The following is a 221,268-nucleotide window of genomic DNA, read 5'->3' as shown; positions in this document are numbered from 1 at the left end:
TTCTCCAGAGTGGTCTTCAGAGCCCTCGGGAGGGAAGGGGAGCTGTATGAGGGGAGGGGAGCAGTGCCTGGTTTGGGAGGCTGCGGGTGGGCTCTGCAGGAGACTGAGAAAGTCTCAGAGATGACCCTGTGCTAAACTCATAGGAGATAACTTCCTGCTCAGGCAGGCTGTAGATATTCCAGATATTTCTCAGGAAATAGAGCTTGGGTAGCTTCACCACAGTCTTAACTATTGGGAAGCACAAATAAATCATTTGAGCCAGGAAGAGGTGCTGAGCCCCATCCAGGAACGCCAGCAGGAGCTGTCACTGCACTGTGACATCCCCTAAGCCGGCGGGATTCAGGGGGCTTGGCTGCCCACTGGGAGGGACCCGCTGCCAGAACGGCCACTGCTCATGGCTCTTTCCGAGATGGAACCTCCCGGCAGCGAGCCCAGGAAAGGGCAGAGCAGGACCGCTGACAGCCGGGGTCTGCTCAGTCCGATAGCGCAGGTCTGCGCCGCTCCGCTGGCTTCCCGGGGGAGGAGATGAGCAGCAGGAGAACGAGACACAGCCGTGAATGCCAGAGGTCTGCTCTTGCATAACACCCCAGGAAGCTTCCAGCTGCGGTGGGAATGCCCGGATCACTGCCCAGAGATCCTTAAATGTGATTGAAAGGGAAGAAGGGGTAAGGGGCCGAGACACGCACGGAGCTTTAGTGAGTCTGGGGGATGCTACAAACCTACATGCTGCGGGCTCCCAGCACTGCCTTGTGTTTCCCAGTGTTTGCAGTGAGGAATGGAAATCCTCTTCCCCCCTGCCGCTGCCGTCCTGCCAGGGGCTGCCGTAAGCCTGGGCATCCCACTCAGTGCCCGGGTATCCCACCCAGTGTCCAGGTGGATGCACAGTGATGGAATCGGTGTCCCTGATCCGGCTTGTCCAGGGGGCTTTGCTCCTCACCAGTCGCGGGGCCGCAGTGCCCGGTGCTGCTGAGGACAGGGAGGGATTGCGAGAATCCCCCGGGGCAGCCCGCTCCGTGCCGGCGCCGCTGCTGGAGGCTCATTTTTGGGGGAGAAACAGACAAAACCCGGCTCTTTTGGTGGAGCAGCGGCGGGAGCGTGTGCGGAGCGGCCGCCGGGCACGGTGCGGGGGGGCCGAGGGTCCCGACCCCCCCCATCGCGCTCGGGTCTCCCCGCAGAGGGAGGGGACCCCGGGCGGGGGGCGGCAGCCGCGGGGCGGGGCCGGGGGCGGGCGCGCGCGCTCGGTGGCTCCGGTGGCGCGGGCGCAGCCGCGTGCGAGGCGGCCCGGTGAGCGCAGCCCGGAGAGCCCGACCCAGCCCGGAGAGCCCGACCCGCCGCCGGGCTGCCCCGGTCGCCGCTGCTCGGGAGATGCCGCTCGGCGGGCGGGGACCCGCGGCCGCCCTGCGCCGCCGCGGCGGGGACGTCTGAGCGCGTGAGTTACCGGGGGCGGCGGCACCGTCGCACCCCCGCCCGGCGGCACCGGCGAGGGGAGCGGGGGGGCGGGGGCGGTGAAGTTCCGCCGGGGCGGCTCTGGGGAGGGATGTCCACCGAGAGCCGCCCCGGGAGTCACAGCGGCAGCCCCGGGGCGGCGCTGCCGGAGCGCATCCCGGGGGAAGGCTGGCGGCTCCGGGCGGAGCGGGGGAGGCCGGGCTGGCAGCGTCCACCCCGGCACCAGGCGGTCCCCGCGGCGCTCCGGGACCGGCTTCTGTGGCGGCGGTGTGCTGGAGCCCGTGAGGGTTCGGTGGCTAAGCCGATTCGATCAAGGGGCAACGCGCGATGTGTGAGGGGCCCCATTAAGTTTGTGTTAAGGATTCGTCCTGCCCCTTAATTAGGGGCAGCTGCTAACAGAAACCTGGTGCTAATTGTCATTACAGCCTCCAGATGAAGGTAAATTGTAGGAAAAAGTTGGGTGAGGTGAGGTGGAGTCCAGATAAAGGATGAGAAAGAGAGGGTCCCGCTTGGGCTGGGTGAGCTGTGGGGCAGTCAGGCAAGCGAGGCAGCTTTCCCTGGGCTTTTCTTCTCCTGAATCCTTGCCTGTCTCCAGGAATTTCATTGCAAGACGGGCTTCCAGTGCAGGTATGTGCAGGGCTTGTGCGTGGGGAGGGGCAGATGGATGGCCAAGGCCCCTCGGGGGTCACCTGGGTTATGTGTGTGCTGTGTGTAAATGCCCAGTGCCGTTTTCCATGTGGAAATGCCCAGTGCCATTCTCCAGCCGTTATCCTGGTCCCCAGAGGTGTGCGTGCCAGGAGCTGCACAGCGCTTGCAGCGTCACCTCCGAGGGCATCAGGGCAGAGCTGAAGTAAACAGCCGTGGCGTGGGGGTCGGGGCGGGGGTGTGGGTCTGGCCCTACACGGGCAGTGAGTGCCCGGAGTTGGGGGCACAGACCCATCCATTCAGTGGGAGCCTGGCAAGGCGTTGGCAGTGCTCGTGTGTGCAGGCGGAGGGATGGGGGGAGCAGGGATTTCTCGGCTTCTCACTCCAGTGAGCGTGACATTAACAATCCTGGCTATTTTCGGCTGCCTTTGGTGAAGATTTGGCGCTCACTCAGTGCCTCCAGAGATGCCTGGCACTGGGGCAGGGCAGCTCTGGCTGCTGCGTTCTGTCCTGGGGGACACAGCCCGCTGGGGAATGCCTTGTTCTTTTTCCCTTCTAATGTGCCCATCGTTCTCTGGGATGTCCAGGGCTTGTGGTTCAGCTCCCAGTGTTCTGGGGCTGCATCCTGCTGCCCAGTGGTGTTTGCAATCTGGTGATATCCAGAGCTGGAGGCCTGGCCATGCTGGGTACAGTGCAGAGATGAAGGCATTCTGCTTCCCAAACAGCTTCCTGTTTTCAGGCTAAAATGGTTGAGGCATGATAAAGCCTCACAAAGCAAGAAATTAAGGCTGTTTTTCTGGATAACAGATGGAGAAAGAGCCTGGAGTTGATAATTTTCGGGGGGGGGGGGGGGGCTGATTGCAGTGGCTGGGGCTGGCAGGGCTGCCTGGACCTGGCTGTTGGTTGTAGCTCATTCCTGGCTGCAGGGAGAGGTGCCAAGGCTCTGTTTGCTGTTTCACAGAAAATACTGAAGAATTTTTATTTCTCCCCCTCCTTTGGAGTGATGTGTGTGATTGTTTGGCACCACAGAGAGCCCTGGCTGTGGCCACAGCAGCGTGTGAACCTCTGCTGAATGCTTTTGGGGACAGAGGCTGGGAAGCCCCAGCCTGGCAGTGGCAGCTCTTGCTCCTCCCTGGCAGTTTGGGCACCGTGTGGGGACAGGCACTGCAGAGCTGAGGTGCTGAGGGAGTCGTCGTTGACAGACGTCTGCTTGGCCACAGGGCTGTGGCAGTGCCTTTCCTGTCCTTTCCTGCTGCTCCTGGGCAGCCTGGGAGGTTTTAGGATGTTTTAGGATACCGACCCTTGCTCTCTCTGATGCCCCCTTTGGCAAACCACCTCTTCTAGCTTTCCTCAGCCAGAGGTGCACGCTCCATACGCTCTGCACTCATGCAGTCCCTCTGTGACAGGGGCTGGGATTTTTCTCTTTCCCACTTGCACTGTTTCTCCATCTCCCATCACCAGAACATGTCGTCCTGAATTACCAGGATGACATCCCAGCACTGGGATGGCTGGGCAGCCTCTGCTGGTGGCAGAGCCTGTCTCTCTGTGCAGCTGCTGCTCTGCCACCCTGCCCTGCACAGCAGGATTTCTCCTTCCCACCCAGGATGGGACAGTTTAGTTCTTTTGCCACCGTGGCTGAGGGGAATCTCCCCAGCTGGAGGGGAGTGCGTTAGTGGGGCTTGAGCCAGCTGGCTTCAGGCACTGGGGGGGTGAGGGTCTCCCTAGTGCTGCTCTCCAGCAGCTTGGGCCAAATTGCTCCTTTGGTGCATAAAGGTTTTCAGCTGTGCATTTCTTGAATTAGTTTGTCGGCACAGCTCTCAGCTGCTCAGCTGACGGTGGATAAATCCCTCTGAAGGTTATTGAGATAATAAAAGGCATGAGGGAAGTTCCGTAATTTATTTGAGTTCTCTTTTAATTTACAGCCTTACAGGGTGAGAGCTCAGTGGATAATGAGTCCTTATGGCTGATCTGCTCCTTTCCAAGGGCCGTGGCAGAGAAAGGGGAGCTGGGGGGGAGGTTTGAGCTGGGGGAAGGTGGAGGGGGTTGTGCTGGAGGTGCTGCAGTCATGGAGCTGCGGCTGAAGCCTTGTGGTGCTGGGAGCCTGGAGCCAGTGGTGCTGGGAGCCTGGAGCTCCTTGGGCATCACCACGGAGCTGCCGCCAGTCGAGAGCTCTTCCATTGGGATGCTCCATCCCTGGCTGGGCTGGGATGCTTGGTGCTGCTGGCAGCAGCTTCTCCTTCCTCCCTCCTCTCGCTGTACAGGCAGCGGCTGCTGTTGGTGCTGTTCCAGTGCTTTCTGCTGGAATTGTTTGAGGTATTTTGGGATGTACGTTCCTGCAAATTAATTGACAGGCTGGGATACCAGATGAGGAAGCAAAATCACCTTCTCTGTCATTTCATTAGTTATTGAGATTACAGTTGTTTTGAACCTCTAATAAACCAGTCTGAAGGCAGTTCTCCCCTTCGCTCTGCTCGCACGCAGATGCTCCAGGCATCCCTGTCTCTTCCTGACTGGACTAGATTGAATTTCTAATGGGTAGAAATGCGCACAGGAGCGCAGGATCCCTTTTCCTGTTCCATTATCCACTGTGGATGTGTCTTCTCCTCCTGCTACCCTCATCACCTGGGAGGTTCAGGGGCTGAGAGGGTGGACCCTGAGTGGGAGGAAGGGGATCCAGAGGGTTTCCTTGATGGGAAGAGCTGGTTTCTCCCGGTGTTTTGCTGTTGGTTTTCCCGAAGGTGGAAGAAGCGCATGCTCCCGTGGGCCCTGCCAGACTGCTCACATTTCCCCTCTGGGATGCTTTTCTACCTGGGGGAAGAAAAAAAACCAAACCAAAAACCAGGTCTGTGCTGGTGCTGGTGTGAGGGTGTGTGGGATGCTGTGCCAGGGGTGGGGATGGGGACTTCCAAGCCCCAGCAGGGTCCCTCCTCTCCTGCCTGTGCCACAGTGCCTGCTGTGCCCCTCTGGTGCTCAGCGCTGCCCAGGCAGGAGGTGGGGGTAAAATGGGATTTACGTATATAAGAGGACCGGGACTAGTGGATTTTGAATGGAGCCACTGCTGCTCCCTCTGGGCAGTCTGATGGATTTGGGGGTTCCTGAAAGTGGGAATCTGGGCAGCGGCCTGAGAGCTGTAATCTGCCAAAGTTATCGGAGGGACCTGTGAGCATGTCTGGAGAAACGGGGCGATTGAGGCTGAGGAAGTCACCGCAGCTGGAATTTATGGAAGTGATAAAACAACTTTTGACAACAGGCTCAGCTCCCGGCAGCTCCTCTGCAGCAAGAGAGAATATTTTCCTCCTGTTGGATCGATAAACAATTAATTCTAAAGCAGGAGCTGGAGCAAAAGGGAGAGTTTTCCAGGCTTCTAAACTCTTAATCAAGCTCTGGGTGAAACACAGATGTGAGAATCTGAGACCTGCTGATAAAATCTTGACCTTGATAACGGGTTCCTCAGTTCCTGGGCCATGGATGATACTTCCTTGGCTGAATAAATCCTCTTGTAAATATAGAGCTTGTTCCCAGATATTTATACTTCCAACATGTTTAATGTAGCTTTACTTAATAATCTGCTTCAAAATGCTGACTTTCCCCCCCACATTTTAATTGAATTCTAATTTCCATTCAGAATCAGCTTAAATTAAATGAGTTTAAAAATATAGTAAATAATACTTGTAATTCACTTACTTGTACCATAAGCTGTGAAAATAAAGACTCAAATAACCCTTTAAAGCTGCTCATGGTGCAGCCCTCTCCTTAGCAGAAAACCCGGCATCCTTTGGCTAAATGTGATAGTTTTGGGATTTGTGCCCAGCCGGGCTCAGGGAGCTCTCGGTGCTGTCTTCTCTGGGGCTCAGACTGTGTGGGGGCAGGAGGGGAGAGCTGGGGGTGCTGGCACTGCTGTCCTGTGTCTGCGGGTTTGGGAGGTCCCTGGTCACTGCTGACAAACCTTTGGCTCTGGCAGATCCTCCAGCAGCCTTTGCTGCCGTGGCTGATGGAAATGGGGGTTTCAGTGGAACTTCCCCAAACAGTGCTGGGGTGCAGCCACTGGTGGGTGTGTGCTGTTGGGTTGTGGGTGTGCTCCAGCACGGTCTGTTTGTGGGCTGGGAGGGTCTGTTCACTCTCCAGAGATTACTGGGGTCGTCCAAGAGTCTGTTTTGCAGGAAAAAGGGTTTAAGGACCTCTCAGAACCCATGCTTTGGGTTGTGGGCAGTGATGGCAGCTCTGCACCGGATGGGGCGGCGAGGGGTGTGAGCTGCTGAGGATGGACACTGGTTTGGCTGCCTTCTGGGCCTGGGATGGTGATCCTTGAGGTCGGGGTGTCACTGCCCTGGTGCCTGAGTCCCTCTCTGGCAGGATCAGGACTGCAGGGCTCTGTGTGCAGGTGTTTAGCATGCAGGGGTGGTGGATGATGCTGGAGAACATCCCCCTGCGCCGAGGGGGCCATGGCCAGCCCAGGGCACCTGCTGCAGCCACCCAGATCCAGGATACAGCCTCAGCCGGGTGCACAGGACGCTCCTGTGGGCAGTGCTGCGGTGGGAGGCAGCGTGCTGGCATGGCATGGCGTGGCAGCAGCACTGGTGGGGCTCTCCCTGTGCCCCCTCCACAAGAACAGGGCTTGGGGTGCAGCCACCAGAGCCCCCCGAGCCATGAGCAGGTGAGGGCTGCCTGGGAGGGCTCTCACCAGCAGATCCATCTGGGAAGGTGCTTCACGGACTGTGCAAATCCCGGTGTGGAGAGAGGCCGAAATTGTTCCATGCATAGCCAGTTTTTTTTTTTTAAATAAAGCTCTCTCCAGTATATTCAAGGAGTAATTAGGAATCCTGAGCTGGCTGGATCTCGATCTTTATAGCAACACAGCTGATAAAGCATGATTCAGGGACCTCGTTAGCTTTTTTTAAAGAAGTTTTTATTTAACTTCCGTGAAGTTGCCATGGTTACCCCTGTGCATGGCTTCCCTGCCTCTCCTGCCTTGAGTGCAGCTGCCAGTGTTGAGAATTAAACATCTACATTTGGAGCAGCCGTGGCCTCCCCCCACCGCCCTCCTGGGGTTTGGGAACCTTGTCCCTTTGCCCACCCTGGAAAAGGCTCCTGTTGGAGCTGTTTGATGTGGTAAAGCTCAGCCTGGGTTGTCCAAGAGCTTTTTTTTCTGGAGCAGGCTGGGAAGGGGGCTGCTCTGTTGGTGTCATTGGTGACATGCAATGTGCCACGGTCACACACTGCTGTGCACCAGCACAGCCTGGGATGCTCCCACTGAGTGACACAAAACTGCCGTGGGGCACGGGAGGCACTGGGGCTGCTGGGAGGATGGTGGGAGGCACTGGGAGCAGGGGCCAGTGCCCTGAGTCCCATCTCACTGTGGTTTGGCTGACAGGGCCTCGCTGTCCAGGAGCCAGTGCAGGCGGGGGGTTTAATGAGTCCCAACTGAGTTGCCCCCGGTCCAGCGCTGGGAGGTCACGGATGCGGGCACAGGGAGCCCAGGTGGGGCACAAGATCAGCCCATTTCTGTCACAGTGGCCATGATGTAAGATACTGGCAGAGTGGGTTGTGACTGTGTGCCTTGAGCCAGGCAAACCCCAGGGGCTGGGGAACCAGGGAGGCAGCAGCTGCCCCCCTAGCCCAGTTCTGGGTGCTGGGGGGATGCTGGAGACTCCAGAAGGGACACTGGATGCTTGAGCAGTTGTTGGATGGCAAGGTGAAGCTGTGCTGCGTCCTGCCAGTGCAGGGCTGTGAGCTCTGCTGGCAGCGGTACCGGCGCTGGCGGTGCCTGGTGCTGCTGCGCCGCTTCCCGTCCCCGCGGCTCCAGCCAGGTAACAGGGACCTTGTGCTGGGCCAGCCGTGGTGGCCATCTGTCCGGGCAGGGCTGGACTCTGTCCTCATTCTGTCAAAGTTTTGTCAAGCTTCCCCCCCCCCCCCCGCTCCTCTCGGCGTTTTCAGCAGTGGAGGGTGGGAGGGTGCGTGGGAAGTGAAGCCGCACCAGAAATAATCCTGCGCGTCCGGGGTGCGAGCAGCACCGTGGGGAGGCTCTGCTCCCCCTGCCCGCCGGCTCCTCACTGGGGTCACAAAGTCCCCAGGCTGAGGGGAGCAGCTTTTATTTGTTTGTCTCCCTGTCTTCCTCGTCCTCCCTTCCTTCATTTCTCTTTTCCCTTCTCCATTTTCTTTCCCGATGAAAGATTTTCTTGCAGTGTCAAGGCAATGTGACCTGGTTCCGTAATAAAGAGGAGGCTTATTAGAATTAAAGCCCAACAGTGTTAAAAAAGCAATCTTTGCAAGATTGAGGCCATGAGGGAATTGTAAATTCTCAGCAAAGACCTCATTTAAAGACTGGGATGAAAACACATGCGCATGCATGCACCGAGGCCTGGCACTGTGAGGGCACATCTGGTTCAAGAAGAATTTTGGGGAGGATGAGGGATTGGAGCAGTGCTTGGGTCCTCATGGCTTTGCTCGGGATCCTCCTGCTGGTTGGGCACGGTGGTGGCTGTGCTGGCTCCGTGAATATCGCTTGAGTTTGGATTTGTTTTCCTTGTTCTCCGGGGATACCCTCCCCGTAGCCCCCCCTCTCCTGCATCCCCGCTCAGCCCCTCCTGGCGCAGCCGCCCACCTGCCGCGGGGTGGGAGCGATGGCAGCCGGTGAGTCAGGCTGCCCGGGCTCTCCCCGGCTCAGCGCAGCCCTCTTCCAGCTGCTCGCCACAGAAATTTCCCTCGGGGTGAGATGGGTGCTGGGTTAGTGCCGGAGTCGGTGGGGAATGCCGGGATGGGGTGGCCCTCCCTGGGGCGAGGTGTGCCGGCTTCGTGCCCCCGTGCCCTGGTGCTGGCTGTGGGTGCTGTGTGCCGGGGGTGCCCCTGCACAGGCAGGTAAGGGCTCCCAGGGGCTCCCGGTGCCCCCCAGGGCAGATGGTGCCACGGCTTTGGCCTCATCTTGCACAGGGCACTTTTTCCTCCCGCCCATCTCTTTGGACGGGACCTCTCGTCAGTGCCCAGGGAGCAGCCGAGTGCGCCGGGGGGAAGGGCTGCAGTGGGCAGCAGGTGAAGAGACCCCACTCCCCTCCCTCCCTCCCTCCTTCTCCTGTTTTTTTTCTCCGCGGCTGCATCCCCGTGGCTGCGGGGAGCGAGTGCGGAGCGACAGAGCTGTCGGAAGGCGCGGGGCCCCCGCTGTCGGAGCGGCTGCGGTCCCCGCTGGTCCCCGCGGTGGTCTGTTGTCATGATTTGCTGTTATCTGTGTAATTAGAGAGCCGGCTCTCCTGGCGGGGCTCGGCGGCCGCGCTGGCTCCGAGTGCCGCGCACACCTGCGGTGCAGCAGAGTGAGGAGATCGGAGCAGCGAAGGGTGGGCTGACACGTGTGTCCAGCGGCTCACGGCCTGAGGCCGGGCTGCGGGAGCCCTCAGTGCCCGGCCGAGGGGAGGGGCCAGCTGGGGGCCTCGGGGCTCCTGTTCAGTGATGCCCAAGGTCAGCGGAGGCTCTCGGTGACGTGGATCCTTAGAGACGGTGGAGCCAAGTGGCCTGAGCGTGGTGCTCCAGGGACAGAGCTGCCATCTCCTCGGATTCGTGTCCTGGGGCCCGTGGCTGAGGCTCCCTCACTGCCTGGCCTGCCGGGTCCCTAGCGAGCCCTGCTGTGGGCACCTGCAGAAGCGGCTGTGCCAGAGGGACAAACGCACACGTGCCAGGATCGGGACATCAAAGATTCTTTCCCCCAGGTCCCCCTCAGGTGTGGGGGGCAGACAGGGCGGGTCCCTGGGTGGCTGTGCTGTGCTGCCGGGGTGGATGGTGGTGGCTCAGCTGTTGTCTTTGTTGTCAGTCCTGCTCCAGGATATTTACAGGGAGCCCAAGCTGTGCCCAGCCCCGCGCTGCCCTGCGCCGCTGCTCCTCGGCACCTCCACACCTTGCAGAGGGGTCTCTTACAGGGGTTCCTTCCTGAGGGGGTTGGAGCAGGTCCCTCCCCTGCTGCCTGTGGCCTGGAGAAAGGCAGGGCTGGCACTGCTACCTCTCCCTAACGTGCCATTAATGTAATGTCGTGTCCAGGAGCCTTTCCTGCAGGATAAATGGCCTTTCCATCCAGAGCCTGCGTGAATTACGCTGACGTTTTGCTCCTGAGTAGATGTGTGTAGGGGAGCTGGGTATTGGATTGGTGAGAGGCAAGAGAAGCAATCTCTGGGAGGCCATCAATTTGGATTAGGCTTTGTGGACTGGGATGGAGGGTAATCACCATCCTTCATTTCAGAGCGGTAAGAAACAAGTCAGCTTCTTTATGGATCATTATAGCTGCAGCAGGAATTGCTTCCACCTCGGCCATGGCACGGATCCCTGCTGGGCACAGTGGGTGGAAGAGGGTGTAAAACCAAAGGGGGGAGCTGGCTGTGGCTTCGGAAGGATGAGCCGGACTCCGGCCTGGCTGGGTGCTGCTGCCACGTTCCTTCCTGGATGAGATGGCCCTGCTACAGGTGCTTATCTCTGCCTCCCGCAGCTGGAGTCGGTTGAGGTGAGGTGAATGGTGGGAGCCTGGGTGGGAGTCAGTGAGGGAGCAAACGCTCCCCAGAAAATGGGTCTGGGTCTGTCTGGAGGTGGGATCGCATCCATCCCCCTTGCTGTGCCTCTGGCCTCAGCTGAGCTTCCACCAGCAGCGTCTGCCAGTGCAGACTCTGATGGGTGTTGGAGTTGCTTGTGGGCCTCAGCGTTGTCCCCTGGCACGGCAGCGTGATGGGGACCGGCCGCTGCCCGGCTCCACAGGCACCGTGTCCCCCCATGCCGGCTGTGGCACGGGGAGTGTTGGCGCAGCATCCCGCAATCCTAGCCTGGGGAGGGTCCCAGCCAGTGCCCGGCTCTGTTGGTGCCGTGTCCCTCGTCCCAGCCTGCCGTGGCAGGAGTTGCAGCGTGTTCCCGGCCCGCTGACAGCAGCGCTCCCAGGCATCCTCCTCCCGCCGCCCGCGCACGCCCACGCGCAGCGGCGATGAAAGGCTCAGCCCGTAAACAGGGGAGAGGAGGAGGGATGGGATGGGATGGAAATGGGGCAGCGGCCGAGGTGGGGGAGCACGTGTGTGGAGCTGAACCAGCCGAGCCGAGTTGGTGGGGTCGGTGCTCTGCTGCCGCCTGGGGTGGGAGCTGCTCGGGGCCAGCGGGGAGTAGAGATCTGCTTTGGCCTCGCCGAGCGAAGGCCTCCCCTCCCTCCCTTTTGTTTGTATTTTTCTTTTCTTCTTTTTTTTTTTTTTTTTTTTTATATCTGAGTGCTTCATTTTCCAGAAGCTGTCATTTTACATAAACCTCTCAGCGAGGTACATCCATTCCCACTGCCAAAATCTCCATATCAAACACTTGTACCACGCCGCTGAACTGACAGCCCTGCCTGTACGCGCTCCGTGCCTTTACAAAGGGATGCTGCGTCGGGGAAGGATATAAATACACGCATTGGAATGACATGCAGCGTGCTCGCTCGCCAGCTCGTGCTGCCCTGCTCTCTTGCTGCCCAGCTAAAATTTATCTGAAGCCTCGGCACAGGTACCTACAGGCCCCTGGTGGCACCCACAGCCCCCGGCAGCACTGGCACTGGGGTGGGTGGCAGGATGCCGGTGGGCAGCTGCCACGCCGGCGCCGTGCTGCTGCTGTGGCGGGCGCAGGGCTGGGGTGTCGCATGCACTGAGCTGTGGGTTTGGGGGACAGGAGCCCCCCGGCAGTGATTCCTGCAGCCCCTGTGCGTGGGAAGCCTTTGCTGGTGCGGAGTCTCGGAGCTGTGTGGGGTTCCTGCTGCCCAGGTGCCCGCAGGATGCTCCGTCCCATCAGGCTGAGGGACTGGTGGGGCACAGGGAGCTGGTGGGCCCCAGGGTAACCCACGTGCTGTGGTGCAGCAGGAGTGCGGCTGCTTGGCTTGAAACGCTCTCTGTGCTTCAAATCCTGTTTCAATGGGAGTAGGGACAGAGCGTGTTAAGCAATCCAACTGCTTCCTTTTCAAACGAAATTATTTTCTTCTGGATGAAATTCAAATCCAACCCCAAATCCCTGTTTCTTTGCAAAGGAGAAGGAAGGAAATGCAAAACATGCTCCCCACCCCCCAAGTCTATCAGTCTTGCAGCTGATGAGCAGAACCATTCCTGTTTGTCCTGGGATTCCCTCCCTCGTCGTCGCAAGGACGTCGCTGTTGTCAGCGATGGCGCTGTAGCCGTGTGCTGTCACACTGGCTGCAGGCATCGGCTGTTCCCCAGGATGGCACGTGGTTGTCCGGGGAGGCAGTGGAATGCTGGAGTGGTTATCGGGGAGGCAGTGGAATGCTGGAGCAAGTCCCAGGGGAGTACTGAGAGCTCCCGTGGTCCCTTGCTCCCCTGGGGCCACCACAGTCCATGGGCACCTGGCCCTGCCGGGGTGCGTTGGTCAGTGACGTGGCTGTCACTGGCAGGGCTGTACCCATCACCTGTAACGCTGTGCTGGTGGTTTCTGCTGCTCTTCCAGATGGGGACCTTGATGTGGGAAAGATGAGTTTTTTTTTTTTTTTTTTTTTTTTTTTATGTAATACCATTAAAGTGGTTTTTAATTGAGTTCATTTTGGCAAGTTTGATGATAAATTTTTCAGCACCTCAACTGGGAGAGACAGGTCTGTGCTCAGCTCTCCTGCTTTCCACACCAGGGAAGGTCCAGGACGTGAGATGTTTCTGGGCTGAGCTGTTTCCATCCTCAGGAATCCTCTGAGATCTCTGGCCCCAGCTAAGGCCGTGCTGGCACAGGTATGGGGGAGTGTGTTGTGTGTCCCCAAAGCTCCTGTCCCCCAGCTCTGCTGCTGGGGGTGTGGTGATGCTCTAAGTCAGGTCTCTGGAGACCCCAGCCTGGCTGGAGCAGAGGGTTTGCTATGCTCCAGCTGGGGAAGGTGCATGGGGGCTGATGTGATGCAGTTGTGTTGCCCCAGCGGTGCGTGGGGAGGGCACAACTGCAGCCAGACATATCACAATGCCCAGGGAAGGGGTGGGTGGGTGGGTGAGCTGCCTCTGCTCTGCCTTGTGCCACGGCTCCTTCCAGCCAGGATGAATCAGCCTTTCCCAAGGACCTGTGAGCAATCTGCCACCACTGTGGCCTTGGGTCCCCAAGGAGTCACAGCCCTCCCTGGGCAGGGAGCCATGAGGTGAGGGCAGCGACAGTGCCAGCTGCGGTGGCATCTGCTGCTCTCGCTGGCAGAAGGCACAGACCTCAAGGTTTGTGTCCCCAAACTGCTCTTAGCAGAAAGAAGTGCACCGTGCTGGTGATGCTCCTGGCACCGACGTGCAGCTGGCAGCTGCTGGGGGCTGTGCCATCCCTGAGGGGCTGCTGCACCCTCGGGGACCCACTGTAGGCTTGGGCAGTCCCCACAGCCAGGGGCTGGGATTCCCTTTTCCCAGGATGGAGGGAACTATCCAGGCTGGGCCCCTGGCTCCAGTGCATGGCTCAGCCCAAAGCCCCGTGGTTGCCCTGAGGGGAGGTGAAGGTCCAGCCCTTGGCTCTGTCCGTGCGGGACGTGCGGGCAGGGCCTGCCAGGATCTGCTCCTGGGTCTCTGCCCGCTCCCCTGCTGCCAGTGGCAGCTGCTGAGCCCAGCCGGAGCAGCCCCTGGTGCCAGCTGCCTCTGGGCCACCTTCCCTCTTCCCTGCTTAGTCCGGAGGCTTTTCCCTTCCACCTGCGCGTGCTCCTGCGGGAGCGCTGGCGTGGGAGGGCAGGAGGGCGCAGGGATGGGGATTTGGCTGGAGCTGGGTAGGGGCTCAGTTGGGCTGTGGGCGATGGAGGGAAGTTGGGCTCTGCTGGCAAAGTTTCTGCCCGTTCATCATGGGCGAAGGGATGTTTTGGTACGTGCTGATTAACTGCCTCCTCCCAATGTGCAAGATAAAATATGAACGACTGCATTCTTTGACTTAAAATTTAATTAAAACTATATATCAAAAACGTGAGACCCCAGGCTTAATAAAACCTGATAAAATTATACTAATACACTTCAATTTCAATCCAAGGCTTCCTGATGGAAGAGCGTGAGAGGCTGAGCCTGTAACTAGATTAGAAACACCTCCTATGCAATATTTATGGTGCTGTCCTGCTTGAGATGCATGGCCGCCGAGGAAGGCTCTGACACCGTGATGAAGAGGAGTTGTCAGCTTGGCTTATGCGTAAATAGGAGAGAGGGTGAGATCGTACGGGCTGTTCCCTGTGGGGGGAGAGTGACTTGGGCAGAGGATGAGCTCGTGGAGGGAGGGAGACATGGAGGGAAGGAGGGATGCTGCTCCCCCCAAGCTGCTGTGCCCTGGGGATGATCCCTGTCTGTGACACCAGCGGCCCAGCAGCTGTGGGCTGGGGCGAATTGAGGGGTGGCCTCTGCCCCTGTGGCTCCTGACAGCTGCCAGTGGCTGTGACCACTTCACCTTTACAGGTGATTTATTGGGTGAGGATTAGCGGCTCAGAGCCATTGCCCAAACAAGCTGGTTTGTTCCATGTGTGGGAGTGTGGCTGTGCCAGCAGGAACAGTGGCCACCAAGCTGCTGGGGAGCAGCCCATGGTGGGCTGCTTCTGCTCCAGGCAGGAATCAACAGGAGCACCCAGTTCCCCACATGGTCCTCTCAAGCAGGGTCCCTCTGGTACAACCCAGAGCATCATTGCTGTTGGAGCCTTTCCCTGCTGGCCCGTATCCCCAAAATTTCACTTTTGGGTGGAAATGCCCTGGATTTGCGTCTGCAGAGATGTTGGTGACAGGGGGGTGTCACCCTAAGCTGTTCAGAGGGGTCTGGGGTCATCAGCAGGGCTCAGTGTGGCACAGGCGGCTGCGGTGCCACCTCACCCCAGCGGGAAGCGGCTCGGGCAGACTGTTAATGTGGAGCATAAATCCTGGTGGCGACAGGGGAGGTCAGAGCAGGGAGGCAGGAGCAGTAAAGCATTGCAGGCAGAGAGGCTCCGTCCTTAGAGGAGAACCCAGGGCTCATTACTGAGCACAGGGAAAATGGGTTGCGACGTTACAGGGCTGGGCGGTTTTGGGGGCCAGGAGCTCAGTTTGTGGCGATACAGTCGGTGGGGCAGGGGCCTTTCTCCCACCTTCACTGCCTTGGGTCATGCCTGAACCCCTTGTTGACTTGGATGAGGTCAGTATGCAGCCTGGGCTTGGACAGGATGCTGAACACGGGGTGCCAGAGTCATCTGTTGGGGCTGGGGGTGCAGCCCAGGGCTGGGGGTTGCCGGGACCCGGCGCTGCCCCAGCGATCTGTGCCCATCTACCGCAGCTGCCTCCACTGTTCCCCCCTCTTCTCTCCCTTCCAGGTGAGCGGGCACGCGTCCCCCTGGAGCGCTGACGTGCTCTGGTGCTTCTCCAAGGCTGTGGCAGCAGTTCCAGCAGCCAGTGGCCTGGCATGACCCCGGGAGCTGGAAGAAGGGGGGTGAGGTGGGCACTGAGCTGGCGTGGAGCCCCTTCCCAGGCAGGAGGGGACCCAACAGGCAGCATTATCAGCTCTGCCAGCTACAAGCTCCCTGCCCCCTTGCCCGCTCTCCAGATCCCTGGGGAACTGGAAGTAAGGCCAGAGCAAAAGGTGAAGGGATGGGATTTGGGTGCTGGTGCCCATCCATGCCACCTCCCCGCATCCCTCCTTGCCCAGGCTGTGCTGGGGTTCGTCCCTCACGCTGCCCCTCTCCCAGCCCTGCAGGGCCGCTGCTCCCTGCTCTGTGGAGCTGTATTTTCAGAGACTGTGGGGGATGTCGTGTGTGTAAAATTAGCGCTGCCTTGTTAGTGCTTCTCAGGCTAATTCGGAGTGAAATGCTTTAGCAGCGGTGGGCTGATTCTATCAGGAGAACAAGAACTAATTAAATTCACTCTGACCATCAAGCAGTAAATTATTTATACCCAGACAGATGCAATCTAATCTGTAGCGTCCAGCCCCACTGAACCTGCAGCCTCCTTGGTTCGGGATGAGGAGCAGATTAGGCAACAGAGGGGGAGCTGGGAAGGGCAGAGTAAGGGTTGCCAGAGAAGGCAATTTTTTTTTCCCTTTTGGGGCCAGTGCTGCAGCAGGACCCCTCCACTGGCACTGTGGCCCCTGGGCCTGCCTGGGGAACTCCCGAGCATGGGGGCCTTTGGGGCTGGGAGCAGGAAGGAGATGGGGTGTCCTCCAGCAGCTGCCCATGCTCCTCCATCCTGGGGAGCTGGCACAGACCCACACTGTCGCCTGGGGAGGTGGTTTACCAATGTCAGCAGGGAGATGTGGGAGTCCTCCTCCTCCTTCACCTCCTCCTCCTCCCAGGAGGAAGGCCAGGCACAGTACAGAGGTCCTCACCTCTGATTTTGCACCACTGTACTGTGGTTCCTGTGCTGCTGTGTGATTTCCATCACCCCCCTCCCTGTGCCTCCCCAGGCCCAGTGCTCACAGCCGGCTCAGCTCGGGGCAAGTATGAGCCGTTATCATCTCTGCAGGGGTTTGTTTTTTGGTGATCTGACCCGGTGCCTGATTAGATCATTCCTGCCGCACAGTGGAACCGCAGCTTCCTCTGCCTACGAGCCGCAGTTCACTCTAATTGCGATTGAGCCGAGATCCCTCTTCTCTCCAATCGAAAGGGAAGAGTGAAAAATCATTTGCTAATCCTCTTGGGGGTTGTAAAGGATTCCAGCAGCCTGGGAAACAGCTCTGCTTGGGGCTGAGAAAATGGTGTGGTAAAAATGATCTGGTTGTTATTTATGTTAGAGGGACAGAAAGAAGGAATTCCAGAGCAGCCGGAACAGAGCATCACGGGGATGGTCCTTGTCCCCTTGGGAACGGAGATTTCCATTCTGTCCTCGGGCAGGCATGGTGTTGGGAGGGCTGGTTTGACTGGGAAGAGCTTGGCTCTGTTCAGGGTAGGAGCCTGTGGAAACGTCAGGGTCACTGGTGGGTGCCCATGGGGCCAGGCAGGGAGGGCAGTGCTGGCTGGGCTCGGGTGTTCTCCAGCTGCAGCTTCCCAGCGGGCAGGAGCACCTCTGGTGCGATGCCTGGGAGCTGCCCCACAGAGAGAGGGATGGATCCCTGGTGCAGGGATTGGGCTCTCGCTGCGTTTATCGAGGTGTTTAAGGATAAATCGACTGTAACCAGTCTGTGCCCATAGGGGCTGAGCTCCTCCGGGCCGGAGCAGAGCTTGTGCTGCCCAGTAATTCCTGCCGGGAGGAGGCAGCGCAGGCAGGCTCCAGGGCTTGTGCCGTGTTCGCATGGAGCACGCAGGCACTCGGAACCACAATGCGTTCATTTTTCCATCATGCTGGAGGTGCAGGCTCCGACGTCAGGCGTGGCCGAGCCCCGGCAGCAGCGCAGGGGAGCCGGCAGCGTGCTCGGCTCCGCTCCGCTCCAGCTGTGCCGCGGTCTGGGGACGGGCGAGCCCAACCGGTGTTTGCATTTGCACCGGTGATTAATCTCTGTAGCAGGGGAGGGAACTCCTGTTATGAATCAGGCTCATAACTCCCGGCGCACACATTTCCAAAGCCCCGCTGAACTATTAATCCACCCGGCTCCCTGGGGTAGGGAGGATGGAGGGGGAAATGTCACCTTGTGGCAGGAGAGCTGTGATAGGCAGCCAAGTCAGCAGCTCCGTCTTGGAGATGGCTCCTGGTCTCCAGATCCCACCGATGGACCATGTGGCCTCGCGATTGATTTAAAAAGGAGAGAGAGAAAAAAAAAAAAAAGGCAACTGCTTCACTCTGGCTTTGCTGATGCTGAGAGGACAGATTTGCCTGCTGGCAGCTCTGCCATTAACTGGATGAGCTATTCAAGTGTGGGTTATGGATTTGGGATCAGCTTGACTGTGCTGGAGAAGAGACACGGTGCTGAGCCCAGATGGATGCGTGGCCCAGGATGGGGCTGGGGGGAGCTGACGTGCTCTTTTCAGGAGCGGCAGAAGGCGGGATGGAGGAGCCTTCCCTGGGAGCAGATAACCTTGGAAGGGTGAGAAGGTCTCCCAACTCTGGCCAGATCCCTCCTGGCTGCATGAGAGAGATTCATGGATGCGGGGAACACGTGCTGCAGCCCCCAGCAGCAGAAGGGCTGGAAGTGGGGAAGGGAGATGGGAATTGGGTAACAGGAGGTTCCTTCCACTGGGAAGGAGGGAGGAATTGGGAATTTCCCAGCAGCACTGGGAGAGGAGCCATGTTTTCAGAGTCTGGAAACTACTTCCAGGATGCAAATATCCCTTTCCAGCCCCAAAGCTGCCACAAGAATCCTCACTGCTCCTGCAGGCAGCTGGCACTCATAGCCCTGGCATCCCTGAGCTGCTGTGGCAGTGCGAGAGTGAGCTGGACCCTCTGGCAGCCAGCGAGGAGAGGGACTGGGATTTTGGTTTTGGCTCATGAGGATCACTTGGACATTGAGCAGCAGAAGATGAAGCAGTCAGAAGTTGCTCCCAACTGCTTCATTTGGGCAGGATACGAGTGCTCACAGCCTGGGATGCGCCCACAGTCCCAGCGTTGCTGTCTCCTTCCTCCTGGGTGGATCTGGCTCGGCAGTGCCAGTGCAGTGCAGGAAACACAAGCATTTTGATATTTTTTATTTTTATTTTCCATTTTTGCCACAGTTCCACAGCCCCTCTGTCGCACTCCTTGTTAAGCTGTTAAATCACTCCATTTATTTAGCACGAGCATTGCTGAGAGCTCATTTTTATCTTGGTGAAAACCAGACTTGCTCATGGGCACATAATGAAATTGTATAAATATACCCTTAGCTGGGAATCTAATTTATTTTTCCTGTTCATTATGGGGTAGAAGGCCATTATGAGATGTAGAACTTTTTTTTTTCCCAGTGCTGGAATTGAAGGGCTGGTGTGGGCACTTTTTATACTGATGATTTTGCCCTGATTCAATTTGAAGCTGGTTAGAGCTCAAATACTGAAGCATAATTGACAGAGATCGGTGTGGGTTGCCATGCTAATGTCCTGGCTGTGGCTCTGTGGCAATGCCGGACCAAGGCCGGGTGGAATCTGCGGCCGGTGGAGCACGGCTGGGCACCGCGTGTCCGAGATGGGAGTGGAGATTCCCCTGAGATGGGATTGTGGGGAGCAGTGGTGGCCCAGCCCCAGGGCAGCAGGAAATGAGCCCGTCCCTTTGTCCATCAGCGGGATTGATTTTCGACAGTATTGATACTGCTATAAAGTCCTGTTTATGGAGCTATAATTAAGCGGGGCCATTTAGCCGGCAGTGTTAAGTGCTGAGCAGATTTATGGCACAGCTCAGCCTTCGGCAGGGTTATATTTCAGCACGAAGCACACCAGGTTTTTATGTGTTCTGCGATTGTGTTCGTGTCACAGTGATTAGTATAATGGGGGCTTCCGGGGTCGTGTTGCCAAGCTGAGGAAACAGCAATTATGGGCCGCTGCAGTATCAACTTAATTGCATCCATTTGCAAGCGACATGGGCCCGGGTGTACAGGAGCAGCTGGCGGGGCGAGCCCTGGCACCCCACATCCACTGGCCCTGGCCAGCCCCCGGCACCCGGGGGTGGGATCTGCTGGGGCTCTGAGGTTCTGTCACCGGGCAGAGCGGAGAGCGTCTCCTGTCCAGGCACTGGGACACGCTCAGCTGAACCGAAACCAGCGCTGCTGGGATGCTGCTGGGTTCAGGGTCCCTGGTGCTGGGGCAATGCTTGGGAGAGCCGGGGGGAATGTGCTTCTCCAGGAGCTGGCGGTGCTTCAGTGGCATCGCCCAGGGCTGTGTGATCTCCCTGTGTTTCAGCCTCAGTCCATCGTCCATTTGGCACGGGCAAGCAGCGGTGTGGCCACACAGCTGCAGCACCCTGGGTGCTCCCATGGCTTGTCCCCGTGTCTGGGGGATGGGCAGGCCCAGCTCTGCAGCAGAGGGCAGCGTGGGACAAAGCGATCCAAGGGCGAAAGGGCCAGCAGTGGATTTGCAGTGGTGCAATTAGAGCTCACCTTGGTGTGCACTTGGCAGCCTTTCCTTTGAACTCTCTCCCCTGATGGCTTTCCCGAGATCTGGAGATTTCCCAGGTCAGCCCTTTGCCATAGGCAGGTTCTGCAGAGCAGTTATAGATACCCAGGGAAGGCTGGGAGTGAGCCTCTCCTGAGCATCAGGAATTCCTGTGCCCCTGGGCAGGCTCCATCCGTTAGCAGGACTTGGGGATGCTGGGGCTGGCACAGGCAGGGCCTGGGGGTGCCAGGGCTGGCCAGCACCTTGTGCAGTTGTGCCACCAGCAGCGTGCCATGAGCATGCTGCAGCGGCTGGAGAGAGGCAGCTCCGTGGGAGCTGGGCAGGCTGTGCGGGAGTGTCCTGCTGGGAACAGCGGTCCCTGGGCTGCTGGCCTGGAGGCAGTGGAGCATCATGTGGGGCTCATGGATGCACTGCCACAAGTGCATCAAGGATCACAAGATCTCTTTTCCAGGTGGAACCAGGGCTGAGAGGGCACCTTCCTTGCTCTTGCCCTTGCTTTTTTCCAATTCATTGCAGGAATTAGATGGACTTTTGCCGACTAAGAGGTGTTAAATGGCTCTAAATACTCTTCACACTGCAATATCTCCACCACAGTGTTTAATCGAGTGCCACAGAAAGGCCTATAAATAAACGTAATGCGCCTGTGCCAGTTCCCTCCCACGGCATCTCGGAGCTTGCAAGAAAGTCGGCAAGTGGCTTGTGCTTGGACTGCAGCTCCTGCCTTCCCCTCCCATTCCTGTCCTCCTCTCCCCTCTCCACCCCTGCCCTTCATTCCCCATTCCTACCCTTTCCTTTTTACCCTTTTTCCCCCATCTGAGAGTGAGGGGATCGAGCCCTGGAGCCTGGGCATGTTGAACCACTCGCCACCCCACTGGAATGCAGCTGCAGGAGTGAGGATGGGAGGTCTGGAAGCAGAAGCCCAGTCCTGGCCCACAGGGCCCATGGAGACAGGACTGGGAAGCTCCTTGCAGTTGTCCCCCCGTTGTCCCTGGGGGCCACATCCTGCAGCGCTGGGCTTGGCGGGTGCTTGGGCTGGGCACTGCACCCGTGGGCACCCCAGCATCAGCCAGCACAGCCAGGAGCAAGTGCAGGTGTAGAGAATGAGCAGCGGGGAGGATACGGAGTGTTTCAAGGCTGTTTATGCTGCTCTTGCATCTGTACACGAGTCCTTTGTGGTTGGAGATCCGCATACACCAAACCAGATGGATTTCCCACCAGGCTGCCTTAAATCTCCGGCATCTCAGCCCTTGAGTCCAAGCAGACAAAATGGGGGGGGCTTTAGCTGTTGCAAAAGACACTGTATCTGTTGCTTTGGGGCTGCTGCTGCACAGCAGTGCCTCCTGAGAAACACTGTGAAATTCCTTCCACGTTCACTTCCCAGAGCCTTTATTACAGAAAATAAACAATCTTAAGGAAAGGGAGGAGTGGGCAGAGGGCACTCCTTGGCAGTTCTGTGTGCTCCTTGGCGTCCCTGTGGCAGCAGGGCAGGGGACAGAGCTGGCTACGTGCACAGGGCCGTCCCTTTTGGCACCCCCTGACTGGGCTGCTCTGTGTCCCCAGGTGGGCACTGGGGGGGTGGGGGGGTTGTGGGGTGCCTGGGGCACCCCTGTGCCGGCACCCTCTCTCCAAGGGAGCCCTGGGGCCTCACTGAGGATCCTCAGCCAAACAGGATCCCTAAATAGGCTCCTCAGCCTGTCAGTTGACTGCCTCTTCAGTGCTGATGAGCCACTCTGGTGTTACTATTTAAAATCCTAATTGCTTTAATCAGCTCGCCTTTAGCCACCGCAGCCAGGGAGTCCAGGGGCTGAGAGCGCTCCCCGCTCGCCTTCCGCCCGCAGCCGCCCACACTCGCCAGCACAGCTGCGGCCGGGCACTGCGCGAGCGCCCAGCGTCCGTGTGGGCACCCAGCACCAGCCCCGCAGGTGCCCGGCATCCCTGTGGGCACCCAGCATCCCTGTGGCTCTGTGCTGGCACATGCTGGTGGCACAGCTGGTAGGACAGCAGTGGGACAGCGGTGAGACAGTGGTGGGGCGACTGCAGAGCTGAGCACAAGTCCCCTGGGCAGGGGGAGGACAAGAACTTTAATGGATGAGGAGAAGAGGAGCTGCTGTTACCATGGGCTGACAGATGCCAGCACTTTAATGAGCTGGGAATTCCCATGTCCTCTCCCTGCGCTCGCCTTCATCACCATGAATTCTCTTCCAGGGTAAAAGCAGCTTCCTCCTTGGGTTTCAGTGCCCACCAGCCCACTCCTGCCTCCCTGGCTCCTCCAAGCACAGCCTCGGGGTGTTCCTTGCATCCGGAACAGGTGCGGGGCGCGGGGGCGCGGGGCAGAACTCTCCTGGGGCTGCACTCGCAGCCAACCTCGCTGGGATGGTGGGAGATGCCGGATTAAAATAGCGCGGCGCTTCCCTGGCGAGGGAGCCTTGCGGCAAAGACACCCACGCGGCTGCGCCGGGGAGGGCGAGGAGGAGGAGGATGCTGCTGATCGGCGCCTGACACCGGCTGCGCTGGGCAGGGGCAGGAGACGCAGAGACCCAAATCTGTGGGTGCAGTGCTGCCGCTGAGGAACTCCTCCTGGCCGTCCTTGCCCCTCTCTGGTTCCCCTCGCAGGCGTGTGGCACAAGGGCATCCCCAGGGCTGGTTCCTTTCCTCGGCACGAGGCTTTGCACTGGCAGGAAGCTCGGCTGGGCCGGAGGGACCTGGCAGAGGAGGGGCAGGGATGCCGGGGTGCTGAGCACTGGCAGGGGCTGCAGGCCGGGAGGAAATGAGCAGGAAGCTGCCCGCTGTGGCCGGTGGTGCCGAGCTCCCTGCCGGGGCTGGCGGGCTCTCCACTGCGGCTCCTCCACTCCTGCCAAGCCTGGCACCAGGGAAGGCGTTTGCCAGGGGCCAGTGCTGGCGCCCCGGGTGTGAGTGCCAGCTCTCAGGGACCGGCTGCCCCATGCCTTCTGTTGTGCCGTAACTTGGCTTCTCTGGGGCACCATGTCCCGCCTGCAGCCCCTCTGCCTGTGCCAGGTGAGCCCTGGTCCCCACCCCACTGGGTGCATGGCTGCTCCACCTCCTGCCCCCCACCTCCCCCTGTGCTGGGTCTGGGGGCAGAGTGGTGTCCCCAGCCCTGGGAGCACCTCTCCCTCAGGGCTTGGGGCCCCCGCACCCATCCCTGTGCCACGGCAGCCTGCCCACCACCGGCATTCCCAGTGATGGATGGGTGACATACGGCAGCGGCCCCGGGGCTGTGTTGTCCCAGAATATTCCTGGATGAGCAGAAAACCTCATACAGGGGATTGTTCAACTCGCAGCAGCCTTCCTGGGGAGTGAGGACATCTCTGCATTTATTCAAGGACATCCCTTCTCAATTAAATCCCTGCATGGGCTAAACAAGCGGGCTGCTGAGATCAAAGGGGGGTTTTTTTCCACTCTTTTTTTTTTTTTCCCAAATCGTTTAAATGATGCAGTGGAGGGAGTGTGGTGTGTTTGCCTTCCACACGCCTGGTGGGGAGGAGAAACTGCCATTAAATTCCCATAAAGGTGTTTCCCTGTGCTAATGTGGAACGGGAGGCGTTTGGAAGTGGTAGCCGTGGGGTGATGGCACCGGGTGGCTGCAGTGGCCGTGGGCGAGTCCAGAGATGCGGGATTGTTGGGGTGGGATTGCCCACCTGGAGCCGTGTGGCCAGTCACCAGTTCTGCGCAGCCCCGGTCGCAGGGTGCAGCACCCGCCGACAGCGGAGGCTCTGGGGGGCTCAGCCCTGCGTGGCCGCGGGCCGGGGCTGCAGCCCGGGTGTCCCCCCGCTCCGCCTCGGGCTCCTCAGGGATTGATGGCGTCGTTAAAGCGTCAGGCTGGCCCGGGGCCGGCCCGGCTGCCGGCTGGGATTTATGGTGGAATCTGCCTCGGTGAAGGTTTTATCACCGCTGTTAAAGAGCCGAGCGTGTGCCGGGGGCCGAGCAGGGCGGGTCTGCTCTGCCGATCATTGCTACTGATGGGGTCACTTTCCTGGGCACCCTCAGGTGGGGCAGTGCCACCAAGGATGTGGTGGGACGCTGCGGCTGCCTGGGGCGGCCGTCCCTGCGCCTGTGCGGCAGCGCTGTGGGACTGTGCTCGGTGGGAGCCCTGACCCCGCGGGGTCAGCTCTCCCTGCAGCGGCGTGTGGGACGCTGGACAAGGTTTTTGGGTGTGCAGCGCTGTTCGGCCGTGCACAGCCCTGGGGTCTGGCTGCGCCCCTCGGAGCCGTCCGGGTCTGACCGCTGCCCACCCGCGGTCTGACCTCCTCCCGCTTCCTCTGCCGTGGATCCGTCAGTTAAGGAATCGATCCTTTGCCATGAGCCCGGTCTCCTTTTTTCTTTTAAATGGTGTCACTCTGCTATTTCCTGGCCTCTCTAATAGATTTTTATATAATCACTACAGTGCACTTTTAAAGAGCGATAGATCACGTTCATTGCTTTTCCCCGTGATTAATTTCCCATAATAGTCCTCTGTAACACCAAGGCAAAGAGAGGAGAGCAAAGAAAACCCCCACATTATCCACTTTGTGCTCCAAGTATAAATGAATTAGATTTAATTTTTGTTTAATTGTTTCCATAGCTCAGCCTCTGCTAACTTTGCAGGATAATTTATTTTGCAGTCTTGGGGAAAAGAAGGAAAGAAGGTCCCTGTGCCGCGCTTTGCCCGCAGCAGCCGTTAATTACAGCTGATTGCCTCCGCTGCCTGATGGAGCCATGGATTGGAGGGTCCTGTCACACCCCAGGGCCGTGGCGGGTGGGCTGAGAAGAGCTGGGCTGGGCATGTGGGATGTTCCCATGTGTCTTCACATCCAGGGAGTGTGATGTCTGAGTGGTGCGTTCCTCTCCCTGCAAGGGACCTTGGCTTCTGGGAATCATATCCTATATCCCCTGCCTGGTGTCTGGACAGCAGGGAGAGGAGGCTCTGGGAATCACTTCCCAGCATCCAGCATCCTCCACTCTTGCCAGCCCATGGCCGCTGAAACCGGGCCTGTCCTGCCCCAGCAGAGCATGGGAAGAGCAGTGGGACGGAGCCGCCGCGTCCCCCTCCCGCACGCCCATTAATCACTGACTGCGGGGGCATCGGGCCCTGCTTAAAATGCGCCGGCAGTGCCGAGGTGAGAGCAGGAGCTCGAGAGAGCCGCGGCTAATCTGCTCCCCCGGAGACGGGCTACCTTCGGCCTGTTAATCAGTTGCAGTAATTACAATCCCAACTTTACATGTGGAATGTTAATTAAAGGACGGGACATGGGGATCTGCAGCCTGGCAGCGAGTGGTGTGCCTGGTGGTGAGGGGTTGGGGGGGCTGGGGGTCGTGGGGCACCCCCCACACCTCAGGCTGCTCCCTTCACTGAGCATGGAGATGGGGACAGGTGCTGGGGCGATGCCAGGTGGGGGGCAGGCAGGCTGTGGTTGCTGGTGTTTGGCACAGCCTCTGCTTTGCGGTTCCTTGGCGGCTGCTGCTTGCCTCTAAAATTGCTTTGCTGATGTGGATGGGTGGATGGATGGATGGATGGATGGATGGATGGATGGATGGATGGATGGATGGATGGATTTGTTGGGAAACAGGATAATGCAGCTGGAGCTCCACTGCCCTCCCCCCTTCCTGCCCTGGCCCTGATTTCCCCATAACCTTCCTGAGCCTCTCCTTCTCTGGGCTGAGAGCCCGCCTCCCTCCCACTGTGTCTCTGACCTGTGCTCCAGCCTCTGAGCATCGCCATGGGCTTCTGCAAGATTCGCTCCTGCGTATTCATCCCATCTGCACTGGGGAGCCCAAAGCTGGACACGGGATCCAGACACGGCCTTGTGGGGGACAATGACAGGGCTGGCCGGGGTCACACTGCTGGCCTGTCCCTTGGTCCCAGAAGCTGCCTGCGCACCCGTGGGCAGCTCAGCTCTGGGAATGGGGCTCGGCAATTTACTTCCTGAGCTTCACGGGGTCCCCCTGAGCAGCAGCTCCACTCCCTGTCATACCCATCCTCCTCACTGGGGAGGAGACCCTCGCAGGTCCTGCACTGGCTCATGCCCTCGTGGGGTGCTGGTGCCTGTGCCAGGAGTTGGCAGGTGCTGCATGGGGCAGCAGGAGCCTGGGGTGCTGTGTGGATCCTGCAGGCAGAGCCCCAATTCCTGGTCTCTGCCTGGTCCCTGTCCTGTCCCTGCCTCTGCAGAGCCCCGTGCCGTGAGGCTTTGAGCAGCATCTTCTGACCGACACTGAGCCGCTGTTGTCCCTTCGCTGTCCCCAAGGAATATGCGCTGTGCTGTCAGCCTGAGGCCCCTCCAGCTGCTGCATTGGTGCCCTTGGCTGCACTTGCCTGGCCCAGGGGGCCGGGGAGCCCTGGGGGTCGGGACTGCCAAGAGGATCCTGTGGGTGCTTGGAATGGCTGAGAGCCTGGGTGCAAGACAAGAGCGGATCCCAGCTGAGCCCCCACTGAGCTGGAGGTGGTGGGTGTTCCTCACCCATCCCTGCGGATGGTGCAGGTGTTTTTTGGAGGAGGGATGGTGGGGAGAACCTGGCTGGCAGCCGGTGGAGGTGGAGACCAGCCCCAGCATGGCCGGGGGAGTCATTAAAACCCCGGTCAGCAGCGGGGAGCGGCGCTGAGCAATCTGCTGGGGCGTCAGTGCCCTGGATTATTGCTGTGAGCAGCTGAAGGAGAGCAGAGAAGAGGCGTGAGCTGAGAGGAATGACAAAGAGGGGAAGGAGAGGAAGAGGCCCTGGAGGAGGAGGAGGAGGAGGAGGAGGAGGAGGGGGAGGCTGGATCAGTGCCGCAGGCAGTGAAGGGTGCTCCAGCAGTGATGTTCTGCTGTCCCAGCAACTGCCTGGTCCCTGCTCCCTGGGCAGGGTGTGGTGTCCTGATGTGTGTCCTGTTGGCCCCAGGTGCCCTGTCCCTTGGCAGCCCCCTCCCCGCAGTTCCTGGGGCTGCCAGGCTCCTTTCTTGTGTTGCTTTTGTTTTCTCGACAGAGAGGTGGAGTTCTCAGGTCACTCAGATCCTGCTGTCACTTTCCCATGGGGTCTTAACCAGGTTCACTAAAGCTCCTCTGTCTCTTCAGCTGTGCTGGCCATAAATCTGGGGAGGTCTCACTGGGCTGGTGCCAGTCTTTAGATGATCTGGCTTTTTGAAATAAGAAATGCTCTTCCTGGCATTTCTAACTCCCTCCCATCAGCGGCGGTGTTGGAAAGGGCAGGGGGGAGGACGCGTGCGCTGCAGCGGCGGCAGCTCCAAGACAGTGCCGGGAGCTGCGGCCATGCGGTGGCCGGGAGGGCTGGCAGGTGCAGAACCCTGCACGGGGCTGGCTCAGGTGCTTGGGTGAGTCCTGGGGGTGCCATCCCAGATCCTTCGCCGTGAGGAGCCTCAGCAGCATGGGTGCTGCACCCAGGTAAGGGGACGAGGGACTGGCTCTTCCCAGAGTGGAGCGCCGTGCCAGGCAGGCACTGCCATGGCAGAGCTGGGCACTACAGCTGGTGATGGCCTGTTTTGCCAGCGCACCTGGCCAGTGCTGCACTGAGGAGGAGCTGTGCTGGTCGGTGTTTCTCCAAGAGGAGCCACGTTGTGTATTTGTTCTCCAGGCTTGGGATGAAGGACGATTCCTCAGGACCTTGCTGGCCTGGAGTGGGACAGGGTGTGAGTGTGGCTGGAGCTGCTGGCATGCTGGGCTGAGCATGGCAGCTGTCGTGGGGCAGTCAGGGCACAGGAGTCCACCTCAAGCCAGGAGGAGGAATTCCCGTTCCCTGGCACCTGGCCCTGCATGGTTTCCAGTCAGTGGCTGATGGTGAGGGATAGGGTTTGAGATCCTGAATGAGAGGAGGAGCAGGATGGATCTGATGGACCCATCCCCAGGGAGTCCAGTGTCACCCCGAGAGCCCAGAGTGTGTGTGCAGGCAGGGCTCTGTGGCAGGAAGGCTGCTGGAATTGGGAGCAGGGACCGTGTGTGGCTATGGTTGTTTTGGCCTCTCCCTGCCATACCATGGCAGCAGCAGCTGCTTGTGGGGAGACCTGGAAGAGCCCAGTCTGGATCCACTGCTGTCCTCTTAAACTGTGTGAATCTGCTGTTGCCTCTGGTTGACCCCCCAGGCCCTTTCCTCCCATCTTGGAGCTCCTTGGATCTGCTCTGTGGTCTTTCTCTCTGCCCCTTGGTCCTCAGGTACTGTTCGCAGCCACATTTTGGTCCCTCAGGAGGTGGCCCCTGGAGGCCGGAGCGCTGGTCCCAGAGCTTCTGCCAAGACAGATCCCACCTTGGGATCTTCATCCATGCTTCTGTGCTAGAAAGTGCTGGCATTTCTCCATGCAGCAACTTCCTCCTGGCAAAGCCCCAGCTGGATCACTGTGAGAGACACACTGAGGATCTCTGTGTTTCCCCCGTGTGCTCCCTGACTGGTGGCAGGGTCCCTGCTGCGGGAGGTGAAGCCTCCTGCCACCTCCCCTGGTGCCCATCCCCTGTGGGGACAGGCTGCTCGTGGGGATCCTGTGGATGCTCCTCCTCCTGGCTGGGGACGGAGCCGGGAGCCTGCAGCAGCAGCAGCTCACAAGGGGCGAGCCAGTGGGATGTTCCCAGCTCTCAGCTCTGGCACATGGGACTGGCACCACTGCAGGCTGCCCTCCCTGGGTGCTGTGGACGTGGCGTGGCTCTCCCCGCAGGGGGCTGGTGCCATGGGGGGCCGGTGTGGGAGCCGATGGCTCTGGTGTCACACGGCAGAACCCAGCCCCACGTTCTGGGCAGCCCCTTCCTGCAGCAGCACCAGATGCTTTCCCTGCAGTTTGAGTTTTCCCATCTCATTCATTTTAGAGATTAATTAAAGTGTTTCCCCTCCCTCTCTCCCAACCAACCTTCCTCCCTCTCTTTTCCCTGTTCCATACAGCTGCACATGGATTTTAGGGTCATGCTTGTTTACATCAGTTATATTTACATTAATGGATGTTTGTTTTAGGAAAAACAGCAGAAATCCTATAAGAACAAATGTTCTTTGTGTCCCACAAGTGGTCCTGCAGGCCCACTGGGGTGGGGACGCCCTGGGCAGCCTGTCTTGCACCCCCCCAGCAGGTCTGCGTGAAGAGCTCTGCCATGGGCACACAGCATCTTTTGGGTACTGCTGTGAAGTGACCTCCAGTGCTTACAAGGTGGTTGGGTGGGTTTTCCATGTGCCCCTGGGTCCCATGCCTGGAGGTGGCAGCCAGGTCAGCTGCCTGTGTTTGCCAGGGATAATCCCCCATCCTGGTGCAGGGATGCTGCTAAACCGCCTTTGATGGGGCAGGCAGTGGGCTCGTTCTTTCATCAGGAGGTTGGATGAGGGAGAGCGTTAAGAAGAAGAAAGAGAAAGGGGAGGAGGAACGATAATTATTTTTTCCAATGGCTCTGAGCTGCTGGATGTCTTTAAAGTTCCCTTTGTGTTCCCGTGGGTCAGGCCGGGCAGAGCTGGCCCGGAGCTGTGTGGCGCGGCCGCCTTTGTCGGTGGGGCTGCGGTCTCGGCTATTAACCAGGATACGGAGACCCAGAGCCTCAGATCTTCCGTGTGGCTGGTGGGAGGAATGTGCAGGGCTGCCTTATCACGCTCATTTAACTGGTTAATACATCTTCAGAGCAAATAATGCGGGCTGGGGGTGAACTGCTTAACCAACCTCATTACTATTGTGCATTTAGCAGCTTGGAGAAAGATAATACCTTTCAGGTTTGACCCAATTTTAGTTTTTGTTGTCATAACCATGGAAAATCGACCTTCAGAGACCCTCAGCAGTGAGCCTGAATAGGAAGTGATTTACAGCAAAAGTGCTGTGTGGAATGCTTAATGCACTTGTGCAAGAAAACAGACTGTGACCAGCTCCTGGCATGCCTCTGCCACAGCGAGGGCTGCCCCGGCTCCTGGCACCCCTGTCCCTGCTGCAGGCGCTGCTGGCACTGCCCTGGCTGTGGGCACACCCTCCGTGTGGGATGGGGCCCGTGCTGGCGCAGCTGTCCTGGGGCTGTGCTCGCCTGCACAGCGCTGTGTTTCCCTCGCTGCGCTGCCGGGTGCTCCTCGGGTCAGCCGGGCCGGGGCTGGCCGGGCACCTGCTTCCCTGGGCACCACTGCGGCCAGGGCCGGAGCTGCTCGCCGTGGTGGTGAGGGGCCCTGTGGTCAGTGTGCACCCCGTGGTCAGTGTGTACCCCCTGGTCAGTGTGTACCCTGTGGTCAGTGTGTACCCTGTGGTCAGTGTGCACCCCACAACCCCCATGCACCCCTGAGCACCTCTTGGCCCGGGTGTGCTCAGCCTGGCCAAGCGTGCCAGGGCCCGGCTGTGCAATGCTGATCTTGGCCTTGGCCAGACTCTCCCACCACCGCCAGCCCATGGCTTTTCGGCTGGTGCCCCTCATCACCCGGTTTGTGCCGTGGGAGCAGTGACAGCCCTGACGCCACAGTGACAGCCCTGACGCCGCGCCGGCAGCGTTCCCACGGGTGAGATGTCACCCGCACCCGGCGGGGGTGGTTCCCATCGCCTTGGTTTTGTCTGTGGCAGGCAGAGACTTTCCCAGCTCCAGCAGTGGGGGTGCGTGGGACCTTCCTCTCGCTCATATGGGGAGGAGGGTGGCAGGGAGGTGACAAGCCTTCCTCCCCTTTCCCTGAGGCAGCTGCAAGTGTGGCTCTGCCACCCAAGCCTGTCTCTGTGCTGCTGCTGCTGCTGCTGTGGTGTGTGGGTGGTCCCTGTGGCACGGGATGCAGCTGACAGCAGCGCCTGGGGCTGGGGGAGTGCTGGGAGCGGGTGATGCCCACGGGGAGTGGGTGATACCCGTGGGCTGCAGGTGATGCCTGTGGGTTTCAGGCTCCCCCAGCACATCCCTGGGGCTCGAGGAGCGCTGGGAGCAGATGGTGCCCACAGCATGCAAGCTTCCCCAGCCCCCAGCTCAGCCCCAGCACCAAGGAGCTCTGCTCACTCCCATGGGAGCTGTGGGCAGGAGCGGGGTCCTGCCAGCCAGGGGGGCAGTGGGGCTGCAGCAGTGGGGGCATGCTTTCCTCCCTCTCCTCCCCAGGGCCGCGTCGGGGTTGGGGCACGACGAGGGCAGGCAATGCTAGATCACTGTAATTCTGCTGTTTAGCAGCTGAAGGAGAAGCTGCTCCCTCAGCGCAAGAGTTGAAACTCTTTAGCCTTCCTCTGTGTCACCTCCATGGCCATGGATACCTCCGGGTGTGACGTAAGTGAGACCCAGGGAAAAAAACATCTTCTGTTTAGCATCAAAATCCTATTACCGAGCGCCGTGTTCTGCTGCACAGATATCAGCCGTGGCGCAGATAAGTGGGAAATAGCTCCTGGTTGGGCTGGAGCAGGAGCTGTATCTTGGGCTGCACAGGTGCCGAGTGCTGCTTCAGAGAGTTTGCTGCTGAAAGAAAATTGCTCTCCCCACTCCTCTGCAATCCAGGGAGAAGCGCTGTGGGCACCTGCCTCCCGAGCTGCTGCTGCCCCCCAGCCCTGCCCTGCTGAGGGGCATTTCTGTGACACCCCACTGCCACGGTGGGGTCTGACAGAAGGCACTGGGCTGGGATCAGGACCGGCGTCCTTCTGGGAGCATGGAGGCAGCGGCAGAGGCTCAGCCTCCCGAAAATGAGCCGGTACAGCCCTGGTCCTGCCCTTCTGCAGCAGCCGCCAGGCTGGCCCAGGGATTGCGGATGCTGTGGGCAGCTGCATCATCTTTCCATCGCCTCCCTGAGGTGCTGCTGGCTTTGATAAAACCTCTCAGCCTTCCAGGGGTTGGCTTGTTGATCTAATCGCTGTGGTTTAGTGTGCAGTAAAAGCCTGGTGGCTCCTGAGGGAGATGCCCCGTAGGGATCTGCAATCCACTTTCCCATCCCTCCTGGGGATGGAGCAATTTCCCAGTGGCAGGGTGCTGCAGGGATGCTGCCGACGGTGAGGGATGCTGCTGCTGCTGAGGGATGCTGCTGGGCCCCCAACACCAGTGGGGAACATGCCAACCCCTGTCCTGCACTCACATGGGTTTCCTTTCAAAAATAGAAGGTGCTGAAAAATTCCTGCTGTGTTCAGTTTGTTTCAGCAATGCAATTGGGTTTTTCCAGTGTTTGTCTTATCCTCCACTTGCTGCACATGACTGGAGGGGTTCGGTCTGGGGCAAACCCCAGAGTGTGAGTCCCTGCTGAGCCCCCAGCTCCACCGTGGTTCCTGGTCACACACGAACCATAGCGGGGAGGGAGGAGGGACTGGTAGCAGAGCCTGCAGAAGGGGACAGCCAGGGGGGTTTAGGGGACCGGCTGTGACGGACCAGCATTAAAGAGGCTGGGATGGAAGGGCTGGGGAGTGACACTGCTGAGCTCTAGCTGTGCCTGCTGATCAGGAGCAGAGCTTAATGAGCAGGACTAATGAAGCAGGAGGGGAATTCCAGCAAGTCTGGAGTGTGCCTGTGATATTCACTGCATCTCTGTCCCCAAATCTGTGGTCTGTCCCCAAACCAGTGACAGGGCCCATCGCAAGGATGGCACCCACTCCCAGCAGCATGCTTGGTGTGCTGGGTGGCTGCAGCCTACTCCTGGGGCCAGCATCCCAGCGCCTCTGTAGGCTGCCTGTTGGATTTTTAGTGGCTCTGCACTGCTGGGAAGCCCATCCCTGTCTGGGTACTGCACTGCTGGGGTTATTGGAATGTGCTGGGATGTCCTGGCCAGCAGCCTGCCCCAGGGATTGCTGCAGAGCCAGCCTGGGGGGCCTGGCTCCATTCCTGCCTCCCTCTTGGCCATGGCTGGTTCAGCATCAGGAGGGGGATTCGCAACCACACCACGGCAGGCAGGTCTTGTCTTCCTCTTCTCCTTGGTTTTTAATGAGCCAACCTTGGAGGACCTTGAGCACCACTCCTGCAGCTCTGCTGTGACTTATCTGCTGGCTTCTGCCCCCGTTCCGCCGAGGGGATAAATCTCGGCTCCTGGTGTGGAGCCGGTGCTCTGAGCCCATCCCACCGCACGGTGCAGGCGTCGTAACTCACAGCAGGCAGGGGGGCTGCCTGGCCAAGGTGCCAGGGGGACGTCACTGCTCTGTGCTGTGATGGATGGGCTGCCCGGGGGAACAGGGAAAAAGTCCCATTACAATGGGGGACAAGCTGTTAACTTATCTCCTGTTCAGCCTGGGTCGGGGAAAAGCAAACGTGGAGCTTCTGGTGGCCTCCAGAGAGCCTTCGGGGGAACAAGTGGGTTGGGGACTTCTTTCCTTTAGGAAGAAGTCTTTGCCTTTCCTTGTCTCCATCCCATGCACTCACCTGAGGCTGGCGCCGGTGCTCTCAGGGAGGCAGGACCAGCCCCAGCATTTTCTGTGTCAGTGCAGAGACTGGGACGTGTCCCACTGGGGACCATGAGCTGGGGACCTGCCATGTGCCCCGTGCAGCCAAACCTTGCTCCCCGGCCGAGCACGCTTCCCTCTCTTTAGGGGCTTTACCACTGGGCAGGGTCCTGCCTCTGCATGTCAGGGGCTGCTCCAGAGCTGCTCCCCAGCCGTGAGATAATTGTGCTGTTAAAGGAGTGGGCCAAGCGCGTGTGAGCCCCCAGAGCTGTGGCGTTCTGAGGCGCCGAGCTCTGCCACATCCTCCTCCGTTATTAGCGGCGGTGCCTACACAGGGACGGGACTGGAGCCTCTCCCTCTCTCTTTCAGGCTGAGAAACTGCTGCTGTGAGACCCCGACGGCTCTTCCTGACGGCTTGGAGGGGTGAACACGAGTGTGAGCTCCCACCTGCCACCACACCTGAGGCACCTGCTCTTGGTCTTCAGGTACGTTGTTCCCACCCAGCAGTCCAGGTAGGGGAGGGTATGGAGATATTTTTTGGTTGAGGATGAAGATGCTGCTTCCCATGGCTGTGCCTGGGGCAGCAGCTCACAATCAGCCCACCGGGGACTTTGCACCAGCACTGGGTACAGGTCCTGTGTCCAGACTCTTGTGTGATGACCTGGCAAAGGGGAACGTTGCTGGGAGAAGCCCCGTCTGCTCTAATCCTCGTGGGATATGGCGTGGGGGGGGCTGGTCCTACCCATTGACCAGTCCCAGTCCTGCTTGCTGGGGGAGTGTGGAGGTCCTGGAGCACAGGGGACGTCGGTGGTGCCCCTGCGTGGGAAGGGGAGTGTGTGCCCATGATGCACGCACAGCCCTGCACGTCGCTCCTGGCACCAACTGTGCTGCAAACTCCCCTCAGGGCTGTGTGTGGCTCCGTGTGGTCTGGGCTGAACCCGTCCCCGTCAGTTCACGTTACACAGACTGGAACCCCCCTCGCGCTGACACCGGTCTGCACTGGGAGCTCGCACCAGCTTGAGGAGGAGCTAAAATTTAAAACTCTCGAAGGCAGTGGGACTCTCTCCTCCAGACGAGGCATTTTCCCTGTTTGTTCCCAGCACTGCAAGCACCCACAGGTTCAGCAGGTGCTCAGAGAGTCACGGCCACGCTGTGGCAGCCACGGTGACCAGGGACTGGGCTCTGTTTGGGGCCATAGAATTTGTCTTCCAGTGCCGTCTCCACCAACTGCTGTGCCGGGGAGACCCCCCCAGAGTTGGGACCACTCTTCTCCCACTGGCATAAGCCGAGGGGAGTGCCTGGGCAGGAAGAGTGCCCATGGGGCCGTGCAGGGCTCCCAGTGTGGGGGGCTGTGTGTACCCCCCTTGCCGTGCTGCACACAGCACGCTGGCTCCTCCGCTCTGCCCCAACCCCAGGTGCCTGCTCTGGAATCACGAAATGGGAGCAAGAGTTTGAGGCTTCTTGTCCCTTGCTGGGGTATAGGTTGTCCAGAATGTGGGATTAGAACGGTGTGCAGATGGATTCCCCAGCTGCATTAATCAGTTCAGAGGCAGCAAAGGCAGCTGAGCTCTGTGCATCACCTTGAAGCTCTTTTTTTTGTCTTTAGAAAACTTTGGGTGGATGTTATTGCTCATGAAAGCAAGGGGCTGATCATGCTGGGAAGGAGCAGGCGTAGTGTGGGCTGGCACTATTATGCAAGCTTCCCACATGCCGCTCTGCCAGTGCACTCCGTTCCAGAACAACAGCACGCGTCCGCGTGCCAGCCCCGAGCCCACCCCCGGGTCTGCCGGAGCACCGTGGTCCCGCTCTGCCCACATTGCCCTTGCCACGGGCCCTGCCTGCACAGTGCTCCTGCCTCCTGCCACCCGCTCTGCCCAGAGCCAGCAGCCCTACGGGTGGGCAGTTTTGGGGTGAAGGGGTGCCCACTCCTACCCAGCCCCACAGCACTGTGGAACCAGCTATTGTGAGCGTCCTGGCCAAAGTGGGAGCACTGGGAGTTTCTCCCAGGACCTTGCACTGCACTGGGGCATGTCTGGCTCCTGGGGCTGGGGCTGTGCTGCTTTTCAGGGGACGGCAGACAGGTTGTCACCCCAGCCATAGTGCACATCGTACCCCTGCATCAGGAGGGCTGTGCCCATCCCAGAGGAGGCACCTTGTCTGCAGGGCCGGTTGCAGCCACTGCTGCCAGCGCCTGCTCTGGGCACCAGGGCAGAAGTGGGCTCACTCGAGCTCAGGCCGCCAAGCCTCTTCCCCATCCAGCTTTTCTCCCTGCTGCTTTCTTCCTGCTCCCCTGGAGCCTGGCTGGACCCTGGGTGTGGCTGGGGCTGCCGGCCGTGGAATGTGTGGGTGCTGGTGCCGAGCTTGGGGCTCACTGGGCTGGTGGGGAGCAGCCTGGAGCAGGGAGGAACGTGCCAATGCAGAGCCCCTGCAGCGACTCTCCCCATCATCCCCAAGCCCGCCGGAGCCCCCCCCGGGAGGAGAGTGCTCCTTGAAGGAAGACTTGGAGATGAGCAATGGAAAACATCTGACAGGGGAGCCCTTGAGGCGCTTTTGTTCCAGTGAGTGGGAGTGTGAGATCCGCTCAGACATGAAAGGCTGCGCAGCTCCGTCCCCAAAGTCACGGCGAAGAGGAGGATGGGGGGTGTGTGGCTGCACCGGGAGGTCATCCCGGGAACGACTGGCACCGGGATCCCCGCTCCCTCCCTCCCTCCCCTTCCAGCAACTAAATTAGGTCACACTTGAAAGTCAGTTTCTTGGCTGTGGATTTAATTTAGCTTTTCCAGGCTAGTTATCATATAATAAATTCCAGGAGATTTATAGAAAACATGCCCAGGGAGGCTTAGCCAGTGTGTAACAAGATTTGTGCCTCTTTCCTGCTGTTGAGCAGCTCTGGCGAGCGTAGTGCCGCCAGCAGCTGTGCAGGCAGGGCTGGCAGCCCCGTGGGAGCTCCCAGGGAGACAGGGCAGCCCCAGAAGTGGGGGGGGCCATCACCCCACGGCTCTCTGGGGCACGGGAGGGTCCCAAATGCAGCTGTCCTCTGCCCTGGCTCCCCAACAGCCATAAATCACCCGGAGCAGGCGCATTCCTGCGGCCGTTCATCACTTGTCTCCTCACCTTGGCTCAACGTGGGCAATGCCAAGCACAAGCCCATCCCAGCGGTGCCGGTACGTGCCCAGAGGCAGCGCGGTGCTGGGCAGTCGGAGGGGAGCGATTGGGGTCACCCGGTGCCTTTCTGCTCGAGGGGTGACGGTGTGTGGGATGTCCCTGCTGGGGGGGTACCTTGTGCCCTCCCTGCCCTGGCTCCCGGGGCACAGGGACCACTAGACAGAGCTAAAATCGGCGTCTCTTGGCTCTCCCCACTGCTGGGGCAGGTTTTCTGCCACGCTGGGAAAGGCTGAGCAGGGAGAGGCGCTGGAGTCCGGAGGGATTTATGGCAATGGCAGCACACGGCAGCGCAGTGCTGGGAGCCGGCGGCTCGGCACGGAGGGCACTGCCAGCGCTCCTGCTCCGCTCCCTGCTAACGCTGCCCAATTAGTGTCTTATTAGTCACTCCGTGTGTTAAAGCATTAGAAACAATTAAGGGTGAGAAGAGTTTCCAGATGTAGCGGCAAGCGCTGGAGCTGGGAGCTGGCAGCTCCGCTGGCTGCTCCCATATGGAAGGGATCTTGCACACAGTGGGACTCGCTGCGGGGCCACAGGGCCAGCGTGGCACAGGGTCCCGGGGCCATTGGGATGCAGGGGACCCCTGCGGGGCAGCCCTAGGGGCAGTGCCCACCTCTGCTGTCAGCAGTGCAGCTGGGGGCACGCAGAGGTGGGACGGAGCCACAGCGGGGGTTGGTGGATGTGGGAGGTAGGTGCTGGGATGCCCGTGGATGAGGGGCACAGCCGGGCGTGCTCCCTGGGACTGGGTTTGCAAATGAGCTGAAGTCACGTATTTATTTACTGCTGGAGCTGGGTGTGAGTCAGCCCCTCCATGCCCCCAGCCGGTGCTGGCAGCCCCGCGCCATCCTGGCAAGAAACCGGGGCTGGGGAAGTGCCTGGATGTGAGCAGCAACACAGGAGCATCTGGGACATAGCATGTGGGGGACAACTGCCTCGACAGAGATAGCACCGTGTTGTGACACTTTTAGGTGCGGGAGAAGTAGAACAAGCAGAGACGAATGTGACTTCAGAGCCCGAATGCAAGTGACTTCAGTTCCCCAGAAATAATCCCTGGGCGGTGCAGGGGGAGGGGACCTGGAGCTGTGGTTCCTGGGGGTGTCGGGGTGCTCCTGTGACTCGTTCCCCACGTCAAGGTAGGCTACACTCACCATTGCCCCACCCCATGGTACTGGAGAGGCCACCAGCCAGGGGTCACAGAGGTGGCGGTGGCTCTGGCCAGCACAAGGCAGTCTCTCTCCAGCACCAAACATCTCACCCTGTGATGAGCAGTCTGGGAGGGTTCCCTGTCAACTCTTGGAGCCTTTGGGTGCCCTCGTGGTGTGGAGAGTGTGGGGGGCATCAGTGGACACTGATGCTGTGGTCCCCCCTCGCTGAGCCAAGGCTGAATGAGCACTGTGAGATGCTGGTGTGCAGCAGGGCGGTGGAGAGGGGCACAGCGGCCTTCAGTGCATTGAAATAATTTCTCTGCTGCTCTCCCCAGGGCGAGGAGCAGTGCGTGGACAGATGGTGTTTTTGAGTGACCTTGTAGCTCTGAGCGGTTCCCTTGGCTGCTGAGTAACAATGGGAGCCGCGGGAAGCAGCAGCGGTGCCACAACCTGCTCACGTTGGTGGGAGCCTGTTGGGGAGCCAGGGCTGGGAGGGATGTGGGGTGAACCAGGGGATGGAGCCAGAGCCCGGCAGCCCTAACATGATGGCTGCAGGGAAATTCAATGTGCACTGTGATCCCCAGCTCCCCTTGGCCATGGGAGGAGCGTGGTGCACCCAGTGAGGCTGTTCTGGGGCTCCCAGCAGTTCCTCCAGCCTGTGTCCCTGGCCCTTCGCCTCGGCAGCAGGATCACTCCTATGTGCTCCTTGTGCTCTTCCTTGGGAAGGGCCTGAGTTTTCCCCAGGAGCTGAGGCAGCAGTGCCCGCAGCCGGCACGGTGGGGCCACTGCCGTGGTGTGTGGGGACACACTGGGGAGTCCACGTTGTGCCCAGGAGGGCAGCAGGTAGAAAGGCTTTCGCCATGTGAAGTTTCTTTCAGAGCTGTGATCCAGGGCTGTGGTCCTGAGGGAACAGATCCAAGGGAGGGGAAAACTGCGCTGCAAGGTGCAGCTTTGCTGTCGAAGAGTCACCCTGGGCAGGCTCAGCTCCTCTGGCACCCTTGCAGCCTCCTACGAACTCCGTGCGGGCTGCAGCACCGAGAGGTGTCCTAAATTGGGGAAGGAACAAGGAGCTCTTGGCACTCGCCTGGAGCATCATTTGCATTCCGGCGCAGCTCCCCGCTGCGAGGGAGGCGGGGGCCCGGCAGCCGCGGGGTGAGGAGCGGGGCCGCTCGCCAGCTCCGGCTGTCGGAGCATCCCGTGGGACCGCTGCGGAGGGGGCTGTGGCTCGGGGATCACCGTGCACCAGGTTTCTTGTTTTCATTCTTCTCTGACTGAACTTTATGTCCAAGTTCTCTGTCCACGATTTGTGCCTTTGCTTCTTCCAAACGGGAATTGCCATCTCGCTTTGGGGCCGGTGCCCCGTGATGTGGTACCTGATGAACCACAGTGGAGCTGGCTGTGTTCCCATCTCTTTTGTGCTCTCTGGGGATAGAGAAGGCTCATGGACTGTGAGGAGCAGCCGGGGCCAGGCAGTGCCCACAGATGGCCTCAGGCAGCCTGTGGCAGTGTCCCGTGGGGCGGGATGCTGGCCCCTGCCCTGGGGCTTGCGGGAGCAGATCCGGCTGGGATCGTCTCTAAGACAAAATGTGACGAGGGCAGGGCGAGGGGAGCAGCGGAGCGTGTGGGGGTCTCGTGGGCCCCCGAGCGCAGCAGGTCGGGGTGCAGGACCCCAAACTGTTCTGGAGTCACTGGAGGGAATGATTGGACGAAGGGCTCCCGCTGTGTCTGGCGTGGCCGGGTGTGGCGGGAGCGTTGTGCAGAAGAGCAGGACGTGGGTGCCCTGCAGCGACTCGGGGGGACGGGGAGCTGTCCTCCCGGAGTGCCCCGCACCGGCGGCAGCGACCCCGGGCAGGAGATGGGGGCGGCTGCGGCCGGGGAGCTCCGCGCTGGGGATGGGGCAGGGTGGGATGGGGCGGGGTGGGATGGGGCAGGGTGGAATGGGGCAGGGTGGGATGGGGCAGGGTGGGATGGGATGGGGCAGGGTGGGATGAGCTCCGGGGGCTCTGCCCCTTGTGCCGCGGGCGCAGCCGGGCGCTGCCGGTGCTCAGCTGCGGCGCGTCACCCACCGCGCCGGTGCCAGGCTGCCGCGCAGCATCTGAGCAGCTCCGGTTACTTAACATGCAGCAAGTGTTGTACTCAGAGAAATTTAGACGTAATTTTTTTGTGCTTGCATGTAAATGTGGGTAGGTGCTGTCCTGATTGATGGCAATTAGCATTTTCTAACGGTAACAGATGTTCGGATTGCCAGGAGGCTGGTACCTAACGCCCACACTGCCATCTGTTCTGCTGGGCACTGCCTGGGGAAGCGGCACCAGCGCTGCGGACCTGCGGGGCCGTGCTGGGGTGTGTTTAACAGCAGTGTGCAGGGGGGGTTTATTATGTTTTTTTTTTTTCTGGGGGAAAATAATAATAATAAAGACGTTTTCAGGTTTATAAATAGTACACTGTTTATTATGGGATGGAGACTTTCCATCTGATCAGCAGCCTGGTTTGCTGCACCGTTAGCGAAACAGTCTGGACAGCGTGGGGAGCAGGCTTGCAGGGGATGCAGTGGGAAGGGGCTCTAGTGGAGAGGCCAGTGGGTGTTCATGGGCAAACCCCCATCCTCTGCTGGCTCTCCATGGCAGGCGGTCGCTGCTTGTGGGGGCAAGGGCTGCTCTGCTGTGGGCATCACTTGTCAGCTCTGGGACGAAAGCAGTGAACCGTCTGTGTGGTGTTTAAAGGCATTTGAAGATGTGTTTTAGGAAGAGACCCAGAGCCTCGAGCCCAGTCCCACTGTCTGGGCCATCCTACCACAGCCGCTTTCCTCACCCAGTGCCTGTCCCTCCTCATTTCCTCCTGCCTCCCTTTATCTGCGGCCTTTTATACCCATTTTCCTTGTGCCAACCTTGTCCTTTGGCATGACCAGCTCCTCCCAGTGCCCATTCCCTATGTATTTATAGAGAAGCTTTGATTGGGCTCAGACCAGCTCCTCTGTCCTGTTTATTCCATGTGCTCCTGGAGCAGCTCTCCATCCCCTGGCAGCCCTCCGTGCTCCCCCAGCCTGACCCTCCCAGATGGGGTCATCCCGTGGCATGGATCCAGAGCCAGCCAAGCCGGCACAGCCGCCCTCCCCCAGAGCTTCCTGTGCCAGGCAGCCCAGGAGCACACTCACACTCACACACTCACACTCACACACTCACTCTCACACGCTCACACTCACACACACTCACACATTCTCACACGCTCACACTCACACACTCACTCTCACACACACTCACACATTCTCACACGCTCACACTCACACACTCACACACATTCTCACACGCTCACACTCACACACACTCACTCTCACACGCTCACACTCACGCTCACTCTCACATGCTCACACACACTCTCACACGCTCACACTCACACATTCTCACACGCTCACACTCACACACTCACACTCACACGCTCACACTCACACGCTCACTCACACGCTCACTCACACGCTCGCACTCACTCTCCTCCCAGATGCTGGAGCTGGTGACTCAGAGTCAGCCCGTGGCTGAGTAATGCGCCGAGTTGTGTCTCCATGTGGTTCCCAGGTTGGAGCAGATGCTCCCATGTTCAGTGCTTTGGACTTTGTGCTGCTCAGTCTCAGGGCCTGCCAGCCCCCTCCAGGCTGACCCCCTCCTCCTGCCCCCCCCATCCCACTGGGTCACTGCTGCTGGCCCAGGCACTCACATTCCCAACTTACTGTGGCATGAGCTGCATTAGGTACAGGCAGGTCTTGCCTGTTTGTTGTGTGTTTCCACCTTGGTTTTTCCCTGAGCTCCTGTTCTGCATGATGGGGGCTTGGGGATCTTTCCCTGCCCTGACTCCTCTCGTCTCCATTCTGTGCTTTCCAGTGCTGTGGCCCAGCGCAGCTTGACGTGATGTGTTGGGCCAGTTCTGGGGGGGTTTCTGGGATGGAGGGTTCCTTGTTCCTCTGGTTTGAACTCATGGGATATTTTGAGTTTTGATCCTGATGTGGAGCCTGTAGCTTCAGTTCCTGTTCCTCGGCTCTGTCCCACTAACCAGTGAATTATCACACTCATCCCTCCCACCAAAGTGAATTTCTCCACCAGTTTTCAGGCAACACCCAGGTTGGCTTCATCTCCACCTATCCATGCTGTGGAGCAGCCTTGGGAATGCTCGGTGGTGTCACTGGCTGTGGGACCAGCTGCTCCTCCCCTGGTGCTTGCTGCATGTCCCCGGCTGAGGCTGACTGGTGGCGAATGATGCTCTCACCAGGGCCTGGTGGGGCCAGAGGGATCAGCTGCTGGTACCAGGAGCAGTCCCTGGGATCTGCATGTGCCAAACCTGTGCATGGGGCCATTGCTGGACACCAGCAGCAGAGCCCTGGTCCTGCCCTCACTGTGGTCACTGTGTCCCCCGGCTGTGCACGCTGTGGCTGGCACAAAGCTGTTTCCATGACACGCGATCAGCTCTTCCCTGGGCATCGCTAACACGGCTCTGGAAGGACCCTGGCTTTCTGCCAGCTGCTCCGTGAGCTGCTGCACAGGGAACCAGCTCCTTGCAGGTGGGAATTTTCTGACGCAGCTCAGCACCCAGGACAGGACCCGGCTCACAGCGGAGCCAGTGTTCCCTGGTTACACCATGGATTTCTCAGCACTCGGCCATTGCCCGGCTGCAGCAGCAGGAAGGGTGGTGATTGCATGACAAAAGGTGAACTAGATGGAAAGTGCTCTCAGGAGAGCTACCACAAGTTCACTGAGGTTTGCTTTGGAGGCTTTTCTGTGTTTTCTCTTTGCCTCTCCCATTCCCAATTTTCATTTTACAAACAGGAGTCAATTGTGGCATGCACAAAGGGAATACTGGGAGTCTGGGCTGGCTGCCGCACTGCTGAGCCCTGTGGGAACAAATCCTGTCCTTGGCAGCTCCAGCTCAGGGAGGCTGAGCTGGGTTTGAGCCGAGCCCCCACCTGTGCTGAGCCCTAGGACCCCCACCCTGGGCAGCCTTGGTGGGATGGGCAGGTTTGGCCCTGCTGCAGCTCCAGAAGACCTGAGGCACTTCCCTCTGCCCTTTACAGGACATACTGTCCCTGGTACATGACCAGGTAGGGGCATGGGAGTCACCACTCTGGGCAGAGGAGCTTTCAGGCAGATTTGGGGCGAGCCAAAGATTCGTGCTCGTGTGAGAGGTTCAGCCCTCGCTGCAGTGCTGGCACCAGGGCACCTGGTGATGCCTGGGAGGTGCGTGTGGGCTGGGGACAGGGATTTGGGCTGGCGACGGGGTGAGGGGCTCAAGTGCAGACAGGCTTCTCCCCCACACGTTTTTTTTTTTTGTTGGAAAACAAGTCTGCTTCGTCTTTGTTTCTTCCCCTCACTTTTCAAATTCATCTGGGAAAACTTCCCTGGGTGCTCGCAGAGGTGTCACCAGCCCGACAGCTTGTGCTGCTCTAATAAAATGGCTCCGTAGCACAAGGTTTGATCTATTTTTAAAGCGAGCTCAGCGCTGTCTCCTCCCGCCCTCCCACTGGCAGCAAAGCAGAGCCCGAAGGCTCCTGGGATGGAGGGATGGAGCTCTCCTGGGAGCGCGGCAGCGGCGGCCGGAGCCCAGAGCTTGTGCCGCAGCTGTGCCAACAGCAGTGGCCATGCCCGGGCTGCCTGTCCCCATCTCTGCTCCCCGTGGCCGGGAAATGCTCTGGGGAGCAGGACAGGGCTCCCTGCGCTGCTGTGTCAGGGAGAGGAGCTCTCTGCGTGGTTTTTATTCCTCCAAGCGGTGATTGTGCTGTATAAATTAACATACGGAAACTTCGCTCCACTTGGAAGTTTGGTATTTTCTGCTTGTTTGATGCCCTGTTATTAAAACTCAATTTCTACGAATAACATCCTTTAAATAGAATTCGTCTTCCAGCGATGACTCATCGCAGAGCAGCAGCTCCTCACAGGAGAAGGCAGCGCGAGGGCAGGTCTGGCACTTGCAGCCTTGGGAATCCCCAGATCAGTGCCCGGGGCTTTGCTGCGTGCAGGGGAAGCCGCCCCGGTTGTTCTGCTGCCCATCCTGCTGCGTCCGCCCGCTCCAGCTGCCGCCAGTGCCCACGGGCTCGGCACGGGGATCGGATCCTCGGTGCGTTCTGGGGTGTCCCGGGAGCCCGCAGACGCGGAGAGGCGGGAGGGACCGCGCTGTCCCGGCTGCCCACGGCCTGTGCCGCAGTGCCGCTCTCTCCTGCCCGTGCTGTTCCCTGGCACTGGCGGGGACAGGCTGGCGGTGAGGTGAGCTCCCAGAGCAGGAGGCTGCAGGGACCGAGGGCATGATGGATCACTGCACCGTCTGTGTCGCGCCTTGCCGGGCAGTGGCCGGGGGAATCCAGCAGCAGGATGTGCGGCGTGGTGAGATCTGCCCACATGTGTGCCCGTTCTGCTGGCACTGGCTCCGTCTGCGCTGGTTCCCTTGATGAAGCTTCTTAGAGAGGTGACAGGGACAGGAATAGGTGTGGGAATTGTGTCGGGGAGAGGAGGTGGGTTTTAGGCGTTCACTAGGTGAGGAGCCGGTTGAAGTCCGGATGGAGTCTGGATGGCGGCGGGATGGACGCCCCAGGGCTGAGGGGTTCCTCTCCAGAGCTGTTTCACCAGCACAGCAGCATCCCTGTACAGGGCAGGTTTCCCCCAGGGAGGAAGAGGAGAGCACAAGCCAATCTCCCAGCCCTGACAGTGTCAGGCTGGGCAGCTCCAAGTGGTCCTGAGCTCCTGCAAAAATGATTTTTCTCCGTGCTCTTGCCTCCTCCCTGGGACGCCGCTCGCTCCGGTTCAAGGGTTCCTGCCAGGATTATTATTCTTTCAGGTCTGACATCTGTTAAGGTGACAGCAGCCGGGGAGAGGGAAGGGATTGGAACAAATTTCTCATAAAAAGTAGCTAAGTTGATGAAACCATTACGGTGCCTGCATCCGGCACTCCATCATCGTGACACACCGGGGACAGGGACAGGCGCTGCCGTGGGCTGAGCCTTCCCCCGGGAGGCGGGGCCAGCGGTCTGCCCCGCCGCTCCCTGTCCCTGGGTGAGCACCCGCTCCGGTCTGTTCCCTCTCCCGTCCCGCAGCCTGGGCATCCCACATTTGATCATTTATCGATGCTGGTGCTGCTGTTCCATGCGAGGGTCCTAGAGCGGCCCTGGGACCCCCAGCCCTGTGGCAGAGCTGGGGCAGATGGGGCAACCAGTGGAGAGAAAACGCTAAGTGCTGGATTCCCAGAGCAGTACCTGCTGTGGAGGATGCAGGAGTTGCAGGCGGGGCTGGGATTAGCCCAGCGAGGCCGGGGCCTGTTTGCCACCAAGGTGATGGGTGTTGGTGGTCAGGATGGATCACCCGTGGTTCTTGGGCACGGCATCTGCTGAGCTGAACATGGTGAGACTCTGTTTGCTGGCCCTGGCCTGTGTCCAGCCAGGCTCCCTGGGCTTTAAATCCTGCCAGTGCCTTTTCCTGCAGAGGTGCTGCTCCAGAGACCATGAAGACCCAAGAGAACTCAGAAAAGGCAGCTAATCTCCAGTCCATGTCTCAGAAATGGTTTTAATCCCTTTTCCACCCCCACAGCCTCCTTCATTCTCAGCTAGAAGTGGTCACTCCTGTTAAATGCTCGCTCCTGGGCTGAGTACTGAGCTGGTGGAGGAGGCGCTGGGATGTGGAAGGAAAACCCTTTTTCCTGGAGGCATTGAGCTATTCCTTACCGTGACCTAGATGTCAGTTTAATGCTCTGACTAGTCCCAAGACTCACATATGAAGTTGCCCAGGGGAAGAGGATATTTCAGGAACACAGAAGCTGCTCAGCAGTGGTAAAGTGCACGAGCTTTCCCTGGCAGGAGCCGTGCTGAGCCTCCGTCTGCTCGTGCCCGCCATGCCAGCCATGGAGCGGTGCCCCCTCTCCTCGGGGAGCGAGCACAGTGCCCGGGCAGTGGGAGGGTCCGTGGTGCTCTGGCACACGATGGCAGTGCCGTGCAGAGCCCGCGGTGCTCCGGGGCCGGGGCTGGAGTGCAAACGGGAGCTGCTGGTGGTGCCTGCCCGGCGTGCAGCCATTGTGCCCAGAGCAGGAGCAGTCCCAGCTCCATCCCAGGGCTCCTCAGCAGAGGCTGGGTGTGGGCTGCCAGAAGGAACATGGTGCAGGTGGAGGATGTCCAGTGCCGTGCTGGGTAAATCTGGGTTTGCACACTCGCCCGTCACTGTCTCCCTGCCCATACCCGGGTGGTTGTGTTCCCCCTTTCTCCCTCGCTCCCCATGCTCCTTTGTGCCTGCTCGATTTGGGAGCATTCCTGGGGCTCTGCCAGGGGTGGTCCTGCTGGGTCCCCCTGCTCCATCCTGCTGCCACCGCACAAAGTTGATGCTTCCATCTTGTGTTCCCCCGCACCTGTGAGTTCCCCTGTGGATGATTTAGAGCTGAAAGCCTGGGCTCTGGCACTGGGAGAGGGTTCCCGAGATAAAATAATCTCTGCCAGCAGCTGAAGTGACAGAAGCCCCATTAACAGCAGCATATGCCTGGGAACACCCGTGCTGCGCGGGAGGACGATGCGGAGTGGGGGGAGCACGGGAGCAGCAGCCCACAGGAAGGGGGGGATGTGGGAGCTGGTAATTACTCTGCTGCCATTGGGATGCGCCTTGCTAATTTACAGCGTTAGTGGAATCAGGATGTGATGCTTCCTCCTGAGCCTGGGCAGGGCTGTCCCCTGGTGCAGGCAGCCGTAATTATCCACATTTAACTGAGGGCTTCTAAAATGTATTTGTCTTGCAGCATGTGAGTGTAATTGCTGTGAATTAAATACGAATGCAGTTGTGGCTGGAGCAGGACCTCGTCTGACAGGGAGCACATGGAGCTGGGGCTCCCTGGGCTGCTCCCTGGCCCTCCGTGCTGGAAGGGAGGGAGACTGCTGCCAGTTGGAGCTGGGAAGGATTTGGGAGGTTTCTGGGCATCACCATAGCCTGGGCACAGACCTTCCCTCCCTTGCTCTCCTGGCTGGAAGTCTGTGCTGTCTGGATGGATGTGCTGATGGTAGGAGCCCAGCAGCCTGTGAGTATCCCCGGGGATTTGCTGGTTCAGCCCCTCTCCCAGCACTGGGGCTGGGGGCTGCCTGGGTTTGTTTGCCTTGATGTGTGCGTTTGTGTGATGAATGGTTGGCGCTGGGCCATTCCTTGGGTGCAGGGCTCTGTGCTGAGGGGTCTGCCCTGGGATCCTGTTATCCTGCTGCTCTGGGCTGCAGCCCCAACCCCCACTCGCCTCCACACGGGTAGCCCCATGGCCGGGGGGCTCGGGCGCTGCGGAGCTCCGGGGCAGGGTGGGCAGCAGAGCCTGGGCACTGCTTGGTGACCTCTCAGGGCCACCGGATGCCTCTGGGTTTGGGGTGCTCTATGGGACACCTGCTCTGGGGCTCCCCAGTTCTCGCTGCCCCCCCCTCCTGAAGGCAAGCTCCCAGGTGCTTTCAGGCACTTGGATCTTTGCTCTCTGAGGGGCCGTTTCCTTGCTGGAGTGGTGGTGACAAACACGAGACTTGGACCTGCTGAGCCTGAAGGAAGCGGCGCTGGGGTGACAATGGTGTCAGCTGTCCCCTTGGCCCAGGCACGGCTTGCTGGTTGTCACAGGGGTTTGGGGACCATCTTGTTAGGTGGGGAGCTGGCAGGAGGGGAGTGGGGGCAGCTGGGCACTCTCCGTGGCTGTCAGCCCCAGGACAGGACGCTGAGTGTCCCCCTTCCCCGTGGGGCTGACTGTGGCTGTACCCCTCTTATGGTTGGGGTGAAGGGCTGCCCATGGGTGATGAAGGGCAAATGTGTGCTGGCACCACGCTTGGGGCCTGTGCTGGAAAAACACTGGTGGCATGGGAAATGTGCAGGAAAGAGCTACAGAAATGGTCCATGGGCTGGAAAAGCTGCTCTGCTGTGGGAGACAGAGCCTAAGTAGGTTGAACTTTTCATCCAAGAGAAGTTTAAGAGGTGGCTTTGTGATGTGAGTTGTTTTAGTTTGGGGTTAAGAGATGTCTTTGGGTACAGAGCGCTCTAATTTAGCAGGGAAAAGACATAAGATCCAGGCTCTGAAAGCTCCAGTAAGACAAATTCTGACTGGAAACAAAGTGCATATTTTTATCAGGGAAGGTAGTTAACCACTGGAACGGCTTAAGCCTGTGGGGGTTTCTCTGTTGCTTGCTATCTGTGAATCAAACATGGGTATCTCTCTGGGAGGAAGGCAGTGAACGGGATGAACACAGGATTGGAGCCTTTGGTCTGTGTTCCAGGAATGCATTTGCCAGGTGTAAGGGCCCTTCTGGCCCTGGGCTGTATCATTTAGTGTTGGTACATGAGGGTACTTTGAAATCTGGGTTGTACAGGAGAGATGAGCACTGAAGGACTTGAAAAGGGAATTGGGAGAGCTGGTCTCTGTGGAGAAGGGGTCTTGTGTTCTCTGGGGATTTTTAGAAGGAGGTGGCAGGGTGCTAAAGTTGCCCTCAAGTCAGGCACCTTCCCTCTCTCCTCAGTTCTGGCCCTGTCCCAGTTTGGTATCTGCAGAAAACAAAAGAAAACTTTCTCTTCTTAACGGTGAAAATCCTACTCTCCAAAGCCAGTCCTGTTTGGGGTTTTCCAGCCTGTTTTTTGTACCCATGCTGTAATGCCTCTGGCACTGCTCAGCGTTATTTATCCACACTGTGTGACAGGGCAGCAGAAACTTTCCAAAGTTAAAGCGAGCCATGTTCCTCCTGTGCTGGGGACTGGACAGCTTCAGGGGGAATGAAGTGAGGTGTGGGTGTCTGTGACACACCAACGTTGGCTTGTGCAGCTCCTAACCCTGAGCTGGGTCACCACAGGCAGACGGATCCACCTGTCCCGCAGCTCTGGGTGCGCTGGGCTCGGCCGCAGCCCCAGGGCCCCGGCCATGGGCAGCACGGTGTCCGAGCAGGTAGGACATGGGCTCAGCGTGCGCTGGAGGGTTCCCAGGCCCGTCCATCTGCTCCTCTGTGGCAGCGGGAAGTTTGCTGGCCGTGGGCCGGGGCCAGCCTGCTCGGGAACCTTCTGCCTGGTCCGCGGTGCTGGGGCCGTGGGCAGGAGCCGCCTGTGCCGCGCGGCTGCCAGGGCCGCAGCTGGCACCCGGCAGGGCGCCGGGGGCTGACCGCGCGCCCGGGGCAGGAGCATCCTCTCCCGTGGACAAGGGCTGCAAATAGCCACTGAGTCAGACTCTGGAATGGGACCATCTTCCCAGGTACCATCGTTTTCCAAATAATTCTGAACCTTTCCTCTGCTCAGAGACTGGAGCCTGTGTCAGTGCAGTGCCACAGGACAGGGGTGTTGAGTGGGATTTCCGTCACTCCTCAGAGAGATGGGGACTCACCGTGTCCCCTCTCACTGCTCCCAGTGCTCAGCCAGCACCTGTGAGCTCCGTGCCAGGGCTGAGGCAGCACAAGTTGTGCTGGTCTTGGTGTTTCTGAGCCTGGAGAACTCCTGTGAAGGCAGAGGTGGTCCCTGCCACAGAGCAGTTCTGTCACACGGTGTCTGAGGAGAGTGGGCAGCGTGGCAGGGCTGGCAGAGCAGCACTGTGCCTGGCTTGCTGAGGTGTTACCCCCACATATCTGTGCTGATGCCTGTCCCCTTCATCCTGGATGCAGCTGCTGGTGGGACTGGGGGCACTGTCCTTCCTGGCTGGGGGAAAAGGGAGGAAATGGGGGATGTGGCATGGGAAGGGTTAAGGCAGAAAGATTTTTACCCCGTGGCATAAACAGCACCGAATGCATGTTTGCCTTCATTTGCATATTGAAACATATCCTAAAGGCCCTTCGTTTGGAAAGTTCTGTTTTTTACTCCATCTTCCTATAGAAGGGAGGAAATTATTCATAATTAAAAAGTAATAATAATGCGGAATGAAGGAACCCAGCTGTATAATACCCAGCACAAAAGGGGGAGCGTGGGGAATCTATTTTTAATGGTTTCCACAGCAACTGCGATTTTGTTTACAGTGATTTTCCTCCTGTGCTGTGAGGCTGTTCCCAATTTACATTTTTAAGGAGCTCTTGCATGGGAAGCCCATCACTGGAGGGTGCTCTGGCACTCGGGGAGGACGCTGAGACGAGAAGATGTGGCCGTGGGGAGGCTGCTCACGGGATGGGTGTGATGAGCCCGACGCCCAGAGCCAGCACCTGCCCAGGCATCACGCCCCGGCTGCCAACATCCCACTGTGTGTGGGGGCTGTGGGACACAAAGGGCTGGCAAAACACAGCTGGGGACAGTCAGAGCTGCCTCTGGGAGTGGATGGTGGCCCCGGTGGCTGCCCATGGACACCTGCCTGCCTCTGGGCATGACCAGCAGCAGGGTTCCTGTGGGGAGGCTGTGGCTGTGCTGGTGCTGGTGCTGGTGCTGGTGCTGGAGGGGCTGTGCCAGGTCCCTGGTGTCTCTGATCCGATCTGTTCACTCGGAACACCCCGGGGAGGGTTGGTTCTCCTGCTGCAAAGGGATGTGGGTGCTGGGGAGAGGAGAACAGCGTTCCCCGCTCCACTCGTGCCGCCTCCACTTGCCCGGCCAGGCTGTGGAAGAATCCTGTGCGAGGCTCGGAGTGCAGCTGGGGTTTCCTTAGCACTGTGGGCTCTGGAGCCAGCCCAGGCATCACTGCTGTGAGTGATGGAGCAGAGGAGGGGCTGATACTGAGGAGCTTTCTGGCAGACACCGGCACAAGATCCAGGAGCTGGAAATTGAACCTCGCCTGAGAGGTGCTGGTTTTTAATGAGGGCTAATGGAGCAATGGAGAAATTTGCTGGGAGCTCCTTGCATTTCCTGGCCTGCTCTGGGGCTCCCAAAAGAGACACGGAGTTCACTGCAAGTGTTCCAGCTGCTGCGGGAACAGCCCAGCGCTCCCGGGATGGAGGATGAAGGGGGTTTGTCCATGACTCTTCCTGGAGTTTGTGGAGGGTGCTCTTCCTCTGAGAGGATGAAGAGGCTCTCCTGATGATGGTGCTCCTGATTTATTTTAATTTTTTTAGTTTCCCTCCTCTTTTTCCCCCAGGAGTGGGTGTGAACGTTCTCCCCGTTGTGCCAATTTCTGGGTGCGTGTCCCTAGGGGTTGTGGCCCAGCACTGCTTCAGGACAGGGACAGCACACCAGCCCTGAGGACCCTGGGCAGGGACTGGCTTTGGCTCTGCTCTCACCCTGTGCGGGATGGTGTCCTGGTGTCCCTTGGGACCAGAGCTCTCCCCCTTCCCTGGGTCCCTCCCCAGGCAGCCACATGGAGTTGCTTTAACGACAGGCTCGTTCTCAGCGGTAGAACAGGACTCTGAGTACCAGGGCCTGAGGTGTCATCTGGGCTTCAGCACCCAAAGGAAAGTGACCTGGAGTCGATGGTGTTTTAGGGCTCACTGGGAGTTAGGGTGATCCCAGCCAGGTTGCTCAGGGGGTGCTGGCCCCTTCCATCTGCGTGATGGGAAGCTGCTGCCTGGAGATCTGCTCCTTTCATGAACCAATAAGAGAAGGTTTTTATCACCTGTTCCAGCTAATTTTCTGTGGTTTGTAATGGCTTTGGGAAGCAGGCAATTGCAGCGATTGCATTCCATGTGTAGCATTAAAGGGAATTGAGGGGACTGTTTGTTAATTAGCTGTACTTGTGGGGAACCTGAAACATATTAACCTTCACAGAATCCCAAACTATTAGGGATGAAGAAGGGATTTAATGATGGGAGAAGCAGAAAAACAAAAAGCAATTAGGGCTCTTTTTCCCAGCATTGCGGGTGTGTTGGAGGGGGATGACTGGCACAGCCCAGCGGGCTCAGAGTCAGGGGGAGGTGGGAGGGACCCTCAGGTGCTGAGATGGGATGAGTGGGGATGAGAGCTGTGTGCAGGAGCAACCTCCTCAGGCAGCAAGAGGATGATCAGGGAGACGAGGACACCCATTTAACCTCCTGATGCCTCTCATCTCCCCCATTTTCATGTTTGCATCATCTGAGTTAGGACTCAAGTGCTCCTTCCATTTAAAATTCCTGGAGGTGCTCTGGGATGCAGCTGGGGAACAGCCCTGTGGTTCAGCTGCTGGCTCAGCACCCTGAGGCTGTTGCAGAGGGGCTCCAGCCCCCAGAGGCTGCACTTGGAGGGAGGGGGTGATGGTGATCCCAGCCTGAGCACCAGGACTGAGTGGTGGCCGGGCTGGGAGAGCTGGATCTGGAGCTGCTGGAAAGTATAAATAGTGTTTCCGTGGCAACCGTTCAACATAAACTCTTTCTTCCCTGATTGTGGAGCTGACGAAGTTAGGATCAGCCCTGGCTGCTCCCCCCCGTGGCAAAACCCTTCAGGTGTTGGTTATTTTTCATCCCTCGGTGCAGGAGCTGGCGGTGGTGGCACCGTGTGCCGGGGCCGGAGCAGGGCTGGAAGGGCCGCGGTGGCTGCTCGTGCCTGGGAGCCTGGGCTGGAGGTCCGGAGGTGGGCACTGGCTCCTCCAAGGACGTTTAACCTGTCCCTGCTCCGGCTGCACAGGAGTGGCCCAGGCTTCTTGCCCACCCCCCCTGCCCGGTGGGTGCTGGGGGCTCAGTAACTGGGTGTCCTATGGCCCTTGAGGGGCCTTGAGAAGCCTGGAAGCACTTGGGGAGCCCCAGTGCTGCACATCTGATGGGAGCCTCTGGTGCCACCTCCTCTGCTCAGCACCTCCAGATCCCTCTCCCCGAGGATAACCCCAGTTCTCCCTATCCATCAGTGCTTCTCCCTGGGGACAGCCCGGGATTTTCCCATCCAGCGATTCCTCTCCCTGGGGACAGCCCTGGTTTTTCCCATCTGTGTGCAGTAGTAGCACATGCTGTGACCACCATGGCACCTCCTGCCCAAAACTGTCAAAGCCTGTCTGGGCACATGGAGCCCTGGAGACAGCCCCAGTTTCCTGCTGGGAGCCCTGGTGCCTTTCCCAGTGATCGTTAATACCCATCAGCACCGTGCAAACAAAGTCCCTGCTCCATTTATTCTACCCAGCTCCCGATTTAATTAGGTTTTCCAGTTTTCTGCTTGTCCTGGGCCGATCACTCCTTAAAACAGTGGAGAATTAATTTGCACCTGCTGTCAGAAAACGTCTCTCCCCAGTTAGAAAAATAATTAAGCCATCATCACACATCGGGGGTAATGAATCACTGCTCTCAGTTCCCTTCACAGGTCGTTTGTTTCCTTCCACACTGGCAAAGAAGGTGCAAACTAAATGTGAGCAGCTGCCAAGTAATCCCCCTCCCTTACTGTCCAGTTTCATTTGAGCTCCATGGATGTTCCAGCTCAGCTGGGCCGTGGCCTTTTGGAAAGGTCCTGAGCAGGAGGGTGAGTGGTTTCCCAGTAGCCCCAGGGATGAGAAAACCTGGGTTTGCTCCATCACACCGCCTGGGGGGCCCGTGTCAGCTGGTGTGGCATGGAAGGTGGTGCAAGGGACAGGGGTGATGTGGCAGGGGCTGGGCCAGTGTCACCCCCAGCCCATGGGTCCTTGTGGTCCCTGTGTGGGGTCAGCACTGGGGAGCTCAGGTTTGGTAAATATGTTTTAGTGGTTGAGTCTGGACATGCCGTAACACCAGGGAGGAATTGATCCAGTGTGGAACCGCCTTGTGCTTGCATGATGTGACAAAATTAATGGCTTGGGTGTAAATGTGCCCCCAGATTTGGACTCGGGAAGAATTTGCCTCTCGATCAGCTTGGCCAAGAGCTGCTGGAGGCTTTGTCCTTTCACCCAGTGCAGGTGGGTTCTGCCCACGTTGATCAAATGGGGACTTCAGTGACTTATTTCAAGGACCTCTGCCCTGTCTCCCCTCCTGGGTCGTGTCCCCTTTAGTCCCTGGCAGGGGCTCATGTGCCAGGTGTGTGGGGCTGCTGTGGTCGGATGCTTCTGCACATCCTGTACAGCTTGTGAGAGAGGCAACAAGGAGACACCACATGGTTGGAGAGATCCCAGATCTCTGCAGATGTCTGGAGCAGTGGCCAGGCTGCATTTGCCTCCTCTCTTTGACAGACATGGGTTTATTTCTCCTTGGGGGTTCCCGTGGGCACCGGGAACGTCTGAGCCAGGAGCCACTGGGCACGGGAGGCTGCCTCGCCTTGGGGTAAGGCAGAGATTCCAGAGGATGCAGCACAGACGCACCTTTCCTCCTGTCCCCTTTTCACAGAGCCAGGCTGGCGCTTCCCCCTCTTTGCAGTAAATTGATCTGTCACTTCCCATATGGGAAGCATTTGGGGGAGCGAGAGTGGGACGGTGTTGTCCAGGTGGGAAGGGGCGGGGTGAGCTCCACGCAGCCGCTCTGGGTGATGCAGGCCTGGGGATGGCTCCTGCTGCCCTTTCCCTCCTAACAGCCTGGCTGTGGGGCTTCAGGACCCCAGGAACACAGTGGAGACGAACATGCCTGCAGGCAGGGCCAGCAGATTCCTTCCTGGTAACCGATGGCCTGTCTGCTGTGCCGCGAATCTTCCTCCACACCGCGGTTCCCGAATGCTGGGGCTACTCGAGGAGCGTTCCTAAGGGGACACGTCCTCGGTCTGTCGGTCGAGGCTGGTGCACGTCGTGCCTTTGTGCTGCTGCCGAGTGCCAGTGGCCACGCAGCGCCGGGAGCTCCTGTTGTCGGTGTGGTGAGCAGGGCTGGAACTCTCACCTCTGCCTCCGCCGGCCCGGGCTCACACCTGCTCCCATGATCGCCCGGTGCCCACTTCAGTGCCAGCTGATTAAATTAAAGTCCTAGTGAGTTTGAATAATTTTCCCTGTGAAATGTGGCAGATGGCCTCCATTAGGCGTCTGCTCCCAGCATCTGCCAGGATGTGATCAACCCCTCTTTGGAAAACGCACAAAAGGGATTGGAAGTGGAGAGACCTGGGAATGGGAGCCCATTCTTTCATCCATGAGGAGAGAATCAAATACTCCTGTGGAAGCAGCCGGTGTTCTGGAGGAGCAGCATCCACACGTTCCTCCAGCCCCTCTGGCTGCCACCCTACCTGGGGAGGGGGCTGCTGTTCCTGTCCCACCAGCCCTGCTCACCCTGGGGGAAAAACCGGATTATGATGGTCTGGCCTGGGTTGTGCTATGTCAGAGCAGATCCAGGTGGGCTCACAGGGCACTGCTCCTCCTCAGCTGGGCAGTCGGAGCAGCTCTTGGGGAGCATTCCAGCCTTGGGCATCCCAGGAGGTTTGCACTGCTTCAGGCCAGGCTCTGAAACCCGTGCTCACCTTTCCTGTGCGTCCTGGGACCTGTCCTGGGTGTGCGTATCCAAGGTGTGGCTGTGCCCACGCTGGGACCCCGGTATGGCTCACGGGCGGGGGGATGCGGGGCCGGGGGGATGCGGGGCCGGGGGTCTCCCCTTCGGGGGCTGTGGGGAGCGGCGGGGCCGGCGGCCGGTAGGGGGTGCTGGGGGTCCGCCCGTGCTGGGGGCTGCGAGGGACCCCGAGAGTGACCCCCAAGTGACCCCGAGTGTGACCCCCGAGTCACCCCCGAGTGACCCCGAGAGTGACCCCGAGTGACCCGAGAGTGACCCCGAGAGTGACCCCCGAGTGTGACCCCGAGAGTGACCCGAGAGTGACCCCGAGAGTGACCCCGAGTGTGACCCCGAGAGTGACCCCGAGTGTGACCTCCGAGTGTGACCCAGAGAGTGACCCCGAGTGTGGCCCTGTGTGTGACCCCGAGAGTGACCCCGAGTGTGACCCCTGTGTGTGACCCCGAGAGTGACCCCGAGTGTGACCCCGAGTGTGGCCCCGAGTGTGACCCCGAGAGTGACCTCGAGAGTGACCCCAAGTGTGACCTGCGAGTGACCCGAGAGTGACCCCGAGTGTGACCCCGAGTGTGACCCTGTGTGTGACCCCGAGAGTGACTCCAAGTGTGACCCCATGTGTGACCCTGGGGAGCTGCAGGGGGGCACCCAAGTGTGACCTCTGTGTGTGCCACTGGGGTGTGATCCCCGTGTGTGACTCCCGTGGGCTGGGGCACAGTGGGGACCCCTCAGGGACCTCCTGGCAGGAGGGAGGACGAGGCTGCACTGGGTATTCGCCAGCTCCAGGCAGGCAGGGACACTGCTCCACCCGAGATGGAGATGGATGAAGGTTTCCCTCCAAAACAGCTTAATAGAGCAGAAAAGGCACCAAAGCTGTGCTGGAGCTGCTGCAGGACAGCTCCAGGATGCAGCCAGGGGTGTGCAGTGGAGGGGATCTCACTGTCCCCCTGCCTGCAGGCCAGGCGAGCTCCCCAGCTCCACAGGGGGAAGGCTAAGCCCAGCTCCAGTTCAAATGCAGCAGAAGGTAGCAGTAAGGCTCAACTCCTTGCCCCAGAGCCTGCAGTGGGATGGGATCCTGCCGACTGTGTGTGGGAACGGGAACCACGGTGAGGAGGAGGAGGTGCTGTTGGCTGTGAGCTGGCAGATTATCCAGGGGAGAACCGTGGGTGGGTGTGCTGAGCACCCACAGTGGGACAGGGAGGTGGGAGGATCCCTGGGACCCTGTCCTGGTGCAGAAGGGAGCTCAGAGCTCAGTCTGTGCTTCCACTGTGGGGCCCCACTGCATCCCCCCGTGCTGGTATGTGTGCCCTGGTTACAGAGGTGTTCTCCTTCTTGTTCATTTAGCCATTGTTGTGTTCTTTTAATTAAATTAGCATCTTTTAATACGTTTGGTCCTGCCATCACAGCTTAATGTCTCTGCAGCTGCAGGGAGCTCGGAGCAGCTCCAGGGCCCATGGTGGGGAGCACAGCCCGGCTGGGGGGGTGCTGGGATGAGCTGGCACCACTGACTGTTCTGGGGTTCCTGGGTCCCATCTGTCATCTCCTGCAGTTTCCTGGGGCCTGTCAGGAGTGGGAGCACAGGGAGATCCATCCTCACCAGTTACTTGATATCCCTGGAAGCAGTGGAAGGGGATGGAGGTGTCCCTGGAGGGGACTGGGTAGCTCAGGACAGCCTTGGTGCTTGTCTGCTGCCTGCAGACTGTCAGGACCTGCCCATCTTCTGCCAGACATGCTGCCCATCACGGTGGCCAGGCAGGCTCATGTCTCCTGTCCTTCCTCATCCTCCAGAGATAATGTCCTGGTGCTCAGCACCAGTGGTCTGCACTGCTGCCTCCCCTGCCAGGGCCAGGCAGGCCCCTGTGCCCTGTCTCAGATTCACCAGCCTCTCTGATATTTTCACACAAGTCAATTCTCTTCCTTAAGTGACCTTTGAGTCAGTGGCAGCTGAGTGACAGTTGGCCAGCAGGGAATGGGGGGCGCTGGCAGGACCAGGCTTCATCCTGCAGGCCTCCCCTTGGTGAGCTGCAGCCCTGCCTCGGGGACTGGCACACTCCGGAGAGTTGGGGAGCACGTGGGCACTGCGGGTCCAGGCACCCTGGGGAGGTGGGCAGTGATGGGTCACCTGGAGAGGCGATGGGTGCTTTTGCCTGAGTGGGCTCCCTGGGCTGTCCCCACATCTCGGGACTTCGGTGTGGTGGTGGAGGTGTTGCAGCAGTGCTCATGTGGATGCTGTGGGTGGGATGGTCCCAGCAGCATCCCAGCAAGGAGAGGAGCTGGCCCGTCCCCGGCCGTGCCGCAGTGAGGGGCTGCCGTTGTCACTTTGTCCTGCGTGTTTGCTGCAGTTGTCTCCCGGCTCGGCTCGGGGGGGCCTGCGAGAGGCCCCCGCGGTCACCCTGCCTTGCTGAAGTGCGGCAAAACACCTCAATTGTTAGTCGGGGCTTGTCAGCTGCATCGCAGGAGCAGCGGATAAAGTGTTCCAGAGAAGAAGATAATTGAAAATCAAAAAAGACTTTGTTAATTTGATTAGGCAGAGCCATAGTTGAATTGTTCTTCATCAAAAGAGATTTAATTTTGACATGCAATTAAATCCTTCTGCTGTGCCGGTGCCCTGCGTGTTCCCAGCAATGGAGTGGCCGGGCAGGGCATCTGCAGGGCAAGGCGGGGCTGAGCCGGGGGCAGCGGGGCAGGGGACGGAGGGAGTGAGGGTGCCTGACAGGCGTGAATGAGAAGGGTCTGGTGTGGCCAATGCTGCTCATTTAGCACTGACTTGGAGTTGTCATTTAACTGCTTTAACTAACTGCATTAGTGCAGAGACAGCTCTGTGCCCGCTCCCTCCCTGGGGCTGTCCCCTTGCCCTGCCAGCCCTCATTTCCCAGTGCTCAAGTCCCGGCATGCAGGGCTCCGTTGGTGCGAAAAGGGTCTTTGCTGGCCGCTGGGTTTGGTGCAGCAGAAGAGGAGCTCTGCCGCAGGATCGGCACCTCGGGCCAGGCAGGAGCTCCCTCCCACACAGGCAGCACTGGCACCGGGGTCCCCGTGAGCTCCAGCGTCCTTCTCGCCAGCTGCCCCCCGTGCTGATAAGGCAGAGGATTATCGGTGTTGCCAGGCTGAGGTGCCGTAATCCATCCCCACTGCGCTGGCAGGGACGGCGGCCGGCTGGAAATCCCGCAGTCGGGGTTGTGGATTTAGATCTGTTAGTGAGAGTTGGAGCTCAGTGGGATGTGACAGAGCTTTAAAACCTGTGAAAGAATGTCTTGAGTGGCTCCTCGGGAAGGAGCAGAGAGAGGCCTTGCTGTGAGGAAGAGCTTCAGGAGGAGTCGCGGGAGGTCTGTGTGCTGCAGCCACGGCATCGCGGCCGTTCTGCCCCAGCAGCGGGAGCCCGTCGGAGGTGGCGGCGTGGGTGTGGAGTCCGGGACTCATTGATGCTGCAGCGCACCGGGGCTGGGCTCTCTCTGAGTCCCTGCTGCCTTTGTAGTGCTGCCGGCAGGGCTGGCCCAGCTCTGCTCAGAGCTGTGGGCTGGTTTGACATGGGGCACCCGCCGAGCCGAGCCCTGTTCTTCCCCTCCCTGGCTTCCTGTTAGCCTTGCAGAGTGAAGCCAGGCTCAGTGCTGTCCTTGCCAGGGAAGGTCTCTGAAGTCTCAGTGTTGGCAAATCCTGTGGTGCCACGAGCTGCCCCCACACCCTGCCTGCGCCTCTCCTCGGCTCAGCACCGTTGGCGAGGCTGGGAGCTCTTGGCACCAGGGGCTTTAGGCTGCGCTGAGCTCATGCTGCTTAGACTGGAGGGAGCCACGTGGAGATTTTCTATTACAGCCTCTCTCTTCCCATTGCCTGCCCAGGGAGCCCGGCTCAGAGGCATCAGGCTTGGCGATGCAGGAGGGTTTTTAATCCCTGTGCTAATGGGCTGTTGGAGATGCCTGGCACAAGCTCTGCACTGGTGCCCCAGGCTGGCAGTGGCTCTTTGCTGGTTGTTCCTGGGCAGTGAAGGTCTAAGGCCCTGGGGGGCTGTCAAAGCCGTTGCAACCCTTGCCCTTCCCTTGAGGAGATGGGCCAGGGATGAGCCACAGGGCCAGTGTAAATCAGGTTCCCTGCTCTGGGGCATGAGGTGGCCAGTCCTGCCCATGGCTGCTCTCCTCTCCACTTGTTGCCATCCCCTTTGTCTTGGTCTTGGGTCTCCATCCCAACTCCTGCATTGCCATCCGCCTGGCTCCCCCAGCCTGCTGGAGCTTCTGCTACACGTGTCCATATTTCCCACTGTCTTCCATGTTGACTGGCCCAGCTCCATACAGTTAACCATTCACTAAGCTCTCCTGCCTGTGGTCATCTGTCTCTTCTACTCCCCCTTCTTGGGAAGAGGGAGTTTTCCTTTGGATTCTTCCCTCCCATGCTCCAAATGGACCCACTGGGGGCTGCTCGGTGTCAGCTGGGGAGGTGGCAGGGCTGAGTCCTCCTCCAGCATCGCCAGGGTGCTCAGGGCAGTGTGAGATATGGGGGGTCCCTGGGGACTCCTCTGTGCCTTCCTGATGGGGCCGGGTGCTTGGCCAGCAGGTGCTGCTGCAGCCTGGGCATCCTTGGCTGCTGGTGAGGCTGCAGGATGTTTCCAGCTGTGGGCTGTGTGCCCAGCCTGTCTCCTGAGGGCTGTGCAAGGGAATCGGGTATTGATCTGCCTCATCCCTCTCACTCGGCTCCCTGGGGCTCTCTGCCGGCCCCCACGCCGAGGTGGGTGACTTGGGCAGTGGCAGATGTGACATATGACCCTCCTGCACTGCCTGGCTGCTCCAGGCGCAGATGACAAATTTTGGGCTTCTCTAATTGCCTTTGAAAGTATGCGCCGAGTGCCAGAGGCACCACACGAGGGCTAGAAACCCCCACTGCCTGCAGCAGCCGGGGAGCCTCTGCCTCCTGGAGCTGTTGGGAGGATCAGAGCGATGCGGGATGTGGTGAGCCCGTGAGCAGGGCAGCCCCGAGGAGCCCCGGAGGCTGGGAACACCAATGAGCTCTGGCACAGGGGAGTGTGCCGTGCTTAAAACAGCACCAGCAGCTTGTACACAAACAGGACTCAGGTGTTTGTGGGAGGGGTGGCAGCACAACTCTGTGATGTGTTTGCCTCGACTTTCATCCCTGTCCTTGTGAGAGATGGTCCCACATCCTCATCCTCACGAGTGGTGGTCTCCATTCAGCGAGGGGCAGGTCGTGGAGCTGGTGCCACATCTGGGTGATGTGCTGTGGCTTCACCTTTGCCCTGAGCTGTGGGGACCCTCGGTGGCTGCAGCATCAGCTCAGGTGGATGTTCCTTCCCTCAGCATCGGGACAGGAAGATAAAGGGGAGCAGGGTGGGCATCCCTCATCCCGGCCCCGGGCAAGGGCAGGTCCGGAGCAGCCGTGGCTACCCACGGAGCAGGTGCAGGAGCCCCGTGCAGTGCTCACCGCTTCCATCTTGGCTTGTTGCCTTATTTGTTCTCCTCTAATTGAGCAAATGCGCTGTCGGCAGCGCGGCTCAGCCAGCATCGACTTGATTAGGGGAAGGCATCGATACCACGCTGCGCGGCAGGAGGCTCAGGCTGACACTGTCAGACTACCCGAGTCTTAAAGTTGCACTTTATTCATGATGTTTTGATTTCTCTTGCTCTGGGGACTCCGACTTTGATAGATTATGATGCGGTACCAGAACAACCTGATCCACCGGAGCAACTTCCTTCCAGAATAGGCATTTGCCACCAGAGCCCAGCGTTTTCTTGATTTTTTAGAGTGAAAAATGATAGCATAAAGAAATCTTGAGCTTTGCACAGTTCAGTCATCCAGAATTAGCAACTAGAAGGCTGGGTTTTGTGCTGATGGGGGCCGTTGGAGGCAGTTTACGCTGAGCTGATGCCTGGGTGCGTTTTACTGCTGCGGCAGTGCCGGCAGGAGCTGTTTGCCCTCCCAAGTTGGAGTTTCTGCTTGCCAGTTCCCAAATCCTTCTGTTCCAAGTGAGCGCCCACTCCAGTGCTGTGTTGTGCTGCTGTTCCATCCTGGGGTCTCTTTGTGCACACCTGCTGTCCCTGTCCTCCTTGCGCTTGGGAATTTTGCAGGTAGGAGTGCAGGTGTAGACCCCTCGCTGATCCCCCCTGCCAGGGCACCAGGGGATCTGGTTCCTGGGAACACCGTATCCGACATGCCAGTGATCGACATCGCAGGGTGTATTTTCTCTTACACACTTCTTGTGCGTGACCGTGCTGGGGGTGCTGGGTGCTCATCGGCCCAGCACGAAGTAAAACCCCCGGCAGGACTGGGGAGCCTGGGCTGCGTCTCACTGCCTTGTCCTGGGACTTCTGCCAGTGCTTTGCAGCTGCAGCCTTTCCTTGACTTTCTCATGAACTCTGTGGGGAGAGGGACAAGTGCTGGACACTGTGCGTGGCTGCCAGGGTGGGTAGGGGCTCAGTGGGGGAGTGGGGACCAGGGGCACCCACAACCTGCAGCCCTGCTCCGGCTGCTTACCGGCCACAGGAGCTGTGAAGCCTCCTGAGCATCAGGGTTGTAGAACACTTCTTTTTTTCCAATGTGTCAAAACAGCATTTTTCCTCTGCCTTGTTCTCGGAAATGTTTGAACTGTTTTTGCTAAAACTTCCCTGAAAATTTCAGCCTGAGGCAGATGCTCAATATGGGAAACATCAGAGTGAAAAGCCTTGCGCTGCAGAAAGACAGAGGCGAGGGATAATGGGGCTCTGGCTGGACCCGCAGCCGGCAGCGCTGGGCAGCCGCGGTGTTTACAGAGAGCTTGGGGAGTCTCTGAGGAGAGCCAGCACTGCTTGCATATTAAACCAGGAATTGCAATTACCAACAGAAACGGGCATTTTTATAACAGTTTTATTGGGGTCTTAATGAACAAATAAAGAAGTGGAGAAATCTGCACATGCGTTTGCGAGATATAAAACTGACTGAATCGAGATGAAGCAGCAAGAAGTGTTGGCTGCTCTCCTTTCTGCTGGGTGGGGAAAACAAAACTGCCAAGAAGGGAAAGGAGAGGGACAGGAGAGTGGGAAGAATGCTGAACCATGTGATCCGGGAACAGGGACACCCCGGTAAGTGGTTATAAGTGGTTCCTGTGACCCCAGTAAGAGGTATAAGGTGGCTCAGCAGAGCTGTCTGTCGTCCTCCCTCTGCACTGCACTGAGGGAATTTGCAGGGATTTCAGAAGGCGTATTGGAAAAGAAATTGGAAGCTGGAGAAAGGTAGAAAAGCGTGGATTTGGCCCCAGAATCAGTACAGGCAGGGGGTGCTGCACTGCCAGCATTTGGGCACCAAGCACTGGCTTTGTCTCACACTGTGTCTAAGGATCCCCCACACAGAGCTTGGGGGTGCTGAGGGGAGCTTGGAAAACCAGTGGGATGTCCCCAGATATTCTGGGCTAAGAAACACCTGTGTTAAGAGCAGCTTATGTGGTCCTGAGGGTGATGAGGTGCCTCAGTCGCTGTCAGAGAGGGGAACTGACAGGAGAGGAAGTGCAGAGATGTGCTGAGTGCCGGAGCGGGAGAGGCGCTGCCGGGACCAGCTGGGAGGGCAGAGCCGCAGCCAGTGCGTGGTGGATGGAGCTGCTGTGCTTGTCCCCCTCCCTGCTCCTGGTCTGTCCAGGGAGTGGAGAGCCACAGAGCTTTGGAGGCTTCTCCAGAGCCTTTCCATGTCTTGGGGGCGTCCTGTGCCGCTGGTCCCCTGTTCTTCCCACCGAGATTCCTGGGGTACAGCAGACCCTCTCTTTCTTGTCGGCACAAGTGGCTCCAGTGGGGCTCCTGCCAAACACTTCGCGGGATGATTTATGATGCTCCTTTAGCTCACTTCGAACTCTGGCTTCTCCTTCTCTTCAGTAGAATTTAACTTGTTTGCCTGGAATATTAATAATTAAACATCAAGGAATTGCATCCCAAGCAGCCTCCTCAGAAGCGTGTTTGTGATTGTTTTCAAGCGCCCAGCGCCGAGTTGGGGTGGCTCTTTGATGGGATTTTGCTGCTTTCAAACCGCTGACACCAGTAACCCCATAAATTAGCAGCTGATGGAGGGAAATCTCCTGGCTGCTGCTGTGGGTTTTTATGGTTTGATTTGTTAATAGGAGTTTTGGGTCACGGCCAGAATCCCTTACCCAGCTCAGGGAAGGGTTTGCCCCACGGTGCGGTGGCGACGCCGGGCTGTGCCGCGTGGGGCTGCGCTGGCGGGAGCCGGTACCTGGCTGCTGTCAGTGCCAGGAGCGTGCGGGGCTGCGTGTGCCCACCCTGTGCCCATGGGTCTGCGACTGGCATGTGGGAGGAGGCAAGCTGGGCAGTGGGACAAGGCTCTGCCAGAGCGGCAGTGGGACATCCTGCATGGATGGGGGTGTCTGGTGCAGGTGGAGGCTGCAGCCTGTGAGTGGTGTTTGCAGTGATGGAGTTTGCCTGTGATGGTCTCAGCCGGAAAGGGGGATTCTTCCTTCTTTCCCTTCCCTCACGTGCTTCTGGTGTGAGAGGGCAGCTTCTCGGGTGTCCGTATCGCTCTCCTTCCCTGCAGAGCAGTGTGAAACAGGGCAGGGTGGCGTTCAGTGCCTGGCACGTGGAAGGGGCAGGACCCAGCCCTGTCCCTCCTGCCAGGACACGCAGTGTTGTGAGTTCGAGGAGGTTGTGGTGCTCGGCATGGAGGGGTTCACCTGCTCCACAGATGTGTGCCTGTGGTCCCTGCCCGCAGCAGAAGCAGCTGCTATCCAGGAATCATCTTTTCTAACACCGAACGCGTTTCTGAGAGCGTGGCCAGGGCAGGAGCTTTCTTCCTTGTGTCCCGGCTGGGCTTCTGCAGTACCAGGGATGTGGAGCTCCTGCCTGTGGCTGCTGGTGTCTGGAGAGCCCCAGGCTCCCTGCTGAAGAGCAGAAGGCCAAGTGGGATCCCTGCAAGTAGAGGGAACCCGTGCTTCTGAACTGCAGGGCAGAGATGCTACTGCAGGAAAGGAGCTAATGGCACTACTGGATATTTGTGTTGAGCCCGGGCAGCACCCAGTGCTGGGGCACAGAGTCCCCAAGCAAGGGAGTCCTGTGTGTGAAGGCACCGTGGGGAGGGGTCTGGGGTCCTCATGGCAGGGGCAGTGCTGAGAGCCAGGCTGGCTGCTTCAGCCCTGCCCAGCCTGTCCTGCTCTCCCACCCTTGGCATGGCTGCTGGAGGGGTCCTGGAGAGGCCACGTGCTCTGGGGTCCCTCTCCTGCGCTCTCCCCGGGGCCGAGGGTCCGCACCCGCCCGTCGTCCATTGTGCTCCCACCCCTTGCTGTGGAGCTGAAGCCTCATTTATTCTGAAGGGAAAAGAATTCACATCTCACCGACCAACAGGAACCCAAATACAAATAAATTTCTCTCAAAGTGCAGTCGTTGGAGAAAACTAAAGGCCGTTAGTCAGGCTGACATCAGAGGAGCTGCATTCCCTCTGACAACCCGCACAGCCTTATGTTTTATTCACTAGGCCTGAAAAATACCTTCCCGAAGAGGGGGCCCATAAATAAACCAGCGTGATGAATATTACACAGGATAAAAACTGATAAAGCCGGGCTCCAACCAGGAGCTGCACGACGAGGTTAAAAAAGCACAGGGGTTCATTACATCTGATCCAGCGTGATGGGCCAGGGGGTGGGTGTTGGGATGGGAAGGGGAAGCATTTGTGGTGATACTTCTGGATCCTGGGAGAGAGGGGTGTTAGAATAGGCCAAGCCAGCCTGCCCCTCGCCACGTGGGAGAGGCAGCACAAGCAGGCTGGGAGCATTGCAGGGTTGGGGGTGTCTCAGCAGCACCTACAAACATCCTTTGAAAAGTTCCTCCACTCTTCCTCGGAAACACCAGGCTGGACCCCGTGAGGAGCAGAGCAGCCCCCTGCCCTGCTCCTCCCCACGGTGCAGGAGGCAGGAACCTTGAAATATGAGCACTTAGCTTTTTATTACCCCATTTAATTGCTGCCTGACAGCCTAATCCAGCATTAAAAACACCAGAGCTCAGGGGAATTCACCATTGTTATTCAACATGTATCTCTCTCCGTGCTCAGAGGTCCCATCTGCTGCCTCCTTCCACCCACTTGCTCCTGGGACACGCAGGTCGATCCTTGGTCCTGCTGGTGGGGATTTCTTCCTGGCAGAAGTGGTGGGTGACAGGAAGGGGGATCAAGAAGGGGGAACAAGGAAAGGGCTGGTGCTGGCAGGGCCCGTGGACAGTGGGGAGAGAGGGCTGGGGCTGTTGGAGTGAACGTGTCAGGGAACCGTGGTGCTCACAGGCAGTGCAGCTGGAATAGGAACACCCATGGCTCTCCTTGGCACTGCACATGTGAAAAACAGTTAGGGAAATCACTTTTCCTTCCTGCCAGCACTTAACCCAAACTTCGCAGCAGCAGCAGCAGCGGAGGGGCCGATCACCACAGCTTTGGAGAGGCCAGTGAGTTATAGTAATGGACACTCTGCAAACTGTCTGTGCTGCCCATAAATCCATACCCTCCTGGAAGCGCAGATGGTCCATAATCATCCATCATCCCAAGTGAGCGCAGCCATGCCAGGGTGGGTTTCTCCTCAGAGGCTGCTGTTTCTGCAAGCTCAACGGAACTGCGGCGCGAGCTCTCCGTACGGAATGGAGCGCGAGCAGCCCCGCACCACCGGGGCTGGGGAGAATGAACAATAGGTGTCCCGGGGGCTGGGGCTGGTGCAGGCACAGAGGGGAAGGTGGCAGGGCCGGGGGGTGAGCCCTGCTTGCTCTGGTTCTGGCAAGCACAGTGTGACCCCCAGTGGGGTGGGGGTTCCGGGGCTGTCCAAAGGCTGCTGCCCCTCTGCTCGCTGCACTGGTGCTGGGGCACGAGCATCAGTACAAATTCCAGCCATGGTGCCTGTGGTTCCTTCTGACTCCACCTGGGAATAATGCCAGCCCTGGCTCCTGCCACACTGCCTCCAACCCAGTGGCTCAGGCTCTGTCCCAAGGCAGTGGTCTTTGCCTGGGGGTACAGGAACTGGCCCCTCCTGAGCCGTGGACTGGCAGAGCCTGGTCAGCCCAGTGGGATTTTGTTGCTGTGGCAGCCTGGCTGGTGCCTGCTGTGTCAGCAGGGTCCTCAACAGCGTTTGGGACCTGCTGGCATTGCCCACTTCAGAGCAGGTCCCCAGCCGCCTCCCTGGGGACTTGTCCTTCGCATGAGCCCAGGATGCCACGCCAGCTCTGAGCTTGTTGTCCCCAGTCCTGTGACTCCTTGCTGCTCCCAATCCCTGCCTGTCCCTGCAATGCTGTCCCTGTCCCCATCCCTTCCACTGTGCCACCTGGCTCTGAACTCTCGCCGGAGGGGACCTGCATCAATGGATCGATGCTGACAACCATGGCACAGGGAGCTGGTGGTACCCAACCCTAGTGCTAAACATCTGGATTGACTCTCCCACTGGAGTCAATCCCGGCTTGGTTAAGGTGATTTTATTTGGTACTTAGCATCTGAAATGTGCATGTCTGCGCTGGGGGATGCTGGTGGCTGTGATGTGCTTGCTTGCAGTTCACAGGGGTTCCCTGTGCTGGGGACCTTGCCCCTAGTGTGACAGCTGTCACCAACCCCTTTCCATGGGGCGATTCAGCCCCATGCCAGCAGTCCTGAGGTGGGCAGGAGAGAAGGAGGATGCAGAGCTCAGAGCTGCTTTGGTGTTGCGGGGAGCTGAGCACGAGCAGCCGCCCCTGCCTCGCCAAGAGCCCGTACTCACCAGAACGCCCTGGCACGGCCTTCAAGCACCTCCTTTGACATTTTTGCATCTTGCTTATGGCACCAGGACCTACCGAGGTTGGCATGTGGCAGGCAGCTGGCGGGAGCATTGGGCACGCTGTAATTGGGTTGGAGCTCTTGCTGCCAGTGTGGGGGGGTCTCTTTCCTTGAGTAATGACCTGGAATTCAATCACGCAGCTTTCATTAGATTGTGAGACTGGAAGCGTAACTGTGCAGGATCAAAGAGAAGCTGGCACTGCCGGGAACCAGGACCTGCAGGGCTGATGGAGAGGAGCCACCCTGGGAGGTGAAAATACCCTGAGCAGGCTGCTGAGGGACTCCAGCTCCTAGTGATGGAGCTACTCTCATGGAGCCCTGATGCCTCAATGGCTGCTGAAGGACAACAGGCTCCTCTGCCAAGCTGCCACCAGCCTCTGGGGCCACTCAGTACCTGTGCCATCAGCCAGGACCTCACTAGCAGGACTTGGACCTGCTGGAGCTTAGTCAGCCAGAGGGAAGGTCCTGGACACAGCCTGTCCCAGCACATCCTGGGGGGTGCAGGGGGTCCCAGCAGGGCTGGTGCTGGCAGCAGCACCAGATGCCCCAGCAGTCCCGCTCACACAGGCACTGGGGCTGCTGAGGGCAGTGCTGGGACCGGGCAGGATGGGCAGGGACAGCAATTGCGGCAGTGATTAATGGCGCACTGGCAGAGCTGACAGCTCATGGTGCCCGCGATGGCAGGGAGCAGCTGGATCCTCCGCTCCCAACAGGCTGCTCTGGGGCCCCTGGTTCAGGGCCGTGCCTCACCAAGGGCTCTGGGTGCCAGCTGGGCTGCGGGAGCCGTGCTGGCTGCTCGGGCCCTGGCGGTTCTCCCCGCTCCGGCCGCTCCTGCAGCGGGGAGGGCTTGCAGCCCATTCGGACATTCTGGCAGCATCGCCGGGTTTATTAAGCTAATAAAGCAACATTAAGTACCCGCACAGTGGAGCCCCCTGAGGTCTCCTTATGTGCAGAGAGGAGCCGGGGGATCCCGGAGCCTCGGCGCCGATGATTGCTCTGTCACGCTAATAGATGGAGAGGCGCAGGTAGCACTGCGCCAGGCTACTGCGGGGCGGCCGCTGCGGCACCGAGAGCGCCGGGTGTGCGGCTGCCTCTCCTCAGGAGCCCTCTCTGCCATGCTCAGGCACTCCACGAAGCCCCTTGGTGCCCCTCTGCGCTCTCTTGGGGGCTTCGGGCCCTCAAGGGGCTGCGCAATCAGGGGATACTGGTGGCATCTCCCTCAACCATCCCTGGTGCCTGTGGCTGCCCAGTGCTGGAATTGAGCAGGGAGATCATTGCCTCACCCTGTGCCTGGGGCTTTACACCCTTCCTGGCCCTGGGGAGCTGCTGTTTTTTAAAACCAAACAGATTTTAAAAACCTGGCCATAGGTTGGTGGAATAACATCTGATCCTGAGTACCTCATGCTCCCATGGGGTTTGCGAGGGGCCCAGAGCACCCTGGGATCACCCTGGGATCGCCCTGGGATCATGATGGCTCGCAGCATTCCTGGTGCTGCTGTATGTTCTTGTGGGTGCTGGTTGCAGGCAGTGCTCCGGCAGCATACAAAGCAGGCCCTGTGTAATAGATAATAATTAATAGACTGCTCTGGTGGCAAGCTAGGTAAGTAGATAAATAATTTTAATTATCCTTGGGGAGGCTGTAAAATTCGCACACAGCCCTTTATTAAACTCTCTGTTTACAGCAGCCATTTATATTATGTGTCATTTTGCATAAAACCCCCTTGGGGCCGAATAACGCCATGTAACACCATCCCTGACACCGCTGCTCCTTGGGAGCCGTGAGGGGGAGTGCAGGGAGCAGGGACCGGGGGCACACGGACACCCCAGCCGCAGGGCAGCTCTGGGTCTCCCAGGACCCCTTGACGCGCTCACCTGAAGCTGAGAAGCCAGGTGCTGCACCCCAGCCCTGCCAAGTTCTGCTCCCCTGGGGATCCCTGGGGGGTCCCCCAGACCCCAGCTCTTTCCCAGAGGAGTTGATGGTTTTGTGCTGATGGCAGGGTATTTTTTCCTCCTTTTTTGCGCATGTCTCTCAAAAGAACCATAAATTCCAAGCTGTGAAATCCTGCTGCGTCAGCAGTCTGCAAAATGAAGTGATATTAAACGTGACAAAAGTCTCTCTAATTCACCCTGGCCAGCTCCTGCTTCCCTCCTCGAAGCTGTAATTGAGAAGTGGAAGAATGGAGATTCCTGTTGTCCCTGCCTGGAATCCACTGAGCCATTTGGGCCTGTGAATCTTATTAATTAAGGATTATTTACAAATAACTCTGCTCGGGCTGCGCCGCACACGCTGCCGTGTGCACACGTGTGTTCCCCTCCTGTCACATGCGTGTTCACATGTGCTCCCCGAGCCCTCAGCTCCAGAGCATCTGCTCATCGCTCCAGCTCCTGAAGGGCTTCAGGGATGGTTTTGCTGGGGCAGGGGGATGCAGGGGCGAGCTGTTACCCTCACTGTGACCCTCGATGTGACCCCCACGTGCCCCTCACCGTGGCAGCAGAGCCACTGCTCGCTTGCCGCAGTGACCTCGCTGGCAGAGCACCGCACTCCACGTACTGATCCTGTTTCCAGTGGCAGATTCCAGCAGAGTCCCCGCCAGCATCAGGACGAGTCTTTGGGGAGTCTTTGGGGATTTGAAGTCACTTTTGCAGGAGCAGTGTGTGTTTCTCTGCTCCTGGATGGGTTCTCTGAGGGTGTTTTCAGTGCTGGAGGGGCTGAGTGATGCTGCTCTGCCACCAAAACTGGCCAGGCTTTGCCCGGTGCCCTTTGCTCACCTGGCCAAGGGGACATGTGACCAGGATGCCCTATAGCCCCTGTCTGTGCCAGGCAGGCTGTGAGGAGAGGGCTTGTGTTCTCAGGAGCAGCAGCTTCCCTGGTGAGCACTGGCAGGTGCCTGGGTGGCCACTGGCCCACAGAGCAGCTGCCTGGTCAGCACATGCAGAGGGTCAGCAGAGCATCCCGGCAGCAAGGAACAGGGGCTGTCACCAGCCCCGGGAAGCTGCTGGGGACCTCTCCTGCACTGCAGCAGGTGCTGTTCCCCCGGTGCTGTCCGTGCTCGCCCCGCTCCAGGCACGACGAGAGGCGAAACTCTGCGGAAGGTCGTCAAATCGTTGTAGAGTTTAATATCCCCACAATGGGGCTGACATTTGTGTTGTTAATTCTAAAACACTTTATTTCTTCTCTGTTAAGTGAGACTCATTTTCAACAAGAGGAATAACTCTTCCTCCCTAACTATGGACTCGTGTTTGATCGTTTCCTTCCCCATTTGGTTTTTGTTCCTGTCCTGGGAAGGTCAGTAAGATGGCAGGACAGAGCACTGTGCTGTGCCGGTGTTCCCTGTCCAGGTGATCCTGATGTATCCCCACAGACGGGCAGCTCTCACTTTCTCTCCTCTGGAGTACACAGAGACCCGTGCTGCCCATGGGCAAGGTACAGGGAGTGGTTTGGGGACTCGGTACCCAGGAGGTTTGGGGACCTGGAGCAGGGGTTGTTTGGGGACTTGGAGCAGGAAGGAGCATTCCCCCACCGTGCTGGGCCAGGGCTATCAGTTTTTTTAGCAATCGATGGTATTGATGCCGTGCTAGCTGGGGAGGCCACTGGAGGGCTGTTCTTCCAAATCATTACATTTAGAGCTGAACTATCCCCTTTTCATATAAATCCTGACAAATAAAGATAAAACAGGACCTTTCCCATAGAGCTGCAGCCCAGAGTCAGGATTGGCACTGTTCGGGGCACCCGTGTCTTGGGATGGGCAAGGCCGGGAGGAGACGTGCCAGAGGCAGGAAAACTGCTCTAGAAGGACTGTCACTTTTGGGTCCCCTCTGCTGCGTCTCTCAGTGGGATGGGAGACCTCCCAGCGGTCTCTCCATGCTTAACATCCAGAGGGCACGGATAGACCCTAAATGTGACCATCCTGATGGCATCAGTGGGAGCAGGAGCACCCCAAGGCATCTGGGGAGCAGGACGTGCCTGTTTCCCTGGGGCTGGCATCCCCGCCCCTCCTGGTGCACACTGTGTCCTTTGGAGCTGGGCACGCAGAGCTGCTCCTGCCTGGGCACAGAGCTGAGGGCACCCACAGAGCACAGTGACTGCAGATGGGCTCAGCAGAGAGGGGGCTCTTTCCATTTACTTTTGTAGTTTTTCATTTCAAGATGAAATTGAGCCACATAAAGAAAACCCCAACCTTTTACTGATGCACTGCATCAGTACATCCCTTGAGGGGAAAACACTCACATGGAGGTTTTTTTGCACTTTGCTTGTCCTCGTGTCTCCGCTCGGAACTTTCACTCCGCTCGCCCCTGGCCAATTACCCGCGCACTGAGTTTGGTGCTTCGGGGTTTGTTTCTTTTCTTGCTATTGTTTCCAATCAATTTCACAGTAGGTTTGTGGTTGGGATAAAAGCCTTCCCTGCTCTCCGCTCGCCTGGCCGCATTTTGTGTCTCTGTGTCCCTGCTGATGCCACCCCGGGGTGAGCAGGGTGGGTGTGTGCTCCTCGTCCATGGCTCACCCACCTCTGCTCCAGGGCTCACCCCGTGCCCAGGTGTCCACAGCCAAGGATGCCCCGATACCCTTGATCTTCTGTCACAGTCTTGTCGTGCTCAGCTGCTCCATGTTCCTGCAGGCTCCTCCAGCCGCTCTGGTCCCCCTGTTCCCACTGGCTTCATCCCAGGCATTCTCCTAGCTCCATATCCTGGTGTCATCCCAGAGTGGATCTGTCTCCTTGTGCCGTGTCCCACCGGGTTCTCACGGAGAGGTTGAGCCACAGGTTAATTTACAGCATGTGGGGAGCACGGAGGGGAAGAGCGTCTGCCCACTAAATAAGTCATGAAGCCAGATCCCAACAGCACAATTAGAATCCTCTGTTAATGATTATTTATGGGGCTGGGAATGCTTATTTAACCTGACTATATTAAATATTAAACCAAATTATAATATTTATACCGGTATTTACAACAAAAGGGGGCGGCGGGTGGCTGGGGCAGCAGCAGGTGAGTGAGTGAGGTGTGTCCAGTGCCAAAGGGGCTGTGGGCGGCACTCAGGGGTTGTGGGGACCAGAGGAGCAGTCATGGCTCTGTCCCTTACCCCAGCCTAGCCATAGCCTTTAATGTAAATGTCACGAACGTTGCTGGAGGAAGGGGAAGGACTTTTGGGTGGGAGATGGTGTCCTCTAAGAAGGAGAAATATCAGTCATCAACTGGGACAGTAGAAGCCAAGGGAACCCCTCAGTTGGTGTGGGGTCAGAGGGACGTGCTGTACCCAGAGCAGTGCTTTGCTGCTTTTTTTCCCCTTGGAGTTGGAGGGGACAGCTGGGCCTTGGGGTCTCCACTTGGGGCTCTCGCTCTCCCCACTCGGGGCTGCCAGCTGCCTGTGCCCGGAGGCTGCCACATGCTGGAATGCAGCTCCTTACAGCAGAGCCATGGTTCCAGTGCCACTGGCCCTCGAAGCTGTAGGAGTTCAGAGCAGATCCCTCTGTGCTCCCGAGCTGCTGTGATTGCCGGTTCCGCAGCCCATTGCAGATAAAATGATGATTAAGGGGTCCCACCCTATAAGCAGACAACCATGTTGACCTTATTTAGGCTCCTAATCAATTTGCCCCTGGTGTGATTAATTGAGATGCTTGCCATTGATTTTCTGTGAGACAGGAGTGGCTGAGGTGGGATTCAGTGGGATGCCTGCAGGGAGATCTCTGCGGCGGGTGTGCAAGGCTGAGCTATGGAGTTGTCAGCCAGGCAGGATTATCCCAGCTCTCCTCGGCCGTGGCTCCCAGGGAAGCCTCCCTGCTGCTGCCCATGGGAGGTGCGAGGGCTGGTCATGGAGCTCCAGGTGGGATTTGCACTCCCTGGGAGCCCTCCTGCATCCCAGGGACCTGGGAAGGATGATGTGCTCTTCTGAGTGAGCCAATAGCTTGGGAAAGAGTCCCCACAGCCAGTGCCACTGTCAAACCCTCTGCAAGGGGTAGTGTGACCCCTCCCCGAGTGTCCCCGATGGAGGTGCTGTGGGATCACCAAGCACCACGACCCCATGCGAGCTGCTGGAGAGGGAAAGGCCCTGACTGGAGCCACTGGCTGGGGATGAAGGACCTACAGCATGGATGATTGGAAAGGATTTTCTAGCTAAATTGCTGAGCAGATGGATTTACTCTGGACTGGTCCTTGTGGACTCTGGAACGTTTTCTCTTCTGTCACAGTTCCTTTTTATGGCCTGCCATTTGCTCCAGCAAGCAAGAAGTGAGCCCTTGGCATCCAGCTCCTGCTCCGGCTGCAGTTCAGGAACACAGCGGCTTCACTGCCGGGAGCCACGGCTCCTTTTCAGGAAAGCGCTGGGGCCTGGCCGGATGCCCCTGCCCACTCTGGCTCCCCGGGCACGTGGGGGCTGACAGGGCCCGGAGGGGTGGGAAGGGGCAGCACCGGCTGAGGCAGAGGAGCTGGCAGCTGCCGGCTCTGGGGGATGCTGTTCCAGAGATACGGGCACGGGTTTATAATGAATGGCGACAGTCATTACAGTGACCACCTGCAGCGGGTGCACATCTGGCAGGGCTCCAGATGGGAGTCTGTGGCACAGGGGAAGACTGAAGTCCCATCCTGGCTTGGCAGGATCCTCTGTGGTGGCAGCATGGGCAGCAGGACAGTGGTGACTCCAGGGAGGGGACTGGGTTTTCCCCTAGCTCCGCCGTCAGAGCTTCCATGCAGTGATTCCGTCATTGGCACTTCCACATGGTGATTCCACTGGCTCTTTTGGCTTCTACTGTCCCAGCTGATGACTGATATTTCTCTTTCTTAGAAGAAGGGGGAGGATGACACCATCTTCCACCCAAAGCCCTTCCCCTTCCTCCAGCAGCGTTCCTGCCATTTACATTAAAGGCTATAACGGGTTGGAGTAAATGGAGCAGGTTTGCAATTAGTTTTCCAAGTACTTATCTCATTAAAGTAAATGAATTATTGATTTAGTGACACTCATGCTTTTAGTGAGCGGCACAGTGCCATCCCTGCTCTGTTGCTGGCTCCCCGCAGCCGGCCCTTGCAGGCCTGCTCCCGTGAGCACACGTGTATGGGCACGTGGGCAGCGAGTGACCGCTCTGCCTCCTCCTTGGCTTTGGAGCCAAGGCAGCCGATGCTGGGCATGACTCATGTCCGTGGGAGCGGAGCGTGGCTTTGTGAGGGACCCTGTTGAGGTGTGGCTGGGAGCAGAGCCTGCGGGGCAGGATGGGCTGGGGCCCTGCTGGCTGAGGGCTGTGGCCTGGAATGCTGCTGTGGACATGGCAGCTGTGCCGGGACACCTCCTGCCAACCTATCCGCGCTCTGCAGAGGGAGGGAGGGAGGCAGCTCACCCGTGCCACCGACCAAGCTTGGCTCGCTTGGGGTCTGTTAGTGCAGCACAGGGCTGGCGTGGGGCTGCCAGGCAGTGTGAGGGGACCGGAGCTGCCTGTGGCTCCTCCAGCCATCCCGACACTTGCAAGGGCATGGAACAGGATGTGGGGGGGTTGCTCAGGACTAGCAATGTCTGGCAGAGTGTGGATGCAGGAGGATGAAGCACTGATGGGCTGTGCTGGAGCCAAATACTCATGGCTGAACCTGCCACCCCCAGCTAGCTGCTGATTCAGCGCGTTTGCGCCTCTCTGTACAGAGATTTAATCTCTCCTGTAAGATAAAATACTCCTTTAATGGAAACCTGCCTGCTCTGAGCTGCCCCTTGCCACTGTCTGGGCAGGAAAGGCTGCACTGTCCTGCTGAGGCTGTCCATGCTGGCAGCACAGCAGAACACGCTCCCCTGTAGCTCCTGTGTCCCGTGTTGAGGGGGCTGGGATGAGGAGCTGTGGGAGGGATGCCAGTGGGATGAGCCAGGAGTGCCAGACTCCTCCGGCGGTGCCTGCTGTGCCAGCCGGTGCCACGTGGCTCTGCCGGTGAGTTCCAGGAACGACTCAGGCGCTGGAAGCGCTTTGATCTCCTCGCCGACAAGGAGGAGGTGGTGATGCCACAGGAGCCGCAGTCACCGGGTGGGAGGAGGTGCCAGTGACCAGCAGAAATTGCAGGAAGGATTTCGGCTGGGAGGTTCACAGCTGTTGCTCAGGCAGAGTTTGGTGGCCAGCGATGCTGGCAGGGGCTGTGCCGAGTGTCACAGTGCCACACGCTCACCTCTGCCCCCGAGGGACCCACACGGGAGCTGGTGCTCAGCCCTGTGCCGGGCCCCACAGCCATATCAGGGAGGGGGTTCCCAAAGTGGGGGCAGCGCCATGTGTTGGTCCTGCCCCCAGGATGGGACTGCTCTTTCCAGACCCGAGCTGCTGGTTGGAGGACTCTCCTGAGCAGTCCTAGAGCTGTCCTGGTGGTGGTCCCTTACCCGTCCCACCAGGGCTCCTCTGGGTGCTGCCCGAGCATCTCGTGTCTCAGCTCTTGGCCAGCAGTGTGGATCGGCCCTGGCTTGGCCACGGGCAGAGTGAGACAGTGGGGAAATGTCTCCTGAGAGCTGCTGTGTTGGAGCCAGCCTCTGCCCCAGCCCCTGCCCCTCCTGCCCCTGCCTCCAGCGCTGCTGGGAACGGGATGTTTTATATTCCTTAGCTGAAAAAAAAAAATCCCTTCTCATTTAATTAAAAATGTTGACATTGTGCCTGGCCATCCCACCCGCCGGAGAAGGTGGTTATAAATTAAACATTAAACCTTTAATGGCCCATAAAGAAATATTCGCTGCTGTTCTGTATATGGGGATATAAATAGAGAGGGCTGTGGGGGGAAGGGTGGGACATTATTGTTCCTCAGCCAGATAATCTCTGCTAATGAATTTAATTAAAAGAAAAATTAATTTAGGATTTTTGGTGGAGGGAACAGGGTTAAAATGTACTTTGAGAAACTACTAAGAAGTTTCCCAGCAGATCAGAACCAGGCCTGCCTCAGGTTGCAACATGGGGATAAGGAGTGTTGAGGCACAGCTTTCATGGGATCCGTGCAGCTGGGTGACACAGGTTGCATTTCTTGTGCAGACCCCATGGTTCACATCCGGATGGTTTTAGCTGGGTTGGGATCACCTGTTCTGGCAGCAGGTCTCGTGGAGGCTTTGCGAGGTTCCAGGTAGAGCCAGTCAGCCCAGACCTCTGCCAGAAAAGCAGACTGGAGCAAGAACCCCCCAGTAATGCCCAGAGCTGCTCCTGCCTACCTCCCATCAATGCTCTGCCAGGGGTTTCCCTCTCCCACTCTGGCACATATGGACAGGGAGGCTCTGGCTGAGCATCCTGCTCCCTGCAGTGCCGGGACCACCAGAGATTTCTGCCTGGGCTGGAGCCGGGCTTGGCAATTCCCTGTCTGTGCCAGCAAGCATGGCACATCCCAACTGAGGCACATCCCAGCTGCTGGGCCCCATGTTGCTGTGGGGAGCTTCTCAGAAGGCGCCTTCCTTGGGAAATGCGTTTGGGAAATGCGGCGTTACCCATCGCTGAGCCTCCCCCAGGAGTGTGCGGCGTCAATTATTCATTGCAGAACCGGCAGACTGGGCTCCCAGCACTCCCAGCACTCCCAGCACTCCCAGCCCTGCTGCCAGAGTGCTCTGGGCCTGCTGTGCCATCTCCTGATCCCAGCCGGGATCCTGGTGGGCGCTTCCTTGGCGAAGCTGTGGAAGAGCTCAGGAGCAGTGGCTGGGGGGCAGGCGGCTCTGCCAGGCCTGCAGGTGCAGGGCTGTCACCACGCTGCTGGGAACCAGGGAGTTCCCAACCATCTTTTTTAGGACACCCACGTCCCACAGCTGGGTCTGCCCTGGCCTGGGGGGAGGGGAGACCCCCAGCCTGGCGAATGCATCGTGCTGGGTGAGAGTGTTTGGAGGGTTTTTATCATAAGAGTGCTAATGGAAGTCAGCACCAGCCTAATGAGCTGTACTCCTCCATGAATCTGATTCATTGAGGCAGGAATTACCATAATTGATTATCCTGCTGCGCGGCTGAGAACCATGTTTGCTAACACGAGTGCCTGGGAGCAGTCTCTGTGCTTCCTGAGCCGCCACCAGAGCAGTCTCCGGACCCTCCGTGGGCCATGTGCTCACTGGGATCAGCCGTGAGCCTGGAGCAGCATCCAGGCACAGGACCCACACTCAGCACCCTCATCTTGGGGTGCTGCTCCTGCAGTGGGGGCTGAGCATTGCAGCTCCAGTGCTGGGAGCAGAGCTGTTGGGCAGGTGGGACTCAGCACTTTCAGGCCTCCAAAGCAGCGGGTACAGACACACACAGCCCCCCCTCATTTGTTAACCACTCCCGGCATGTATCAGCTATTCTCATTATTTCTGAGGGTCTAACATGATTGATGAATGTTTGCGTTGGCCATGCTGTGAAAGCCAATTAGTTGAAGTGCAGCTTTCAGGAAGTTTTCTTTGAAATTTGGCTTAATTTCCAAGAAGTGCCCAGAGCCAGGACAGCAGCGGAGCCGTGTGCCGCAGGGATCGCTCTCACAGGAGCGTGTCACTGTGCTGGGGTGGGCAGAAGGTTTGGGATGCACCAACCCAGACGTGCAGCCAGTGCTTCAATGACAGCTGTGCCTTGTCCCACCCCGTGGGGGTGTGTGGGGCTGTGCTTGCAGGGCTCTGGGGGAGTCGAGGGAGGGGCCCGTGGTCTGTGGGAGCTGGGTTGGTTTCGAGGTGCACTGGTGGAGCTGAAGGATTTGGGGGGGTTCCTGTGCCCATCACCCTGGGCATGGTGCTGGTGGGCTCCATGGGCTGAGCCCCTGGTCTGGCCACCAGCTCCTGACCAGCACAGACTTCCCAGTGCCTAGGGAATAACACTCATGTCCGTGCTCATATCCCAACGTTGTGCCGTCAATGAACAGACGGCATTGACTGTAACAGGTTAGTGATGATGATCATTGATTTTAATTCTTACTCTTCTTCCCTGTCTTTTCTAGAGAGCCCAGTGCAAGCGCTGCGGGAGGAGCTGGGCTGAATAAAAGGTATGGAGGGTTCGGATCCCGGTGGCTGCATTGGGCTCTGCCTTGGCTGCTCCCGGGGTCCCTCCTGCACGCTAAACCTGCATGTGTGGGGCTGGCAATGGGTGCTTGATGCGGGGCCAGCCAGAGCAGGGCAGCACCCTCAGCCTGTGGCACAGGGACCAGGACGGGGCTGGTGGGCACACAGCCGTGCACGGGGGAGGGACAGGAGGAAGGCTGCCCACTCCCCTCTGCCAGTGGCCCCCGGCTCCCCCCGGTGTTGAGCCCCCACGCAGGTGTGACGTGATAACATGAATCCTGCATGAGGAGAGCTGAGACTGAAGTGCCTGTGAGCGTCTGTGTGTGCTGACTTGCTGTCTGTCCATACTCTGTGCGGCTCCCTGGAGAAGACAGGGACCCTGTCCTTACTGGGGGCGAAGAGCAGCCCACAGCCCCATTCTGGCCCTGACCTGGCAGTTGCCTGCCGCAGATGTTTGTCCCCAGGGTTCTGGGAGGCATCACAGCAGCTCACAGTGTCCCCAGGCTGAGGCAGGTCATGGGTGATGCGTGTGGAAGGTGGGCCAGACCAGATGCCATCTGCCAGCCCGGTGCCCACTGGTCAGGTGTGGATGGCTCCTTCCTGTCCTACCCTCACGTTGCTGGACTTCACAGCAGTGGGAGGATCCCATCACAGAGGCCACTCCACATCCCCACAAGGTCCATCCACTGAGTGCAGTACAACCCGTTCTCCCCCGTCAAAGCCAGTGGAGCAGAGGAGCAAAGAAAGCTGAGGGGCTGGAGAGGATGAGTCTGGTGCATCCATTGCTCTGGGCCCTGGCATGGGCTGGGGGTGCCAGTGGGACCAGAGGATGATGGGGGCCAAGGCAGTGGCACTGTGCTACAGGGGCTACCAATATGCAACACAATGAAGAGGTGTCTGGCAGAGGAACGCTCCCGTCCTTGGCACATGCAGGACAAGGATGGAGGTCACCTGCTGGGAGGGGACTGGGGTCTGGAAGGGTCCTGAGATCCCGTGGGAAATGTGGGAAAAGAGCTACTAGAAGGAGAAGAAAGGCTGGGTGGGAGCAGGGCTTGCAGGCAGCACGAGCCAGGATGAATGGGACGAAGGCTGGGCTGTGGCTGTGGGCCTGGGGGGCACGTACTGGTCAGCTGCAGCGGGGAGGGCTGTGGGGCCGGGGCTGCCCCCGCCTCTGGCACCTGTGTCTTTACTGATGTCTTGGTGGTTCACTTCCTGTACTGAGGCGAGGGCTGTGCTCCCTCCCAGTGTCCTGCTGTGTGTGGGGTCAGAGGTCACACGTCAGTCCTGGGGCTGCGGGGGACTGCGGGTGCCAGAACGCACTGGGCTGTGGCCACTGGTTGTGTCTGGAGAGCTGTGTCCACGGGGGAGGGGAGGGCAGTGGGGTGGGTGTCCTGCAGCTCAGCTGCCCCGTGCCCAGTCTGGGTGGGAGGTTTGGGATGTGCCACAGGGGCTCTGGGCTCTGTTTGTGCAGGTGTGGGGGGCTGCAATGGGAGAGGGTGGAATGGTGCTGGGAAGAGAGCTGGGGAGGTGCTCCTGCTGCTGCCTCTGCCCTGGCTCCAGGACAGTTCTGAGCCCTGCCCGGTGACCCCCCAGGTTTTGTCTGCTGGTGATGGAGGGGTTCCATTCTGCTGCACTGGGCCCCTCTGTGTGTCCCACACAGTAGGGCTGGGGGGTCTGGCAGTCTGGGGAGGACCCCAAGTTGCAGCTGGCGCTGCATTTACAGGGCACAGAGAGAGAGAAAAGGGTTTGGATCACTGAGATATAAGAGGGAGCAGGGAGCCCCCCGCCCCAGCTGCCTGCAGTGGTGCCTCTACTGCTTTATCACCCTCTCCTGGTGCTGAATTATTGAGAGTGTTGCTCTCGTTTATTGCCGTGCTGGAGGAGAGCTGCCTCCAGCCTGGTGCTGCTCTGAATATGATTATGGGGCTGGAGATGTCAGAACCAGCTGGGCCGCGGAGACCAATCTGCTGCCCCCCTCACTCCTCTGCTTCCCTTATCCTTATTTATTCCCTCACTACCACGCCTGGTTCAGTGCTCATAGTCCCCTTGCTCCTTCCACTGCACCATGCCCCTGGAGGACAGAGATTTAGTGCCTGAGGAGCAGCACTGCCTGGCTGCCGAGCCTGCACTGTGTGCCAGGGGCGGCTGGGGCTTGTGTCCAGGACCCCCTGACTTATCCCCATGGGCCACTCCGTGGCCAGCTCTTCGCTGTGTCCCCTGTCCAGTCCTGCTGCTCTGTCCCGGGGTTCTGCTGGGGGGGCAGTGCTGAGGCTCAAAGAACGAGTGGCCGCCCTGGCATTGGTGGGGATTTCTGGGTGCCCTCTCGTGCAGGCCATGGTGGCCACATCCCGGGCTGCACGGACTGTCCCCATTGCTCCCCACTGCACACGGGGGCTGGTGGCTGCTGGCTCTGTCCCTCTCGGGCCACTGCTCGGCTGCTCCCAAAAAAGGGGGGGACGCTGGGCCTCCCAGGACAGATCATCGCAGCCGGACCACGGCTGAGCCTGCCAGGACCAGCGATGGGAGCAGGGGGTTATGGAACCCTCTGAAGCCGGTGGGGGCCGAGAGCCGGCTGGCACCTCGCAGGTTAACTGTGAGCGGCGGATTCCCTTATTGACAGGGTAGCTTGAAAAATGCTGAGGCAGGACATCGGCTCCTCGGAGTGTCAGCGGGAGCCCACGCTGCGCCAGCGAGCGCCCACACTGCCGCTGCCGTGGCCCCCAACGCCCAGCCTGGTCCCGGACCCTCTCCCCAGCACCGCTCTCCCCCCTGGGGCTGGCGTCCCCGCACACGCTTGTCCTTCCCTTTGCTCCTCGAAGGCACTGGAGAGGATTTAATTTTTTTCTTCCTCTCGCATTTTTCCCTGGGGTGGATAAGACGCTGCCGGCCGGGGCTACCCCGCGGCCGCCGTCCGGCCCCTGCCCTCCGAAGCAGCATGTCGGAGGCTGGACGCCGGCTCTGAGCCGCGGCGAGCGCTCACGCCGCGAGGGAGGGAAGTGAGCGCGCAGGGCTCCGGGACCGCTGGCCCTCGGCGCTGGAGCCCGACAGCCGGAGGGGACAGAGCCCACCCACGAGGAGCGGTGGCCAGTGCAGCCCGCGTCGGGAGCAGCCCATCGCCCTCCCACCGATCCCCGCAGAGCGCCTCAGCCCCCGCCGCTGACATGATGATGTATTTTTGGGTAGGTACCGCCGCCAAGGGTGGGCACTTCCCTCCCTATCTGCTGAGGTTTCGCTCAGGATTGGGGTGGTTTTGCACCGTTGCCGCTCCCTGGCTGTGCCACTGTCCAGGGAGAGCTTCCCCCTCTGGTCAGCCACTCACTACCCACGGCTGGCAGCAGCGGGCAGGGGATGGGCTGCAGTGCTGGAGACAGGCCTGGCGTTGGGAAGGAACAGGGCAGCAGACAGGGCTCCCTGCCTGGACACTGTGGTCTTGTCCCTGCTGAGGGCACCCCCAGCTGCCCTCCTGCCTCTGCACTGCTCTGTCCAAGCCCCCTGTGGTGCTGGGCATGGGCAGAAGCTGCCTCCTCTGCCCAGCACCAAACCCTTGCCCCAGCTGTACTTTGGTGGTCACTGGTGGGCTCTGGCGCCCGCTTGGGGCTGTCCTGGGAGGGGGCACGTGTCTGTGGTGATAGTGGGACATTCAGGTGATGGGTCTGTGCGGAGCAGCAGCCCACTCTCATGGGGTCTGCGCCCCATGTGTGCCCACCCAGGATCTTGACAGATGCTCATGGGGCAGCCCCCGTATTTGATCCCAGGCCTGAAATTCCTGGGGCTACAGAGGGAAACCTACCGTGGGGACCCTGAGCCCCCTGAGATCCCCTTGTGGACCCCAAAGTCCCTCCACAGCAGTCCCCGCTCAGGGGTTTTGAGGCTTGGGGGGACTGCATAGTTTTGTGCCCCTACTGAGCCCAGAGTGAGGCATGGCTGGAGAGTGGGCTGGGTGCAGGGGGCTCAGCTCTCCCTGCACTAGTGGAGCACACAGGCCATGGCTAGAGGAGGGACAGGCTGAGACCTACCCGGCCATCTCAAGAGCTTTGTGCAGAGATGGAGGGCGAGGGACGTGACAGGGTCCGTCCAGGCCCTTTGCTTGGGGCTGGGACACTGAATGTGGGTGTGAGCCCCGGTCTGGGTGCAGCTGAGACAGTGAGCAGAGGGGAAGGGGCTGGAGCCAGCAGTCCCCCATGGAGCTACACTTCCTCCTCAGAGCTGCAAGAGCTGGGCTGTATCAGGCTCTACACCATCCAAGGGTCTTCCCATGGCATCCCAGCCCACCAGCTGGGGCTGAAAGCACCAGCTCCTTCCACCTGCTCCTTCCTGCTCCCTCAGAGATGGAGAGGGGCTGGGGTGCTGCAGCAGTCTGATGGGGGTACATGCTCCAGGGAGTTGTGCTTCCCTGGATTTGGGAGCAGGGAACAGAGTGAGCAGAGGCAGGCAAAGGGGGATGCGCGGCAAGGAGCTTATGGGGAGGAGGAAGAGGATAATGCGAATTCATTGTTTCTTAGGGAAGCAGCTTTCAGGTGTAAGGTGCTTTGTCATGAGGGATGTCGGTGCTGCCACGGCTCCAGAGCCTGTCGAGGCTGGCAGAGCCTCCTGCCTCGGTGCTAATTCTGCTCAGGGACTTAACGACCCACCACAGCTGCGAGAGCAAAGCAGAGCTTCTGCTCCCAGCCCCGTTGGTGCCATGGGGCTTTGCAGAGCACGGCCGAGCAGGCACAGACAGCGTGGGGTGCCTGTGCCCATGGGAGCTCCAGGCACAGCTTCCCACACCGCACTGGCTCTGGGGCAGTGGCGCTCCAGGGTCTCTGTTCCCTGTCCCACACAGTGCCCAGAGCCAGCTAGCCTGGGATGGCTGGTCCTGGCACCACATGGTGGCATCCCCAGCTCTGCTGGGAAGGGCAGGGCGAGGGCTGTGCTCCTGGCAGAGCAGTGAGCGTCATTCCTTGGCATCGTGAGCGTCTCTCTGTCGCGGTGTGGGAGGAAGCGGAGGGTCTGGTATCCCTGCATGGCGCGAGCGCTGTGGTGGCCAGTGGCAGCCAGTGGCTCGGTCATCAACACCTCAATGGGCTGAGATGCCAAAGCAAAATGTCTTTAAATGAACAGAGAAATAATTTAATTCCACAGAAATTAAGAGTGTGTGGGGCAGGGGAAGAAGGGGTCTGTAAATACTCTGATTAATAAAGTTTGCCCTGGGTCACAGCACCTGTTTAACACTAAGATCCTGTTTGTGCATTTAAAAAATCTTATTATGAGGATGGAATGTTTGCTTCTGGAGTGCCTCCAGCCTGGTGCTCCCCCGTGCCCACCGCACCTCTCACCTGTCTGCTGCTCAGATAGGTCCCAGCCCACACTGGCAGTGCCACACGCACCCCTGCTTGGGGTGGCTTGGACCCCCTCCTCTTGTGTCCCATGTGCTGGCACCCTGGGGGCTGCTGCTAAAGCCCCCCGGCAGCCTGTGAGGCACAGCCACCTGCCAGTTCAGAGGGCTCATTTTCTTGGGAACCCTTTGTCAGGCAGTGGAGCGGGTCTCAGGGAAGAGGGGGACTCTGGGAATGCGGCATTTCGTGTTCCTGGTCTGCAGTTGCTCCTTCCTTGCATCATCCTCCATCAGTCCTGCGTCACCCTCCATCAGTCCTGCGTCACCCTCCATCATTCCTTCCTCCTTCTTGATCTGTGCTGGGCCTGGTGGTGGTGGTGGCCCCAGCGGTGGTGGCCGTGGCCCCGGTGACCCTGCAAGCACAGTACAGCCGTTTCCCCTGCTATGGCCCCCCGGCGCTGCCCACCCAGCCTGTAAGCTCGAGGTGCTCAGCAGCAGCTGCTCTGCCACGGTGCTGTTGCTGCAGTTTAATTCTCATTAAATCCAGGGAGCCTAATTGCCATTTCATGTAAATATTTTGTCAAGTGAAAGGGCTTCAGGAAGGGCGGTGCAGGCAGAGGCGAGGAGCCAGGCACAGTGACAGGCTCTGGCTCATCCTGCCCAGCCAGGGGTGTGAGCTGTGTCCCAGTGGGAGTTGCCGTGTCTCCTGCAAGGAGCCAGAGCGCGGATGTGACTGGCTACTGGAGGTACCTGTGCACCAGTTGTTCGTGCTGGATGATGGGGGACACGGGACGGCTACAAACAGGTGCCATTTTGTGGAGAGCACCAAGGGTCCCATCCAGGTTTTTTTCCCTGGATCCCATTAAACTTCCATGTGCTTTCCCTGCATTCCTGCTCCCCTCCTACTGCCACATCTGCTGTCTCAGATACTGGCTGTGATTTGGTCACAGTCTCCTCCTCACCTGGTGAGGTCATACCTGGGTGCTCCATCTTTGGGAATTCAGAGCAGGCAGTGTCTCCAGTGACCTCTGAGAGCTGCTGGAGGAGGAGGAGGAAGGAGCAGGCAAAGATGGAGAGGTTTAGCAGGGTGCCAAGGAGGCTTGTCAGTCCCTTCTCACTGTCCTAGTCTGTGCCCCATGTTGGGGCCATCCCTGTGTCTGAGGTACTGGTGATGTGGGACCTTCCCTGCCGCATGGATGTTCCTTGTCACACAGCAGCTCAGATCTGTCAGTGCCTTCATCTAAATGCTTGATGTCTATGAATAACTACTAATGAGCTTTTAATTAATGAATGCCATAGCTTGGGGGCATTTTGGAGTGGGTGGGAGGAGAGGATTAGGTTGGTACCGCTGTCCCTGGGTGCTGGTGGGCCACCAGCACTGCACTCGCAGGATGACCCTGGGGAGGCTGGAGCACCTGATCTCGCCGGTCCAACCTCGACAGCCCTCGTGGCAGAGCTTGTGTCTTGCCTGATCTGCAGCCCTCCTTGGCAGCTCTCCTGAGCGTCAGCATCTGGCTTTGCCCTGTAGGAGTGTGCTGCAGGGACCACGGGATCCTATTAAACACTGGACACTGGCAGCCCCTGGGACCCCCAGTCCCCCCATGGCTGTGCATTGTGCCCCCACAGCAGGTCCATGGGCACTGCACCATCCCTCTCTGCTGGGAGAGGATAGCCACAGGTCCCAGTAGTGCCAGGCACTGGATTTCCCGTTGCATCCTGTGGGTCAGAATCCGGACATGGAGCTGAGACAGCCCTGGGCTGGCAGCAGCTCTGACGTGTGCTCAGGGCTCAGTGCAGCATGTGCAGGGCCCTTGGCACCTGGATGTGCCGCAGCCGTGCTGCACCGCCGGCCTGCCCGACACCGCCTGCTCCGCAGGGCTGGGGGGACGGGGCTCCTGGCACACTCCGCACCTCGTTCCTGGTAGATACAGTTTCCAAATGCTGGAGTGTGCCTTGGAGGGGAGCTGAGCTTTTTCTGGCATTTCCTGAGGAGCCGACAGCACCGCACTGGCTGCCTTGGGCACCTCCCAACAGCTCTCGGCTGCGCGGCAGGGACATCCCGGGGGCCTGGAGCAGCCAGATGTGCTGCGCTGTCCCTGGCAATTCCCGCAGTGGTTTGGGGGGCGCATGCCCACCAGTGCTCCCAGTGCAGTCTCTGTCTCTTGGCTCCAGCACCGGAACAGTGGCCAAGACCACTCCTGTCCCGGTGCCATGTTGTTCTCCCTCTTCCAGAAAACAAAACCAAGGAGCCCTGAAGACTTCATTTTAAATAAATAAAAAACTGAGAATTGTGCTGATTTAAAGGAAAGGCAGCCCCATCCTGCGCGGGGGAGCGCAGCGCCAGCCCAGCCCCGAAGGGCAGAGAGAGATGTGCTGAGAACTGCAGCCCTGTGCAACTTCAGCCTTTGATCGTATATCTCACACGTGCCCTTTGCTTTCCCTCTGCTGATATTTATTAGGTTTAATTTTACTGGGACACGGCTGTAAGTGAGACAGATGGAATGGGGTCTGTGCGCCTGGTGAACACATCTTAATTAAACAGATAAATAAACTTTCATTCCAGGAGGCTTCAGTTTCGGAGGTGCTCCTCCGGGGCTGCAGCTCTGCGGGGCTGGGCACAGCCCTGGTGCCACCACCAGTGCTGGTGGCTGGGACTGTGGCACAGTGTCACCGGGAGCAGCAGAGTGAGGAAAACCAGCCAGTGGTGGCCAGCGAGGTGTTCCCCACTGGAGCTGACTGGGGGGATTTGTGGCACTCTGCCCAGCCAGTGTCCCCCGGGGCTTCCCACTGCAGAGGGGCATCTCTGCAGCCAGGCACACGTTGGTGATGGGGAGAGGAGGGAGAGAGGAGACTCCAACATTCCTCAGCTCCCAGAGCTCTGCCCATTTTGCTGCTGGCTCAGGGCAGTGCCAGCACTTGTGGTGCTGCCACCGGCCAGGAATGCCTTTGAGTCACCCTGGCCGGAGCCGGCGCAGGGAAGGATGGGCAGATTACCTCATCCTGGAGCCAGTTCCCGCCTCACGTGGTTTGCTTAGTTGGGCACCGCAAGGCCAGTGTGCCAGGCAGTGCCCTGCCGTTGTCACCTCCAGGAGCTGCAGTGGAGCCAGGCCGGCCCAGAGCCTTTGGAGCTGCCTGTTGGCTTGCTCAAGGTGTCCCTTGCCCTGTGCCAGGGTCTGTGTGGTGCTTGGGTGCGTGCAGGTTCCTGGGGGAGCCCCTCTCCCCTCAGCTGTGTGAAGGGCTGTGGGAGGACGCACTCGTCCCTTTCAGAGCTGTCCCACATCCTTCCCCAGGTGCTGGAGTGCACAGGACAGTGCGGCACCAGGGGCATGGGAGTCCGTGGGAAGGGGAGCTGGAGACTAGCAGGAGTGTGGGGTCTGAGCACCACGGTGTGCTGAAGGGGCCACTGCATCTGTCATAGTCCTTGGAGCTGGAGGGGGACACCATGCCACCCACAGGGAGCAGTGCCCAGGGATGCTGTAGGCAGCAGATATCACTGCTGGACCTTTTTGACGCCCGGTACCACAAGGTGGTGGTGGTGACAAAGCCTCCCCCTGGCCTGGCATCCCCTCCCCAGTTTGGCACCTTGTGGTCCCTTTGGAGTGTAGTCCCCCCAGTCTCAGGACCCCCTGGGAGGGGCTACCACCCTCTTGGCCCCAGGCACCTCTTTCTCAGGATGGCTCTTCCAGAGTTGTTTGCAGCAGGTTTTCCCTGTGTCTCTGGTCTGGCCATGCCACACACTGCTGCTCTGGAGTGTCTGCAGCAGAAGTGGTAACTGCTGCGAGTGTACCAGGACACTGCAGCATGTCACTCTGCCTGGGGATACTGTGGAAAATCCCAGCTCCAAACGGCTGGTCGTATGCTGGAGGCTCCGGCAGAGACGGAGCATCAGCAGCTGCTGGCACAGCCCTGCCTTTGTGCATCACATTTGGCCGAGATGGAAACTGAGCTGAGCCCAGGTTTTGTTTCCCACATGCCCCAGCACAATGCCATCCTGGCAGCCTTGGCACTGCCATGGCTCCAGAGCCGGGCACGATGCAGCGCCAAGGCATGGGGCACCAGGGAAGGACCCCCATGGCAGTGCCGGGGCTGCTGCGGGGCCCTGAGGGTGGAGGTGCGAAGCGGGACAGGGACCCGAGCGAACACGTGCGTGCGCCCACGCCGGCTGTCCCTCGCGGGCACTGGCACGTAGGCTATTGCCATGGCAGCTGTGACAGCGGTGAGTGTGGTGTGGATGCGTCAGGGCTGCTGGCAGCACCGCAGGCCCCCTGGAAACACCGAAACACCTCTTGAACTCTGCCAGGGCTGACCCCTGCCCACCAGCAGGTGGTTCTTGGGGCAGAGGGTCCCCATCACTCTGGGGAGCGCAGGGAAGCCCCTGCCAGTGCCAGCCACCCCAAGTCGCAGGGGTCCCCGCAGCCCTCCGTGCCTGTGGGACTGGCAGGCGGGCGAGGGGTTCACAGGGCCCTGCCTGGGACTCCCACACTTTGGCAGGGTTGAGCACCGGGGCATGCAGGCAGCGGTGAGGCTGCGGTTCGTCCGGCAGGGAGTGTTGCGGGCTGCCGGCCCTGCCCGCGGTGGCGCGGGGCTGTGGGGCTGTGAGGGGCTCCGGGGCTGTGAGGCCGTGTGGGGCTGTGAGGCGCTGTGGGGCCGTGAGGGGCTCCGGGGCTGTGAGGCCGTGAAGGGCTGTGAGGCCGTGAGGGGCTGTGGGGCTGTGAGGGGCTGTGGGGCCGTGAGGGGCTGTGGGGCTGTGGGGCGCTGCGGGGCCGTGAGGGGCTGTGGGGCCGTGAGGGGCTGTGGGGCCGTGAGGGGCTGTGGGGCCGTGAGGGGCTGCGGGCAGGCGCGGGCCGGTGGCTCCGGGGAGGCGGAGCTGGGGCTGCTGCATGGCTCCAGCGGCCCCGGCAGCCGCGGCGGCTCCCGGCGAGAGCGTGTGCACGTGTGCGGCGGTGTGTGCATGGGGGAGCCCCCGGCAGCCCTGCCACCACCGCGGGGGCTGCCGGCTGGAGCTGCCGCTGCTCGGCACGGCTTCCCGCGGCACCCGTGCTGCACCACCGAAACTCCTGGTAAGACCCTTCCTCCCCTGGGAGCCAGCACCGGGAAGGGAGACGGCTCTGCCCGCTCGGCCCCATCCTGCCCGGCTGCTTCCCCAGCGTATGGCCGGGGTGGCGAGGGCGGCGGGGAAGCCATCTGCGAGCGGCGGCGGTGGAGGGGTTAAGTGCGGGATCAGCTGTTCTCATGTCATTACGGATTCTCTTCATTTTATACAGAGCTCTGTTTGATGTCTGAATGCACAGGGGACTCCCCCTCCTCCTCCAACTCCCACCCCTTTTATTTCGCTCCCGAGCCCTCTCTCCTTCCTCCTCCCCTTCCTTTCTCTCCCGCTCCGCTCTGGCTCACGCACACCCTTTGCAGACCGTGCGCTCAGTGCCAGTGTCTAATGGCCCCGAAGTGAAGAGCCAAGCGCTGCTCCGGCGGCGGCGCGGCCGGCCTGTCGCAGATGAACCCTCCTAACTAGCGCCGAGGGGTCGGGAGGGACGGCGAGGAGGGGAGAGCCCGAGGGGCCAGCCGGGAAGACGAGGATAGCGGTGGATAGCAGTGTGCGGAAGAGGACGGACCCGCGAACAGCTCCACGGCTACCTGTCGACACATGCTGTGCTCCATGGCTAACTCGGGCTGCCTCCTTGTCTCCAACTCAGGCATGCTTCCTCACTCTCTCCCCTGTCCTCCAGCCTTCCTCTACCTCCAACAGGTAAGCCACCCTCTCCGGGGGATTTTTTTGCTTTCCGGTTCACACGTGTTTCTGGCTGGTTCCCTCTTGGCAGAGGGTAAGAGCTTGACAGCTTCATCCCAGTGTCCCCACTCCAGCCCCATGGCACTCGGAGTTATGCTGCTTTGGTGGTTTGTCCTCGGCTGCAGCTTTTGGGGGTTTCTCTGGTTTCCCCGCCGTGGTGGCAGGAGCACGGCCAGGGCAGAGGCGCGGGCAGTGCGGCAGGCAGAGCCGCCGGCGCGGGTCCAGCGCTTCCCCGCCTCGGCGCTGCTGCCGCTTGGCGATGATGGATGCTCGGATAAAGGAATGAGGCTCCTGCGTGGCCTGAGCAGCCTCCAGAGAGAAGGGAAGGTGATGAGCTTATGTGTGCACACGTGTGTGCACGTATGTGTGTGTGTGCTCACACTGTGCGTGTCCACAGCTGGGCCGCGCGGCCGGGCGTGTGTGGGTTTGTCCCGCTGTCACAGCAAGGTGCTGCAGAGGGACTGGGAGGACGTGGTGCCAGGCAGGTGCCGGGCTTGTGCAGCCCGGATGGAGGGTGCTGAGGCCGTCAGTTTGGTCCTTCACCCGGGCCAAGGTTTTGCTGTCCCACAGGGCTGCCCTGATTCCTGCGCTGGACCCTGAGTGCCAGGTTTCTGGGCCCATCATTCCAGGGGAAGCGCAGTTTGGGAGAGGCAGCATCTTCTTCACATGCCTCTGTGCTGCGTCGGAAATCCCGTCTCCCAGCCAGGCAAACCACTCCATTTGTGCTTTCAGGAGTTTAAAAATTCATGGCATCCTCCCTGCACTTGGCGTGGCCAGCGCGGTTCACCCAGCGGTGAGGACGGGCACATAGGTGCCAACCCTCCACCCCAGTGTGAAAGGCTGTGGAGTGTTTTGTCCCTTGGGATGTCTGTGGCCCGTGTCCGAGTGGGGTCGTGGCCAGAGCGTGGCCAGTGGCGGTGGGGATGGCGAGGCCCAGGGTCACTCTCTCCCTCACTGACTGTGGGGCTGGGGAAGCCGGCGCTGGTTACACAAGCGTGGGCATGGGGGGCGTGGGGGCTGCAGCAGGGGCTGCTGAGGCAGGCACATGATTTATTGCACCCTCCTGTGGGCAGAGCCCGGGGAGAGCCAGGGCTGTGCTGGATCTTGGTCTTGTCCTCCCAAAGCTGCACCAAGGTCCCTGTGGCTGCTGCACATCTGACACTGAGCAAAAACTGTCCCTGAACCCCCACCTGTCCAGGGGATGGATTCTGTCCCTAGGAAGGGAGCACATGGATGCTTTGCACTGGCAGCCAGTGCAGGGCCCAGAGCGCCTCTTGCAGCGTGGGAGATGTCCCTCTCCAGCTGGGATCCGCTTGTCCCTGGCCAAACGAGGGGCTCAGCTGGGCTTCTCTCATGCCCTGCAGAGTACTCTGGTATGGATTGGCCTGGGTCTGGTAGCAATGGGAGCATGGTGGGCAGACAGGTGCTCCCAGTGCCCACAGGGCTGGGCAGAGTGGAGCTGGGAGTCCCTGGGAAGCAGCAACTTTCCTGGATGCGTGGCTCTGCACCTGGCAACTCCCAGTTCCCCCATCACCCTGCCTGGTTTGATGTGACCATTGTGTTCCGCATCTCTTCCTCCCTGCTCTCCCAGAAGCCTCCTGCTCCTTGGCAGCAGCTCTGGACTTGCAAGCCAGGAGGAGGGTTTTATTACAGGATTTGGAGTTGGATTTTCACCCAGCTGATGAGCACGATGGAGGTGAAAATCTCCATCCTCTTCCTCGGGTTTATCCCGTGCTGAGGTTCTTCACCCAGCACTTGGGGACAAGTGTTCCCAGCGTAGGTCACAACGAGTTGTCAGGGAGAGGGACGTCACTGGCAGTCATCACATGGGGCAGGGGCACGGGGCAAGCGCTGCTGATGGGCCCCTCAATGGGTGTGCCTGGCACCTGCTTTAGCTCTGAATTTGCTCTGGATTTTAGATGTGTCCACCTGTGCCACCTGCACCCTAGGAGCACACAGGGAGTGATGCTGCTTCTGCCTGCGGGCACGTGCTCTGGCCAGCTGGCTTGGCTCACCTGTGTGTAGCAGGGACACCTGAGAGGGCTCAAATGACTCTCCCTGAGTCTCCATGGGGTCTGGGGGGACTTGGTTTTGACCCCCTGGGTTACAGGTCCCTATCCAAACCCTGTATGGGTTTGTAGGGAGGCACCTGGGGTGGATGCATACCATGATAGCACCTGAGCCAGTGACCAGGAGTGAGTCTGCTGGGCTGGCTGGTCAGTCAAGAGCTGGGGCATGCCAGGGTCTGCATGCAGTAACTGCCCTCATCCCCTTCAGACAGTGCCCTCCCTACCAGGAGCCTGTGGCTGGATTGGTTCCCGAGGATGCTGCTTGTGTTTCATAGCTCCCAGCCCTGGCGTTCTCAGCTGTGTTGGGATTTGAAGGAATGACCAAGTAATGAAGCTCTCAGCAAAACTTCAGTTCTTCCAGCAACAGGGGAGGTTCAGCAGTGCCAGGGGCTCTTCCAGGTGCTGTGGGTGCCTCTCAGTTCACTCTGCTCCACTCCCCCCATGTGGCCTCCCCTTGCCGGCCGCAGGAGCCATGGTCCATGGCGTTCTGGGTTGTGCAGCCACACTGTGTCCAGAAGCTCCCCCTGGCACTGCTGTGCTCCAAGAGCAGGGCTTCTGGAGGGCTGGAGGGCAGGGGCCACAGGAGGGTGGGTGCATGTCTGCAGCAGAGCAGCCTGGGCCAGTGGAAGCAGTGTGTCCTTCGGTGGGGCTTGGCAGGGACATTTGTCTCTTGCTCAGTGAGGATCTGGGTGTGGAAGGACACTTTGGTGGCTTCATTTTGTTAACAGGGGCATCAGTCACTTCTTGAAACACATCTCTGCTGTTGTGAGTGAGCAAGTGATGGCTGCAGGACAAGGCTTGGTGCTCACCCTGAGCTCTGAGGCTCTGAGGCTCAGCATCAGTGCTCTACCCCAGCATGGCCCTGGTGCAGCCCCAGCCACGTGCAGGCCTGACCCCAGCGCAGGCTGGTGTACAGGTGTGCTGAACCCCGCTGCAGTGCTGCCCGAGATGCTCCTCGCCAGGAACATCCCCGGTGCTCACAGTCACACCATGGCACAGGAGACTTGGCTGAGCAGCGCCTGGTCCGCCGGGAAACAGCCTCTGCAAATCCTGCTTGGAAAATTCCTTTCCAAAAGGGCTGCTGCCAAGTTTAGCATGTTATATTTTTAGGGAGCAGGTCTATTCCGAGCAGTGTTGTCGCGTGTTGCAGCAGCGGGTTAGTTTCAAACCGGGTTTCTCCCCCTGCTTGTGCGTCGCACGGATGCGAGACCTGGCACAGTGGCCCCCAACTCTGGCCATGCTGTGGCAGCTGCCCCGCTCAGTGAGGACAGGCCTTAAAGCCCCAAAAACATGTTTTCTGGTTTGGGTTTTTTAATATTGAAAACACTGACATTAATTTTAGCTTTGCAAAGCTGCTTTTCCCACAATAGCTGTGATTTTGGCCCACACTGCCTGGCAATGCTCTTTTTATAGGTATATTCCTATTTTTGTGCTGTAGTGATGGGTGAATGAGTAGATTAAATTAGATTTAGTATCTGTCATTCTTTAAAGCATCACATGTAGTTGGGGGGGGTGTAACAAAGAAGGCTAATTAGGAGAGCGGGTGCAGGCCACCCCCACCAGCTCCACCACCCCCGGCCCTGGGGCTGCCCCCGCTCAGGGGCCAGTATCGAAATAGGAAAATGCTTTTGAAACATAACTTTCCTGTGCAGCCCCCAGGCCAGGCCAGCTCCATAGTCTGCAGCCAGGGCTGGGCAGGGTGCTGGGCGTTGCAGCTGGGCACGCCAGGCACCTCCAGGACATTCAGGGTCACTTGGCTGCCTGGCTGCTCTCTCTATGGGGATGGGGGCTCCTGTGTGTGGGGGCTCTGTGTCTGTGGAATAATGGGCTTCCATGGAGGAGCCAGGGGCACCAAGGGCACCGTTGCCCCTCCAGGAAGGGTGTTAGTCACTTTGGTGCAGCTGGTTTTTGTAGGCAGATGTGGGACTGGGTGCCGGGAGGGTGTGGGAAGTCGTGGGGAAGTGCCAGTGTTGGGAAGGCTGGGAAGAGTGCCTGGGTACAGGAGAGAACTAAATGTCCAAGGAAGGAGCTGGGCCTTCCCAGTACTGGTGTGAGCCTAGCAGTGTGTGGTCAGGGGCTCTGCAGTCCTGGCCATGCTGTGGCTACTGACTCAGTGACATGCCAGTGCCACTGAGCAGGCTGGGAGCTGCAGGCTGGGAGCTGTGGGCTGCTGCAGGGTTCACCCCTCCACTGCCCATGGGCAACCATGCCAGGGCTTAACCTCCTTTGGTGTTCCAGTGGCCAGGAGGGAGCATGTGTGCCCCCTCACTCCCTGGAGTGTCCCAGCAGGTGAAGAGTTTGTGGTGGCCACCACAGTGCTGTGGGCATTGCCTGCCGGGGGTCAGGTGCAGTTCCCAAATTCCATACAAGCCCTGCTGTGCCCAGCCAGGATCCACACCTGGGTTCCAGGCTGGAGTTCCCCGGAATGAACTCTGGGCCCTGACTGTGTGCTGGGGTCCCCGAAGGGAGCAGCAGAGTGACCATCCCTGTGCATGCCTGAAGTCACTGGCCATAGAGCCGAGCAGTCCCACACTGTGGGATCCCACATCTGTCTCCCCCATCCCTGGCTGCATCCACTTGGCATCTCCCCACTGCGGTGCTGGCCACAGCCTTCAAACAGCTCCTGTGGAAAATCAAAACTGGGGAGAGAAGAGTGGGAGCAGGCGACAGTGGCAGCTTATTTGTGATCTGCATTGTGTGGGGAGCCCTTAATTAGAGGTAATTAGACTAATTAACTTGCAAATGAGAAACTCGTCTTTTTCTCCTTTTCTTTTACAAGAAAAAATAGAAAAGACGAGCAACAAGATAAATATTGAGGCTAATTACATTGTACCTGCCGCAGAGCCCCTCCAGCCCATGGGATGCCTCTCTCCCCACCAGCCCGGCGCTGTGTGCTGTCCCTGGCCAGGTGTCCTGCGGTGGCTGTCCCCACTCAGGGCTGGTCACACTGCCAGGCATGTGTGCCCACATCCCTACAGTCCCCGCTGGCAGAAAGGGGCCATCCGCCACCCTCAGTGCACCCAGCAAGGATGCGGCGTGGGGACAGGAGCCGGTGGGGACAGTGGCCTCCATGGTGTCGGCCATTGCCAGGGCCCAGTGGCCAGGCCCTGGCAATGGCCAGTGCCACAGAGGGCATGGCTCCAGCATCATACCTGGCACACTCCCTGCCAAAGCCATCCCATCCCACCCCAGGACTGGAGCAGGGGCATCCCCTCTGTGGCACCACGAGGTGCCCGGCTGTTCTCCAGCTTCTCCCTCGTGGCATCTCTGGCTTCCCCTCACTCTGTGCCGCACACCCCAGGGGCTTTGTTAGCACAACCCGGTTCAAATGTCTGATTAGTCTTTAGGAGATCGAGGGGTCAATTTTCCACAGCTCCTTCCTCTCCATTTAACTAATTTAACTGCACAATTGTTACAAATTTCATTTTATTATAGCACTGCTTCTCAGTCCAATTGAATTACCAAAATCTCATTTTCTCAGAAGTGCTGAATATGTAATTAGAGGAAAAATTATGCTCCTGGCTGCCTATTAGAGAGGGCTGCGTGCAAGCACTGTCCGGGCACACACATTGGTCCGTGGTGCCACGAGTGCCCACACTGTCTGGGCGAGCAAGTGCCACGTGCAGCTGTGCCAGAGCCCCAGCATGTTGACAATGGTGTGACAGGGTCTGTGGGTGGGCCCTGGGGTGTGAGGGGCTCTGCAGGTGCAGGGCCGGGGTTCAGCTGGGTTCTGGAGCCCTGTGAGCTGTGGGGCCAGACGTGGGGATGGCAGTGGAGCTGGTGTGGGTCTTGTGGGAAGTATGAGGCCAGTGGATGTGGCCATTCATCCCACTGCTCACAGTGTCTGGAGCTGTCTCCATGCAGCTCAGTTCTGGCAGCTCCACGTGTGGGTTCTAGAGCCCCAGCCCATTCCAGGGGGGAACACAGCAGCTGCCCCCAGGCCCACGGGAGCAGCAGACTGGTCACCCCTGAGCCATGCGATCTATGGGCACCCACATCTGACGCTCTGGTGCCTGCAGAGCTCAGGAGGATGTTGATGAGGACTCAGGTTGCCTCCAGCTCATCCCTGGGCTCTGCAGCTTAGCTTGTGCCTCGTATGCCACCTGTCACAATCTTTTGGTGGCCATTGGGGACCGAACACTGCTGGGAATCCCAGCCAACACTGCGTACACCAGGTGTGACTCGCTCCGGTGTGCCTGTAGGCAGAGCTGTGCCAGGGACGCCACCAAGGACTCCTACAGGTGTGCCTGGCACTGCTGGCAGTTCCAGGAGCTGCCATGGGTGAGCCCAGGCCCCACTGGCGATGTCGGGCCCTGCTCAGGAGGGAGCCAGAGGGCTGTGCATCCCGGAGCTCTGTTCCTCCCACTGCCGTGCCTGATCCTGCCGTGTCCCCGGCGGTGACACAGCCGTCAGTCCCTCCCGGGGCAGTGGCACCGGTACAGGGCGAGCTGGGAGCTGCCGGCCGTGCAGGCGGGGGTGGCCGGGAGCCCCCCCAAGCACCCCCGTCTCGCCTTGGTTACACAACATTATCATTTCATAATACTCTGAAATATACATGAAGTTGGCTGAATGCAGATGAAATTGCACCATTTACTTCATGAATATTTCATGAAGCCTCATCTCCGAAGTTTCCAGCTGGCAGAACCAGGAGCTGGGGCCGGACCGTGGCCCCTTCTGCCCCGTGCCAGAGGTGACAGGGACGCATGTGCTGCTGTGTGCTCGGGCCAGCGTCTTGTCTCATCCCCGCTCCTGGATGTCACATGGCCGCCACCGCTCCGCCTGTCCTCCCCAGGCTCCCATGGTCAGAGGGGCAGCAGCATCCCTGGCTCTGTTAGCTGGGGCTCAGGGGGACCAAGGGCAGGAGCAGGGAAGGGGGATGCAGAGTGCCGGGACAGTGTGTAGCAGCCAGAAAGATGGTGTTTCCCGTGCCAACAGGCTGCTCTGCTTCCCCTTGCTGCTCCTCCTTCTCCTCCCCCTCAGGTCCTGCCTGCTCACTGGAGCACTCCTTTCCCACCGCAGCATCCCTGGCAGATGCCATTACCAACCTCTCACCCCTCCCTGCACTTCAGTGATGAAGACATTCAGTGCAGCAGCTGCTGCCACTGGTCTCTGCAGCTCCTCACCTCTTCACTGCTTCCTCCAGAGGGTCCATCCTCATCGTGCCCCCCAGCTCTCTGTGGGATCACCATGGCCCTACTTTGCGGATAAGCAACCCACCACGATCTCCTGACATCCCCACGGTGGGCGGGGCTCGTCCCTCCTGGGGCACCCTGACCGCGCTGCCCCACAGCCAGAAGCTCTGCGGCCGGTGCCTGCACAGGGCTGGGCACTGCTTTGTATGGATGGCACAGCTTTTGGGGTAATGAAATATTTACAGGTCAGTGGTTTTGTGAGAAATGACAGGGATCAGTCAATTCCTTTTCAGGGAGTAATTTTCTTCCCCTTCATGGCCTCTGTTCCATGTTGACAGTCATTAGCATGAGCGAGCGGCCGGATCGAAGGGGGAGCGTTGCATCTGTCACGCAGATGAGTCGTGCTGGGCACGGTGATGCCTGCGTGGGCCCAGGAGGCTGGGGGCTACCTTGGGCCATACCAGGATCCTTCTGCATCCACTGGGGCATTTCTTGAATCTGTCTCTGCTGCTCAGCACAGTGCCACACCACCCTGCACCAGGGCAGTGGGCATAAGGGCAGATGGTCTCGTCAGTCTCCCTGGCTGCTGCTCGCTCCAGTTTCCTGCTGGTGGTCACAGCGGGTCCCCCACAGGAGACACTGGGAATTGCTGAGCACCCTTCGCTGTGCTCAGCAGTGACCTCAGGCTCCGTCGTGATGTGGCAAGGATGATGTGCCCTGGCATTAGCAAGCATGCAGGAGCCATTCCAGGTCACAGCAAAGTCCTTTCTGCCCGCCCTGCCCTGCCTGCAGGATATGCTTACTGAGGCTCTGCAGCTTGCAGGAGCACCTGGGGGGATTCTGCGGATGCTATGGTGCTGTGGGCCCCCACAGCAGGTGTCTGGTTCCCAGTGGGAGGAGCAGGACAGCCACAGGCAGTGGGGAGCCCTATCAGGGTGGGGAGGTGTGTAGTGACAGGACTCTGTTCCCTCTCCAGTTGCTCCAGCACTCCACATGTGGCTTCAAGCCCAGCTGTACATGTGCCATGACCTAATGGTGCCGTGACCAAGCAGAGTCAACTGCAACTGGGAAGTGCCATGCCATGAGCACGCAGTGCTGTGCCATGAGCAGGCAGTGTTGTGCTGTGCCAGCCCTGCACCATCAGCACTGCCCAGTACAGGAAGGGCACAGCCACGGGCACAATCAGCTGGTGGGAGTTGCCCTGGGCTGGAGATGGGACTGGGGTCAGGCCAAGACAGCAGGATGGCGATGAGGCTTGGAGGAAACGGGGCACATCCGTGGTGGCTGCAGTGGCAGCAGGGGACAGGTGCTGGTGGGCAGCCGATAACTGCAGGCACTCGGACGCGGCGCTGTCACACGGCGCTGGCAGGACACCCGCCGGTCATGGCCGAGGTTTGGTGGTCCATCGCAAGTGCTCGTGGCTGGCAGCTGCCTCATCGTCAGTGCAGGGCTCTGCACTCAGCTGATTGCTCTGACCCGTCCTCTGCATCCAGGGGCTCCTGGCATGTTATTTTCTTAAAAAGAAGCAAATGTGGGAAACGGCGTCGTCAGCCCCAAGCTGACAGGCACAATCACCAAAATGCGGTGTCGGCAGGAACTGGCCCCACGCGCTAAATGACTTGAAAGGAAATGGCCTGGATTGTGCTGAGGAGGCAGAGTGTGGGGGGAGAAAGCAAGTGGAGCAAACAAAAAAACTTCATTAATTAAAGAAACTCGTTAATGAGGGACATTTAATCAGCTAAAGATGATATCTACCCCTCGCCTGCTGCAGCAGCCACTGTACAGGGCTGGTGGTGCGAGACTGAGCCGTGGGCAGGGCGGGGGACACTGCACAGGGGACACCTGGCAGGGGACACTGGGCAGAGGACACCATATGGGGGACACTGCACAGGGGAAATCAGGCAGGGGAGCTTGGGCTCCCTGTCCCAGCCTCTCCACTGCCATCCCCGGGGCAGGGGTGTTTCAGCACAGGGTCGTGCCACAGTCCTGCTGGTACCTGCCTGAGCAGGTGGGCAGCAGAGGTGCAGGGGTACTGCTCGTGCCCCCTGTGTTGTGTTAAATGCTGCCAGCTTTGCTCCAGGCTTAGGCACTGAACTGATCTGTCTCGTTTTAAATGAGGCCAAGGGCTGTTAAGAATCAGAATTTCTTTCATTGCAAGTGTTGAAAGCACCGTGTGGGAGTGTCCCCGCACCCCAGGAGGGAGGGATGTCTATCAGAGACCTTGTCCCTGGCACCCCCAGGCCAGCACTGTGCCACGGGCTCCCCACATGGCCAGGCACCCCAAGCTGGGAGCATCCAGAGTACTTCTCCTGGGCTGCAGAGGTGGGTCCCCAGGGACCCCCCGGGTGCTCAGTGCAGGGGAACACCCCGGAAGGGGCTCCAGGCACTTTCCAGTAGGAACAGAGGGACCCTCAGTGCTTGGGGCTGCCCAGGGATGGGGCTGTTCAGTGGGGCAGGCAACATGGGCTGTGGAACTGAGCAGCGAGATGTGAACGGGCATCACACAGCCAAACCTGTCAACGTTCCCTTCCCCATGGGACCCTCACCCACAGCAGCCCCGATCGAGCTCTGTCCCCAGTGGGGGTGGCCAGGCACTGGGAGTGGACGGGAGGCGCTGGAAGCCGTGGATCTGTGTCTCTGCAGCACCCGCAGCCCCAGCACCATGAGCAGCAACCAGGGGAACCTAATGGTCCCTGAAAGAAATAATACCCGGGCTGACAGGCACTGCGACAGTCCTAATTAATAACTGATACAAACGTGGCTGTTGGGACAGGCTGACAAGATGCCGGGAGGGCCCAAGACCTGGGCAGGTGGGGACAGTCCCTGTGTTCTCTCTGCCCGCTGACATCCTGGTCCCTGCATGTTGGTGGCTGGTCCTGGCTGTAGTGACAGCAAGGATGTATCCAGTGCAGAGCAGGCGGGAGGGATGTGGGCTGCCCCTGCTTCTGCACATGCAGGCAGGGAAGGACGGGCACAGGGCATCAGGGCTTCAGGCAGGGAGTGAGGCACACAGGGCACTGGGGATGCAGGCAGGTACTGGGAGTGTGACCACCGTGTCTGTTGGTGTCTGCCTGCTCCCTGGAGAGGAGCTGGGTGCCGAGACCCAGGCGAGCGCAGGATGGAGCCCTGCAGCCTGCCAGGTGGGATTAGCACCTGCAGTGTGGGCAGGAGTGGTGTGGGCAGTTCCCGGCTGCCCGTCCCGGGGCAGTGCCGTCAACGGGCTCGGCCTCTGCAGCGTGACAGCCCCGGCCCACGCAGGCAGGTGCATCGGGCTGGCGCGTCCCCGAGCAGCTGAGTCAGCGCGGGCAGGCGCTGCCGGTGCTGCCGATGACTTGCAGCTCTGCAGCGGGGCTATTCCCGCTGGGTTTCCGTGTGTCCCCGGTGCGGCCCTGCTGCCACCCTCACAGGCGCGACAGCCCTGCGGGCTGGGGATGGCAGCTGCCAGCGCGTCCCCCTGCCACCCCCACCATCCTTCCCCAGCATAAATCGGCGACACACACAGTTAAAGAGCTTGTCTCTGCGGGCTGAGCCACAGATGGATTTCACAGGCCAGAGGCTGCTGCAGCACGCTGTAAAGCATCCAAGGGGCTGCGGGCGCTGCCCCACGCAGCCCTGGGACTGCTGCTGGGGGCTGCAGCTGTGCCGGCCACAGGTGCAGCACACACGTGTGCGAGCAGGGAGAGGCCAAGGGTGTGCGCTGGGCTGTGAAGATGGACAGTTGGTGGCTGGGTGGGTGCACAGACAAGATGCAACCTGGGAGCCCCACACTGCACTCCCAGCCCCACGCAAACCCCAGCAGCCCTTGGCCCTTGGCGTGGGTGCAGCTCACCCCGTTTGACCAAGGCAGCCAAGCCAGCTGCGTTAGAGCAAAGGGCCTAATCAAATATTTAGCAGTTAATTGATCCCTGTCTGGTATTTGCCAAGGGGCCATCAGCATCCCTCCCTGATGCCCCTCCCAGCCTGCCCAGCCAGTGCCGGTGCTGTGCAGCTCCCAGCATGATGCTGCTGGCCGGGTTCTGCTTTGCCCTGTGCTGGGCTCCAAAAGGGGGCCTGCCCAGGTCTCCCTTCCGAAGGAGAGGGATATGCCAGCTTCAGGAGTTAAACCCTACATGGAGTTCTCCATCCTCCTACCCAAGCCCCAGCGCACTGGGCAGGCAGGGCGTAGGAGCAGGAGAGGATGGGGCTCAGTTGCTGGCAATGTGACCCCAAAGCCACCACAGCACAGAGACAGTTTGAGGGCGACACCAAAGGCTGGGGTGTAGCGGGGTGGGTGGGCCTGGGTCTGGCTGTGGAGATCAGAACCCCATCCCGGGGCAAGTGGCAGCCCAGGTATGCCAGCAGCTGAGGGGGATGGTGCCGCTGTCTTGGCAGGGTAACCAGGACGCCACGGCTCCACCAGACGCGATGGCTCAACCCTACCCCCCGGCCCAGTACCCCCCGCCCCCCCAGAACGGGATCCCCGCAGAGTACGCACCACCACACCCCCACCCCACGCAGGACTACTCGGGGCAGAGCACAGTACCGGAGCACGCCATGACCCTCTACACACCAGCACAGAGCCACACCGAGCAGCCAGGCACCGACGCCAGCACACAGTCCATAGCAGGGACACAGACGGTACCGGTAAGGCTCGGGAGCATGGGTGGTCTGAGGGCAGTGCCAGGGGCACTGAGGGGTGCTGGGACAGTCGTGCTGCGGGGGTCCGTGGCAGTGCTGGAGCTGCCAGGAGGGTCCTAGGACTACCAAAGTCCCACAGGGTACCAGGCTGGGTGTTCCTAACATCACTCCCCCTCCCAGTCCCCCCATCATTTCTAATCAGTCGTAATCCACTTGCTTGGCTCTGCTCTACAAGATCGTGGCAATTACAGGGCTGGAATGCACACCAGGAAGGTGCTGAGCTCGGCACTTTACAGTCTTTGCACATGGTCCCGAGTGCAGCGTCTGCACCCCCACCCCGAGCATCCCCATAGCCCCACCATCATCCCCCTGGCTCACCAGAGTGGAGTACCCATGGGGTACTGCCCAGAACCTGGGGGACCACAGGGTCCAGGGTGTCCCTGGGGCAGGCGGGGCCAGACGCAGGGCAGGGGGACATTCCCACCGGGGACACAGGGCTGGCATGGCCAGGGGCTGATGGCAGTGGTGCCTCCCACAGCAGACAGATGAGGCGGCACAGACAGACAGCCAGCAGCTACACTCCTCAGACAACACAGAGAAGCAGCAGCCCAAGAGGTTACATGTCTCCAACATTCCCTTTCGATTCCGGGACCCTGACCTGCGGCAAATGTTTGGGGTGAGTATGGCTCCATCCAGCCATCACATCCCTGCTCCCTGCTCAGTGCTGCCCCATGGCACCATTGGGACCTTGGCACTGCCACCTCCCAGGGCCCTATCCTGCCCAGCCCCTGTGTGTGGAGCGGGGAGTGACACAGAGCCCTTGTCCCCCTCCACTGTCCCCTTCCCAGCCCTCATTAGGACTCAGAGCAGCGCCAGCTAAGGAAATTTTGTATGACACTCCCTAAGTCCCGTCCGAGCGGGAGCCATGGGAGGGACAAGGGCTTTCCCCTGCATGACCCTGGGGGTCCCCAGGTGTGGCCTCCAAGGCAGCCCTCTGCCCATCCCTGGCACAGAGCCCCATGCCAGCAGCTCTGGGTGCAGGGCTGGGGGCTTTGCAGGAACTCACCCCTCTGTTCTCTCCACTTGCAGCAATTCGGGAAAATTCTGGATGTGGAGATCATTTTCAATGAACGGGGCTCCAAGGTGGGTGATGCCCATGGCCAGCACCGTACAGTGAGTTCCGGGGAGGGTGTCTGTGGAGCCAGGTTGCCCAGCAGTGCTGTAACCTGCTCTCCCCTCCTCTCCTGTCCCATGGGACCCTGGCAGGCAGCGCCCCGTCAGGGCAGCCCTGGCACCAACTGGGGAGGTCGTGTGGGTACCTGCACCCGGCACCGGAGGGAGGAGAGGGCTCGCTCTGTCCCACCATGGGCAGCTCGTGTCCCTCTGTGTCTGGATGTCTCTGTTGTATCTTCCCCGCTTTCTGTGCCCCTCTCCCAGACTCTTCTCCCAGCTTGTGGGTGATTCTTGGGCCTCAGCCGGGATCCCTGGCCCCTGCGGGAACCCCAGTCTGGGCTCTTCATCTCTGCACTGTGGCAGCCTCACCTCCTGCGCCAGCTGTCCTGATTCACCCCCTCTCTCTCTCTGTCCCCACACCCTCTCTCTGTCTCTCTCTGTCTCTTTCTTTCTCCTTTTCTCCTCTGCTCACAGGGTTTTGGGTTTGTAACTTTTGAAACTAGCACAGATGCCGACCGGGCACGGGAGAAGCTGAATGGCACCATCGTAGAGGGCCGGAAGATTGAGGTGCTCAGATAAGTGTGCTAGTGCCGTGCCATGCCTGCGTGTGCGTGTCCCCTGCCCGGGCTATGGGACGCTTGGGGACAGCTCCGGGTCCCGGGTGCCCTAGGTAGCTGGGCCCGGCGCGTGCATGTGTCCCTGAATGTGGCACGGGAGCATGTGTGTCGGCTGCCGGGAAAGTCTTCGCTTGGCACAAGGAGTGTCTGGCCCAGAGGAACCTCCCAGGTGCACAGAGAGCTGGGGTGTCAGCTGGGGCTGCATTCTGCCTGATACAGACAAGTCTGGCAGACCCCCGTGCCCACAGCACCGCGCAGCCACCCCATGCTCTGCAGGGAGCTTTGGGGCTCTGCCCCGCATGCCGTCCCCACCTGCTCTGTGCTGGGAGGGAGGATCCACCCGGGGCTCCGCACCTGCAGTGCCAGCAGCTGCCCAGCCCTGGAGGCTTTGATTTCTCTAAGCTTAGCACAGGGATCAGGCTCTGCCCATTTGCCAGCAGCTCCTTGCTGGTGGCCTGGCGAGTGGTGGGAAGCAGGGTGGCACATGGCAGAGGGAGTGGGACAAAATGTCCCCAACAGTGCTGACGGCAGAGAGGGAGCCTGGCAGGGCACAACAATGCTCCATGGACAAGGAAAACATCATCCAACCAAACGGGGGAGGAGCTCACAGGCAGCATGTCACGCTCAGCCTGAGCATGGCACCACAGCTCTCGGGGCACCAGCCACGAGCCTGACCCACGCTCATAGCTGGAGCACGGAGGCCTGGGCTGGCTGGAGGCACAGGCAGATCTGTGTACAGCGGGGCGGCTGCAGGCAGAGACTTGTCTCTCTGGTGCAGCCAGCATCCTTTGCTCCGGCATCCGAAGCAGCAGCAACACGCGCTGAGCACAGCCAAGCAGGCCCTGGACCACAGCCTCACCAGCTCCGCGTCCCTCAGGCACTGAGCCCCCATCCCTCTCTCTCCAGGTGAACAACGCCACGGCCCGTGTCATGACCAACAAGAAGGTGGCCAACCCCTACACCAACGGTAAGGGCCAGTGTCCGGAGAGCAGGGGCTACAGCAGGCAGGGGCCCCTCCGGGCACCAGCACTGGCTGCCATGAAGCTCTGGCAGTGAATGCCCTCCACACCTGCAGGCAAATGGGAGAGCAGCCGCTCCTGCCCAGTGCAGGAGTGCAGTCCCCTGTGCCCTCCTCCTGCCTGGGGACAGGGCTGTTGCCCCTCAGAGCACCATGGAGACAGTGCCCTGTCCTCACCAGCTCTCCCTGCCCACAGGCTGGAAGCTGAACCCAGTGGTGGGAGCAGTCTACGGCCCCGAATTCTACGCAGGTAATGTCGGACTGCAGCAGTACCTCCTGCGGGTTCCTCCCAAATGTCAGCTCTGTGCTGTGTCTGCCACTGCTCTGTGCAGTGAGCAGCCCCTGGCCCCTCTCCCTGTCCTTTGCTCCTGCCTGGAGAGTTCCCCCTATCCTATCCCCTTGCCCAGCATCCCCACGGGGCCATGTCCCTGCCAGGCTGAGGGTACAGGGGTGGGCTCTGCCACAGATGCCCTGTGGGGGCTGTGTGGACCTGCTGTGGAAAGCCCACAGGTGTCCCCTCCCTCCTGCAGTAACGGGGTTCCCATACCCCACCACGGGAACGGCCGTGGCCTACCGAGGGGCACACCTACGGGGACGAGGACGCGCCGTCTACAACACCTTCCGGGCCGCGCCGCCGCCACCGCCCATCCCCACCTACGGCGCGTGAGTACCCGTGGGGGCTGCCCGTGTGCTGCTCTGGCTCTGCATCGGTATCGCCGGGCTCTCGCACGTTGGGACCAGGCTGCAGCTCCTGCAGCAGCTGCCTGGCCACAGGCTCTGTCCCAGCCCCAGGCTGCTGCCCTCAGGGTGACCCACTCTCACCAGCCTCCTGTGCACCAAGGCACAGGATGTTTTTCCAGCCAGGATGGTTGGTTTAAAGGAAACTCTCTCCTGGCACATGCAGCTGTGATGGCACTGGCCACAGACACAACCATGGCCATCTGTGGCCACTTGGCTGCTCCCAGCAGAGATCCTGCCCTGGGATCCTCCTCTGGCACGCCCTGCCCTTGGCTGTGCCCTCTGCTTGTCCCCAGGTCCCTGCTCAGAATCCAGACATGCCTTTGGGGCCTGGACAGCCACTCCTTTCCAGTCAGCTGCGGTGCTGAGGCAGCCCCCCCCCCAGTCACTGCCCTTACCCCACTTGGCTCATCCAGGGGCACTTGCTGGGCTCTGATGCCTCTGCCTCATTTCCAGGGTCGTCTACCAGGATGGGTTCTATGGAGCTGAGATCTACGTAAGTGACACTGTGCCCAGGGCTGGGCCATGACAGGGACCCCATGCCAGCTCAGGGGACAAGCGGCATCATGCGGCTCCATGGTGGGCTCTGCCGCCCCAGCCCCTTCCCCTGGGAGGCAGCAAGAGCATGAACAGAGTACAGCTCCTCCAGAACGATGTGGGTGGCACACACCACACAAGAGCCTGTGCCCAGTGCTGTGCCCCTGCCACCCCCCTTGCAGGGCTGGTCCCATGCAGGATTTACGGCCTCAGTGCCTTACACCTGCGTTTAACCTCCATGTCTGAGGAGCCAGCGGCGATATTTCAGGCGGGCACTGAAGGATTTATCTAACGTGACACCTCATTAAAGCAAGCGGGGAGGTGACATTCTCTTCTCTGGAAATTTAATTTTTTAAGGTTAATGTTTGTGAAAGCCCCTGGGGAATGGTAATGAGGCTGGTGCATGCCCAGCGGCATTGGCACCAGCTCCCCGTGGGCCCCACCACTACTCTGTGCAGTGTCATGGGGCACCCAGCTGCCACCAACCCCACCCCCCCAGTGGGTGCAGCCCCTTGACCAGTCTCTCCTCCCTGCAGGGGGGCTACGCTGCCTACAGGTACGCCCAGCCCGCAGCAGCAGCGGCCGCGTACAGCGACAGGTAAGCACCGGGCATCACGCCTGGGGAGCTCCGTGTCACCCCCTGCACTGCCCACTCTGACACCCCCAGCTTTTGTGTGCTGTGGGACAGGACAGAGGCAGGCATGGGGAGGGTGTCCTGCCAACAGGGACCCCTTGCTCCTCTCAGAGCTGGGCTGGAAAGGGTTGGCACCACTGCAGGGGGAGCAGGGAGATCCTGGGGGACTCCCAGGTGCAGCTGGGAGGGAGGGCTCTAAGGGGAGACAGGACCCCAGCTGTTGTCACTAACACCCACTGCTGTGTTTGCTTCTAGTTATGGCAGAGTGTACGCAGCAGCAGACCCCTACCACCACACCATCGGCCCCGCTGCCACGTACAGCATTGGCACCATGGTAAGAGCAGCCCCTCGGCCTTCCTCTGCTTCCCGGGGGGCTGCAGACAGCCCAGGGAGGGGTCTGGCACAACAGCCACAGAGCCCATGGGGCGCAGGGCAGGTGCAGGGGCTGTGGGAGGGGAGTGGGAATGGCGTGGCCCCTGCCTGGCTCTGTCTGCAGGAGAGGAAACCCCCACCCTGCACCTCTGCCCCACCATCCCCTCACACCCTGCACAGTCCTTCCCATGCACACCACTTCCCACGCCACCCTAACCCTAACCCTAACCCTAACCCTGCCCCCCACACCAGCTGCCTGGTCAGGTTCCAGGACCCCCTCTCTCATCCCAGTGCAGGACAGTGTCCCCAGGGCCTCGCGTGCAGCCACACACAGGGAGCACTGCAGCCCCTCACGCGCCACAGCTCTTGGCCAGCTCTGACAGCATCAAAGATGAAAAATTGCACTCACGGCTGGGATCTCAAAGCCAGCCTGCCTTTTTCTGCCTTTTTTTACTCCCTTGGCACCCCCAGCCCTGGGCAGCTGCTAGTGAGGGACCACGGGCACTACATCCTAGGGGTTTTCAGCTCAGTGCCACAGCAGGGATGGGGGCAGGCTCCTTGGCAGGCATGGCACAGCAGTGACACATTGGAGGCATATGGCAGCCCCTGGGGCTGTATGGCAGCCCCAGGGCAGTACCCATGGCTGCCACAGAGCCTGGGCAGCACTGGGCACCTTGGCCCTGCCTGCCCCTCACATCCCAAGGACAGCAGCAATTTGGTGTCATTTGAAAGAGGAAAAAAAGAAGAGGAAAAAGGGAAGATCTAGGCTTTGGCTATCTCTGAATACTGATTGGCTTTTTTTTCATCTTTGATGTTGCAGGCTAGTCTATACCGAGGAGGGTACAGCCGCTTCACTCCCTACTAGCAAGACAGACCCAGCCCCCCCACCACTGCCCCCGATGCTCACTAGCACCAAACCAAACCAGGCAGACAGAGCCGAGGCCGAGCCTGCGGAGGACCCGCGGGTGCTGCCCGGGTGGCCGGGGCTGGCGCCGGGCTCTGTGGGGCCACAGCACCCCACACCCATAGGGTTACCTCAGCCGCTCCATCCTGCCGCCTGCCTGCCTCTCCTGCACCTTCCGCCTGCCCCAGGGACCACGGGGAGTGGGGCCAGCCCTCAGCCCCAACAGCACCCCGTTCCCACAGCCGGGGTGTGGGGTCCCCCCTCTGCCCTGGCTGGGGTGCAGAGGGCTCATCCCCCCGCGAGGCAGGCGGGGGTGCTCAGCCTGCAGGGATGCTTGCTCCACAGGCGCTGGGGCTCGGGGTGACAGCAGGCTCCCAAGCAGCCCCTCTGCCCCCATAGGAGAGAGAGGAGCCAGCTGGGGTTGGTGCCAGCCCTGGGGACTGACGAGGCTGGGGTGGGTTCAGGACCCCGGGGCAGCCCCCCCGGCAGTAGCGCTGCTCTGGCCTGGCCGTGCTGCTCTGCGGAGCTGAGTGTGGTGGGCTGGGCTGGGTGCGGGCCGGGGGGCCGGGATGGTGCCCGTGTGCCCCCCGGCCAGCAGCTCGGCCGGAGTGCTCCAGCGAAAGACCTGCCTCTCTTGTTTCTGTTGTAGTGAACCCGTGGCTGTTTCCTTCTGGGACCAGGAAGGGCAAAAATATCCACACACACACAAAAAAAAGAACCCCAAAATATAAAAATTAAAAGCAAAGCAACAAAAATAAAAAAAAACCCAACCAACAAAAAAAAAACCAACAAAAAAAGAAACAAAGCCAAGCGGCAGCAGCCAAGTGAGTCCCAACTGTCCACACACACCGAGTGCACGAGTCCCAGAGGAGCCGCGGCGAGCACCGGCGGTCGGATGCGCCGGAGGGACCCCCAGCGCCCCGGCCCCACAGCCCAGCAGGGAGGGAGCCGGTGCAGGCAGGCGTGAGGGTCCGCGGGGGTCCACGGGGCCCTCACCCGCCCAGGTGCAGGGCCTGGGCACCACGTCTTCCTTTCCCTGGTGCAGCAGCGCTGGGGGTGCCGGCAGAGCGCTGCGCCCTGCCCGGCTCGTGGGACCGGGTGGCGGGGTGGGGACCTGGCTTTGTGCCACCCGAGCCCCGGCGCTGACGGCCATCAGCGTGTCAAGTGTGCGAGGCCTCAGCTCCAGCGCGGAACTGGGGCGGCGGCGCGGCTGCGGTGCTGAGGTATTGCAGGGGACGAGCCTCTGCCTTTTAAAGGGAATTTTTGTTAAGAGGAGCTTGCAACTCGCTTGTGACCCCTTCCCCTTCTTCCTCCCTCCATCCTTGCCACCCGCGCTCCCACCCTGCCCGGAGCAGCCCTGACCAAAGCTGGGCCAGGCACTGCCCCAATCCCACTCCCGCTTGCTTTGCGGCACGGGACACGCTCATGGCCACGTGTCCCTGCCTGAGGCGGCGGGATGCCCCCAGCCCGGGGTGTGGGGTCTCGGCCACTGCATCATCCACAAGGGACCCACCCAAGCCACAAGGTTGGGCTGCAGCCGCTGGCACACTGGGTGCGGTGCCCAGTGGCACGGGGCACTGCGGAGCCCATCCCGGGGTGCAGCGTCGTCCCGCGCCCTTACGGCTCTGCCACTCCTCGAACCTCACTTTATAGTCTGCAGACGCCCCGACGCCCCAGCGATGAGCTCCCCCTTTTCTATTCCCAGTGTACATAGCCCCGGCCCCCGCCCCCCTGTACAAAGCTCCGTCCATCGCTGTACTGGCTTCTCCCTTACAGCACCCCTGCGCCGCCCCGGCGTGCGGGCTGGCGCCGGCCCGTCCTGTATGCTTAAAAGTGTGACCATTCTAATAAACAGTACTATTATTATTATTACTATTATTATTACAAGGATTATTATTATTATTATTATTATTATTGAAATTATTAATAAAGATTTCTTTCTTCAACCAGGGCGACTCAGGTTTTGACTGGTTGCGCTGCAGGGGCGCGGGGCCGTGGCTGCTACAGTGGATCTGGCCATGCTGGGCAGGGGGCCACAGCCTGTGGGCAAGTGGGGGACCCTTGGGGCTCCCAGCCTCGCCATGGTGAGGGAGCAGGGTGCTGCATGAGGAGCCCTCTCCTGGCTGGGCCAAGCCTTTCATTCTTCAAGCCATCAGGTAATATGTTCCTGAGCACCTTCCCCACCTCAGGAGCAGCAGCTCCACTGCTGATATTGGTGTCCCTGGCAGAGCTTGCATTGTTTGGGGACAGGGCTTGGGACCCCACTGCAGGAACACTTGCCTGCTCCTGCCTGCTAATTGCTTGCTCACCAGACTGTGAGAAAATAATTGCTGCTATAAATTTTCTCTCCTCCTCACAAGATGCTCAGGGGAGGCAGTGCAGGCTGGTGGCACTGGGCTGGGTCCACGTTAATGAGCGCAGCGGCCACCCATGCTGGGCTGCTCCTCAGGGCTGCTGCAGAGCCCGTGCTGGCAGCTCCCCACCAGGCTGAGCTCTGAGGGGAGGGGGTGTGGCTGGGCATCTTGGGGTCTTAGGGCAAGTATCCCCAGCCTGTGGGCAGACAGCTTGAGGCAGTGAGGGCTACAGGAGCTGGTGGGGTTCTCAGGGCAGGTACCCCAGTCTGGGGCCACACATGTTGGGGGTCCCTGCCAGCCACTTGCAGGGTCCTGCTACCCCCCTTGACCACCCAGTGGGCCCCCAAAGTGAGGGCTGAGCACAACCACAGGGGTGGGAGAAGAGGGACTCACCAGCCCAGGGTGATGAAAGGCAGCCTCCATCCTCCGCGTCCCCCACCCAGAGCCCACCCACCACACGGAGGAGACATGGCACAAGCTGCACCACAGTTGCTTTAATGCCCATCTGAGCTGGTGCCGCTGCCTGGCGCAGAATAGACCAGCACGAGGCGGCCCCAGCGGTCAGGGTCCACAGGGAGCTCATCCTGCAGTATTGGCTCCACCAGCAGCTCCAGCCGGCAGGACTCTCCAGGCGCTGGGCGCAGCACCGACAGCCCCACAGCACGGAACAGGCAGCCCTGGGCCAGCCCCAGCAGCTGCGGCGCTGTCTGGCCCAGGCGGCACTTGGCACCCTGGCTCAGGACACGGAACCATCTGGCACGGCCGGGCGGGAAGGACCAGCGCAGGGTGAGGCTGAGCGAGAGCTGCTCGGGCTCAGGGCCCTCCTGCCACCAGAGCTGCGAGGCCAGCACGTTGTGCACCTGCGCTGGGGAGGCTGCCATGCTGGCTATGTCCAGCACCTGCGAGGGAACCACAGGACTGGTCAGGGTCAGGGCAGGCAACCACCCACCTTCCCAGAACAAGGGTGGCACCAGGGCAGGTGTCTCCACCCAGCAGTGGCAGGCACTCACCCGGACCTCCCCGAGGAGGCAGGTGAAGGACGTCTCCTCCAGGCTGGGCTGCTGGCGGGACACGATCACAGAGAGGTCTCGTAGGCTGCAATCCTGCAGCTCCAGCTCATAGCACCTGAGAGGGAAGAGGCAGAGCAGGAATGGTGCCAGGGAGCCCTGACATCCCATCCCTGCCTGTGGATGCAGGATGCAGGCAGGGCACTCACCGGCTGGTCCAGCCATGGGAGCCACGGTGGCAGGCGGCAAGCAGCTTGGCGAGGCCGGGTGGTGGTGCCGGCAGGAACCGGGGGTAGTGCCGGCCGTTGGGCTCTGCCGGAGGGACCCAGGTCAGGGGGCGAGGGACTGAGCTGGTCCCACGCTCCACAGCAGATGCTCACTGCAGAGAGCACAGGGGGACAGGGTCCTCACCGGGCAGGGAGGTGGGGTTGCCCTCAAGGCAGATCCCTGAGTCCCAGGTGGTGACCTCCAGTGCCACTGTGAAGTCATCAGGCTGTGGCCCCTCCAGCTTGTAGAGCAGGGTCAGGAAGAGCTTGGGGGGGGCCGGCATCTGCAAAGAGAAGAGGCTGATGACCCCAGATCCACCCAGAGAGAGACAGAGACAGAGAGAGAGACAAAGAGAACGTGCATTGGGTTAGGTGTGCTGGGCAGCGTGGGCAGAGCCTGGGCATGCACGCCACAAGGCCCCAGGGCCACACAGCTCAGGCCATGCAGGCCATGTCATGCCGACACGGTGCCAGCCCACTGCCGAGGAGGGGGCAAAGGGCTTCGCCCCAACTCACCGGACAGCCACGCGCTCCTCGCCGGGGGGGATGGTCCCCTGCAGCTGCAGGGAGCTGCCCCCGCACCAGGCGTCCTGCAGGCAGCAGCTGGTGCTCAGCCTGCCCTGGAGTTCCGGGTACAGTGGCTGGATGTCCTGTGCGCTCAGGTCATACCAGGGCCCAGACTCTTCATCCTACAGCACAGGGAGAGATGAGCTGGGGGAGCCGAGAGCAGGAACACCCCTGCTCAGCCCAGCCCAGTCCAACCAGAGCAGAGCTGTCACCCTGCACCCACCTTCCCATCCAGAAACGTGCTGGTGCCCATGCCCAGGCTGAAGGAAGTGGTGAGGGGCAGTGTGCAAATGCTGTGTGTGGGCAGGTATTCAGCCAGCGAGCCCCAGAACCTGGAGGCAAAGGTGGGCATCAGGGCAGAGAGCCGTGTTATGGTCGCTGCCCTGCACAGCCTCAGGTATCGCCTCGGCTGGGGCAGAATGGGGCCAGCTGGCTCCTGGCCAGCAGCCATGGTGTCCTGACAGCCACAGTGTCCTGGTAGCTGTGTACCACCACCCCAGGGCACTCCTAGCCCCGTTCCTCCCCCAACACCCGCCCTGCTGAGCTGCCCTCACCTGTTCTCGTTCTGCAGGAAGTTTTCCTTCCCCAGGTGCTCATAGACCCAGCCAGGAGCGAAGATGGCTGCGGAGAGGCCATACTGCCGGATCAGGCGCAGGGACTGCAGAAATGAGTGGTGAGCAGCATGGGCCAGGCCATGTAGTCACCTTGCCACCTGTCCTGTCCCTGCTCCCCCCAGGTTCCACTGGCCCCATGGTCGGGCAGGACACCACAGGGATGTGCTGCACCATCTCCCTCTCCAGGGATGGCAGCACTGGGATCCTCCAGCTCCTTCTTCATGCACGGCCAGCAGCTCTGGGATCCTTCACTCCTCACCAGTTTATCCCCAGGTTAGCAGCCCAGGGCCATCAGTGGGAGCTCAGAGCCCTGTACCGAGGGAGGTCCAGGGTCACACTCTGGCCCAGCCTTGTCACACCCACCTTGTCAGTGTCAAAGCCACCACCAATCACATCCCCACGGGCAAAGACATCAACGCCGACATAGATGTCGTTTTGGCGTGGCCCGGCAAGTTGGTGTGTGTGCTGCAGCTGCTCCTCCTTCCAGTTGTAGTTGGTGAACAGCCCATCACAGGCATCAAAAAACATCCTGGGGACAATGGTCAGAGTGGCAGGGTAGACGCTGTGGCCGCACATGACCTTACCAAGGGCCACGCAGGTTGTGCCTGACCGCTGCCATGCTGGGTTCGGGGTGGGCTCATGCCCCCTGCTCGGGACAGTTTTGCCAGCCTCACCTATTCTGATCGTTCAGCTCATTCTGCCACTTCAGAGTGCCATCCTTCAGGACGCTGTCATACCAGATCACCAGTCCTCCCGGCACGGCGCTGTGCACCTGTGCCGTCAGGTCCCGCAGGAAGAGCGGCAGGTTCCCCACCGCTGCCGCCTGTCAGGAGAGAGCAGGCATAGGTGGGTGAGGGCACAGGGTGGGGGGCTCCCCATGGAAACAGCACAAAGGCAGGGAGGTGGGCAGGGAGAGGCAGGGAGGTGAGCAGGGCCCCCATGACTCACGCTCAGCGTGTTCTCTATGTTGACCAGCCAGCCATCGAAGCGGTAGTGCTGGGCAATGCGGGCCAGCTGCTTGGCCACGGTGCCGTACGCCTCCTCCCCGCCGGCCAGGAACGCCTCGCACAGCTTCTCCCCATCTGTCCACTCCGTGATGAATGTGCCTGGAGAGGCAGCGAGGGCAGCGTCAGCCACACATCCTGGTGAATCCACCTCACTCCTGGGGCTGTCCCAGGCTCAGCCCTGCCCTCACCCAGCACAGGGACGCCGTTCCGGTGTGCTGCATTGGTCCAGACCACGGGCGGGATGGTGACAGTGTGGTGGCTGAAGTAGACAAAGATGTCGATGTAGCGCCAGTGGTAGAAGACATAGGGGTTGCGTGTGGCCGAGCCCTGGATGAACCTGCAGAGAGGGAAGAGGGTTGGGCAGTGCAGGAAGGATGCCGACAGATGCTGTGGGAGCCTGACTCACAGCCGGGAGCTGGGCAGAGCTGTGGCACTGAGCCACCTCTGAACATCCCAACCCAAGCAAGGTTCCCCAAGCACTGGTGCCAAGAGCCAAACACCCCATCCCTGCTCACCTGTGGCTGAGCTGGCAGGAGACGTGTCAGGCAGAAACAGAAGTGCCTTGGGGTTTGAGACATTGAGCTCCTTTCTGTCACACCTCCCTTCCTAGCTCCTTGTCACACCTAGCACGTACCTGTCCTCCAAGTAGCCGCCACGCATGTCATGGCACACCAGTGTCCGGGGCCTCCTGCTGTGGAGTGGGGGCTGGCGCTTGGCCAGAGGCACAGCTGACACGTTGAACTCGTCGTTGCTGTTGGGCTGCCAGGCCAGCAGTTCCTCCAGTCCGGACAAGAAGAAGCTGATGGGCTCCGTCGTCTTCGTGTCGAAGTACCTTGCTGGGAACGATGGGGAGACAGGACAGGGTCAGCCGCGAGCACTGCCGTGCAGCTCGGTACCGCGCCGACACTGTGCCCATCCCGGCGGGCCCTCCTCACGGTGCCTCACCTGGCAGGGGCTGCGGGCGGTCGCTGATGGTGTCGTGCAGGACAGTGGTTCCCTGGATGTCCGCCGCCGGCTGGAAGCTGCCCCGGGAGATGGGTGAGGGCCGGGATGGGCCAGCACCGCGGCCAGCGCCGACCGGGCCCTGCCAGCCCCGGCACCGGTCCCCATCACGGTCCCGGTCCCGATCCCCATCCAGGTCCTGGTCCCGATCCCCATCCCGGTCCTGGTGCCGGTCCCCGTCCCCGTCCCCATCCCGGTCCCGGACACGATCGCGGCCTCGGCCCCAGTCCCCGCCATCCACCTCCGCCGCCGCCGCCCGGCCCGCTCCGCCTCCGCCGGCTCCTCCGCTCCGGCCCCGGCCTCGGTTCCCGTCCTCCTCCCGCGCCGCGCGGGCCCCTCCGGCGCCTCCGCCATGGCGCTGCCGCCGCCGCCGCCGCCGCTGCCGCACTGACGGCGCCGCCGCCGCCACCGGGCCCGGATCTCCCGGGGGCGCGGCCCCGGAGCTCCGCCCGCCCCGGCCCCGCACCGCCCCCGGCACCGCCCGCGCCCGTGCCCCGGGGTGGGCCGCATGTGGTGGGATAAGGACGTGTGTGCTGGGATGGGACATGTGTCCCGAGGTGGGCTGCGTGTCCTGGGACAGGGCCACGTATCTTGGGATGGATTTTGTGTCCATGGATGGAACATGTGCCCTGGGAAGGGCTGCATGTCCCGGGAAGAAACTACAGGCCTCTGAATGGATTGTGTGTCCTGGGGTAGAACATGTGTCCCAGAATGGGAATCCGTGTGCTGAGATGCAACCTGTGTCTATACCAGGCCCTGCTGTGCAGTCTGGGCTGGAGATGGTACCTAGGCCCAGGGGCCAGTGTGGCCAAGGAGCTTTGCCCATGCCATCGGACAGGGCTAGGGCCCTGGGCTGATGCCCGCACCCACAGGCACAGCAGTGAATGGCCTGACCAGCCTCACTTGGCCCCCACCATCCACCCTCTCCCCACATGTGGGGCCAGGGCTCTATCTAAGGTCATCTTCAGTCCCCCCAGCCTGTACCCCTCCCTCCTGTGCTTGGGGTGCTGGTTTCCAGCTGCAGCCCTGCTCAGCCCAGCCACGGACCCACCGATTCAGACCCTGACACCCAGCTTCATCCCAGACCTATCTCCTCTCTGTGGATGTGCCAGATAACCTGGACTCCTGACAACTCTGCCTCCCTTCCTAGCCTATCCCACTCCCAGGCTGACAGTTCTGTCACTGCACTCAGCTCCTGGCCCTTGGGGCACAGCTGGCCCCTGCAGTGCCTGGCACAGGTCTCCCGGCTCTCCAGGGACAGTTTGTTCTTCCCTCTCCACCCCAGCTCAGCAGCACCATGCCAGCCCACAGCTCTCGGGGAGCCCCTGCACCCCTGGAGCAGAAGCCTGCCCTGAGTCCCTCCACACAGACAAAGCAAGAGGACACTGAGGGTGTGAGCAAGGCTGGAAACGTGGGGTGTTTAATGTGGCACGAGCTGAATGGGGGGGTCAGCATGCTGGCCCACACTACTGCTGCATCTACGCAAACATGAGGCCTGGCCAGCAGATAACCTAATGGAAGAGGAAGTGGCTGAGGCTGAAGGCCCCCCGCCCAGGGCTGCTGGTGGGGAGCGAGCCCTTCCTGAGCAGAGGCTGCGGCGAGCAGTGACAGGATCTGCAGAGAGAAGTGACGCAATTCACTCCCCGCAGGGGTACCCAGCCCCCCACTGCAACACCTGCACTGCAGAAGGAAAGAGGGCCCGTAGTGGTTTGTTGCCTTTCCTGATGGTGCTGAGCACCTTCTGCCCATTCCAGGTGGGGAGCACGGCCTGGTGCGAGGAGGAACACGGTGCAAGTGTCTGCCCTTCCTCACACCAGGGCACCAGCAGTCACACCAGCTTCTGCTGGTGCCAGCTCAGCCAGTGCCATGACAGGCTGTGCCTGACAAACCCAGCTCTGGAGTGGGGAGAGGGGCTGAGCCCCCTGCCCACCCCAGGTGAGAAGCTGCTGCCTGTTCGCTAATGTGGCAGGGGCTTAAAATTGCTCCAACTCTTCCAGGTGTGTCTGGTTGGCCTTGAGGCGCTGGAGTGAGGGAATTCACACACTGGTGCAGCTGCTGGGGGTAATGGCACTAGGGTGACTAACAGCATAATGGGCGTGGCACTCCTGGGATGAGAGGGACAGGGGCTCCTTGGCCACCTGGCCTGGTACATGAGGAGCGGGAGGGGCCTGGTGCTCAGGGGTCCCCACTGTACTTGATGAGGTGGCCGCTGAAGGTGATGTAAGTGTCGTACTCATCACTGAAGACAGCGTTCTCACGCTCGCCCTTGTAGAGCCGCACCCAGACCTCATCCTGCTCCTTCAGCTCCAGCATGACGCTCTGGCTCTGCATGATGCTGCGGTCGCTCACCTGGGCGTAGAGGATCACCACCTCCACCCCGTTGCGCATGATGTGCAGGTACGTCTCCTTCTGGTTCCAGGTGTGCACATTGAGGCTGAAGTAGTAGATCCCGGGGATGTAGCAGTAAAACTTGCCCGTGAACATGTTGAAGTGGTCGTAGAGGTTGACAAACTCCGTGTCGAAGATGAGGGTCTGGTAGTAGTCGTTACTGTGCAGGGGTTTCTTGCGGCCCACGGAGAAGGCGGCGTAGTGGCTCTTGCAGCGCTCCCCGGGGGCGCCCATGCTGCCCTTCTGTCCCTTGGGCCCTGCATGGCCCCTGCTCCCGGCCACCCCTGTCTTGCCGAACTTGCCCTGCATGCCACGCTCACCGCGGTCCCCCTTCTCTCCTGGGCAGAGCAGGAGGGAGAGTTGGGCTGTCAGGCAGGGGCCAGCACTGAACCCAGCGCCCTGAAAGCCCCTTCCCCAGAGACGGATGGGGGGAGCAGGGACCCACCAGTCCTGCGCCTGCCCCTCCCCAGGTTCTGATGCTGCTGCCCAGAGGCCACCAGAGCAGGGGCTGCTCACACCCCAGTGTGGCTCCTGCCCTCTGTCTGTGCAGGGCACAGGACCACTGGCACCACCCCAGTTTCTCACTCCCAGTCTGTGCAAGAGCTGGCACTGTGAGCCAGCACAGCACTGGACCTGAGGCAATGCTGACAACACAGCGTAGGGTCCTGCCAGCCCTCACCTTTCAGGATGGTCATGTTGATCTGAGGCATGGGCTGGTACTGGGGGTAGAAGCGCTTTTCGGGTGGGGGGCAGCAGCGGACACAGCGGGGCTGTGGGGGCAGCTCCTCCTGGGCACCGTCAGCCTTCTGCTCCTGTGTGGCCCTGGCAAGGCAGAAAGCAAAGCACAACAGGGAGCTATGGTGGGGCGGGGGCCCTCTGCGGTGCCAGGGCTGCCCTGGCCCCTGCTGCAGAGCACCCTGGCTCTGGGGTCCCCTCACCTGGCAGCTTGGTGCTCAGATGGGGCCTCATTGGGGTCTGTCCACCATCGCTGGTCAGGGATGGAGCTGGTCTGGCTCCCCACAGGGCAGGGCAGCAGGAAGATGAGCAGGACACCATGCACCCACAGCCCCTCCATGCCTTGGCAGTGCCCTGTGAGGTGCCAGGGACAGCTGAGGGGGACAGGCATGTGGAGATGCCCAGCCCAGCCATGCCCCAAGCTTTCCTGGGACACTGCGTAGCCCCAGGCTTCCAGCTGCGCTGTGGGACACAGTGTCACCCCAGTGAGCACCTGGGGAGACCCACGTTGGGGCAGTTAGGGGGCTCTGGGCTCACCAACACGAGGTTGCAGCCTTGCAGCCCCTGAACCCTGGCACATACGGCAGAGGAGATTACCTCGGGAGCTGAGAGTGGAGCAGAGCAGCAGCCTCTGACTGGCCAAGTCCTGGACCAAGCACTGCTGCTCCGGCTCAGCCTGGCTTCAGCTGCCTCCCATGGATGCCCAAGAGCAGCAATTTAGGGTGTCAGCACCTGAAAAATTACAGACAGCTCTAGATGCCATGGGGCAAATATCAGGGTGCAGCCCTGCCTGTGTGTGGGACCCCAGCTGGGCCCAGAGAGGGTGTCTGCACCCCACTCCTGCGAGGGGCTCCAGTGCCCTGGGGGCTGCCAGCCCAGGGGTTTGTAAGGGGACAAGACCCTCTCCTCCAGAAAGAGGAATGTGGGCTGGCAGCCCTACCTGGGAGCTGGCTGCCACAGGGAGAAACCTTTCTGAGAGCCCACATCCTGTATGAGGCCAAAACCAATATTTGCAGTGGTGGTGGGACTGTGGCCCAGCCCGGGCACTTTGTGGCCCCTCCCCACATTATCAAAATCGTATCTGCTGGAGACGTGGGGCCGGGCACGCAGCACCTTGCCCTTTGGCCCCGAGACACCAGGACAGCCTTGGCCAAACAGGGGTGTAGCACTGCCCAGCGCTGGGCATCCCGTAGTGGCAGGGTCAGAGGTGGTGCTGGGTCACGGAGCCTGCCGGGATGGGGATGGCTGCTACGAAGGCTCCTGTCCCAGCCAGGTGCCTCCCTGGGTCAGGATATGGGTGTGGCATTTGCCGTTCTCCCCTCCCAAACACCTCCCATGGCACCGCCTGGCTCTGCCAGCATCCCAGAGCACCGGTCCCAAGGCGCAAAGGGCCCTCACAGCCCTGTCCTGTGTTCTGCAGCTGAGCCAGGCCATTAATGATTTTGAGGCAGAATCCTGTTGTTTTGGTGAACGCCTGCTCTCAGAGCCCCGGGGTCCCCAGTCAGTGATTGGTGGCTGTCACCATTGTCCCCAGGTGTGGGGTCTGGGGACCGCCGCAGTGGGTGCGGAGGGCGTTTGAGGCCTGGGCCGGATGCCTGGATTATGAGTCACTGGAGCTGGGAGGGGGCGGAGGGATCGGGAAAGGCTCCAAAGGGCTTTTCCTGCTGCTCAAACCCTCTGCCAAGGGCCTGGCCTTCATACACTTCCGGGTGCCTCTGTCTCTCCATCTCTCACCCCGTTGTTTCGTGCTGCCAGGTGTGGAGGGAGGCAGGGCAGAAGCGGATCCATGGATAGAGACATGGAGGAGGCCAGCCAGGGGCTTGTGAGCAGCTGTCACCCAGGGGAGCCTTGGCCCTGGCTCTGCTCACCCTGTCTGGCCTCCGGCTGCACCAGACGCACAGCACTGGACATGGCACGGGCCAGCCGGGGGTTTGGGAAGCCTGTGGCATTCCCTCAGCTCTGGGACCATCAAACCAGGCTTTCCTCTGGGACACGGAGCAGGCTTGGCCCTGGGGAAAAGAGAGTGTCACAGGGAACTGCTCTAGGAGGAGAAACCCTTCACCAGGAAGTTCCCATGGTGGAAGGCAGTGCTTCCCAGGCTGTCGGGAGCAGAGGCGAGTGTGCAGTGGGCGCAGGGTGCTGTCAGCAGCACACGGGGTTCGCTGGGCCTCCGGCGTGTCCCCCCTGCACCCCTCAGGTGTGCTGGGCAGGAGGTGCCCACCTGCGCACAGGCACACACGGCCCTGCCGAAGGACGCGGGTTTTCCATCGGGGTTGGATGCTCTCCGGAGCAGTCAGAGATTTAAACTCAGTGGCTGCAGAAGCCTTGGGACTGCAATCAAAACATTCCAAAATACATTCCAGATGGAGATAAAGGCTAGGATGAAACGGAACAAGCCCTAGGGGAGGGATGAGGGGCTTGGGGCGGTGTGGAGGCAGCAGGACCTGCCTTCCCAGCTCACCCTCTCCCTTCAGGATGGTGGATACCAACTTCCCTGCACCACAACCACTGTGCCTCTGGGGTCCTGCTGGTGGGCCAGGTCTCCCAATTTCTGCTGCAGATGCTGGAATGGTTGCAGAGACCTTTTTTTTTCCCTGGAGCAGGGCAGACCCGGCAGACAGCAGAGCAGGGGCTGCATGGGGCAGATGTGGGGAAGGACCATGGGGTAGTTGCAGCCCTCCAGCTCCTGTAGCACCAGCAAGACATTGTGCTGGGGACCCCAACGGCCACTGTGACCCCCACAGAGATGCCGAAGGTGGCCCAGCATGGGCTTGATGTGTTCGTAGCGATGGGTTTTTTGGGAACGCAGGTGGGGCAGGGCTGGAGGGGATCTGTGTCCCCCCAGAGCCGCCGTGGGTCGGGCTGTGCCCTCAGACTACTGTGAGGCTCAGCCGTGTGGTCCCCACTGCTCCTTCGCAGGCAGGGCAAGGGCCTCACTCGACTGGGGGGGGCACGGGGACCGGTCCGCCTCGCTGGACGTGAGCCAGGACACCGAGCCCCTGGCGAGGCGGAGCCGCCTCCCGGTGCCTGGGCACCGCGCCCGCAGATGGGCGCACAGCGCGCTGCAGCTCCGGGGCGGATCGTCAGGGCTGCGGCGCCCTCCCAAAGCTGCCCCCCACCTACCTCTGGGGCAGGGCCTCTCCCTCCGCGGCGCTGCCTTTGCTGCCCTAGAGCATGGCCCGGGTCAGCGCGGAGCCTGCCCACGGCCGGTCGCTGCCTCCCGCTCCGGAGCCGCCTCTCCTCGCTCGGCCCGGGCGGAAATACACTTTTTAGAAGCGCAGGAGGCAGCGAGGCGAGGGACGAGACTCGCAGCCCTCCCCCGCCAGATGTGCGCCCGCGGCCGCCTTAACTATGTGCGCTCCCGGACCGGCCGCCTCAGCCGTTTGTGCTCCGGGGCGGCGGACGGGGAGCGGAGGCGGCACGTGCCAGCGGCTCCCCAGAGCCGGTGCGGGGCCCGGGATCCCGGAGGGTGCAGCGGGCCCCGGCACAGGACCTTGACCCATGCTGGCAGCGCCGAGGCCGTTCCCAGCCCCGAGGGCACCACGGCCAGCACAGCCCCACCGGGCTCCAGCCTTTGACAGCCGGACACGCACACGGGTCCGAAGGCCCGGGGCTAGGTCTACCCCGCTCCCCCACCCCGAGCGGCGGCGGGACATAGGGGGCAACCAGGACAAGGACAGAATGTGTTGCGGGCTAGGGCAGGGCAGCACTGGGGTCATGCCTGCCGGGCAACCCCGCAGAGCCGGCTCGGCCCCCGCACTGTCCCCGCCGCTGGGCTCCGGCCGCCCGAGCGCGACGCCCGGCTCCGGCGGGCCCTGCTCAGCGCGGACCACAGCTCCCGGCAGACACCGCGGCGCAGCGGGAGGGGCGGTGAAGTGCCGTGACGCGCGGGGTCTCCTGGGATTTGTAGTTTCTGCGGCAGACGTGGAGGTCTGGCCGCTCCCAGGCGCGGCGGCGGCGCGCGGGGCCGCCGGGAGCTGTAGGCGGCGGCGGCGGCTGCGCGCGGGGGAGGCGGCGCCGCGGTGAGCGGGGACACGGGCGGGGGGCGCCGGGCCGGCGGGCGGGCGGGGGTCTCCACCGGGCGGGGGCACCGCGGCCCTCGAGCACGCTGCCCGGGCCCGCAGCGGCGGGGTCCTCGGGGCCGTGCCCCGCGCGGAGGTCCCGGGGGCGCGGAGGATCTCAGGGCCCCGCTCAGTCGAGCGATGTCCCGGCTGCCCGACAGCTCGCCCGGGGAAGGGGCGTGGGGGTCCCCGAGGGGAGCGTCCCGTGTCCATGTCCGGGGGTGTTGGAGGGTCCCCGTGTCCGTGCCCGGGGGTGTCCGTGACCGTGCCCCGACATTTTGAGGGTTCCCCGTGGCCGTGCTCAGAGCGGGCGCTGGGGTCCCTACAAACGCGGTGGGGGTCAGTGCACCGAGAGGGGTCCCCGGGGCTCTGCCGAGGGCCGCGCTCCGGGATCCCGACAGGGCGAGAAGCGCTCCCGTCCCCCCGACCCGTGGGCTCCGTGCCTGTGCCCCGCCGGAGCTCCCCTGCCCGGGGCCGGCCCCCCACGCTCAATGCCGCCTCTGTTTGCCACTGGGGCTGCTGAAAGGCACATTGAGACCCTGCGGGATGGGCCCTTTGTAGAAAGCCGTGGGATGGCAGCTGGGGATCTCTGCCCCGGGCTGCATGGCACGGGGTGAGCACGGGTCCAGCCCCGGGTGGCTGCTGGCCGCCCGGAGTGCCCGTCTGCGGGAGCCCGGGTCGCTGCTGCAGGGAGGGAGGTGGCAGCGAGGGGCATTGCCGGCACCCCGGGCCCATGGGTGGGCACAGCCCAGGGTGGGCTCACGATGCTCACATATGTGGAGGACACGCTGTGAGCCTGGGCAGGGATGAGGGGCTCCTGTGTCTATAAGGCTGGGCAGGTCAGGGTGTGTGTCCCTTGGACCTGGGCACTGCGCTTCCTGCTCAGGTGTGGGCATCCTGCTTGGGCGGAGCTGCCACGTGTCTCCCAGTGTCCCTGTGTGCCTGGGGACAAGCTCATGCCTCATCATCGGTTCCTGGGGCTGTGGGAGCTGGGCCAGGCTGCCCAGACCCTCTGGAGGGAGTAAGAGTCATCCTTGCCACCCGAGGGGAACCCACTTCCTCCCAGGACTCTGTGGGGACGTGCCCCAGGACACTGTGACACGGGGCTCACCTTGAGCCGGATGCTTCAGCTTGCTGCCTGAGCTGCAGTGACCATGGGACAGGTAGAGGTGCTGGGCAGGTCATGCAATCCTGCCAACATGCTGGGGCTCCTGGTCAGGGGGCGCAGAGGGAGCCAGGTAAGAGGGGCTGAGAGTGATTCCAGCAGCATTCCTGGGCATGCTGGCTCTTACCTGCACGAGGTGGGAGCACCTTCTGCTGCAGGAGAGGGGATGGGGCCCCTCGTGGCTGTGTTATGCTGTCCCCCGAGCTCAGTCAGCACCAAATCCAGCTCTTTGACCTTCTCCCTCCCCTCTTGCCACCAGGTTCTCCTCGCCTCCACTCTGATGCCAGTCCCGCCCTGCCATGAGTCTATGAGCCCCCTCCGGATCAGCGTGGGTGGTCTGCCCGTCCTCGCGTCCATGACCAAGGGTGCTGACCCCCGCTTCCGACTGCGCTGGAAGGCCATCGTGCTGTCCTCAGCCTGCGTGGGGTTTGTGCTGCTGCTATTCTGCCTGCACCGTTCCTCCCCAGCACGGCATGGCCCCCCCAGCCCTCGCACCTGGCAGCTTGGCCTGCAGGCAGGGGACCGCTACAATGACACCTACCCGCTGTCCCCCCCCCAGAGGAACCCTGAGGGCGTGCGCTACCGCATCGGCGTCATTGCAGACCTGGACACGCAGTCCCGGGGCTCCCAGGAGCACACCTGGTTCAGTTACCTGAAGAAGGGCTACCTGGTGCTGTCAGACAGTGGGGACAGAGTGACAGTGGAGTGGGACAAGGATGAGAGCATGCTGCAGTCCCACCTGGCTGAGAAGGGCCGGGGCATGGAGCTCTCAGAGCTGGTGGTTTTCAACGGGAAGCTGTACGCGGTGGACGACCGGACAGGTGTGGTCTACCAGATCGAGGGCAACAAGGTGGTGCCCTGGGTGATCCTCCCGGATGGGGATGGTACTGTGGGGAAAGGTGAGCTCCCATCCTGCCCCGTGGAGCCCTTGGCTCTTTTCAGCTTGCTGGGGTGGGGTGCCCCTTTTCTGTGACCTCTGAGCCTGGCCAAGACAGGGCAATTCCTGCCAAGGGACGAGCTGGCTGCAAGGGGGACACTGTGCTCAGCACCAGGCTCTGGGGTGTAGGGTTTGGGGTATGTGGAACAGTCTGATGACCACGTGCTGAGTGAGCCCCCCTCATGCCATTCTTTCCACCACAGGCTTCAAGGCAGAGTGGCTGGCAGTGAAGGACGAGCACCTGTATGTGGGAGGACTGGGCAAGGAGTGGACCACCACGACGGGGGAGGTGGTGAACGAGAACCCCCAGTGGGTGAAGGTCATTGGCTACAAGGGTGACGTGAGCCACGAGAACTGGGTGACAAACTACAACGCGCTGAGGGCTGCAGCGGGGATCCGGCCCCCAGGTATAGAGCAGGGCAACCTCCTGCCACCCCATATCCCACACCAGAGCTGTACAGTCACCTCCCCAGGGATACTGGCACTGGGTGAGATTTAAAGGCTGCTGGAGGCCAGAGATCTCCCCTTGTCCTCGTCATTTTTCTGTGCTGCCTGTACCAGGAGCAGCTGAAGGGTGGCTCAGCCAGCATTGGGCCTGGTAGCCAGGCCCCCCTGCCTGGCTCTGGGAGGAACTGGGAGGCTGCTGCCAGGCAGTGGGGCAGGAGAAGGCAGAAGAGTTCATAGGGGATGCCTGTGCAGGGCTGTGGGGTGTTTTGGAGGGCAAGGGAGAGGGTCCCGCCCCAGCATGGCTGGTGCCCCTGTGGCCTGTGTGGTCACACTCCACTTCCTGCCGCAGGGTACCTGATCCACGAGTCGGCCTCCTGGAGCGACACGCTGCAGCGCTGGTTCTTCCTGCCGCGCCGCGCCAGCCACGAGCGCTACAGCGAGAAGGCGGATGAGCAGCGAGGCACCAACCTGCTGCTGAGTTCCACCCAGGACTTTGGGGATGTGACAGTGGGGCATGTGGGCAAAGTGGTTCCCACCCACGGCTTCTCCTCCTTCAAGTTCATCCCGGACACGGACGACCAGATCATTGTGGCGCTAAAATCAGAAGAGGACAATGGCAAGATCTCCAGCTACATCATGGCCTTCACACTGGACGGGCGCTTCCTCCTGCCCGAGACCAGGATTGGAAGTGTGAAGTACGAGGGCATTGAGTTTATTTAACAGACAGCTGGACCGAGTGGAGGCATGCGGGCGGCCTAGGGGTGTGGGCAGGCCATGCTAGCCTGCTCCCAGCCCGGGGTCCGTGAGGGATGTCGGGCAGCGCTTCCAGCTCTGTCCTTGGCCCTGGGCTCTTCTGTAAAGTGTTGGCTGAGCTGCAGCAGGTGTGGTGCAAGTGTTTCGGCAGTGGCACCTGGTGGCAAGGGACCGCCACCACAGGGTGCTCCCGCCCCGGGGACAGTGTCCACATCCTGGAGTGCTGGTGCCCAGGCCGGCCCCGCTGCAGCCCTTAGCGCCCAGCCCTGAATTGCGACAGAACCATCTGCGGTGGCTCTGGTGATGTCTGCGCTCTGGGTTTGCAGCTGAGCCCCAGCTCTACCGCTCTGCCTTGTGTGCCACGAGGCTCCCTGGGTGGAGGGGGAGGGTGTGCAGCCAGAGTGGGTCAGACTTGGGGGATTTCATCAGGCTTTTTCTCCAGAAGCTGATTTTCCTTCCCTTTTCCCTTAAGCTGGGTGAGGTGATTGCTGGCGTGACACTCCTGTTTCAGAGAAAAGTCTCCCATGGGAGGGGACAGTGTCTGTGTCCCTGTGCTCCTGTGACCGCAGGGGATGTGGCAGTTCCCTCACCACTGTGGTTCCAGCACAGTGGCTGTGCCTATGGGGCAGGGAGAGCAACTGTGGGTGATGGGGCCACCAGCTGTGGCCAGATGTAATGTGGGCCCATCCCAGTGCCATTCCCAGGCCGCACCCGCGGAGGTGTGTGTGTGCTGGCCATGTGTCTTCTCCAAGCCCTGTCTGCACATGGCTCTGGCCCCAGAAATGCCTCCAGCCCCAGAACTGTAGCTCTGGGAAGAGCTGAGCCCCATACAGGAACCGCTGGGAGCTGGCAACAGTGCAGCCGTGCTGTCCAAGGGCTGCCGTGCTCGGTGCAGGAGCAGAGCCAGGAGCCAGTTGTGTTTCCCAGAGCCGGCAGCAGCTGAGAAGCATTCACAGCAGCCCAGGGCTTTGGCTAGGGAGCCCTCCCCATGCTTGCCAGCATGTTGTGAAATCGCAGCCGCAGCCTGTGGCCCCCAGGAGGAACTTGCATGGTTTCAGGAGCCAGAATTGTCAAAGGGGCATCTGCTGGCCCCAGGACCCTCCTGACCCCTCTGACAAGGGGGCTGCAGCTCCTGGCCTGCCCGCGCTCCCTGGCTCAGCCCTGCCCTGCCCCAGGTCACAGGGCAGCGTGTCCTCACACCAGGACCAGTATTTGGCTCTGTAGTGTCCCCAGTTTGGTCCCCTTTAACACTGTCCCTGGGGTGGGTCTGCCAGCAAGTAGGGCTTCATAGAGCTGGGCCTGGCCACTGTGGTTTGGGGGGTCCTTGTGCCCCCTGTATCCCTCTGTCATGCCCTGGCACTGCTGTGCTGTGGGGTCCAGCCATGCTCAGGGAGGGAGAGGGCCTGTTGGTGCAGCAGTCAGGCTGTGGTTTGGTGGAAGGATCCACAGAGTGGCTGGGGCCCTCCCAAGAACCCAGCCAGGCTGCTCCCCCCATCCCTGTTTACAGTGTCAGCACCTCCGTGAGCCATGCAGAACGCATACGAGGCCAGACATGTGTTTTCATTTAGCCCAGACAATGACTCGGCCTGGGCTGCGAGCAGATGCGCTTGTCTCTAGACGTGGACCTGTCCCCAGTGCTGTGGGGACGGTGACCTGGCTTTGGCCCCTGCACGTGGCCTGGGGATTGTGCAGCACCCGGCCCAGAGCACCCAGGATGCATTTGCAGCCCACACTGGGTGCCAGCTGGCCACAGTCCATGACAGCCACTCAACCATCGCTTGGCAGTCTCTCCTGGCCTCACTCACCCTCCTAGCCCAGCGCTGGCAGCTCCACAGCACCTGTTATGGCCCCAGGGCTGTGCCAGTGGCTGTCCCTGCTACCTGATCCCTTCTTGTCCTCTGGGCTGAAGCATCCCTGGGCCCCTGCTCTCAGCACTGCACTGCCCTCAGAGCAGCAGCACCACTGCTTCAGGCAGCTGGACCAGCAGGGATCCTGCTGCTGTTGAGCCCCACGGTGCAGTTGGTGACCTGGAGCCCCATCTCCAGGTGTCATCCAGCATCCCAGCGCTCTCAGTGCTGTCACCTCCCATGTGTTCCCTGCAGGCTCAGCCAGGGCTTGGGCCAGGTCCAGCTGCCCAGTTCTGCTGTTTCTCATCCTGGAGGCCGAGCATCTCTATTCCTTCCCTCTCCTGTGAGTATCCGTGGCAGTGCTGTGGCAAGAGGCTGGCTCAGGAGCAGCTTCTGTGACCATGGTGGTGGCTGTCCCTGCCAACACATGCCCATGACAACTGGCCCAGCTGCACCTGAAAGCTGCGTCCCTGCCCATTCCGCTGGGACAAAGGCACTGCTGGGGAGATGGAGCACACTCAGCAGCGAGCCAGGCACAGAGTACGGGTACAGTGACAGCAGCAGCATCTTGGCACCTCCAAGATGACACAGTATGTGGGTTTTGGCTGGGATAGAGTCTGTTTTTTCCATCTTAGATGGTGTAGGGCAGTGTTTTGGATTTGTGCTGGGAACAATGTTGATAACAGGGATGCTTTTGTTACTGCTGAGCAGCATTTGCACAGCTTGAGGCCTATTCTGCTCTTCAACCCACCAGTGAGGGGCTGAGGGGGGGGCACAAGGAGTCGGGAGGGGATACAGCGCACCCAAGGGATATTCCACACCGTATGGCATCATGCTCGGCATGTAGAGCTGGGGGAAGAAGGAGGAAGGGGGGGACATTCAGAGTGATGTCGTTTGTCTTCCCAAGTCACCATCACGTGCTGGAGCCTGGTTGCTCTGGGGATGGCTGAGTACCTGCCTGCCATGGGGAGTGTGAAGGAGTTCCCTGCTTTGCTTTGCTTATGTGTGGCTTTTGCTTCACCCGTAAAACTGCCTTTATCTCAGCCAGCAGTTTTCTCCCTTTCATCTTCCCAGTTCTCTCACCGACCTGCTGGGAGGAATGAGTCAACAGCAGTTGGGGGCTGAGCTGCCCACCGGGGTTAAACCCCATCATGCATCCAGGACAGAGACAAGGTGGGTTTTTGGAGCTGTGCTGTAGGGCAGGAGCTGCTACCTAGGGGGAGAGGCCCGAGGGCTCGGGCAGGTCGCTGTGGCACAGGACCCCCACTGGGAGCAGGAATCGGGCAGGGGAACTCCGGTGTGGGACAAGCTGGGTTGGAGGGGCCGAAGGTGGGGAGGAATTCTCGGGCACAGCCAGAACTGCTGCCTGTCCGGCCATCCACTGCTTTTACTTGGCGTGGGCGGGGGCAGCTACGGAGCGGGGGTTTCGGGTCCATGGGCGGGGGTCCAGGAGCGATGGGGCCGGGGGCGGCCGGGATGCGCCGGGGCGGGGACGGCCGGTGCCCGCGGCGGGGGCCGTGCCGGGGCGGGGGCAGCGGTCGCGGCGGAGCCGCATCCCGCGGAGGGCGGGCGCAGCCGGGCTGGCCCCGCGCCACGCGGAGGAGGAGCAGAAGATCTCCGGAGCACGTTAAAGAGCGAGGCCGAGCGCGGCGGGGAGGAAGCGAACGGCTCCGTGAAGGCAACGGAGCGGCGGCCGCAGAGCGCCCGCCCCGGCCGGACCCAAGTTCCCGGCGGCGGCTCGGCCGGGCCCGGCGGTGGGTGCGGGATCGGGGCTGGGTGGCCGCGCCCGCAGCCCCGCACCATGCCCGCCGCGCTGCCCAGCCTGCTGGCCTGGCTGGCGGTGTTGCTGCTCGGCAGGGCCCGCCCGGCCGACGCCTGCAGCTGCTCGCCCATCCACCCGCAACAGGCCTTCTGCAACGCGGACGTAGGTGAGCGCCGCGGGGAACCCCGCCCCGAGCCCCCCGAGCCCCCGCCCGGCCCCGCCCGCGCCAACTTCCCGGCGGGGGAAGGACCGGAAAGTTGGCGCGGGGCGGGCGGGGAGCGGGCAGAGCCCCCCGACCCCCGGCACCTGCCCGCAGCGCCGGCCCGGCCCGGGGGTGTGTCGGCGGCTGCGGATGCGCGGCCGGGCGCGGTCCCTCCGTCCGGGCTGTGCCCGTCCCACCCCGCACCTCCTCCCACCGTCTCGGGGGGGCTCCCGCGCCCAGCACCGCTGCCCGGGGCGGCTTCTCCGCTGCGAGGGGCGAGGGGAGCGCGGCTACGCCGGGGCCGGGTCCCCACTGGCCGCCGCCCGGTGAATGACACGGGTGGGCCCGGCCTCCCCCGACTCTGATGACACCGCGGAGGTACGTGGCAGCGCGGGGCTGGGGCCCGGGGGCGGCCGTGACCCTCCGAGCGCGGTCACGGCACCGGCCCGGAGCCCAGAGAACCCCCCCATGCCCGGCAGCCACCGCTACGGCTCGGTCACCCCTGTCTGCGCCTTATTTCCAGGCATTTCCTTTCCCCCGTCCCACTTTGTTCGGCTTGGATGCTGCTGAAAGGGAGGGCTTGGCAGCGCCGGGATCTGGATTCCTCTTTCTATGAATAATGCCCTTATTAAATTTTAACATATGAACTGAACAGGCCGGCCCCAGTTCCCGGCGCTTTCCTTCGCGGGCCCGTTCCCAGGCTCAGCTGGAGAGGTAACATTCCCAAACACTGAGGCAGCCCCAACCTCTGGATGGCCCTGCCCTGTCCCCTTCTCCAGATTCAGGATGTTCCTCACAGGCTTCCCTTCCAGACCCCACTCCCAGCGTCTTTCCTCTGTGAGGGCAACTCCCACAGCACTTGGCTGCTGCCTCGCGTGCCCAGCCTCACCACGAGGCGTGTTGGGGACAGGGAGGTTTTGAGACAAAATGGAGCACGTTTTAGGGTTTTAGGAGCTGCTGCTGGAGCTAGTGTCCCTGGCCCACAGGATGCCCTGTGCCTGCTCTGGCAGTGCGGCTGTGGCTTCCCATCACACTCCTGTCAGGATCAGCTTTCGGGGCACTCGTGACTCACTGCCCATCGTGGGGTGCCGGCTCAGCCCTGACTCAGCTGCTGAGTCACTGTCTGTCTTGGAGGCCCTGGCTGTCTCCACCGTCCCCTTGGAGGGCACTGCCTCGCTGACCTTTGGTCTCCAGCTGCCCCGATGCTCTCAGCAGGTACCCGTCCTGCAGGCACCCAGAGCCTGTCCTGCCGAAGCAGCGTCCTCCCAGCCACGCTGCCGGCAGTGCTGGCACCTTCTGGCTCCCAGCCCAAGTCCCTTATGTGGCTCGTCTGTGTCAGATGTGCTTTGTGTGGGCCTAAGTGAAAACAGTGCTTGGGGACAGAGCAGGGCATGGCCTGGGATGATCCTGTGTTCCCTGGCCTTTTGCTGCTTTGTATCTTCCTCCTGGATGCTCTATGGAGTTGGGCTGCTCCTCAGCCAGTTCCATCCCAGCAGGTGTGTGGAGCCCGGGAAGAAGCTGGGGCACCCGGTGTTGCTGGGACCTTTCCAGCTGCTGTGGCTGGAGGGACCTGTGTCCAGGCTGGGCCCTTGACAGAAATGTGGTGGTGTGGGGATTGCTGATGCCCTGCAGTGCTGGGCAGGTGCACCCAAGGTGAACGATGGGCCCCAAGGCTCATGCTCAACCCTCAGTATAGGGTATCAGGGTGAGCACAGTGTGGGGTCCTCGTCCTGGGATCCCCTCTCCATAGCATGGGCAGCGCCTGCCACATCCCCATGGCCCCTCTGGCCTTGCACCTGCCCCTGCACTTGCTCTCCCATGGAGTGGGACTGGAGCAGCCGCAGCCCAGGGCTGCACTTTTAGCTGGTGCAAGGGGAGGCGGATGCAACTCTGCATTGGGTGGGGGGTGCCCGAGGGGCTGGGCGTCATAGAGGGGCTGGGGTTGTGTCACTGGGGCTGGTGACTTAGAACCTGCCAGCCTGCGCTAGCATGTCCTGGCTCATGAGATGAGCGGGGGCTTTCTGCAGGGCCCAAGGGCTTGGGGCTGCCCCGTCCACCATCCCTCCCTGGGGCTGTGCCCAGGCACTGGGGCCTGGTGGCTGCTCTGCTGGGCTGCTCTGCTGCAGGGGATGCTGAGCTGCCCAGTGGCACCACAGCCATACCAGGGACCACAGCAGGAAACCCAGCTTCTGCTTCACCTCCTCTGGAGCAGCGTGGGGATGTGTGATGCTGAGCCCTTCTAGACAGAGCCGTGGCAGCAGGGCCTCGATGGGGCAGGGGAGAGCAGGGGCTCGGTGCTGCCAGGGGGAGTGGCAATTGGGATGCAGCCCCTGACGGCATTGCACTGATCCCCGTCGTCCCAGTGCTTGGTTCCTCGGGACAGGCACGGCGAGTGTGGGGGCTGCCAGCAGCCAGCAGGGGCCGGGCACAGGAGGGGATGCGCGGGGCAGTGGCGGGAGCTGTCCCTGCAAACCCCGCCGCGCCTGCCGGGGCCGGGCAGCTGCCGGTGCCCGGTGCCGCCCTGCCGAGCGCGGCTGCCGGAGCCGTTCCGTGCGGCTGGCGCAGAGGGGCCGTGGGCTGACGTGGGGGCTGCCGCTGATTGGGCTCCATCTGCTCCCGTCACGGCCAGGATGACGCAGCGGCCATGGCAGCGCTCAGCCCGTGGCTCCCGCGCAGGCCGGCGGGCGAGCGGACCCGGCGCTGCCTCTCGCCGCCCCGCGGACACTGCTGGGCACAGGGAGCCTCCGTGGCCTCCGCTTCCTCCCCGCTGCGGGGCTGCCCTGCTCAGCCCTGCAGCCTCAGCATCTTCAAACCACTGTGCCAGGGTGGGGTACCTGCCGCTGCAGCTGCTGCCGTGCGGGCACGCACTGGGATGCGAGCAAGCACCTCACCTTGCGCCAGGCAGGGCTGGGGTGCAGGAGTCTCTCCCAGGGCGGTTTGCCATCTCCCCAGCTCTGCCGGCCTCAAGCAGGGCTGGAGTGACCGCGGGGCTGCCCTCACCAAGGGGTCAGGTGCCTGGGCTGGCAGTGCCAGGCAGGCAGCAGGCAGTGCTGGCACTGGCAGAAAGCCCCTCTGCTGCCAGCAGCCCTGGAGAAGGGAGCTTTGTTCCCTGGGCATCCAGCCCAGCAGTGGCCCCTGAGGTCTGAGGCACTGGCGCTTCCCAGGCAGCTGCGGGTGGGTGTGGGCAGGGTGGCATGGTAGGGTTTGGGGTGGGATGGCAGAAGAAGGGGCGGCCGTTCTGCAAGTCTTGGGCCAGAAGGGGGGGCCCATGGCCAAGAGTCCTTGTGATGCCCTTCTTCCCATGGGGCACAGGCGAGCACAGTGGTGCCCTGAGGTGGGGTAGCCCTACATGGGGCCAGGGAGGACAAACCCCAACACTGGCAAGCCCAGAGAGGCAACCTGGCAGTTTTGTGGCACTGGGTGACTCTGTGTGTCCCCAGCTTTGCTCCTGGAGCTGCACTGTGGCCCTGGTCCATCCTGGCTGATCTGTGCCATCACTCAGCCAGGGCGAGTGGTGCAGGGTCCTGGGTCCTAGAGTGGGACCCTTCCTCATGGCACTATGGCACCTGTCAGTGCAGTGGGACTGATGCTGGTGGCAGAGGGCAGCAAAGGGACCTGCTTACCTCACAGGGTCTCTGTCCCTGCAGGGTCCAGAGTCGTCACTGTGCGGAGGCCACAGTGGCAGCCCTGGGGACCAGCACAGGAGATATCAGCAGTGGGGGTCCCACTCTGCCAGGGGACCCTCTGCTCCCACAGAGCACCTTCTCACTCGGCCTGCCTGGGGAAGGAGCATTTCCAGCATGTCTCTGGTTGGACTTGGTCAGCCAGTGCCAATGGTGTGCTGTTCCTGCCATGCACTCCAGGAGCCTTGGCTCAGCTTCACAGAGGGTCTGGGCTCCCTGGCTGGTGGTCACCCAGGTCGGCAGCAGGAGTGGTGGGTGGCAAGGCCGATGGGGACATTGTCATTTGGGGAGGTCTGAATACTGGTCCTTGGGCACCCAGGGGTTCCCTCCATCCCTCACCCAGCCTCCTCATCCCAGGCTCTGCTCAGGGCTCCCTCCACTGCCCTGGCTCCTGGCGGGCGTGGAGCAGCTTGGCTGCGCTGCGGGGTCTTGGCGGGGAAAGCGCAGCGCAGTCGTCCCCTCCACAAAGCTGCACTGTTCAGAACAAATCCACCCAGAATCGGGCTGCATTTTTGTCAAGTGATTCATCAGCACGTGAATGGAAAAGGCTGGAGCCCACTGAGGCAGTAACCATTCCCCACACGGGAGCCACGGGGCCGGCACTGGTTGCACCTGGGTTACACTGGTGGCACGCAGGGCTTGGCACACAGGACACGTGGTGGCTGCAGGGACGAGGGGTGGCCTGTGTCTGTGGTGACCCCAGCACATACTGCTGACAGAGGAGCGGGCACTGTCGCCAGGCATGGCTGAGGTTCTGCCACCGTCCCTGGACAGCACAGCCCTTCCCAAGGGATGGGAGCAGCTGGGAAAGCCCCCAGGGCAGCTGCTGCTTCCTCCAGCCCCGCACCAGTGAGTACTGCCAGTGACTGGGGATGGCCATTTTGGGAATCCTGTTCCCTGGTCCCTGCTCATGTTGGTGCCACTCTCAACTTTCCAGAGTAAAATCTGCTGGCACTTGCTGGTGCCCACGTGGGACCGTGCACCCCGACCTTCAGCTTAAATAGCCTGTCCACATGCCCCCACACCCTGCGGTATTTATAGAGCGCGGTCAGATTCCCTCTCCTGGCCATGCCAGGTGGGAGAAGCTCCTCTGTGCCAGGCAGTGGGGTGACCTCTGCATGTCCCCAGCTGCTCCCAGCCCAACACCTTTCAGCAGGGACGTGAGCCAGGATGAACTCTGTGAGAGTGCCCAGCTCCCTGTCCCCTGCCCCACAGCGCTTGACAGGCTGGCAGAGCATGGGGGAGCCCTGCAGGGTGGGGAGCTGCCCTTCCTGTTGGATGGGGGTATCCCTGCCAGAGCAGGGAGCCCTGCCAGCCCCTGCCCTGCAGCCAGGCCCCCTCCATACTCTCAGAGTGCTGAGCAGAAGCCCTAGCTTTGGAACTGCCATTGTCCCCTTCACCATCAGCATCCCCGGTGCTGCCTGGGAGCTTCAGTCCCTGCACTGGTGGAGGGAGCTGGGCACGACTGGGAGCTGCAGGTCTCAGTGCAGGGACCCAGGCAACCTGCACAGCACGGCACTGAGCCAGCCCATGTCCCAGCCGGTGAGTAAGGTTGAGCTGGCTGCCCGCCCTGCCCACCCGGCCGCCTGCAGGTCACTGCCACGTGCCGAGCACTCACATGCCGGACTGTGTATCCTGGGAGCAGCATGACCACAGGGACCCTGCCACAGCAGAGCTGTCCCCTGGCTCACAGTGCCACAGCCTCACGAGCCCTGGGGCCAGGTGATCCTGTTGTGAACTCTCCTTGTCACCTGCCTTGAGGGTGCTGCTGCAATGCTGCTGGTCACTGTCCTGCATGTGCCAGAGCCCCATCCCCTCGGGGACAGAGGGTGACAGCCGGCTCTGTGGGCAGCCAGGCGGGCAGTGGGGTCTGCTGCGGGCAGCAGTCCCCTGTGAAGGTGGGAGACCCTGTGAGATGCAGGGGCTAAGTGGGACTGGTAACCCCCGCTTATCTCAGCTCTCCCTTCCAGTGATCCGAGCCAAGGCCGTCTCTGCGAAAGAGGTGGATTCAGGGAACGATATATACGGGAATCCAATCAAGCGCATCCAGTATGAAATCAAGCAGATCAAGGTGACGGGGCACATCAGGTCAGAAGGCTGGGGGGATGGGGCGGCCCCTTCACCAGCCACTCACTCCTGCCTCTGCTTCCCAGATGTTCAAGGGCCCCGACCAGGACATAGAGTTCATCTACACGGCTCCATCCACTGCCGTGTGTGGCCGGCTGCTGGACACCGGCGGGAAGAAGGAGTATCTCATCGCAGGTGAGCGCTGCGGGGGAGTGCTCTCGGGGGCTGTCGTGACAGTGCTGGCCCTGATGCCTCATGTGCCCTGCAAGATGCCTGACGTGTGTGCCTGCTCCCTGGGCACATTCTCCCCTTACCCCTCCTGCTCCTGCCATCAGTCCTCAGGGAACCCCCTGGCTGTGTCCTGGCTGTGCTCAGCAGCCCCGGGCCATGGCGGGGGCAGCTGGGGGACAAGCCTCTGCTTCCCGGAGGTCACCAGGGACAGTGCACAGTGAGGGGCTCCAGGCACCATGACTCAACGCGGGGTCCCGAGGTGCTGCGGAGACCCCCTTGAGTGGCCTCTGTCTGGCCTCTCCCCAGGCAAGTCAGAGGGCAACGGCAAGATGCACATCACGCTCTGTGACTTGGTGTCCACCTGGGACTCGCTGACCCCAACCCAGAAGAAGAGCCTAAACCAGCGGTACCAGATGGGCTGCGAGTGCAAGGTGAGCAACCAGGCTGCCTCCCACATGCCCCACGCCCCACACCAGGGAGGGTCTGCAGCCTCCAGGCAGGGGTGGGCTCCACAGTGAGATGCTCTTCCCTGTCCTTCAAGGACGACATTGTGCAGGGACACAGCACATGGCTGGGCACAGGAAGGGCAGCCCAGCCTCTGTCTTCCTCTGGCTGGGAACCAAGGCCAGCCCTAGGACTGGCAACCAGGGGTTCCCCAGTTCCCCTGCATTGGGGTTGCATCCCCACCGTGCCCCACAGGGCAGGGTCAGCCTGGCATCCCTGTCCAGAACTGGGGGGATGGATGAAGCAGAGCTGTGCAAGACCCCCAACCCAGCTGCCCCATGCTGCTTCCCTGCAGCCCAGTGCTCCCTTGGGTTGGTGGGTGACAGTCTCTGTTCTGCACAGATCTCGCGCTGCCTCTCCATCCCCTGCTTCGTCTCCTCCTCGGATGAGTGTCTCTGGACAGACTGGGCAATGGAGAAGAACAACGTGGATGGGCGGCAGGCGAAGCACTACGCCTGCATCAAGAGGAGCGACGGCTCATGCGCCTGGTACCGCGGCATGGCCCCCCCCAAGCAAGAGTTTCTCGACATCGAGGACCCCTAAGCCAAACGAGCGCATTCCAGTAGCCAGTAGAAAAAACCTGCGAGATGTTAGACTGGTCCACGCTGATATCAAATCCTGGAGACAGCATGAAAATCCGCTCGGCCGCAGGGGGCCCTGGTGGCTGCCACGTGTGTGGGGGGGACAGGGATGGGGACCTGCTCTGTTGCAGGCTCCTGGCAGCCTGCAGCCGCACGGGGCATCCTTCGCTTGTGGCAGGGCTGAGCAGGGTGTGGGGACCTCCCTGCCAGGGTAACGATCCCCCAGCCATGCTTGGCCCTGGCAGCTGTGAAGGAATCAAGCCCTTGTGAGTGGTGGGAGCTGCCCCGGCTGCGTAGCAGGTCTACCAGTGCCCCGCTGCGGGAGCCTCCCCCACAGCTCTGGCTACAGAGCCCTCCCCACCGCAGCACCTGGCGACCCCGCTGTCCCCCTCCCCACCCACCTCCCCTTTCAGGGTGCCAGAAGGGTACCCCTCTGGGCAGGGGCTCTGGGGGGCTTTACCATGTGGCAGAACCCCCGGCAAGGGGCTCCAGGCCTTTCACAGGGCCAGACGACTCCTGCACAGGTGCCTTGTCCCAGAAAGCTGGAGGGGCATGTTAGCGTATCTGGGGTGACCCCTGACATGCACCCGGCACTATTGCCCCTCTCTCCACATACTCCTCTCTCCAGTGGGCTCTGTTCTGCTGCATCCTCCTACAGATCCTTCTGCAGATGCCACCATTGGACAGGCCTGGCCTGGAACCCTTGCCAGGGCACCAGGGGCCGGAGCTCTGGCTGCATGGACACAGGCTGTCCACCACCGCCTCGTGCAGCTCGGGGCCACACTATGGCCCTCAGCACCACTGCAGCCAGGCGAACTCCCTTCTCTGCAGTGTTGGGAATGGAGCCTGGAACTGGCAGCAGGGCAGCTGCAGGAAAACCTGTCCCCTCCGGTGACCCCCTCACACCCCTCGGCCCTAAGTTCTCTGAGCCATCCCCATGCCACAGCGATGCTGGCGGGTGCCGCGGAGCTGCCCCACCACGACGCCCGCGGCACCGGCACGGGCACCCATGGCTTTGGGAGCGCGCCGGGAATGCTCCCTGCAGCCCTGTGACGGCGGCGTTTTCATGCTGTGCATCCCTGTAAGGTTTGAGATGTCGTACTGGACCAGTCTGGGCAATTTCTACATATTAAAGAGAAAAATTAAAAAGAAAGAAAAAGAAACCCCCCCCCCCCAACCTTTCCTCAGTCCCGACCACGCATCCCGGGCGCTCTGTATGGCTGTACCCGTTGTGCTCCTGTCGCTGCTGCTCCTCTGTCTTTGACTTCAATATCGCCACTTGTTTTGCCGCCGGCTCTGTCGTCCCTGTGCCGTGATTTCCGTCTCTTCGTCCGGTGCTGGAGCCGCCCCGGTACCCGCAGAGGGTCCGTGCCGGGAGCTCCACGGCAAGGGGGAAGAGGGGCGGGGACCGCTGCCCCGGTTCGGCCCTGCGGCGGCTCGGCCGGGATCCCCCCGGGCCCCGCCTCCCCTCCGGACCCAACCGGACCGCCCCCGGGCTCCCCCGCCCCTCCTCAGCTGCGGAGAGGAGCGATCCCCGCGGGGCCGCCGGAGGGAAAGGAACGAGACAGGGAGGGGAAGAGCTGCTGCGGGGCCGCCTTCAGATGCCGGCGGGACCGGCAGCAGACGGGAGCGGGACCGGGGCGGGGCCGTGACTCAGGGACGGGCCGGGGCCGGGGCCAGAGGAGACGGGACCGGGGCACGAAGGGGCCGCGCACCAGCGCATCGTGGCCGGTCCCGCGTGGAAACGTCTCCTCGTGGGACCGTCCGCTGCGGGAGCGGCGTCACCGGCCGCCTTTGCCCCGGCAGCCGCGTCCCGCCCCCGTCCGCGCCGGGACTCGCGGCGGGCGGGCGGAGCTCGTCTCTCCGTTGGCTCTTCCGAACAAGGGGGCGGAGCGGACGCGGCTCGGGCCGTGCCGAGCGAGCCACCGCGGCCGCGCAGAGGCGGAGCGGAGCCGCCCCGCAGGGCCGGCGCGGAAGGGGTTTGTGCCGGCGGCGGGCGAGTGGCGGTGCGGCGACACGTGCGTGCGGCGGGACCCGGATGGTGAGCGCTGCCGGGACCGGGCGGGACGGGCCTGGGGACGCTGGGACCTGCGCCCCGGTTCCGCCGCGCTCGTCTGCCCTGCCGACGGGGCCGCCCGTGGGGAGCGGAGCGCCGGGACCGGCAGGGCCGCATATGGCGGCGGCCGGGCCGGGGCCGCGCGGCGACGGCGCTCGGGGCCGCGGGTGGCGGCGGGCGGTGGGTGGGCCAGCCGCTGAGGGGGCCGTGGCGGGTGGCGGCGGGGCCGTGGCGGGTGGCGGCGGGGCCGTGGAGGCGGCCGATTGCTCTGAGAGCCGGAACGCGGCGGAGAGGGCCGTGCCGGGCCTGTGCCCTCCGCTCAGTCGCCCCTTCCCTCCCTCTCTGCAGCCGCGGCCGCCGGGCCCGCCGAGCCGGCCGCCCACGGCGATGATCGCGGAGAAGCTGCGGGAGGCGCTGGAGCCGGGGCGGCGGGAGGCGGCGGCGGAGCTGGGCCGGCCGCTGGCCGCCGCCGCCCGCTCCGTGCTGCAGCAGCGCATCGAGTTCGCGCCCGCCCGCCGCGGCCTGGCCGGGCAGCTGGAGCACCTGCGGGACAAGTACGAGCACATTGGAGCCGAGGCCCTCGGCCGCCCTCTCGGCATCACCGGCAGCCTTCCGGAGAGGCCGCAGAACCCCCAAGGTAAGTGGAGAGAGTGAAGGGAGCCTCCCCGTGCTCCTACCCCTGGCTGACCCTCTGCTCCCCACAGGCCACAGCCGTGCCCTGCCAGCGGCCGCGGGTGATGGCATCCCCGCGCCGCAGAAGGTGCTCTTCCCAGCCCAGCGCCTCTCCATGAAGTGGGAGCGGGTCCACCGTGTGGGCGCCGGGCTGAGTAACCTGGGGAATACCTGCTTCCTGAACTCGGCGCTGCAGTGCCTGACGTACACGCCGCCACTCACCAACTACCTGCTCTCCCGGGAACACGGACGCACCTGTGAGTGGGGACCCCGGTTCAGGGGGCCGGGAGGGAGGAGCAGCGTCTGCCTGTCCTGCTCACAGTGCTGCGGTCGGCACCTCTGTGCCTGGCTCTGGTGAGGGAGTGCAGATATCAGGATGCACCTTCCCTGCTCTGCTCCTTTCTGCCTGTTTCTCTGTCAAGAGTCGGTTCCTGGGTCCTACTCACTTTTCCTGGCTGTAGCAGTGTTCCTATCTTGGCATCTTTGTCTCTGGGGCGACTGTCTCTGCTGGGTGTAGCCAGGACTAAGATGTGCCCAATGGGGCCTGCTGGCTTCTTTGGGGCTGGGCTGGGGGGTCCTGAATAGCCCGTGACTGTGGGGACTGCAGAAGAGCAGTGTGGCAGGCCCTGCTCTGAGCTGTCACCACAGGGAGCACACAGGGCTTGCAGTCCCACCCATAGGACTGCCAGTGGGATCTGCCCCTTAGGGCCAACCTATGGGCTTGTCCAGTGCATACCTGGGACCTGTTTTCTATCCACGTGAATGTTGTCTCATCTGGGGAGCTGCCGTGGCTGGTCCTGTGGTGGGCTGTACCAGCTGGGATGGCATGGGCTGGTCCCCATGTCCTGGAGCATTGAGCTCAAAGGGAAAACTGAGCATGGCTGAGCTGTGTTGGACCAGAGATCCCCTGTACTGCCTCCATCTCTCCTGGGTTTGTCCCCAACATCGTGTCATCTCTCCTGCTCCAGGTGCCCATGGAAGCTTCTGCATGATATGCACTATGCAAAACCACACGATACAGGCTTTTGCCAACAGCGGCAATGCAATAAAGCCACTCTCCATCATCCGAGACCTCAAGAGTAAGGAGGGCTGCCCCCCCACCCATGACTAATGTGGGAGCAGAACTATTGGGATTGGGGCATGTTTTGGCAAACAGCTCCACTGAGATGACTCATGGAGCCTCAGGGTGCCTGGAGACTTCTTGGGCTGCCAGGGGCTTCCTCTGTGACATGAGTCTGACATCTGGTTTGGGTTGAGGGGACTCGAACCCCAGAGTCCTTGCCCCAGGGAAGGCAGGGAGGGATGGCATCTGTTGCAACACGTGCTAAGTCCTCCCTCTCTTGCAGAGATTTCCCATAACTTGCGCTTCGGCAGGCAGGAGGATGCACACGAGTTCCTGCGTTACACCATCGATGCCATGCAGAAGGCCTGCCTGAATGGCTACACCAAGTATGTGGGGCCTGATGGCCCATCACTGCTCTTTGCTGTTCCCTTGCTGGTCCCCTGCACTCACGGGAGTGGACTGTGGAATGAACATGTGCCCCAGGTCAGCCTTATTGTGGGGAGGTTCTGACTCCAGGGGCCTTGGGTGTGGGGTCCAGCTCTCTGCCCCTCAGGGACATGGCTCTGGGCTGTTGTTCACCTTCTGCTGACTCCTCCACCTCAGCATAGCTCCAGTCCTGCCCCCAAATCCTGAGGCTGCTACAGGTTGGGATCGCGTCCCAGTTGCTGAGGGATACAGGCCTACTTCCTAGCTCAGCCCCAGCCCTGTGGCTGTGGAAGGGCAGCTTCCCCCAGGCCCTTTGTCCTGGGAAGCACTGCCTCTGCTCTCAGCACCCGGCTCTGAGCTCCAACCAGGAGCTTCTGCTTCTTTGAGAGGAAGGTGTGTGTTGGAGCCTGGTGTCATCCCTCGGCTGCGACACAGAGAGAGCAGCCTGGCAGGGGCTGCGGCTTCCCACTGCTCCTGGAGCTCCACAGCCTGGCTGCTGGCCAGAACGTGGAGGGGGGCTGTCCTGAGGGGTCCGACAGGGGTGGCTGTTGCAGTGTGAGATCTGGTGCTGATGTCTCTGTGTAGGTTGGATCGCCAGACCCAGGCCACAACTCTGGTTCACCAGATCTTCGGTGGTTACCTGCGGTCCCGTGGTGAGTACTGGCAGTCTGGGCGTGGGCCTGGGCAGTAAAACCCTTTGGAAAATGGCTTAGCATGTGTAACTTACCCAGAGCCACAGTCAGTCAGTCCTGCAGTACTTGTGGGTTGTGACCTCTGTGGTGGCAATGGGAAAAGCCATTGACTGTGGGACCCAAGCGGTGGGTCCCCAGCTCATTGCCACCAGCAAAGGGACCCGTGTTCCCAGCTATCTGACAACACCTGCTTCCCAACACGTAGTGGATTTGCCAGCCCTCCTCCCCACAAGGCCGTGAATCCTGGTGCTCACATCCCAGAGCCCAAACCTGTATTGGGGGGACACTGCAGCTGTCTGTGCTGGGGTGTGGCAGGTGCTGGTGTTGTGCCAGGGTGTGCTCATGGCTCTTCGTATTGCAGTGAAATGTTTGGAGTGCAAGACTGTCTCGGATACCTATGACCCTTACTTGGACGTGACACTGGAGGTCGAGGTACTGCTGCAGGGTTGGGGATGGGAGTCTCTGCTCTTGAGGGGGAGGTTCCTGCTCTGAGGCTCCTTAACCTGCAGACAGTGCTGGCAGGAGGGAAGCAGCTCCTGCTGTTGTGCTTCCTTCCCTGTCTCACGGAGCAGTGCCTGTTGCCCAAGCATGAGCCACGACTCCTCCGTACAGGCTCGGCAGTGCTGGGGGGCAGAGCAGCCACCACACCAGGGGCAGGCTCAGGACTTTGGGGCAGCCTGCAGCCCTGTGCTGTGTGCCAGTGCCTGGGGTAGGGAGTGGGGCTGTGGTGTGGACAGGCCGCTCGTGCCCTGACGTCCGCCCTGTCCTTGCAGCGAGCCGCAAACGTCGTGCGGGCCTTGGAGCTGTTTGTGAAGCCAGAGCAGCTGGGTGGGGACAACGCTTACAGGTGTAGCATGTGAGTGTGGGGTGCTGGGGGCAGGATGGTGTCCACTGGTGTGCTGGTGGGAAGGCTGCCACAATGTGGGAGGGCTTCTGTACCTGCTCTGTGACTAAACCATGAGGTACAGGGCCATTGAAGCCTGTGATGAAGCCTGCTGCTCCTCAGCTCTCTCGTCTTCCAAGGAAGACCTGGGCCAGCGGGCATGGCCATGAGGTCTCTGGAGCAGTACCTGGTGTCAGCAGCACCATTCCCTTCGGGTTGGCCATTGCTGTGTGGCCAGGGCGGGCAGTTGTCTGGATGTTGGAACAGCTTGAATAGCTTGAGCTTTTCCTGGGCAGGTGCAGGAAGAAAGTGTCGGCCAGCAAACGCTTCACCATCCACCGAGCCTCCAATGTTCTCACGATTTCACTGAAACGCTTTGGCAGTTGCAGCTCTTCAGGTGGAAGGAAAATCACCAAGGTGAGTACTCAGCTATCCACAACCAGGGCTGTGTCCTGGCCCAAGGTCCTGCCCCCAAGCAGGGTGGGAGGTGGTCCTGGTGCAGTCCTGCAGTCATTCCCCACTGCTCTCTGTGGGGGAAGTTGGACTCATCCTGACATCTTCCTCACTGCAGTCTCTGCCTGGGGAGGACACATCCCCTCGAGAGAGAGAGAGAGATGGGACTCGTAGCACAGCAGAGCTGCTCTTGCTCTGGCAAGAAAGCCATGCCAGCTTTTGAGACATCTTCTTTCCACAGGATGTGGGATACCCTGAGTTCTTGGACATCCGCCCTTACATGTCTGAGCCCAAGGGTGATCCTGTCACATATGGACTCTATGCGGTGCTGGTGCACTCTGGGTACAGCTGCAATGCAGGGCACTACTTCTGCTATGTGAAGGTGAGCCTGGGATGCTCTCTTGGCACCTTGTCTGGGCTGGGGCCTGGTAGGTGCTTGTGGGTCCCTGTAGGGTGCAGAGAGGAGGGTGCTTGGCAGGGTGGGTGGTGTGGAGGTGTGGCACACTGGACATGGGGCATAAACTGTGCCCTGCTGCAGGAAACGTGAAGGTCTGCCCTGACAGAGCCCCTGGGCCATCTGTGGGTTTTGGGGAGGGGAGCTCTGACGACGGGTGCTGTTCGTGCTGCTCTGCAGGCCAGGAGGGTCCCTGGCCAGAGCCTGACCCTGTTCTCCTTGGACACAGCCTGACCACATTCTGTCTTCTCCTTCCACAGGCCAGCAATGGGCAGTGGTATCGAATGAATGACCATGAGGTCCACCCCAGCAACATCAAGGTGGTTCTCAACCAGCAGGCCTATGTGCTGTTCTACCTGAGGTAAGAGAGCAGCCTGTGCCTCCTGGCCTGCCTGCCCCGGCCAAGCAGCCCCAACGCCCCGTGCGTGTGCTGGCTCGGGGAGGGGGTGGCAGGGAGCGGTCCAGCCCCTTGTCGTGGTTTGCTGTAGCACCTCACTTCCTCAGAGCCTCCAGCTCCCCTCCCTCGTGTGTGTCTGCTGCTCACCCACACCCCCACGGCTGATGCCTGCGCTTTGCCCTCCCCAGGCTCAGCTGCCCCAGGAAGAGCTCAGCAGGGCCTATGACCAAGGCTGCCTTCAGCCTGCCCAGCTGCACTGGCAGTGACTCGAAGCAAATGAAGAAAACTGCAATTAACGGGACCCCGTCTGTGCCACCAGTGGGCCTGGTGAGTCCTGAAGGTTGGTGCTCCCAGGAGCTGCTGCTCCATGGGCACAGGGGGCTGCAGCCATGCCGGGAGATGGATGGAGTGGGAGGGTGTTGTACAGGAGGGATCCTGATCCTGCTGAACCCAGGGATCCTGGCTGCACATGGGGAGGGCCAGTATCACTGTATCTGTGGCTCCTTGACTCTCCTCACTGAACTTCTCTCTTTCTCCTTGTCTAGAAACAAGACAAGCTGCTGGGGAAGGGGCTGCCAGGCCCAGGTGATGTTGGAGTCCCTGTTGCCCGCAGCTCTCCTGGGATGGGGTTAAAGCTGACAAACGGAATTGCTCTGTCAAAGCTACTCCCTCAGACCCCATCATCCAAACTGCCGCACAAAGCCACCCACGAGGCCACACCCCTGGCCTATGACACAGTCCAGAGGCCCAAGAAGCTGCAGACACCTGGCATGCCCAGAGCAGGCTTCCATGTCACCAGCACTGTAAGCGGGGCCAAAGCAGGGCTGCCCACACAGGGCCCAGACAGCGAGAAGCCACCTACCTCATCCAAGCTGCTGAAGTCCAGTCAGGAACCCAGTGGCTGTGGGGCGATGACCAGGACCCTGAAGAAGGATTCCCATGGCAGCAGAGTAGGGCAGCTGGCCAAGGACACCCACAAGGCCAAGAGCAATTCCAGCAGCTTCTGCACCTCTCAGGGAAGGGACTCTGGCCCCCACCTCCCTTCTGGCCCTGGCACCAAGCCGGCTGTCCCTAAAGACTCTGTCCTGGCTGCCCCCAAAAGCTCCAGGACAGCCACTGTGAAACCCTCCCCGCTGGGCAGCGCCACACAGGAGTGGGGCAGCACCACGTCACCACTGCTGGCCAAGAAACCAGTGCTCTCAGCCAAAAAGGTGAGTCTGAGCTTCTGCCCAGAGACTCCGCTCGACATCCTGTGCCTTCTGAACTGAGGCTGTGTAGGGCTACTGCTGACCAGGCGTGGCTGGGGAGAGCCCTCCCAGCTCCTAACCCAGGGCTATGGTGGCTGCTCTGCCCCGTCTCCGGGTCGAGGTGTGGGACCAGGCCCTGCTGTTGTCCACGTCTCTGAGTGATGCAGGGGATGGCTCCTGCCCCCTTGCCTGGGACAGAGGGGTGACTGCGCCAGTCCCTGCATGGGGTGGCCTTGGCACCTTCGTGGGGTCGCGTGTCCCCTGGGGCCAGTGGCAGGGGGTGATGCCACAGCAGGAGGGTGTGGGTGTGCCTCCTCCACAGGCAGTGTGTGGGCTCGGGAGGGTGCACTGGGGTTCCAGGTCTTTAAATTTCTTTCCTTCCTTTTTTCCTTTGCTCTTCTAACTGAACACACTTCTGATTCTCCCACCCCCCACTTCCCTGCCCCTGTCTGTGTCTGTTCTCCTCCCCTTTCTCTGGGCTCCCCTTTTTCTCTTGGCTCATGGAAACCTCTACGTTAGACCACCAAGTTTTTATTTATGTCAATAACTGCAGGGCAAACCCTCTCAGAAGGTGAGCATGAGTGACCACCAAGCACAACCCCAGCCCTCAGACACCACCCCTCCTGCCTCCACTCCTAGGCCTCTGGGCAAGTCCAGGTAAGCAGTGCCATTGCTGCCAGGCTCCCACATGGCAGGAAGGCCAGTGACAGCCTTGGGTGCTCCATGGGGTATCTGTGTGGCCTTGAATCTGATTCCGATTTTGTGGACGAGATGGCAGCAGCTGGATGTTGTGCTTCTGCACCTCAGGGGAAGGAGGAAGAGAGGGACTTCTGGGCTTTTAGATCAGCATCTTTTCCTATCCTTCAGCCTGTCCTCATCTGCTCTTGAACTACCGAATCCTGAAAAGTCTGCCTTCAGCTTCGTGCTCAACTTGCCCACTCAGCTCCCAGCCTCCCTGCTGACCCATGGTTCCACTGCCCACACTTCACACCACCTTCTTCCTGGCAGCAGGGACACGGGATCTGGCCAGGTAGAACCAGAGGGTTCCTTCAGAAAGAAGCGTCGGAAGAGGAAACATCGTAGCACAGACAGGAGCCCTTGTGCTGTGGCCGTGAAGGACGTGGATGAAGTCTCTAGTCCCCCCAAGAAGGAGAGAATTGTTTCTCCAGAGGGCTTCAAGGACAAAGGCTCCAGGCTCCCCAAGAAGGAGAGCATTGGCTCTCAGAAGGACTTCATTGATAAAGACTCCAGGTCCCCCAGGAAGAAAATTGTCTCTCCAGGGGACTTGATGTCCTTCATGGGGAAGGAGGTGTCAGACAAGGGTCTCAGCCATGGTCCGGTCTGTCAGGACATGAAGAGTGGGCCCAAGCCAGAGCCCAGTATTGACCTGGGCATGGAGCCAACTTTCCCCCTCAAGAGGAAGAAGAAGAAAAAGAAGAACAGGAGCAAAGACAGGCCCTTGAAGAAGACTGAGGAGTGCAGCTCTGGGATGCTGTCTTCAGACAGGTGAGGGACGAGGGGCATGTGAGAACCTGAGGTCAGGCTCCCTGCACTGTGGTCAGGGGCTTCTCATCTTTCTGCAGGTGGGATGCACCTCAGCAGGGGTCTGGCTGAAGCACCCACTTGCTGGGGGTGGGTTCACCCCTCCCTGAGTGCAGTGCGGGTGTCCCTGGGCCCCATTGCCCCAAGACATTGCCTGAGACTCTCCCACTCTGCTCTGGCTGGAGTGAGCTGACTCTGCTGCCTTCCCCAGCTCCAGGACAACCGAGCCAGAGCCCTGTGAGACACATCAGAGTGTGGAGGCTGGAGAGCACAAGCACCGCAAGCGCAAGTGGATGGAAAGCCTCAGCAGCCTGGCTGCCAACACTGTCCCTGCCACCACCACCAGCAGCCCAGGTGTGACCTTGTGCCCTGTCTGGTGCCTGGCAGGGTCAAGCCATCTGCTTGTCTGCCCTAGAACCCCCTTGGAGCGCTGCTGGGCCATCCCCAGTGCTTGCTGGTCCCACAGCTGCCTGGCGGTGCCTGTGGTCCTGCCCCCTGTCCTGGGCTGCCCTGTCCCAGGCCTGCCTGCTGCTCCTGGGGGGAGCCCAGGAGCCCTTGCCTGTGCCCTGGAGGAGGAAGTAGGGACAGGCTCCTTGATTTAACCCCAGGGCTGGCACTTGTGTGCCCAAACACCCTCACCGATCAGGACCCTGTCTGTCCAAGCAGTGTCTCCTGGGATGAGATCTGCCTTGGAGAGAAGGGGTATGGTAGCTCCTCGTGCTCCCCTGGCCCATTCTTACCCTGCATGTTTCTGCAGTTGCAGCAGGCGCCAGTGACAAACAGACTGGGGATGAGAGATGCTCCCTGGCTGCTCTGAGCCCTGTGGCTGGCAATTGGGCTGGCACAGCCCCTGAGGGCCAGGAGTCCAGCGTGGTGGGCCAGCTGCTCCAGAATTCCTTGGACAAGGCTTATGGCAAACAAGGTAATCCTGGCTCACCTGGATGGGCAAACAGCTGTGCAGCCCCCCTGCTGCAAGCCCTGGATGGGGGCAGAGCCCTCTGAGCTCTTCCCACCCCAGTGCAGGCAGGTGTGCTCCTGGAACCAGGCAGGTGCACCCAGCCATGGGCCTGTCAGGGGTGGCACAGGGTGGGGAGCTGGAGCACAGGGCTCCAGCCTTGGGCCTGGGGGTGGCCTGGTGCAAGGGGGTGCAGTGGGGCACAGCCTGGTGCTTCTGCTGACTTGGCTGCTCTGCAGTCTTAACCTGGCAGGGTGAGATTTCAGCCGTGAGCCAGGATGCCATTCGGGACACAGCACTGGCCCAAAGCAAGACCATCATTGATGAGTGGGACGAGGAGTTTGACAAAGGAAAGGTGGGTGCTGGCCACATGCTGGGCTGGGGGAGGTGGGAGGAGGCTGGGGCCTCTGCACTCTGACCCAAGTGCTGTCCTGCCTCTGCACAGGTAAAGAAAATGAAGAAGATGAAGCAGGAGCGGAGGAGAGACTCAAATCCATTCCAGAAGTTGCAGAACAAGCGCAATTTCTGGTTGATGTCACATCCTGCCAAGATGGCCAGCCTGGGCCACCGGCTCTCAGGTAAGCAAGCCAGGGGCACAGCGAGCCGGGGGGGCAGAGAGAGGGGGTGGCAACCTGGTGGGGGCTGACACTGCTCTTTGCCTCACAGGTTGAAATCTGCATCCCCGACTGCTCAGGGAGCAGTCCCAGATCAAGGACCTGGGACAGCACCGTCCTGGGAGCTGTTGGTGGACCATGCTCAGAGTGGAGGGAATGCAGCCGCAGCCCTGGGCTTGTGCCTTTTCGTTCAGGGAGCTGCTTTTCCAGCTGCAGAGGAGCCTGCCCACACTGCCTTGCCTCCAGCCTGCCTCGGCCAGGCTCCTCATCAGCTTCTCCGTGCCTCTTCCCCTCCTTCCCCCAGCCTGCACCTGTGGGGGCTCCTGGCAAGTGCCTCAAGCCTGTCCCTGTTGCTCCATGTTCCTGTGCCTCCCCTTCCCAGCGTTACCGACCCTCACCTTCCCCTACTTCTCTCCCTCTCTGACCCCCATCCCCTGAACGAGCTGCATTGGAAGCCTCCCCCGCGCCCCCCCGCCGGCCCGGCCCGGCCCCGCGCTGGCGCGGGGGGCACCGGGGGGATCCCTGCGGGGCCGGAGCGCTGCCGCCGGGGCTACGGGCATTGAAGGACTGAATGGAATAAATGCCGGTCTTTGTCAATGGGCCGTGCTCGGCTGCGATCGCGAGGGGCGAGCGGAGGGGGGGGGGCCACCGGCGCGGGGGGCGGGGCCGGCGGGGGGCGGGGCCGGCGCGGCTCCGCCCCTCCCGTGTCACGTGGTGCCGGCCGTGGCGGCTGCGGCGCGCTCGTCACGCGGGCGGGGCTGGAGCGGCGGCGGCGGCGGGATGGAGGAGGAGGAGGGCGGCGGCTGCGGTCAGTGCGGGCTGGGGGTGGGCGGGGGGCTCTGGGACACCCACCTGGCCCGGGACGAGGCGCTGGGGTAGCCCGTGGTCCGCGGTGGGCGGGGGCGATTCTCCCGGGCGGGCGCGTTCGGGCCGGGCCGCTCCCAGGTGCGAGACCGGGGGCGGTGGCTCCCGGACGGGCGGGGACTTGGCGGCGGCGGGACCTGCGCCCGCAAGTGACAGAGCGGCCGCGGCCTTCGCGGCATCGTGCGTGCGGCGGCGGAGAAAGCGCGGAGGAACTGGCCCCTGGTGCCTGCCGGCAGCGCGGGGGGCGGGCGAGCCGCGGGGCTGCCCTCCCCGGAGCGCCGGCACTGCCGTGGGAGCTCCGTGACTCGCTGCCCGCACACCTTCCGCTCGCACTTTGCTCAGGTGCTCCCACGGCACTGCCGAGTCCCGGCCCCGCAGAGCTCAGGACAGGTTCGCCTCGATGGCGCCTGCTGAATGTCACAACCCCCCGGCTTCGGCAGCCCCCGTCGTATGCCCTTGACCCGCTCCCAGGGCGGGCCATGGTGGCTTCAGGGGTTGCAAGATCTCCCCTCTCATGCCCGTGCATTTTCATTTTCCTCCCGCTTCCCTCCGTCCTCCGTGCCCGCAGAGCGTTCCCTCCCGGTGCTGAAGACCGGGACTGTGCAGGGAGACCCTGCCTATGCCTGCTTTGTCCCAGGCAGGTGGTTTTGCCTTGAGCGGGGTCTTTGCTGAGGGGAGACTGGAATCTGGGTGAGATCTGAGGCTACGGCCCCAGTGCTGGAGCCGTGCTGGTGACCATTCTTCCTGGGAGCAGCTGGTGCCAGCGAAGTGCCACTGCCAGCAGTGCTGGTTCACGGGTCGGTTTCCTGCCCAGCTGTGCGACGCAGCCGATGAGGAGCTGCTGTTCCACCCCAGAAATGACTGTGCTTGGCTTCGAGGACTTCAGTGTGTAAGATAAGGAAGGTGCCAGCGGCTGCGGCCTGGCTCGGGTGTTGTCAGATAGAGCCCATTAGCAGGAGAGCGCTGTGAGCGGCCTCTCGTTGCTTCCCAGAATCACCTGGAAGACATCCCGGGTCATCTGTCAGCATCAGAAATGACCCGCTCATCCCGCCGGATGCAGGGAGTGGCACAGCCACCTCCAACCCCTGCCACTGTTCCTGTGCTGGGGGCAGCACAACCCACAGCTGCCCTGAAGCCCCTACGCTGAGTTGGTTTAGCAAAGGACGTTCTGCTGAGGCTGTAGCATGGTGGGAGCCGACGGGGATTCTCTTTCTGGTGGGATTGTGCTGACGCCAGTGTCTGCCCCACGGCTCACGGCCTCTCTTCAGCCGTCTGCCTCAGCAGAGAGCAAATCCCGGGGCGAGCAGCTGGCAGCACAGATGTGTGCTCCCCCTGCTCCTGCCAGGGTGTGGGGCTGCACTCCCACCCCCTTCCCAGCACCTCACCCTGGGGACAGCGGCAAGACTGAACCCATCCCAGACCGGAACTGACCGAGAGCAGTGGTGTGGGTCAAGCGCCTCTGGACCGTGGGGAGGAGGTATCTTGGCAGGGAACCGTCCTGGCTGCTCCTGCCTTGCCAAGCTGCAGCACCGGTGAGAGGATGTGGGGAGCACAGTCCTGTCCTGGCACCGTGTCCTGAGCTGGGGCCTGTCACGGCTCAGGCCTGGCCCCAGGGAGAGGGGAAGTGGGCAGTGCTGGTAATCCCGCTGCACCCAGGGGATTACCGCTGACTCTGGCCTGGGGATTAAGGGATTTCTCTAAGCAGGGTTGATGCAGCCTGTAGCAAAGCAGCTTGTGCCTGGGGGGCCTCGCTGTCTGGGGCGGGATGGGTGTGTGATCGCAGGGTGGGCTGAGCAAGGTGTGGGGGATCCCCAGAGGAGGGTGGGCTGAGAGGAGGGTGGGCTGCCAGGTCTGCAGCAGGCTGGTTCACCCAGGTAGTCCCTGCCCTCCTTGCCACCAGCCTGCAAAGTCCTGTTTTGCCAGTGGGTGCTGACAGCCCTTTGGCACAGGCTTAGCTGTTTCGGAGGCATCCTGGTACCATGGCATGTCCCTCTGTGCCAAGGAACACTGCTGTGGGAGCTGCTGCTGATGCCCTAGCCCCTTTCCTTGCACAGTATGGGGTGAGCCTGGGCAAGTTGCTGGGCCCAGCTTGGGGAGCAACTCTTCTACAGAGCTCAGGGGTGGATGCCCGGGTCAAAGGCAGAGAGATAGTGCAGGGATAGCACCAGGCTTGGAGAGCAGAGCCAGGGGCTCAGGCAGAGGCAGTTGTCCAGTTCCTCTCCTGAGGTGTTTTGGGGCAGAGAACAATGAGCCCTGCTGCTGACACTTGCAATCGTGTCAGGGCTGTAGCTATGGTTTGTAAATGCCCCACCTCACCCAGACAGGGTGCAAGGACAGAGCCAGGCATCCGGGTCACTCCGTGCGGGAGATGCCACCTGGCCTTGCCTCATCCCAGTCAGAGCACCCCCGTGCCTGTGTCACACCGGGGGTTCTCCAGATGCCAGTCCAGGCCCAGACCAGTACAGCACATGCCCAGTTCAGCCTCCCCTGTGCCCCCAGCTCCCTTCGTTGCCCTTTTGCCTCCCAGTGATGTTGCAACCACTGCTCTGGTCCCCCAGGAAAAGGGAAGTGGTGTTGAAAACAGACGGTCAGTCATAGCAGTGAGTGCCTGGCTGCCCTCGCAGCCCCATCAGCTGCCCTTCTCCACTGTCTCTCCTCCTGTCTGCAGTCACACTGCTCCCAGGATCAGGGACTGCTCCTGCCTGCCAGGGTGCCCTTCCCCACCACCCTGTCTGGGCTTCTGCCTGCCCTGCTCAAGTTACTCCTGGCTCAGCGATCCCAGTGGTTGCAGGGGTGGGTGAGCAGAGCTGTCGAGCTGCTCCTGCCCTGACAGGCCCTGGGGTTTATTACTCATGGCCATGCCCTGTGCTCAAGATCACTCCTGCTTTGAGGAAAGGAGCTGTCGGTCCGGTTTGGGTTTGCTCGGCGCCTGTGGGGTTGGAGGGTGGGAGGGTTGCGCATTTCCCCAGCTCCACAGCTGTCCCCCAGCCTGGGATCCCAGGACAAGGCCCCTCGGTTCCTGCTGCAGGAACCCCCCACACACCAGGGCCACAGCAGAGAGGGCAGTTCCTCTGGGGCATGACCAGGGCTTGCTGTCTGCTCATGCTGGCTGGCTGAGCCTGTCAGGCTGGGTCAGGGTTGGGACCCGGGCCCTGTGCCCCAGGAGCGGGGGCCGTGGTGGCACCCCCACGCTCGCACCGCCGCGCTTCTCCGGGTGCACCTTCCCGCATGCAGCGCTCGTTGCTACGCGACCGCCAGCTCCTGATGCTTAATGCTCTAATACGGAGGGATAAAACCACTCTAAAAATACCCCGCTGCCGGCCCCCCGCGGGGGCAAGGGGACTGCCGGGGGGCAAGCAGCCTGGGCAGGGGGGCTGCTGGGGAGTTCCTAAACTCCTCATCCTCTGAGTGGCTTTGAGCCACCCGCTGGGGCTCTGGCAGTGGCACGGACTGGTGTGCCGGTGCGGCGAGGATTGGCTGGGGCTGGCGCGTGGGCTCCTGCGGCTGGAGCTCCCCTACCAGAGCCAGCTCCAGACAGAACCGGGAGTGCTCCGGCTCCCCTGCTTGCACCCTGCCCCACAGTACTGAGGAGCTGCCCCAGGTACTGGGTACCTGCTTAGTACTGGGGAGCCCACTGCCCAGCCACGTGCACCTGCCTGGCCTCTGTCTGCTCCTGCCTGACCTCTGCCTGTCCCTGCCTTGCCCTCTCGGAGCTGGTGGCATCCTGCGTGGGACCCCCACAGCATGGGGACAGTCAGCGAGCTCTGCGCCTCCAGTTTCCAGGCATTCCTCTGCCCCTCGGTGGCTGCCAAGGCAGGTAGGCACTGCGTGCCCCCCTCCCCTCTGTGCCGCGGGGTTCCCATCCCCCAGCAGACATGGCGGTGCCCATGGCTCCGGCTCCATATGGCTCCGGCTCCATATGGCTCCTGCTGACAGCAGCACAAAGTGTCCTCGCTGTCTCACCGCCTCCTTCCTCTGCCGGCCTTCCCAGGCTCAGGCCTCCACAAGCACTGAGCCCCTGCAGGATGGACGGGCACCAGGCCCCTTGCCTGGCATTGCCCTGTGCTGGGGCTGGTGCGGCGCTGGGACGGGGATGTTCAGGAGCCAGTGGTGGCGGCTGGGAGGTTGCAGGCAGTGCAGCATGGCCATGGCATGTCCTGCCCTCCCCCAGAGGATGTGTAAGCGCTCCTTCACAAGTGCTTGTGGCTACAGAGAGGAGGGCGGCACTCTCCAAAGGGAATTCTGTGTGGGAAAGCCCAGCTCCTGCTGCGCTGTGGGTGTGCTGAAGGTCAGCCCCCTGTGTGACCTGCTGCTATCTGCTGGTTCCTGCCCAGCAGGGCGGCTGCACAGTCGGGCAGGGGGTTGCGGGACCTCCTCAGCCAGCCCTGTGGCCGAGCAGCTGGGGCTCTGCTCCTCTCAAGGCCTGGCACCGTAAGCAGTGCCGAGAGCAGGTGAGATGCCTGCCTGGCTGCATTCCTTGCACCTGCACAGTGCCTGTGGACATGGTTGAGCCAGTGCTCACCCAGCCATGCCAGAGGCTGGGGGTCTGTGTGTGGGAATGGTGGAGCCTCGAGCCACTAGGAGCGAGGCAGTGGCTGTAGAGGGAGTTCCCTGGTGGGCTCTGGGTCAGGGAAGCGGGGCTGATGGGGTGATGGGGAGGGCTGCACAAAAGCAGAAGAGTGTTCTGGGCACAGGGTTCAGCAGCCTAGGAGGGCCTGTCCCGGAGCTGCCTGTCCCGAAACCCTCCTGCTGATGCACCTCAGCTGTCGGTGGGGAAGGATGGGGCTGACGCAACCCAGGGTGCACACGCGGCCATGGTGAAAACAGGATGTGGTATGAGGAGACAGGCAGGATGTTTCTGGGGGCCCCATGGGATCCCACCAAGGGCCACAGTGGGTAACAGCACCCACGAGCAGCATGCAGAGACCCTGGGCTCATCCCCATGGTCTGCCTGACCCCAGGGCTGTTGCCCCTCTGGTGTGGTACAGCGTGGGCCGGCAGCAGGGCTGGCAGCTGCTGCTGCAGCTCAGGGGGCCGAAGGACACCCTGAGGCTTCTGAAGCCCACTCTCCCCTTACTCCGTAGCTGTCATTCTGGGTGCCGTGTCTCCATCTCGTGCTGCTGAGCAGGATTTAGCTGAGTCAAAGCAGCCGAGGCTGACACAGCCTCTCCAGGCGACTGATGGGGACAGGGACGTGCTGGGGTCGTTCCTGCTGCAGGCACGGCCCCGCAGCGCCCGGACCCTCACACGGGGGTCCTGCACGGAGCAATGGGGTCCCTACAGACACCTCGTAGTAAGGGGGTGAGGCAGTGGGGAACAACATCGCGTGGGGACTGGCATGGCTCCTAGCCCTTCTCCTGATCCCCGTTCTTGTCCCAGCCAGCTGTGGGAGATGCCATGGAGGGGAGCAGGCACCAGTGGTCCCCACAGCCAGCACAGGCCCTGGACCTGCAGTGGGGAGGTCTGGCAGAGACGGGGGGAGCTGCAGGGCCGGGGGTCTGCTGGCGTGTGGGGGCCCAGCTGCTGGAGGGGAAGGGTGGGGACCCCGGCACTGCGCAGTGAGCTCAAGATGTACCCGGTCGAGTGTCCTGGCAGGCCCCGAGGAAGGAAGGGCTGGGCCAGCCCAGGGCCTGCCTGGCTGGGACCCCAGCACATCGCGTCCACCGGCCCTGAGCCAAGGAGGGGGAGCAGGGCCCTGGCGCCCCATTTCCCACCCAGCCGGGAGCACAGGCGTTAAGGTGCTGGCGGCTCTGGCTCATGGCGGCAGGAACAGGGTGTTGCTGGTCCTGGCTCTCGGCGAGGCCGCGGTGACGCCCAAGAGGCCCCGGAACTCGTTGGTACCGCGGCCCTGAGTCACCGCGGAAGCACCGGGGCTGCAGGTGTCCGCACCCGGCACGGCAGCGCTGCTGCAGAGCCCCTGGCAGCTCGGGCACGGCCACCGGGGCCGGGGGGAAGACCCTGGCAGGATGGTGCTCAGGGCAGAGGGCAACGGTGAGCCGGGCCGGGGCGCGGGGGGCCGGGAGAGGGGCCGGTGGCTCCGTGTCTGCCCCGTTTCCCTGCCGCCAGCCCTGCTGCGGGCCCCGGGCAGCGGTAGGACAGGGGACGGGGCAAGCAGGGCCCTGCGCCGAGGGGCTTTGCCTGGGGCGAGGTGCGGAGGGGGCATGTACCGCGATTGCTGCCGAGGCCCCAGTGAGCCCAGAGCCCGAGACAGAGGGACGAATCCTGCTGGCGGCCCTTGCTGCCCGTGGGCAGGTTCCTCAGGTCCTCCTGCTGCTGCAGGAGCCGTGGGAACCCCCAGCTTCCTGTGCTTCCCTCCTGTGGGGGGAGGCGCTGGGATCAACCATGCTGGGATCCCGCAGTGTGGTGGGTCGCTGTGTGACTTCTATGCCAGGCTGAAGCCAGGGGAAGTGTCTGTTCCAGCCTCCCGTCCCCCGGCACTGCTCTGCCTGCGGCCAGGCTCACTGGGGCTCTACAGGGCAGTTGCTGTGCAGAGACAGCGAAGGGTTAATGCCGCCTTCCTTCCCCAGAAAAGCTCCTGCGTCTGGGGTTTCTCTTCCTCTGGCTGCTGCTGACATGGCTGGGCTGCTTGTCACGAGTGCTCAGCCTCCACCGGGGAGGGACCTTCCGGGGCTCTGGAACAGCCCTGCCGCCGTCCCTGCTGCCCTGCAGAGTCTCGTCCTGCACCACGCTTATCCCGGGGCCACTGGGACCCCCGCTGGAACCCCTACCCACTCCCAGGTGGGCAGGAAGAGGCAGAGCTGAGGCCAGCTCCAGCCGTAGCACGAATTTGACTTTCCCTGCGGCCAGGTGGGGGGGTCCGGCAGCTGGACAAGAGGGTCCTGCAGCTAGGCAGGAGGGTCCTTTGGCGCATGCAGCAGCCCAGGGATTTGGGGGCTTCTGTGTCTTATGGGAGTGTGACGCAGCTCATCCCTCCTGCAGCAAGCATGGGCTTGCTGGGAGCCTTGGGGCCCGGCAGTGTGGGGCTGGTGCCAGTGGGAATGGCGCTGGGGCATGTGGAAGGGGCTGGGATGCATCAGCACAGTCTGGTACTGTAAGTAACTTTTAACCCGGTGCCACGAGCTGACTTGTCTGGTTCAGGCTTCCTGACGTGGGAGACTGAAAGTATTGGGAAGTGTTGGCGTAGTGTCTGAGGGACAGTGTCGCAAGCCGAGGTGCCTCAGCCTTGGCAACAAGGAGTTGTGAAGGAGGAAGCTTGTCAGACCCCAGAGCAGAGCCGGGGAAGTGCTGAGCTCAGAGATTCAGGGTGCAGGGTTGCTGTCACCCAGGGAGCTCCCTACTAAGGCAGCAGCAGTGTGGGGAGAATCAATGCACAGCTGAGGACGGTGCTGGTCCAAAGGCACGTGGTGTCTGGGCAGTGGCATGGGGCAGGACTGAGCTGGGAACACTCTGGTGAGTCTGGGCTGGTGGCAGCGGTGGCTGGGAGCCTGTGTTTACATGGTGGCACATGGGACCTCAGTGGGTCAAAGGGTAATGCTTGGGGCAGGGGAGGATGGTGACAGCCCTACAGACAGCCTGTTCCCAGCACCCCAGGGTGGGAGGTGGGGGTGACACAAGAGCTGAGCTGGCAGATCCTGCTGCCACCTCCCTTGGGGACAGTGCTCTAGAGGGATGGTGCTTTGGTGTCCTTGTGGGCGACCTTGGTACAACACACAGAACCCACTGGCAGAGGTGGGAGACATGGGCATAGTAGGAGGGCTCAGAGCACTCTTGAAAGGGGCAGGTGACCTTGGGGACTGGAGGGAACAGGAATGGGATACCTTGTCACCGTGAAGCAAGGAGGTCACGTGCCAAGGAGCACTAGGAATGTTCCTGGAGCAAGGGGACCGTGTGGCGGCCCTGGGCTTGAGCCTCAGAGATGGTGTTGGAGAGGGGGTGTCTGGCTCCCCAGGGTGACAGCAAGGTGTAGATGTCACGGTGTGCAGGTGAGATCTGTCTGGAGGATGCACCAGCTCCAGGCTCTGCCCCAGAATAATGAATCCACTGTAGGGGGAGCTGCAAGGATGGCCAGGAACTGGTTTATGTTTGGGGCTGACCTGGTGCAGCAGAACAACCTGCAGGGCTGCAGGTCGACGTGGAGCCTGTGCTGCAAGGCACAGCAGAGCTGCCCAGCCATGGCACGGACCAGAATGGGCACCCACAGCAGCCCAGTTGGGGTAGAGCAGAGTGAAATGGCACCTGGGGGGGCAGCAGGGCCAGGGCTGGCAGAAGCAGCGCTGGAAGTGATCTGGGGCCGTGTTGGTTCTCTGCAGCTGCCATAGTCTGAATGAGCAGATGCCCTGGCCCTCAAATTCCTTTCATGCCATTGGTGCCACTTGGCCTCTGTGTGGGGCTTGGGATGCTGCTCGCCAGCCCAGCTCCTCCTGCTGCCTGGCACCTGCACGTTCTGCCTCCACCCAGCCCACATCTGCTGGCTGGGAGCAGAGGCTGTGCCAGGAGCCTGGCGGGCCTGATTCCCAGGACCACACATGCTGACCTGATCGTGTCTCTGCTCAGTGCCCAGTGACCTGACCCCAGAGGAGTGCCAGGAGCTGGAGAACATCCGCCGCCGAAAGCAGGAGCTGCTGGCTGACATACAGGTGTGATGCCAAGGGGCCCACACAATCCCCCTGTCCCAGAGACAGCAGTCTGGGTGGCAGGGGACAGTGTCCCTGCCCGTGTCACTGGCAGGGTCCCTGGAGCCCCATCCAGGATCCCTCATGTTGCTGCCCCACAGCTCTGCCTCCAAGGGGCTCTGGGGACAGGGAGAGGGTCCCAGCTGGGATGTGATCCCAAGTGGCAGCTAGCCATCCTTGCCCTGCCAAAGCAGCCATGTCTTTTCCTGTGCCCTGCAGAGCTCCAGGCTGTGCAGTTGTGCCATTCCCTGGGGCACAGTCTCCGTGCCAGCCCTTGGCTGGCACGGGCAGGGACCATGTCTCTGGGCCAGGCCACTGCCCTGGCAAATGCCTGTGAGGTCAGGGCTCATCTGGGACACTGTCAGTTGTGTCCCTGATTAAGGCAGCAGAGGCTAATTACTGCCATATGCTGGGCATGATCTGAAGGGATTAGGGGTAATTTTGTTAACCTCCGAATCTCTTCCTTCCTGCATGCTGGGAACACGGCAATGCTGCAGGGATTAGCCGCGGGGAGCAGCCAGCCCCACCACCAGTGCCCTCTGAGCGGGTTCAGCCCCTGGGCAGCGCTTGGGGGTGGGGGAAAGAAGGGAGGGAAGGAAGGAGGGGCTGCAGGGCCTCTTGGGGGAATGGGGTTGTCTCCAGGGCTGGGGGCTGGAGGGTTTGTGGGGGAGGCACCTCCTTGTCTCAGTGCCCCCTCTCCCCATAGCGCCTGAAGGATGAGATAGCAGAAGTGACGAATGAGATTGAGAACCTGGGCTCCACGGAGGAGAGGTGAGTCCCCAGCACCATGGAGCCCCCTCGGGCTCGCCTACGCTGTGCAGGAGCCAAGGGCAGCTGAGCCCTGGCCCACGAGTACTGGTGTGAGCAGCTTTCCCAGGCGCTCTGAGCTCCTGGGAGCAGGATCCCAGGCTGATCTGCTGCTCCCAGGTCTATTTTTCCAAGCCCCAGCCCCTCTGTCTGGCCACAGCCACTGGCGGGCTTTGTTATTCTGAGCTGGTGCAGTCAGTGCCAGCCAGGATTAGGGGGGTCCCAGCAGCCGGTGGGAGCCGACTCCCAGCACCATTCCCAGTTACCCACTGGGGCATGAAGACTGTCCCCTTCTGCCAGCCCCACTGCTCTCCCCAGAGCCCTGCCACAGCCAGCCTGCCCAAGCCTCTCCGTGTCTGGGTGACCTGACAGATGCTGTGCCTGCACCCCCTCTGCTCAGGGTGACCCCAAGGACGTGGTACGGCAGCCCCGCTCTGTTCTGGGGCCTGGCAGGCTGTGGGCAGCCCCAGGCCATGGCGTGGGGCAGACACGGAGCAGTGTGTTGGCTTTGCCCTGCATGGGTCCAGCATGGGGGCCTGGCTCTCCTCGGTCCAGGCTGACCCTCCCCACAGTGCACTGCCCCAGGGGCTGGACAGAGGCAGTGGGGCCCTGCTGGATGCTCAGAGCTGCTTCATGCCTTGCAGGAAAAACATGCAGAGGAACAAGCAGGTGGCCATGGGCAGGAAGAAGTTCAACATGGATCCCAAGAAGGTAGTGTGGGATGGGGAGCAGGGCTGGTTACCAGCCTCTGGGGGTGTGCAGGGCTCTGCCACCTCCCAGTCCAGGTTCCTGGGGCTGGGGCAGAGCCAGCAGCCAGGGCAGGGGCTGGCAGTCAGGGGGCAAGCTGGCGGGGGCAGACACAGACCTCGAAACACCTCTCTTGCACCACTCCAGGGAATCCAGTTCCTGATCGAGAACGACCTGCTGAAGAACACATGTGAGGACATCGCTCAGTTCCTGTACAAGGGAGAGGGCCTCAACAAGACAGCCATTGGCGACTACCTGGGCGAGAGGTGCTCTGGGCTCAGGTTTCCTGGGGGTGTTCTGGGCTCCTGTCCTGCCACCTGAGAGATCTGACACTGCAGCGCTGAGCTCACAGGGCAGCCGCGTGGGGGTACCTGGGGTGCTGGGAGGATTCAATTCACAGCTGGCACTTGTAAGTGGCTGATTTGTGCAGACCAGACCAGGGCTCAAGCAGGGGGTAGCTGCAGCTTTCCCCCATGAATGAGTAGAGTCTGGAGTAGGGCAGGGACAGTGGAGCCACCCAGCAGTCACAGGATTGCTGATCATGCATCCCTCGTGCTCTGTCTTTGTTCCCACAGGGATGAGTTCAACATCCAAGTCCTGCATGCCTTCGTGGAGCTGCATGAATTCACTGACCTCAACCTTGTGCAGGCCCTGCGGTGAGTAAGGGCTGGGAGCTGAGCGTGGCCCATTGGGGATGGTGGGGGACCATGGAGCCCCCAAATCAGCACCACGACTCGCTCTCTCTCCACAGGCAGTTCCTGTGGAGCTTCCGGCTGCCGGGGGAGGCGCAGAAGATTGACCGGATGATGGAGGCCTTTGCCCAGCGGTACTGCCAGTGCAACCCTGGTGTCTTCCAGTCCACAGGTGAGCACCCATCCCAGATGGTCTCCCTGGCATCCTGCCACACAGTTGACTTTCCCCTCTGCCCCTGCAGACACCTGCTACGTGCTGTCCTTTGCCATCATCATGCTGAACACGAGCCTGCACAATCCCAATGTGAAGGACAAGCCCACGGCAGAGCGATTCATTGCCATGAACCGCGGCATCAATGATGGGGGGGACCTGCCTGAGGAGCTGCTCCAGGTGAGGGCCAGGGTGTGGAAGGGCCAGGGCCAGGGCTGCAAAGCTGGCTCAGAGCAAGGCCCACTGCAGGGCTCCAGGGCAGAGCAGAGCTGATTCCGTATCACTGTACTAGAATCTGTACGAGAGCATCAAGAATGAGCCTTTCAAAATCCCTGAGGATGATGGCAACGACCTCACCCACACCTTCTTCAACCCCGACCGGGAGGGCTGGCTTCTGAAGCTCGGTGAGTGCCAGCAGCAAGGGAGGGCAGGCTGTCCCCAGGGCACAATGCCCCTGGGCTTCCCACACCTCTCCTGCTGGCCTGGCTCTTCAGAGCGTGAGGAGGCTGCAGAGAGGCACAGCCTTCACAGAAAAGGCATCTGTACATCCAGCCTTCCATCTTCCCTTGGCTGGGCAGCGGGAGCGGACTCAGAGCTGATGAGGCCCTGCAGAGCGGCTGGGTGGGTGTCCTGGGGGATTCTGCCTCTAGGTTGGGCAAGCCCCTGGGGTGCAGAGCTGGTACCAGGGTCTGGTGTCAGAGCACAGAGACCTCGAGGCCCTTCAGGTCACTGAGTCACAGCAGGGTGTGTTGGAGCAGGCCCCGGGAGTGAGCGGCGAGCTGCCCCAGGCTGCGTGTGTCCCCCCTCCATACCACAGACAGCCCCTGCCTCACCTTCTCACAGCATTATCACCTCCGCATCCCGGCTCCACATGCAGGCAGCATGCATGGCATCCCTGCTGCACCGCCCGGCTCCACAGCCGGAGCCCTCCGCGCCCTGGCTCCTGTGGCTTCTCTTCTTGGCACCTCTGGGGAATCCTCTGCCTGGGTTTAGCGAGGGGGGATGGGTGTTGGCAGGATCAGGTCCAGTGGGGCGTTTCCCCGGGGTTCTGGCTGGGGTCAGAACTCCTGGTACATGGCCATCCCCTTGGGAGGAGAGAGCAAGAGCTGCCTGCTCCCTTCCCTGGGCTGGGGGAACGCAGGACAGCCCCAGGCTCTCCTGTCCCTGACTGGAGGGGCCCTGTGCACCCAAGTTCAGGTTGGCACCACGAGTGGGGTGGCAGAGAGGCAGCAAAGTGGCCATGGACCCCATGGGGAGCAGGGAAGGACCTTGCCTATCAGCCATGGGGTGGAGGGAACCAGGCCCTGTACCCAGCAGCCAAGGAGCCCCATCCCACAGAGCCACAGTGAGCCAGGGCAGTCAAGCCCCCACGGCCCTGCCTCTGGCCCAACCCCTCACAGCTTCCCTGCTGCAGCCCGGCCCCACTGACCTGCAGGGCAAGGGGGGGGCTTTGGGGTTCCTCTTTTTAGTTTTTTCCCTTTTTTTTTTTTTAATTTTCTTTTCTCCCTCATTTATATGTTTCCATGATTTTGGCTCTTCCTTTCCTTGCCCCCAACTCCAGGAGGTACGTACCCCTCTTCCCTGCTCTGCTCACACTGCTGGGGCTTCGTTCCTTTGCGTTTTTAATTGCTGGTGATGAGTCTCATTGCTGCTGCTGCTGCTGCTAACCCCACACCGCCCAGGGACCTCGCCTGCTGCAGGACAGCCCCTCTCTACCTCCAGGCAGGGACGTGGGCTGCCGGCCCTGCCGATGCCGCACGCTCCCCAAGGCCTGCGGCCCCCTCTGCCACCCCGGTGGAGGACGGGGCCACAGTGGCACCTTGCCACCTGCCCGGCTGTGCATCGCCATGTCCGCAGACAGCTCAGCCTGGCCAATGGGTCTTCGCCTTCGGTGCCACAAGGGATGGGGACAGGCTTGGGGTCTCCTCAAGAAGGGCCCCAGCCTGTGCACGGGTGGTTAGGGCGTGCCAAGTGCATGGAGCTGGATGGGAGCAGGCAGGATCTGTCTGCGTGGTACCCTGTGCTGTGCTAAGGGCTCACAGCAGTCCCCAGGAGTGCATCAGCACTGCTCCAATGCCTGCACCCCGAGGTGTCTGGGAGCAGTGGTGCTGGCCCTCAGAACTGCTGTGGGGCAGGGACAGGGGTGGGCTGCCAGCTTGCCCAGGGGAGCAGGGGCCACAGGGCCTTCCTGGCATGGGAAGGAGAGGAGCTGGACCCCCAGTGTACACCGTGGCTCCTCGTATCCTTGCTGGATCCAGCCTGCAAGGGTGGGTGCTCGTCCCGCATTCAGCACTGCTGCAATGGCTGCGGTGGAGGGGAGCTGGGCCCGGGGGTGAGCGGGGCGTATGCCCAGGGACCAGCTTCTCCCGCTGCGGTGGCAGCTGTGGAGCTTGGCCATGGCCTTGGATTCTGCCTTGCCTGGGCTCCAGGATGAGGGGGACCATGGTCAGTGTGGACAGAAAGTCTCTGTGTCCTCCCAGGGAGCTGCCTGGCCGCAGTTTCCTCTAGCTGTGCTGAATCTGTGTTTGGGTGGGAACAGCCACAGCACTCCCAGCCTGGCACTCCCGCCCTCGCCTCCATCCTCATCCGTCCGCTTCCTGCTCTGGCTCTGGCTCGGTGCGGTGTGTGCTGCCTGCTGCTGCTGCCCGCCGCTGCCTGGCTCTGCTTGGCTCTGTGTGTCTGCCCGGGCTCTGTGCTGCTGCTGGAGCCTGTGTGTCCATGCGGCTCCTGCGCTGCCGAGCTGCCGTGTGCCCGGCTGTGCTCGGCAGGGCTGTGCCCGACTGTCCCTCTCTGCTCCCAGGAGGCAGGGTGAAGACGTGGAAGCGGCGCTGGTTCATCCTGACCGACAACTGCCTTTACTACTTTGAGTACACAACGGTGAGTGGGCTCTGTGCAGGATGAGCTGAGCTGGGGCAGGGAGGGGGCTGGACTGGGGGTGTCCATCCCACTGCTAAACCTCTGCTTGGCCGCACCAGGATAAGGAGCCCCGTGGTATCATCCCCCTGGAGAACCTGAGCATCCGTGAGGTGGAGGACTCAAAGAAGCCCGTGAGTGCTGTGGCAGTGTCCTCTGGGGTTTGGGGGCAGCTTTGGCTTGGGCAGGAGAAGCTGGGAGGTGTTTCAGGACCCTGAGATGTCCCGAGGAGAGACAGGGGGCCCCAGAGTGGTCACTGCCTTCACCATCACAGTGGCTGGGTGCAGATCTGGGGCTGGTCACCGCAGGGGCACATGCGGGGCCAGGGGGTGACCATCACAATGGGCCTGTCCCTCTCTGCCATGCCGGGGTGGCTGTGCCAGGGGTGCGTAGCTCTGCCTTTTCCCTCCCAGTCTGGGGTCCCCTTTGGAAGTGGGGGCTGTCTCTGAGTGGTCTCTCCCTCCCAGAACTGCTTTGAGCTCTACATCCCTGACAACAAGGACCAGGTGATCAAGGCCTGCAAGACGGAGGCAGATGGGCGTGTGGTGGAGGGGAACCACACCGTGTATCGCATCTCTGCCCCCACGCCTGAGGAGAAGGAGGAGTGGATCAAGTGCATCAAGTGAGTGCTTGGAGGAGCATGAGGGGGCAGGGGCACAGCAGGGACCTACCTGCTGCTCTCAGAGGGGACAGTGCTTCACAGGGCATCCTGCAAGGATGGGGGAAGAAAACTTTCCCAGGGATATAAAGGGACGTGCCCAAGGCCAGGCCTGGCAGGTCACACCCGTCACTGCAGCAGTTTGGCCTGATCCAGCCCTTGTTCCCCTGCCAGGGCAGCCATCAGCCGGGACCCCTTCTACGAGATGCTGGCTGCCAGGAAGAAGAAGGTCTCCTCCACCAAGAGGCACTAGGAGCCAGACTGGCCCTGCAAGGCCAGCATGCCCCTGTAGCGGACCAAGCGTCCCCCCATCATGGGGGCCTGTGGGGCAGGGGCCATGCTGCAGGCTGGCCCTCGAGGCCCAGGGCCCAGCTTCAGCTTTGCCATTTCTTTACTGTGGGGGGAGGGAAGGGGCACGGGCATCTCAGTGGTTCTGGCCCCCCATCACTGCCGCATCGCTGGACAGCATCTTCACAGGCTCAAGCTGGAACACAGCACCCCTGGGAGCCCTGCCCTCAGCACCACGGGCACCCTCCCTGCCTCTGACCCCCAGGAAGCCTGCGGCCACATGGCACTGGGTCCCCCCAGCACCCATGTTCAGACACTCTTGGGATGTCCTGTCAGGAGGGGGAGCAGCTCCTGGTGAGCGGCTGGCGGTTTTGGGGTGCCACAGGTGCTGGGGTGCAGAGTGCCAGCCCCAGGGATGCCCTGCAGAGATACAGCTCCCAGCCCTCGTTGTAGCGGGCCTGGGTCTGTCCCACACTGCTGCCTTGGACCCTGCCAGCCGCCCCCTGCACTGGAATGGTCCCCACAGACACAGGAGGGATGAAGGGTAGGGACTGTCACCGCTGTGATGAGCAGTGGTGCCACGCAGGGCAGAGATGTGCCCTCACCCAGCCGTGGGGGTTGTGGCTTGGATGTGGGGGCACTGGGTGGCATTGCCCCAGCGCATCCTTGTGTCGCAGCCCTGGTGCCAGGGTAGCATGGTGCCAGGGTGGGACACGCCCAGAGCTGGAGCCTGCCCTTGGCATGGCTGCTGGTGGGGATCTGGCTGGGTGGGGGCTGTGGCCCCCACCTCTCTGCCTCACAGTCACCTGTGTCTTGTCCTGTCCCCATCGCCACGCACGGTCTGGAGGCGTCTGGATCAGTATTAGTCTATTTATCAGAGGTGTAAATACTCCTGTATAGTTTTCTCCTTGTAGATTATTTTGTATGTGGGTGGTTCAGTGCAGAGGCCTCACAGGAGTGGGGCGGGGGGGCAGGATTTTTTATTCTAACCTTTTTTTTTTTTTTTTTTTAATTTGCCATGGCCTTGTAAACTAGTGCTGAAGATCAGCAGCAAATAAACACTTCCACCGCGCTTCGCGTGGCCTCCTGTGCTCTGTGCAGCTTGGGGCAGACACGAGTCCCCTGCCACTGTCAGCCCCTGCCCTGTGCCCAGCCTTGGACTGGGCTCATGCTCCTCCCAGTCCGAGGTCTCAGTGTGCTGGGGGTGTTTGTGAGCCTTGTGCCTTCACCAGCTGCCCCTGACCATCAGCACAGTGCCTGGGGTACCTCACTGCAGAACACAGGGTGGCTGTTCCAGGCTGGGACAACTCTTGGTCCTGCATCCTGCCGAGGGCACCAAGCTTGGCTGGGCAGGGGTATGGTTGCCCACCACAGTGGCATTCACTGCACCATGGAGGACCTGGGACGATGGGGGTGGTGGGGTACCCTCGGGTACCTTGTTCTGCAGCAGGGCTGAGGGATTCGTACCCAGCTGGTAGCAGGTGTGAATGGGATCAAAGCCAAGTTGGGGCTGAGGGCAAGCTGGGAGTGCTAAGCCTGGGCCAGCTGCGTTGCTGCCATCAGGGCTGGAGGGGGGGGTTGTCCAGTCATGCACACTCGTGCCATGGTGGGGATCTGCCAGAGCATTCCCTGCTGCAGTCCCTGCCCATCCTGTGCCTCGGATGGTGCAGCCTTTGGCACTGCAGCCTGAGTCTGGCCAGAGTGGGCAAACAGCCCTTGCTGAGGGGTGGGGACACTGGGGTATGTGGAGGGGGAAGGGCAGCCCTGCAGTTGGGCTGGCGCCGGGGCCCGTTGGGCTGGTGCAGGGTCGGTTGGGGCACAGACCGTCGGTTCAACTGCTGACAGTGTCAGCTGGGGTGCAGACAGCCGCTGGAGGCTGTTGGAGGGTTGAGGGGTGCGACAGGGAAGCAGTAGAGCCAGGTAAGATTGGGGTGAGCCAGGGCAGTGATGGGGCCAGTCAGGGATGGAGCAGGTCAGAGGGTGATAGGGCCGGGTGGTGATGGACCAGGCAGTGATGGGGTAGGCTTGGGGCCACTGGGGCCAGGCAGGGATGGGACTGGCAGCCTCCCCTAAGACTGCGTGTGCAGAGGGAAGGCTGAGGGCAGTGGAGGGGTGAGATGGCCAGTGTCAGGAGGTCAGGGTGTGGAGTCTGCACAGCCCCTGGCTGAGCAGGGTTTTGCCCACTGGACCACCCCAGGTGCTGGGGAGCTGCAGCCGAGCCTGGTGCTGGCACGATGTCAGCCACACAAGACGAGCGGTTAGGCCTCCTCGAGAGCTTGGCCACAGTGCTGCTGCGTGTCCGGCCGGACAAGTGGGACAAGTTTATGGGCAGCGAGGAGACTTCAGTCATGCTGGACAAGTTCTTCAAGCAGCCGGAAATGCTGGAGCTGGTGCTGGGGCTGAGCCCTGCTGGGCAGCCCCTGCCCACTACCTGCTTCCCACCCACCCTAAAGGGCAAGGGAATGTACTTTGTGAAGAAGAAGGGGGAGAACATCACCGGGGAGAACTGTCGGAGCAGTCTGCTGGTGGGAGACATTGGCCCCTCACCCGTGGAGCAGCTCATCACCGTGGTGCTGGAGGTGGGTTGCCCATGCAGGCACAGGCTGAGCAGGGTGAGATGGGCTCCCTGGGTACACTGCTGCACTGGGACCCCCGCTGTGGGCTGCTCTAGCCAAACTTCCAGGTGGGCTCCAAAATAAACTAAAATTCATAGAAGAAACTTGCCCCAGGCACTCGCCCTGACCTTGTGGCGGCTCCCATTCTTTGTTGAACGAGCCCCACAAGGACAAGAGCTGGGTCAAGGTCACCAGCCCGGTTTTCTCCTGGTCCCAACTGGATCACTTCCTCTCTGCAATTTTAGAAACTCATAATAATGCCCACTTACCTCTACCCTGCAGCTGGGAAATGTCTAAATGGATCTCTCAAACTTCCCATAAATATTCCTGCTGCCAGTCCAGAGCAACCAAAAGCTACATCAGCTCCAGGAGCACCCACTATTCCCCCTCAGTGCTCGGGGCTTCAGCCCCTGACTCCCCTAGAGGCACTCACTCTGTCACTTCCAGCATTTCCCAGCCCACAAGGACTGGAAGCCCAGAGCAAGGGGCCTTTTGGTCACACTGATGAGAGAAACATCAGCAAAACCCATCCGTGGCCAACAGAGCCGTGACTGCGCTGAGACTGTGCTTCAGCGGGCAGCGAGAGGGAATGCTGGGGTGCCCATTGCCCTGTGTACGGGAGCTCATGACCAAGTGCCTGACCTAGCCCTGTCTCCCAGGTTGTGTCCCCTCTGCTCCTGAGCCAGAATGAGGGCTGGCCCAGGATGGTGGTGGAGGATGTCATGCGGCACACTCACCAGCTGCAGAGCAAGATGTTCATGATGAGTGGGAAGATACAGGGAAAGCCGCTGCTCCCACTGCCCGAGCACCTGGTCAGCTGGGCCGACTCAGGCGCCGTCCTGGACTGGTGGGTGCTGCTGGCACCACTTGGTGCCACAAAAGCCTGGCAGGGGCCCAGGACAGTATAAATCACTTGGGGAGGGAGGGGCGCTGGGACCCTGGCTCGGTCCCTGCACAGCCCTGGGCACAGCCATCCCCTGCAGCAGAGGATGTTTGAGGGGCTCATGCCAGGCATCTGCACTGGCAGAGATGGCCACAAGCAGGCATGAGGGGCTTCTCTAGGGCTGTTTGGCGTTCCCATGGGGCATAACCCACCTGCCTTTCAGCCTGGTGGGGCCCATAGACGGCTCAGTGCTGCACTCCATCGAGACCGTCGTCATCGAGTGGTTCCAGCAGGTTGAAGAGATCTTTAGCCAGAACTCAGCACAGCCACTGCTGGAGGGGCTGCACCCCCTGCCCAGGGTCGAGTTTGAGTTCTGGCAGACCAGGATGACCAACCTGGAGTGCATCAATGACCAGGTACTCTTTCACCCAAGGTGGCCACATGTCCTCATGCTGAGCCCCCCATGCTGAGCCGCCCCTGCTGACCTGATGCCTCTTCCCTGCCAGCTGTTCTCACCCCAAGTGACAGTGCTGGTCAAGACACTGGAGAAGGCTGACAGCTGCTACTGGCCGTCGTTGCAGAACATGTTCAGGGCCGTCAGTGGTGGTGAGGTCCCACGACAGGGTGGTGGCTGCCTCCAACAAGGTGTCCTCATCCCAACAGAGTTTCTCCATGTCCTAGGTCTGGAGGAAGCCAATGATGTCAGCATCCACCTGCAACCGCTGCAGATGCTGCTGGAGGAGATGGAGCAAGCGGATTACTCCCAGGTAAGTGATATGTGGCAAAATAACCAGGCACAGCCTGGTGGCCTCATCTGGGCAGCAGCAGAGCCCCAGAGGCTTCAGGGGGAACACATCCCCCTTGCTCTGCCACGGCCATGCACTGATGAGGCTGTGCTCCCACAGCTGCGCTCCTTCGTGCCCAAGGTGCTGTGCACTGTCTGCCTGCTCCGGGCTCACTGCATGCACTACCACTCGCCTGCCCACATAGCCCGTGTCCTGCAGGAGATCTGCAACCTCTTCATCAGCCAGGTACAGCCCCAGGGCCAGCACTGACCCAGCCCTGTCCCCTCCAGTTGTCTCTCTGGGGCAGATGTGGAGAGTCCAGTTACGGTGACGCAGAGACACCCCAGGCTGGGGAGAGTCTGGGGCAGGCACAGGCTGCAGGCGACCACCAGCAAGTCCGTGGGGGTGAAGGGGGCAGGAGGAGCCTCCGCATCCTCCTGACAGTGGCCTCTGCCTGTGTCTGTCTGTCCCAGACCTGTAAATACCTGAGCCCGGAGGACTTGCTGAAGGGGCTGCAAGGAGAACCCCAGGAGACCCTGGAAGGAATCAAACTAGCCATCTCCACCATGGAGAAGTTCTTCCAGTCCTACAGCACTTACTGCTCTGACCTAATGCCCACGTTGTTCCCGGTGGGTGCAGGGATGGTGCAGGAACATCTGACCCCCTCCACACCAGCACCAGGCTGACAGCCCCTCTCCCCTTTCAGGAGCAGCCAGAGGTCTGGGAGTTTCCCCCCACACACATCTTTTGGAGGATGGACGCCTTCTTGCAGAGGCTTAAGACCATCAAGGTGACAGCACAGCATTTCAGGGCACAGTGGCAGCCTCAGTCAAGCCTTCCCTGCCCCGGGGATCCTGGGGTGGGAGTGGCACAGGGTGAACTCAGCCGCAGCCTGGGGTGGGCTGGGGCCACTGGCACAGTGGGGCATCACTGGGAGATCAGTGGCACCATTCCCAGCACAGTTTCCCCCCAACCCTGAGCCCCCATGGCAGGATGGGCACACCCCAGCCGGGCCGGGGAGCACCCCTGTGAGGATGCTCCTCAGGACTGCTGAGCTGGCAGGGTGCAGCCCTGTGCTGGTGCTGCAGCTCTGCACCTGCAGCCTGGGACAGGGGAAGCCGGGTAAAAGGGGTTTTGTGCTTGCCAGGAGCTGTTCCAGGCAGCCATCGACTTTCTGAAGCTGGAGAAGACGGTGCTGGGAGGGGTGCGAGGAAACTTCCTCGGGAGCTGGGTGTTGCAGATCTCTGAGGAGGTCTGTGAAGCCACCAAAGCTTTTGCCGAATGCAAATATGATCCCTTGGATCCCGAAGAAGAGGTGAGCAGATGCTGGAGTGGAAATGTAATGGATGCAGGAATGGAGGTGTTAACATTGGCTAAGTGAAAAGGAAAAATCTCTTGTGAGAACACACTGCAGACACATGGGACTGTCCCACAGCAGCACAGGGCTGGCTCTGGAGCGGGTCATGGGGCTCGGACCCTCTGGGTTCAGCTAATTTTTCCTGAAGGATTTGGGAAGGAGGCACAGGGGCTGTGCCACTTTAAACCATTTTGCTCTCACTGGCAGCAATGGAACAGAGACTTTGCAGAGTTCCAGAAGAAGGTGGAGGATGCAAACAAGCAGCTGGCTGCCATCTTCTGCCAGGGCTTTGATGACTGTAACCGCCTGTCAGCTGCCATGAAGGTACCTGTGCCCCAGCTCAGCAGCCTGGCACACAGCTCCCACAGGGACTGGGGGTTTCCCCCGTCCTGGGACTGCTCCAGGGTGCAGGACCCAGCGCCTGCCTCTCTCTCCTGCAGCTGGTGCACATGTTTGCCTCCGTGCTGGAGCGACCCCTGATCAGGGCTGAGGCTTCTCCCTGTCACTTGGCCCTGCTGGGAATGTTCGAGGACGAACTGGAGAGCGTGAAGGCGCTGTATGACACCCGGACCGTGTCCCCACCACCCCCCGGGGGGGCCCCAGCCATCCACAAGAACCTGCCGCCCGTGGCCGGGCAGCTGAAGTGGGCTCTGGAGCTGCAGCAGCGGCTGGAGGGGCCACACAAGGACTTGTTGGCCATCGACCACCCGTAGGTGCAGGTCCCCTGTCATCCCGCGGGGACACAGGGCAGCAGGGGGGCAGGATCCGGCCTGGAGCGGGTCCCCTCCCACGCCCTGCTGCAGCAGCTGCTGCTTTATTGTGGCTCCGACAGTGCCATGGTGGGTGCTGAGGCTGAGCTGGTGTCCGGGAAGTACGAGGAAATGATGGGGCTGCTGCAAAGTTACAGCAAGAGGATCTACGAGGAATGGGCATCCGGACCCGGCGAGGAATGCCACTTCAGCCTGGAGCAGCCCCTGCTTCAGAGGGACCCCGAGTCTGCCCTCCTCAGCGTGAACTTCAGCAGAGAGGTCGGTGCTGGCACGCGGAGCACCAGCAATCCCTCACCCCGGTGTGAGCCCCGCGCTCTCGGGGGCTGCCTGAGGTGCAGGCGGTGCTGCTAACGAGCCCCATCCCGGCTGTGGTGTCTCGCAGCTCTCCGCCGTCCTGCGGGAGGTGAAGTACCTGCATATTCAGCAGCAGCAGGACATCCCAAGCAATGCTGAGAGCCTCTTCGCCCAAAATGAGACTTTTCAAAAGATAGGGGACAACTTGGAGCTCATCGTGGGCTGGTACAATGAGGCAGGTTCTGAAGGGGACACAACCCACCTGCTTTTCCACGCCCTGAGCCTCAGCCGGGCTGAAAGGGACTGGGGGGAGTTTGGGTACCACTGGCACATCACTGGCACCTCAGGTCCGTGCCCATCCTGTGGCTAAGCCAAGCTGTGGCTGCTGCCATCCACCTCCTGCCCCCCACCACTGTGTTGGTGGGCTGGGGACCCTGTTCCTCGGTGCTCAGTTACAGCAGGGTCCCTGCTCCAGCTGAGCACTCACCTGTGGATGTGTTGGCTCCAGGTGAAGCAGCGGCTGATGCCAGTGGAGGAGCCACTGCTGGCAGGGGAGCTGGGGGCCCTGGATGTCCGTCTGGCCAGCGCCGAGACATCTCTGTTCTGGAACCATGAAGGTACAAACCCCCACCTTGGCCATCCAAGATGAGGATCCTCCTTGTGCGTTTTGGGGGCCCCTGGTCCCCAGCACCAACTGACCTCCCAGTGCCCTGGGGATGTCTCCACAATGTGCTCGTGTGCCAATTTCCCTCCCAGGTGTCATGGAATACATCCAGGAGATAAGGGAGATCCTGCATGACCTGCAGAGACGAGTCCAGAGAGCAAAGCTGAACCTAGAGAACATCACCCAGCTGATGGAGGTAATGTTTGCTGGCACTTCACAAGCATCTTACCAGGACACATCTAGCTAGGATTGTCCTTTCCCTGGCTCAGCAGAGCAGCCCTGTTCTCTCCTCCCTGCAGGACTGTTCAGCCACTCCCTTGTTTGGAAGAAAGGACAACAAGGCAACCGCGCTCCTGGACCTGGATGGGAAAGAAAATGCCTTAGCTCAGCGCCGCACTGCCATCGAGAAGACGGGCGTGAGGATCCAGGAGATGGTGAAGGTAAGAATGGCCCTGGAGCACTGCATGGCTCACAGGCACATGAGGAAGGGCTTGCCAGCAATGTCAGGAGCCGATGCCTTTGCTGGGTGTTCACTGACAAACGCCGGCTGGTTTTCCCGTGGCAGGAGAACGCAGCTCTGTTCAAGGCTGACTTGTCCTCGCAGATGTGGGTGGCCTATGTGGGACACATAGACAGAATCGTGTTGGATGGGCTCTGCAGACTCGTTCACAAATCCCTGCAGCTGCTGCTCACCAACATGGTCCCTGACGTAGGTCCCGGTGTTCTGGCAGTGGGTGTCCCTGTGCTGGGCTCGGGGTGTCCCACCGCTCACGGTCAGTTTGGTCAGTGGCCAAACGTGACTGTCCCCATGCTCCCTGCAGCTTGCGGGGCTGTGGGACATGAAGACCCACACCAGGCACTGACCTGTTTCAGGCCCAGGTGTCCCCACTGTTTGAGGTGCAGATGGACCTGTGCGAGGGCCAGGTGCAGTACCAGCCCTCACTGGAGGTGGGGGGCGGCGACAGCTTCTTGGTGCTGGTGGAGCGGCTGCTCGGGGACACGGAGGCGGTGGCAGCCTCCATGCCACGGCTGCTGGAGGGGGCGGTCAGTTACAAGGTGAGTCCCTCATAGGCAGCAGCTCCCAGCTCAGCAGGAAGTGGGTGAGGGTGGCCAGTGTCCCCAACCTGTCCCTGAGCTCTGCCTGTCCCTTCAGACTGAGCTGGAGGAGCAGGCGGATCTCGTGAGACTGCAGGAGAAGCTGATGTCACTGGTGGTCAGCACCATGGCAGAAGGTGAAGAATTCAGTGCCAGCTTTGAGGAGCACTCCCACCTGTGGGAGGAGAGCCCTGAGGACTTCCTGCAGCGCTTCCTCATCTTGGGCAGTGTCCCTGGCCCTGAAGAGATGGAGACAAAGCCAGAGAAGCCCCTGGCGCCTGGGATACCACCGCTCCAGCTCTTTCAACAGGAGGTGTGGGATGGGTGCCTTGAGATGTGCTGGGTGCTTGGGGTGCCCTAGAGGACACTGGGGGCCCAGGGAGGCACCAGCCACAGACGATGATCCACTCTCATCCCCAGATTGACGCACTCGAAGCACTGTATGAAGAGGTGTTGGGGTTTGCCGAAACTAAGGTGTTTGGGGGGTGGCTGCAGAGTGACTGCCGCCCCTTCAAGAAGGCACTGCTGGCTGCCATCAAGGGCCAGAGCCTGGTGCTCCGGCAGTACCTTGCCCACCACGTCACCTCCAGGTAAGGCCTGGTGAGCCCTGGTGCAGGGATGGGGTGCTGCCAGTGACTGAAGCCCAGCTTAGCTGTGGCACAGGCACCACTGTGTGCCAGGGCAGGGCTGGCCCTGGGAGACAGAGCCCTGAAAGTGCAGGTGAAGGTTCCAGGGGTGAGTCTCTGGGGGGTCATGCCCTGCAGAGTGAGCCCTGAGCCTCAGGGACCCCTGGTGAATGCCATTGTCCTCCCAGTCTCCAGGATTTGCAGGATTTCATCCAAGAGTCCACTGCCGGCTTGAGTAAACCTCTGGAGGAGGGAGACTATGAAGCACTGGTGGAGGTGATGGGGCACCTGGCGAGGGTCAGGGAGAGGCAGGAGGTGACTGACAGCATGTTTGAGCCCTTGAAGGAGACAGTTGCGCTGCTCAAGACTTACGGGGACAAGATGCCAGAGGAGATCCACCTGCAGCTCCAGGTAGGCTGCCTAGGGTGTGGGGGTCCGGGCAGGGGCTTACTGGGGCCAGGCTGGTGACCCCACATGGTGTCCACTGCAGAACCTGCCTGAGCTCTGGGACAACAACAAGAGGCTGTGCCTGCGGGTCGCAGAGAATGCAGCACCCCTGCAAGCCGCGGAGGCCACCATCCTCCGCCAGAAGTGCCAGGACTTCGAGGTGCCTGCCTGGGGGCTGCGGGCAGGGAGGCAGCTGCTCAGCAGTTCCAGGGAGACTCTGCTGCTCTCCCAGCTGCCGGATCCTGGCTGCCCCCACGAGCCCCATCCTCCCACACAGGTCCAGCAGCTTGCCTTCCGGGACACTTTCCAGGGAAATGCCCCTTTTTCGTATGCAGACCCAGACCCCTACAAGTCACTGAACAGGGTAAGAAGGCAAGGACACCAGGGCCACTGCTGTCCCCACTGGCACTGCTGGGCCATACCTGACACTGGATGCTGGGGAGAGGCAGCCGCTCCAGTTCTGGCTCCAGCTCCCAGGCTGACAGGGGGGTCTGGGTGTGCAGCAGGGACAGAGCTGCTGCTGGAGTAGAGACATGTCCCTGGCACACAGTCCCTGGCTGAGACCTTTTCCTTTCCTTCATCCAGCAACATAAGAGCATCGCGGCCATGGAGAGGGACATGGCAGACCTGGCCACCTCAGCTGCGCTGTTTGAGGTGTCGCTCCCAGAGTACAAACAGCTTAAAATGTGTCGCAGGGAGCTGTGCCTGCTGAAGGAACTCTGGGACATGGTCACCCTGGTACGTGCTGTGGCTTAGGAGCCAGGGCACAGTGCCCAATGCTGCTTCCAGGCAAGGGCTGGACAGCAGGCTGCTCTTGGCTGGCATGGGCACCTAGCACAGGCACCTGGCACAGGCACCTGGTGCCAGCTGGGCATTGCCAGCCAAAGGTGCAGAGCTGTTGCAGCTTCTCAGAGAGCTCATTGCCATCAGAGGGAGGATGAGACATGGGGCAGGTTGTCACACTTAGAGCAGGTCTGCATGGCATGTGCATGCGTGGGGGGCCCGGTGGGCACACAGGGCGTGCGGGCACTGGGTATGCTGCTCTTCTTCCTGGGCAGGAACGCTTCTGTTAATCACATGTTGTGAAAATGTATCCTGGGTCCAGGTGAACTTGAGCATCGCCACCTGGAATACAACCAGGTGGTCAGACCTCAACGTTGAGGATATGGATATTGAGTGCAAGAAATTTGCTAAAGACATCCGGAGTTTGGATAAGGAGGTGAAGAGCTGGGACGCGTTCACAGGGCTGGAGAGCAGCATGAAGAACATGATGACATCCCTGCGCGCTGTGAGCGAGCTGCAGAACCCAGCCATCAGGGACCGGCACTGGCAGGAACTTGTGCAGACAACCAAGGTGCTCCCAAGTCTTCCTGCCCATCCCTGGCCCAGGAGGCTCCAGCCCCTGGCCTGGGAGGCTCCCAAGATCCACATCCAGCAAGGGAAGGGTGCCATTAGGTTTAAATCTGGCCACATGCAAGTGTTTGTGTAGGGTCTCTAAATGTGGGTGTTAATGAGCTCGTTTGGGTGAGCTGCTGGACTGGCTCTCTGTGGAGGGGAGCCCACGGCCCAACCACGCTGGTTCTGCTCCAGGTGCAATTCACCATGTCCGAGGACACCACCCTCGCGGATCTGCTGCAGCTGAACCTGCACAAGTTTGAGGAGGAGGTTCGCGGCATTGTGGACAAAGCGACAAAGGAGGCCGGGATGGAGAAGGTAAATGGGGCCCAGCTCCTCCCCTGCTTTGCTGAGACATCTGTGCCAATGTGACTCTGTGGCTGTCAAGGGCTTGTGTTCCAGTTCCTGGGGCTGGAGTCCACAGGGAGCATACAGAGCTTGTGGAGCTCATGCCTGGAGCAGGCATTCCTCTATCCTCCTGCTTCCCCACAGGGGCTGGACCCAGCACCATGGCACCCAGCTCATCCTTGTGCCCCAACTGCAGGTGCTGAATGCCCTGGACACTACTTGGGCAACACTGGAGTTCGAGTATGAGCCCCACAGCAGGACCCAGCTCCCACTGCTCAAGATGGATGAGGTGCTCATTGAGACGCTGGAGGACAACCAAATGCAGCTGCAGAACGTGTTGGCCTCCAAGTACCGAGCCTTCTTCCTTCAGAGGGCACAGGACTGGCAGCAGAAGCTGTCAACCACTGACACTGTTATCAACACCTGGTTTGAGGTACAGAGGAAGTGGAGTCACCTGGAAACAATCTTCATAGCATCCGAAGACACACACCGTCAACTGCCAGAGGATTCAAAGAAATTTGATACCATTGATGAAGATTTCCGAGTGCGCAGCCCATTCCCCCTCCCATCTTCCCTGTAGCTCTCTGCCGGTTTGGGTTGGCTAAAGTGTTTTTCCTCTTCAGGAACTAATGACTGATGCAGTAAAAACTCCCAATGTGATCGAATGCACCAACAAGCCTGGGCTGCACACCCGGCTGGAAGCGCTGCAGGACAGGTAAGGGTCAAGTCATTCTGGTGAAGCATTTTGGGGGGCCAAAGGAAGGGGTTGATTCCTCCAAAGCATCAGCAAGACAAGGGCTGAGCAAAGAGTAAAACCGATATGTGGGGGTTAATGGCAGGTCTTTCTGTTTTCTGCCAGGCTGGCGGTCTGTGAGAAGGCCTTGGCTGAATACCTTGAGACCAAAAGACTGGCTTTTCCCCGCTTCTATTTTGTCTCCTCTGCGGACCTACTGGATATTTTATCGAAGGGGACCGAGCCCCTTGAGGTATAGGCTGTGTATGAGCATGGGGGTGAGTCCTGTGCCATTTCCCTGCTAACTTGTTCGAGCAGTTTTAGAACATTTTTCACTCTTATGGGCAGAATACCATCCCTGATCCCTCTTCCTGGGCGTGCAGTGCCCAGGGAGCATCCAGGCGTAGATCCAATTGCTGATCACACCTCTGCACGTGACAGGGGTCCTGACAGTGGCTGTGCCTCTATTCTCAGGTGTCCCGGCACTTGACGAAGCTGTTTGACAGTTTGGCCAAGCTGAAGTTCCAGGAGAGCTCAGACCAAAAGCCTCAGAAGGTGGCCCACGGGATGTTCAGCCGGGACGGGGAGTATGTGCCCTTCAATGCAGACTGTGACTTGTCTGGCCAGGTCAGCTGAGCTTCGTGGAGACTCTGCATGCTGAGGCAGGGGGGCAGATTGAGGATGGGCATGAGCCTTTTGCTGGTTGTGCTCTAACAGCATGGCAGGAGTATAAAAATGCAATCACAAAGATTTTTGGTCAAAAACCCCAGAAACAGGACCTGCATTGTAGGTACAGAACAGCACAGTCATGTGAACCTGCTCAGCCTCACAGTCCCTGGAGGGTTGCAGGGTGGTTACCCCTCAGCTGTTTGCCCTCAGACCACCCCCCATCACATCCCCTGGGATGTGCCCTGTGGGACCAGCACCAGACTCTCTCCTGTGGTGTACTGAGATGCAGGGAGAGGTTTGTGCAGGCTGAGTGGACGTGGGCTGGGAGCTGCTCGCTCAGCCCTGCTGGATGTGGCCCTCCAGGTCGAGGTGTGGCTGAACCGGCTGCTGGAGCGCATGCGCTCGACACTGCGAGACCTCATCCCCCAGGCCCTGGGCACTTACGAGGAGAAGCCGCGGGAGCAGTGGGTGTTTGACTACCCAGCACAGGTGGGTGCTGCTGCCCGGGGCCAGGCTGAGCCAGGTCTGAGAGGGACAGGAGGAGGAGACAGAGAGCCCTGGGAGGCACAGGCGCCCACCCTGAGCCACTGCAGGTTCCTCCTTATGGCCCTGTTGTCCCCATGGTTTGCTGCAGGTCGCTCTGACGTGCACCCAGATTGCCTGGACCTCAGAGGTCGGTGTTGCCTTTGCCAGTCTGGAGAAAGGTTACGAGAATGCCCTGAAAGATTATAACAAAAAGCAGGTTGGCATCATCTCAACCTGACCTGGAGCTGGCCCGAGCCTCTCTGCCAGGATGGGGGTCACTGAGAGGTGGGCAAATGAGGGCATCATCTCTGTGTCCATTATTTCTGTCCTTCCGCAGATCGCTCGGCTGAATGCCCTGATTTCCCTGCTCCTTGGGAACCTGAGTGCTGGAGACAGAATGAAGATCATGACAATCTGTACTATTGATGTCCATGCAAGGGACGTTGTGGCCAAAATGATCCAAACAAAGGTATTTGGTACCAGAGGGTATTTTTGCTGCACCATCTCTCAGAACTTTGGAGCACAGATTTCCTGTCATTCTATTATTTTCGGGCTCGGCACCTCAGTTGGTGGGTGTGGACTGGGCTGGGCCAAGAGGAGAGACGGTCCTCACCCACCCCAGCACTGCACTGGGACCCATTTGCACGCTCTCCTTGTGCTGGGAGGTGGCGAATGGTCCCGAGGCACGGGTGTGTCGCTGTCCCAGCGGGCCAAGGTGGGCAGTGCCAGTGCCCACCTGCCCTCCACAGCCAGCTGCTCCGCAGGTGGAGACCTCCCAGGCGTTCGCCTGGCAGTCCCAGCTCCGGCACCGCTGGGATGACGGGGAGAAGCACTGCTACACCAACATCTGCGACGCTCAGCTCCTGTACGCCTACGAGTACCTGGGGAACACCCCCCGGCTGGTCATCACCCCCCTGACAGACAGGTTGGCTCCCCACGCCTCCCAATGCCCATGGCACAGTGGCCATGCACACCCTGGGCCCCGCTCAGCCCCAGTGCCCTCCCTCCACAGGTGCTACATCACCCTGACACAGTCCCTTCACCTCTACATGGGGGGGGCCCCCGCTGGCCCCGCAGGCACTGGGAAGACAGAGACCACCAAGGACCTGGGCCGGGCAGTGGGGATTATGGTCTATGTGTTCAACTGCTCCGAGCAGATGGACTACAAGGTAGGGCACGGGCAACAGGACGGTGCCACTGAGGTGAGAACCATGGGCTGTCCAAGACAAGGGGGCCCTGGCTTTGGGTCTATGGGAGCCCAGGGGAGCCTCAGCAAGGGGGCTTTATCACTGTGGGGAATTTCCCTAGGGAAGAGCACAATCCATAAAGCACGAGCAGCTCTCAGCACTCAAGTTTTGTTTACAAATCCCCCCCCCCATTGCGGCTGCTGTGAGGGATCGCAGTGCCTGAGCTCTGTCCTGCTGCTCTGTTTCTCTCCAGTCCTGTGGGAACATCTACAAAGGACTTGCCCAGACAGGTGCCTGGGGCTGCTTTGATGAGTTCAATCGCATCTTGGTGGAGGTCCTGTCTGTCATTGCAGTGCAGGTGCGTGCTGAACCCACAACCCAGTGGCACCGGGTGCCAAAGAGACTTCCAGCTCCTGTCCTGGATGCTGCCCCAGTTAGACCTGACTCACAGGACAGTTTGCTACTGTTCTCTCTACTGTGTCCTGTTTGGACACAGGGTGGCAGGTGGAAGCACAGCAGTGTAGGGGATTTGGGCCCAGCTGTGTCCCATCCTGGTGACCTGTCACCCCCCAGCTCTGGGACAGGGAGTTGGGGTGATTAAGAAGGAGCTGGTTTAAGGCCAGCTCTCCTGCTGCTCTGGCTTCAGCAAGATCTCAGTGTTATTCCTGGCACAGCCAAATCCTCAGGCTCACCTTGGGGAGTGGTGAGGGCCAGCCAGAGCACTGGGCAGGGAGCTGGGAACTGCCAGCACCAACACCTCTGCTCACCTGGCAGGTAAAATGTATTCAAGATGCAATCCGTGCCAAGAAGAAAAGGTTCAACTTCTTGGGGGAGACTATCTCCCTGGTCCCGTCGGTTGGGCTGTTCATCACCATGAACCCTGGTTACGCCGGGCGTACAGAGCTGCCGGAGAATCTAAAAGCTCTGTTCAGGTGGGTCAGTGTCATTGCAGCACTCACCCCCGTGCTGGCACCCATGTGCCATGTCCACAGTGTGACCGAAGCCAAGGTCGTTAGTGTGCACTGGTGGCCTGGTGTGAGGGAGCCCTTGGCACCACGGGACAGTCCTGTCACTCCCCAGAGGTGGCCAGGCGGGGTGAGCTGGGCTGCTCGACAAGGGGAGAAGATGCTTGGGTGGGTTGCCACCCTCAACTAAAAATCCAGTTGAGAGTAGGACAAAAAGGTGGTGAAGCACTGGAAGGGGAGGCACAGGGATGCTGTGGGACCCCTGTCCTTGGAGAAACTCAACCTGTGTCTGCACAAGGGCTAGTGTGCCCCAGTCTGGTGGGGCATGAGCCCCGCCTGGAGAAGGGATCTGGGCAGGAGACCCCAACAAGCGTAACTGCAGCAACTGTTAGTTATGCTGGAAACCTGGGGGCAAAGCTTGGGAGCTGTGGGAGGGTGAGGACATGGTAAGGGGCCCTGACAGCTGTTGCTGCTCCTCTCTAGACCCTGCGCTATGGTGGTCCCCGATTTTGAACTGATCTGCGAAATCATGCTTGTGGCAGAGGGATTTCTTGATGCCAGGCTCCTGGCAAGAAAGTTCATCACTCTCTACACACTCTGCAAAGAGCTGCTGTCAAAACAGGTAATTAACAATATTACACAGTGCTGTGAGAGGAAAGAGTCCATTTGATCATCAAACCTGACACAGTGTAGTGGGATTGCTGGTGGTGATACACGAAGTGACAGCTCTGCACAGCTCAGGTCCACGGCTGGACAAGATCTGCTTCTACCTGGTGCATCATATGGCACCTTTCTGCCTTAAGGAAGGAATCAAGAAGCCCAAAAGTAGAATAGCATGGAATTAGAATGAGAATGAGAATGAGAATAGAATTAGAATTAGAATTAGAATTAGAATTAGGCCAGTTAAGGTGAGAGCATTCAGATACTATTCATCTCAAGAGAGGTGATTGACACTATAAATGTGTCAAGAAGGAAGTCAGATTCCCAGTTCCAAACCACCCCCATGACTGACAGAGGCTTCTCCTGTAAATAAGCTCACTTTAGGTCCAGCCCACTGGGTGCCATGTGGATGACCTGGCTGGGGGCCGATGGACAGGGTGTTCTCTGCAGTGTTGTTTGAAGCAGTTCTCCCTCACCAAAGGGAAATGGTGATTCTCTGCTTCCTGTCACAGGACCACTATGACTGGGGCCTGCGGGCCATCAAGTCCGTGCTGGTGGTGGCAGGCTCCTTGAAGAGGGGGGACCCTGGCTCTGCAGAGGACCAGGTTCTGATGAGAGCTTTACGAGACTTCAATATACCCAAGATCGTGACAGATGACTTGCCTGTGTTCTTGGGGCTGATTGGAGACCTGTTTCCAGCACTGGATGTTCCCAGGAAGAGGGACCTCAACTTTGAGAAGGTGCAAGCTCAGGCATGGCAGCCTCGCCAGAGATGTCCCAGTCCTGGCAGGATCCAGAGGCCCATGGTCTATTCAGCACTTCTGGGGTGGCCGGCTCATCTCCAGGGTCTTTCCAAGGCTGCTGGTGGTCAGTGCCTGCTCTCCCTCCCAGGTCATCCGTGAGTCTGTGCTGGAGCTGAAGCTGCAGGCAGAGGAGAATTTTGTGCTGAAGGTGGTACAGCTGGAGGAACTGCTACAAGTGCGACACTCTGTCTTCGTCGTCGGCAGCGCCGGCTGCGGCAAGTCCCAGGTAGCGGCCAAACCAGCCTGAGGACATGGGGCCCCTCTGGCCTCAGCCAAGCATATCCCATGGCCTCCCACAGCTTGTTGGTGAGGGCCGTGCAGACCCCAGCTCTGCCAGCAGTGTTTGGGCGGAGGACAGCAGTGCAGCCATGGCCATGCCAGGCCCTCAGGCACTGTGTGTGCCAGACTGAGCCCGTGCAGTCGAGCAGGTTTGGGAGGCACAGCTCCTCCACAGCCCTCAGGGGCTGCCCAAGACACCCATGAGCAGAGCAGAGACAAAGAGCAGACAGGGGCACGCTCTCACGACTGATCCTGTGGTGCTGGCAGGATGACAGGACAATGCTGGCTGGTAGGGCCTGGGCTTCCACAATGCCCTGTCCTCTGCAGAGGAGGTCAGGTGCTTTCCCAGAAGCAGTCCAGGTGGAAGCAGGGCTCCATGCCCCCCACTGCAGGCAGAGGCTGCCAAAGGCTGTGGTTGCGCTGGTGGGATCAGTGCCTGTGGCTGCACCATCCCCTCTCCACAGGTGCTGAAGTCCCTCAACAAGACATACCAAAGGCTGAAGAGGAGGCCAGTCACTGTGGACCTCGACCCCAAGGCTGTGACCTGCGATGAGCTGTTCGGGATCATTCATCCAGCCACACGGGAATGGAAGGATGGTGAGACACCAATGCTGTGAGCTCAGTTTATGGGATGTGAGATGCAATAGGAAGACTTTTCCTTGGGGCTCTTTCCTGGAGTGGGAGGGAGAAGGAATATGTTTCATGGGAGCACCAATCCCGCGTGTCCTCCAGCAAATGGCTGTGTGGAGAGGAACAACCCGTATCTCTCTGTGGGGCAGGTCTGTTCTCCACAGCAATGCGTGACCTGGCCAACATCACACATGATGGGCCCAAGTGGATCATCCTTGATGGAGACATTGATCCAATGTGGATCGAGTCCCTGAACACAGTCATGGATGACAATAAGGTTGGTGCTATCACACCCCAGGGGCTTTGCTCGCTTGTCTTGGGGGGACCAACTGCAGGCATCCCCACAATGAGCCACTTCCCCCAGGTTCTCACCTTGGCCAGCAATGAGCGCATCCCCCTCACTCCCACCATGCGGCTCATCTTCGAGATCAGCCACCTGCGGACGGCCACGCCGGCCACTGTGTCCCGAGCCGGAATCCTCTACATCAACCCCACAGACCTGGGCTGGAACCCGTGAGCCAGGGAGGGAGAAGGATGGCATGGGATGGGATGGGACGGGACGGGACGGGACGGGACGGGACGGGACGGGACGGGATGGGATGGGTGCTGGCCCCCACATGCTCACTGCAGCCCTGCTTGTCTCTCCCACAGCATTGTGGCCAGCTGGATCGAGACAAGGACAGTGAAGTCTGAGAAGGCCGCTCTGATGATCCTCTTTGACAAGTACCTGCCACCATGCCTGGAGAAGCTCAAGTCTGGGTTCAAGACAATCACCCCTGTTCCTGAGGTCACGGCCATACAGACAGTTCTGTCCCTGCTAGAATGTTTCCTGACACCAAAAAATGTCCCACCAGACTCACCCCGGGAGCAATACGAGCTCTTCTTCGTCTTCGCCTGTACCTGGGCCTTCGGTGGGGCCTTGTTCCAGGACCAGGTACAGCCACGGGACTGCCCGGCACCTGCCACCCCTCTCTGCATCCCATCATGTGGCTGGCATCTGAGTGTCTCTGTTTTGTCCTCCAGCTGGTGGATCACCGCCAGCAGTTCAGCAAGTGGTGGCTGACGGAATTTAAAACCATCAAGTTTCCTAACCAGGGGACAATTTTTGACTATTACATTGATCCAAAAACAAAGAAATTCAGTCCCTGGGATGAAAGAGTGCCAGAGTTCGAGCTCGACCCCGACATTCCCTTACAGGTATTTCCCACAAGCTCTATGTTTATATGGTTTATTTGACTATCACTCCACAGTTTTCCCCTCAGCAATGCCTGCAGCATCATCAGGATTTGGACTGGTAGCACTCAGCAAACCCGATGGCTTCCTAAACTTCTCTTTACCCCACAGAAGCCTCAGCAAGGGCTGCGAGTTCCATGCCTCCTTTACCTTCAGATTAACCTGCAGCTTCACAGAGTCTCACAAAATAGTTGTGACTATTGCCTGAGTGCAAAATGTCCTTTAGTACTCAGTTTGTGTTTCCTGCAATGGCATCTTGGGGGTGTTATCTGAGCTGTCAGGGAAAAGGGCGAGGAGGAGCTGTGGCTGTTTGGCGGTTTCAGGAACTGTTGTTCTGTGTAATAACTTGGTTTTGGTCAGAAAGTCTTTAGAATAATAGAGCACCCAAGACCTTTTGCTTTAGAGAGGGACCAGGTTTGCATGCAGAGAGCATCGTCCGTTGGAGCTGCCAGGAACACTGCGTGGGGCTCTCGCACACTGCCTGCTGCCCCGACAGCGTCCTGCCTCTGCCAATGCCAGGGCAAGTGCAGGGACTGACAGTGCCTCTCCGCAGGCTGCCATGGTGCACACCACAGAGACCATTCGCCTCCGCTACTTCCTGGACCTGCTGATGGAAAAGCAGCGGCCAGTGATGCTGGTGGGGAACGCAGGGACGGGAAAGTCAGTCCTGATGTGGGACAAGCTGGAAGCACTCAGCACAGATGAATATCTGGTGCAGTCTGTGCCCCTCAACTTCTACACAACCTCAGCCATGCTGCAGGGTAAGGCTGGCAGAGCCAGCAGCCAGCCCTGCACTGGGCTGTGCCGCAGGGTCCTGCAGTGCTGACCCCCCACCCACCTACTCCTCCCACTGCAGCCGTCCTTGAGAAACCCCTGGAGAAGAAGTCTGGGAGAATTTTTGGCCCACCTGGCACCAGAAGGCTGATCTACTTCATTGATGACATGAACATGCCAGAAGTGGACAAGTATGGCACTGTGGCACCACACACACTTATCCGGCAGCACCTGGACCACGGGCACTGGTGAGTGCTGGAGGGGCACAGTATGATGGGGGAACCTATCCCCATCCCTGGGGAAAGTGTCACGGTGCTGGTCCCTGCACAGGTACGACAGGAACAAACTGACCCTGAAGGACATTCGCAACTGCCAGTATGTGGCCTGCATGAACCCGACCGCGGGGTCATTCACCATTGACTCACGGCTGCAGGTGTGCAGGACCCGGGGGCAGGGCTCTGCCGGGCACATTCACTCTCCTGGCACCAAAGCCCAGAGGGTGGAATGAGGCAGGGGACCCTGCAGTGCCATTTGGCTGCATCAGCCCCTGTGGGGCAAAGTTCCCATCTCAATTTCTGCCCCTTTCTGCAGCGCCACTTTTGTGTCCTTGCTGTGTGCTTTCCCAGCCGGGAGGCTCTGCACACCGTGTACGGCACCATCCTGGAGCAGCACCTGGCCCGGCAGACCATTCCACCACTCCTCCGGAAGATGCAGCCCCAGCTGGTAGCAGCAGCTCTGGGTGAGCCTTTGCCACACTGGGGTGGGACAAGCCCTTGGGGAATGTCTGTTGGGGAGCCGAGCCAGGCTCAGGGGACTCTGGGGACCTGGAGCCTGCTCACCCCCCTGTCCTGCCAACAGCCCTGCACCAGAAGGTTGCCTCCAACTTTCTGCCAACAGCCATCAAGTTCCACTACATTTTCAACCTGCGGGACCTCTCCAACATATTCCAGGTAGTGGGAGAGACATTTCTTCTAAAATATCCTTATTCCTCCCTTTCCTCATCCCACATCCTTGCAGCATACCATGTCCCTGAAAAGGGCCTTGGCCTCTTCCCAGAGCAAACCTTTGCAATCAGCTCTGAGCAGTACTAAAATAACCCTGAGGACTGCGGGATTTGTTTGTCAGGGGCTGCTCTTCTCCACCCCCGAATGCCTGAAAAGCCCTGTGGACTTGGTGCGCCTCTGGCTTCACGAAGCAGAGAGGGTGTATGGAGACAAGCTTGTCGATGAACAGGATCAGTACAGCTTCAAGAAGCTGCTGGCAGACATCTGCAAAGCCTCCTTTCAAGTAAGTTGTGCTGAAAAGTAGAGTGCTCCAGCCCAGTGGTGCCCCCCAGGTGCCCCACAGCTGGAATTGCCTCTCCCAGGACCTCAATGAAGACGCGGTGTTCGCCAAGCCCAACATCTACTGCCACTTTGCCCAGGGCATGGACGAGTCCAAGTACATGCCAGTGGCAAGCTGGGCAGCTCTGAATGATCTGCTCAGGGAAGCCCTGGACAGCTACAATGAGGTGAATGCAGCGATGAATCTGGTGAGTGCCCATGGCAGACAGCTCTGCCCTGGAAAGACGGGACTGCGGCATTGCACTGCTTGGTTGGGTTGGTGCATTATGGGGCACTCACTGCTCTTTCTGCCCTGATCCAGAACACCAAACTTTCCCCTCCTGTTTTCTTCAGGTGCTCTTTGAAGATGCAGTGTCTCACATTTGCAGAATTAGCCGGATCTTGGAGTCTCCTCGGGGCAATGCACTACTGGTGGGGGTGGGAGGCAGCGGAAAGCAGAGTCTGGCACGGCTGGCAGCTCACATCAGCAACCTGGGCGTGTTCCAGATCACGCTGAGGAAAGGCTACGGCATCCCGGACCTGAAGGTGGGAGCAGCTTTGGACCCTGGCTCAGTGCCACCTGCTTGGGGATGGGTCCTGCACCTGCAGCGACAGTGCCTGGGGTGGGCTCACGAGGCTCTGCTCTCCTTGCGACACTGCATTTGCATGCCAGGATCCGCTCGCAGGTGACACCCGTGGGTCCTGCCCCAAGGGGCCACTGTGCTTCCCCAGCCAGGCATAGGCAGGAGCTACTGGTGACAGCAGGCGTGGTGGTGTGGGCAGCCCTGGTGCTGGACTTGTGCCTGGGCAGAGCACCTGGCACCAGCTCCTTCCCAAAGGCTCCCTTCCAGCTCTCCAGGGCTGCTCCAAACTGGTTGCTTTGGAGAACACTTCATGAGGGTTGAACTGCAGGGTGACAGTTTCTCTCTGTCCCAGCTGGACCTCGCCTCCCAGTACATCAAAGCAGCTGTGAAGAGCGTCCCCACCATGTTCCTGATGACAGACTCCCAGGTGGCTGAAGAATCATTCCTGGTTGTGATCAACGATTTCTTGGCGTCTGGGGAGGTGCAAGGCCTCTTTCAGGATACTGACCTGGAAACCATCATCAGTGCCATGAGGCCTCAAGTGAAGTCCCTTGGATTGGAGGACACAAAGGAAAACTGCTGGAAATTATTTATAGAAAAAGTCAGGCGCCAGTTAAGGGTGGGTGTTTGCTCCCTAGGTTGGTTTGTCTGTGCCCCTGATTTGCCTGATCCAAAACCTCTTTGCAACAGGCCACGGAAACACCAAGGTTTCACCCCAGGCTGGTGGGTTTGAACAAAAGGTTTTCAGAGACTCCCCAGGTGCCCTCAGCCCCAGAGGTGCAGGGCAGAACAGCCCTGTATTGACCTCCCTGGGGGCAGAGGGGGGTCAGTAGCTTCCACGGCCACACACCACGCTGGGCACTCACAGGGACACCCACATGAGCACTGTGCTCAGCTGCTGACTGCAGCCACCAAAGGGGAACCCAGTTCCAGCTGTGGTGAGAGGCACAGGGTGCACAACCACAGACCACCTCCTGCCTACTGGGAGTTAATGGGAAGGCAGCAAATCTCTGGTCTGCAGAGAATCCTTGCAGTCATGTGGAGCCCCCGGAGACACTCCCCCCACCCCAACAGTGGGGACACCCCACTCAGCCACTGCCGTTCTGCCCCAGGTCGTCCTCTGCTTCTCCCCTGTGGGCTCAACCCTGCGTGTGCGGGCCAGGAGGTTCCCTGCTGTAGTAAACTGCACAGCCATCGACTGGTTCCACGAGTGGCCGGAGGATGCTCTCGTGTCCGTCAGCAGCAGGTTCCTGGAGGAAACGCCAGACATCGAAGTGAGCCGAGACCCCAGCACGGCTGCTGTCCTAAGGCACTGGGGATCCTGGGCTGCGCTGGGCAATGAACTCCACCTCTGCTGCTCTCCATGCTTAGTGTGCCCAGGGATGGGGGTCTGGCATGACACAGGGGGCTGGGAACAGCAAGCTGGGAATAGGTCTGGGATAAGTTTACAGCTGGTTCCAGCGTCAGAGCCTGCAGCTCTGTGCTGTGCTGGTGAGGACAAACCTTCCCTTTCCATTCTGTCCTTAAAACACCCCCACAGGCAACAGCCTAGGGACAGCAGCTCCTCCCCACGCAGGGATGTCAGGGACCCAGAGCTGGGCATGGGAACCAGCACCAGTGCAGTGCCTTGACCACCAGCATCTCAGCCCTGCGTAGTGCTGCTGATGAAAAGGGTCACTTTGCTCTGGCCTCTGGGGCTGGACACAGAGACAACATTGCAGGAGGGCTCAGTGCAGCCACTGCACGTCACTGCAGCTGCCTGCTGCAGCTCACTGCAGCTCCCTGTCTGTGCTCTCTGTGCAGCCAGAGGTCAAGGCCTCCATCAGCCGGTTCATGTCCTTCGTCCACACAAGCTCAAAGGAGATGTCCAAGACCTACCTGGCCGTGGAGAGACGCTATAATTATACCACGCCAAAGACCTTCCTGGAGCTGATAAAGCTCTACCAAAACCTGCTGGCGAGTAAAAGGAGCAATCTCTCTGCCAACATCAAGAGGCTGGAGAAGGGGCTGATGAAGCTGCGGAGCACAGCATCACAGGTACCTGCCCATAGCCTTTCTTGTGCATCATGCCTGTAGTAGGTCTGGCACAGAGGGAGAGAGCAGGCACATCCCTGCAGGATGGTCACAGTGTCTGTCCCCAAGCCATACCAAGACACTGCTGCTCCACCAGGCAGGGCTTGGCAGGATCAGCCCTTTTATCTGCTCTGTTTCTTCCCTCATTGAGGTGGACGACCTGAAAGCCATGCTGGCACTCCAGGAGATAGAGCTGAAGCAGAAGAACGAGGACACAGACAAACTGATCCATGTGGTGGGTGTTGAGACAGAGAAAGTCAGCAAGGAGAAAGCCATTGCTGATGAGGAGGAGCTGAAGGTCGAGGCCATCAACAAGGTGCGAAGTGCTGAGCTGGTGTCCAATGTGGGACAGGGCAGCGTGAGTTCTGTGGTTACAGCCACTCACCCCATCCCATGTCCTCCCTCCCCAGATGGTGGCTGAGAAGCAACGAGCCTGTGCAGCTGACCTGGCAGAGGCAGAGGTGGTGCTCTCCGCCGCCCGCGAGGCCCTCGACACACTCAACAAGGTGGGTGACCTCTCAGTGGGAAGCAGGTGCCCAGCTAGTGCTGGCAGCCCTGGGCTGGGGTGATGCTCAGTGGCCCTGCGGTCCCTTCCCAGTACAACCTGACAGAGCTGAAGTCCTTTGGGGCCCCACCACCAGAGGTAGTGAATGTGATGGCAGCTGTGTTGATTCTGACGGCCGAAAAAGGCAAGATTCCGAAGGACAAGAGCTGGACAGCAGGAAAAGTCAAGATAGGAAAAGCGGACACTTTCCTTGCAAGCTTAAAAAACTTTGATGGGGAAAACATCCCTGAGCCCTGTCTCAAGGCATTTGAGTGAGTCCACAGCTGGTTCCTGCCCCTTCACAGCCTCTGCCATGTGCTGCCCTGAGCAGGGAGGCCAGGGGGGACCCTCACCTGGGAGCACAGCAGGCTTTGGGGACAGGAGTGGGATCCAGGTGTTGGCACTTCTCTCCCACCCTGCCACCCAGAGGCAACCCAAGTCCCGGGAGGAGCGGGATGGGCCGCCGGCAATGCCATAGCGCAACGTGTGCTCCCGTTCCAGGCCATACCGGACAGATCCCGGGTTTAATCCAGAGTTCATCAAGTCCAAGTCAACGGCCGCAGCAGGGCTGTGCTCCTGGTGCCTCAACATGGTCCGTTTCTATGAGGTGCACTGCACAGTGAAGCCCAAGAGACAGGCGGTGGCCGATGCTGATGCCGAGCTGGCAGAGGCGCAGCAGAGGCTCAGTCGCATTAAGAGCAAAATTGTCGTAAGTGTGTGTCCCCACAGCCCCCAGCCACAAGCCACCCAGTCACCAAATAAGCAAAAGCACTTCATGAACCCAGAGCCCAGCCCAAGAACTGTGCTGGGATGGGGCTGCTGCGGAGCTCCGGGACCATGGAGCCTCCCATCTGGGCTGGGAATAACTCTGGGGCTGTTCTCTTCCAAAGACCCTGAACGCAAATCTGGCGACTCTCACTGCTCAGTTTGAGAAAGCCACAGCAGAAAAGATCAAATGCCAGCAGGAGGCTGATGAAACCAACAAAGTAATCACCTTGGCAAACAGGTACCATGCAAACGCGGGCTCCAAAGCATCAGGGCAGGCTGCTGCTCCCTGGCATCGCCTGGTGCCCATGACACCAGGGCCATGGGAGCAGCAGAGCCCCCCATACCCTCCCCAAATTAAAAAATTCTGAAATGAATTGGGCCAGATATTCATGGGGGGAGGCAGCCATGGACATGTTTGGTGACAACGCCCCAGGTCACCATGGCTGAGTCCCCAAGTACCCCCTACCCGGGTCACAGCACCACAGCAGCCACCATCCCCTCTGACCTCCTAGGCTCGTTGGGGGCCTGGCGTCCGAAAACGTCCGCTGGGCTGAGTCAGTGGAGCAGCTCAGAGAGCAGGAGCAGACACTGTGCGGGGACGTGCTGCTGGTCTCCGCCTTCGTGTCCTACATCGGATACTTTACCAAGAAGTACAGGGCTGAGCTGATGGACCAGCACTGGATCCCCTTCCTCAATGGGCTGACGGTGAGAGGCCACAGGCTCCATCCCAGAGTGCCTGGAGCTCCTTCCCCCATGCCCACCAGCACCAGGGGCTCCCACCCCTCTGCAGCCAGGCACCCAGCAGCTCCTCCCTGCAGGTGCCCATCCCCATCACCCCAGGCCTGGACCCCCTCAGCCTCCTCACGGACTCTGCCGATGTGGCTGCCTGGAACAACCAGGGGCTGCCCAGTGACCGCACCTCTACCGAGAATGCTGCCATCCTCTGCAGCACCCAGCGGTGGCCACTGCTCGTGGATGCCCAGCTGCAGGGCAGCAAGTGGATCAAGAACAAATTTGGAGAGGACCTGCAGGTCGTCCGCCTGGGCCAGCGAAGGTGGGCCAGGGGCTGTGGGGTGGGCGCAGGCTCGAGCTGCACCAGCCCCCCTTTCCCTGCCATTGACGGGTGCAGAGTCAGGGCAATCACGTCCCCCATCAGACCCAGGGCATCCAAGGGCACCTGACACCTCCAAAAGCTCTGTGGCAGCCGGGACTGGCAGAGTGCAACTGGGTCCCAATAGGGCACAGTGGGTGGAAAGCACCCCGTGAGCCCCCCACAGCAGCCCAAGCCCCCCACAGTGCACAGGCTTGCCACACACGCCTCCCCTCTCCCCTCTCAGATACCTGGACATCATTGCCCAGGCGGTTTCTGAAGGACAGACACTGCTGATCGAGGACATCGGTGAGACAGTGGAGGCAGTGCTGGACCCGCTGCTGAGCAGGACCACCGCCAAGGGCAGGTCGGCACATCCCAACGCTGAGGGGTTTCACCTGCCCCAAGCAGCCACTGCTGCCCCAAAATGCTGGTAGATGCACCTTCACTGTGGGCAGCTTGGGAGCCTGATCCTTCTTTTGCTTTGGCCATACCCCACAGTGTTCTCCAGAATGTCCCACGGAGGACACCTGTACTGAATGTGGTCTTTCTGACTGTTTTGGTCCTTGGCATCCAGTTCATTTAGTGATTTAAGAGCACGCTTCTTGGGACACCTGCCATAGGGCATGATAAGCTGGAAGGGGAACTGGACCCCAGAGGCCATGGGGGACTGTGGCAAGGCAGTCTCCAGCTCCTGTTCCTCTACCCTTGCCCTGCCAGGTCTGATTTGGTACTTCTGCCCTTGCTGTGCCTCTTCCCAACCAAAGAAATTCATCCCAAGCAGTCAGGAACAGCACACAGGCTGAGGGCATCTGTCTGTGATGAGTTACCGCCCAGTGTGTGGGGATTAATTTGTTTAATTAACTGAACAGATACATTAGAATTGGAGATAAAGAAGTCGAGTATAACCAGCAGTTCCGCCTAATCCTGCATACCCGATGTTTCAACCCGCACTACAAGCCAGAGGTGCAGGCTCAGTGCACTCTCATCAACTTCTTGGTGACACGGGAGGGCCTGGAGGACCAGCTCCTGGCTGCTGTGGTAGCCCGGGAGCGGCCGGACCTGGAGACCCTAAAGGTACAGACCCGGCTGCTGGCTAGAGGGGTGGGAGAGGCCAGGGCACTGCAGAGGTTTTGGGGCAAGGGAGCATGAGAGCTCCCCTCCGTGTGCTCACTGCTGTTTGCCAAGAGCCAAGGAAGTCATGGCCAGACCCTGCAGCTGCAGGTCCCCTCTGGCCCCCGCAGCCAGCACTGCCTGGGCACGCTCATCACTTCACCCTGTGGGTGATGGTGGGTCCCAGGAGGGGCCACATCCGCCTTCTCCTCGCACCAGCACACTGGTGGCCGTATGACAGAGTGACTGGTACCAGCACCTTGTCATGATCTCTTGAGTGACACATCCCTGGGCGCTGCTGTCGTAGGCAAACCTGACCAAGAGCCAGAACGAGTTCAAGATCAAGCTGAAGGAGCTGGAGGACTCACTGCTTGCCCGGCTGTCAGCAGCTGGGGGAGATTTCCTGCGGGACACAGCGCTGGTGGAGAACCTGGAGATAACGAAGCGCACAGCCAAGGAAATTGAGGAAAAAGTAAACATGCTGCTCCCTGGAGCTGGGGTCGCAGGCAGAGGGACAGCTCAGCTGGGCACCCAGCAGGAGGGTGGGCACTGCTTTGATGTATGACGGGGTTCTGGTAACACCCAGCCCCCTGCACCTCCAGGTAAATGAAGCTAAAGTCACTGAAGTACAAATAAACGTTGCGAGAGAACACTACCGGCCGGCAGCGGAGCGCGCATCCCTCCTCTACTTCATCCTGAGTGACCTTAGCAAGATCAACCCCATCTACCAGTTCTCTCTCAAGGTAGATGGGGAGTGAGGAGGGAGAGAGATGTCTGCAGACAGGACAGAGTTGGGGGAGCACGGAGATCCAGTGTTTCAGCTTTCATGCTGATGCCTGCTGGGATCTTCCTCAGGCCTTCAACGGGGTCTTCGAGAAAGCCATCCAACGTGCAACTCCCAGCGATGACACCCGGCAGAGGGTGATCAACCTGACGGACCAGATCACCTATCAAGTCTACGTGTACACTGCACAGGGCCTCTTTGAGAAAGACAAACTCATCTTCCTGGCCCAGGTTGCCTTCCAGGTAATCCCTGCAAATGTCTGGGGCTCCTGCTGTACAACAGGCATTCATGTGGCTTTAGACAGGTTGTTCTCTTACTCTGGGGCTGCTGTTGGATGCTCAGAGCCTCTTGCCCCTCATGCCGGGGCTGTGGGCATTGGGTGGCTGTGATGCTGCACTCCCAACTTCCAGGTCCTGGCCATCAAGAAAGAAGTGAACCCAGCAGAGCTGGACTTCCTCCTGCGCTTCCCTTCCAAGGCTGGTGCCACATCCCCCGTGGACTTCCTGCAGCACCAGGGCTGGGGTGCCATCAAGGTGGGCCTGTGCAGTCCCCCACTGTGCCAAGGCAATGCCAGCACAGCCCCTGGTGCAGCAGGTCCAGGGTCACCTGCAGGGTGGGCAGAGCCTAGGAGTGATTTAATCCTTCTCTGCGGGACCTGAAGGCACTTTCAGAAATGGAAGAGTTCAGGAGCCTGGAGAGCGACATCGAGGGCTCAGCAAAGCGATGGAAAAGGTTTGTGGAGATGGAGGCGCCAGAGAACGAGGTGTTCCCCATGGACTGGAAGAACAAATCAGCCCTGCAGAAGCTGTGTGTGCTGCGGTGCCTACGCCCTGACAGGATGACCTATGCCATCAGGTATGCTGATGCCCAGCACGGAGCTCTCCTGCAAGAGCCCCAGAGTGTCACCACACCAGCTGCAACCAGTGACTGTTCCCAGCTCACGGGATGGTTCTGTTTTTCTGTAGGAAATTTGTGGAAGAGAAGATGGGAAGCAAGTATGTGGAAGGAAGGAGCATTGACCTCTCTGAGGTATACAAGGAGAGCAGCCCCTCCACGCCCCTATTCTTCATTCTCTCCCCCGGCGTCGACCCGCTGAAGGATGTGGAGGCACTGGGTGAGGCATTGCCCACCCCAGACTGGCACCAGTCCCGACGGCCATAAGCTGCTGCGGGGCCAAGAGGCCAGAACCGCACAGCCCAGCTCAGTACTGACGCTGTGATAATGACAGCACACATTCCCCTTCCAGGTACAAGGCTGAATTTCACCATTGACAACGGGAAGATCCACAATGTATCACTAGGGCAAGGCCAGGAGGTCGTGGCAGAGCACGCCATGGAGGTGGCAGCTGCAGAGGGCCACTGGGTTATCCTGCAGGTGGGTGGGGGACAGTGGGGCGCACCACAGGTGCACAGCCCTGATGGCAACTGGGCACATCAGGGCACAAAGTCCTGCCAGCATCTGGGCACACCATGCATGGTCACCCCATCCCTGGTGATGGCAGTGACATTGCCTGGGCTAGCTGGCTGTACCCAGCCCAGGTGCTGTCATGTTGCACTGCACCTTCTCCCTGTGGAGCCACAGTAGGAATCTGGGGGGGAGGTGAGATTCACAAGGTCCAGAGGGTTTCTTTTGCAGAACATCCACCTAGTGGCCCGGTGGCTGGGCACACTGGAGAAGCTGGTGGAGCAGCACAGCCTAGCCAGCCACCCCGAGTACCGACTGTTCATGAGCGCCGAGCCGGCCCCCACCCCCGAGTCACACATCATCCCACAGGGGCTGCTGGACAACTCCATCAAGATCACCAGCGAGCCGCCGACAGGCATGCGCGCCAACCTGCACGGAGCCCTCGACCTCTTCTCCCAGGTACCCCACAGCTGCCTCCTCGGGACCACTCTGGGCAGCATGTGCAGCTCATCCCCCTCCCAGGGTTCCACAGGCTGAGCACCTTGGGGGTGTCACTGCTGCCAGGGACACTGCACCCAGAGCCAGCCCCTGCCAGCACAGCCTCCTGGAGTGCCAAGAGCCCCCCTCTGCCAGGGGTTTAGGGGTAACCAGAGCTGCCCAAGGGTTTCCAACACAAGGAAGTGCCAGGTTGCCAGTGCCTTTCCTGAGGCAGAACCTGGAGCTGCTGCAGCTTTGCCATGAACAAGCTGCCTCAGCCATCGGCAGGGCATTGGGGTGTGAAATCCAAATTCTTTCATAAAAATGAGTGCAAAAATTACCAACTAGAAAATCATTAAAATACAATCGTATGCCTCTTTTTTTCTAATAAACATCTTCAGTTCTCTTTTGCCTATGAATGTTCTCCACTAGGGCATCTGATAATAATATTCACCTGCAACCCACCCTCACTATTCCTCCACAGGAGACACTGGAGCAGTGCAGCAAAGAAACCGAGTTCAGGTGCATCCTGTTTGCGCTTTGCTATTTCCACGCCGCGGTGGCCGAGCGGCGCAGGTTCGGTACCCAGGGCTGGAACAGGCCGTACCCCTTCAACAACGGCGACCTGACCGTCTCTGTTAATGTCCTGCACAACTACCTGGAGGCCAACCCCAAGGTGAGGGACAAAAAGGTGACTGCTCCTCAGCACAGCACACACTGCAGCAATTGGCCTTTCTTAGAACATTCACCAGTTTGCAGCACAAACACCGTCTCATGAAGAAGCCCAGGGCCAGGAGCAGTTCCTCCCCTGCTCCCTGCACACTCACGCAGGGGAAGGGGATGAGTACTCAACCCAACTGAGCTGGGTGGGAGAGGCATCAGGCACCAGCCAGGACAAGTGCCTGCCCTGGCCCATGCGCCTGCCCTGACCCATGCCTTGCTGATTAGTGGGTAGTTCCACCTAAAAAGCAAAGCCCGCCCCAAGAATGCAGGTGCAGTGAGCAGGGCTGAAGTCTCACCTTTAGACCTGCCCTCACAGACATGATCAGTGCTGGCTGGAAAAAAGACAGGATTCAAACCACAGATGAGTGTGTTCATACTGGAACAAGGAGAAATCTGTGGGTGATCAATAGACACCACTCTTCCCAAGCTTCTGTGGGTCCAGGGACTGTCACCTCCCTGCACACTGGACAGGTCAATCCTGGAGCCATCACTCCGTGGCCCTGCAGTTGCATGGGGAACTCCTCGGGAGTCCCAGCTTGAGCTTCTCCCTACAGGTACCATGGGATGACCTCCGGTACCTCTTTGGTGAGATCATGTACGGGGGGCACATCACTGATGACTGGGACCGCCGGCTGTGCCGCACATACCTGAGCGAGTACGTCCAGCCCGAAATGCTGGATGGGGAGGTGTCCTTGGCTCCAGGGTTTATGATCCCTCCCCGCTTGGATTATGAGGTAAGAAACATTGCAATTTGCTCTGGATAAGTGCGCATGAGTCCAAGTTCCCTCTCGCCCACCAAGGGGAATGTAGGGAGAGAGTGTCAATCCCCTGGAAAAGTGCAGAATTGCTACAAAAGTAATTCCTGTGGTTGAGACGGAAAGGGAAAAACTTGGCTGAGACACAAGTTAAAAAAGAGCCTCTGTGAGCACAGAGGCAGGTGCTGCGAAGGGCCCCGAGAGTGGTGACAGGTTTTCAAGGTTGCGGGGAACTTTGGGCTCCTTTGCCTGTACTTCCAAGCTAACGCTGGCCCTGACCCTGCGCTCAGGCCTACCACCAGTACATCGACGACAACCTGCCAGGCGAGAGCCCCCACCTGTATGGCCTGCACCCCAACGCAGAGATGGGTTTCCTGACCGTCACCTCGGAGAGGCTCTTCCGCACAGTGCTGGAACTGCAGCCCAAGGAATCCGACGCTGCTGGAGGCTCAGGTACCTCCCGAGAGGAACAGGCAAGTCAAGTCCTGTCTCTTTATGGTAGAAATTAACTGATTTTTTTAAGGTGGGGGAAGTAATTACAATGGGAGAAAAACCTCTTAAGGGTGACAACTGAGAGGCTAGAGAGAGGGGACACAGACACAGGCCCAGAGACAACTGAGAGAGCAGGCCCCATAGCAGCAAGGCAGGGATAGCTGAGGGAGGTGACTCCAGCCCAGCCAGGCTGCACTCACCGGCCTGGGGATGGCAGCGCACACAGCCGAGGCAGCCGGCACCACGGCCAGGAACCTCACGCCCTGACGGGGCCAAGATGCACCACTGGCAACTATGTGGGGCTCCTCAGCAGATGTAGCTGGCTGAGGAACTTCCACTCATGATAGCAATTACAAAAAGAAAGATTTAAAATAAATTTTTCAAAAAGTCATCTTCCTGGCTGCCTGGATTTTACACTTGAATTTCACAGCCTCCATGGCCTCAGGTCTCTTACCCTGGCTATCAAAAAAGAACTCTACAGCTTTTTAAGACCCAAGAGCAGTTAGTAATAGAATGGAGCATTAGTAACAAAGGAGGAGGTACAAAGAAACACCAGGGCAGAAAAAGAAAAAAATTTTACCAACATCATTAAATGTGAACCTGCAGCATTTTTCTCTGGGTAAAAGCAGTTTATGGCATTCTCATTTCAGGTGAAGTCAGTCCTGGATGAAATTCTTGGGCAGCTGCCAGAGCCGTTCAACATGGAGGACATGATGGCAAAGGCAAAGGAAAAAACACCATACACTGTTGTAGCCCTCCAGGAATGTGAAAGGATGAACATCCTGACCCATGAGATCAGGCGCTCGCTGAAGGAGCTGGACCTGGGACTGCAGGTACACAGCACGCAGCTGCCTGGATCATCTCCCAGTACTTCCAAAGTACTCTTTGCCTTTGCTGCAGCTTTCACCCATCAAGCTCTGCCCCAGCCTTCTGCTCCCTGAGCCCACACACAGCCCTCTGGATGTCCTACCACTGGCTGCAGGTGACACTGCCTGGACTTTTCTCTTTTTCATAGGGAGAGCTGACAATTACATCTGAGATGGAAGAGCTGGCAAACGCTCTCTTCTATGACAGCGTTCCAGAATCGTGGACACGTTATGCCTATCCCTCCCTCCTCAGCCTGGCAAGCTGGTATGCGGACCTGCTCCTGCGGATCAGGGTGAGCAGGGCGTGTGTCAGTCAGAGCTTGGGGCGCGAGCAGGTACCCCAGAGACCAGGACTCTCCCCACCAGTGCCCTGGTTTATTGGTATCTGGTTTATTTCTCAGTATCGATTTAACCAGCCTGAAGTACCTGAAAAGGGCTGTTACCCCAGGCATGGGAGCACAGGTCTGACCAGGGTTCCCATTACAGTACATCACTGCAGGAAAAGAGCATCAGCTCCCCCTCATTACAACTCTGGGTGTTCCATAAAAAAAATTAATAGAACTGGCTTTGTTAAAAAATAACAGCAGTATTTTCTGCACTGTGAATTCAGGGTTTCAGCTTCATTGCTGCAGGGGAATCTGCTGTTTATTCCTCCCACACCCCCTCCAGCCAGTCCCCACTCTGCAAGATCAGCTGAAGCTTGGGTTAGGCACAGCAAAGCATCAGCTCTGTCACAGTGTCCTGCAGCTCACAGCACACCCTCCACCCCAAAGGACTCTGCTGGTTTATTTTCCAGGAACTGGAAGTCTGGTCAACAGATTTCGTGCTGCCTGCAACAGTGTGGCTAGCGGGATTCTTCAATCCCCAGTCCTTCCTCACAGCCATCATGCAGTCCACAGCCAGGAAGAAGCAGTGGCCACTGGATAAGATGTGTCTGGCAGTGGATGTGACCAAGAAAATCCGTGAGGACATAACATTTCCCCCTAGAGAAGGCTCCTACGTGCACGGGCTCTTCATGGAAGGTAAAAACTGCACCTCTGAGATGTTTCAGACATGGAGCAGGCCTAGCTCAGCCCTTCTCCCTCGTGCAGCCGAGCAGTGCTGGCACTCACTGGCCGGTCTGCTCTGCCCCGCGCTGGAGGCAGCCCAGAGCAGGGAGCCCGGGCCCCACTTGGCTCCGGGCTCGGCCGCCAGCTGAGGGCAGCACTGCCCGGACCACGCAGCCTTTCCAAACCAGACGCTCGTGTTTAGCAATTCAGGCTCCAGCTCACAAACCCCAGGGCTCCCGGAGCTACAGGGCTCTAGCGATTACAAATGTCACATTCTCCTTTGATGCTCGAGTAAGACAAATTGAGAAACTCAAAGCCATAATAATTACTGCTAATGAGAGGGAAGGAGGCAGTTCAGCAGAGCAGCTGCAGGGTCCACTTGGACAAAAGCAGAGAGCACATGGGACAGCATGTGCTAGATGCCACCACGGCCAGTTACCTTAAACTCTATAATTCCCATATAAAGCCGTGCTGAAGGGAGGGGTGGGGACAGAATTTATTCAGACATCCCACACACAGTAAGGCAAATGCAGTCCTGGGTCACAGTGAGATGAGAACATGTCAGACCTAACCAGTGTTGAGCCACTCTACCCAACCTTAACCTTTGAGCTCCCACCCATCAGTAGTTCTGCACAAAGCCCCTCCAGCGAGAAGCCCCGGGGAAGGAGTCAGGGTGCCCTGACGGCGCTGTCACGTTGCAGGTGCGCGCTGGGATGTCCCCTCGGGGTCGATCGCCGACGCGCGGATGAAGGAGCTGACGCCTGTGATGCCGGTCATCCTGCTCAGAGCCATCCCCGTGGACCGCATGGACACCATCAACATCTACGAATGCCCCGTCTATAAGACACGGATGCGAGGGCCCACCTACGTCTGGACCTTCAACCTGAAGACGAAAGAAAAAGCTGCCAAGTGGGTCCTGGCTGGTGTGGCTCTGCTCCTAGAGGCCTAGACTTCAATGACAACGGAAAACAGCAATACTTTTACTTGTAAAAACCTCCAAGTTGTGTAACTCAGTCTGTTTGATTGTACCAGAACCATTTTAGCAAAGTATCAATAAAACCAGTGCTGGGAGCGCTGCCCTGTGGAGCCTGCTCTCACAGCACACGGGGTTCTCAGGGCGGATACTGGTTTTCCACTGGCGGTTTCTGACGTGGTGCTGGTGGGGAGCCAGACCACCGTGGGAAGCCAGACAGAACAACTGCACACAAGTGCCTGACTCCTTTCCCTCTCCTGGCTCTCCATCTTCCCACAGCTCTTTGTGTGATGGCTCAGTGTGAACTGAGCAGAAACTCCTCACACTCCTGCACAGAGCATGGAGTGTCTGGCTGGAGCAGATGGGTGAAGAAAAGTGCAGGTTTGGTCCAGTTCACCCACACCCAACCTGCACAGCCCAGAGAAGGTCCAGCTGCAAACAGTTTCCTCTCTGAAGTATGTTATTTCTGTTTCTAGGGTACAGAACCTACTCAGCCCTTTCTTCACAACAAATAATTTGTATCAGCAGTAACACACATTAAGGTGAATAGATTTGCCAAGGCTGGTCCCTTTGGCATAAAACAATTCACCAAAATCCCACCCTGTGAAATAATTACACAATTAGTTCTAAAGTACAGTTACCTGAAACTTCCCTCACAGCTCACAGTCAGACAAGCCCCAAGGGCAGGCACAGAGACCAGCTCATTTCTTTATAGAGCAGCAGTATTTATAGTCAGTTACAACTGAGTTTCACGCTTACCAACAACTTTTTTTCAGGTGCCAGAAATCCTGTTTGTGGCACTGCCAGATCAGAAACCCCACCAGTGACATAGGGCAGCCCAACCCTGCACTCCCACACGTTTTTTACCTGGCTTCCAACTACCTTCTTTGCAGGATGTTATGGTTCAAGCCTCCCACTTCCATCCTAAACCCACATCAGCACTAAAAGTCTTCTCCTGCCCCTCCACAACTCATGAAAGACACTTGTAACATATCTGAATGTGAAGGAGCCAGGCAGACCCTGCTGAGGGGGAGGCCAGAGTTAAGTAAGTAAAAGGGATATGGGAACACACAGCATCCTGGGCACACGAACAGTGATGCCAACTGCACAGACTGTGCACGGCACAGGAACAGGCCAGAGCAATGTCCTGAAGCTCACAAGGGCTCGAGTCATGGGGCAGTTGAACAGCCAGGAAACCCAGGACACCACAAAACAGAAAAGCAAAACCAACTGCCCATGTTAACTACAGAGACAAAGCAAAGCCCTGACTGGATACAAAAACAAAACATTTTAAGTATTCCAGCAATGCTTTCTATTGGCTGGTCAAGATAACACAAACACAGTCTCTCTCTACAAAACTCTGAAAGGGACATTTCAGAAATGGGATTTTTATTTCCATGCATGGAAAATACCCCTGTACGGGTTCTTTGTCAGTGGCCCTTCCAGAAATTCTAGTAGATGAAACCCAGTCTGGACCTGAGCACTGATCCCACTCCATGGCAGCCAGCACCCCAGAGGAACTGAGAAGTGCCTGGTTTTCCCCACATCATCTGCATGTCCATCGTCTTTCTTTCATGACAGAGCACTGCAGCTATTCACTGCAGTCACTTCAATACAATTCCCCATAAGGCAGCAAACTCACCCAAAGCAGCAAATTTTCTTCTTTCAAAAGAAATTCTTGATCAGAGGTGTCACCAGCTTCACCCACAGCTTCACATAACGATTTGGCTGCTCAAATGTTGATGTTGAGACCACACCTGAGCAGAGGTAAAGCTGCTCTTGCTCCTGAACAGGGAAAGAAACATCATCTCAGTAAATCCCAAGTGTCAAATTATATAATGGTCTTTCAGAGAAGCAAATTCTCAGATAAAGCTGACCAGGGATCTTGCCACAAGTATGCACCATTTCTCCTCAAGAATTTGCAATTCAAACTCGACAGAGAACAAGGGTAGAGGGTTTTGCCTTTTTGTGCCCCGCCAGTTGCAAGAGTTGAGCTTCAGTTTCAGAAAACTCCTCAACTCCAGGCTGTAATTGCCAGAAAAGGAAACCTCACCCAACCCTCCTGGGACTGGCTCACACGGCTCTTTCTAGACACAGCTCAGGCGCCGCGTTTGCAGATGAATGTGCAGTCGTGATCTCAGCTGAATTACCAGAAACACTCGGGCCCCCACAGCGTGCACCCAACTGATGAGGGAGGAAATGAACCACCCTGCTGATAACACGCTCACAGCACGTGAGAGCAATGCTTTGGTCACAGGTAAGTGGGGTTTTTAGCACAGACAGATTTCAGAATCTGCAGGCAAACAAGGAGCAGAACAGCTCCTGGAAGTTTGTTCATCATCTTTTTTTATAATTGAAGCTGTCACAAACAGCAGAAAATACTCTGCACTATTTAAATTCAGGGTGGAACAGGGAAGCAGGAAACAAGTACTGGAAAGTAACACCAAAAAGCTGAACCAACAACAGAAGCAAGACATTCATCTGCCAATTCACTCCAAGAGCTATCGTCAGCCCTGCTGTGAGAATTCTGCTCCATGACCTTCCAATATGCTGAGGTCCGAGCGCTGGAGGCAAGGCCAGTTCCCTGAATCAATCTCAGATCATTCAGAGAAGCACCCAAAGACACACAGACCACTCACATTTCTTCCCAAATCTCAGCACACATTTTTAAAATGGAACTGAACATTACACAGGCAAAGTGATTTCATGGCAGCATCCCAGGAACGGATTAAGTCTTCTAAAAAAGACCACAGAAAGTAAACACCCAGTCCATCTCAGAATCAGCTTCCAGCAATCGGGAATGGTTTAAAGCCCTTTGAATGAGATCACTGCAGCCCTGTGTGAGAAAATTCCTTTGTGTCACATTTCCATTGATTTTCCCCTTCCATTAGAAACAAGCAGAGGCAAGATATGAATTGAAATACTCAAGCAACTCTTCCAGTAATAGAATTGTTTTTGATTAGATACACTCTGACTCATCCCAGGGAAGAGCCCTGATGCAAGAGGGCAATTCCCATTGATCTTGCAGACAACTCTGCCAGCACCTGCCTCACACAGTGCATTTCTGAGGTCTCCAAGTCCCACAGAGGCACCAAACTGATCTGCTTTGAAACAGAACACTGTAGGAGAAATGACTTGGGACGCTCAGTTCCAGCAGAAGATTCAGTCAAGACAGCTGGAGAACCAGGCAGGATTCGGAGCAGCAGCAGAAGTGCTGAGCATTCCAAGCTGCCTAATTAAAACAAAAACAGCACAAAAAAACCCTGGGACACTGAATATCAAGCCACTTAAAAACGTTTGTGTCAAGATTATACAATGTTATATTATTATTCAAGGTAAGAATTTTGTCACAGAACTTCATGGGCAACCCAGTCAGTCCAGAAACCCTCTTCCAGTCCAAGCTCAGACATTCCAAGGGCCCGGCCTCCTTACCCCAGAACCTATCAGGCCCTGGGCAATGCCCAAATGTTGGGGTTAAGGCTCAGAGGTGCAGCGTGGCTGGTGAGCAGAGGAGCCAGCAGATCCCCCAAACGCTCTCTGCGCATCCAGCCCTGAGCACTCCCAGTACCCGAGGTCACTGGGGACACGCATTCCTTCCCGTTACGGCCTCATTTCCCAGCACTGGGTACTTGCAGCAGGCAGCTCATCAATAGTCACTTCACTGACAGCTCCTCAGGACTCCCCATGCTCCAGCAGCTTTTGAGTTATTGTAGCTGGAGGTTTTTATTGCCACTGCGTCATCAGCATTCCCTGTGTGACCCAGAAGTACAACATCCCCACTGCATCCCCAGAATCTGCTGCTTACCTGATGGAGCTGCTGCTGCAAGGCTTTATTTTCTGTCACTATCGCAACCTGAGCTTCCAAGTCTCGATGAACTGATCGATATCCAAAATTTGGAGAGCCAATCAGGGTCAGGCAGGGCAGGTCGCTCCCTGCCAGGTACAGCCAGAGGCCTGCAGGAAAAATGAGGAAGAGAGGCAGTGTGACAGCTGAGGGAACAGCCAGGGTGGGCTCACACGGTCCCTTCACTCAGAGTGAATTAAATGCACTAAAGGTGGATTACAGATTCTGTGCAGGACCTCGAGAGCAGAGAGCAGCCCACCAGGGTCTGCAGGGCTGCGATGCTGCACGCGGGGTGCCCTGGCACAGCCCAGATCCAGGCGTTCTGACTGGGAGTGCAGCACCCCCAGTGTGCCCCACAACAACCCAGAGCAAGTCCCTGCCACTGCATTAGAGGCTGTTTTGCACCACAGTGAGTTCAGAAACGCTGAGAGAAGGCAAACAGGTTTTCAGTGAAGGAACCAGCCCCAAAGCCCCAGGCAGACAGGCTAGGTCTGTCCAGCCTGTCCCAGGGCCAGTGACCAACCCCCATCCCGGGACATGAAGAGGCATCTCCCAGCTCTGGCAGGTGAATTCACATGCCACTGAGAAGAGACGCAGAAGAGAAGTGCAAATTATTTCACTCCCTCACTTCCAGAGGAGCCACCAGGGATGAGATCAGACTCTTGCCAGGGCACCTGGCCCCCACCGCCACTCACCAGCACAACTCCCACAGCTCTGCCAGCACAGAGAGCAGGCAGGACAGAGCCCAGGACAGGTTTTCAAGGGAAAGATGGAAACATCACATTATTCTCAAGCACACCACTGCAGCAGGGCAAGAAGGAACAGCCACAGGAGAGTCAGGACTGCTGCCAAGGAGAGGCTGCATGGCCACTCTGCACAAATGGAGCCAGAAAGCCTTTGCTCTCCTCAGCACAGCCCTGGGTGAGTCCTGGTAGAGGCTTATCCCCGTGGCTGGTCACATACAGACTGCAACAAAGAACTCATAGCATAAAAACCACCTCGGCCTTAAAATAGCAGCAGGTTTCCTAACTCAGCCCCAGAGCAGTTCCAAGAATGCCTTGAGTAAGATGCTGCCGATTCACTGCCAGTTCCTGTAACCTCCTCCCCGCCCCCACAGCACACACTCACAGAGCTGGTACTGCCCTAAAGCCATGGCACCTCCAGCCCCCGTGAGCTCACCCCACCACAGAGGGGCTGAACAGCCCACCACGGGCTCTGGGAGCCACAGGAAAGCACCCACATGGCACAGAGTTTCGGCACATTCTGCCACCAAACAGAACCCTGCCAGGGGCTGTCTGGTGCCTGACCAGCCAAAGGTTGGACCTCTGCCCAAGCAGCAGCTATGACGAACAAGTTCCTCGCCTTCCCAAGTGTCCTGTGGCAGTCCCACAGCCTTTACAGGTCTCTGGTTTCACAGCCATCTGGCAGGATCTGCTCAAACAGTGACTCACCTTTCCAGCAAGGGGAAGTGCAGTTTCCCAGCACCAGTCAATAGCAGTAACAGGGTTTATCTCGAAGCACACAGCCACCTACCTGCCCAGCTCCCTGCCACAGGAACCTGCTTGGAAGGCACTCTGATCCCAAGGGATGTACCCATGTCACCCTCAACACCACACCCAGGAAAGTGGCAGGTAGGCTTTGGGATGCCACAGCAGGACAGCTGCTGGCAGTCCTGCTCACACGTGCATCCCATCTGTGCAGTGCTCTGCTATACCTGCATGATGCTGAATGCACCCAGGAGAGACATCCCTGGGAACACCACTGGACACTGTGCATGAAGATACGAACATTTTACAGGGAGTGGGGGGGGCATGCAGCACAGCCACAGTGTTTGGGGTATGTCAGTGAGATGCCATGGGAGACTAAAGGGTGTCTCATGTCGCAGCCCAGAGAGGAAGCACCAACAGGCACTATTTGCTGCTGGGGATCCCATGTCCTTAGTCAGGAGCTAGGCTCCATGTGCTCCTTGTGCACATGCCCTTCACATCTCCAAGGCTTCCTCCCTTCCCTCTTCTGTCCTTGTCCTCTCTGCCATACCACGTGATTCCTGCAGAAGGAAACGAGGTGAATCCAACATGTGCCAAGGGCAGAGCACGCCAGAGGAGGAGCTGCACGCTGATCCTCCCAGCACTCTGAAGGGGAATGGAAACAAGGCAGCAAATGTCTCCAACTGTCCCTCCTGCTAGGCAAGGGAGTGGCTGAACTCCCAGCCCTGAATCCCTCTCCAAGCGAACACCCCACAGTAGAGAGCCCAAAGCGCTGTCCCACGAGGCCCGGCTGGCCCAAACAGGACCAAGTGCACTTTGGTAGCTGGGAAAAGCAGCCCTTGTTTCTGGGCTCAACCTACGCCAAACCACATCCCACTGGGACTTAGCAGTGCCCAACAAAGGCAGAACCTGGGAACCACAGGTCGCTCAAGACACAGGACATCCCAGGCAGGCAGGCAGGGACCTCTCTTGCCCTGCATGAGCTAAGGGTTTTCCCTGCATTCCTGATCGTGCTGGGGAGGGGCATGACACCCTGAGATCTGTTTGTTATTTCAACACAGAGGCAGCCAGTAGCACCCAGGGATTTTCAAGAATCAAGAGAAGGCCGACTCTGCAGCTTTCCCTCCCCACCACCTCTGAACCTCCCTCTGAGCACCCCTGCGAGAAGCAGGGAGATGGAGCCATTCCCACTAACAGCTCTCTTCAAAACAGAGGCTGGAGTCCCGGTGTTCTAATCACAGCCCAAATGCTCCAGCCGGAGCACCCTGCTGAGCTTGTGAGAGCTGGGCATAGTGTACTCAGCAGGAATCCGGGGTGTCCCAGAGAAGACCTTGAGGGCAGCGTTCATTAACTTGCTGCATATTAGTCCATATTCCTTCCTCAGCCCCTTGCCCTCTGGCTGCCCTGACTCCCATAAGCACATGCTGCAGTTCCTCATGCACTGCATCCCCTGTGTGCTGTGAGCTGGTGCAAATCCCCCAACACTCACATCGTCCCACGCAGACCTGCTGCTGGGAAGGCCCCGGGAGCAGCTCCCCTCCAGCACCTGCCCCAGATACCACTCCAGGATCCCCAATGGAGTCGGCACTTCTGACTGCTGAAACCAGCCCAAGGGGTACAAGAAACTGCACCACAGCACTGACTGCATCATAAACACATCCAGATACTTCCTTCCCTTCGCATCACATTTCCCATCCAGGCAGTGCTTCAGTGCCACCACAGAGACAGCTCTTACATCATCCCTGTGACTGTATCAAACCAGAAATCCAAAGGCAAGGCATCCTCCAAGCGATCCAAACCCTCCAAGTTTACACAAGTAAGTTGTTTGAACTTTGGAGGAGTGTTTTGAAGGTTAAGCCCAGACTGGCACCCAGCCAGCCCCTCACTCCTTTCGCAATCCAAACGTGCAACTCTCGCACCCCTCTGAACAAGCCCCCTTGCGATAAGGGCATCTTACCTTTGGCGTGGAACGTCCACCCGGCGCGGGAGTACTCCTGCAGCTGCACCCTCTCCTGCTGCTGCAGGCAGCAGACCTCGCTGTAAAACTGATGTTCAATGTAAACGTAGGCAGCAGGGATGGCACCTGCCACCCCTTTGGCACCAAAAAACCCATTGACCTCTGGCGAGGCCAGGAGGATCCGGTACTCAGCCCTTGTGCCCAGGATGAGGTCCATGTAGGCCTGTGTCAGGTTGAAGTAGCCAGTGGTGAGGTATATCCTGGCATCCCGCTCCGCCTCGGTCAGCAGCGTCTCTGTGACCATTTCATCTATTTGAATCCCAAAAGGTTTCATTTGGATTAAGGGATAGATCCAGGTGTCAGGTTCTGGTTTCAGACTCCCAGATGCTTGAGAGCCTTGCTGGGATAACAGGGAGCTGCCTGCCTGGCTGCTGTGGAAAGTCTTTGCGTGAAGGAGCTCCTGCCGTGTCCGGGCAGAGTTGATGACCTCCATGACCCTCCGGTTGGCAATCTCGCAGTAAGCCACTTTGTCTCCTGCAGGAAAAATCAGAGAGATGGTGTCTGAGACCTACAGGCACAGAGCTACGTGTCTATTACACACCAGGAAAAACTACTGACAGGACATGGATACAGCAGCAAATAGGAGCCAACACAGAGTGCACACAACTCTTCTGTCTTAAGGCCCAAACCAGCCGTTTCAAGGTGGGCAGAGCTACATTACAGAAGAGAAATGCTCAGCAACTGGCAGCAGCTGGAAAAATCCTCTGAGAAGGGAAAGGACAAGGGCAAGGCTACACTGACAACCAAGAATGAGCTGGAACACACAAATAAACTCCCACCCCCAGCCTGAACTTACATCACCCAGCAGTGCAAGGCCAGGACAGAAACTGATGACGCAATCAGCCTGGCACATCACTGCCCTTCTCTGCCCACTTTTACGCTTGTTCCCAGTCTTCCTGAACCAATTCCCATTTGATTCCCAGAACAAACTCTACTACAAGAGATTAACTGCCAACAATAGCAGCACATTCATGAACCCTTCAGAACATGCACGCCCAGAGCACCTGGAATTGCAGCTGCTAATATCAGAAAAACTTCTCTAAGGAATGAAGTTCTTGTTTAAGGCCAAAAGCAGCACATTTACGAGGCAGCACTAAGATGGTTGCAGAGTTACTTCCAGCCTCTGCATGCCCTGCCAGATTAGCCTGTGACAGCCATTGTGCTGGGAAAACTACAACAGACCCAGTCCTGAAACTCAAGTAATCTTGATTTTAATACTGGATGGCATAAAACAGGACACTCCCTGTTCTGAAGAATGGTCAGACACCCAGCATTTTCCAAATGGATGGAGTCCAAGTCATCCTTAAACCCTGGCTGTCACTCGTCTCCTCTGGATCCCATCACCCAACCAGGTGAGACAGCTCCCTCCTACCTTGGTATGGGTGCACCATTCCCTCCATCATCTGGACGGTATCATCCTGCTGCAACTGCAGGGACACATCTCCAATCGCGTCCACAAGCTCCGTGAAAAAGTCTGCGATCTCAGGGGAGTCCCGCAGCAAGACATAGCGGTCCTGACGGTTGGTGAAGTACAGATCACTCAGGTTTGCACTGAAGAGAAGGGGAAGAGCCGAGTTCAGAGCATGGGCACAAGATTCTCAACCTCCCAGCCCAGGCTACAGGCCACACTCTGGGATAGCTGCACCAAAGCACAAATTGGCCCTTTCCTTTGGAACCTCAAAAGATTTTTCCCTTTAAGAAAGACTCTCTCATCTGAGAACCTCATATGGAAGAACTGTGGTTGCTCTCCCATCTTAGAAGAGCATTGATAGGATCATGATGGAGTCCACATGTTCAGACAACTCTGGCAGCACAGACACCCAGCCCAAACCCCAGCAAAACGATCCACACCAAGGCTGGACGCAGCACACTCACCCACTCAGGATCACATTGTCATCAAAGAGATAGACCTTGATGTGCTGCAGCCCAATGGTCTCATTGAAACGCTCTGGAATCAGGAGCCGGAGAAGTCCACGCAGGTTTGGGGTGTGGAAGAGGGACACACGGACTTGCTCGGGAAATCGCTGCAGCAACGGGATCAGCATTGTCCGAGAATTCTTCCTGCCTGGGACAGAAAGGGAGTTTCACACAAAGATCACACAGACAGGACACAGCATGACACAGATCTTAAGCCGGTTACAGGGTGAGCACCCATCCCATCCACTGGCACTTCACATGTTTTCCCTTTTCTCTTTGTGTTTTTAATCACTTTCATTTGCACTATGTCAATACTGAAACTGACATCCAGAATCAGTCACAGGGCAGGTCTGACACTTTTCAAGCTTCTTAACCAAGCCTCACCAGCACCAGTAACAGGTCTACAAGAGTCACTGCAGATGATCACATGTTCCTGATTTAGTGTGCTGCTGCTTCCAACAATTCCCATTCTCCTTTTAAAATGAAAATGTAAGCGAGCATGATGGGTAAGGGCAAATGCACTAACAAATTAACCAAGCAAGATTGCACAAGTTGCACAGAGCAGCTTGGCCCTTCTTGCTCCTACCCCCTAATTTTGGAAGAAAAGCTGCTCAGCTTAAAGATTTTCTGGGAATATGCAGCTCTGGAATATAAGAGGCTGAATAATGAAATGTGCATACTTTAAGCAAGTAGATCCAATTGGCCAAGACACCTATTCTGAAAAGAACTGTCTCTCTAGCCTAACAGTAAAATCAGGCTCTGACAAAAGCAAAAAGTGGCAATTCCTACCCCGGGAACCCCTGGTGTAGTCAAGGAGAATGGAAACTCTGAGGTCGGGTGAGCCTTTTGCTTGCAGTGATTTCTCCAGTGTTTCTTCTAAGCAATCCACCTGCAGAGAGAGTTCTCTCTTCATTACAAAAGCAAATACACTTTCCAAGGGAAGTGCTCAGCAGCAGGAGACCGTGGCCAAGACAGCTCCCACGCCCTGGTGCGAGTCCTTCCTCCTTGTGCCAAGCACAGCCAGTTCAGCCTTTGCATCTGCCAGCCTGGCAGCCTCTGTCAGCCTAAAGCCACAGATCAAAGGGCCTCAGTTTTACATATCCACATTCTTCAGGCCTCCCAAAAGCAATTAAAGTTAGCAGAAAAAGTCCCAATATCATCCCCAAATAACAGACTCCCATCACCAAAGACAAACTTTGGTAGGAATTCACTGCAGTTTTATCCTTTAACGACAAGGTTGTTTGTCACATGCAAATTCAAATCCTGTGTGCAAGCCCAGACAAAGTTGGGCACAAATCCTGTGCAGGCTCTGTCTACCTTTACCCTGCCAGGGCATTTGCTTCCTAACATCAGAACCTGGCCAAGGCCAGGCTTCTCCCTAAAGCCCTTGGGCAAAAATGCTTTTGTTTCCAGAGGAAAGAACAAAAAAAGGCAAATACCATGAAGCAAAGTTGACCTCGGTCTCAAATGTAGAAAATCAATCCTTCATCTGTGTCCTGCACCTGGAGCACCACACACAGCACTACACACGTACAGCTCAAATCCCGCTCAAGAAAAATGCCAGGGAAAAATAGATTTCCGTGACCTGAGTTTTACAAAGCCCCCCTGAGCACTATGAACACCAGGCCAGTCCCTTCTGACAGGCCCAGGCTAACTATTCCCTGAAGAAGTGCAGCAGTTCCTTGGCTCCGTACCAGACCTAAACCAGAAGCGCCACGTGCCTCCCTTCCACATCCCTCCCCTGCATTCCCTTCCTGGCCTTCCCAAACCCTTCCAACACTCACCAGCTCCTGCTCAAGGAGTCCTGTTCCAAGGTACAATGAGGCCATCACCACCCGCTGCTTGGCCGCTTTTATCTGCACCTGGGAGTAGCAATAAACAAGCTCAATTTCACACAGGGTGTCTGGCCCTGAGGAGCCATCAGCCCAGACGTGGCAGTGCTGCACTCCCCGGGGAGGATGCCTTCAGCCACATCTCTGCACTGGCTCCCTGGCCTTGAGGAAGGAAAGGGTAACACATGGATAGTGACGACGTAAAACATACGGGGCTCCGTGGAGCCACAGCAGCACCATTGCTGCATCTAAAATTCAAGGAAGAAACTAGTGCTTTCTGGGAAACTGAGAAACTCATTCCCTGCAGCTAAACCTATTCCATACGAGAGCAGTTACCAGGCAGCAGCTGCAAAACTGGGATTGTATCAAAATCATTCTCACAACTTGGAGCCCACGCCTTACCTTCAGGAGTTCATAGAATTCCGCCGGGGATGAAAGCACCTTGATATGCGAGCTGGAGATCCCAAACTCTGGGACCAGATTCCTGATCCACTGGAACCTGTGCGCTCCTTCTGGACAGAGCGAACACGGTGGGGCTGTGATCACTGGAATAGGAGGGGTGAGCAGTGGGGCCAGAAGCAGCCATGATGATCTGTGCAAAGAAAGATTGAGAAATTCTTTATAGCGAAACCTTTGCTTCCCAGAAAGCCTCCAAGCAGGTAAAGGCAGAGCTGCAGCCAGGGCCAATACATGGCATGGATCCACAATGGCAAGAATGCCCTTCCCTTTCCATAATCTGATCTGGATCACCAAAAACAAATGTGGGAACTGAGAAACATAGGCAAAAGGTGGGAGAACAGATCTGAACAGCACCAACTCCTTCCCTGAGCTGGCACGGAGATGAGGGAAAACAACTCCTTCATCAGGACAACATGGGAGGGGAAGGAGGCCGGGAGCTGCAGAAAATGAGAGTGGGGACACTCAGGTGTCTGGCAGTGCTGCGGTGGTACCACCTGTACCTGTAACCAGCCACTTCTGAATTATCTCCATCACACACACATCAGTTTGGCCATGGCCAAAACTCCCTTCATGCCAGGCTTTGTTCTCAGCTGGGCTAGAGTTGTTCCCGTTTCAGGTTTAAAGATCACGTTGCTTTAAAGCAAAAAATGCCTCCATCCCTCAATCTTACCCGGAAATAGATCTACAGCACACAAGGTGCCCAAGTGCAAGCCCCAGCAAAGGCAGAGCAGTTGCACCCCAAGAATGACCCACAAAGGAGCGACTATGTCCCAGCAGGAATACGCCAAGAGCCACAACAGGAATCCATCCCTCTCTAGCAATGCCACCGGCATTCTGCAGAAGTACAAGAGAGGGTCACAACTTCCCCTGCAAACCTCACAAAAGCTGTGAGGGAAACATCAGGAAGCTCATTCTTCAAAAAGAAATTTCAGAACAAGTTTAATTTCTCTGAAGTCACTTCGGGAAGAAACCAGCTTAGTGCCAGCATCACGCAAGGGGTGAGAGGAAGCAAGCAGCAACTTCTCCTCTCCGGAGGTTTCACACATGCAAATTCATCCACTCATAGAACGACCCCTCCCGAAGGAATCTGTTTGCATGACAAAACCACATTTCAACACAATTAGCAGCAGCAGCTCCCATGAGATCCAGGAATCCATGAGCAAGGGACTGAACTGCATCCCTGAACCCGACTGGGACCGTTCCATCCTGCAAACCCCTCTCATGGGAGCCGGGCTCCTTGGGATGGAACTGGGGTGGCTGGTCTTACCCTGAGGACCACCAGGTCCTCAGGCCAGCAGGCAGCCACCATCCTGTGGCGCATCCTGATGATTCCATGGCCACCACACATCAAGAAGAAACTTGATCACAACCTTTACCAGAATTTGTTACAAGGAACTTTCAGCTTTTTACCACAATTCAGAGTCCAAATGACCACAGATTCCAGGAAGATGATTTCACTCATCTGGTTCATGATACAACCCTGGATCTTCACAAGGTTTCCTAACATCCTTACAAGGAAACCAGTTCATAGTGGAGTTTCCTGGAAAATCCACGAGTTTGTCACTGACTATTCATCAACACCAAAATCTGAGTCAGTCGGTGCAGGAATTCCTGGGATGGTGGGTTGTAACAGATCATGTGGACTGGGTTCAGTCCGAATAGCCAGAAGTGACAGAGACCACCAGCACAGGCTATTAAAAACAATGCAAATAGTGCAAAAAAATTAAAGCAGAGCAGAAACGCAAGACATACCACTTTCCAGGCACATTCTCATAAGTCTCTACAGAACCTGAGCACAACCTTCACACACCTTTGCTCACCTCAAGCCTCACAGGCCACACACAGAGAGCAGATTCCCACTGTTCCATCAGTGCAAGGGAGCACGGCACAGAGAGCTACAGGAATTCACCCTGAATCCAAAAACATGGGGTTTTAAAACCCAGCAAATGCTCAACCCACAGAGCAGTGGCACAGCCAGGCTCTAGCCTAGCCCCGCAGGTCACAAACAACATCCTCTGGAATTATTCCCAGGGAGGAAGCAGTGGCAAATTTTATGTATTTTACAATAACAATCAACAGAGATGAATATCGTCCTCATTATCCCATTGGCCAATCCAATTACACTTCCAGAAGCCAGACGAGCGGCCAAGCAGACACTTTCCAGAAACATGATTCCCAGAAGCCATTTTCTGGCAAGGACTATTGGAATTGTGAGTCCAACTGCACCTGCCTCCCTGCCTGTGACCCTGCACCTGCCTGCCCGGGGCAGCTCCGAGGGCAGCTCTGAAGGCTGCAGGCAGTGATGGGTTGTGCTTGGAGCATCTCGGCTCTGACTGGAACATGAACCTGCAGCACCAGTACTATTTGGTTTGAGCCTTCAGATTAATTCTGTATAGGTCCATTTATCCCCACTAATTCCATCCTCCAGATTTTTCACTCCTTAAGTAATTTACAGTGTGTCTACACTGACACACTGAAATTCTGAATTTTACACCTTATTCACTGTTGAGAAACTATGGCTTTTAGAATTATCAAATAAATCCGTGTTTTGCTCCAGCTACAGAGCCACCAGTAGAGCAACTGGCTCCCAGAGCAGCAGCTTCTACCCACCAGTGACTGACATCAGCTCAGTGACCACCCGAGTACAACCAATCCTTGCAAGCACGCACACATAACTACCAGAAACCATGTAACATTATGAAGAAATCATCAAAATTCCACATTGTGACAAACCCGGTTTCAGAGGAACAGAAAATGGACTCAGCGGGAGCCCTTTCCATGTATTCCACATCACTGAGTTAACCAGAAAGAGAAAACGGAATCAAAAGGAACTACCTCAGAACAGAAAGTTGAACCTAAATAGAAACAACGGGGTTTTTGGGGTTTGTTCTAGTTTTTAAAATGTAGGTTTGGTACAGAAACTCACAATGGAGCTGAAACTCTTATTCACTGTAAAACCTCATCTGCAGAGCCAGAGGTGAAGTGAAACTGCGGGACACAGTGCTGTCCTTTCACTCACACACACATCGCCACACAGGGGGATCTACAGTGCTGCTTTGAACTCAGTGATTGCTTTCCAGGGCTCGGATTAATTTATCTGCCCTAAAAACACTGATGAGGCCAAAAGAGAAGTGCAGAAAGAACTTCCTTGGCGTGAACAAGAACACAAAGCAGACTGACCATCCACCTCCTCCAGTACGGCGGTGATAGCCACGGGTCACTGCCGCCGGGCAAGCGTGTCCTACCCCTCATCTCTCTCCGCCTGACGCGGCCCCGGCACAGACGGGACTGACGGGACTGTTTCGGCCCCAGCCCGCGGGGGGATCTCGCCGTCCGCGACCACCCCGGCCCGAGCGGGTTATGCCGAACACCCAAACCCCGCCGGTGCCGCCCCGAGGGCTGAGCTGCACCTGTGACAGCCGAGGGGAGCCTGGCCCCGGGAAAAGAGAGATGTCAGCCAGCGCCTGATGACAGTGGGAGACAAGGAAATGGGAAATGAAGGGGAAATAACGCTCAGCTGTTGCCCTAAGAGCGATCGGACAGTGGGGCGAGCTAAAGGGGGCTGCGGGAGCAGAGCCGAACCCGCCTCCGACCCCGGCCTGGGGGTACCGAGCCGCCCCTTTACCCCTACGCAGCTCTTCCAAGGGGCTGGGCCGGGCCGGAAAGGGGAAGCGGCGAGCGGGGGGTGCCCCGGTAACGCGACACCGACTGCGGGGGCGGCCGAGGGCTCCCGCTGCCTCCCAGCCGCGGGGAGAGCCGGCGGGGGCCCGGCCGCTCCTTACCTGCGGGTGCGGCGGTCGCGACCGCGGGAGAGGCGGTCGGAGAGGCGGCCGAGCAGCGCGGTCAGGCCGAGGCGGCCCCGCGGCAGCCAGGCCGAGAACCGCCGCCACAGCGCCGCGCCGCCCGCCGCCATCGCCCGCGCCTTCCGCTTCCGCGCTGCCATGGCGACACCGCCTTCCGCTTCCGCGCCGCTGCCCGCCCCGCCCGACCCGACCCGCGCCTACCGGGGCCCCCGGCCCGGGCGCACGGCGTGTCCGCCGTTCCCCGCCGTCCCGCTCGGCCTGCGAGCGCGGAATCCGCAGCGGGCGGAGGGCCGGGAAGGGCCCGGGAGGAGCTCAGGAAGGGCTCGGTGTCCGGCGGGGCCGGGCCGCGGCTGCCCTGGTCCCGCACACGTGGGACGGGCTAACGCGGAGCCAGATCGCCGCCCCGGCGATGTTACCCTCCCGGTCTCTCTTCTCCCCCCGGGGCGAGCCCCGGCCCGGCCGAACGGCCCCAAAGGGACGTACACGGCTCTTGCCCGCGGCGGAACCGGCGTTCGCCGCCCCGCAGACAGGGCGAGGCGGAGCCCGGGGACCGCGGGTCCCCCCGCCAGGTCTCGATACGGGGAGCCGGTCCCGCCGGGGGACCCCGGAGCCGCGTCGTGCCCGTCCCGTCCATCCCCCGCTATCCCCTGCCCGCCCCGGCAGCGCTCCGGGGCTCGTTTGCATTTCAGAGCAGCCGGTTCGCCGGAGCGGCTTCCCAGAACTGCCGCACTGGGTTGGTCTCTGCCGGGCAGCGGCCGCTCCTCCGGGGCAAATTAAACTGTTTAAAATAAACCCACGGACAGAGCTCGGGTTGTGTGCGAGCTCGGAACAAACAATTGCCAAACGGGTGGGGAGGGGAGCTCCGGCGCCGCTCCTCCCGCCGGGCACCGTCCCCACCGGGGCTCTGGCTGCGGGCCCGGGGCGGGGCGGAGGGGTGAGGAAGCCCCTAGGGCAGCGCGCCGGGGGAGCGGCCAAGGGCAGGGGGCCTCGGCCCTGCCGGGCTCCCCACCAGCCCACCTGGCCCCGCAGACCGGCCAAAGCACCAACCGTACGGAGTGTCCCGGGGCTCCCGGAGCCACCGCCGCCCGAAGCGGGGCTCGGGCGCGGAGATCGAGCAGCTGCGGAGCCGGGAGCCCCCGCACAGCCCCGCAAGCGGATTCCCCCTGGTGGTCTCCAGACCGAGGGTACCCCGTGGGTCCCCCAGGAGGCGCGGCCGGGGCTGCCGGCAGCCTAGCACGTTGGCCTGGAAATCAGGGCTGGCAACGTCGGAATGTGGGACCTGCTGCTCCACGGCACGGTGGCAGCCCCCGCTCCGTGTAACCCCTCAGTGTCCCTTCTCCCCTAGTGTACCCCCCCCGGTGTACCCCCCATCAGCCGAGCCCAAACTCCTCATCAGGGCCCCGGCAGAGGCGCGGGACGGCGAAGGCCCCCGGGGGGGGCCGGACCGGGGCTCTCCCTTTCTCTGCAGGCCGAGGGGCGGGGGTAGCCGCCCTGCCCAGAAAGGGCTGTCGGGGCCGGGGCCGGAGCTGGAAGGGCCGGGGCTGGGGCCGGTGGGGCCAGGCCGGGGGCCCGGGGCTGGCAGAGCAGGGGCTGGCGAGGCGCCGGGGGGCCGGGCCGGGCCGGGCCGGGCCGGGCCGGGCGGGGCGCGGGCGGTGCCGCCGCGTTACAAGAAGCCGCGCAGTTCCAGGAACCCGAGGGCGGGCGTTGCGCCTGCTATAAGAGGCCGCCCCGGGCCGCCTCGGCAGCTTCGCCGCCGCGCACCGGCCCCGCTCTGCCGCCAAGACCGGCTCCCGCGCCCCAGGTACGGCCGCGGGAGGGAGTCCCGGAGGGGAAGGGGGGACAGCCGGGGATGCCGGGACCTTCGGGGGGGCGATCGCCGAGGACCGGGAATGCCGGTGCTGCCCAGGGAAGGGGATCGCCGGGCATGTTGGTGCCCCAGCGGGGCGATAACCGGCGGCCTGGGGTAACGATGTGTCCCCGGGAGTGAGAGAGCAGGAGACCATCAGAAGTGGTGCTCCTAGAGAGGGGAGAGAGCGGGAGACCGCAGGTGTGTCAGTACTCCCGGGAAGGAAGAGCTGGGGACGGGGGGTGCCGGTGCCGCGGGAGGACAGTAGCCGGGAACGGGGGCTGCCGGCTTCCCTGTGAAGGGAAAGCCAGGGATGGGAGCTGCCGGTTCCCGGAAAGAGAGAGCTGGGGAGGGGGGCTGCCGGTTTTTCTGGGAGATGAGAGCTGGGGAAGGAGATTGCCGGGGACCGGGAGCGCTGTTGCTGCGGGAGGATAACAGCCAGGGACCGGGGGTGCAGGTGTTCCCGGGAAGGGAGAGTCGAGGACCGGAGTGCCGGGGCTCACCGCTCCCTCTGCCGCAGGTGATGGTGTAGCAGCGGCTGCTGCTGGCAGCAGCATCCAGAGCACACGAAGCTGGCTCCCTGCGCCATGGTCACCCACAGCAAGTTCCCCGCCGCCGGGATGAGCCGCCCCCTCGACACCAGCCTGCGCCTCAAGACGTTCAGCTCCAAGAGCGAGTACCAGCTGGTGGTGAACACCGTACGCAAACTGCAGGAGAGCGGCTTCTACTGGAGCACGGTGACAGGTGGCGAGGCCAACCTGCTGCTGAGCACTGAGCCGGCTGGCACCTTCCTCATCAGGGACAGCTCAGACCAGAGGCACTTCTTCACCCTCAGCGTCAAGACGGAGTCGGGCACCAAGAACCTGCGCATCCAGTGCGAGGGCGGCAGCTTCTCCCTGCAGAGTGATCCCCACAGCAGCCAGCCCGTGCCCCGCTTTGACTGCGTGCTCAAGCTGGTCCATCACTACATGCCACCCACACCCTGCGCCGTCCCCGAGCAGCCGGGGGGGGCCCTGCACCCCAAGCGCACCTACTACATCTACTCAGGTGGCGAGAAGATCCCCCTGGTGCTGAGCCGCCCGCTCTCCTCTAGTGTCTCCACCCTGCAGCACCTCTGCCGCAAGACCGTCAACGGGCACCTGGACTCCTATGAGAAGATGACTCAGCTGCCGGCCCCCATCAAGGAGTTCCTGGACCAGTACGATGCCCCTCTCTAAGGGGCCAGCAGAGCATGGTCACATGCTACAAGCACAAGAACAGGGGACAAGGCACAATGCCTCAGCGGCACAGGAGCTGGCAGGACATGCCAAGCCTCTCCATCCAGGAAGGAGAGAGGGGGAACTGGGGCAAGCTGCCATGGGCTCAGGGCTGTGGCCAGCATAGCTGGGCACCCTTGGTGCTGGGGGGACTCCCCAAGCAAGCGTGACACTTCCTCTCCACAGGGAAGGAGATGGCTCCAACCAGACTGTGGATACTACAGTGAACCCACTGGCAAAGCCCCTGTGGGCTTGGGCAACCAGGACAGCTCCCGCAGCACGGGGGAACATGCACCCCGCCAGCCCCATCCTGGGGGTGTCCTGGTGAGAGCCCCTTCCACCCTCAGAAATGGAAAGCACTGGAGTCCAGGAGTGCCTGATCGCTTTTCCTCAGTTTTAAGGGGAAGGTGTTTTTTGCCCGTACTGTACCTCTTGCTGCCTCCTTGTAGGTGGAAGCTCCTTTCACACCAAGCCCCAGACTAAGAGGTCAATGCCTTTGTCCCCACGTTGCCGTTTTCCAGGGGACTAAGCCTTAATATCGTCCCTGCCCTGTGGTCTGGGTTAGCGCACATCCACTGGTGATGCTGCACAATGACGGTCCTGCTGATGTGCTGTGAAGCTGGAGGGGAAGCGTCGCGTCCCGATGCTGCTGAGTCCCACACAACTGCATCTGCAAGGATCACCTCGAGGACCCCGGGCCGTTACTCCCTAGAGTCACACCCCACCTCTGCCCAGCCACTCCCACAGACCCCGGCTTTGCTGCTCTGTAGGGCACCAATTCCCGCAGGAATGCAGCAGGATGATCCCCTGGAGCATGTCATCTCGTGAGTGCTTTTCTGCGTCTGCCCAGAGAAGTGGTTGGGTTTTCTGGCTTTTTTTAATTTTTATTCTTATTTTTTTAACCAAAGGGATGTTTACAGGCCAACATGAATCACTGTCTTTTATAAAGATTCCATCTTCACCTCCAGCCTTGAGGGCTGAGCAAAACGATGCTTGAAAATTCAACCAAAACCAAACTCAGATGAAACTTTGCACATATTTATATTTATATTCAGAAAGAAAATGTTTCCATAATTTATAATAAAGAGCACTATTTTTTAATGAAAAACGTCAGATCTAGTTTGATTTCTCTCTTGCACCCCTGGGGCCGCTTGGCCCCGGCACAATGCTGGGATGTGTTTACACCACGTAAGCGCCGTTTCCTGGAGCCGCTGTCCATGCCGGGTGATCCCGCCGCAGTGACTCAGCCTGGCGTGCGTAAACTCTGCCCCAGCACTCAGGTATGTCTGAGCCCTGCGACGTCGCTCTGCCAGCCAAGCCAAGAGGATGGGATCTGCTCCCGGCTCGCGCACATAGCGCAACCACGGGACAGCCCTGGGCACAGGAGGAGCCGAGCTGGTGGCCAAGGCTGGCCTGTGGCACAGCCCCAGTGCAGTGTTTGTGAAGTGCCGAGCGAGTCCTGCCTTCCCCCAGACCTGTTTTGGCGCACGCCAGGGTGAGGAGCTGCAGGAACTGAGAGGCATGGGTAGGAACGGGTCTGCAGGAGCTCCCTCTCGGAGTGTAGAGGGCTCAGGACAGGGGGTGCCATGATCCTGCTCACCCCCACAGCACAGAGAGAAAAGCAAAATCCCAGCCAGGCACAGATGCCCGAGGGACAGGAGAGGATTCAATTCTCCTGGGGATGTCCTTGCCCCCAGAAGTGCCTGGTCCCTGTTGCTGGGGGCATGGGCAATAAACCTGCAGCTCCATTTGGCTGGTGTGCAGTGTGGTGCCTTGCTGAAGAGCTGCATCCAGGGATGTGGGTGATCCCTTAGGAGCGGGTCAGTCCCCCAGAACTCCCCCAGAGCCCCCAGCTGTGAGGAGCAGGCTGTGCCCAGGTGCGCTGTGCCCAGGCCCCAGTCTGCATCTCCACACTGTGGGCATTATGCCTGGCATCATGCACAGTGCTCCCGCCCACCCTGGGGAACCCCGGCTGCTGGGAAAAGAATTTCCTCAGGAATCAGCCTGGACCAGAGGGATGGTGAGTGTGCCGGTCCAGGCTGTGGGCATGGCACAGTCCCAGTGACTATTTTGGGGCCGCTATGTGGGGCCGTGGCACACGGGCTGCCAGGAAGTGCCGTGGCCTGCCCAGGCACCCGCTACAGCTATGCAAGGAATGTCCACGCGCACGGGTGGCTGCCCGCCAGGCCCTGCTGAGGCACACCCCTGACTTTAGGGCTCGCGGCAGCACCGGTGACTCCCAGCCCCGTGCCAGTGATGGGGGAGGAGCAGTGCTGTAGGCACAGCAGCCCCCAGCTGGCAGGAGCATCACCTTGCAGAGTATCACCACTCCCATGCAGGATGAGGCGAATGAGAGGATGGGAAAAGAGGGTCCTGGGGGTTTATGAGCACACCCAGCCCTTCTGTCAGAGCAAGGGGTTCACAGCACCCCATGGTGGGGCAGAGTGGGAAGCTGCCCCCAGGGACGGCAGCCAGGCTGCCCACAGTGACCCTGTCCAAGTCCCCCCAGCCAGAGCCCAGCCTTCCCATCTCTGTGGGAACAGCACCAGCTTCTTCGCTTCCCAGAAGGGCCCTGGCATTGCCGACCAAGGGCCTCTTCCCTCACTGTGCTGCAACCCGTGGCTGAGTCGAGAATCCGGGAAGCTCCGCCAGCCCCACGGGTTTCTTGGAATAAAGCCAAGCTCGCGGCAGCAGTGACGCGGCGGCTGGCGGGCAAATCCCTGCTGAAGGTTTCACAAACCTTTCACTGCTCCAGAGCAGCTGAGCGGACTTGGCCCTGCGTTTCGTAAGCAGCCTATCAAGCATGCCCCACAGCCAGTTCCCCTCTGCCCTTCACCAGGGCCAGGGCAGCTGAGCTTCCCCTGGGAGGGTTCCTGGATGGGGAAGATGTTACCAGGGTGATCAGACCCTGACACCGTGTGATGGTGCCAGGAGCCAGACCAGAATTTGCACAGGGCTCCAGAAAAAGGGCTGGGACATTGGGGTCCTGCACCTCTCCACACCCCAGATCTCCTGGGGCTGGACACCAAGCAGCACCAGCAGAACTCAGTGCAGCTGTGAGCATAGCATGTCCCCAGTGCCATCAGCTCTCCATGCTGTGAAGGTGGCCATGCAGAGCAGGGTGAGAGAACCAGGCCCAGGGAGAGCCTGACAAGGTGCTGGGGTACAGAAGGGTGGTCAGGCAGGGACAGGCTGCTGCCCCACAGCCCCTGCCTGACCACCCGTCCTGCCTCAGCCTGGCCTCCCCATGGGGTGCAGGGTAGCCACCAATGCTTCCCATCACACTGCTGGCTCATTACTGGCACAAGAAGGAAGTGTCCGCTGGGATGGTGAACCTGAACCCTGTGGGGTCAGGGGTGCAGGAAACCTGCTCTGGTGTGTACCAGCCTCTGCAGAGCCAAAACAGGAAACCACTGCAGCCGGTGATTGCTGCGGGCAGCGAGCCCCAGCACAGCAGCAGAGGGCTCGGCCAGCACCACAGCTCTGTTGTGGCTACACCAACCATGCAGAAAACCCAACTGGTCACAGGGAAGCAGGACAGACCCATGAAGGCTCCCCAGCCCCACACCAGGACCCCAAGGAAGGTGGCAGTGGACACAGCACCAGAGGTCACTGGGGCGGCAGAGCCAGGCAGGGAGCTTGCTGTGAACACACCGACCTTGTGGCACTCCCCTCACGCACTTCTTCCTGCTTGGCTCTGCAGCGGCAGGACATTCCCACATCTACCACTACATTTCCCAGTAGAATGCAGGAAAGGGCTGTGCAGCAGCTGGGGACTTACTGTAAATGGCACCACCTGCTCCTTACGTGGCAATTCCTCTGCAGGCCAGGGCCACAGGGACGGTTGGGAACAGGGACTGGGACATCTGCTCCCCGTGTGCTGCCGGGAAGCATAAGCATGAGCTCTGTGGCAGAGCCCAGGGCTGGCAGTGGTGGTCCCAGATGCAGGCCCAGGACAAGAGACAGCTGCTTGGGCTGGAGGAGGAGCAGGGCTGCAGCTCTAGGTCCCCAGAGCCCCTCAGTTCCACAACTGCCCCTCATCTTGGGCCTCTGCACTCTGTACTGCTTGAAGTCCCTGTCCTGGTAGCAGCTCAGCTGCCGGTGACCTGGCCCAGAGCCTTGGTGGATGGGGGAACCATGGGGGCTGGCTTGGCCCTGGCTCTCCCTGACCAGGCAGGGCTACTAGCAGGCAGGGAGCAGGGGGTGGCAGCAGGACCCTGTGCCCAGGCCAGGAAGTATTTCAGGTTGCAGCCGAGCCCAGCAGGCTGTGTACATCCCCATGGAAACCCTACTTTGTTGCCGCTTCCCTAGCCAGACCCGCGGCCAGCTCCAGGGAGCCAGCAGCTGCGGATTCCTCACTCCTTCCATCAGCAGCTATGCGAGCTGCTCTGCCCCAGCCCCCCCGGCCTCAGCTCTCTGCTCCCTGGCAGAGACCCGGGCCCAGCGCTATGCTGCTCCTGCACCTGCACTCACAGGGAGCAGTGATGTGCCAACCACTGGCTATGGTCACTCCAGCACGTCACAGGAGGTCCCTGTGGGTGCTCTGGCAGCAGGCTGCCAGCTGCCTGGGGTGTGCTTGCCCAGCACAGTGCAGAGTCCTCAGATGACCCTGGCAGAGCAGCCATGGGCAGGTGCCAAACCCTAGCCCTGGAGCATCCCTTGGCCTCACATTCGTCCTGGCCTCAGCCGCGGCACAGGAGCCAGCAGTGGCAGAGCCACACATGTGGCTGGGGATGGAGCTCCCCAGTGTGGGACCCTGTGTCTGCAATCCAGCCCTGACTCCTTGCCTGCCCCCTCCTCACCAGTGCACAATGCTGGAGGGTCTGAAGGTCCCCACCAGCCTGGCAGCCATCAGCAGAGAGCAACTCCAGCCACACCAGCTGGGTGAGGGGTGATGGGTGCCAGTGGCACCACTTGGGCGACGATGGGGTGTGTGGCTGGCAGAGGGCACAGCTGGAGCAGATGCTCCCCAGAAGGACCCAGGGGCCCTGTCTCAGCATTTAATGAGTGGGAACAGGAGCACTTTACTGTAATTCCAGTAATTACATTGTTCATCCTTGGCAGCCGACACCAGTTGGTGTCCAGCGCCATGGGATCACGATAAGTCACCTGGCAAGGAGGCTTGGCAACATGCTGTGCTGCCGGGCAGCCAGCCAGGGCAGGGCAGGGAAGGGCTGCGGAGCAAGGTGTGAGGTACGGTAAGGGCCCGCCCCGGGAGTTCCCGTCACTGGCGCGCAGGTGGCGGCCAGGAGGGCCCGAGTGCCCAGGGCTGACTGCTGAGCCCACACAGCCGGGGATCCCCAGCCCGCTGAGGTCCTGGCAGGATCCTAGCAGCCATCCATCATTGTGGCATCCCCAGAACCCAGCGGGCCTGCTGGGCGCTGAGCTAGAGCTGCCGGCAGTGGGATGTTCCAGCCACACGCACAGTGGGGGTTTGGGACAGCAAGGTGCCTGCAGGCTGGAGGGGAGTCCCCACCCACCAGGTGCAGGAGGGGGCAGGGGAAGGAGAGGAGGCTGCCTGTCACCCCCAAGGACCTGGTGTCCCACCCTGCAAGCACCACTGCAGCTTCCAGGCAGGCAGGCGCTGCCCCTGGGTCTTTCCTGCCATCGCCCACCCACCCCGGCCCAGCTGCGGCATTCCCGGGTGGTCCTCACTGGTGCTCGGGGCCAGTCAGGAGCAGGGACAGTTGGCACCCCAGGGACAGAGTGGGAGCCCTGCTGAGTCATCACTTCACTGTTCTCGTTTTTCCATGGTGCTGTTGTGCATTTGCTGGAAGCCAGCTCAGAGCCATGACTAATCTGTTCTCAAAACAAGCACAAAGCAAGCGCGAGGTTTGTGCAAAGCCACGGGGAGGAGGCGGAATCACAGTGCGGGGCTGAGCTGGGAAGGCAAGATGCTGGAGCAGCTGGGAATGCCCAGCCATGGAGCAGCCCTGCAGGCAGCACCCTCCTATGTAGGGGGTGGGCACAGCAGAGGTGAGCAGGAGCACTGAGGACCCCCAACTTTCCCTTGCTACGGCGGGGCTGGAAGTGCAGGCAGCGTGCCGGGACCATCAGCATGCAGAACCCCATGTGCCATGGCCAGAGTTGGGGCTCTCACATGGGTTGTTTTGCCCTGTGGGGAAGCCACTGGAGGGGGAGGCCAGGGAGGAAGCAGAGGAGTTTGTTCTGGCCAGAACCGGGCATCCATTGATTTGCTGTTATTAAAACCAGAGCTGCTGTCGGGAACTCCACAGCCTGGCTGCCCTCGCCTGCTTCCTGGAAAAGGCTGTCCCGTGTGCCCTCACCAGCGGGAGATGGGGCCCCCAAAGCACCTGGCAACAGCAATGGCCTGT

The 221,268-nt window shown here is 60.0% G+C and overlaps 10 protein-coding genes and 2 long non-coding RNA genes across 36 annotated transcripts; 9 read left to right on the top strand and 3 right to left on the bottom strand.

The window, feature by feature from the left end:
• The first annotated feature begins 1,948 nt into the window (after positions 1-1,948).
• LOC138120062 (uncharacterized) lies at positions 1,949-35,001 on the top strand. The gene is made up of 3 exons (XR_011155719.1): positions 1,949-2,073; positions 33,567-33,682; positions 34,102-35,001. It is a non-coding gene; the product is annotated as an uncharacterized lncRNA (long non-coding RNA).
• Positions 11,496-15,889, top strand: LOC138120061 (uncharacterized). The gene is made up of 4 exons (XR_011155718.1): positions 11,496-11,580; positions 12,701-12,797; positions 14,044-14,212; positions 15,335-15,889. It is a non-coding gene; the product is annotated as an uncharacterized lncRNA (long non-coding RNA).
• Positions 35,002-100,035: 65,034 nt separating the features above from the next.
• RBFOX3 (RNA binding fox-1 homolog 3) lies at positions 100,036-106,992 on the top strand. Of its 8 annotated transcripts, none has more exons than XM_069032356.1 (11): positions 100,036-100,278; positions 100,817-100,954; positions 101,368-101,421; positions 101,926-102,018; positions 102,975-103,035; positions 103,283-103,336; positions 103,617-103,749; positions 104,281-104,316; positions 104,891-104,959; positions 105,251-105,400; positions 106,181-106,232. In XM_069032356.1, the coding sequence occupies exons 1-11, from the start codon at positions 100,066-100,068 to the stop codon at positions 106,230-106,232; spliced, it is 1,053 nt and encodes a 350-aa protein (XP_068888457.1). In that variant the 5' UTR covers positions 100,036-100,065. The 8 variants fall into 8 exon arrangements, with proteins under 8 accessions (XP_068888457.1, XP_068888455.1, XP_068888456.1 ...); XM_069032354.1 differs by having other exon boundaries at positions 104,281-104,320; positions 104,898-104,959; XM_069032355.1 differs by having other exon boundaries at positions 103,283-103,355; positions 103,522-103,749; positions 105,251-105,329; positions 106,188-106,232.
• Positions 106,993-109,112: 2,120 nt separating this feature from the next.
• Positions 109,113-113,456, bottom strand: ENGASE (endo-beta-N-acetylglucosaminidase). The gene is made up of 14 exons (XM_069032664.1): positions 113,330-113,456; positions 113,032-113,108; positions 112,721-112,922; positions 112,275-112,423; positions 112,028-112,185; positions 111,754-111,902; positions 111,443-111,608; positions 111,020-111,123; positions 110,689-110,797; positions 110,415-110,587; positions 110,044-110,198; positions 109,842-109,944; positions 109,636-109,750; positions 109,113-109,524 (listed from the first exon to the last, which is right to left on the bottom strand). Exons 1-14 carry the CDS (start codon positions 113,440-113,442, stop codon positions 109,120-109,122), a joined length of 2,178 nt encoding a protein of 725 aa, XP_068888765.1. The 5' UTR covers positions 113,443-113,456; the 3' UTR covers positions 109,113-109,119.
• A 1,031-nt stretch (positions 113,457-114,487) lies between these two features.
• C1QTNF1 (C1q and TNF related 1) lies at positions 114,488-119,664 on the bottom strand. Of its 4 annotated transcripts, XM_069032666.1 has the most exons (6): positions 119,335-119,663; positions 118,080-118,220; positions 116,809-116,943; positions 116,415-116,565; positions 116,156-116,298; positions 114,488-115,814 (listed from the first exon to the last, which is right to left on the bottom strand). In XM_069032666.1, exons 4-6 carry the CDS (start codon positions 116,549-116,551, stop codon positions 115,264-115,266), a joined length of 831 nt encoding a protein of 276 aa, XP_068888767.1. In that variant the 5' UTR covers positions 116,552-116,565; positions 116,809-116,943; positions 118,080-118,220; positions 119,335-119,663; the 3' UTR covers positions 114,488-115,263. The 4 variants fall into 4 exon arrangements, with proteins under 4 accessions (XP_068888767.1, XP_068888768.1, XP_068888766.1 ...); XM_069032667.1 differs by lacking the exon at positions 118,080-118,220 and having other exon boundaries at positions 116,415-116,585; positions 119,335-119,664; XM_069032665.1 differs by lacking the exon at positions 118,080-118,220.
• A 477-nt stretch (positions 119,665-120,141) lies between these two features.
• CANT1 (calcium activated nucleotidase 1) lies at positions 120,142-123,698 on the top strand. Of its 4 annotated transcripts, none has more exons than XM_069032688.1 (4): positions 120,142-120,233; positions 121,697-122,258; positions 122,578-122,781; positions 123,171-123,698. In XM_069032688.1, the coding sequence occupies exons 2-4, from the start codon at positions 121,718-121,720 to the stop codon at positions 123,539-123,541; spliced, it is 1,116 nt and encodes a 371-aa protein (XP_068888789.1). In that variant the 5' UTR covers positions 120,142-120,233; positions 121,697-121,717; the 3' UTR covers positions 123,542-123,698. The 4 variants fall into 4 exon arrangements, with proteins under 4 accessions (XP_068888789.1, XP_068888787.1, XP_068888788.1 ...); XM_069032686.1 differs by having other exon boundaries at positions 121,697-122,336; XM_069032687.1 differs by lacking the exon at positions 120,142-120,233 and adding an exon at positions 120,830-120,885 and having other exon boundaries at positions 121,697-122,336.
• A 3,328-nt stretch (positions 123,699-127,026) lies between these two features.
• TIMP2 (TIMP metallopeptidase inhibitor 2) lies at positions 127,027-135,745 on the top strand. Its single transcript, XM_069032564.1, has 5 exons — positions 127,027-127,349; positions 133,039-133,139; positions 133,222-133,330; positions 133,673-133,797; positions 134,213-135,745. The coding sequence occupies exons 1-5, from the start codon at positions 127,223-127,225 to the stop codon at positions 134,411-134,413; spliced, it is 663 nt and encodes a 220-aa protein (XP_068888665.1). The 5' UTR covers positions 127,027-127,222; the 3' UTR covers positions 134,414-135,745.
• Positions 135,746-136,402: 657 nt separating this feature from the next.
• Positions 136,403-146,502, top strand: USP36 (ubiquitin specific peptidase 36). Of its 4 annotated transcripts, none has more exons than XM_069032716.1 (20): positions 136,403-136,492; positions 136,856-137,144; positions 137,212-137,436; positions 138,148-138,258; positions 138,526-138,628; positions 139,254-139,321; positions 139,722-139,792; positions 140,134-140,216; positions 140,540-140,660; positions 140,938-141,078; positions 141,411-141,511; positions 141,736-141,874; positions 142,093-142,758; positions 143,348-143,451; positions 143,803-144,300; positions 144,548-144,690; positions 145,094-145,258; positions 145,531-145,646; positions 145,737-145,869; positions 145,958-146,502. In XM_069032716.1, the coding sequence occupies exons 1-20, from the start codon at positions 136,490-136,492 to the stop codon at positions 145,960-145,962; spliced, it is 3,285 nt and encodes a 1,094-aa protein (XP_068888817.1). In that variant the 5' UTR covers positions 136,403-136,489; the 3' UTR covers positions 145,963-146,502. The 4 variants fall into 4 exon arrangements, with proteins under 4 accessions (XP_068888817.1, XP_068888816.1, XP_068888818.1 ...); XM_069032715.1 differs by having other exon boundaries at positions 143,662-144,300; XM_069032717.1 differs by lacking the exons at positions 136,403-136,492; positions 136,856-137,144; positions 137,212-137,436 and adding an exon at positions 137,444-137,533 and having other exon boundaries at positions 143,662-144,300.
• Positions 146,503-146,671: 169 nt separating this feature from the next.
• CYTH1 (cytohesin 1) lies at positions 146,672-162,790 on the top strand. 5 transcript variants are annotated; one of them, XM_069032296.1, is made up of 13 exons: positions 146,672-146,713; positions 155,284-155,366; positions 156,109-156,173; positions 156,854-156,920; positions 157,104-157,222; positions 157,532-157,612; positions 157,708-157,820; positions 157,891-158,039; positions 158,152-158,263; positions 160,660-160,736; positions 160,835-160,906; positions 161,240-161,394; positions 161,605-162,790. In XM_069032296.1, the coding sequence occupies exons 1-13, from the start codon at positions 146,686-146,688 to the stop codon at positions 161,681-161,683; spliced, it is 1,200 nt and encodes a 399-aa protein (XP_068888397.1). In that variant the 5' UTR covers positions 146,672-146,685; the 3' UTR covers positions 161,684-162,790. The 5 variants fall into 5 exon arrangements, with proteins under 5 accessions (XP_068888397.1, XP_068888396.1, XP_068888398.1 ...); XM_069032295.1 differs by lacking the exon at positions 146,672-146,713 and adding an exon at positions 150,355-150,586; XM_069032297.1 differs by lacking the exon at positions 146,672-146,713 and adding an exon at positions 152,525-152,760.
• Positions 162,791-163,940: 1,150 nt separating this feature from the next.
• DNAH17 (dynein axonemal heavy chain 17) lies at positions 163,941-197,763 on the top strand. The gene is given in 79 exon segments (XM_069032868.1): positions 163,941-164,297; positions 164,993-165,324; positions 165,377-165,632; positions 165,723-165,983; positions 166,122-166,247; positions 166,475-166,630; positions 166,708-166,791; positions 167,149-167,316; positions 167,566-167,701; positions 167,704-168,067; positions 168,191-168,386; positions 168,511-168,657; positions 168,931-169,039; positions 169,179-169,282; positions 169,386-169,526; positions 169,652-169,795; positions 169,960-170,142; positions 170,240-170,494; positions 170,602-170,771; positions 170,996-171,218; positions 171,298-171,414; positions 171,532-171,618; positions 171,840-171,992; positions 172,360-172,608; positions 172,845-172,967; positions 173,194-173,541; positions 173,621-173,712; positions 173,857-173,983; positions 174,205-174,357; positions 174,763-174,888; positions 175,034-175,141; positions 175,262-175,393; positions 175,689-175,849; positions 175,937-176,093; positions 176,365-176,469; positions 176,886-177,043; positions 177,560-177,698; positions 178,249-178,476; positions 178,628-178,765; positions 179,283-179,415; positions 179,598-179,725; positions 179,813-179,961; positions 180,100-180,382; positions 180,472-180,645; positions 181,235-181,442; positions 181,538-181,703; positions 181,786-181,888; positions 182,047-182,194; positions 182,314-182,405; positions 182,581-182,742; positions 182,822-182,986; positions 183,132-183,323; positions 183,714-183,980; positions 184,474-184,635; positions 185,165-185,398; positions 185,586-185,750; positions 185,845-185,940; positions 186,033-186,250; positions 186,480-186,687; positions 186,869-186,984; positions 187,259-187,451; positions 187,565-187,800; positions 188,084-188,203; positions 188,709-188,913; positions 189,257-189,421; positions 189,552-189,692; positions 189,805-189,975; positions 190,144-190,266; positions 190,395-190,588; positions 190,699-190,847; positions 190,980-191,107; positions 191,369-191,596; positions 192,099-192,290; positions 192,892-193,071; positions 193,383-193,565; positions 194,235-194,417; positions 194,600-194,743; positions 195,247-195,472; positions 196,201-197,763. Coding segments are annotated over 79 exon segments (13,779 nt in total). The 5' UTR covers positions 163,941-163,952; the 3' UTR covers positions 196,449-197,763.
• PGS1 (phosphatidylglycerophosphate synthase 1) lies at positions 179,448-211,971 on the bottom strand. 5 transcript variants are annotated; one of them, XM_069032865.1, is made up of 10 exons: positions 211,811-211,971; positions 207,972-208,161; positions 207,522-207,599; positions 206,527-206,626; positions 205,696-205,885; positions 205,193-205,371; positions 203,761-204,294; positions 200,278-200,426; positions 198,115-198,257; positions 179,448-179,490 (listed from the first exon to the last, which is right to left on the bottom strand). In XM_069032865.1, exons 1-9 carry the CDS (start codon positions 211,969-211,971, stop codon positions 198,138-198,140), a joined length of 1,701 nt encoding a protein of 566 aa, XP_068888966.1. In that variant the 3' UTR covers positions 179,448-179,490; positions 198,115-198,137. The 5 variants fall into 5 exon arrangements, with proteins under 5 accessions (XP_068888966.1, XP_068888967.1, XP_068888964.1 ...); XM_069032866.1 differs by lacking the exon at positions 179,448-179,490 and adding an exon at positions 184,577-184,611; XM_069032863.1 differs by lacking the exon at positions 179,448-179,490 and adding an exon at positions 196,295-196,382.
• Positions 211,972-213,573: 1,602 nt separating this feature from the next.
• Positions 213,574-216,041, top strand: SOCS3 (suppressor of cytokine signaling 3). Its single transcript, XM_069032420.1, has 2 exons — positions 213,574-213,632; positions 214,198-216,041. The coding sequence occupies exon 2, from the start codon at positions 214,265-214,267 to the stop codon at positions 214,892-214,894; it is 630 nt and encodes a 209-aa protein (XP_068888521.1). The 5' UTR covers positions 213,574-213,632; positions 214,198-214,264; the 3' UTR covers positions 214,895-216,041.
• Positions 216,042-221,268: the final 5,227 nt, after the last annotated feature.

This window comes from Aphelocoma coerulescens, chromosome 18 (assembly GCF_041296385.1).
Source record: "Aphelocoma coerulescens isolate FSJ_1873_10779 chromosome 18, UR_Acoe_1.0, whole genome shotgun sequence".
NCBI lineage: Eukaryota > Metazoa > Chordata > Aves > Passeriformes > Corvidae > Aphelocoma > Aphelocoma coerulescens.
The sequence above is the reverse complement of the archived record's forward strand: the minus strand, read 5'-3'. Positions and strand labels throughout refer to the sequence as shown.

What these genes read in the sequence shown, in the direction of transcription:
- CANT1 (XM_069032685.1), top strand. Translation starts at nt 121,427, where the DNA reads ATGGGACAGGTAGAGGTGCTGGGCAGGTCATGCAATCCTGCCAACATG. An exon ending in GGATGGTACTGTGGGGAAAG is followed by an intron (nt 122,337 to 122,577) that starts GTGAGCTCCCAT and finishes TTTCCACCACAG; the next exon opens with GCTTCAAGGCAGAGTGGCTG. An exon ending in AGCGGGGATCCGGCCCCCAG is followed by an intron (nt 122,782 to 123,170) that starts GTATAGAGCAGG and finishes TTCCTGCCGCAG; the next exon opens with GGTACCTGATCCACGAGTCG.
- C1QTNF1 (XM_069032667.1), bottom strand. Translation starts at nt 116,551, where the DNA reads ATGGAGGGGCTGTGGGTGCATGGTGTCCTGCTCATCTTCCTGCTGCCC. An exon ending in TCTGAGCACCAAGCTGCCAG is followed by an intron (nt 116,299 to 116,414) that starts GTGAGGGGACCC and finishes CTGCCTTGCCAG; the next exon opens with GGCCACACAGGAGCAGAAGG. An exon ending in CAACATGACCATCCTGAAAG is followed by an intron (nt 115,815 to 116,155) that starts GTGAGGGCTGGC and finishes TGCTCTGCCCAG; the next exon opens with GAGAGAAGGGGGACCGCGGT.
- RBFOX3 (XM_069032353.1), top strand. Translation starts at nt 100,066, where the DNA reads ATGGCTCAACCCTACCCCCCGGCCCAGTACCCCCCGCCCCCCCAGAAC. An exon ending in ACCTGCGGCAAATGTTTGGG is followed by an intron (nt 100,955 to 101,367) that starts GTGAGTATGGCT and finishes CTCCACTTGCAG; the next exon opens with CAATTCGGGAAAATTCTGGA. An exon ending in CCAGGGAGGGGTCTGGCACA is followed by an intron (nt 105,401 to 106,180) that starts ACAGCCACAGAG and finishes TTCATCTTTGAT; the next exon opens with GTTGCAGGCTAGTCTATACC.
- TIMP2 (XM_069032564.1), top strand. Translation starts at nt 127,223, where the DNA reads ATGCCCGCCGCGCTGCCCAGCCTGCTGGCCTGGCTGGCGGTGTTGCTG. An exon ending in ATGAAATCAAGCAGATCAAG is followed by an intron (nt 133,140 to 133,221) that starts GTGACGGGGCAC and finishes TCTGCTTCCCAG; the next exon opens with ATGTTCAAGGGCCCCGACCA. An exon ending in GAAGGAGTATCTCATCGCAG is followed by an intron (nt 133,331 to 133,672) that starts GTGAGCGCTGCG and finishes GCCTCTCCCCAG; the next exon opens with GCAAGTCAGAGGGCAACGGC.
- ENGASE (XM_069032664.1), bottom strand. Translation starts at nt 113,442, where the DNA reads ATGGCGGAGGCGCCGGAGGGGCCCGCGCGGCGCGGGAGGAGGACGGGA. An exon ending in GTGGCTTTGACACTGACAAG is followed by an intron (nt 111,124 to 111,442) that starts GTGGGTGTGACA and finishes TCATTTCTGCAG; the next exon opens with TCCCTGCGCCTGATCCGGCA. An exon ending in TTCCTGCAGAACGAGAACAG is followed by an intron (nt 110,798 to 111,019) that starts GTGAGGGCAGCT and finishes CTTTGCCTCCAG; the next exon opens with GTTCTGGGGCTCGCTGGCTG.
- CYTH1 (XM_069032295.1), top strand. Translation starts at nt 150,514, where the DNA reads ATGGGGACAGTCAGCGAGCTCTGCGCCTCCAGTTTCCAGGCATTCCTC. An exon ending in CTCGGTGGCTGCCAAGGCAG is followed by an intron (nt 150,587 to 155,283) that starts GTAGGCACTGCG and finishes GTCTCTGCTCAG; the next exon opens with TGCCCAGTGACCTGACCCCA. An exon ending in GAGTGGATCAAGTGCATCAA is followed by an intron (nt 161,395 to 161,604) that starts GTGAGTGCTTGG and finishes TTCCCCTGCCAG; the next exon opens with GGCAGCCATCAGCCGGGACC.
- SOCS3 (XM_069032420.1), top strand. Translation starts at nt 214,265, where the DNA reads ATGGTCACCCACAGCAAGTTCCCCGCCGCCGGGATGAGCCGCCCCCTC.
- PGS1 (XM_069032865.1), bottom strand. Translation starts at nt 211,971, where the DNA reads ATGGCAGCGCGGAAGCGGAAGGCGCGGGCGATGGCGGCGGGCGGCGCG. An exon ending in AATTCTATGAACTCCTGAAG is followed by an intron (nt 207,600 to 207,971) that starts GTAAGGCGTGGG and finishes TGCTACTCCCAG; the next exon opens with GTGCAGATAAAAGCGGCCAA. An exon ending in TGCAGCAGCAGCTCCATCAG is followed by an intron (nt 198,258 to 200,277) that starts GTAAGCAGCAGA and finishes TTCCCTGTTCAG; the next exon opens with GAGCAAGAGCAGCTTTACCT.
- USP36 (XM_069032715.1), top strand. An exon ending in GAGGCCGCAGAACCCCCAAG is followed by an intron (nt 137,145 to 137,211) that starts GTAAGTGGAGAG and finishes TGCTCCCCACAG; the next exon opens with GCCACAGCCGTGCCCTGCCA. An exon ending in AGGAGTTTGACAAAGGAAAG is followed by an intron (nt 145,647 to 145,736) that starts GTGGGTGCTGGC and finishes GCCTCTGCACAG; the next exon opens with GTAAAGAAAATGAAGAAGAT.